This window comes from Dendropsophus ebraccatus, chromosome 1 (assembly GCF_027789765.1).
Source record: "Dendropsophus ebraccatus isolate aDenEbr1 chromosome 1, aDenEbr1.pat, whole genome shotgun sequence".
NCBI lineage: Eukaryota > Metazoa > Chordata > Amphibia > Anura > Hylidae > Dendropsophus > Dendropsophus ebraccatus.
Genome location: NC_091454.1, coordinates 148,001,127 through 148,237,977, shown reverse-complemented (window position 1 = coordinate 148,237,977; position 236,851 = coordinate 148,001,127). Strand labels below are relative to the sequence as shown.

The 236,851-nt window shown below is 43.1% G+C and overlaps 3 protein-coding genes across 7 annotated transcripts; 2 read left to right on the top strand and 1 right to left on the bottom strand.

The window, feature by feature from the left end:
* Positions 1-12,242: 12,242 nt before the first annotated feature.
* On the bottom strand, positions 12,243-141,791 carry LOC138799985 (long-chain fatty acid transport protein 2-like). 3 transcript variants are annotated; one of them, XM_069981807.1, is made up of 11 exons: positions 141,773-141,791; positions 28,985-29,454; positions 24,760-24,969; positions 21,989-22,147; positions 20,358-20,482; positions 19,997-20,191; positions 18,684-18,774; positions 17,957-18,155; positions 14,962-15,059; positions 14,384-14,514; positions 12,243-13,556 (listed from the first exon to the last, which is right to left on the bottom strand). In XM_069981807.1, the coding sequence occupies exons 2-11, from the start codon at positions 29,451-29,453 to the stop codon at positions 13,380-13,382; spliced, it is 1,854 nt and encodes a 617-aa protein (XP_069837908.1). In that variant the 5' UTR covers position 29,454; positions 141,773-141,791; the 3' UTR covers positions 12,243-13,379. The 3 variants fall into 3 exon arrangements, with proteins under 3 accessions (XP_069837908.1, XP_069837904.1, XP_069837896.1); XM_069981803.1 differs by lacking the exon at positions 141,773-141,791 and adding an exon at positions 140,258-140,394; XM_069981795.1 differs by lacking the exon at positions 141,773-141,791 and adding an exon at positions 124,454-124,472.
* HYKK (hydroxylysine kinase) lies at positions 38,292-58,618 on the top strand. Of its 3 annotated transcripts, none has more exons than XM_069981777.1 (5): positions 38,292-38,511; positions 41,597-41,939; positions 45,029-45,171; positions 47,456-47,639; positions 55,453-58,618. In XM_069981777.1, the coding sequence occupies exons 2-5, from the start codon at positions 41,597-41,599 to the stop codon at positions 55,926-55,928; spliced, it is 1,146 nt and encodes a 381-aa protein (XP_069837878.1). In that variant the 5' UTR covers positions 38,292-38,511; the 3' UTR covers positions 55,929-58,618. The 3 variants fall into 3 exon arrangements, with proteins under 3 accessions (XP_069837878.1, XP_069837871.1, XP_069837886.1); XM_069981770.1 differs by having other exon boundaries at positions 41,594-41,939; XM_069981785.1 differs by lacking the exon at positions 38,292-38,511 and adding an exon at positions 39,847-39,866 and having other exon boundaries at positions 41,594-41,939.
* LOC138783443 (uncharacterized) lies at positions 119,605-220,113 on the top strand. The gene is made up of 21 exons (XM_069958147.1): positions 119,605-119,843; positions 119,951-120,148; positions 151,598-151,674; positions 152,891-155,412; positions 162,582-162,643; positions 162,998-163,155; positions 163,533-163,642; positions 163,883-163,947; positions 165,080-165,225; positions 181,190-181,317; positions 183,239-183,291; positions 184,274-184,425; positions 187,573-187,676; positions 188,479-188,543; positions 188,971-189,113; positions 189,996-190,120; positions 190,514-190,575; positions 205,346-205,482; positions 215,919-216,037; positions 217,263-217,370; positions 218,960-220,113. Exons 1-21 carry the CDS (start codon positions 119,716-119,718, stop codon positions 218,984-218,986), a joined length of 4,689 nt encoding a protein of 1,562 aa, XP_069814248.1. The 5' UTR covers positions 119,605-119,715; the 3' UTR covers positions 218,987-220,113.
* The last annotated feature ends 16,738 nt before the right edge of the window (positions 220,114-236,851 follow it).

Here is a 236,851-nt window from a genome sequence, read left to right as displayed (position 1 = left end):
TTTAATTCCAAAATTTTTACAGTTTATTACTTTTGCATTCATATTTAATTGTATAATTGTTCTTTTATCTGTTCTTTAAATTTTATATGTTTATTGTTACTGTAAAGATGATTTACAGGCCTCAAACTGGTCCCCCAGCAGTTGCAAGACTACAATTCCCATTTTGCCTTGACAGCGTAATGGGAATAGTTTTGCAACAACTAGAGGGCCTGCAATTTGACACCTGTGATCTACAAACAGTTTTTGTATAAGACTTCAAGTATAACTAATGTAATAATAATAAAAAAAAAAACATTGGATGTCTGTGTAGTGCATGTATGTACACTTTGTATTATGGTAGTATGCTCTGTGCTTTGACTAATAGACAGGGTCCTGACCAGAAGACTGCTGAAATACTCTGAAATACTAAATATTGTTTAGCAGCACTATAGATAAACTTAACTCAAAGTGAGGTAGTCTAGTGATGCGTTTACACAGAGAGATTTATTTGACAGATTTTTTTAAGCCAAAGCCAGGAATAGATTTTAAGAGGAGAAATCTCAGTCTTTCCTTTATGTGTAAACACACCATAAGTGAAAAGTGGAAAGGGTTTGGCTAAAATTAATGAATTTATGGGGTAATTACTAAACAAAAGGAATATGAGTAAACACTTTACCTGTGTTTTGTTTTTTACCTAGGTCATTTTGTTTATTATGAATCATTAATGTCATCTTTATAAAGTACCAACATATAACAATTCAAAGTATAAATGTACAAACAAAATCATAAATTACATAGTAACAAAGTAATCAACAATTCAAACAGTAGGTGTGAGGGCCCTGCTCACAAAAGCTGAGAATATGGGTAACATAAAAGGTTAAATATGAAACAGCTTAGTATAACATATATCTATATTATATCTATATCATAAAAATGAAAGTCTGTCTGTCTGTCTGTCTGTCCTTCTGTCTGTCTGTCTGTCTGTCCCATATAGACTTCCAAACGCCTGAACCGTTTGACCCCAAATTTGGCACACAGATACATTGGGTGCTCGGGAAGGTTTTAGCGAAAGGTCCGGTCCCCGCCAGATGTACAGGAGGGGAGGGGGAGGGGGAAGAGCGGCGCCCCATAGAGATGAATTGGAAAATCTCCACACTGCACACACATAATTAGCTGCAGCTGCCCAGAGAAAACGGCAGTTGAGAGCCTTAGCAACCAATAGGATTACTGCTTTCATTTTCACAGGGAGTTGTGGTTGCTAGGGAAGCTGCCTCACAATAGATCCACAGAAATAAGTGGTAGACCCCCTACTCCATCTATACAGTACATGTATACAGGGCCCCCTACTCCAACTATACAGTACTAGTATACAGGACTCCCTACTCCATCTATACAGTAAATGTATACAGAACCCCCTACTCCATCTATACAGTACATGTATACAGAACCCCCTACTCCATCTATACAGTACATGTATACAGGACCTCCTACTCCATCTATACAGTACATGTATACAGGACCCCCTACTCCATCTATACAATACATGTATACAGGGCCCCCTACTCCATCTATACAGTACAAGTATACAGGACCCCCTACTCCATCTATACAGTACATGTATACTGGACCCCCTACTCCATCTATACAGTACATGTATATACAGGACCCCCTACTCCATCTATACAGTACATGTATACAGGACTCCCTACTCCATCTATACAGTACATGTTTACAGGACATTACAGGTATACAGGACCCCCTACTCCTACTATACAGTACATGTATACAGGGCAGTATTACCAGCTGCTGCTGCCCTAAGTGCTAAACCTGAGGACACCCCATCCTCACTCACCAATTAGCATCAGGATTGGTAGGTAATAGCTCCAGACATCACATTTAACACCGCCACACCAGACCTGACCAATACCGCCATAATGTGACTAAATAACACCGCCATAGCAGACCTGACCAGTACTGCCATACTGTGACTGGATAACACTGCCACACCAGACCTGACCAATACCGCCATACTGTGACTGGATAACACTGCCAGACCAGACCTAACCAATACCGCCATACTGTGACTGGATAACACTGCCACACCAGACCTGACCAATACCGCCTTACTGTGACTGGATAACACCGCCATACCAGACCTGACCAATACCACCATACTGTGACTGGATAACACTGCCATACCAGACCTGACCAATACCACCATACTGTGACTGGATAACACTGCCATACCAGACCTGACCAATACGGCCACACTGTGACTGGATAACACTGCTATACCAGACCTGACTGATACCGCCATGCTGTGACTGGATAACACTGCCATACCAGACCTGACCAATACCACCATACTGTGACTGGATAACAACGCCATACCAGACATGACCAATTCCACCATACTGTGACTGGGTAACACCTCTATAAAGACCTGACCAATACCGCCACACTGTGACTGGATAACACTGACACACCAGACCTGACCAATACCGGCACACTGTGACTGGATAACACTGCCATACCAGACCTGACCAATACTACCATACTGTGACTGGATAACACTGCCATACCAGACCTGACGAGTACCGCCATACTGTAACTGGATAACACTGCCACACCAGACCTGACCAATACCGCCATACTGTGACTGGATAACACTGCCAGACCTGACCAATACTGCCATACTGTGACTGGATAACACTGTCATTCCAGACCTGACCAATACCGCCATACTGTGACTGGGTAACACCTACATACCAGACCTGACCAATACCATCATACTGTGACAGGGTAACACCTCAATACCAGACCTGACCAATACCAGCACACTGTGACTGGATAACACTGCCATACCAGACCTGACCAATACCACCATACTGTGACTGGATAACAACGCCATACCAGACCTGACCAATTCCACCATACTGTGACTGGGTAACACCTCTATACCAGACCTGACCAATACCGCCACACTGTGACTGGATAACACTGACACACCAGACCTGACCAATACCGGCACACTGTGACTGGATAACACTGCCATACCAGACCTGACCAATACTACCATACGGTGACTGGATAACACTGCCATTCCCGACCTGACCAATACCACCATACTGTGACTGGATAACACTGCCATACCAGACCCGACCAATACCAGCATACTGTGACTGGATAACACCGTCATACCAGACCTGACCAATACCACCATACTGTGACTGGATAACACTGCCAGACCTGACCAATACTGCCATACTGTGACTGGATAACACTGTCATTCCATACCTGACCAATACCGCCATACTGTGACTGGGTAACACTTACATACCAGACCTGACCAATACCGCCATACTGTGACTGGGTAACACCTACATACCAGACCTGACCAATACCATCATACTGTGACAGGGTAATACCTCAATACCAGACCTGACCAATACCGGCACACAGTGACTGGATAACACTGCCATACCAGACCTGACCAATACCACCATACTGTGACTGGATAACAACGCCATACCAGACATGACCAATTCCACCATACTGTGACTGGGTAACACCTCTATACCAGACCTGACCAATACCGCCACACTGTGACTGGATAACACTGACACACCAGACCTGACCAATACCGGCACACTGTGACTGGATAACACTGCCATACCAGACCTGACCAATACTACCATACTGTGACTGGATAACACTGCCATTCCAGACCTGACCAATACCACCATACTGTGACTGGATAACACTGCCATACCAGACCTGACGAGTACCGCCATACTGTAACTGAATAACACTGCCACACCAGACCTGACCAATACCGCCATACTGTGACTGGATAACACTGCCAGACCTGACCAATACTGCCATACTGTGACTGGATAACACTGTCATTCCAGACCTGACCAATACGGCCATACTGTGACTGGGTAACACTTACATACCAGACCTGACCAATACCGCCATACTGTGACTGGGTAACACCTACATACCAGACCTGACCAATACCATCATACTGTGACAGGGTAACACCTCAATACCAGACCTGACCAATGCCAGCACACTGTGACAGGGTAACACCTCAATACCAGACCTGACCAATACCAGCACACTGTGACTGGATAACACTGCCATACCAGACCTGACCAATACCACCATACTGTGACTGGATAACAACGCCATACCAGACCTGACCAATTCCACCATACTGTGACTGGGTAACACCTCTATACCAGACCTGACCAATACCGCCACACTGTGACTGGATAACACTGACACACCAGACCTGACCAATACCGGCACACTGTGACTGGATAACACTGCCATACCAGACCTGACCAATACTACCATACTGTGACTGGATAACACTGCCATTCCAGACCTGACCAATACCACCATACTGTGACTGGATAACACTGCCATACCAGACCCGACCAATACCACCATACTGTGACTGGATAACACCGCCATACCAGACCTGACCAATACCGGCACACTGTGACTGGATGAATCTGCCATACCAGACCTGACCAATACTACCATACTGTGACTGGATAACACTGCCATACCAGACCTGACCAATACCGCCATACTGTGACTGGATAACACTGCCACACCAGACCTGACCAATACCGCCTTACTGTGACTGGATAACACCGCCATACCAGACCTGACCAATACCACCATACTGTGACTGGATAACACTGCCATACCAGACCTGACCAATACCACCATACTGTGACTGGATAACACTGCCATACCAGACCTGACCAATACGGCCACACTGTGACTGGATAACACTGCTATACCAGACCTTACTGATACCGCCATGCTGTGACTGGATAACACTGCCATACCAGACCTGACCAATACCGCCATACTGTGACTGGATAACACCGCTATACCAGACCTGACCAATACCGCTATACTGTGACTGGGTAACACCTCTATACCAGACCTGACCAATACCGCCACACTGTGACTGGATAACAGTGACACACCAGACCTGACCAATACCGGCACACTGTGACTGGATAACACTGCCATACCAGACCTGACCAATACTACCATACTGTGACTGGATAACACTGCCATTCCAGACCTGACCAATACCACCATACTGCGACTGAATAACACTGCCATACCAGACCTGACCAGTACCGCCATACTGTGACTAGATAACACTGCCACACCAGACCTGACCAATAGCGCCATACTGTGACTGGATAACACTGCCAGACCTGACCAATACTGCCATACTGTGACTGGATAACACTGTCATTCCAGACCTGACCAATACCGCCATACTGTGTCTGGGTAACACTTACATACCAGACCTGACCAATACCGCCATACTGTGACTGGGTAACACCTACATACCAGACCTGACCAATACCATCATACTGTGACAGGGTAACACCTCAATACCAGACCTGACCAATACCAGCACACTGTGACAGGGTAACACCTCAATACCAGACCTGACCAATACCAGCACACTGTGACTGGATAACACTGCCATACCAGACCTGACCAATACCACCATACTGTGACTGGATAACAACGCCATACCAGACCTGACCAATTCCACCATACTGTGACTGGGTAACACCTCTATACCAGACCTGACCAATACCGCCACACTGTGACTGGATAACACTGACACACCAGACCTGACCAATACCGGCACACTGTGACTGGATAACACTGCCATACCAGACCTGACCAATACTACCATACTGTGACTGGATAACACTGCCATTCCAGACCTGACCAATACCACCATACTGTGACTGGATAACACTGCCATACCAGACCCGACCAATACCACCATACTGTGACTGGATAACACCGCCATACCAGACCTGACCAATACCGGCACACTGTGACTGGATGAATCTGCCATACCAGACCTGACCAATACTACCATACTGTGACTGGATAACACTGCCATACCAGACCTGACCAATACCGCCATACTGTGACTGGATAACACTGCCACACCAGACCTGACCAATACCGCCTTACTGTGACTGGATAACACCGCCATACCAGACCTGACCAATACCACCATACTGTGACTGGATAACACTGCCATACCAGACCTGACCAATACCACCATACTGTGACTGGATAACACTGCCATACCAGACCTGACCAATACGGCCACACTGTGACTGGATAACACTGCTATACCAGACCTGACTGATACCGCCATGCTGTGACTGGATAACACTGCCATACCAGACCTGACCAATACCGCCATACTGTGACTGGATAACACCGCTATACCAGACCTGACCAATACCGCTATACTGTGACTGGGTAACACCTCTATACCAGACCTGACCAATACCGCCACACTGTGACTGGATAACAGTGACACACCAGACCTGACCAATACCGGCACACTGTGACTGGATAACACTGCCATACCAGACCTGACCAATACTACCATACTGTGACTGGATAACACTGCCATTCCAGACCTGACCAATACCACCATACTGCGACTGAATAACACTGCCATACCAGACCTGACCAGTACCGCCATACTGTGACTAGATAACACTGCCACACCAGACCTGACCAATAGCGCCATACTGTGACTGGATAACACTGCCAGACCTGACCAATACTGCCATACTGTGACTGGATAACACTGTCATTCCAGACCTGACCAATACCGCCATACTGTGACTGGGTAACACTTACATACCAGACCTGACCAATACCGCCATACTGTGACTGGGTAACACCTACATACCAGACCTGACCAATACCATCATACTGTGACAGGGTAATACCTCAATACCAGACCTGACCAATACCGGCACACTGTGACTGGATAACACTGCCATACCAGACCTGACCAATACCACCATACTGTGACTGGATAACAATGCCATACCAGACATGACCAATTCCACCATACTGTGACTGGGTAACACCTCTATACCAGACCTGACCAATACCGCCACACTGTGACTGGATAACACTGACACACCAGACCTGACCAATACCGGCACACTGTGACTGGATAACACTGCCATACCAGACCTGACTAATACTACCATACTGTGACTGGATAACACTGCCATTCCAGACCTGACCAATACCACCATACTGTGACTGGATAACACTGCCATACCAGACCCGACCAATACCAAAGTACTGTGACTGGATAACACTGCCATACCAGACCTGACCAATACCGGCACACTGTGACTGGATAACACTGCCATACCAGACCTGACTAATACTACCATACTGTGACTGGATAACACTGCCATACCAGACCTGACCAATACCGCCATACTGTGACTGGATAACACTGCCACACCAGACCTGACCAATACCGCCTTACTGTGACTGGATAACACCACCATACCAGACCTGACCAATACCACCATACTGTGACTGGATAACACTGCTATACCAGACCTGACCGATACCGCCATGTTGTGACTGGATAACACTGCCATACCAGACCTGACCAATACCGCCATACTGTGACTGGATAACACCGCTATACCATACCTTACCAATACCGCCATACTGTGACTGGATGAATCTGCCATACCAGACCTGACCAATACCACCATACTGTGACTGGATAACACTGCCATACCAGACCTGACCAATACCACCATACTGTGACTGGATAACACTGCCATACCAGACCTAATCAATACCACCATACTGTGACTGGATAACACTGCCATACCACACCTGACCAATACCGCCACACTGTGACTGGATAACACTGCCACAGCACCTCCACCAACTCTATACTACAGGTACACAGAACCCCAAACTATACACTACAGGTATTCAGGACCCCAAAACTATACACTACAGGTATACAGGAACTCCACCAACTATATACTACAGGTATACAGGACCCCCGAACTATATACTTCAGGTATACAAGACCTCCATCAACTCTATACTACATGTATACAGCACCTCCACCAACTCTATACTACAGGTATACAGGACCCCCTATACACACTGACACTTTATACCCGGGCAGCGCTTGGTACATTTTCTAGTCTATATCATAAAAATGAAAGTCTGTCTGTCTGTCTGTCCCAAATAGACTTCCAAATGGAGGAAAAAGGGGGGTAATAGGTCCTCTAGACAAGTCTGAGTGAGATAAATGATGAGATGTAATTATGAGATATATAATGAGATAAATGATGAGATGTAAAGATAGATTATGAGATATTTTTACTGATAGATAAGAAATGTAATATATGTTATGTAACCAAAAGCATAATAAAAACAAGTATTAGATCACAAATGACATGATATATCACGAATAAATAAAGATATGAACCAGAAAAACATGAAAGTAATGAAAAGTGAAAAATAAAAATAAAAATAAAAATGTAAAAAATGGAAAATAGAAAAATAGAAAAAAAAAAAAATAAAAATAAAAATAAAAAATAAAAATAAATAAAAATAAAGATAAAAATAAAAAATAAAAATATGAAATGAGAAAAAATGAAATAGATGAACAGATAAAAAAGTATGGGTAAAAAGTTAAAAAATTGTGCACATAATTGGTATACCAAATAAACTCAATTCATCAGTACTATAGGTTAAAATTCATAATTCATAATGATATATAGTAAATTAAAAGCTGAGTTCATAGTATGACGGCGCTTTTGTACCACTTGGTTGTGTCACACGTGTGTAGATGTGTGCTACTCCAAAACAGTTATAAAGTCTTGAGTGGTGGTACTCATATGGCGAACTGTTCTTATGGCAAATGTGCCTGATATACAGTCGGCTGGAGTAAGTTGGATGATGATTATTGCGTATATAAAGCGATGAGTATACAATTTGCTGATACTTGTATACTCATCGCTTTATATACGCAATAATCATCATCCAACTTACTCCAGCCGACTGTATATCAGGCACATTTGCCATAAGAACAGTTCGCCATATGAGTACCACCACTCAAGACTTTATAACTGTTTTGGAGTAGCACACATCTACACACGTGTGACACAACCAAGTGGTACAAAAGCGCCGTCATACTATGAACTCAGCTTTTAATTTACTATATATCATTATGAATTATGAATTTTAACCTATAGTACTGATGAATTGAGTTTATTTGGTATACCAATTATGTGCACAATTTTTTAACTTTTTACCCATACTTTTTTTATCTGTTCATCTATTTCATTTTTTCTCATTTCATATTTTTATTTTTTATTTTTATCTTTATTTTTATTTATTTTTATTTTTTTTTTTTTCTATTTTTCTATTTTCCATTTTTTACATTTTTATTTTTATTTTTATTTTTCACTTTTCATTACTTTCATGTTTTTCTGGTTCATATCTTTATTTATTCGTGATATATCATGTCATTTGTGATCTAATACTTGTTTTTATTATGCTTTTGGTTACATAACATATATTACATTTCTTATCTATCAGTAAAAATATCTCATAATCTATCTTTACATCTCATCATTTATCTCATTATATATCTCATAATTACATCTCATCATTTATCTCACTCAGACTTGTCTAGAGGACCTATTACCCCCCTTTTTCCTCCAGTATATCTCTATTGTCTTTTGGGTATAGACAACATATAGGTTAACCTCGCCAAGTCAATAGCAGTCGAACTCACACTTACCGCTACCTTTGTTGTAGACTTCCAAATGCCTGAACCGTTTGACCCCAAATTTGGCACATAGATACATTGGGTGCCCGGGAAGGTTATTGCGAAGGTCCCGTCCCCGCCAGATGTACAGGAGAGGAGAAGGAGGGGGAAGAGCGGCGCCCCATTGAAATGAATGGGAACATGTCCACACTGCACACAGGTGATATAATTAGCTGCAGCTGCCCAGCAGTTGGCAGTTGGGAGCCTTAGCAACCAATAGGATTACTGCTTCCACAGGGAGCTGGAATGTGAATAGTTGCTAGAGCCAGCTGCCTTACAACAGATCCACAGAAATAACTGGTAGACCCCCCTACTCCATCTATACAGTACATGTATATACAGGACCCCCTACTCCATCTATACAGTACATGTATACAGGGCCCCCTACTCCATCTATACAGTACATGTATATAGGACCTCCTACTCCATCTATACAGTACATTTATATACAGGACCCCCTACTCCATCTATACAGTACATGTATACAGGACCCCCTACTCCATCTATACAGTACATGTATATACCGGACCCCCTACTCCATCTATACAGTACATGTATATACAGGACCCCCTACTCTATCTATACAGTACATGTATACAGGACCCTCTACTCCATCTATACAGTACATGTATATACAGGACCCCCTACTCCATTTATACAGTACATGTATACAGGACTCCCTACTCCATCTATACAGTACATGTATACAGGACCTCCTACTCCATCTATACAGGTATACAGGGCCCCTACTCCATCTATACAGTACATGTATACAGGACCTCCTACTCCATCTATACAGTACATGTATACAGGACCCCCTACTCCATCTATACAGTACATGTATACAGGACCTCCTACTCCATCTATACATGTATACAGGGCCCCCTACTCCATCTATACAGTACATGTATATACAGGACCCCCTACTCCATCTATACATTACATGTATACAGGACTCTCTACTCCATCTATACAGTACATGTATACATGCCCTCTTACTCTATCTATACAGTACATGTATACAGGACCCCCTACTCCATCTATACAGTACATGTATACAGGACCCCCTACTCCATCTATACAGTACATGTATACAGGACCCCCTACTCCATCTATATAGTACATGTATATACAGGACCCCCTACTATATCTATACAGTACATGTATACAGGACTCCCTACTCCATCTATACAGTACCTGTATACAGGACCTCCTACTCCATCTATACAGGTATACAGGGCCCCCTACTCCATCTATACAGTACATGTATACAGGACCTCCTACTCCATCTATACAGTACATGTATACAGGACCCCCTACTCCATCTATACAGTACATGTATACAGGACCTCCTACTCCATCTATACATGTATACAGGGCCCCCTACTCCATCTATACAGTACATGTATACAGGGACTCCTACTCCATCTATACAGTACATGTATACAGGACCCCCTACTCAATCTATACAGTACATGTATATACAGGACCCCCTACTCCATCTATACAGTACATGTATACAGGACTCCCTACTCCATCTATACAGTACATGTATACAGGACCTCCTACTCCATCTATACAGGTATAAAGGGCCCCCTACTCCATGTATACAGTACATGTATACAGGACCTCCTACTCCATCTATACAGTACATGTATACAGGACCCCCTACTCCATCTATACAGGTATACGGGGCAGTCTTACCAGCTGCTGCTGCCCTACGCACTAAACCTGAAGACGCCCCATCCTCACTCACCAATTAGCATCAGGATAGGTAAGTAATAGCTCCAGACGTCCCATTTAACACCGCCACACCAGACCTGACCAATACCGTCACACTGTGACTGGATAACACTGCCATACCAGACCTGACCAATACCCCCTTACTGTAACTGGATAACACCACCTGACCAATACCGCCATACTGTGACTGGATAACACCGCTATACCAGACCTGACCAATACTGCCATACTGTGACTGGATAACACCGCTATACCAGACCTGACCAATACTGCCATACTCCCCCTCGAAAAGACACCAGATTTTCTGAACGAGAGGGTACTGCCCCTCTGCAAGGTGCTACCCTAGGCACCAGACCATGGGTGCCTAATGGTAAATCCGACCCTTCAGGTATACAGGACACTACAGGTATACAGGACCCCAAAACTATACACTACAGGTGCACGGGACCTCCACCAACTATATACTACAGGTATAAAGGACCCCAAACTTTACACTACAGGTATACAGGACCCCAAAACTATGCACTACAGGTATACAGGACCTCCACCAACTATATACTTCAGGTATACAGGACCTCCACCAACTATATTCTACAAGTATACAGGACCCCAAACTATACACTACAAGTATACAGGAACTCCACCAACTATATACTACAGGTATATAGGACCCCAAACTATACACTACAGGTATACAGGACCCCAAAACTATACACTACAGGTATACAGGACCTTCACCAACTCTATACTACAGGGTACATTTTCTAGTGTAATATAAAATTAAATAGAAATTGCAGAAAAATGATAAACAAATAGGAAGAGTGGGCATGTTTTTTTTTAATTAAAGGCAAAGTGAAAAGACAATGCTAGACATAAAAATAATTCAAGTCCAAAATTTCCAGTGCCCCAGATTTTTTAAGAGATTGGTGCCTTTTAATAGATATAGAGCACTTCCCACTACGTTTTCCATTGAAGCAAAAGACACAATAATTAATAAGGGACTCTAGGCAAAGGTAAAACTTCAGGAGGGGCAGGGAAGGGGGAGCTACGTGCTGAGCCAGTCCAGTCAATGATTACAGAGGTATCAGTAATTGGCTGAGCGGGGCCATGACATTACAATACCAGGAGACACAGCAGACTGGTGGGTGACAGCAGTGGTGCCCAGCTGGTGTGGGGCCAAAACAGGTAAGTGTGACTACATTATTGTGTTTCCATCACCCCCTCCCCCATAATTTTTACCTCTGGATTTGCATCTTAATGTCCCCCTATGTTTTTTGCCCTTTTATAGCAACTTTTTTGGCTGGTTTGTAGCCATTTTCTCACATGTAAACAGCCCAAAAAGGGGCATAACGGATAAAGCAATACAATTAATACATGTGCACAAACAGCAGTTTTACTATGGAGTTAAATAAAAGGTAATAGTAAAAAATACTATGGGGGTGTTGAGCCATAACATAGGGCACAGCACTATGTGCACGTAGCCTTGAACTCTAGACCAGGGATGGGGATGTTGCAAAATTACAATTCCTATCATGCCTGGACAGCCAAAGCTAAAGGTTTGACTCTCCAGGCATCATGGGAATTGAAGTTTTGCAACAGCTGGAGGGCTGAAGGTTCCCCATCCCTGGTCTAGACCTACAAATATACTTATATGAACAGGGAAGAATCTTTTATTTAACTCAGGATCAGTATAAGGCTATGTTCACACTTTGCAAAAACAACAGCTGTATTTCATATCTACAGCCGTTGTTGTGAAAATAATGGCCTTTGTTGTGAAATTTGGCTGCAGTTTTTACATAGTGTGAACATAGCCTAAAGTTTTTTTGCACAAAATATTTTTTGATGAATCTTGTGCACGGGGAGGAGTGGGTGCAAAAGGGTAAAAAGTAGCACAATTCATTTGCAAGCTGGGGCTTTTGGCGGTCTACAATTTTAATAAGCCTCTTTCATCACTCTAAAGTTTAAAATTTTTCCCCAAAATGTCTTTGTAAAGTTGATGATCCAATGGCCTGTAGGTTCTACAATTACCATCCAGAAAATATAGCGGATCTTTTATACAGAATGGATTGAAGCCATGCTTGACCAGGTCCATTTTATATTGTTTGTAAGTGCCATTTACTTGTATGGAGTCCTGTAGAAGTAAACAACAGATATGGAGTTATAGGAATATACCCAAACTCTGTATATTAGGTGAATGAATGTAACTACAATATTTAGCTTATTTTTCTAATACAATGCTTTTATGATTTTCACTTGAATACCACTGCTTATAAGACAGCAGTGCTTGAAAGTTTGTAAACCCCTAGATTTTTCTATATTGCTGCATAAATTTGACCATAAACCTAAATCAGATGTTTACACAAAACCTAAAAGTAAATAAAGTAGATTCGACTTGGTCACTTATTTATTGAGGAAAATGAATATCACATATCTGTGAGTGACAAAACATCTGGTAATGTTTAGGCTGAGTTTCCATATTCATGTTTAGAACACAATGGGGGAGATTTATCAAAGGGTGTAAAATTTAGACTGGTGCAAACTGCCCACAGCAACCAATCACAGCTCAGCTTTCCTTTCAGCACTGCCTAAAGCTGAGCTGTGATTGGTTGCTGTGGGCAGTTTGCACCAGTCTAAATTTTACACCCTTTGATAAATCTGCCCCAATGTGTCCATGCTATAATATAGTGTTTCTAGACATGGTCTTAATTGACAACTATGATTATCATTCTCATTGTCAATAGGGTGTGTCTTAAAATGTTACCAGTGATTGGACAGTGTCAGCCTCTGTATGGACTCGGCTCATTGACAGGGAGAGCAGTAACACCCAGTTGTCAATTTATTCAGAAGGGAAAACAGAGAAATGGCACAATGTACAATTTAAAGAAATATTTACTGAACTAGACCTGTCAGGAGAGTCATCTTTAAGGATCAGTTTGCTTATAAAATGGGCTGTATTACCTGTATTCTAACAAAGCGAGGTCTGGCATAATTGGGTAAGTGTTTAATGACTTGTGCAAACATTTTTTCTCCATCAAAGGATCTTCCTTCTTTAACCTTGATGGACACCATTCCAATTCTACCTTCATGACCTAGAACCAAAATGTTAACATTAATTTCCATGAAACATCTCTATGTCTTTTAGGAATATGAATAGGTAATTATTAATGCATAGTACTTAGTATATTAGTAGCCAGCTTTAAGCACTGCCATATGTAGACTGTAGCTATAAAATACTGTGCTCTGTGTAGTGCTGGTGCCAAACAGCTAAACGGTGGGTATGCCAGATCCCGCTGATTGACAATTGATGGCCTATCTTTTGGAAAACCCTTTTGAAATAAAATGTGTCGTGGTCTTCTCACATTACTTAGTGGTTTGTAAGGATAATTCATTTACACAAAGTTTTATAGGTATATATTATTACAGTATACTGTATTTGCAGTAAAATGCAACCTACTGCATACACACCCTAAGCATATTAGGTATTCATCTGGGCAATACAATGCTAAAGAATTAGAAAAATATATTTTTCTACTCACCAGGCACAGGAACACCAAAAGCATTGGCTTCCTCAATGAAATCCAACATTAACATTAGGTTTTCTACTTCTGTTGTTGCCACATTTTCACCTTTCCACCTGAAAAACAATGTTACACCAAATGAAACAAAGCTAAGAATTTAGTAACAGCATTTGATCAGCCTGCATTCAGAAAGTCTTATTTGATATTGAAGATTCCTTAGGGCAGTGATTTTCAACCAGTGTCAGTGGTCGGGTGTGCCGTGGGGAAAGTTCCCCAAACTATGGTGCCCCTGTGTTTTGTTCCCGGCAATGCACAGCGATCAGTGGCGGATTATAATGTGGGCGGTTGCGTGGTGCGCTGCGGCGGGCCGTGATGCACGCATCCAATCAACGTTTCCGCTGATTGGAGGAGCACGTCCGGGCCCTACAGGTGGCCAGTAGGTGAGGCGGACAGCAGCGGCGACCATCTCGGAGGAGGGAGAGAAACAGCGGAGAGAAGCAGGGGGAGGGAAGTTTGGTGGAGATAAGCATGGGGGAGAGAAGTGTGGTGGAGAGAAGCACAGGAGAGAAGCATGGGGGAGAAGTATGGTGGAGAGAAGCACAGGAGAGAAGCATGGAGGAGAGAAGCATGGGGGAGAGAAGCACAGGGGAGAAGCAGGGGGGAGAAGTATGGTGGAGAGAAGCACAGGAAAGAAGCAGGGGGGAGAGAAGCACAGGAGAGAAGGATGGGGAGAGAAGCACAGGAGAGAAGCAGGGGGGAGAAGTATGGTGGAGAGAAGCACAGGGGAGAAGTATGGTGGAGAGAAGCAGGGGGAGAGAAGTATGGTGGAGAGAAGCATGGGAGAGAGAAGCACAGGAGAGAAGCAGGGGGGAGAAGTATGGTGGAGAGAAGCACAGGAGAGAAGCAGGGGGGGGAGAAGTATGGTGGAGAGAAGCACAGGACAGAAGCATGGGGGAGAGAAGCACGGGAGAGAAGCACGTGAGAGAAGCAGGGGGGAGAAGTATGGTGGAGAGAGGCACAGGAGAGAAGCAAGGGGGAGAAGTATGGTGGGGAGAAGCACAGGAGAAAAGCAGGGGGGAGAAGCAGGGTGGAGAGAAGCACAGGAGAGAAGCATGGGGGAGAAAAGCACAGGAGAGAAGCATGGGGGAGAGAAGCGCAGGAGAGAAGCAGGGGGGAGAAGTATGGTGGAGAGAAGCACAGGAGAGAAGCAGGGGGGAGAAGTATGGTGGAGAGAAGCACAGGAGAGAAGCACAGGGGGGAAAAGAAAACAGGCCCAGGTTTCACACTGAGTGAGTATAAATACATTTAGAATCTATATTATTAACTATATGTATAATATGTACTGTTTTAGTGTCATTTTGTGCCATTTTTGTGGGTGGTGTGCCCCGGGATTTTTTAAGTATAAAAAGTGTGCCGCGGCTCAAAAAAGATTTAAAATCACTGCCTTAGGGTAATGGGAGAGACAGTTTTAGCACCTGAACCTTACATTTTGAAGATGGATGGAGCATAACAAAAGGAGGGGATTTGTCATATGTGATATATTTTTTACACCTTTATGTCACTTTCTATAGCACACACTTTATTGAATTGTCTTGTGATTAATTTGTTTTTGTCAGTGCACTTTTATGTTGTGTGGTTTGTGCGCCAACGATTGAGTAGAGTTTTGTGGTTTTTAAAAAGTTGTATATAATAAAGCTAAATTTGCTACACTTAAATCATGTCCCTTACATAGCAAATTCATGCCTTTTTTTATCAGAGGAGGCAAACAAGTGTCAAAACACAAGAGAAGTTGCTATTTTTTTTTTAAAGTAAAATAAGGCTTGTGAAAAAAATGTGTGATTGTAAGGACTGTACCTGTTTGGGATCTTGGCACGGTTCTCAGATTATAAAGCACGACCGAGACTGCACTTTTAGTAATCCTATCCCTGCTTTCTGCCTGCCCTGACCATTTGCTATGGGACCTGATTATCCGTTTGCCTCCGATTTTGTACCTTTCTGCCCTCTGGTTGTGACCCGGCTTCCTGACCCTGCACTAGTGTTGCTTGTCTTGTCTACATTCTGTGTGCCGCTGTACCTAAGTTATTGAAAATCTCCCAGTTGCCCGTAACAGCCTAGGACTAATTGCGTCAAGAAGGCAGGGACAGTGGGCGAGGACAGGTCCAGGGTCTATTGTTTGTGTGTCTTCTGAGTGTACCACCAGTCATAACAGTGACTTTTTCTTACTGCAGGACACTGGCCAGTATCATAGCAATACCCCGCCCACATTCTGAATCACAGACTTAAAGGGGTACTCCGGCGGGGGGGGCATTTTTTTCCTGACACCGGGGAGGAGGTGGCTGAGGGAAACAACGTAAACTCACCTCCCCAGTCCCAGCGGCGGGTCCCGCATCGCAGCGCTGCGGTCCCCGGTTCCCGTCCGCTTACTGGTGTCTGACGCGGGTCCGAGACGATACGTCTCAGGTCCGCTCAGCCTGTCAGTGACAGAGGCGGGATCTGAGCGGACTTGAAACGGATCCCGCCTCCATCACTGACTGGCTGAGTGGACCTGAGACGTATCGTCTTGGGCCCGCGTCAGACACCAGGAAGCGGCCGGGGGCCGTAGCGCCGCGATGCAGGACCCTCTGCTGAAACCGGGGAGGTGAGTGGATGTTGTTTCCCTCAGCCACCTCCTCCCCGGTGTCAGGAAAAAAAATGCCCCTCCGCTGGAGTACCCCTTTAATTTGGCATCCTTAGGATTATTAGTGGCATGGTGGCACAGCACATTAAGGGTAATGGCGGCACAGAACAAAAACAAACAAACAAAAAACACTTTTATGCATTTAAAATTGTAGAGGAACCTTAAATGTATAAACCAGTATTAATAGTATCATTTATTTTTAAAACGCCCTTTATTCCAGAGCGCTATACAAGTGATAAGGGATAACAAACAGGAACATTACAAGATCAGATCAGATTACAAGATTAATAAAAGCATTTTAATAAATCATTTAGTATCTTTTAATAAGGGATTTACCGAAATGTGTCTCCAACTCGATCATGAAAGAAAATAAAGCCTTCTTTGTCAACCACAACCAAATCTCCAGTGTTAAAATACATATCTCCTTTTTTAAGAACGTTGCGAAGCCTCTTCTTTTCTGTCTGGTTTTTATTTCCTACATAACCAACAAATGGATTGCTGGCAACATGTTTAGCAATCAGAAGCCCAGGCTGGCCTAAGATACATTGAAAATATCACCCATCAAATCATAACATATTAACTATGTTATATAATCCACAAAAAAAGAGTGTAGCTCACTAATACCTAACATTCTGTATACTGGTGTCGAGGTAACAAGGTAAAATGCACACCTTAAAAATGCATAAAGAGGAGAACTATAACAACTAGGAAAAAAACAGCCCTCAAGACACCATGATCAGGCTCCTATAGTTTAATCACACATGATAAAAACTTATATATAATAAAATAAAATAAATCTACAGGGCCCTTGTGGAAAAGGTAAATCATCAGTGGCTAAAATAAAAATACCATGCAGAGGTTTAAATGAAAATACAGCAACAGATGAAACGAGTGGATGAACACTGGTCCTAGAGGTTCCACTTCTACCAATATGGTGGCACCCCTGTCCGCCACTTGTCAACCTTATAAAGTGTGACCATCCAAATTAAGTATGAAAACATATATAGTACAGAAATGAAAGTTCTTATGAAGATATGGCATTGAGTAGTAGAAATGTCCATACCTCTTGCTACTCTGATACAGTGTCCTCTGTGATCTCGCACTGGTTCATCTTTTTCCACATTAAATTTAATAACTTCAAATGGCTGAACAAGCTAAAAGAATATAATGTTAGGCAAGATTCAGACTAATTCTCCTACTATCACTGTTATTAAGGGGGTTATCCAGCACCTCTCTTGTCCTCAGTTTGGGTGTGGTTTTGCAGGTCAGTTCCATTGAAGTGAATAGAGCTGAATTGTAATATCATACACAAGCTGGGGAAGGGTGCCATCTCTGCAAGTAAGTAATGGTGTGTCACTAATCCAGAATAACCCCTTATTTATTTTTTTTGTGGGATTTTATATTAATTAAAATCTTTTTTTTTACACTGTTTTACAATTTGGTCCCCCTTGGGGACTTCTATGTTAACTTTGCTGATCTCTCATACTGCATTGATCAAAGAGATCATTGCTCGATTAATATGGGCTGCTGGAACCCAGAGCAATGGAGTGCCGAGCTAAGCCTGTCTCAGCCAGAACCCTCAGTTTTGACAGCTGCATTTAAATGGATAATTAGCGATCAGTCCAGGCCCACTAAGAGCTGCTGATAGCAGCCAGGAACTGCGTGGTTCAGAGTGGGGTCATGGCGTGATCCCCCCTCAGAATGCCCCCTACCCGCCTCGGGAAGTAAACAAGCTGGATTTGACAGCTACCACACACTCTGCTGGCTGTATCTTGGTATTACCACAGACCTCAGCATTGAGACCCAGTGTTATCAGTAATTTGTGGCAGGTTTGAGGACATATCAAAAGTTACTGCAAATGGCAATAAGAGAATGGATGTCCACATCATCTAAGAAAAATACTTATATTGTTAGGGGCTTTAATATCCTGTCATATTTTGGTAACAGTAATTATTGTAATGTGTAAAACAGTTAACCAAATGCTATTATAATGTATATTTTCTGACCAGGGTCTGGCTGGAGGGTGCTGACAGCTACTCAATGTTAGGCTCTTGGGATAGAGACCATGGGGGAGATTTATCAAACTGGTATGAAGTAGAATTGTCTTAGTTGCCCCTAGCAACCAATCAGATTCCACCTTTTATTTCTCAAAGATGCTTTGAAAAAATGAAAGGTGGAATCTGATTGGTTGCTAGGGGCAACTAAGACAATTCTACTTTACACCAGTTTGATACATCTCCCCCCATGACTAATCTAAACTCATTCTAATTTCATCCTATGATAACTTATTGCATTATATGTATGGCATTTCATTTAACTATACTATACTATAATATATATATATATATATATATATACATTAAATTCAAGTCTTACCTTTATGAAATTGTTGTACCTGCCCATTGCACCTTCTTTCTGTGTGTAGTTTAAAAAGAATGCATTTCCTTCTGTTGCTCCATAGAATTCAAATAATTTGATTTTACCAAAACGGTCAATGAAGTCTTTCCAGACATCAGGTCTTACACCATTGCCTAAAGCAAACCTCACACAGTGGTCAGTGTCATTGTCTTTCTAGGAAAAGGAAAATAATATTGTCAACTCAAGGCTATATTACACGGCCCGATATTCCCTAAAATATGGGTGCATGTAAGGTAAGAAAGAAAAAAACATTTCAGTTATTGCTTTTAAAGCAATAAAGTATACACAAGCAAATTTATACCTACTGAGCTTTACCCACCTTACAAGTGTTACATAGGTAGCGAAGTATCTCCCCAATATACTGGAAGGCTGTTACATTGTATTTCCTGCAGTCATCCCAGAACTGTGTGGCTGAGAATTTTTTTCTTAAGACACATGTAGCTCCTAGGTAAAGCACAGGGTAAAGTACTCTATGTATATCAAAGACTATTGTTATCAACACATATACAGTATAAGTAAACTACAACTTGGCATACGATTGAATACATTGTCAGTGTATTTAAAGCAATATGTTTTATTGGATCAACAATCTGCCTGGTGGCTAGATAAGTATTCCTGGAGATTTGCTTCTGGATTTCTTACTGTTATTTAATACTGGAGTGGAAGTCATTTTATTGTGTAGGTTTTATTTAGGATAAACTTTTTTCTGCATTTTATTAGAATAGTTTGCTCAATGAATAATATTTACAACAAAAAATTAAAGGGGGTGTCTAGTATTTTTTTTTTTATAAGTATGCTCAGCATGGCAAAAGAAAAAGAGGGAGTACTTACCTCCCTTGAACCACTGCAACCTCCATTATCATGGTTATGAGTCTTCGCTGGGCTTAACTTCCTGATGCTGGTGGGCATGAAACACTGCCTCTCAGCTCGTGTCACAGTGATTGGCTGAGTGACAATGCCTCCAGTGTCCAGCACCAGGAAGCAGGACATAGCAAAGACCAGGCGCCAGGATTATAGAGGCTGCAGGGAAGTGAGAGAGGTAAGTACAGTCTTTTTTCTTCCTCAAGCATCCTCTTTAATTCTCCCGTGCAAAGTTATGTTAAATGTGTATACAATGTGTTCATACACATAGGATTTTGATTGGAAAGAAGAAGTGGTGCGAAATGGCGTTGGAGTGAGGTGGGAGGTCAGCGGACTGGGACCCAGTTACTCTTGGTAACATACTGTTTACATGTGCAAGATATCACTTTATTCCATTACTCTATACAGCGTACTGTAGCTTTGTGATATAGCACTTGCACTTTATTATATATATATGCATTTATGCTAAAGGAATTGTTTATGAGGTTTACTAATAGGCACATGCACTTTATATGATTATCATGTTACTTCAGTCCCAATAGTGGACTCACCTCCCAGGTCTTGATTTTATGTTTTTATTTTTGATGGATTTAATAAAGTTTTGTGATTAAATTGAAATTCTCAATGACTGCAATTATTATTGGGACACACAGTACTATATAGGTGTTGGTGAGTGAGAGAGGTAAGTACAGTCTCTTTTCTTTCTTAAGCATCCTCTTTCATCCTCCCGTGCAAAGTTATGTTTAATATGTATACAATGTTGTCATACACATAGGACTTTGATTGGACAGAATGTGTCCTATCAGTCATATGAATAATCTTACCAGTAATAACTAAATTAAACTGGCTGATCACTGACTTTTTCTTTTTTAATCACCGTGATTTTGCACAACGCAGCAAATGCTTGGCTGATCATTCCATGCCTGAAAAATATCCAACCTGGCTGATCACAATTTTAGAAGGCAATGTATGTCATTCAATAACAATGGTCATCCAATACATCCAGGAGCGCTCCATGCTACTATTTCATGTTTATTGTATAGTTTTACATTTATTATCAGAAAAAAAATGTTAATTCCATTTGTGTACCTGTCTGAATACATCCTCTGAGTCCAAGGAGCAGTCCAGCACTGTGGTAAAGAGGCAATGAAATATAAAAAACATCCTCACTTGTGAGTCCACACAGCAAGGCAATGGTGCTGCTTAAGAAAACACGCTTATGGGTTATTACAGCCGCCTTTGGAAGCCCTTGAAGAAACAAACAGATGCTTTGCTATAAAAATAATAATACTTTTTCATTTACTAAGAGACTGGAGATTAGAGTTAGTGGAGCATTATCTCTTCATAAATGGATGCCGAAGCTTTAGGACATGTCATCACTTTCTGATCAGAAGAAGTATGACTGCAAGCACCCCCACCTATCCTAAGTATAAAAGGGATATAAAGGTAATGTAGCACTGTGTCCCCTTCAAAGATTTTTGAAGGCATCAGAGTGGCACTCCAATTGTGACTAGCTCCGTGCTGCTCCTGATCATTGCGGACAACAAGAAACGCGTTGAGCTTGCCATAAAGAACACGTTTATCTGGTGACCTTCTGCATTGCTACTATGTGCTTCTGTATAAAATGGAATGATGCCTATAACAGAATACAATAGCAGAACATAGGCACCTAGGGGGAGATTTATCAAAGGGTTTAAAATTTAGACTGGTGCAAACTGGCCACAGCAATTAACGATTGGTTGCTGTGGGCAGTTTGCACCAGTCTAAATTTTACACCCTTTGATAAATCTCCCCCTAGTGTTTTAATGGACTTATGCACAGTTTACTCCACGTGTGGCTGGTACCTATCCTTGTTTGACAGCTTTTGGACATTAACCCCTAGGCGACCCTGGATGTACCCGTACGTCCAGGGCCACCTCCATGTGTTCAGTGCTCTGAACCGCCGCGGGCACGGTCCGATCGCCGTGCCTGCTAATAAAGTAATTGGATGCAGCTGTCAAAGTTGACAGCTGCATCCGATTACTTGATGCAGCCGTTCGCGGGTGTCTAGTGGGGTGGATCGCTCCTCCGGGACGTTGTCCCAGGGTAGAGCGATCCACACATCTTACCCCGTCCGGGGTCAGCGCCATAATGGCGCTGATCCCGGCTCGGCACTCGATTGCTTCCGGCTGCAGCAACCGGAAGCAATCAATGTGCCTATCTCATCGATCTATGCTGCATATCTACGCAGCATAGATCTATATGAGAGATCAGAGTACTTATACTAAAAGTCCCCCAGGGGGGCTTCTAGTATAAGTGTAAAAGTAAAAATAAAAGTGTTGTTATTAATAAAAAGCCCTCCCCTAATAAGTTTGAATCACCCCCCTTTTCCCATGTTATAAATAAAAATAAATAAATAAACATGTTTGGTATCGCCGCATGCGCAATCGCCCAAACTATTAATTAATCACATTCCTGATCTCGCATGGTAAATGGCGTAAGCGCCAAAAATCCCAAAGTGCAAAATTGTGCATTTTTGGTCGCATTAAATCCAGAAAAATTGTAATAAAAAGTGATCAAAAAGTCGCATATGCGCAATCAAGGTACCGATAGAAAGAACACATCATGGCGCAAAAAATTACACCTCATATAGCCCCATAGAGCAAAGGATAAAAGCGCTATAAGCCTGGGAATGGAGCGATTTTAAGGAACGTATATTTGTTTGAATTTTTTACAGGCCATGAGATACAATGAAAGTTATACATGTTACATATCGTTGTAATCGTAACAACTTGAGGAACAGATATAACAAGTCAGTTTTACCCCAGGGCGAACGGCGTAAAAACAAAACCCCCCCAAATAAAAGAAATGCGTTTTTGTTTTTTTTTCAATTTCACCACACTTTGAATTTTTTTTCTGCTTTCGCAGTGTACTTTATGAAAAAATTCAGCCTGTCATTGCAAAGTACAATTAGTGTCGCAAAAAATAAGGGCTCATGTGAGTTTCTAGGTGACAAAATGCAAGCGCTATGGCCTTTTAAGCACAAGGAGGAAAAAAGAAAACGCAAAAATTTAAATTGACCCGGTCCTCTAAGGGTTAATCTCTACACTGTAAATAAATTACACCTGTTGCATATGAGTTTTTGTATTTGTCACATTTGTCCTGTATTTAACGACAAAAAAGCTGTGACAATATATATCTGCATTCACTAACCCTAGCAGTTCCATTTCATGCTGGATCTTGGGAGTCCCCAGTGATCAGTAAGTGATAGCATATCCTAGCAGTAGGCCATTATTCATGGGAATTTCCCTTTCACTCATTATTTTAAGTCCTGTCGTAGATCACTACTTGTTCTGCTATAGCTGAAAATTTATACCTAAAAATATTTGCCATTAAAATACAGTTAGCTAAAAAGAGAAAAAAAAGCTATGTTCATTGCCATCACAAGGTGTGTCAAATATGAGGCATATTTAGGCATCTTCCACCTTGCAGTATTCAATGATTCCTGATTTTAGCTATCATAGATATAGGCTTATACTGTTGATTTATGTTCATGTAAATATTCATGAGGAAAAAAATGAAAAACACAGCAGGTGATAAAGCTGACCTGACCATTTAACCCCCTAGATGCCACAGTCTACAGTGAGTAGCAACAGCATCATGTAGGAGATTAGAAGCTAGTTGTGGAATGGCATTTGGTTGTGGCGGCAGCAATGGATGCACTCCTATTACACATAGCATAATAGGGGATCACTAAAATGACAATTACAACTTCACCTCATGAACTCACCTCACCTATTACAATTTCACCTCAGAAATATTTTTGTCTCACAATACCGTGCATGTTAAAATCAAGGGTCCCATTTAAAATGGTGATTTACCTGTGGTTCCAGATGTGTAAATATATAAAGCTGGAGATTTTGGTGTAATGCTTGATCTAAAGGATTCAGGAATGGGGTCTACAGAGGAAGCTTCCATTTTATCAAGTAAACTCTGTACACACTGTGTGGGTGAGTCTCTGCTTAGGTAAAAGACCTGCACACCTTCTGCGATCAGAGCAGGTAGTATTTCCTCCACCGCGTCCTTCAGTTCTTTAAGAGAAAATATAATACACATATTTCATGTAACTTACTAAGTTTTATTCATAGCCATTCTGGACCAAAATCAACTTTTACAATGATCTTTCATTGTAAATAAAAGCATATATACAAAAAAAACAAAACAAAAGCAAAGTTCAGTAGAGTCCAGAAGTTGCAGACTAGACAGCAGTAGCATGCAAATAAAACGTTTATGGGCTGTATAATGTAGATCTATGGATTTTGTACTATGAAGTACAAAATGTGAAATGTAAAAAAAGAAAAGAAAGTACTTTGTACACAGGGTCATCACAATAACCATATAAATTATCATTATGGTCTATATGACTAAACCAGGCATGTACAGCTGATACGGCTTGTAAATGACTGCATGAATACAGCACATATTCCTGCGGCCCAGCCATTTCTCTCAGCCACTGCCCCAAGCTATTCCCCCAAAGTGTTAAAAAGCCATTCTGTTTTTAGCAAAACCACAAAGACCTCTAGTAGGTTAAAAGAACACAAAACTGCAACGACTGGATATACCAGAAAAAAGGCCAAAAGATACATGTCAAGGCTCATGCAATGATTTGTTATGTTACGCTCAAATACAATGCATTCATTTCCAAAAAATATACATGAAAACCAGTTTGTAAGCTTTATTTTTTATACAAATTAGGGTCTTGATCATAAATAAAATAAGCAGTTAATATCAGTTTAAGGGTTACTCCAGAGGAAGAAAATGGTTTAAAATCAACCGACATGAGAATATAGTTATATAGATTTGTAAATTCTATTTAAAAGTCTCAAGGCTTCCAAAACTTATCGGCTGCTGTATGTCCTGCAGGATATGGTGTATTCTTTCCAGTCTGACAAAGTGCTGCCACCTCTGTCCATGTCAGGAACTGTTCAGAGCTGTAACAAATCCCTATAGAAAACCTCTACTGCTCCACTGTCAGACTGGAAAGAATACTTACAACAGCTGATGAGTACAGGAAAAATAGCTCATCCTTTTCTACACAGGAAACTCCCTTTTAACAGCACAACAATCCAGGCTGAATATTGAATACCATTGTATTTATCTGACAGTTTTTTTAAACCAAAGTCAGGAATGGATTTGAAAAGATCTGTCTTTCCTTTATGACCTGTTCCCTGTTTAAGGCTATGTTCACACTGCGTATATGTCCGGCCGCATATTTTCGCGGCCGGACATATACGCGTTAAACTCCGGCTGGGGATTTACGCTACTTGCGGCCGGCTACGTACGGAGCGCAAACTTACGCGAGGAGTCTACTTACGCTTCCCGAGCGCCCTACGTAGCGATCTGACAGCGGTCTTTTACTTGGAAAGCTTCGCCTAGCCCTGGACACCCCACAGAACCTTTTGGATCGGCACAGAAAGCTTCAAAAAAGAAGAAATCACCACTACGTACGGGACCGCATGTTACGCTACGGGCGTAAGTTACGGCATTTTCGTCCTCAAACAACGGTCTGGCTCATTTTTTACGGCGGCGCGTAGGATCCTGTCGTAAGTTCGTACGTAGTGTGAACTGTGCCGCCGTATATCGTATACTTTCCATTGTACGCAAACTACGTAAGTCTCCGGACGCTTATTCACGGAACGTGCTACGTCCGGAGACGTACATAGTGTGAACATAGCCCCCAGTCTATTTCTGGCTTTGGCTATCAAAATTTACCAAATAAATCTCTCTGTGTAAACGCACCCTAAACTAGAGTAATGTACCAACAGTTGTCACTGACGAGCGGCCAAACTGCAAAATAACGGACGTCATTTTAAAAATTAAAAATGTAAAGGAAAAAAACGATGTGGAAACATAGCCTGAACATGGCCGCCCAATGCACAAAGGGGGAGATTTATCAAACATGGTGTAAAGTGAAACTGGCTCAGTTGCCCCTAGCAACCAATCCGATTCCACCTTTCATTCCTCACAGACTCTTTGGAAAATGAAAGGTGGAATCTGATTGGTTGCTAGGGGCAACAGAGCCAGTTTCACTTTACACCATGTTTGATAAATCTCCCCCATAGTGTCTTAAATAACAAACATTGTTTGAGGTCAAATTAATGTTCATGACAACTATTTGCAGAAGCTTTTTGCTTACAACAAACATCATTTTTATTTGTTCACACACATTTTTTTCCACCATCTTTAAAAATAAAAAACAGAAAGAGAAAAGGCCATGTGAATATAGCCTTAGGGGGGAATGTATCATCTGCGCGCATTTTTGCACAGCTGTCACACATTACATATGTACTATTAGGTATACATGTGTGGTATCCCCCCATGGGTGTTCTTTGTCACTCCTTTGTACCCCTCAAAAAGCTTCTCACTCCAGGTTAAGTGGTGATGAAGGTGTCTCTAGAGTTTCACCACTAGATGTCAGTATTTTGTATTTTTATGTATTGCACAGCTAAGAGATGTAATAGGTTACTGTTTTATGTGTGCCATGTGCTTTTGCTGACCTATAGAAGGTGCTCTCTACTCTCAGCCTATATTCTTTCTTCTTTCTCTTGCATACACTCCTTTTCACCACTCACAAGGTATATTACTTAACCCCTGTAGGAAGTAGTGGCTTGGTGGGGGGAGGTGTAGCTTCAGTCTTATCCAGATTCTCAGAGAGGATGGATACAAACAAGACAGTCCCTACTGTTGCCAAGACCAAAGTCAGTTCAGTCTGGTCTGGTGTAGTCTAGTCTGAGACACGTGTGTAAAGATATGGTTGGAGACAACTAATTCTTCCAGTGCTTCTACTATGCAGTGCTAAACACTTAAAGGGAGAAGAGTCTAAGAACATCCTAGCCCACGCCGAGAACCAGTCTAAAAAGTGCAGGGCAGTATCCAGAGACACAAGAGGAACTAGCCAGTATAGGACAAAGCTACCAAGGAAGGTCTACGTCCTACTATCTACTATCTACTATCCTATTTCGCAGTGCAGTTAACTGGGACACGAATGGGGTTTTTATTACCCTAGTAGGACGGGACACTCAACACTGTAGGGCACAAGGTGGTCAGACTATAGTCTATAAACGGGTACGAGTAACTTCTCACTCTAAAGTATTCTCTACAAGTTCTGCCAGAGTACATTGCTACATTGGGTTATGAATCCCCCGACAAGCTCTTCTCCTCTACTCCACTTTCAACTACCTCTCTACTCTACTTCTTCAAGCACCTCCTCAGCACAACCAAGTGAAGCACTACAGTTTGTGTAAAGATCTATGTATTTTACCAAAGTATATTGTACTACTAAGAGACTGCACTGTAAAGCTGTTCTATTCTTATATCACTGGTTCTCTCTCATCTTTTCCTACGCACCAGCACCTATACACACTAACTGCACACCTTTAAGGGGTTATTTTTCCCCTTTCTGTGGGTGGTGGTACCGATAGTCCGGGTGGGTCAATTGCCACTCAGGACTACTGTGACAAGAGCCCAAGGGACCCATCACAACCTGGCAGGTCACCAACCATTTCTGGGGAGTACAGCCAGCCACCACACAAAGCAGGTACCAACATCACACCTGTGTGTTGGACTAGCACTGGTGTTACGACAATAGCATCTTAGCTGTACAACAACACCAACAATTCAACACTCATACTGAGCCACCACACATGCAGTGATAATTCTTGTGCAATGAAAACTAATTCTTGAGCCAAAAACAGTTTGGCTAAAGAGCTACGCTAGGCTAGCAGTGGCGTACTGCTGCATAATTTGTTGTGCAACACTTAAAACTTGCACATAATATGATTATAATCAGCTGAAAAAATAGCTAATCTGAGACCATGCCCCACTACTGGCACAAAAACTCAGAAATGGCAAAAGTGGCGTAAAGTAGAGAAATATAGCAAATTTGCCTTGATATTAGCCAAAAAAAGGGCACAAACACATTGTTAGTTACATATGTCCCTTATAATCCAACCGAACATCTTTTGTACAATATCTAACTGAAAAAAAATTACAATTAATGCTCATCCACATTAGTAAGTAGGAGTGTTAACAATGTATATTTCTTACCTGGGGCTGCAATCAGAACCTTAGCCCCGCTGCACTGAAAGCAATGAAGAAAGGATTTTGCACGTATGTTGTAGTTCAGACAGGCCATTGGACACCCTAGTTTGGCTAGTGCTATCCAAAGCCAGATAAACGCAGGTTCATTACCCACAAAGACAGCAACGCAATTGCCATTTTTTAGATTTGCATAGTGGCTTAAAGCCCATGCTGCTTGGTTGCTTATCAGATCTATGTTCTTGTAAGAATACTCCTGGTCCTGGTATAAAATAAACGTCTTGTGAGGTCTTGTGGATACGTGCTGTAAAAATACATCCAACATGCCAGGGGAGGAAGAACAGCGCTGAACTGATTTTTCAATCTTCTTGTAACAAAGGACCATTTTTATGAAAAATTTTAAGTCTGCCCACAGGTAAGGTGAAAATATCTTCTGAATTATCCATAGTATGATTAAAATCACTAGTGCAAAATACATCCTGAAAAATAAGAGAGCAAATGAATATTTTATAGCAAATCTGTCAATAAAATTAAAGGGGAATGTGTTTTCAGATCTTGCACACATTGTACTTTGAATCATAATAGGTCTTTGCCCTCTTGTTGATGCCAGATTACAAAATCATTCTAAGTCTATGTTCACACAAAATAAAATAAAAGCAAAATATAACAGTAAACTAGGTATGAAATGTGGCTGTATTTTTAATCTAATGATGTGTTATATTAAAATTTAGGGGAAAATGTCAGTTTGTAAACACATTGTAAAAAAAAATGTGTACGCAGACGGCTGTTTTTTTTTTTTTTTTGTAGTTGTTTACGCCAGTGTTTCCCAACCTTTTCCACCTCAAGCACCCCTCTGAAAACTTTTTTTTTCACCTTGGGGCACCCCTACTAAATAATGTTCTACAAAATACCAACAGCGTCATTCAGTGACTCACATTTCACAAGTTATTTGATCGACAGTGTTTACTTTCCTTTTTCTTCTCCATGTGGCCCAGACCACCATGATGATTTCTTCAAACTGCATATTTTTTCAGAACCTGCCAAAAAACTTTGCACTTTCCCAGCACTTTCCTTAAATTTTTCACACCTATATGTAGGATCCTCTGCTGAGCCCCTCTACATAGTAATAATGTCTCCTGCCATGCCCCACCATATAGTAATAATGCCTCTATTGTGACCTTCATTTAGTAATAATGCCATCTGCTGTGCCCCTTCATATAGTAATAATACCCCCTGCTGTGTACCCCCATATAGTGATATGCTCCCTGCTGGGCCCCTTCATATAGTAATAATGCCATCTGCTATGTTCCTTCATATAGTAATAATGCAATCTGCTGTGCCATTCTATATATTAAAATTCCCTCTGCTATGCACCCAGACACAGTAAATGCTGTGTACCCCAAATAGTAAAATGCCCCCAGTTGTGGCCCCCATAGTAATTATGCCCCCTGCTGTGCACCCCTAAATAAATGGGATTCTCATACAGGTTTGATGACATCATATCATTGCATTTGCTAGAGAGATCTTGTCACATCTGCTCATAGGCTGCTGATCTGAAGTGCCTGCAGCCTATGTAAATGAATAGAGTATCTGGATGCTAACAGCTTACCCTCCTCCTTTCTCTGCAGTTTAGCCTGCTCACACCTCACTGCATCAGCATTGTAGTGAGTGGGCAAAAGATTAAAGAGCAGCCTCCGTAGAAGCTGCACAGCCAGAATGCTGCAGAACCCCTTGGTGGGTTCTCACAGCACTCTGGTTGGAAATCACTGCTATAGACTTTAAAGGGAATCTGTCAGCACCCCACCAGGGCCCTACCTGAGGTGCTGACAGTGTGCTGTAGTTGCCCTAGTGAGTATGTTGCCTTTTGGTAATTTGTCCATGGATTGTATTATGCACAATCTGGCTTTTCCTACTGTAATAAAGAGTCAATGAGGCATTGTGGCTCAGTGTTTTTGCCACACTCTAGCACTCCTAACCACTGCTTCCTCCTCCCTCTTCTTCATGAATAATTAATGCTGCCTGGCCTCCTGCTCACTCAGCTGTCAGTCAGTATCTGCGAACAGAGGAGTTATCTGCAATCAGATATAATTGAACCTCTTAGCCTTTGTAGGAGCTGTGGTCTAGGGTTAAAGCACCTGTCTACAGACCAGAACCAGTTTGTTTTCTTTGGTTCGATTCCCCTGATGGAAATTAAATATAGTTTTTTTCTTCTTCGCATTATTGTGTCAATTTTTGAAAATGCAAAGAATTCCCAGTCAGGTCTATATTAGTTTAGATTTTTTAATACAATGATGAGAAAAATTAAGAAGTAAATTACCATATATTTATTTTTTCTCATCATTGTATCTATAAAAAAATAATAATTTGAAAACTAATTTGGACTAATCGGTAACTCTTTACACTGAATCAGGCTATGTTCACACTACGTATATGTCCGGCCGGGGATTTACGTAAGTTGCGGCCAGCTACGTACGGTCCGCGAACTTACGCCCATAGTCTACTTACGCTTCCCGAGCGACCTACATAGCGATCTGACAGCGGTCTTTTACTTGGATATCTTCGGCTAGCCCCGGACACCCCACAGAACCTTTTGGATCGCCAAAGAAAAGTGCAAAAAATGAAGAAATCACCACTACGTACGGAACCGCATGTTACGCTACAGGCGTCAGTTACGGCATTTTCGTCCTCAAACAATGGTCTGGTTCATTTATTACGGTGCCGCGTACGATCCTGGCGTAAGTTCTTACGTAGTGTGAACTGTGCAGCCGTAGATCGTATACTTTCCATTGTACGCAAACTACTTAAATCTCCGGCCGCTTATTCTCCTTTTGCTCTTTATATGTACAGTACTCAGATGTTTTTTGAGCGATATGGCCTGTATTTGATCCAAAAAAACTCAATAAAACTCTTGTTTAAAAAAAAAAAAAGAGAAATAAATAGATAAATAACTATATTTCATTTCTATCAGGGGAATTGAACCAAAGAAAACAAACTGGTGCTGGTCTCTAGAAAGGTGATTTACCCCTAGACCAATGCTCCTACACAGGCCTAGTTCAAGTAAATTTTAGTTAAAAACTTTAAAAGGGGTACTCCAACATCAGTGAAAAAATAAACATGCCTAAGAAGTATGTAGCATTGCTTACTTTTCTGCCCAGCTCTGAAACTACCTCTGAAAAATATATTTGTTTTGGGGGTTACTCATAACTATAATTCCCAGAATGCTTTGTTTTTCCTAAGCTTTTCTTGACAACCCTTTCACCCTGCATACTTCCCTCCCACAGCACTCCTGACGATTCCTTGCCAAAAGCTGTTGCAGAACATCTTTTTTCACAGGTGCTGCAACCTGTTGCATCATTCAATGCAGCATGCTGTAAACACACTACACTCTTCCTAGATGTCCCTATATATTTATATATATATATATATATATATATATATATATATATATATATATATATCTGTATCTGTATATGACATGGAGATAGTGATGTAGGTTGGAGGGGCTGGCCAGAGATGATTACCCCCTGGTGATCCAGCCAAACCTGCTGTGACATGACTGTGCTGTGACTCAGGAATAAAGCATACAAAACCATGCTAAAGCATCTCCAGCAGCCACAGCCCGCACAACTCTGGGAGTTGGGTCGTGACATCATAATTTTATCCAGGAAGTGAGGCCCTGATGCAGTAGTAAGTGCAGGAAAAAAAACACTTTATGTGCATTTCCCATAATAAGTGTGTATTGGTGATTTGTATAACTTTTGGGGGGCAATAAAATACTTTAATAAAAATTTTCGCCGGACTTCTCCTTTAACCTCTTAAGGACCCATGTCGTACTGGTACGTCATGGATCACTGTCACTTAAGGACCCATGACGTACCGGTACGCGGGTCCTTTAAGAGGGCGCCGCGGCCGGACGGGTCCCGATCGGGGGAGATAGCCTGCTATAATACATAGCAGGCCATCTCTCCCTGTCGGCATGGAGGGTTGTTAACCCCCCCATGCCGACGATCGCCGCTATTGGCTGATAAGCCCATAGCGGCGATCGGAACCTTTCCGGGCCATCGGTGGCCCGATGACCCGGAAAAAAATGGCGGTCGGTGCTGTCCGAGGACGGCAGCGACCGCCATTACTGTAAAAAGTAATGGTGGTCACGGTACCACCGTCCCGAACGCCGTGAGTGGCCGGCCGGCCGTTCACGGCGATCAAAGTCCCCACAAGTAATAAATACCTGATCCAGACCCCTCAGCTAGGCAGCTGAGGGGTCCAGAGCAGGTATTTGTACATTACTCACCTGTCCCGGGGTCCTGATCGGCGTCTTCTGGGTTCCCGGCGTCCTCTTCATCTTGTCGGGTCTTCGGCTTCTTCCGTGATGTCCCGATCGGCTTTTTTCGGCTCCAGCGTCGTCTTTTTTCGTATTTTTCCGGCTCCAGCGTCGTCTTTTTTCGGAACTTGCGCTCTGCTGCCCCCTAGCGGCTGATAAGTGTAATACACGTATCAGCCACTACAGGGATGTTCAGAATGTAGTAAAAACAAATTTTTTTTTCCCAATTTTTTTTCTATTTTCCGCACCCTATCGCCGCTGAGTGTTGATCAGCATCGCACGAAAGTGCGCTGCTAATCAGCAACTCCTCCTTTTTGGCGTAGGGTGGGTTTTTTTATATCCTACTGCCACGGTCTGCTGATAAGTGCCGAACATAAGTGCGGCATTTATCAGCAACACCATTTTTGGCATAGGTTTTTTTTTTATACTTACTGTAAAAAACACGTAAAAAAACACTACATTACACCACACTACACTACATTGAATAAAGTTTTACACTACACCACTACATACCCCATATACCAATCCCTATATAAAAGTGGCCCCCGGCGTGTTTTCGGTATCGGACGCATACGTTATTATTGCCTCCGACACTGAAACAGCCAGTGAGGATGAATGGGGGGTCCTTCTTTCCTCCATTCATCCTCATCCTCCTCATCATCCAGTGACGTGTCTGGGGGTAGCGTAGCGTACGCTGCCCCCCAGACACGTCTTTTCCGCCAGTACCGTCCCAATAAGAGATGACGGTATGGTGTGAAATTCTACAAACTCTGTGAGCGTACCTCAGGGTACACTTACAGATTTAGGGTACGTGCACACTGCGGAATGGCGAAGGATAACCCTTTGTGCATTCTGCAGCTGGCACCCGCCGGCGGACTGATGCGGGCGCGCATCTCCACCCGTGTCATAGACTCCATGTTATGCACGGGCGGATTCCATCATCCGTCATTCCATCAACACGTTGGACGGAGAGTGGAATCCGCCCGTGCATAGAATGGAGTCTATGACACGGGTGGAGACGCGCGCCTGCATCAGTCCGCCGGTGGGTGCCAGCTGCGGAATGCACAAAGTGTTATCCTTCGCGATTCTGCAGTGTGCACGTACCCTTAGAGTGTATGAAGGAAGGGACACCCGAATCCAGCCCCCAGATGCCCCCTCCCCCCCATCCTCGGAGTTAGTGGGAAGATCGTCCGGGAACTGATCTTCCCACTGCTGGATAAAGGTTACCACCTGTACGGGGATAACTTTTATACCAGCACCCCCTCTTCTGGTCCCTCGCTGCCCGAGCTACTGTAGCTTGCGGCACGATCCGTAAATATCAGAAGCAGTAATAGCGCCCTAATAATTAGCAGCCATGGAGCGGACCCAGCGCTTCTGGATATGTGGGACCCTGTATCGCACCAGGGCAACATTTTCCAGGTGACGTCCCCCACACTGGAGAAAGGGAGACCCCAGAAGAAGTGCAGAGTGTGGCGTAACAGGGGGATCAGGAAGGACACCATTTTCCAGTGTGACACCTGTCCTGATCCCCCCGGCCTCTGCATACTGGATCGCTCCAAGGCGCACCACACGTCACTGGGGTTCTACATTTTCTAAATTCTGTCCCTTATTCCTATTTCAGGGGTCACCCTGATCCAGGGTTATTCTGATTGCCATTATGGAGTCGGGAAGGAATTTTTCCCCTGTGATGAGGCTACTGTCGTCTGCCTCACGAGGGTTTTTTGCCTTCCTCTGGATCAACACAGGTTGAATTTGATGGACACGTATCATTTCCAACCTCATAAACCAATAATTGGCCTAATACCCCCAAATAAATTAAAATGGTCCCTTTTCCCCAACTAAGTAGGTATGGCTGCCATTCCCATTAGAAGATGCCATGATGCAATTACAAAGCCTCTGTGCGGCCAGGACAGTAGAAACCCCCCACAAGTGACCCCATTCTGGAAACTACACCCCATAAGGAATCTAACAAGTGGGGCAGCGGGTATATGGCCCCCAAGTGACGGCCACATTTGGGACGTGAAAATGAAAAAAATGGTATTTTTTATTTTCACGGCACATGTTCTACACATGTGCCCATCACTAGTGGGGTCCATATGCTCACTGCACCCCTTGTTAGATTCCTTATGGGGTGTAGTTTCTAGAATGGGGTCACTTGTGGGGGGTTTCTACTGTCCTGGCAGCACAGGAGCTTTGTAATTGCGACATGGCCTCCATCCTCCATTCCAGCCTCTAAATGGCGCTCTGTCCCTTTGGTGGCTTGCCCTGTGCCCATATGGCACATTATGTCCACATGTGGGGTATTTTCGTGTAGGGGTATTTACCCTACACGTTTTGCTTTTATTTTCTTTTTTAACCCCTTGTGGAAATGGAAAAAAATCAAGGCTAGACCAACATTTAGTGGAATTTTTTTTTAATTTTTACTCTAAATCGTTGATCTTGTCTTGATTTTTTCATTTTCACAAGGGGCTAAAAGATAAAAAAAAACACAATGTGTAGAGCAATTTCCCCTGAGTAAGGAAATACCCCACATGTGGACATAAAGTGCCATGCGGGTGCAGGGTAAGCCTCCAAAGGGAAGGAGCGCCATTTGGTTTTTGAATGCTGGATTTGGCTGGAATGGATTTCGAGGGGCCATGTTGCATTCAAAAGGCCCCTGTGTTGCCAAGACAGTTGAACCCCCCCACAATTGACCCCATTATGGAAACTACACCCCTCAAGGAATGTAACAAGGGGTGTAGTGAGCATATGGACCCCACTGGTGACGGGCACAAATGTAGAACAATGTGGCGTGAAAATGAAATATTACATTTTTTACACTATAATGTTGGTCTAGCCTTGAATTTATCATTTTCACAAGGGGTTAAAAGAGAAAAAAAAAAACACAAAATGTGTAGAGCAATTTCCCCCGAGTCCGTAAATACCCCACATGTGGACATAAAGCGCCATGTGGGCGCAGGGCAAGCCTCCGAAGGGAAGGAGCGCCATTTGGATTTTAGAGGTTGGATTTGGCTAGAATGGATGATGAACGCCATGTCGCATTTACAGAGCCCTTGTGCTGCCAAAACACTGTAAACCCCCCACAAGTGACCCCATTCTGTAAACTACACCCCTCAAGGAATCTAACAAGGGGTGCAATGAGGATATGGACCCCTGGATGACGGGCACATTTGTGCCATGAAAGTGAAAAAATGAAAATTTTCACTTTCACGTCACATTTTTCCACATTTGTGCCCGTCACCAGTGGGGTCCATATGCTCACTGCACCCCTTGTTAGATTCCTTGAGGGGTGTAGTTTCCAGAATGGGGTCACTTGTGGGGGGTTTTTAGTGTCTTGGCAGCACGAGGGCTCTGTAAATGCGAAATGGCCCTTGAAATCGATTCCATCCAAATCCAGCTTCCAAAAGCCAATTGGCGCTCCTTCCCTTTGGAGGCTCGTCCTGCGCCCGCTTGGCACTTTATGTCCACATGTGGGGTATTTCTGTACTCGGGAGAAACTGCGCTACATGTTTTGTGTTTTTTTTTTCTTTTATCCCTTTGTGTAAATGAAAAATTGAAGGCTAGAACAACATTTTAGTGTAAAAAATACTTTAGTCTTTTTTCAAGCCATATTGTTCTGAAAATCTGTGAAGCACCTGTGGGGTCCAGATGCTCACCGCACCCCTTGTTACATTCCTTGAGGGGTGTAGTTTTCTAAATGGTGTCCCTTTAGGGGTGTTTTTTAGGTTTTGGCACCCCAGAGCCTCTGCCAACCTGAAGTGGTACAGTCAGAAATGACCAAAAATAACGGAGCCATTGAAATTCACTAGGCGCTCCTTTATATCTGAGGCTTGTGGTTGCGTCAAATAGCGCAATAGGGCCACATATGGGGTATTTCTATAAACTGCAGAAACGGGGAAATCAATATTGGGGTGCATTTCTCTGGTAATAAGCTTATAATTATGAAAAATATTGGATTACAATAAAATCTCTGCACAGAAAATTAAAATTTTCAAATTTCTTACACACTTAGCTTTTATTTCTGTGACTCCCCTAAAGGGTTAAAAAAACTTTCTGGATGTGCTTTTGCAGAGTTTAGGGGGTGCAGTTTCTGAAATGGGGTGCTTCGTGGGGCTTTCTAACACACAGTCCCCTCAAATACACTTTAAACCTGAACAGTTCCCTAAAAATATCTGATTTTGAAATTTTACTGAAAATTTGGAAATTTGCTGCTAATGTTTTAAGCTTTCTATTGTCTATAAAAAATGAAATATAGTTTAATAAATGCTGCCAACATAAAGTAGACATGTTGCTAATGCTATTTAATATATAATTTATGTGGTATAACCATTTTCTGTATAAGCAGAAAAGTTTTAAAGTTGGAAAAATGCATTTTTTCACAATTTTTCACGCTATTTTGGGTTTTTTCATTAAGATTCGTTATAAGTATCGACTCCAATTTACAAGAAATGTGAAGTACAATATGTCACGAGAAAACAGTCTCAGAATCAGCCAGATAGGTAAAAGCATCCCGAAGTTATTAATGAATAAAGTGACACTGGTCAAATTCATAAAATTTGCTCCGGTCCTTAAGGCCATTTCAGGCCCGGTCCTTAAGGGGTTAATGGCCATCCATGTTTCAATACAATCTTCCCCGATGTTTTTCCGAAGCAGGAACATAGCTATATACGGACTTCTTCTTTTTTTTTTTTTTGTATAAATGTTCTAAGAGGGAGCTGATTATTCAACTGATGTAGATGACAAAATCACTGTTATAACAGAAGAAACTGGAGCAGCGCAGTTGATTTTGGAAATATACTGGACACCAGTTTATTTTCCTGTAGTACAGTATAGCTATAATCCACGGGCAGCACGCATGGCAGCTTAGTGTGTTTATGCACAGCAAAGGAATTTGCAGAATGGTTAAATATTTAACGGTCTCTTCCAGCAGGAAGACATAAGGTTAAAGTATAGTAGAAGTCCAGTGTTTATTCAGAATACAAAGTTCAACTCTTTCCCGTTGCTTGGAAGGAAATGTGCAGCTGCTCCAGTTAAAGCTTTTTTTTGGCTAAGAATACGGTTTTGTTATTGGATGCATGTAAGGCCTGGGCCTCCCACATCCAGACACAGACCCCTTCACTGCAGACACTCTCAGTGGTCTCTCTGCAAGCGCTGAGAAACTTTTTAAACAGAAGCTTGTCTACTTAGAGATTGATATAAAGCACTGGAATACAAGGTACTGTTTCTTATTAATATTCTAGGATTGTAAAGCAAGCCTTAAGGATTATCTGGTTAATCGTGCTGTAAATTGACTGTGCAGCACTGAGTGTTCTCGGACATTACACTGAATGCCTACTTTAACACATGTGGCTTGGCCCCTGGATTACTTATGGTTTTTAGATTGTAAGCAAATGCTTCTGCAAAATGAGACACGATGCTATGGCTAGCTGGATTGACTTTTAAGACACAAAGGGAGATGTTACATTTAATGCTGATATTATTTTCTTAATATGCATATAATGCTTTGTGCACAGCCACGTATTACTAAGTGTTGTTGCACTTTGATAAGTGAATACGGTCTATTTTAGGAACATAAGCATTGCAGATAGAAAGGCATAGCAGGGGCTCACCTAGCATGGGAACTAATTGACAACTAAGGAAGATTTGGTGGTTATAGGGAAGTGTATATTTAATCTTCTGTGTAGATTTGTAGAAATCTTTTTACAAATATGATTCAATAACTCAATAAGACTAGGGCTACAACCCACATCACACATGTGTCTTATGGTACTTTTACACAGAGCGATTATTGGCCTGATCGCACAATTAACGATTTTGAATGAACAATGTTTTTTTTATAACGATCAGTGTTTAGACGGAACTATACATCGTACGGAATAATCGTTTTGCGATCGTTTAAGCCTATCTCACACATAGGGGAAATTGTTGAAAGACTGTTTACACTGAACGATCTGCAAATTTTTTGCGAACGATCAACGATGATTTGAGAACATGTTGAAAGATCAAAATGAACCATTTCTTGCTCGTCGCTTGATCATTCACTGCGTTTACAAGGAACGATTATTGCTCAAATGCGATCGTTATCGTGCAAAAACGAACGATAATCGTTCCGTGTAAAAGGACCATTAGAGAGTCACACTGCCTGCATTACAGAGAGTGACTGTGCTTACGTTGTGACTAGTAAGCTGCAGTGACCAGAAATCTATCCTGGTTATGTTTCTAGTTATGGCTGCTGGGTGACAATACAAACACATTCTTTTTTATATGCTGTGATGTGATAATGTAATATCACAACATGTGTAATGGCCTAAGTTTTGTGTAGCCCAAGTCTTAAGGTAATAAAATGTGTTTGGAATTGGAATATTAATTTGAAATTGGATAGAGCATGTGAACCTTCTATCAGAGCTATAGACTTTTAATGTAGAGCTCCAATGGAAGGTTTAGATACATACATGAGTCTGTCATTCATAGGATCCCATTGGTAAAAAATGGATACTGACCAGTATACCTTATATGTGATTTCCCTTTATACAGAATACAAAAAGGATATGCTGATGAACCTAACCTAATGTAGGTGAATAAGTGCCTATAGCTACTTTTAAGATGTATGTCAGGAAATTTTCATTACATTAAAAGATTCCTGTAGTAAGAAAACCTGATGAGTAGGGGTCTGACCGCTAGGATTCCTATAGATTCAGGAATATGGACAACAATATCCCCAAAAGGAATTGTATGAGCCTTTTATGCACAGCCAAGTGCTCCATTTATTTTTGGGGGGCCTACAAAACATTTCCAAAGTGAGTGCTCAAAAATGTTAGACTGCACCATTCCCGTGATGAGTGAGGGTCCCAGTGGTTGGGCCCTCACCAGTCAGCCTTTTATCCACTGTCCTAAAGATAGTGGATAACCAATTGAGCAAGAAATACCCCTTTAAGGTGTGTTTAGATATCTCACAAATGTATGCAGATGCATATAATACATGGATCAAGCTTTGCAGTGTCCTAAAAGAGAGCTGTGCCATTGCATTCTGAGACTAGTAAAGAAGAATAGTCATAGTGTAATAACTGTAAACTATTTCCAGTGCTTAATGTCAATAACTAGTGCTAGGAAAGAAAGCTGGCTCTTAACTAATAACAATGTACCCAGTGTGAACAATTAACATTTTACCTATGCTGACACATTGTAGTGAGCTGTATTTACCTCACTGTGTCTTGTGGCCAGTCCTACTATAGTCGGCTTGTCCTTAGGTTACCTTTAAAAGCTTTAAAAGAAACACCTATATTACATATCGTTCAGGAGGCTCTTAACAAAAGCTGCTTAGTCCTATAATAAAGATTTCAAACAGCCCCTATCTCTTTATCACTAGTTATAGGGTACATTATTTGGAATATTATAATATCAGAACTTGAGAACAGTGAAACACATAGTTTAGCCAAGCAACCTAACAACTCATCTGATCTCTACAGGCCGATTCAGACATCATGCCCCTCATGCCCCTTTGTTATTGGTTATCAGAATTTCTGTCTGTAAATCTATATATATATATATATATATATATATATATATATATATAGAAAGTGATGGATGGACGGCACTGTGCTGGCTTGAAGTCAAAATAGCTTAAAGCTGGTGGGTGCACGTCCCATAAAAGTCGACCCCCGACTCCTCCGGATAGCAAAAATTGAACACGAGGACGGCACTCCAGTAGTGTATAGTGAAGATTTATTCACCCAATCACAAATAGCGACGTTTCGACTCTAACATGAGTCTTTCTCAGGCTTGAGAAAGACTCATGTTAGAGTCGAAACGTCGCTATTTGTGATTGGGTGAATAAATCTTCACTATACACTACTGGAGTGCCGTCCTCGTGTTCAATTTTTTTTATATATATATATATATATATATATATATATATACTGTCACTCTGAAAAACAGTCACATAGACATATCAAAATTTTTGAATGGTCAGGCTTTGAATCTTCAAATCCATACCGATCACTAGATGGAGCTAGGAGAAGCATGTTGGTGCAGGGAGTTGGATAGAGAGTCAGGTCTATCTAGCAATAGATGAAAATCTGGGTGTAAATCTTACTGTTCAAAACTTTTCACATGTTTGTGCAAAATCAAAAGTTTTTTAAAGTGACAGTAAAGTTTAACATAAAATCTTCAGTAGAATGTTGAGTGTGCCAAAAGTTATTCCTCTCTCCATTCTTAAGAAGTCAGAAGGTATGCATTCCCTTACCATGTAATATAGAATAGAATTTGCTGTAATAATAGTATGTATTTTATTTCTTTAGAAGATGACTTCTGAAAACAAGACTGGAAGTTCAGAAATCACCAGCAAACCAGCTGTCAATGAGGCACAGGCCATTAAGTTGGCCGAGAGACTTTTTGGCATTCAGGTGTCCAAAGTAAAGCCCTTACCAAGTTATGATGATCAGAATTTCTATATTCAAACCTGTGATACTGAGCATTCAACACACACAGAGTATATTCTGAAGATCACAAATGGGGAAAGCAGTAAGAACTCTGAGTTAATTGAAGTCCAAACAAGCGCAATGAAGTTCCTGTATGATGAAGGTCTTCCTACACCCAATCCTCTGCTCACAAAGACTGGTGCAATCATGTCATTAGAGCCCATTGGTAAGAAGGTATCAAAGCTGTGAGAACAAGGTTAAGATCATTTGTCACCAATGCAAAATTACATTATAATAGCCTTCAACAATAGTGCTGTAGTGATACCCATGTCCTGTAACCATACATCACATACCTTTTGGGAGCTTAATTACTCCTAATTAGGGATGGTCCGAACCTGAACCCTCGGAAATGATTCCCGCTGTCTGCCTGCTCCGTGCAGCGGGCGGATACAGCGGGAGGACTGCCTGGAAAACTGGGATACAGCCTATGGCTATGGCTGTATCCCAGTTTTCCAGGCGGTCCTCCCACTGGATCCGCCCGTTGCACGGAGCGGGCAGACAGCGGGAATCATTACCGAGGGTTCGGGTTCGTATCATCCCTACTCCTAATGCATTCCACCCCTATGACTATAAGACAACCTTAAAGTAATCCTGTAAGATGTCATTCTTATTGCATCTTAGGCCAATGAGGCACATGATAGTTTTTAGTATCTAGTGAAAAGTATCAAAGAGCCTTTCCCAAGCTTCTATTCTGCTGGAAGCTGGAATACCCCCTAACTACCTCTCCCAGACCCTGCTTGATTGACAGTCATCTGTAAGTTGAGCGCTAAGAAAGGTAAGGAATGAGAGGCAAGGAGATGTTACAGCCCTCAGTAGATCAGGCGCTTGGGAAAGCCTCTTTTTACTGGAGAATAAAAGCATTTTCTATGTTCTGGAGGCAGAGACAGATATATGAATGTACTATGTGTCTCCTAGCAGTATAGAAAGTGATCTGCAGCTGAGTCCCTTTAATGTCCATTAAGCCTCTCTCCTAGAAAAAAGTTTTTTCTTTATAGACCTTTATCCTTACACAGATAAATTGACTCTAGTATAAAAATGTGTAATAAAATACAGCCCTAAAACATAATAAATGTTATAAATACCCTTTTCGTTGTTTTTGGTTGACCATAATAACCAAAATTAACTCCAACATGAGGGCTAAATACTCCATGTGAACCAAGTCTTACACTTCCTCTTTCTGTGTCTCTAATACAATGGCACGATTATGCTCACTTATTTAAATAATATTATGTTAAAGGAGAAGTTGAAGCTTCTGGGCACCAATGCAAAAATTATCACAGTGCTCTGACAAGAGCTTAGAAAAATCAGCTGAAATGGTAAGAAATCATCCTTAAAACCTAAAAAAACAAACACTTTCTGAACCAATGTATACAATTATTATTATTATTATTTTTTAAATAAAAATAAAGATTCAGTTATGGCTAAGAAAAATGGTTAAGAAACAAAACAGTGTGACCAGGCTGCTTAATGATCCTCAGTAACAGTGATAGGAGTTTGTTGTCTACCTCTGTGGGGCTTGTGTGGAATATTTTATGCAGTTTCATCACACAGGAAGTTCTGCTGCCTGAGATGGTGACCCCATTGAGAGCACAGAAACACAATTATTTTAAATGAATATCACGTGGCAACTGAAGAAAAACATTCTAGGAATTTTCAGATATAAAGGAACAACTAAATAGGGAAATGCTAGAATATGAATATATATAAATGTTATATATATATGCTATATATATACTGACCAGCTGCATAACAGAATTTATATGTTTCGTATGACTTGAAAAATAAGATAACAGATTACTATAAAAAAACACAAAAATGCAACAGCTCAATGGCAGGATACAGACCCACTACTTTGAAAATAGTTAAAAGCAGACCCCCTCAACTGCTAAAAAAATTCCCACAAAAATAATGGGGCTCTTGGTTACCAATTGCAAACAGTGTAAACCACCCCACCACGATAAGGTGGCCTCATGCCAGGGTGGACCCTACACTGTACTATGGCCTCTCCATGGCATGTAATACGCCTATGCTCTGGGCATGCAAGATCCATCTTATACCGGCAAAAGTCATTACACACCTAGGTGGGATGGGTGGAGTGCACAGCCAAGCAGAGGCAGCTACTCCCCCCATCTGGAACACAGAAAAAAAGACAAATTTGGTCAGCTCTCCTAGAACACCATTCACACTAGGCAGGAGCATGTTGCTATGGCTGAAATAGCATGGGGCCACCTTATCTTTGGTGGGGTGGTTTACACTATTTGCAAATGGTAACCAAGAACCCCATTATTTTTGTGGGAATATTTTTTAGCATTTGGGGGGCTGCTCTTAACTATTTTCATGTCTGTAGTGGGTCTGTATCTTGCTGTTGCGGTGAGCTGTTGCATTTTTGTGTTTTTTGTGTGTTTGCAATTTCAGCAAAGGCAACGTGCTCCTGCCTAGTGTGAATGGTGTTCTAGGAGAGCTGACCAATATTGTCTTTTCTTCTGTGTAACAGATTACAGTGGTGCCTTGGATTACGAGCATAATTCGTTCTGAGACTGTGCTTGTAATCCAAATCCACTCTTAAACCAAAGCTAATTTTCCCATAAGAATTCATAGAAATGCAGACAATTGGTTCCACACCCCAAAAATAATGATTTATTATTTTGAATAACATGTAAAACAAATGAAACAAACATTCAGAAACAGCTGACTATGTCATATTATAAGTTACTGTACAGTAATGGAGAGGATGGGAAACACTAGGGCTGACAGAGACTGCAGGGAACATGAAGGAATGAGCAGTGAAGATGTGGGCACAGTATAGCAGCACTCTCTGTCCGGGAAGAGAGGGGTTACAGCTATGCAGAGATTACCTCCACAGTCCTGTCCCCTGATGCAAGCCCCAGCCTGAAGTGGATCTGCTATGATTTGGAAGGTGAGAGAGACTTCCTGGGTCAGAGTACAGTGCTGTAGACCACGCTATACAGACCATGCCCCTTTTCCACTCGCACTCCCACCCAGTACAGGGAGCTCTTAAACCAAAGCAATGCTCTTAAACCAAGTCACAATTTTGAAAAACTATGAGCTCTTAAACCAAAACACTCTTAAACCAAGTTACTCTTAAACCAAGGTACCACTGTACTATGTCTGACAGATCTGGTTAAGCCTTCAAGAGAATGGTAAAATTAGAAATTGTAACTCATGCTGCCTTCATTATTGTCTAGAAAGATTATAAATTGCACTCATAGTACATTATTTATACTCGATTTTTAGACTATGGTGGTGTCATACAAAAACACATGGTGAGACTTCTGACCTACCTGCCTGGAACGCCAGCAGCCGAAATTGCCACAACACCTGAAATCTTATTTGACATTGGAAAAATTGCAGCTATTATTGATGAAACTTTAACAAAGGTATTTTATGTATGAAATGTTGTTACATGAAAAATTTTGTAATGTTTTTTTTCCGCTGTATTTTATTACAGTGCCAGATGTGACCTTTTTCACTCATGATTTTTGTGGCCTTTTTTGATGATTTTGCTCCCCCCCCCCAAAAAAAAATGTTTGAATTTAGTTCCTGTGCTTGCAGCATTACAAAACATGTGATTCATAGATCATGTGATTCAATTATTTTTCTTGAAACTAGGGATCAGCGAACTGAACCGTAACGAACCAGATTCGTTATGAACTTTACAAAAAGTTCAGTTTGTCACCGAACCGAACTTTGAGAAAGTTCGTAACGAATCTAGTTAAAATAACAACAACAAATAAAATCACAGAATAGACCAGGATACGAGGGATTATTACTCCTATAATCCCTTGTATCCTGGTTTTCTGTGAATATCAAGAGCTGGCGTAGGTTTCAGTATCGTTTATTCACGAAAAAATTATAAATGCGGCGCATGCAGAGGCCGCTCCCCCTCTGCGTGCAGCCGCACCCTCCATAAAGCCCCCTCTCTGCCCCACTGGCGAAGGTGGCGCAGATGGGGCAGATGTGAAAAAAATATTCACAAAAATACTATTTGCAAATATTTTGACGCCGATTTGCCCCATCTGCTCCTAAAAAAGGCATTTACGCCTGAACATGGCCTTATAGTGTGTTTACACAGAGATTTTTATCTAACATTTGTGAAGCCAAAGCCAGAAATGGATCTTAGAAGAGGAGAAATCTCAGTCTTTCCTTTATGACCTGTTCTCTGCTTATAGTCTGTTCCTGACTTTGGCTATAAAAATATGTCAGAAAAATCTCTCTGTGTAATCACACGAAAACATAGTGATTTATTATTAATTGCCGGTCACCTGAAGTTGCCGTAATTTCAAGCTGAACTCACTTGTGTAAAATCTCTCTCTATAGACTTCAATGGTTCTTTTCCATTTATAAAATACACATTTATTTTTCTATTCCTATATGAATATCCCAATAGATAAACAATAGTACCATATTATTGTCTGCAAAAAACAGATGTAATACAGATGCCAAATTCTCTAGTGGTGAGGTGACCTTACACACTTGATTCACCACCAAAGATTTGCTGAATCCTAACATTAGCTAAACAGTCAAAAAGCCGCTGACTAAAAACATTGCTAGGTCAGTTTTCCTGACAGTAACTAATAAATGAGTTACATTTGGCCCAATCCAAATGATGAAGGCTCTTCCTAAATATAATGTTTAGTATGAATATATTATTCAGTGTATTTACACCAGAAACTGTCATAAATACATACAAAGGCTATGTACCCGCTACGGGTTCATAGAGGGAAAAAAAAACAGCCCTCTCTTATTATTTACGGCAGCAAATAATGATCATGATTATTTGAGCCTTTGTCCGATAAAAGCTGGTACGTTCCTGTAGTGGGAACATAGTCAAAGTGTGTCTCAGTATTTCCAGAGACCATTCTCTGGAGACTAGGGAAATTCAATAGCTATGGCTTTGCTCTTAGGGTTCTTTTACATGTAAAGATATTCGGCCAAGTACAGCTGCAAACAAGGACCGATCAGGCAGATTGCAATGAGCACCTATCACTTGCAGTAATTAATTGATCACTGTATTATTACTGCAGCCATTTAAATACATTGCTAGGGGACGCACATCTCCTGTTTACTAAGAGAGATATGCGGCCTATAGTGATAAGTTTTACTGCTGCAGGTTTGCTTGCTCATTGGCTGATATCCGGCGCTTTTATATGGGCTGATTAATGGGCGAATGAGTGTCCCCAGACACTAGTTAGTGATTGTATGTATTCCCACGAACACTTATTCACTAGCTGATCGGCCTGTGTAAGGCTGCATTCACGTTTCGTGTTCCGCACGGAAGACGGACGTGGAATACCTGTAACGGACTCTACCCTACCCGGGCAGCATCTGTAATTAGATGCTGGGAGTGGCGGAACTGTTACAGATATGCGCCGCGCTGTAATGACAGAGTTACGTGGCTGATTCATTACAGAGTGGCGCATATCTGTACAGTTCCCCCGCTCCCAGCATCTTATCACAGATGCTGCCCGGGCGAGGGAGAGTCCGTTACAGGCATTCCACGTCCGTGTTTCGTGTGGAACACGGAACTTGTAAATGCAGCCTAAAAGGGTCCTTAATGCTGGATCCACTTCTGTCTTAGGCTCAAAATATGCACTAAAACAGCAATTGCATTTTTTTCAGAAATCCCTGTATGTGACAACATCTCCTCTTTTAACGTTACAGAAATTCAAGCATTCATATAAGAAAAGTTTTGATCGTGGTGAGTTTATCTGGAACTTGTCAAACACCCCACTCCTGAAAAATTATACATACGCTGTTAAAGAAGAGAACTTACGTCAGAAAATAGAAGGAGTCATCACTGAATTTGAGAGTTCTGTGAAACAAAATCTCAACATTTTTCGACAATGTAAGTAGGATCCGACTCATATAAATTATACAACTTTTTATGTAGATTTAGGCCATGTTCAGACATGGAAAAACAGCGTCCGTTCTGTGACTGCAGTTTCGGCCGGGTGAACATCACTTTAACTTAATTGTAATGCGGGCACATTCGGGCACTCCAATTAGCCATAGCACACAATGTAAAGTTTGTCCGGGAGCCAAACTTTACATTGTGTTCATAGTCTATTTTGTGCGGCGCTGTTCACTGAATAGCGGCTGCACAAAATAGACATGGCAGTTTTTTGTGCGGTCACATGGAATCCCGTCCAAATTGTATACAGTTTGTATATGGTTTAATGTGATCAGCCGCTGTGATTAAAAAACGGACATTGTTGCAAACATGCTACAACAGCTGTTGTTTAATCAAAAAATACAGAGTGTCAACAAGGCCATATTCAATTTGCAAATAGTGATACATGGCAATCAAAAGATACCCCACCGAACCAACCTAAACAAGTTTAGTTATTATGTATGAGTGATATAAGGGCAATGCATCCAATTAGAGATAAGCAAATCTTCACAAGTTAGATTAGACTGGTTTGCCACATTTTGGGAAAAAAAAAATCCCCAAACTTAGTACATACAATATTTTGTGTGTGATATTACACCTGAAATCTGGTTTTCTTGGCACTGGGTCACATCAAATGATGATTCAGCTTTCCCCCTGTGAACTGTACGCACAAGAATATGGAGAAAAGTTTCCGTCTGTGCCAGAGGGTGGGGTTAGCTCCCAGCTAATGAATACAATATGCTGGATTCCAGGCTCACACACAGAAAAACTGAGCATGTTTAACTATTTGGGTATGTCCACATATAGTCTTTGAGGTATATTTTGAAGTGTAAATCTGTTGCATGAAATACACCAATTTTGTTGTAATGCTGCATACCTTACAGCAATTTTTTATGGAATAAATTAGTGACACAACATTTCATTCGCATTTCTGATGCATTTTTGGGTGTAAATGTAAAAATTGCAACTGGAGATCTTATTTGCATAAAACACACTAGAAAAACACAAAAACGCTTTTAGGTTACAAACCCACTTGGCGGGTCTGCAGCGAGTCTCCATGCTGCGTTTTTGCATCGAGACTCGCTGCAGATCCCGGCCCTATGCTTTTAATGGCAGACAAACACGCAGCAGGGATGTACATCCCTGCTGCGAGTTTGTCTGCAGCCCTCCCCATTAACCCCCCGGCCGCCGGAGCTGATACTTCACCTGATCCTGGCTCCGGCGGTTCCCGATGTCTTCAGCAAGCTGAAGCGGGGACCAGGTGAAGTATATGCTCCAGCCAGCCGCCCGCAGCCCCGGCCGCCCGATCGCCCCCCCCGCAGCCCCGGCCGCCCCCCCCCCGCAGCCCCGGCCGCCCAATCGCCCCCCCGCAGCACCGATCGCACGCCCCACCGCAGCAACGATCGCACGCCCCCCCGCAGCACCGATCGCTTACACGCCCCCCTGCAGCCCCGGCCGCTCGATCGGGGGGGCGTGCGATCGGTGCTGCGCGGGGGGGGGGGGGCGATCGGGCGGCCGGGGGGCGATCGGGCGACCGGGGCTGCGGGCGGCTGACTGGAGCATATACTTCACCTGGTCCCCGCTCTGGCTTGCTGAAGACATTGGGAACCGCCGGAGCCGGGATCAGGTGAAGTATCAGCTCCGGCGGCCGGGGGTTTAATGGGGGTTAATAGGGTGGGCTGCAGACAAACTCGCAGCAGGGATGTACATCCCTGCTGCGTGTTTGTCTGCCATTAAAAGTATAGGGCGGGGATCTGCAGCGAGTCTCGCTGCAAAAACGCAGCATGGAGACTCGCTGCAGACCCGCCAAGTGGGTTTGTAACCTAAAGGGGTTGTCCAGTGAAAATCTTTTTCTGTCAAATCAACGGAAATCATCAGAAAGTTATATAGATTACATAGATTTGTAATTTACTTCTATTAAAAAAATCTCAACTCTTCATGTACAGTATGTTCTGTGGGAAATGTTGTTTTATTTTCACTCTGACACAGTGCTCTCTGCTGACATCTCTGGCCGAGACAGGAACTCTGTCTCGGTTTTCTATGAATCCCCATAGAAAACCTCTCCTACTCTGGACAGTTCCTGTCTCGGCCAGAGATGTCAGCAGAGAGCACTGTGTAAGACTGAAAATAGAACAACATTTCCTGCAGGACATACAGCAACTAATAAGTATGGGAAGACTTGAGATTTTTTAATAGAGGTAAATTACAAATCTATCTAACTTTCTGACACCAGTTGATTTGAAAGAAAAAGAGTTTTTGCTGGACAACCCCTTTATGCATACCTGTTATTAAAAATCCCTTTGGAGATGTCACAGACAAAACTTGTTCTAGTGATTGATCAATTTTGCCCGTGTTCACTGTGTGAACGTAGTCTAACTCTGGTAGTAATTTGGTTAGTATTTTTAGCCAAAACCAGCAATGGAGCTGATGAGTGGAGCTAAAAAGAATTTTATTTGCATCTTTTTACAGTTTTGGCTTAATATACTGACAAATCACTATGAGTGACCCAGTACTTATAGCTAGAATTTCTTTCCCTTACATCCATTGTCAGTCACAGCTCATACTCCTGTCTGCAATGCCATAACATAGTGCTAAAGAAATGCACTTGACTGAGTAGGCTGTTATTGTGTTGGGGGGGGGGGGGGGGGGGGGGGGGGGGGGGGGGGGGTCTGCATGGGATAAGCAGCTCTGATCTAAGCAGTAAACTGCTTCTGATGATGACAAGCTAAAAGGGGAAGGGAAAGGGGATTACATCAATGAAGGGGTTACATCACATAATCAGCTTTGGTCTAAGTGAAAAACAACTGATGATGATGTTGACTGGGACAGTTACCCAGAACTTTATGTGAGGTCAAAGGGTAGCCTTGATTTACATTTAGGGCACAGCATGGACCATCTGGAGGAGGCAGACAGGCTCAGCTTGTATTCACGCAGTTCAAACTCTCCGCTGCAGCTAGAAGTAGCTAAGTCCTGCTACCACTTCCTGCGTTATATCTTTGTGTCTCTATTACTAGAGACAATCCAAAGTCAAAAGGGTTATCCAGTGTTAGGAAAACATGGCAGCTTTATTTCAGCACCTCTCTTGTCTCCAGTTCAGGTGTGATTCTGCAATTAAGCTCCATTCGGTTCAATGGAACTTAGTTGCAAAACCCCACCCAAACTGGAGACAAGAGTGTTGCTGTCTATGGAAGAAAGTGGCCATATTTTTCTAATGCTGGATAATCCCTTTAACTGGGCCCATAGAGGCTGAAACTACATTTTTAGTGGGTAAGAAACCAATAATTTTAATTTTTTTTGGAGGGTGTGCGTGTTAATACTTTAGATACAGCTTCTGCTGTGGCCTGAAGAAAAAGATAAAAAGAAAAATTTCCCCCTTTGGTTGAATCCACTTTATAAAGTGCAAATGCCTCCCTTCCCTATTGCATACAATAAAGTGCTAGTACCATAATAAGTTACATACATTTTCACACAAATTAAGCTCATCTGTAAGAGAAAATCTCTAAATTATTGTTGTTAAAATTATTGATTTTTTATCAGTTAAAACTGTAATGGAGATATGAAGACATAATGACCCAAGCACTTGCATAGATTGAAATGCCATATTATTATGCATACAGTCAGGGCCGGCGTCAGCACCCGGCTAAGTAGGGCAAATGCCGGGGCCCCCAGCTCCTCTAGGGGCCCACTCCCGTTTGTTACTACATTTTTTTTGTTAGTAAAAAAGAAAAAAAAGTGTAGTAACAAAGGGGACTGGGCCCCTAGAGGCCGCATGTGACAGTTAGGGGCCCGCCGATCCATACTGGGGCCCCCGAGCACCTGTCTTCCATCACAAATCTTCCCTACAGCCGAGTAGGAAAGAGGACCTTTGAGTCTGAAGGACCTTTGATGATGTCACGGGTCATGTGATCGGACACATGACCTGATAGAGGGCAGCAGGTAGGCTCTGCAAACTAAGTGTCCTGTATGTGCTGGTTCTTCTACTTGTTTTGTGTATAGAGGTCCTGCTGTAATATATATATATCCTGCAGTAATAGATATAGATATATTACAGCAGGACCTCTATACACAAAACAACTAGATATCTCTATCTATCTATCTATCTATCTATCTATCCATCTATCTATCTATTTCCCTATCTCCTATCTATCATATGAACATGGTGAGACCTCTAGTTCTCCTATATTCGGGCCCTGCAGTGATATACAGTGTGTGTGTGTGTGTGTGTATATATATATATATATATATATATATATATATATATATATATATATACACACACTGTATATCACTGCAGGGCCTGTATATAGGAGAACTAGAGGTCTCACCATGTTCATATTATAAATATATATATATATATATATATATATATATATATATATAATGCTGGTGCTGCTAGTTCTCTAGTATACAGCTCCTGCTCTGTGTGTGTGTATGTATATACACACACACACACACACACACACAGAAGGAGCTGTATACTAGAGAACTAGCAGCACCAGCATGATATATATATATAATCCTGTGACTGGGTCTGACTCCTCCAGAGTCCTGACTACTGCAGAGATCAGGAGATACAGGAGGAGAAAGATATGCAGCAGCCGCATGTTTCTTCTGCTGCAAATCTTTCCTCGCCTGTATCTCCATGATTTGCTCCTCAAAGGGGCCCGCCGAGGCTCTGTCGCCCAAGGGCCCACAAAAAGCTGGAGCCGGCCCTGCATACAGTACACAGGGAGAAAGCTGTCCATCAGCATCTGACAGGGAGCCCAGTGCTTAGAATACACCAGACATTGGGCTCTTATTGTGCACAGAAACACTGTACATGCTGAGACTAGATTACAGTACCTCGGCCCACCAGAGAAAATCTTTCCAATTTACAGTCATTATTTTTTTTTTAGTTATCGTGCTGTAACACAAAGCAATACTTACTTGTATCCAGGTCCAGTCTCCTGAAGGCAGCTTTTTAGTCTTGTGCTGGTTGAAAAAAGAGACTAAACACAGAAAGTACCAGTCATCTGTGCTCACAGAGAATGCAGTCATATGATTGGTGGACACACTGATCTGTGACACTCTGTGCTGGCCAGGACTTATGTGTTTAGTCTCTGTTTATCAACCAGCACAAGACTATAAAGCTGCCTTCAGGAGACTGGACCTGGATATAAGTATAGTTTTGTTTTACAGCAGGATAATTAAAAAAATGAATTGTAAATTTCAAACTTGCTTTATTTTAAATCCCTAATGATTTGGATTTTAAAAGTTATAACAACGGTGATACTTAAAATTGTAAACCACTAGGTGGCAGTATTATCATACTATGGCTCTTGAAACCATCATCTGGTAAAATTAAAAAGCATATTGGTTTCACATATAGTATTCTGGTCGGTATTTGGTCCTAATTTTAGAGCTCATTTTGGTCAGTATTTTTTTTTTTTATAGTAAAAAACAGGAATGGGTCCGAGCCACAGAAAAGGGGGAAAACTTTATAATATCCATTATAAAGCTATGTTCACAAAATCGGCAACATCGGCCGTGATTACTCCGGAACTTAGCAGCGCCGCATGTCAGTGCACACAATGAAGTGCTCAACTCTGGTGTCTCATGCTGTGGGAACATGGCCTAAAGATGTAGCCACCATCATATATTTAGTCGTGGATTACATGGCCACTTTCCCCCTACTGTTGTCTCCAGTTTGGGTGGGGTTTTGAAACTCAGTTCCATTGAACACCAAAAGAAAAAATCCAATGAAGGATCAGAAAAATGCAGGACAATCACAAGTAAATCATATCAAAAACTTTTATTTGAATAATTCATATTTAATAAAATTCATTAAAAAATGAAAAGAGTAAAGCAGAACCAGACAGATGGAAAAACAAACAAACAGTGAGGGGACATATAAATGTACTTTATAGGATCATATATTGCACATGCTAATAAAGGTATGTACAGTTATAGAAATACAGACAGCCTCCACTAAATGGCACACATAATGATGTAAACAACAATCAATGACAAGTATATATTCGGGCTAAGCCCTAAGGGATAAGAAAGATACTAAATAAGTATCTCATACATAGTGAAATCACCAAACAATGTTAAATACTTATGAGCACTGGAGGATGCCTGTATTACATGAAGTCCGGCTCACCTACTCACCCTACGCGCGTTTCGCGTGGCTTTATCAAGATCCCTTGTGGCTAGATGTTAGCTAAGAGTCAATAGAGAAATATGAAACAAGATAGCCACATGAAATATTTGCATATGGCTTTTTTTTCAGTGCATTTTGGCGTTTATCAGTCCATTTTCAATTTTGTGAAATCGCAGCAGGCCCTGCGTTCAACATTTTTCCACAGAAACTTTAGTAGACATCTATAGTGATAAAACACTAGTGATAAAAACATTTATATTCATTTACTCTAAAATAAAGCAACATAAAAAAACTATATACCAGCAAAACTGCCAAAAAGCAAGAAAAATTGCTGGCAGTTATTTTGGCCATTTTTGTAGCATTTTTTCAGCCCAAAAAAGTAATGCAAAATGTCTATCTGTGGGAAGCCTCAGGCAGTCTAGATCAGCAGAGACACATGTGGAGGCCTAGTAAAGGCCTGAGCAGCGATACTAACTAATCAGCACCCTATGATGGTGATGCGGAGGTGGCAATCGGACCAGAGGATGACAGGTCAGATAGGCATTTAAATGCAATCACCATTGATTATGGCATTTAAATGGTTAAATGACTGCCATTAGTGTGATTTCTGATGTCAGTCAATAGCGACAAGTGCTGGCTGCCTATAATAGTCGATACACACCAGGTATCAAGATCACTTTTTACAACCCCCCCCCCGTTCATTAATGTTCCCATGAGCATTCATGAGCAGAGAGATTAAAAAAATGGATCAAAGTTCACCCTTTTTTTAGCGTACACAAAAACTTGGCCACCATGGTCGATCAAAATGGGTGGACACAAATACATCAGTACATACATGAAACGGATAAAAAATGGACTGCAAAAGTGCAATGTGAACCCAGCCTTAGGAGGATAATTATAGATACACAGATAAAGTTATTATTGCATTAAGTGCTCCACTAACTGTGTAGTATTATGTGTTATACAATTTGGCCACTAGATGTCTTAAGTATCCATGCAGAGTGAGTTGTGATAGTACGATGGTAAAAAAAAATATCTGTACTTCCTATAAGACTTAGTTTTTGTGCATCCAGATTCTATTGCGATTGATCCTTATAAAGATGGTATTCCACAATGTACTGGGGATCTGTTAGGGGGAGCGTGCCCCGGCTGGTGGCACCACTTCTACCAGCACTCAATGTCTGCTGTGAACAGTTAGTGACGTCAATAAATTGGGCTACAGAGGTTTGTGTGAGAAAACTGATCCTACACGTTTCTGCAATCACTATTGCCTTCGTCAGGGAATTATAGATGCAAAAACTATATATAATCATTTAGATCAACAGACTTTGTAAAGTTTTAAAATGAAAAAAAATTATATTCTGCTAATATTAGAGCTGTCGATATTTATAAATGTCCAGTGTACCAGCTACTGAAAGGGCTGCTATTGAGTGGTTTGAAACATTTCTGAGGAAACAGGTTACATGCTTACTGCTGTATAATGGCTGTATCCATTCTGTTTACCTTCTGTTCTACTGTAAATGACTACATTGTACTAATATGGTTTGGAAAAATAAAAATAGAAGAACTTTGCAAATTAACAGTCAGTCATGCTGTTTCTACTCCCTCTTTTTTTATTTTTTTTAGGCATAAATCATGGAGACTTGAATGACCACAATTTGTTATTGGAAAAGATCAGCAAATCCAAAGGAAATAGCAGAAACCAGTACAGCATCTCAGGAATTCTGGATTTTGGGGACATGAGCCATGGGTATTATGTTTTTGAAGTTGCGATTACAATTATGTACATGATGATTGAAAGTACTGACCCTCTTCCTGTAGGTGGATATGTTCTAGCAGGATATGAGAGTGTGGTTCCCCTGACAAAAGAGGAAAAGGACGCCCTCTTCACTCTAGTGTGCTGTAGGTTTGCACAGTCTCTGGTAATGGCAAGATACAGTGTCTTACTTTGCCCACAAAATGAAGAATATCTCATGATAACAGCAAAAACTGGATGGAAGCATCTGATGACCCTGCTTGATATGGGAAAAGAGGCCGTTGAGAAGATTTGGGACGACACAGCGAGATCATATCATATAAAAGACAGCAGCAGTAAAGTGTAACTGCAGGGATTGCAGCGTGTGGAGGAAGCAACATGAGAATGATAAATAAGAGTGGCAGTGGATAAGGATATAAAGGAAGACCCACCATAACATTATGTTGCCCACCATTACATACAAGTGCTAATACAATGCACAGGAGACATTGGGGAAGCAGATCCTTCCTGAATAACTAGGCCTCTGCTATATTCTTGATTTGCTTCTATTAGCCATTTACTGTATGTGGCTATTAGCACAATGTATTTCAATTGCTGTTTGGACATAAAAGAGCAGACCTGTCCCAATGCTATGCTAGCCTTACCCGGGGCAGTATACTGGGTGACAGATCTGATTAAAAAAAACTAGTTTTTCTTCTTTGAAACTGTGAGTGGGTGAAGAAACTAGATTTCATGTTCTGTTGGGTAAAAGAAACAAAATGAATGCTTGGGCTATTCAGCAGTACTAATCATAACAACATTTAGGCTATGTTCACACTACATTTACAACCTCTATTTAATGTATATGCTGGGAAAAGTTCTGGACATACACAATAAATGGATGCTGGGATGGACGTCTAGCATCAGTGACATCAGTTACCCTTAGGCTATTATAAATAAAACCATCTAGACAGTTTCCGGCTATGTTCCCACTACGGCCCTCCGCTCCTCAATACACACAGGTTCTACAGGCGCAACAACTCCAAAGAATACGTAAGGTGATAATGAAGTTTATTAAAATAATAAAATATAGACTACAGCACTACACGTTGCCAGGGAAAGGCGGACACCTAGGAATATTGACGGGCGCAAATGGTGATCATGATCAATATTTGCAGCTGACAGTATTACAAGATGGCCACCTTTTCCTGCTATGTTCTAATAGTGAGAACATAGCCTAAGAATGCACCAGATTTATACAGTGGTTAAAACTGTTAAAATTTTAAGGCTGTTTGAATTTTTTGATTGAGTAAAGGCATCCACTTTTCTATTTAAAAAGATGTCTCTTATTGCCGCTATTTGATTGAGTTCAATGCAATGCACCAAAGTTATTGAAATGATGGACGACCAATGCACACAGTGTATAAAATAACGGACGTTATCTGCGCGAACGTCAAAATAATGATCATGTCAATTATTTTCGGACGTCTTTTGCAAATAGCGGATGTTAGATTTTTGTTGATCACACACAGTTTTTCTTTTTTCACAGTCCTTTCACTGTTTTTACTATTAAATTCAAGGGACTTTTTAATTGAACACACACCCAAAGGCCAATTGGTTCTTATCTGTTTGAGACAGATTGATACATTTGGGCCAATATAAGATATAAAACACTACAATGCAGAAATAGAAATTAAATGTTTCATAAATATTATTAGTATTTTATTAAAACTATTACTTTTATTCAAAATATTTGCAAAGATGACTACACTAGGTTTTAACAACGAAGACATATTGCAAACAAACGGAGAATTCTTCAGTGTCCCAGGAGATAAACCATTTCCCCCTGTTCTTCTCACTTTCATGTGTCTGGCAGTTATGGTGCGTTTACACAGAGAGATTTATCTGACATATTTTGGAAGCCAAAGCCAGGAATGGGTTTGGAAGGAGGAGAAATCTCAGTCTTTCCTTTATGACCTGGTTCTTGTTTATAGTCTGTTCCTGACTTTGGCTCTAAAAATCTGTCAGATCTCTTTGTGTAAATGTGTAAATGTGTGTGAAAGGTAACGGAGCTAACCATTGAGCCACCGTGTTGCTGTCATTTTAGCACCTACCATTTGGTGGTGTTAGTACAATATGTTTTTGTAGTCTGTACAAATAGCATTGTTCATCTATATATAATACAACACGCACAATCACAATTTGTCAACTTCACTATCTACAATTCTACAATTCAATAAGCTAAAAGGTGTTAATATATTACTATTATATATCCCTGGAATTCTACTTCTGTTATCTTTAGGCCATATTCCAATAATCTTAAAGGCATTGATTCTCATAAAGGCCCTAAGTGTGTATAAAGTATTGGTTTATTATTTCCGACCAGTGCAGGCACACTACACAAAAAACATAATCATAATTTTTTTGTTGTTGATTTTAATACTCATTTTTCCCTCCAGATCAACTGGTGCCAGAATGTTATATAGATTCATAATATACTTCTATTTAAAAATCTCAAGTCTCCCAGTACTTATCAGCTGCTGTTTGTCCTGCAGGAAGTGGTGTATAATTTCCAGTCTGACACAGTGCTCTCTGCTGCCCCCTCTGTCTCTGACAGGAACTGTCCAGAGCAGTAGCAAATCCCCATAGAAAACTTCTCCTGTATGGAATAATTCCTGTGACAGACAGAGGTGGCAGCAGAGAGCACTGTGTCAGACTGGAATCCGCCTGCATATAGAATGGAGTCTATGGGACGGTCCGCGAGTCAAGTGGGAGCGAGTGGCGGAATCCACAGGATGTTATCTACGAGACTTCCATAGTGTGCACATCCCCTCACTTAGAGGATGAGCCTGCAAGGCTGCAAGCAAATCACACAACCTTTCACACTAGAAATCCTTGTAACTTGGAAAGTAAAAACTTGTCCTATCTTTTTGATAGGATTGAAGATACTGCATTATCCAAATCATTGAATTTCTACGCAAGTAGAATAACAAAGCTGCATCTCTCAAAAATTACTAGTAACAACTAGTTTTCACTAAGCATGACTGAACAATGAATAAGGACAAAAAGAGAAAGGATTTGCTGCACCTCACACCTATGGCTGACACTAATGCCTCTCGGCTACATTTAAAAACCAACGCCAGGGTGTTGGTATATAACTTGATCAAACCATATTGCCTCATGTACCACGTGCAGGTCTCCTGGTTCACATGAGTCACCAGTGATGGCTAACTTTGACACTCCAGCTGTTGCAAAACTGCAAAACTACCCATCATACTTGGGTAGCCAAATCCATATCTTTGGTTGTTCAGGCATGATGGGAATTGTAGTTTTGCCACAGCTGGAATTTCAAGGTTATCCATCACTGCTGTACACCAACTCAACACTGTGTCGGTCAGTGACCGCCAACCTCGCAAGGCATACGCAAACAGGGAAGTGAGGCCATAGAATGGCCCTGCAACCCCAATTAGCATGTAACCCCTATAAGCACCTGTGTTGCTTGGTGGCCACTTTCCCCACTGGCGGCACCTGGTGCATTTGGGGGGGCCCTTGGGGTTTGGTCCTGTGACATTCGGGTTGCAGGGCCGTTCTATGGCCTCACTTCCCTGTTTGCGCTCGCTTTGCGGTAAGCGTTCGCTGACTGACACGGTGTTGAGTTAGTGTAGGGGCTCATGTGAATCGGGGGACCTGCATGTGGTGCATAAGGCAATATGGTTTGATCAAATTATATACCAAAATCCTGGCGTTGGTCTTTAAATGTAGCCGGAAGGCATTGGTGTCAGCCATAGGTGTGAGGTGCAGCAGCTTCTTTCTCTTTTTGTCCGTATTTGCACTCCTCCTTTGTAAGACTCATGTGTCCCCAATTAGCAGGAAGCACCTGTGCACATATGGCAAGTACCTCCTATTCTTCCCATTCTACCTGCAGGAGCAATGGTGAGTAGTAAGACCATGTTCACACTTGTGTTGCTAGTTGGCCACTTTCTCCGCCGGCGGTGCCTGCTGGGTTTGGGGGGCCCTTGTGGTTTGGTCCTGTGACATTGGGGTTGCAGGGCCATTCTATGGCCTCCCTTCTCTGTTTGCACTCACTAGGCGGGGATAGCGGTCGCTGACTGACACAGTGTTGAGGAAGGAACTCATGTGAACCAGGGGAACTGCACGTGGTACATGAGACAATATGGGTTTATCAAATTATATACCAACATCCTGGCGTTGGTTTTTAAATGTAGCCAAGAGGCATTGGTGTCAGCCATAGGTGTGAGGTGCAGCAGCTTCTTTCTATTTTTGTCTGTACTGAGCAATGAATGTTACACTGAACAAATTAACATTTTCAAGTACAACGATCAGACTCAAGCATGCTCCAGTTTCTCTTATCTCTACTGGTTACCTAAAACAGATACACTTTTGGGATATGTAGCAGCTAAGAGCATTGCCTGCACTATGATGAAGTTGCAGAGGGCCACAGGTGTGTAAATGCAGTGTTCTATGTGCTCTATGTACCTGCGGGATATGTATTGGCTTTTGGTTATGTATGTCATCCTGATGTGTATTGATGATGTTTCTTGTCACCACTCATAGGGCTATGAAGAAAACCTAGTAAAGAGTATACTCAACCTTTGATTTACTTGAGAAATCGATTCAGGGATCCCAGTTCTTCTCTCCAGATGGCGAAAGGTAGCTACAGGAAACAGAGACTGATCTGGATGCCTGCTCAGATCTTTCTGAACGAGAACCTGGAGGTGGAGGGGAGTGTTCCAAAACTCCCCTCCTCAGCATAAGTAACATCCGTGCTCCCTTCTTTAATGATACTTATCTATGATTTCATCTGATGTAAAGTTCGCTCTCCAATTTTTTCTATGGTATTTCGAAGACCGGGGAACTTAGAGTTCACACTGGAGGATCGCAGCGAGCCGTGAATAGTTATCTTTGGGTGTGTTGCATTTAGGAGTGGTGAAATCCTTACCATTCACCAAGTGTAAGTTTACCATTTTTAAGGACTAGTTGTTTTTTTGTTTTCTTTCTTTTTTCAATTTTTAGTATTAATTTCAATGCAACCTTTTTTATGACAAGAATGGCTGTCGGTTTAATCTGCAACAACGGCTGTTTTTGTCATAAAAAAAAAAAAATTGTGTGAACATAGCTTAACCCCTTAACGACCACGGGCGTATATTTACGCCCTGCGGTCGGTAAGGGAGTTCAGAGCAGGGCCGCGAAGGTGGCCGCGCTCTGAACTGCCGTGGTCCCTGGTGCCACATGAAGCCCGGGACCACGGCTATTACAGGGCATGGTCCGATCACTGTGCCCGCTAATCAAGTAATCAGATGCAGCTGACAAAGTTGACAGCTGCATCCGATTACTTGCTGCAGCCGATCCCTGGTGTCTAGTGGCGGAGATCGCCCCACCGAGACGTTGTCCCGGAGGAGCGATCTCCGTGTCTTTTACCTGCCAGGGTCTCAGCCAAAATGGCGCTGATCCCGGCTCGGCCCTCGGTTGTTTTCGGCTGCAGCAGCCGAAGGCAAACGAGTGCCAATCTCATTGATCTATGCTGTATAAGTATACAGCAAAGATCTCAATGAGAGATCAGTGTGCTTATACTAGAAGTCCCCCAGGGGGACTTCTAGTATAAGTGTAAAAAAAAAAAAAAAAAAGTGTCATTATTGATAAAAAGCCCCCTCCCCTAATAAAAGTCAGAATTACCCGCCTTTTCCCATGTTATAAATAAAAGTTAACAAATAAACATGTTTGCTATCGCTGTGTGTATAATCGCCCATACTATTAATTTATCATATTCCTGATCTCGCACGGCAAACGGCGTAAGCGCAAAAATTTTTTTGTCGCATCAAATCCTGAAAAGTTGTAATAAAAAGCGATCAAAAAGGCGCATATGCACAATCAAGGTACCGTTAGAATGTAAACATCATGGCGCAAAAAATTACACCTGACACAGCCCCATAGACCAAAGGATAAAAGCGCTATAAGCCTGGGAATAGAGTGATTTTAAGGAACATATATTTGTTAACAATGGTTTGAATTTTTTACAAGCCATCAGATACGATAAAAGTTATACATGTTATATATCGTTGTAATCATAACGACTTGAGGAACATATATAACAAGTCAGTTTTACCCCAGGGCGAATGGCATAAAAACAAATACCCCCCAAATAAACAAAATGCGTTTTTTTTTTCAATTTCACCATGCGTTTATTTTTTTTCTGATTTTCCAGTGTACTTTATAAAAAAATTCAGCCTGTAATCAATTAGTGGCGCAAAAAATAAGGACTCTCGTGGGTTCCTAGGTGGAAAAATGCAAGTGCTATGGCCTTTTAGGCACAAGGAGGAAAAAACGAAAAGCAAAAATCGAAATTGTCCTGGTCCTTAAGGGGTTAAAAGGCCATAGCTCTTGCATTTTTTCACCTACAGACCCACATGAGCTAATTTTTGCAACACCAATTGTAGTTTGCAATGACAGACTACATTTCTCCATAAACTGTGCTGCACAGCAAGAAAAAAATTATTTGCATGGTAAAATTGAAAAAAAGCAATGTTTTCATTTTGGGGGGCGGGGGCTGGGTTGTGTTAATGCTGTTTGCCCTATGGTAAAACTGTTATTTACGTTCCTCAAGTCAACACAATTGCAACTATAGGCAACTTATATAATGTTTATTTTATTTGAATGCTTGCAAAAAATTGAAACCTTTTTTTAAAATAAACTAAATGTGTTTAAAATTGCTCTATTACCATCCTTTTATTTTTTTTGGTCTATGGGGCTATTTGAGGTGTAATTTTTTTGTGCCATTATCTGGCAGGTGATTTAAACTTTTAATATGGGAAGGGATTTTTTTATTAATGATTTTTTTAAAAATGTATTTATTGATTTTTTTTATTTATTGTAACTTGTAGTTCCATTGGGGGACATCTATAATGATGGCACTGATCAATCATAGAGATTAGGGATGGTCTGAACCGAGTTCAGTTCGGGTTCGTACGAACCCGAACCCTTGGTAATGATTCCCGCTGTCTGCCCGCTCCGTGCAGCGGGCGGATCCAGCGGGAGGACCGCCTGGAAAAATGGGATACAGCCATAGCCATAGGCTGTATCCCATTTTTCCAGGCGGTCCTCCCACTGTATCTGCCCGCTGCACTGAGCGGGCAGACAGCGGGAATCTGATGCCGAGCGTTCGGGTTCATCCAAACCCGAACCTCCGCAGGTTCGGACCATCCCTAATAGAGATCAGTGTAATACATATGTCAGTTTTGATTGCGGTATTTATATTGTTAATTAGCAGGGCGCAGTTATTTGGCCCGGCACTGTTGAGAGCCGTGGTCCCTGGCTACTGATAGCAACTGGGAGCGGAGTGATTCAGAGCAGGGTCATGGTGTGACCACTCTCTGAAACCCCCTAGCGGCACCATGACGTAAGCAAGGGGTTAATTCTTGAGAATGCATTAGAGAATGCATGGGGGTGTTGTTTTGTCCACATACATTCACCATGTAGGATTGTAGGAATGTGGTTGCATATAGGAATGCAACCACATAGCAACCACCATCATCTACAAACAAGCTGTTCAACTTGTTGTAATAAAGAACTGTACCTGCATAAAAATGACAAGCTACAAGTGAATCTGTCAGCTGTAATTCATGTTCCAAACTGCTGACCGCTTTTAGATAGCTGTTAGGACAAGGAGATACAGTAGTTAGCACAACTGGATACCTTTTATATATCTAGTTGTGCTTCCAGGATGTTAAAAAAAAATCTTTTGGTACAGAGGCTTCTCCAAACTTCTGAATAGCTGCAATCTGTAATGGTGGGTTCACACTGAGGAATCTGCGCGGAGAAGTTTCTGCGGATTGCACCGCTCGCCCCCCGCACGCTCCCACTCGCATCTTCAACTCAGCTATACACTTCATTCTATGGCCAGGCAAATTCTTCCTGACTGATGTAAATTCTTTTGGCGGATGGTGGAATCCGCCTGACCATAGATTGGAGTCTATGGCGCGGGTAGAGATACGCATGGGCGCGAGCAGGGGTGAGCCACAGAATCCCTAATGCTGCCTCTCTTCCCTTTTTCCTGCTTATTTGACACCTGGAAGCTGAGTCCTAAGCAGGGTCAGGTATGGGAGGAGGGAGCTTGCTGCACTTCTGGAACTTGGGAAAGCCTATTTGACTCTTTGTATTAGGCCTTGTCCACATATCAGTTTTTTTCTGGGACCTCAAAAAGCTGGATCAGTTATGTCCAGTAAGAAACCATTAATTTTGCATTAGTGATATATCAGTTTTGCATCCTTTATTGCAAATCCACAAAAATGGATAGGAGGAGTCTGTCTAGGCAATGCATCAGTAAAAGTGAACGACACCCGGATGGTTCTTCCATATATAAATCAAAAAATTATCATATAAGTGCAGGTCCTACTTTTCTGTGGATCAGCAGTAGAGATGAGCGAAGCAGATTTGTTTTGCTTCATATGAGGCAAAACTGATCTGCGCTCGTATCCCTCGGGCTGCCAGCTCCGTACAGAGGGAGGATACCGCTCAAAGATCGCCTGGAAAATGCCTGGAAAACATGGATACAGCCATGGCTTCATTTGGCTCACCTCAAATAGCCCCATAGACCAAAAAAAAATAAATAAAAGGATGGTAATAGAGCACTTTTAAACACATTTAGTTTATTAAAAAAAAAAAAAAAAAGGTTTTAGCTTTTTACAAGCAGTCAAATAGGAATCAGCAGCTAAAACCCTATTCGTTTTTAAAAAGGGGTGTGTGGATGTGGTTGTGTGAAATCAATACGTCCTTTTTCTCTCTGTAAATCGAGATTCTGATTTACGGATAGAAAAAGACTGATGTGATGATAAGGCCTGGAATAAAACTTTTTCTATGTTAAGACACATATATGAAAGGTACCTAACAGCTGCCTAATAGTTTGGAATGTAGAAGAGTGGTGCTCACTCATTTTGCGTGCAGAAAATTCTTTATTAAAAAGTTCATTTAAATTAAAAGTTCATAGTGCAGCATAGTTTGAAATGTGAATTGGCAGATTTCCTTGTCCAACCTATTAAATTATTACCTCCCTGATCCTATACAGCCAGGGGCCATTCATTCACACGTCCACAATATATGGTCTGTGCACGGACTGTGTACTACGAACTGAACCCTGAGCTCTGAACCTGTTTACATTTTTGCACACCAATATTGTAGTAATTGTAATGGTACTGACACGAAGAATATAGATAACAAATCAGTTTTACCACATGGTGTTGCACTTTTTATTTTCAGTTTCACCTTAAAATATAATTTTTATTCCTAAGTACAATTGGTCCAGCAAAAAACGAGCTTTCATATGGGTCTATACATGGCTTTTAGAAGGCAATGAGGAGAAAACAAAAGCCCAAAAATTAAAAATAGCCTGGGCATAAAGGGGTTAAAATGATAATCTGTTGTCTCCACCCTTTATGTAATCATAGTCATTAAGAGTATGTGCACACTAGCTCGCCCCCACTTGTGCGCATCTGCGCCTATGCCATAGACTCCATTCTATGCACAGGCAGATTCTGCCGTCCGTCCAAAAAATAAACCTGTTCATTCTTTAGGCAGGTGGCGAAATCTGCCCGACCATAGAATGGAGTCTATGGCAGATATGTGTGCAGCTGCAAGTGGGGGCTAGCTGCAGAATCTGCGACTGGTGATCCGCCCCAGTTCCATAGCGTGCACATGCCCTAATGCTGCAGTCTGGTGACATTTTATGGGATACAAATGTGTTTAAATGGCTGCACAGAGGGCATTCTGACTGATTAATCATGTGGTGTAAGGTTTATCTTCCTTTCTCCACTTCTAATTATTTATCTGTGCAGATTCTGATGTCAGAGAGTTGTAAAGATAACACTATCTCATCCTACTTTGTTCATGTCAAACATGTAAAGATAGTATTATTTTTCTTGCAAAATGCTGACATATCGTACACCAAATATGCTTAAATGTTCCATTTGCCATCAGATATGCCACCTGCTATCGCAGCATTTCAAGGTTTAAAATAAGCTGATAACATTTCTTGAAAACACAACAGGAATTTTTTTTCTGGAAAATGGGGCTCAGAAGTCAATGCTACCCAGAGCCATTACATACATTGTGGTATCATTGGATGTTCCATAGGAAATCTACATGTATGGTGGCTGCCAGGAAAACTAGGAATACATTCAAACAGTTAATAAAAATTATGGGGGAGATTTATCAACAGGGGATTTTTCTAGATGTGGTCTATTTCTGCTTTGGCAAGAATAGACTGGTCTATTTAAAGTGCAATTTACTGTCAGGGATAAGCCTGGTCTATTTTCTGTGGTGCTGATTTGTTTGGCTCAGAATTGTCTCTGAATAGTCTCAGAATTGTCTCTAAATCGTCTCATTGGCCCTGGTTTGCCTCCTAGGTAATGAGCATTTTCTTCTCCCTTTCTTTTCCAGATAGCGGCATGCAGAGGATTACGGCGGATTCGTTTGGACTACGTTGATGACCGGCGGACTTTACTGTTCAATAAAATGGTCAATGAGGGGTGTGGGGGTGTTTTGATTTGAATAAAAACATTTTCTCAGTGTGTTGTGTTTTCTTTCATTTCTCTACAGACTTAGTAGTGGAAGCTGTCTGATAGACGTAATCCATTACTAAGTCGGGGCCTAGTGTTAGCCGGTATAAAATGGCTAACACTAACCCCTTATTATTACCCCAGTACCCAATGCCACCAGGGGTACTGGGAAGAGCCGGGTGCCAGTGGTCCCGGAGCGTCAAAATTGGCGCTCCTAGACTGGGGCGGCAGCAGGCTGGTAAGATTTAGGCTGGGGAGGGCCTAAACCAATGGCTCTTCCCACCCTGGTGTTACCAGGCTGCTGTTGCTTGGTTTTTATCCCGGCTGGTTATGAAAATAGGGGGAACCCTATGCGTTTTTTTTTTAATTATTTATTTATTTAAAAAAAAAAAAAAAACGCATAGGGTTCCCCCTATTTTCATAACCAGCCGGGATAAAAACCAAGCGACAGCAGCCTGGTAACACCAGGGTGGGAAGAGCCATTGGTTTAGGCCCTCCCCAGCCTAAATCTTACCAGCCTGCTGCCGCCCGGTCCCGGAGCGCCAATTTTGACGCTCCGGGACCACTGGCACTTGGCTCTTCCCAGTACCCCTGGTGGCATTGGGTACTGGGGTAATAATAGGGGGTTAGTGTTAGCCATTTTATACCGGCTAACACTAGGCCCTGACTTAGTAATGGATTACGTCTATCAGACAGCTTCCATAGAGAAATAAAAGAAAACACAACACACCGAGAAAAAGTTTTTATTCAAATAAAAACCCCCCCACACCCCTCGTTGACCATTTTAGTGAACAGAAAAGTCCGCCGGTCATCGACATAGTCCAAACGAATCTGACGTAATCCTCTGCATGCCGCTATCTGGAAAAGAAAAGACACAAGCAAAAAAAAATTGCAAGTAAGGGGTTAAGTCCCAGGGAGCCAGACTGTAACTCCCATGCCTATGCTGGAGGTCACCCAGCTTTCCCAGCATCCTGTAAGGTTAACCCTTACAGGATGCTGGGAAAGTTGGACGACCTTCAGCATGGGCATGGGAGTTACAGTCTGGCTCCCTGGGACTTAACCCCCTGGGGACCAGACAGTTCTGGCACTGTACCTGCACCAGCAAGGAAGGGGGTTAAGTGCCCCCTTCCTTGCTGGGGCAGATGCAGTGCGATCTCCATGGGGGAGGGGGGGTTGATGCTAGGGGCTGGGGTTTACATGCTGAGTCTTCTTCAGCAGTTGGCAGCAGTCCCCGAATGTCCTGGTAAGCTCCGCCCCCCGCGATGATAAGCTCCGCCCCCGAAATTGCGCCGCTATTTCGGGGGCGGGGCTTACCTTAGCGGGGGCGGAGCTTACCGGGACATTCGGGGACTTCTGCCAACTGCTGAAGAAGACTCAGCAGGTAACCCCCAGCCCCTAGCATCAACCCCCCCCCCCTCCCCCATGGAGATCGCACTGCATCTGCCCCAGCAAGGAAGGGGGCACTTTACCCCCTTCCTTGCTGGTGCAGGTGCAGTGCCAGAACAGTCTGACTCCCAGGGGGTTAAGTACCCTGGGAGCCAGACTGTAACTCCCATGCTGGAGGTCACCCAACTTTCCCAGCATCCTGTAAGGGTTAACCTTACAGGATGCTGGGAAAGCTGGGTGACCTCCAGCATGGGCATGGTGGTTACAGTCTGGCTTCCAAGGGCTCAAGCCCCTGGGAGCCAGACTGTAACTTCTGTGCCAGGATTTTAAATTTCCCGTCCAGAAGCAGACTGCTTTCTGCTTTTGGGTGGGAAACCCGGATTAATTAAGGGGATTCCCTGCTCCTGTACTGCAAGGAGGGGTGCGCTAAGCACCCCTCCTAACTGTACAGCTCCAGGGGGTTAGTAGTGATGCTGCTGCATCACTACTTAACCCTTTACACTCTGTGAACCGGGTGCACTGCACCCGACCCACAGAGCAAACTCACTCCACAGTATAGGTGGTGAAATAGACCACCTCTACTGTGGAGTAACTTTGCAAAACATGTGCGACTATTTTAGATAGTCGCACATGATAAATCATGCCTACTTTCAGCAGAAAGCTGAAGTAGGCATGATCAGTCTATGTTGGGGAAAAGTCGCAAAATTTTGCGCAGCTATGCGGTTGCTCAAAATTTTGCGACTTTTCCACTCCAAAAAAAAGGTGTAAATGTTTGATAAATCTCCCTATATGTGTATAATATTTAAGAGTGTTTTTTTTACAGGTGATGTTTTTGGATGCTTCTTTTTCCAGGAATATTTTTTAAAGCTCCTATTGATTTCAGCACGGGTTCACTTTAAAACAAACATGTCACTTATTCTGATCAGGGCTGTTTTTATACTGTTTTCAGCATTCCCCATAGAAGTCAATAGGTGCTGGAAACTATGATATTTTAACCCCTTAAGGACAGAGCCTGAAATGGCCTTAATGACAGAGACAAATTTTATGAATATGACCAGTGTCAATTTATTCATTAATAACTTCGGGATGCTTTTACCTATCCGGCTGATTCTGAGAATGTTTTCTCATGACATATTGTACTTTACATTTCTGGTAAATTGGAGTCGATACTCATAACGAATCTTTATGAAAAAACCCAAAATAATGTGAAAAAATGTGAAAGAAATGCATTTTTCCAACTTTGAAACTTTTTTGCTTATACAGAAAGTGGTTATACCACATAAATTATATATTAAATAGCATTAGCAACATGTCTTATTTATGTTGGCAGCATTTATTAAATGATCTTTCATTTTTTTAGACAATAGGAAGCTTAAAACATTAGCAGCAAATTTCCAAATTTTCAGTAAAATTTCAAAATCAGATATTTTTAGGGACCTGTTCAGGTTTAAAGTGTATTTGAGGGGCCTGTATGTTAGAAAGCCCCACAAAGCACCCCATTTCAGAAACTGCACCCCCAACACTCTGCAAAAGCACATCCAGAAAGTGTTTTAACCCTTTAGGGGAGTCACAGAAATAAAAGCCATGTGTGTAAGAAATTTGAAAATTTTAATTTTCTGTGCAGAGATTTTATTGTAATCCAATATTTTTCATAATTATAAACCTATTACCAGAGAAATGCACCCCAATAATTATCGCCCCATTTCTGCAGTTTATAGAAATACCCCATATGTGGCCCTATTGCGCTATTTGACGCAACCACAAGCCTCAGATATAAAGGAGCGCCTAGTGAATTTCAACGCCTCCGTTATTTTTGGTCATTTCTGACTGTACCACTTTAGGTTGGCAGAGGCTCTGGGGTGCCAAAACCTAAAAAACACCCCTAAAGGGACACCATTTAGAAAACTACACCCCTCAAGGAATGTAACAAGGGGTGCGGTGAGCATTTGGACCCCACAGGTGCTTCACAGATTTTCCAAACAATATGGTGTGAAAAAAGAAAAATTTATTTTTTACACTAAAACGTTGTTCTAGCCTTCAATTTTTCATTTTCTTAAAGGGATAAGAGGAAAAAAAAGACACAAAATGTGTAGCGCAGTTTCTCCCGAGTACGGAAATACCCCACATGTGGCGATAAAGTGCCAAGGGGGCGCAGGACGAGCCTCCAAAGGGAAGGAGCGCCAATTGGCTTTTGGAAGCTGAATTTCACTGGAAAGGATTTCAAGGGCCATGTCGCATTTACAGAGCCCTCGTGCTGCCAAGACACTGGAAACCCCCCACAAGTGACCCCATTCTGGAAACTACACCCCTCAAGGAATCTAACAAGGGGTGCAGTGAGCATATGGACCCCACTGGTGACGGGCACAAATGTGGAACAATGTGACGTAAAAGGGAAAATTTTCATTTTTTCACTTTCATGGCACAAATGTGCCCGTCATCAAGGCGCTTGGCGCTTTATGTCCACATGTGGGGTATTTCCTTACTCAGGAGAAATTGCGCTACACATTTAGTGTTTTATCCCCTTGTGAAAATGAAAAAATCATGACAAGATTAATGATTTTGAATAAAAATTTTACAAAAATTACACTAAATGTTGGTCTAGCCTTGATTTTTTTCCATTTCCACAAGGGGTTAAAAAAGAAAATGAACACAAAACGTGTAGGGTAGTTTCCCCTGAGTACGAAAATACCCCACATGTGGGCATAATGTGCCATATGGGCACAGGGCAAGCCACAAAAGGGACAGAGCGCCATTTAGAGGCTGGAATGGAGGATGGAGGCCATGTCGCATTTACAAAGCTCCTGTGCTGCCAGGACAGTAGAAACCCCCCACAAGTGCCCCCATTCTGGAAACTACACCCCATAAGGAATCTAACAAGGGGTACAGTGAGCATATGGACCCCACTGGTTACGGGCACTTACGTAGAACATGTGCAGAGAAAATAAAAAATACTATTTTTTTCATTTTCACGTCCCAAATGTGGCCGTCACCAGGGGGCCATATCCAGCTGCCCCCCTTGTTAGATTCCTTATCGGGTGTAGTTTCCAGAATGGGGTCACTTGTGGGGGGTTTCTACTGTCCTGGCCGCACAGAGGCTTTGTAATTGCATCATGGCATCCTCTAATAGGAATGGCGGCCATACCTACTTAGCTAAGGGAAAAGGGACAATTCTAATTTATTTGGGGGTATTAGGCCAATTATTAGTTTGAAGGTTGAAAATGACAGGTGTCCATCAAATTCAACCTGTGTTGACCCAGAGGAAGGCAAAAAACCCTCGTGAGGCAGACGACAGTAGCCTCATCACAGGGCTATCCTTCGCCATTCCGCAGTGTGCACGCACCCTAAATCTGTAAGTGTACCCTGAGGTACTCTCACAGAGTTTGTAGAATTTCACGCCATACCGTCATCTCTTATTGGGACGGTACTGGCAGAAAAGACGTGTCTGGGGGGCAGCGTACGCTACGCTACCCCCCAGACACGTCACTGGATGATGAGGAGGATGAGGATGAATGGAGAAAAGAAGGATCCCCCCCATTCATCCTTACTGGCTGTTTCGGTGTTGGAGGCAATAATAACGTATCCCTCTGACGCCGAAAACACCCTGGGGGTCATCTTTATACAGGGATTGGTATATGGGGTATGTAGTGGTGTAGTGTCAAACTTTATTCAATGTAGTGTGGTGTAATGTAGTGTTTTTTACGTGTTTTTTTTTTTTACAGTAAGTATAAAAAAAACCTACGCCAACAAAGGCGTTGCTGATAAATGCCGCACTTATCAGCAGACCGTGGCAGTAGGATATAGAAAAAAAACACCCTACACCAAAAAGGAGGAGTTGCTGATTAGCAGCGCACTTTCGTGCGATGCTGATCAACACTCAGCGGCGATAGGGTGCGGAAAATAGAAAAAAAAAATTGGGAAACAAAAACAAAACTTTTTTTCTACATTCTGAACATCCCTGTAGCTGCTGATAAGTGTATTACACATATCAGCCGCTAGAGGGCAGCAGAGCGCAAAATCCGGAAAAAGACGAGGCTGGAGCCGAAAATAGCCGAAAAAAGACGATGGGGACCGCCGGAAAGAGCCGAAGACCGAATGAGAAGACGGAGGACGCCGCAAACCCGGAAGACGCCGATCAGGACCCCTGAACAGGTGAGTAATGTACAAATACCTGCTCTGGACCCCTCAGCTACCTAGCTGAGGGGTCCAGAGCAGGTATTTACTATTTTGGGGGACTCTGATCGCCGTGCCACCGGCCCGGGCCGGTGGCACCGTGACCACCATTACTTTTTACAGTAATGGCGGTTGGTGCCGTCCTCGGACAGCACCGACCGCCATTTTTTTCCAGGTCATCGGGTCACCGATGACCCGGAAAGGTTCCGATCGCCGCTATTGGCTGATCTGAATTGATCAGCCAATAGCGGCGATCGTAAGCACGGGGGGTGTTAAGCTAAGATGGCCTGCTATGATTTATAGCAGGCCATCTTCCCCGATCACTGTGTGCGAACACGCAGTGATCGGGGAAACATCGGGCGTAAATTTACGCCCTGATGCGCTAAGTAACAGGGCGCGAAGGCGTAAATTTACGCCCGATGTCGTTAAGGGGTTAAAGAATTTTATTATTTATTTTGGGGGGTTTTGAGTTTTTTTTGCCCTGAGTACCTCTTTAGGTGAAATAAATGGCTCATGCTACATACCTTGAGGGTCTGTGGTCAGTTTGAAAAAAATTGCTGCCCTGATTACACTTTACTGCCAGGCCAGGGTTTCCTGCTCAGGAGCAGAAGACTGTGGCGCACAAGCCCTGTCCAAGAGGACAATGCACCAGATGCAAAACACCATGGAGGACATTTATGAAGACCAGCCGTTCTTAAATTAGGCCCCGACCCAATTACCCTTCTGGATTCACTAAGAGGTGCACACCTCTTAGTGAAACCATCCTGATCTGCACCTGCCATGCAGGGGGCACAGAAATCTACACCTGCTCCTGAGCAGGCCTAAATCAGAAGGGGGAGGAGGCCACACCTCCTCCCTGCCTTGCGTCTTCCCCTGCCCGCCCATCAGGCTAGTGGGGGATACTGCAGGTGTTTGCCAGGGGGAAGGGGCGAATCCTCAGTACCCCTGGGGTACATCCCATCCACAGCCAATGTATAAACCATCACTGGGTTACTTTTAAGTGCTGTCACAGATTTTAGTTGGGTGCAGAGGACTTGGGTCAAGGATTTTGGCTGCTCCACTTATGAAAATTATGATGTGCACTAGGCTGTTTACTGTTGTATAAGTGACCGGTGATCTGTACTGTATGCCTTGCCAGTGATATATACAACTCCACGCAAAGTGTGTAGAGCAGTGTGAATGCTGTAGCCCCAGAATGCTGCGCAGCATTGCTGCAGGCTATATTTGCATATACTGCTGTCAACAATAAAGGGAGACTGACAGCATTCATATGCAAATATCTGCCATTTTCCAGTTACCTACAAGGCTGGCATCCTGTAATTACCTTAACTTGTCTCTGTGATCCTGCATATCTAAAAAAAAAAACAATCTTTATTTCCTTGGTAGCTTTGTCCTATCCAGGCTAGTTCCTCTTGTGTCTCAGGATACTGCCCTGCACTTTTTAGACTAGTTCACGGTGTGGGTCAGGATGTTCCTAGACTCTTCTCCCTTTTTAGTATTTAGCACTGCATAGAAGATATAGTAGAAGTGGTAGGAGAAAGGTTTGTCTCTAGCTGCATCTGCATACACACGTGTCTTAGACAAGACTCCACTGAACTGCACTTTGGTCCCGGACAAGGGTCATACTTAGCATGGAAATTTAAATGTTAAGAATTCCAAAGTATTTCCGCATATGAAAATCTGTAGTGTGCTCTTGTTTACTAGAAGAATTTTTGCAAGGCCTGTGAATAATCTATTCTGGATATTAACCAATACACAAATCTTTCATTCAGTATCTTATCTTGAACCATTCTTATAGATTAGTGTACTTCAGACTTTGGTTTATAATCAGATTTTTCCAATATGCAGCTCTTTAGCCTACTGCCCTCCGATATGGGGTGGTATGATCTTTAATTCCTAAAAAACTCATGTCATCTTTGAAATGTATCTAGTATGCTCTACGACATTTTGTCCAAATACAAAATATAAAGCATGACAACAGTGGTTAAGTTCTTTGTAAACAATAATGGATAATATTGTGCTGATTTTTTATTTCCAAAATAAACAATCTCATAAACAAGATTTTACATTATAAGGCTATAGTCACACTTAGTATAAGACTGGCCAGGTCACAGAACAGCCGGTTTTAGAAAAGCTCATCCTGGCCTGTACTTCAGTACCGGCCAGATGATCTTTAGCGCTAAAGACTTCTGATGCGGACGTTTCCGTGGGCGCCCACATCAGAACTTCCCACTGCACACTATGGAGCTTGCGGCCGGAGCCTGCACTGACAGGGTTTTCTGCGGCCAGTATTCAATGAATAGCGGTCACGGAAAACTGACATGTCAGTTTTCGACAGCGCCACTAGAGATCCCGTCCGGAGCATATACTATGTATATACGCTCCAGCCGGAATTCCATAGACGGCAAGGTAACGTACAATATATTTTCATATTAATCACGGCGTTGTTTTAATCGGCAACAACGGACGTACTTTTACAAAAATATACGTTGTGTGAACATGGCCTAAGGGTGGGTTTATACTGAGGAATTCTCGCGGATAATATCCGCGGAATTACATCGGCTGTCCGCGCGCACGGCCGCGCGCCTTTCCGCCGGCTCCATAGACACCATTCTATGGGCCTGCGTATTCCGCTATCCGCCGAAAGAATTGACATGTCACTTCTTTCGGTGAGTTTATCTGCGAGAATTCTGTAGTGTGAACCCACCCTTAGACAATGTTCCTTAGGATTACACATTCTAGGTACTACAGAAGTTTTAAAGCCATAGAGAATGGCTAACAACATACTAAGGACTTTTATTTGGCATATACTTTTATTTGGCAAACTGTACCACTGCATGGGGCTTGTAAACCAGAGGGACCTCATAAAAACTACAGGACTTTCCAATGTATACTAGAATTCATGTAAGGAACTCCACTAAGTATTCAGTTAGCCTACCAATGGCTTGCATTCCACCAAAGAGAAAGGCACATACATTAGTAGAGTACATTATCCATGTCTCCAAAAGGGGATTCCAGAGAAATTGTGATTTTCAAATCAACCGGTACCAGAAAGTTGTACAGATTTGTACATTACTTCAATTTTAAAATCTCAAGCCTCTGTTTGTGACAGGACCTGTCCAGAGCTATTGCTACAGTTCCAGACAAAGAGAAAGGTGGCAGCAGAGAACACCATGTCAGAATAAAAAAAACACCACTTCCTTCAGAACATACAGAGACTAAAAGGTACTAAAGACTTGAGTTTTTTTAATAAAGAAGTCATTTACAAATCTGTATAACCTTCTGGTACCAGTTAATTTGAAATTTTTTTTTCTCTCTCTAGAGCATGGGTCTCAAACTCGCGGCCCTCCAGCTGTTGCAAAACTACCATTCCCATCATGCCTGGGACAGCCAAAACTTTAGCTCTTACACTCCAGGCATGATGGGAATTGTAGTTTTGCAACAGCTGGAGGGCCGCGAGTTTGAGACCCCTGCTCTAGAGTATCCCTTTAACACCATTCTATAAGCCAGGTACTACCAACTAGATAAGCTTATGCTGGAGACCTTGGAAACATCTACAGTGTTGGCAATTATATTAAGCTTTTTGTATTGCCAATATTTGTCTGGACCCACAGTTCTGATTGTGCTAATAGTCTACAGTGACACCAATGAGAGAACGGTGACAGAAAGCGTGTAGCATTCTTATAGTATCTGATTTTGTATTTGATTTTCTTTTGTGACCCATCTTTTTGATTATTGCTGAAGAGCAAGTTGTTTACTATGAACATGATCATTTTTGCGCTATAAAATATCAAGCCCTGTGCCCAATTTTGCTCTGCAATGAAGTTTACAATAAAAACATGTAATCTGATCAGTGAGGACTGCATAGTCTTTTTGTACAAATAAATGGCATGAAATATCTGTAAAGCAAGATGACATGCCCACTAGGCGAGTACAGTCAAGCTCGGGACAATGAGCTCTAAAACCGTATATAGTCTATTATTTGGAAAACATGCCCAAAACTTGGAAATATCATGAAGCAGTTGCCGTTTATCCCTCCAATTATATATATAAACTTGTGAAAGCTTTTAGACTGGTTTACATTAGCATATGAAATATGTTCCGTAATGCAGATTTATTTCACATGAAATACTATCAGTTTTAGTATTTGTACGTTATTTCAGTAACATTTCATGTCTATTTTATACAGGAAATTCTGATGGGCGTCTAACAGAAAGCAATTATCTTATGATAAAAAGGATGGTAAAATAAATGAAAATACTAATGAAATGCAGAGGCAATACAGAAGCATCCCTTTTTTAAGGCCTCTTTATAGACTTCAATGGGATTATTCAATCTGCAGAACAGATGAAAGTAGCCCATGCTGCGTATGCGGCCATGTGAACAGCCCTACAGATTAACATATTACAGTCTGCAAAAAAAAAACATGTGATACAGATGGCAAAAAAAGTTTGTGTAAAGAGACCTTGTACAACATGAAACTAAATGCCTCCTAATGTGCCCTCCTGTGTGGCCTAAACCTGGATGCTTTTTGTGGTGTCGTAGGGGTAAAGCCACATGTGGCATATTTGCTGCATACAATTTCTATGTGGAATGTTCAGTATTTACACTTGCTGCAAATTGGATAAAATTGAAGAAATTCTATCCATGATGTCATTCACCTGTGTGATGTCTGCAGCTCATTTTTTTAAATGTCAAATGACGCATTACATAAGTTTTGGTTATACAGCCATAGGCCATTCACCTTGTTTGACCGTTTATGTTGTACGTTTATGCCCCTTAAAAAAAAATACATGTCCAAAAAAATCTAAAGAATACTATGTATGAACCCTGTCTACATTTTTACCTGTCATTAGACCATCCACTGTCATCTCCATTGTTAAAACGACAGGAATTACAAGTTTTCTTGGTGATTGCTCTTGTATTTGAAGTCTGGTAACATTCTATGACGCATTTTATCTGTATGACTCATGTACTGATAAAACTATAAAGACAGATATTTACTATGAATGAGTCAACACTTTAACTATAGTTACTTACCTGCATATGTTATTTTATGACTAAGCATATTAATATGCATGATAGTGGAAGTTATAGGAATTTTTTTTATGACTAAAAGGGTTGAAGGGGTATTCCAACTTAAAGGGAACCTGCCAGGGTGAAGGCTGCTCGACCCCCAGCTAGAGCCCCGGGTAATAACCCCATCTCGCTAAGTCCCGCTCCTGGAGACGATCCCGGGACGGAGACATCCTTGTCGAAAGCCCGGCGCACGCGCTGCATAGATAAGTCCGATGGGATGCCCATAAAGAATGAATGGAGCCGTCATTCTCTATGAGCGTCAGACTCATCTCTGCAGCGCGCGCCGGGCTTCCGACAAGGATATCTCCGTCCCGGGACTGGCTCCAGGAGCGGGACTTGGCGAGATGGGGTAAGTATCCGGGACTCTAGTGGGTTGGGCTGCCTTTACCCCGGCACAGGGGGTGACAGGTTCCCTTTAAAACTTGTCCCCTATCCACAGAAAAGTCACTGAAGCAAGGACTATTGGTAATATCATTATATTAGAAAGTTATATATCTTGGAGTAATAATTTAAAGATTCTAATGGAGAGTCTAATTTAAATACAATTTTCTCATACTGGAGTACCCCTTAAGGCCAGGTTTACACTTAGTAAGACAGCGGCCGTTTTGTGAGCCGGTCGTGCCTGTGAAGTTCATCCTGGATGGCACTGCAGTACCGGCCAGATGAACTTCACTTCTTCACTTCGTCTTCTTCACCCGAATGTGCCTGCATTCCAAATCACCATAGCAGACAATATAAAGTGCGTCCAGAGCCAAACTTTACATTGTCTGTACTGTCAGTTTTGTGCGGCCGCTATTCAATGAATAGCAAGCGAACAAAACTGACATGTCTGTTTTCTATGCGGCCATATGGAATTCCGGACGAAGTGTATACAGAGTGTATACACTCCAGCCAGGATTCCATAGGAATTAATGCAAAATATTTTTTCTATTGATAACGACTAGTGTTGCAATCTGCAACAACGGCCATTAATAATTGAAACAAATACTTTGTGTGAACCTAGCCTTAAGATGTAAAGTAGCTCTCTCCCAGAAAGGAAAGAGTTGCTCTCTGGTGCCATCTGTTGAAGATGGCATCCTTTCAAGTCAATGCTTGACTCTTAGAACATGACTAAGTATAATGTTTCTTAAAATACCTTTCGGCACTCTACCTGAGGAGAATCCTTACCCCTTTTTGCTGTGGAAAATGCCACCAAGAACTACTTTTTTGTCCATCATGATGCAATTGTTATGAATCTTTCTTCAAAAGTCTATATTGCTACATGTGGGGTTTTTGTGCATTTTTTCAGTAGTGTTTTTCTTATCAGTGGCGTAGCTACAGTGGTCGCAAGGGTCGCAGTTGCGACCTGGCCTGCCAGTCAGAGTGGCCCGGCCGCCCCCCCTTGCCACTTCACTATCTTACCAACCATGTGCGGCTGCTTGCATCCCACAAACCCACAGATGCAGGCTGCTGCCACTACACGGGAAGCGCTGAAGCCGATTGGGGGCCTGGGATCCCTGCCCCCTGTATGTCTTACAGTCTGCCTGGACGCTCCAGCGGCAGGCTGCAGGTCTGAGGACCCTCACCAGGATGAGTCAGAGATCGCACATCCCCTTCCTCTCCTCCACTGAAGCAGGGGGCTGGTCATGTGCAGGACTCACCTCCTTATAAGCAGCTGTCAGGACTGGAGGGAGAAAGCATCATCAGAGTGAGTGGGTCGGGGGCTGGGGGGCTGTGTATCTGCTGTATCAGGCTGTCAGGTCTGTCTGGGCTCCTGCACACTGTCCTTATCAGGCTTCCTCCCCCTGACTGGAGCAGACACACACAGGCAGTAGTGGATTATAATAGGTCCTTTTCGGGCAGTAGACCGGGGCCCTGAGCTCCTGGGGGCCCATGGCCACCCAAAAAGACTTATACTTTTAGTGGTGTATTGTCTTCTGGCTACATTTCCGCCATGATTTGCAAAAAATCGCAGTTTTTTTTTACTGCAATTTTGCACAAATCAAGGCATCATGGTATTATTTATCCTGTGCTATGAACCCCAAACTAGTGCCGCCATTGTTACATTGGGGGGAGGGGGGGCCAGGCTTGGTGAACAGCCAGGGGCCTATGGTAAAGTTAATCCGCCCCTGCACACAGGGGCAGGAGGTCACAGCTCTGGAGCTCTTTAGGGGGATTTATCATGAGTTTCCTCAGTAGTAGCTACAAGTACTATACAGCTGCTACTGAGTTCACAGAATGAATCCACTTTTCCCTGTCCCCTCCAGTTCCCTCCCTGCTGCACAAAATCCCCATGTAGCCCTTACCTATGATATCTTAGGCTATGTTCACACTACGTATCTTTTCGGCCGTAGTGCGAACCGCGAATATACGCACATAGTTTTGAGGTTGATGCGTTCACTTGAAAGTATACGATATACGTCCACACAGTGCACACTATGTATGAACTTACGACCGGATCATATACGGCGCCGTGAAAAATGACCAAGACCATTGTTTGAGGACGGAAATGTTCCAACTCATATAATAGGTAAGGGCTACATGGTGGATATCCATGCGGTCCTGTACGGAGTACTTATTTCAGCCAAATTGAACTTGATTTTTCGATCCAAGAGGTTCTGTAAGTTTTATTGGGCTGGGTGAAGATTTCCAAGTAAATGACCTGCCTCAGATCGCTTCGAAACAAGCTAGGGAAGCATAACTGTACTACTGGCATATGTTTGCGGTTCGTCCGCATGCTTGCAATCCGACCGCATGTCTATTTTTCCCACGCCCGAAGTTTCAGCCGCACATGTATGGCGGCGTACGAAATGCGTCCGGAATCATACGCAGTGTGAACATAGCCTTAGGGTGTGTTTACAGAGAAAGATTTATCCAGGAATGGATTTAAAAAGAGGATAGATCCCAGTCTTTCCTTGATGACCTGATCCCTGTTTATAGTCTTCTCCTGGTTTTGGCTTCAAAGATCTGTCAGGTAAATCTGTCTGTGTAAACGCACCATTATTCTCTATAAACAGCTGCATCGGGGGTTTATTGATCACCACTTGTCCAGCACCAGAAAACTTGGAGTTTCCTCTGTTCAATATTTCACACCACCTATACACAGCCAGGCAGGTGGAAGTTAGCCTTTAAAAAGTGTTTTCCTATCATACAAAATATTGCTAGGAAAGCAATGACTTTCTGGTTACTGTGACTGGTTACTGGAGAGGACTTCTCAATCTGGCTCCTGAATATAAGGACAGGGCAGCAGTATACACTGACACTGCATAGTGTAGCTGCCATACACATTACAGTAACTGTTCCCATCATAGTAATTTGTGTCTTTCGTTACAATATTTTCTTCTATGAGGTCTCTTTATTGTGGGAGAAATTATACTTTTTGCCCCCCCGCCCTCTCAAAACTGCAGTGTGTGACAGAACAGTGTGTGGCAGCAGCCTAAAACAAAGACACAACCTTTTTTTTTTAAAGAAGAAATCACCTTGCATCCCAATTCTCTGAGCCCTATAAATGTTGAATTCTACTGTGGACTGAGCCATGTGAGGCTCATCTGTACTTATCTGTACTATTTTAGGGTAGAGGGGACTTTTTTTTAGGGGGGCCCCAAGTTGACCTCTTGCACCAGGGCCCATGAGACATTAGTTACGCCCCTGTTTCCTATTATACTTTATGTTTCAAGAATGGCTTTGTTTGATCAGCAAGCGGCTTATCAGCCTCCTTCCTTTCATCCAGGCTTGGGCTGGCCCACAGGGGAGCAGGGGAATCCCTTTATGGGCCCCTAGGCAGGCAGTGGGCCTCCCTGTTTAGCAGCTCCAGAATGGCATATAATCCCCCAGCACTGCTGCACAAGCCTGTTACCCTGTCACTCGCTACCTCTGGGGTTTTTCATCTTATTATATAGAGGCTCACTCTGAGGTCACAGGTTAGGACAGGTGGCCGCTGTTTCTTTTTCCAACAACTAGATGTCACACTCTCACTGCTTAGCTACACACACACACACACGCACACACACACACACACACACTTCCCTTTATAGTAACTACTTCCCTTTTCATAGTTAGTGCCTGGAGGCAGGACGTGTATATAGTTGTTCCTGCCACTAGTTACCCAACCACCATGGGTTAATAGACCAGACCCATAGGGAAACCGGAGACGAGGTAGGGTTCACCCTTGCCGTGGATTTACTTCTAGAACAGGACAGTCGACCACCTTAGGGAAAAGGGATGGATAACTCAGGACTGGACCTGCAGTAGAGCTCAGTGCCAGAAAGCCATTCTCTGCTGACAAGACACTCCGTTTTGTAGGATGGGTTCTACAAGCCAGCTTCACACAGAGCAGGGACCTGGTACTATGCCAGTAGGACGTAAACTGGACACTTTGGGGCAGAAGGCGGTTAGGTGAGATAACTGGGACTCATCTATACGTACAAGGATATTCTTCAACACTCTAGAGACACTTCACCACATCTCAGCAAAGTACATAGTACATTAGGCAAAGGGCCCTCCTATCTGGTCCCTGACACCTGTTACCTTACTGTTTCTTCTATCAATTCACCTATCTACCTGTATTTTTGATTTTTTTGCACTAAGTACCTGAGCACTGCTTGTCACTATTTATGACCTTTCCTAAGTAAAGTTTGAAAATTGCTTCAAGTGGGACTCATCTCTGCCACCGCACTTGCACCTATATCTCGCACCTCACCTTCGTTCTAACCAAGATCCTGTTGCCTTGTGTCTGGAGGTGGATGTTACCACTCCTGGCCACTGTGACAAGTAGCATCCAAAACCCATCCAGAACCCATCAGCAGGCCCAAGATCAGTTCTGGCAACCCGGGCCACTGCACTGTTGCTGGCAGTCGGACACAGGAGAAGGGGAGGGAGAGGGGCTGCAGCCTGCACAGTATGGCCTTTAAACAACTCCTGGAGCCAGTGGCGCCGCAACGATGAGGCAACCTGAGTCGTCTGCCTCAGGCGGCGCCACCAGCTGTCATCATGGGGGCGGCATATGGCGGATTATAATATGGATGGTTTGGGCGGCCGCCCGGGGCCCGAGGCTCCGGGGGGCCCATGCCCGGACGCCCACATTATAATCTGTCCCCCCGCGCCCAGACAGCATCTGTAATTAGATGCTAGGAGCGGGGGAGACTGTATTCATAAGCGCCGCGCTGTAGTAACAGCACCGCGCGGCTGATTCATTACAGCGCAGCGCTTATGAATACAGTCTCCCCCGCTCCCAGCATCTAATTACAGATGCTGTCCGGGCGCGGGGGTGTCCGATACATGCATTCCACGCAGCCTTAGTCCCCCGGGTGATGCACGGCTGCCGGAGGTGTCCCGTCCTGTCCCCGGCAGCGCGTGCATCAGAGAGCTCCCCGTGCGCCGTAAGTCACACCCACAGGCGCACGGGGAGCTCTCTGATGCGCGCACTGCCGGGGACAGGACGGGACACCCCCGGCAGCCGCGCAAAGAGGGGGACCATCTTTAAGGGGGGGGGGGGGGGAAGAGGGGGACCATCTATAAGGGGGGGGGGGGAAGAGGGGGACCATCTATAAGGGGGGAAGAGGGGGACCATCTATAAGGGGGGGAAAGAGGGGGACCATCTATAAGGGGGGAGAGGGGGACCATCTATAAGGGAGGGGAAAGAGGGGGACCATCTATAAGGGGGGAGAGGGAAGAGGGGGACCATCTATAAGGGGGGGGAAAGAGGGGGACCATCTATAAGGGAGAAGGGAAGAGGGGGACCATCTTTAAGGGGGGGAAAGAGGGGGGCCATCTATAAGGAGGGGGAGAGGGGGACCATCTATAAGGGGGGGAAGAGGGGGACCATCTATAAGGGGGGGGAAAGAGGGGGACCATCTATAAGGGGGGGGGGGAAGAGGGGGACCATCTATAAGGGGAGAAGAGGGGGACCATCTATAAGGGGGGGAGAGGGGGACCATCTATAAGGGGGGGAGAGGGGGACCATCTATAAGGGGGGGAAAGAGGGGGACCATCTATAAGGGGGGAGAGGGAAGAGGGGGACCATCTATAAGGGGGGGGGAGAGGGGGACCATCTATAAGGGAGAGGGGAAGAGGGGGACCATCTATAAGGGGGGGAAAGAGGGGGACCATCTATAAGGGGGGGAGAGAGGGGGGACCATCTGTAGGGGGGGAGAGGGGGACCATCTATAAGGGGGGGGGGAAGAGGGGGACCATCTATAAGGGGGGAAGAGGGGGACCATCTATAAGGGGGGGGAGAGGGGGACCATCTATAAGGGAGGGGGGAAGAGAGGGACCATCTTTAAATGAGTGGAAGAGGGGGACCATCTATAAGGGAGAGGGGGGCCATCTATAAGGGAGGGGGGAGAGGGGACCATCTATAAGGGAGGGGGGAGAGGGGGACCATCTATAAGGGGGGAGAGGGAAGAGGGGGACCATCTATAAGGGAGGGGGGAGAGGGGGACCATCTATAAGGGAGGGAGAAAAGGGGGACCATCTATAAGGGAGGGGGGCCATCTATAAGGGAGGGGGGAGAGGGGGACCATCTATAAGGGAGGGGGGAGAGGGGGACCATCTATAAGGGAGGGGGAGAGGGGGACCATCTATAAGGGAGAGGGGACCATCTATAAGGGGGGGAAGATCAGCACCCTCCTCTCCTGACATCCTCTGTGCTGCTGGGACTTCTCCTATAGGATTAGCACCCTCCTCTCCTGACATCCTCTGTGCTGCGGGGACCTCTCCTATAGGATTAGCACCCTCCTCTCCTGACCTCCTCTGTGCTGCTGTGACCTCCCCTATAAGATCAGCACCCTCCTCTCCTGACCTCCTCTGTGCCGCTGTGACCTCCCCTATAAGATCAGCCCCCTCCTCTCCTGACATCCTCTGTGCAGCAAGGGACCAAAAGTTATGTTTACTAGGGACAGCATTGGGGGGGCAGTATTGGATTATAATGTGGGCGGATTGACGGGGGGCGGGGGCTGTATTGGAATATAATGTGGGCGGATTGACGGGGGGGGGGGGGGCGTCATCCTATAGTTCGCCTCGGGCAGCAGAGAGGCTAGAATCACCCCTGCCTGGAGCTGCAGATCTGACAGCATGTGAGCTGTACCTGGTGCTTTCCTGTACTAGAGGTAAATCTGTGTGTACATGATGCATGTATGTGAGTATGTGTCTGTGTACTTTGTTTGCATATAGATAATGTGTATTTCTTTATATCTTTTTGCAATGTGTGTATGTATTGTGCATTTTTGTATTTATATGATATCATATATTATATTGTGCATATTTGTGTGTAATATGGGTTTACAAGTTATATGCACTAATTTGTATCTCCCCCTCCCATACTTAAAGCGTCACTGTCGTTTAAGTTTAAGTTAAATCAATAGTACAGGCATTTTAAGAAACTTTGTGATTGGGTTTATTAGCCGAAAAATGCATTTTTATCATGAAAAAGCAGTTTGAAGCTCTCCCCCCTGTCTTCATGGTTCTCTTATGGAGAGGGGAGGGGTTGAGGGAGATGAGGCACCAAAACAGGACAACAAAGAGTTAATTTACAGCTACATCAAAGGGCTACCTCCTCTGAAGTCAGCACTGACCTCTCTGAATTCTGAATACAGCTTTCACACAGCTCCCACTTTGTAATCCTTTGTCCTCTGCTCTCTGTTGGCCACTAATCTCCCTCCCTCCCCCTTCCCTTTCCACAGGGCTCGACTGATGTAAAAGAGTCTAGATTTCCTGTAAATGAGCAATGGATGAGAGAGAGGAGGGAGGGGGGGACCTGGAAAAATTCTTTTTGAATGCAGATAATGGCATATTTTTATTTCTCACAGTGGCAATTGAGACATTTCTACTTTACACCAGTTTGATAAATCTCCCCAAAGACTCCAAGGAATGGGTCTTTCTACTTACTTTGCAGCATAAATGTTTTATTTTAGTTATCATAAGGTATCATAAGATTGCTATTTTGTTAGGCTACGTTCACACAGAGCAAAAGGGGCGGATTACGTGAGGAAATATTTCCGCCTGAGATCAACTGACACTGAATTCCGAGCAGAATGTAAGCGGAATCCCTGCGTATTTCAGCGCGGAATACTCGAGGAATCCGCGCTGATTCCGCATGCATTCAGCGAGTATTCGGTGAGTAATAGAGGGAGGTGCCAACAACAATTTTGCAGACTTTGGAGACTAGACTATATGGTACCTGAATTTTCTAGATCAGATCACTTCAGAGCTGGCAGAGGAGAAGGAGCTGAGCTGCGCAGAGAGAAGCTGACCAGAAATGGCAAAACATCACCGCTTTGCAAATGATGGAGATGCACTAATTTCAGAGGTATGTATGTATGTATGTATGTTTTTTTTTGGGAAACTTTTGCTGTGGTCATATGCTGTGTGCATGCAGACATTGTCACTTCTTTCTTGTGGGCCCCTGGTATCACCTCCTTTGGGTTATCTGGGATTTCCCCATCCTTTTCCCCCCCATTTCTGCGTTAATTCAGCGTGTAATTTCCGCTTGTATTACGCTTGTATTATGCGCTTAATACACGCGTATTCCACGCTGAAACAGAAAATCAGAGCCCCATTTATTTGTATAGGCTTCCACTAGCGGAAGAATGAACATGTTCATTCTTCTGGCGGAGAGCGGATTAGCCGCGGAACGTTCAGCGAGGAAATTCCACTATGTGAACTGCAGAGCAGAATTTCCATTCAACACAATGGAAATTAGCTCTGCACCTATTTTAACAGCTGAAATTTCAGCGCTGATTCAGCGCAGAAATTCAGCTGCTTTTGCTCTGTGTGAACGAGCCCTTAATGTTATGGAGTTAAGCAGGAGTGAAGGGTGAGAAACTAATAGATTTTATTTAAATGTTATGGTATAGACAATACAGATAAGATAAGGAATGTTTAGCCAGAATAAAGTTTACAAATTGTACAATTGAACCCATTTGTAGAATTGAACAGGCCATCAGAAAAAAAAAAAGATCATTTTGCAATCAGTTTGCATTTATCAGCTCATTTAATATGGATGGAGCCATTCTAGCCATGGTGTTAAATTACAGAATAAGGCTATGTTCACACTACGTATATTTTTGTAAAACTACGGCCATTGTTGCCGAGTGCAACAACGGGCGTGGTTATTGCGAAAATACACGTAACATTGCCGTCGGCCGGCATTACACTCTGGCCGGGATCTGTTGCGGCTTTATAGAAACTGACATGTCAGTTTTCTGTGGCCGCTATTCAATGAATAGCGGCCGCAGCAAACCCTGTCAGTGCACACTATGGAGCGAGCGGCTCTGCCCGCTCGCTCTATAGTATGCAGTGGGAAGTTCTGATGCGGGTGCGGAGGGATGCGCCCGCATCAGAACTTTGGGGCTGCAAAGATCATCCGGCCGGTACTGCAAAAGTACTGCGGAGACACCATCACGTGTTTCACCATGTCAGTGAGCTAGCCAGACCTTCCTCTGGTAAGGAGCAACCAAGCAAAAGGTGTTCTCCAGTCAAGGAAACCACCTCAGCTAAGGTATCCATCCACAGACAGCTTTTTTGGGGTATTTGCCCCTCATCAGTGTGGAGTAGGAATCTGGCTAGTGGGAGCAAAGCCTAGTGAGTGCATTCAAGAGAATGATGGTTGACCTCAGGGAGATAAACCAAAACACAGCAGTACTGGCTGGGAAGATCTTTTCAGAGACCGGCCGTTCCGTTACCCGGCCGAGTCACGGAATGCCCGGTCTCATAGGAGGTCTGACCATGGCCTAAATATTATAACTCAAGTTGCTGTTAAGGATCTTGGGCTTTACCATGGCCTATTCACATGATATTAATTTTTTATATATATTATGTTCAGAAGAAATTTTTTTCCAGTTTCCTATTAAGGCATCTTCCAATTTTGGTTTATACAGGAGCAACATGGGTACATGTCTTTAAAATGATGTATGGTTAGCTTAGCAAGCTATACAATAAAAATATTGTGTACTAGAGACAAGTAAGGAGCACCCAATGGATAAATACAATAAGAAACTCGGTAGCATGATGAAGCAGCTGTGACCACAAAACAGCTGTTCTACTGTGGCTCCTTGGAGCTTTTGTTCTTCGGACCCGCTGAATTCTCTAACAGCGTGAGCCAGTGAGCCATATGCTTGCTGCTATTGCATCGTGACAACGTTTCCTTTGTGAAGAACACAGCAGAGACATTGAGTAATCAGCAATGTGTGTACAATAGAAAGTATGTGGCTGGAGTTTACAAAGATGTAGATAAATTTTATGATGCAGATGTCTTCAGGATCATCAAGATTAAGAGATACAGAGAGTTTGAGGCACTGACTGATAATATGTTACTAGTGGCATAGGTACACTATGATGTCTAATATGTAACTAGTGTTACAGTTGCCCACATAAAGTGTACCTGTCGTTATAACATTCAAAATCGAAATCATGATCTTTATGTCAGGCTGTTGTTTTACAACAACAGCCGGTTAATAAAGAACGACCTGTTGTTAGTACGTAGTGGGTTCCCACTAACCTAAATGTAAACCAGGGCAGCTATGGGGAATTTAAATGTCATGGGGTTGCCTTTAAAGCATGAATATAAGATATATAAGGTTTATTCTCTTCTTTTTTTTTTTCTTCTAAATATGTCACACATTTAAAGGGGTATTCCCATCCCCTAAACTGTGATGTTCCTGTCCTATACTGTTTAATGAAATAAAAGTGAAGATTTTAAGGTGAAGTGCTGTTCTCCGATCTTCTTTATACTATTTGCATGGACTACTTTCTAATGGTGAGAGTATCTAAGTACTGACCGAGTGGAAAAGCCTGAGACCTGTAGTGCCGGTGGGACTTCTAATGTGAACTGTCACTTTAGTGGCAGACAGTGGAGTTGCTGGAGTTAGGAGGATTTTGCCATGATGCTCACATGATGTAACCTTTTAACCTCTTTACGACCGCCCACAATATATATGTTGGCAGTCATGAGTGGATGTATAGAGCAGGCTAAGGAGCTAAGCCCACTGCCCATCTGCTGCTAATAACTGACATCAGTGATCCTGCTGATGTCAATAATTTAACCATTTAAATGCAGCAAATAGAGTTTGCAGCATTTGAATGTCCCAATGAGAGGGGCCCCTGACTGTGGCATGATGATCAGTTACTTCTGCAGCCAGAGACCTTCTAACTTATCTATGCAATGACATAGCATTGCAGGGGTCAGTGTTAGCAATCTAATGATAGCTTAAAAAGTCTAAAAGAAAGTATAAAAAAATATAAAAATGAAACACTTTTAAAAAATATATATATATGAATAGCCCAGATCACCCCCTTTTTCTAATAAAATAATGTAAATAATAAATATATATATATAAAATTATATATTAGTTAATAGATATATATATATATATATATATATATATATATATATATATATATATATATATATTTATAATTTATTTTTATTTTTTTAATTAAAGAGACATATATCCTTTATGTTGCTAGTAATTTACTCCAGCTTGTAGCTGGCATATACTTCAAATTCTGGCACATGGACAGAGAGGGAAAGATGTGTCAAATTTATTAAGAATCTGTATACATTTGTAAATTTATAATAACAATAATATATATTTATTTTTATTTATATCATTCTGTTGTTAACAACCTGTAACCTGACTCTTATGCATACTGAGTATTATTTTAATCTTTGTTTTTTTTATTACTATAAAAAGTCTAATAAAATTATTGGAAAAAAAATGTAATGCATATTGTTCCTTGTCCCAGGTAAATCCCCATAATATACATTTATACTACAGTACCTTGCACAGTGCATATACAGAACATTTGGATAACATACAAGTTTTATCTAATCCTACAGATCTATTTTCTTTAAAAAAAAAAAAAAAAGACAAAGCAGGAGCAGGTTTTCCGACTGCAAATATTTCCTTTGCTAAACAAATGTAACTTTAACATGTAATTGCATTGCAGTCATTTTCTTGCAATATTTCCTTTACAAAAGAACATTCCTTTTTGTAGTCAGGACGACAATAGGTGAACACATCACTAATTACTGAGGTGACTCAGATGACATGATAATGTCACTTGTGATTTATTATCAGGGTCCCCATCTTCAGAAACTTTTCCATTGTGCGGGTGCTGGAGCAGTGCGCCCTGTTATGGCCCTCACAGGCATCTGACCAGACATACCAGAGTTTGGTAGTTTAGTAGCAGTCCAGTGGGCTGGTTCTAGCATTGCTTTCACCCGCCTCATTAATTTATTATTATTATTTTTTTTACTAACTAGTACTAGAGATGAGCGAACTTCGAGCATGCTCGAGTCCATCCGAACCCGAACTTTCGGCATTTGATTAGCGGTGGCTGCTGAACTTGGATAAAGCCCTAAGGCTATGTGGAAATCATGGATATAGTCATTACCTGTATCCATGTTTTCCAGACAACCTTGGAGCTTTATCCAAGTTCAGCAGCCACTGCTAATCAAATACAGAACGTTCGGGTTCGGATGACTCGAACCCGAACCCGGTTCGCTCATCTCTAACTAGTACCTTTCCTGTCAACTAATAAACATATTTTTCCCCTACTCATTTCTGCTGAGCCACTACATCTGAACAGCATAATCAGAGGCTAAGTATAAACTACAATTGCAGGACTTTTCTATCAATATCTTCACCCCTTTGGGTTGTAATTCGATACCCTGGAAGTTAATTACATTGGAGTGCCCAAATGTGCCATGCCACTAATTTGTCCACTCTATGGGAGAGATTTATCAAACATGGTGTAAAGTGAAACTGGCTCAGTTACCCCTAGCAACCAATCAGATTCCACCTTTCATTTTCCAAAGAATTTGTTGGGAATGAAAAGTGGAATCTGATGGGTTGCTAGGGGCAACTGAGCCAGTTACACTTTACACCATGTTTGATAAATCTCCCCCTATGTCTCCAATATGCTCTCAATTGTGTCTCTAGAATTCACAAATGGTTTTCCCAACAGCTTAACAAAGAGGGGTGCAATCCCCTTCTCTCCCCCCCCCCTATCTATACTTATACAGTATTTTTGTATTTATATTACAGTCTGTTTGAAGTTGGTCTTGAATTCATGTGTGGCGGATTTGAAGTTGCCCTCTTGTTGTAATTCTGCTTTCCTGTTGTCAAGTGATGATATTCTCATCGGCATCTCATCATCTAGATATGCTCCCTTGGATCTATTTTCTTTGAAAAGCTTTTGTATTTCATGATTGCTATATTTTAAATTTTTATTTATTTAAGAAGTGGACCCCTACACCTCTACAGGTGGCCATGAAATGGCTTCCTTTTCATAGTTTAATTACATTTATGTACATTATTTTTTCACTTTTATATTTATTCTTACCTTTGCTCTTTTTGGGTTTGGAGTCTGCGAGCTGATGATGCCACGCGGCAGCTATTGTGTATATTTGCATGACATGACATACCCTTACTTACCCTGCCATACATTTTCTGATTGGTATTTTATGTTTGGGCCATTTTTTATATTGCGCATGCGCATATATTTGCTATACATCTCGTGCTTATACACTTGCATTTTATCTATCCATATATAAGATTTGTGTCTCCATTATTATTGCTATGCCCTGTTCACTGATTGGCACTTTTTGCTTCCGCTGTTTCTGTATTGCGCATGCGTATATATCCGTCACATTATTCATATTTTCTTTCATCCTATGTTGGTGTTGTGTGTTTCACTGCGCATGCGCACATATAAGCTATATCATCGTGGTTTTATGCACTAGCACCTATTTTTTTTATACATCTATCCTTATTGGGATTCATATCATTTTCCTTCATTCATCGGCACCTTGTACTTGTGCTGTTTCTATTTTTGTAACATCACCTTTATTCTTTTTTTTTCAACATGTACCTTAATTGCATACTTTTTATCAGTGCTTAATTAGGGACATGAATTTTTATGATTATTTATATATATTTTGTGATAAACTTGTTGCAATATTACATGTTGGTACCAAGTGATTACTCCTGGTCACATGACCGGTATATCCCTTGTGGACATGTCACTGGTAAAGTGCTCGAGGGGATGTACATCTCACCCAGGTTAATACGTAGCGTGAGATGGTGAGTCCAGGAGGCATCTGTGCTCAGCAGTGTTATGCTGCTGAGCTATTATTTATTATTGCCGGGCCTGGACTTACATGGAATGGCAGGTAGGTTTTTGGTAGTGGGACTTGCCATTCCCTTCCCCCCGATCCAGGTCAGGTTTTGGGGTCAGGTGTTTCTGACCCTAATCAGCCTGACAAGGTAAAAGCCCTGCAGAGGATCCAGTGTTGTCTCTCAGCCAGGGGTGAACAGCCTGCATGCTGATTCTCTTGAGAGCAAGGAATACAGACGCTGCTGGAGCATATATACACCCTGCGGTATCCAGGTGGAAGACGCACTGTTTGTCTAGTGTCAGATAGGTGAAGAAACCTGTTAGTAAGCGCCCAGACGGGCAAGACCTTTTTGTTTGTTTTATTCTTAAAGCACGGTGCTGCTGTGTTTTGTTTGATGGACTGTTTATGCTGCAAATAAACGCCAAGCTGTTATTTTACAAGTCCAAGTCTGCTGTGAACTGTGTCCAAACACACCATCCCCCGGGAAGATCCCTACAATTGGTGCTGCGGAGTGGGCAAAACGGTTGCTAGGGGCAACGGTGTGCATCAACTTGGCTACAGCTGCTTATGTCCTGGGTGAAGGCTGCTGCTTCACTCCAAAAACAAACAAGCAACATGGAGGAGATGATGAAGCAGTTAATGCAAGTGAATAGGCAACAACAGGCTCTGACAGAGGCTAACCTGCGCCATGAACAGGCATTGGCCGCACACCAGCAGGCTAATAGGCAACAACAGCAGGCTCAGGCAGATGCTAATCTGCGCCATGAACAAGCGATGGCTCAACAACAGAAACTCATTGAGCACCTGATAGCAAAGCAAGAGGCGTCTGCAGGTACTAATTCCCAGCCGGTGGCAGCGGCCGCTCCAGAGACTTTGTCTGTGAGAAGAGCTGTGCAGCGAGCGCTGCAAAAGATGACTGCTGATGACGATGTTGAGGCCTACTTAACTGTCTTTGAGCGTGTGGCTGAGCGGGAGAAGTTACCATCCACTGAGTGGGCAGAAGTGATTGCTCCCTATTTAACAGGCGAACCTCAAAAGGCCTATTATGATCTCAGTGAGCAAGAGGTCAAGGACTATCCTCGGCTAAGAGCAGAGATACTCGCCCGACTAGGAGTTACTGCTGCTGTCCGTGCCCGGAGGGTCCGCAACTGGAGCTACAGTCTGGACAAGTCAGCGAGGTCCCAGATGTACGACCTGATCCATTTGGCAAGAAAGTGGTTGGAGCCAGACACCTCTACTCCTGCACAGATCCTAGAGAGGGTCGTGATGGATCACTACCTACGAGCACTCCCTGCTGATCTGCAACGCTGGGTGGGACAAGGTGACCCTAGGAGTGCCGACGAACTTGTCAACCTTGTCGAGAGGTTCCAGGCGACCGAGGACTACCTCCGTGATGTTCCTGCAGCACCTTCACCTCCCCGGAGTGCCAGACCTGTGCCGTCAGCTGGTAAGAGACTTCCATCTATTGGGGGAGTGTGGAGGGGTGCTGATAGAGGGAAGAGCGCTCAGGGGCAAAAGACTGGTGAGGGTCCCCGGTGGCTAAGTGGCCCTAAAAAGGACTCCCTGCCAAGGAGACCAGGCCCTATCCAGTGCTGGAGATGCCATGAGACGGGACATGTGTCTGCCCATTGCCCTCTTACCACTGAGCCCATGGAGTGTGACGCTAGCCGGCATCAGTCGCTATTTGCGGAGCCGTCTTTTGTTGCAGTCACTGGACTAGAGACTGAACCGCAAGTCTGCCACATTACTGTCAATGAGTTCCCTGTTAAGGCGTTGCTGGACTCAGGAAGCCTTGTCACCTTGGTGCATGCCAGCCTGGTGACTGGGGACTTTGTGCCAAAAAGACATATGAGCGTGGTGTGCATACATGGTGATACAAAGGTTTACCCTATAGTACTGGCTAATGTCGGGACTGAACTAGGCACTGTACAATATGAAGTGGGTGTGGTTAAAAACCTTATGCATAATGTGATATTGGGGCGTGATTTTCCATTGTTCTGGGCTCTATGGGGAAAACAACAATCCCCTGAAAGAAGTGAGGAGACCCCTAAGTCTATTGCATTACCCATGGTAAATGATAAAAATGTATAGGATGAAAATGATGCTTTTCCTTTGCAGGTCCTGGCTGGTGAGGAAGAGGCTCCTCCCACTGAGCAGAATGTTCCAGACTTAGAGGTGTCTAGGGATAATTTTGGTACTGCACAATTACAGGACCCCACTCTCAAAAATGCGAGAGAGCAGGTCACTGTTATGAATGGGGTACCTCAGGAACCGGAAGCTGAGAAAAAGTTTCCACATTTTTCTATGACTAATGATCTCTTCTATAGAGTCACTAAGATTAATGATGAGGTTGTGGAACAGCTTCTGGTGCCTAAATCGTACCGGCGTCAGGTACTCGACATGGCCCATAATCATGTCCTTGGGGGCCACTTGGGGACAGATAAAACGCAGGAGACAGTCCTCCAGAGGTTTTATTGGCCTGCGATTTATGCTGACATAAAAAAATACTGTGAGTCGTGCCCCACATGTCAGCTTAGCGCCCCAGTGTCACATTTTCGCAGTCCTTTGGTCCCACTCCCCATCATAGAGGTACCTTTTGACCGGATCGCAATGGACTTGGTGGGTCCCATTTTAAAGTCAGCTAGGGGACACCAGTACATTCTAGTTGTGTTAGACTACGCGACCCGCTATCCTGAGGCTGTACCCCTAAGAAACACTGCCTCTAAAACAATTGCACGGGAATTGTTTTCTATGTTTCCCAGGGTGGGGATCCCCAAGGAAATCTTGACTGACCAAGGTACCCCATTTGTGTCAAAGGTGATGAAAGAGCTATGCAAACTGTTTAAAATCTCACACCTACGTACCTCTGTATATCATCCCCAGACAGACGGGTTAGTGGAGAGGTTTAATAAAACCCTGAAACATATGTTAAAAAAAGTGGTGGAAAAGGATGGTCGTGATTGGGATCACTTACTACCTTACCTGATGTTTTCTATTAGGGAAGTACCCCAAGCATCCACAGGGTTCTCTCCCTTCGAATTAGTCTATGGTCGTCACCCTAGGGGTTTGTTGGATATAGCGAAAGAGACATGGGAAAGTGAGTCCACCCCATACAAGAGTGTTATAGAGCATGTAGCACGAATGCAGGACCGTATAGCCACTGTAATGCCCCTAGTAAGGGAACACCTCCAGAGGGCGCAAGAGGGCCAAAGCAGAATTTACAATCGTTCTGCAAGAATCAGGACATTTAGCCCAGGTGACCGGGTACTCATACTTGTTCCCACGGTAGAAAGCAAATTCTTAGCAAAGTGGCAGGGTCCCTATGAAATTGTAGAGAAGATCAGTGAGGTCAACTACAAGGTGCACCAACCCGGTAGAAGGAAGCCTTTCCAAGTTTATCACATAAACTTGATCAAGCCCTGGAAAGACAGGGAATCCTTGGTGGCGACAAAGCCTGTTGGTCATCTGTCACCACCAATCCCTCCGGTCAGGATTGGTGACACCCTATCAGTGTCCCATAAGCAGGAAGCTAAGGAGTTCCTGCAGAAAAATAAAGACAAGTTTTCTGACCTACCAGGGCGTACGCATCTCATTAGTCATCATATTGAAACTGAGCCTAGAAGCAGAGTAAACCTTAAGCCCTATAGGATACCAGAAGCACGGAGGGAGGCGGTATCATCCAAGGTAAAACGTATGCTTGACCTAGGAGTCATTGAGGTGTCCCAGAGCGAGTGTTCCAGCCCGATTGTGCTAATCCCAAAGCCCAATGGAACTTGGAGGTTCTGTAATGATTTTAGAAAGTTAAATGAGATCTCCAAGTTCGATGCCTACCCCATGCCCAGGGTAGATGAGTTGATAGAAAGGATGGGTAATGCCAGGTACATAACTACCCTCGATCTCACTAAGGGCTACTGGCAGATCCCACTCACTCCTGAGGCTAGAGAGAAGACTGCATTCTCCACCCCTGATGGGCTCTTCCAATACGTAGTGATGCCATTCGGGTTACATGGAGCCCCTGCCACTTTTCAGAGGTTGATGGACTTGATTCTGCGACCACATCGTGATTACTCCGCTGCCTACCTCGATGATGTGGTCATTTTTAGCCCGGATTGGGAAAGTCACCTCTGTAAGGTCCAGGCGGTGTTAGATGCCATAAGTGATGCGGGGTTAACCATCAATGCAGAGAAGTGTGCACTAGCCTTAGAGGAGGCCAAATACTTGGGCTACATTATTGGAAGGGGGTTAGTGAAACCACAACTAAATAAAATTGAGGCAATACAGAATTGGCCTCAACCCCTCACAAAGAAACAGGTCAGAGCATTCCTGGGTATTACGGGCTATTACCGAAGGTTTGTACCGAATTTTGCCTCAATTGCAGCCCCGTTAACTGACCTAACAAAGGGTGCGAAGTCCGCAATGGTGACATGGACTCCAGAGGCCGAGAAGGCTTTTCAAAGCCTTAAGTCTGCCTTGTGCCAACAGCCTGTGCTAGCTACCCCTGACTTTCTGACTTTAGGCGAGAGTTTCTAGTACAGACAGACGCCTCTAACACAGGGTTAGGTGCCGTCCTCTCACAGGTCGTGAATGGCGAGGAGCACCCGGTGATGTACTTAAGTAGGAAGCTATCCCCGGCCGAGAAAAACTACGCCATTGTGGAGCGAGAGTGTCTGGCAGTGAAGTGGGCCCTAGAATCCCTGAGGTACTACTTACTAGGCAGGAGATTCAAGTTAATGACAGACCATGCCCCCCTAACATGGATGAAATTAAACAAGGAGAAAAATGCGAGGGTGACTAGATGGTTTCTGGCCCTCCAAAACTTTAATTTCATGGTGGAACACAGGCCAGGGAAATTACAGGCAAATGCTGACGCCCTATCAAGGGTACACTGCCTGTGGGGACAATACGCTCAGCCCTCCGGTCTGAAAAAGAGGGGGGGGATATGTGGACATGTCACTGGTAAAGTGCTCGAGGGGATGTACATCTCACCCAGGTTAATACGTAGCGTGAGATGGTGAGTCCAGGAGGCATCTGTGCTCAGCAGTGTTATGCTGCTGAGCTATTATTTATTATTGCCGGGCCTGGACTTACATGGAATGGCAGGTAGGTTTTTGGTAGTGGGACTTGCCATTCCCTTCCCCCCGATCCAGGTCAGGTTTTGGGGTCAGGTGTTTCTGACCCTAATCAGCCTGACAAGGTAAAGCCCTGCAGAGGATCCAGTGTTGTCTCTCAGCCAGGGGTGAACAGCCTGCATGCTGATTCTCCTGGGAGCAAGGAATACAGACGCTGCTGGAGCATATATATACCCTGCGGTATCCAGGTGAAAGACGCACTGTTTGTCTAGTGTCAGATAGGTGAAGAAACCTGTTAGTAAGCGCCCAGACGGGCAAGACCTTTTTGTTTGTTTTATTCTTAAAGCACGGTGCTGCTGTGTTTTGTTTGATGGACTGTTTATGCTGCAAATAAACGCCAAGCTGTTATTTTACAAGTCCAAGTCTGCTGTGAACTGTGTCCAAACACACCATCCCCCGGGAAGATCCCTACACCCTATGTCATCACGCAACCAAGTTAAGCACTAGCACTTTATCCTTCTATATTGGAATTTAGTTCATTTTAGGTATTAGTACTCTGTTGCACTAGCACTTTATTCTTTTATATTGGAATTCATTTAATCCCCCTTTAGGTATCGGTATCTCGTGTTTGTGCTGCTTTTGTATTGCGCGTGCGCATATATTTTTCTTATCTTGCACTTAATTTAGCATCAAGATCTAAATTAGGGACATGATTTTCATATACTTCATGATGAATTAGCTGTAATTTTATGCTTTGGTATCATGTGATCACTCCCGGTCACATGATCAGTTTTTTTTTATGTCATTACGCAACAACGTCACACGCTTGTATCCCCTGGTGCGTGGCATGCGCAGCCGCAGACTCCACTTCGTTCCGCCACTTGTCTTGGCACCATGCTAATCAAGGAGGGATTCATTTTCCTGCAGGTATATTGTATCCACATTGTATACTGCAGGCAGGGGCGTAGCTAGGATTTACGGGGCCCCATAGCAAAAATTTTTAAGGGGCCCCCCTTCCCTACGCACAACCCAAAGCACTGTGTGTATATATATATATATATATATATATATATATATATATATATATATATATATATACTTTACTGCTGGTGCACTGATAACCTCTGACCTCTGCACAATTTCCTTCCCTGCTTGATTGCAGCTGGAGGACAGAGACAGATCAGAGCAGTGAAGCAGAGATCTGTCTTCTGCTTGTTAACCCTTCCTTTGTGTCGCAGCATGTAAGTAAACATTGGGCCACTTACACACTGCAGTACATGAGCGGGTAAGCAGAAGGACATACTCTCTTACCTTCTCCCCCGGGCCCCCCTCCTGCACGGGCCCCATAGCAACGGCCTACCCTGCCTCTATGGTAGCTACGCCACTGACTGCAGGCTTGTATCCACACTGTACTAACTCCTGACAAAGCCGCAATGTAGCGGGAATACACGTGGGGTATTTCTTCTGCTACATGGGGACGTGACATTTGTTGTGGGTATGACTGACATTGCATCAAGTATCATTTTGTTTATTGTTACATTTTTTTTTCTTAGTCCCATGTCTATGGACCTATTTGGCCTGTCATCTTGTAGCAGTGCAGTTTAACCTACACCATAGGTTCTGCTGTTTTCCCGTTTTTTTGGGATTTTAGATGTTTTTAATTTTCTGTTTAGCCGGTATTTAATAAAGCTTATTTCTTCTGCATTACTTTACTGGTGTGCGCCTGACTTTTTACCCTATTTTTCCTCTGTGCCTCTTTTCTTATAACCCCCTTGAAACACGTCAAAGGTTTCAGATTCTTCCAGGTTTGACAAAGAAGGACGCAACCCCTCAAAATGTGTCAAGGGTTTCTTATTTTTCCAGGCCTCTGTAGCTTGTCTGACAACACAAAATTTCTCTATGCAAGTATGATACTGGCAAGAGAGTTAGTGCCAACGGCCGAGGCATACTCCTTGGGCATATGCACTAATACGGTGGAATACATCTCAGCAACAGCAAACTTGTATGGATACAAACACCTATTAGAACTATACTGCAATACGCATAAGTATTAAAGATCTGAACGGCGAATGGAAAGGCTGGTGAGTGCACAACATTCAGCTACATATTATGTACTCTTTATGCTTAGTGGACTGTTACTACATACTCAAATAGCATGTAGTGTGGATAATGTAGGAGTACGATCAGTTACATACTGACAATTACTTTCATACCTTAGTTGGTTTACAGGTAACCAACATAATCTGACACGCATCTGTGATCATTGTAGTATCTCCTGGGCAGCACTTATCTTTGTACATTCATTTGGTAAAATAGGTTTTCCCAACACATTGAGTTGCAGTTCAAAAATGATTGCAATTTGCATCTGATATGTGTGTTTAGTTTTATTGCTTTTCTAAGTCGAGAAGCAAGCCACATATGCTTCTCATTTGTTTGTTTCTGTTCCTCTTAATGGTAGGCTGGTCTACCTCTGGTGACAAGTGGTTGTATACCAGCCTGTTATGTTATGGACACCCCTGAATGTAACGTCTGAATTGTCAATCACAATGTTACCTATTTCCAGTTTAAAGTAGATGTACTATCCTGTGGCTCAGTATGATAACAGTGATAACCAGTTTATATGTAATTTTTTTGTAATGTTTTACATTAGTATTATTATTACTTGCAATGTTTTACAAATTTCCATATTCTGACCCCTGTACCTTTTTTTTTCCCCCCCTAGGAAGTTCTATAAGGGCTCATTATCTCTGTAAGGGTGGGTTCATACTGAGGAATTCCGCTGTCTGTCCCTGCGCACGGCCGTGTGCCTTTCCACCGGCTCCATAGACACCATTCTATGGGCCGGGGTATTCTGCTATCCGCCGAAAGAAGTGACATGTCAGAAGTGACAGACAGTAGGAACCCACCCTAATGATCCAATACAAGGCATTACATGACCAAAAATCAGCAGTTCTGGTGTTCACTGTTTTGTTTGTTTATATATTGTATATTTATGTTATTATATTTGTATATTTATGTTATTTATTTTTGCAGGCTTCCAAAGGCCTCCAATTGCCATATTTACTGATTAGCACCTATTTTGTTGATCTGTGAGTCCTGTCCCATCGATTTAAATAAAATAAATTTAAATAAATTAATTTAAATAAATGTCTTTATTAGTAGAATGTTAGGCTGTGTGCACACATGCATTCACATTACATTTTCATTGTGTTACTGCATCATTTAGTTGCAGTAATTAATCATTTCACTGCACTGCTGTATTATTTAATTGGGTAACTGCATCACTTCATTGGAATAATTAAAGGAGAAGTCTGAGGGGGGGGAGTAAAAAAATCATTAAGGGTAGGGGGTGGGAGAAATACAAAACAAGTTTTAGGCACCTGTCCTGATGCCCGCGCAGAACCGTGTCCCACTCCTGGACCCCGCCGACTGTCTTCTCAGCTCCCCGCTGGCTATGTCACGAACCGGCTGATGAATTCCCCGCTCAGCCAGTCACTGACTGCGGCTGGACACTGCTGCAGTCACTGACTAAATCTCAGCTGTCAGTGACATGAAACCCCGTGACGTACCCAGAACCAGGGAGAAAATGACAGCCGGTGCGGTCCAGGAGCTCCGTGATGCGGCGCAGCACAGGCTCAGGGACGTGTAAGCATATTTGTTTTTCAATTTCCCCACACCCCAGGCCTGAAGGGATTTTTTACTCCCCCCCCACCCCCACCCCGACTTCTCCTTTAATCATTTCATTGCCGTCCAGATGTCCTTCATTGTGTTAACGCAATGAAACTCCTACGTGTGCAAACTTACCCTCAGTAGAGATTCATATTGAACAAGTATGGTCTACATTGATCTCAGAGATTTCGCTGACATTTCCGCCCTTGCTGACAGCACTAGATCTGTGGTGAAAACAGGAAAATGTGTGGTGTGCAGCGTGGGTAAGATGAAGGTATGTAAGAGGGGCCATCCTCCCAATTTCAACAGCGTGTGAACATAGGGGGGCATTTATTAAGTCCGGCCTTTTTTTATACGCCGGACTTAAAAATGCCCCCACAGCTCCGGCGCTTCTGAGATTTATGTAGAGGCGGACTGCCTCTACATAAATCCCGTGCGTACCGCCGAAGACCTACGCCAGCTGAGGACTGGAGTAGGTTTTCGGCGTATATTTGGGCGGAACGGATGGTAAATTGCGCGGACTCTGAGTCCGCGCCCTCCGTTCCGCCCACTGCACACCCCCTTTCCGCCCCCCTGGCGTACTCGGCGGAAAGTGCCGATTTGCAAATATTTTATTCGCAAATCGGCCATTTGCGTATAAAATAATACGCAAATCGGCACTTTCCGCCGAAAATCATCCGTTCGCCGGATGATACATGTGGCCCATAGTCTTTCTATGTTTTCAATGCACTCCTGGTTTTCGTTGCAATACTGAGAAAAATACTGTGTGTGAGCATAGCCTATGCAAAAGACGTCCGAAAATAATGATCATGTTCATTATTATGACGTCCGCGGTAAAAACGTCTGTTATTCAATACATTGTGTGCATTGGACGTCCATCTTTCCATTGACTTCAATGCATTGCTACTGCAGTCAGTTAAATCGCAGCAATAATGGATGTTATTATAAAAATCAGCCGCCTTTCTCGATTTTTGACGTTGTTTGAACATAGCCTATAACTGCAACTCACCATTTTTGTAACCATAACTGTTATTTAAGTGTATTTTACTGAGTAAGACCGGCAAAGCATTAAAGCGACTCTGTACCGACAATCTGACCCCCCCAAACCACTTGTACCTTCGGATAGCTGCTTTTAATCCAAGATCTGTCCTGCGGTCTGTTCGGCAGGTGATGCAGTTATTGTCCAAAAAAAACACTTTTAAATTTGAAGCCTCGTGCCAAACGGGAGTATCTGTGCCCTAACTTTGCACAACCTCTCTGTCCCTCTGTCTTAACTCAGGGTAGTATAAACTAGTGACAGAGAAGATGAAAAGAATGATGTATCACTTATGTTCATCTGTGCAGCTGATCCAGAGATATCCTCTGGATTTGATCAAATCCAGAGCTATAGTCTGGATTTGATCAAATCCTCCCTGATGAAAGCCAGTGATTTGATCAAATCACTGACCCCTTTCAGGGAAATGATGGAATTGAATTCTATCATTTCCCCTGCAATGTACCTCCTGCTCCCCACTGTGCTCCCCTGTCAGCCTTGTCCCATGCGGTCCTGTGTGCTGTGTGATGCTGCCTCCTGCTCCCCGCTCTGTTCCCCTGTTCGCCTCATCAAAATATCATCATGAACATGATCATTATTTTCGGACGTTTTTTGCAAACACGTTTTATTAGTTGTTCACACACAGTTTTTCTTTTGTCACCATTCTTTTTCCATTTGTACTATCAAATTCAATGGACTTTTCAATTAAGCCACACTGAAAGTCCAATTAGTGACCCCAAACAAGAATAATGTACAAACACCAGGGGAGGCCAGGCTGCTTAAACACGTCTGTTATTTTAAGCTCAAAATAACGGATATAATTTTAAACGGAGCTGAAAAAAAACGTTGTGTGGACAAAGCCAAACAGTGAAAAAAAATGTGTGTGAACAACTAAAAGCAACATATGTCGTTTGCAAAACAACATCCACGATTAATTGTCATGAACATTAACTTGATGTCTGTGCAAAAAAAAACAACCGTAATTTAACCCCTTTAAGACCGAGCCCATTGATGCACGGATGTCCGGGTCAAATTAATGCAATGTTCCTCCCTGCCTTCTAAGAGCCATAGCGCTTTTATTTTTTCACCTACCGGGCCGGTTGGGGTGTCATATTTTTACTAATATCATATTGGTGTAAAAGAAAAATTTTGATCGTTTTTTTTTATATATATAATCTTTAAAAAACAGCAATCCTGGTGTTTTTTCCCCCCCATTTACGCCATTCACCATGCGGGAACAATATTTTTAATATTTTTATAATGGTCAAGGGGTATTTTAAACTTTTATTGAGGGTGGTTTATAAGGGTTTTTTAATACTTTTAAAAACTTTTTTATTGCACTTTTAAAAAAGAAACACTTTTAAACACTTTAAAGCATGCAATCAATAGATTGAATATACTGCACAGCATAGATCAGTGTTATCGGCGACCTATGCATAGAGCCTGCATGAAAGCAGACTCTATAGATAGATCGCCTATCCGACAGGACAGAGGTGAGTGGCTTACCCCTGCCGTCTGTACAAGTGATCTGTCAGTGACAGGAGCTTGTCCTGTCACTGAGCACCTGAAAAGCTGCGATCGCTATAGATAGTGGCATTTAAGGGGTTAATAATAAGCAGCTGTGGGATCACAACTGCCTGTCATTATCTTTGGCTTCCCGGACACTGATGTGTGCGGGACCGCTCTCACTGAAGCGGCCCTGCACACATAAAAAGCCCCTGAAGTCAGGAACATGCATATACGTTCCCGCTGTTCTTGGTACAGTATGTGCAGCAAGAATGTATATCTACATGAAGCAGTCACCATCAGACTTCTTGCAGCATTACCAGTAGCCAGTAGCCAAGTTCATCAATACTATTTTGGTATCAGAACATTGCATTTATATAAAACTATAACTCCAAGACATATAACGTACTAATATTGAGGTGTCTAGAACATCTGAGTGTCCTAGACTCTTTCAGGTTAACAAGTGAGAGAAGTTGTACTTTGTTTTCCTCACTGGGTGTCACCATTGCTGTTAGTGTCTCCTATGCACAGCTGAAGTTAAGGGTTAACTGTTGTGTACTATGCATTTGTGTGCTGACCAGTCACAGGTGCTCTTTCCTCTAAACCTATCCTATCTTTCCTCTCTATCACACACACTCAGCCCCAACACACACAGGAGGGTTTAGATTTGCCCCTGTAGACACCCCAAGGGCCCCGCCCAAACCTCGCAGGCGCCGCCGGCTGAGAAAGTGGCCACCAAGCAACACAAGTGTGAACAAGGTGTTACTACTCACCAAACCATCAGTAGATAAAGTGGGGGAAAGAGGAGGTACTTACCATATGTACACATGTGCTTCCTGCTAATTTGAATCACATAGGTCTTACAAGGGAGGAGTGCCAGCGAAAATGAAAAAAGGGACAGCATACATATAATATGCAAAAGTCTGGAAAACAGAAATGGCTGCACATTGCACCCATGGTTGATACGAAAGCCTATCAGCTACATTAAAAACCACGTGCAGGTCTCTGATACACATAGGTCCCTACGCTAAACGACACTGTGCCGATTAGCGACCAACAACCACGCAAAGCTCGTGCAAGCAGGGAAGGGAGGCCATAGAATGGCACTTTCACCCCACTGTCATAGGACCAATCCCCAAGGGCCCCCCCCCCCCCCAAACCCTGCAGGCGCCGCCTGCGGAGAAGGTGGCCACCAAGCAACACAAGTGTGAACAAGCAAAATTAGTTTAAAACGCAGACACATTTTGAATCAAATAACATACTCCATTAAAGTTTTTGGAAAAAACAGGTGTCTGTGTATACATTGTAGTTTTATTTCCGATGTGTGCACAAACTGACATTTTTCCATAGGTTTTAATGTAGCACAATTTTAGATTTAAAATAAAGCTGTGTTTTATACCCATTTTACTGTGTGAACATAGCCTGAAACTCAAAGCTAATTTAGATTTCCTCATGCAGACGTGCTATAATATCAATGTTAAGCACTCCTTTGCAAGTAGCACCAAGACTTCATCCACTTTTGACTGATGTCTATTTAAACTATGTGACTAAACCTGTTAGGAAACAGACCAACAACATAGTTGTAAATGATAAGCTGGTTTATAGTCTTTTCTGGTAAATCAAGAGCTTAAACAAGAGGACCCTGTTCTTTTGTGTAGATATCAACAGGATTACATGAAGGTTTGTGTGAATAGAAAATTATACATTGTGACAATAATATATCCGCATACCAGTGGACAGTCTGGATTTTTTTTTACTTTGCCGAGATATTCCCAAAGCCCATATTACATGGGGCGACTGGAGGAGCAAAGGAGCGCTAAAAGCTTGTTCCCTGCTCACTGCCCCTGCTATTAAACGCGGCAGCACTGAGCGGGTGAGTGCAGGGGAGGCCGCAGAGTCTGGGCAGCCCATAGAGGATAGCGGCGGTCTGCTGCCACCACTCCTGTTCCACAGAGTGACGACAGGAGATTATTGCTATCTAAGTCGTTGATCAGTCAACATGTTAAAAGACAAACGACTGCAACAATCAACCAACATTGTTCATGTCGGCTGATCATTGCTCTCTATTACACGGGACAATTATCGGCCATATTGGGCTAGGCCATACCTAGGGCTTAAATAGTAGAGCATCATACTGTATTTGCACCACCGTGTTTGATTCTCAATATGTTAACAGAACAGGTGCCTATAATTGCAAAATTTTGACCCCTAAAACTTTTTTATTTTTCAGTTTACGGGACTCTGTAATGGCTTATTTTTTGTACCCTGATCTGTACTCTTTATTGCTGCCATGCTTGCATATTTGTGACTTTTAAGTAATTTTGGACTATGGCATTGTGTTTTGCACTATTGAGGAAATAAATCAAGGGCTTTGCACCTATTTTTAGGTGAATAATTTGATTTATTTGTCCATTTCTGGTCTAAGTTCTATTCATGAATCAGTATTTGACAGGCGAATATTTTTAAGTATTGAGTTGAGTATTCACCCAACAAATGGAATTTGCACCCAACTTATCATTTGTGACTTTTTGAAAAGTTGCACAAACTAGTTCAGGCCTATGTCTGGTCAGTAGCAGGTAAATTTATTTGCGATTTTTTTTCTTTATCTCATAAATCTTTTAATATTTAGTTAAATTAGTCCTATTCAGCTGGGTAAAAAACAGACAAACACTATTGGGTAAAAACAGACAAAAAGTCGCACATTTTAGACCCAATAGAAAATGCCCCCTTTGTCTTTTACCATGAGATCAGGAATGTAATTTAACCCTTTACACATACTTACATACATGTATGTGATCATGCTGTTAAGGGGTAGGGTATGTGCAGACTTTGGAATCTCAACAGAAAACCCGTTGCGGATTCCGCAGCTTGCACCAGCTTGCGGACTCTAGCGGCCCATGTCATAGACAAAGTACAATTAGTGGCGCAAAAAATAAGGGCTCATCTGGGCTTCTAGGTGGAAAAATGCAAGTGTTATGGCCTTTTAAGCATGAGAAGGAAAAAATGAAAGTGCAAAAATAAAAAAATTGGCTTGGTCTTCAAAGGGTTAAGCAGAAGAGAAATAGAACAAATTTGGTCAGCCTGTGCTGTCAAAAATATGCCTTCTATGACTGTTATGTGACTTAATTGTGACTTGTCTCTTTATCACAAATCACATGGTTCTTGTTGAAAGAAAAGTCTCCTCCTTTGCCTCAGGTCAGTTTCAGTTTTCTAATCTGTCAAACTGTCTGGTCCATAAAGTGGAAACTATCAACACAAGAACTACCAGTTTGGTGGGACTGTTCTACATTATTTACTTCTACATGTACTAATAAGGGATTTCAACAAGTCTGCAAAATAGGACGTTAATTAATGTATATGATAAAGAATTGAATGGAAACTGATTTTATTGCATTGTTCTGGTCAGACTACTAGAATTACACTTATGTTGTGGTTCTAGAAATATTGTTTTATTTGAGTGAGAAGATTGTACCATTCCATTATCAACAAAGTTGTAGGAGAAAAACTATTTCTTAAAATTGTTAACCTTGCATAAAAACAAACATTTTGTTATTAATGTTGTGTTCCACTAAAGGTGTGCCACTATGTCTGTAATACCACTTGTTCAAAGGTAACTTTGTCAGGTGTCACAATTTGGGATGATAAGGTTTTTCCCTCTGCCTTGTTTGTATGCACAGCTGGAGGGTTAACAGAGGGTTAACTGCCACCCTTTGTCCCACTGAGGATCAATGGGTTCTGCAGATTGTCCTGACTTGTAAAGAAGGATGCCAGGCTTAGGCAAGGTTGACCCAGGGGACAGTTACCCCACCTTTGGGCTTAGCAGTAGTGATGAGCGAACAGTAAAATGTTAAAGTTTGAGTCAAACCTCGAACAATAGTGGTGTTCGGCTCGAGGTTCGACTGAAACTAGAACCCCATTAATGTCAATGGGAGATGTTCAGGTTAATTTTTCTACCTATACAGGTGATGAGAAGCTGGAATTACAATCCAGAAGAGTAAACTTAATACATGGAACAACTTAGTGAAGAAAATGTGGCTCTAAAAATTACAGAAAAAAAAGAGGTTAAAATACTTGAATTCCTTTCAATGTATAACTTAGGTAGCAGAGTTGAGGTAGTAAGGTAGTGATGTAGCAGAGATGAGGTAGTAAGGTAGTGACATAGCAGAGTTGAGGTACTAAGGTAGTGATGTAGCAGAGTTGATTCGGCAGTGATGTAGCAGAGTTGAGGCGGCAGTGACATAGGAGAGTTGAGGCAGTAGTGACGTAGCAGAGTTGAGGCAGCAGTGACGCAAGTTGTAGGTCACTCAGCTTTCCTAGCATGTTGTATAGTAGTCAGTATAATGGAGGTCTCTCAGCTTTCCTAGCATCTTGTATAATGGAGGTCACTCATCTTTCCCAGCATCTTGTATAGTAGGCAGTATATGGAGGTCACCCAGCTTTCCTAGCATCTTGTATAGTTGTCAGTATGTGAAGGTCACCCAGCTTTCCTAGCATCTTATATAGTAGTCAGTATAGTGGCGATCACCCAGCTTTCCTAGCATCTTGTATAATGGCGGTCACCCAGCTTTCCCAGCATCCTGTGTAATCGTCAGTATAATGGTGGTCACCCAGCTTTCCTAGCATCATGTATAGTAGTCAGTATATTGGTGTTTACCCAGCTTTCCCAGCAACCTGTATAGTAGTCAGTATAATGGAGGTCACCCAGCTTTGCTAGCATCTATATCATAATAAATGAAAGTCTTTCTGTCTGTCTGTCCATCTGTCCTCTATAGACTTCCAAACGCCTGAACCGTTTGACTCCAAATTTGGCACACAGATACATTGGGTGCCCGGGAAGGTTAGAGCGAAGGTCCTGTCCTTGCCAGATGTACAGGAGGGGGAGGGGGAAGAGCGCCCCATAGAAATTAATGGGAGAACCTCCCCACTGCACACACAGGCGCTGCAGCTCCCCAGCAGTAATGGCAGTTGGAATCCTTAGCAACTAATAGGATAACTACTTTCATTTTCAAAGGGAGCTGGAATCTGATTGGTTGCTAAAGCCAGCTGCTTGAGAACAGATCCACAGAAATATATGGTACTCTACTATACAGTACAGGTATACAGGACTCCAAAACTATACACTACGGGTACACAGGACCTCCACCAACTATATACTACAGGTATACAGGACCCCCTACTCCAACTATACACTACCAGTATACAGGACCCTCAAAACTATACACTACAGGTATACAGGACCCCCAAAACTATACAATACAGGTATACAGGACCCCCAAACTATATACTACAGGGATACAGGACCTCCACCAACTATATACTACAGGTATAAAGGACCCCCCCCAAACTATACAGTGCAGGTATACAGGACCCCAAAAACTAAACAAATCTGTATGACAATATTTCACCCCCAAAACTCAGGATAAATGTAACTAAGCAACTCCTATGTATGATTGATTGATGCGTATGACAGATGGGAAGACTTTTTATATACTATTATTCAGCAATAAAAACTGACAAAAAAAAGTGTGAATAAGAAAATAATGGAGTTCACCCCGCTTTACCAAACATCTTTTTTTCAGTTTCTCCCCCTATAAAACCTAGTTGTGTCTTATCATCAGGTGCATCTTATAAAACGAAAAATATGGTAATTTACGGGCCTCGCATAGCGACACCTGTTACTGATATTATCCAATGATCCCAAGTGCCTCTCCCATCTAGATTGGCTCCCATTGGATTCTCCATCTGTTTACCTTAAAATAATACATTTATAAATAAAGCATAAGTTCTTTTTTACAGAAAACATTTTAAATATAGATAAATCCACCCCATAATAAATGTTAAAACCAGATTTTACTATTTTTTTTAAGATAAAAGTCAGCAAAAAAAAAAATTGGTATTGGTATTGCAGTATTTTACATGTGTGGTGCTTTTCTGGATAAAAAATGCCCAGAGGACATGCAGCACCAGCCAGTTTTATTTTTCACAGTTGTTCTTTTTTATTCCCCCACCCTATTTAGTTTTTGTCCTAGCACTTACTACCATTAGTCTGTTTTCTAGGCATGCTGGTAGATAGTCTTGGTATAATCATGAACAGAAGTAAAGTTTAATAACAGCAAACTTAATTATTGATGACAAACAACAGTATAAATATATTTCCACGTGAGCTTTTCTTTTCCTTTCCCCGAATAACTTTTTCTGATGACATGTACAAATTGACTTGAATAGATAACGCTGAACATATCATCTGTGGCTCCAGTCTAACTGGAACTTTTGCCCAGGTTTTCCCATTACTTACACTCCACAGGAATATGTATTTCTGGATGTGTCCCAGGCTCTTAGTATACAGGGTACCAAATATCAGTAGCCTCACCTTGAGACTACAAAACTAAAAATGGCAGCTTCTATACCTCCTCCCAGCTGAACCCAGTTTACCAAGGCAGTGTCGGCTGAGAATGCTCTGCCCCACCTCATCTCTCCTGATTTGCCATGATCCCACCTCCTCTCTCCTGATTTGCCCTGATCCAACCTCCTCTCTCCTAATTTGCCCTGATCCCACCTCCTCTCTCCTGATTGGAGTATCATGTGGATAGCTCATCAATCTATTATGGCCAGCAAGCCCCTTTAATCACTCCCTGGTGTTCTCTCTAATCTGTGACCTTGCTGTTGCCATGCAACAGTGAACACACTTTCCCACAACCCCCTTTGTTTTCAAGCTAAGTGGAGACCAACTGCCAGCACTCCCTGGAGATTGCAGTTGGAGTGGAAACCTCAGTGGGTCGTAACCAAGGGCAACAAGTTATGAAACAAACGCAGGCATACGCGGAATTAGTCAGTCTATATCTCTTAAACACACACATATGCAAAGATATAGCAGATCTCCCCCTACACTCCAGTCTATGTGTATTGTAAAGCCTGAGAAGGGGATATAGTGTTAATGTAATAATACTGGGTTCTAGTTACGAACACAACACCTATATAGAAAAAAACTGAACCTCCATAATTTTGAATATATCAAAGAAATACTTTATTTAGATAAAAAGCACATACATTTAAAAATCGTACAACACAGTGAACTGCGACTGAGAAAATGCATTAAAACCAACGAGAAAAACATACAAATGAGGGGTGCTATTGTCAGGCAATGTTAAGAGGGTTGATCAGGGACTCAATACAATTCATTGGTATATTACCATAAACTCACCCTGAATCACAACAAACTATACAAAAAATTGTAGAACAATGATAAGTCTTACCCAAATGGATATGATGTACCAGCCGGACAATTTCCCCCACCCCAACGCACGTTTCGACCCCAACGACCCCTTGATAAAGGTTGTCCACCGAAACGTGCGTTGGGGTGGGGGAAATTGTCCGGCTGGTACATCATATCCATTTGGGTAAGACTTATCATTGTTCTACAATTTTTTGTATAGTTTGTTGTGATTCAGGGTGAGTTTATGGTAATATACCAATGAATTGTATTGAGTCCCTGATCAACCCTCTTAACATTGCCTGACAATAGCACCCCTCATTTGTATGTTTTTCTCGTTGGTTTTAATGCATTTTCTCAGTCGCAGTTCACTGTGTTGTACGATTTTTAAATGTATGTGCTTTTTATCTAAATAAAGTATTTCTTTGATATATTCAAAATTATGGAGGTTCAGTTTTTTTCTATATAGGTGTTATATCTCTTAAACAGTAGAGTTTCAGAAACGCTTGTACATCAGAATTATGTTTATTTTCACATTATGCATTAGTTTAGACCTAGTTTAGTGAGGCTTGAAATGTGTGCATCAACTATGTTTTTTAACATAAATATATATCTTGATAGCTTTGGCTTAACTGCATGTAGAAGATATAGGAGTCACTGACATTTTCATTCCTCAAGTGTATATAAAACTGAAATTTCCTGAACATGACAGCATACCGTTTATACAGGAAAAAAAGTAGAATACCTACAGTGCATGTGTCATTGTGTGTGTCCTAGGATTCCTATCCTTCATTAGGTTTCATTCTGTGTTGTAGTACAGAGCATTACTAGCATAGTAAATAGGAACCTGTAAGGAAGTTGCCATAGGACTGAGGATACATGAGGGGCAGGATATGGTCCTGGTCTGTTGGTGACTAGAAGACATGTATTAGACTCACCCATTCTAAACTTTTCTCTGTTATGCTTCACTGCAACATAGATTACTTAAAATAAAACAACATAAAAAACAGGAGGGGTACCATTCTGTTCCCTAACTTAAAAGAAAATAATAAATGATTACCAGATTAAGACTTAATAAGTGATGAACATTCACCACTCCCAACAGTTTCACGCTCAAAACAATCCAAGCCAGATTTGCATCTATGCTATCTGGCATCTCGAAATCTTCCACTGGTGACAATGGACAAAAAAACAAAAGAATAAAAGTGGAGATCGCTCTGAGTTTTTATTTTTGCACAAAACATTTAATCAGTAATTTTGGATTGCTTTTTTTTTTTTTTTTAGATATTTTACATCCCTCTAACAACTTCCAGCAGTCTGACAGACACACTGACAATAATCTCTTGCTGCTGTTGCTCCTCTTCACAGTCCCATCCCTGGTTGCCATAACCCTGCAGGATCCCTCCAGCCCCTGTCATCACATGCTTTGTCCTCTCCTCCTCACACAAGGTATGCCGGACACTGGAGTACAGGAGGGGGAGAGCCTGTCAGCAGCAGCATGCCGGAGGAAAGGAGGAGAGAGGAGAAGCAGCCCTAGCGGGGAACAGCATCCGGTGACTAAGTGGGCCCCCCAGGAGCAGGGGGCCCACACTTCCCGGGTGCTGATACCGCCTGGGGGGCCCACTACAGACATGTGCCATGCTGATCTCACACTTTAGAGTCTGAGCCTGGCGGGCCCCTCTTTTGGCCTTGGCCCCTGTGCAGCTGAACAGGCTGCACAAGTGTTATGTCCACCTCTGGAGCACACAACTAACTGCACTGTGACGGCACCGAGGATTAAGGTAAAAGACATACTTTCATCCTTCTTGTATCCTGTGCAGTAGGGACAAATCAGCAGGTTAGATTAGTCTAACCTGCTGATAGTTCCCCTTTAAATCAGAACAAGATGTTTATTATAAGGCCATGTTCACACACAGCAAAACAAAACCAAAACAGCAAAGTAGAAAACTCTAAGGCTATGTTCACACACCATAAAATGAAGGTGAAATAAGCTATAATTTTGAGGTACAAATATAGTCGTATTTTAATTGTAATAATGAAGACAAATGTCATAATTGTCAATGGGAAATTAGGCAGCAATGTACACACCGTATAAAATAATGTCCATAATTGATTACAACCATTTTCATAATTTGCAATCTGATTTTGCTAAATTCTGTATGCCTGTTTGTTTGGTTTTTTTTTTTTTTACATCTGTTCACACATTGTTTTTTTTTTACTACAAATAACGACCATATTTTGGGTAGCTTCACACGTACTGGATCCACAGCGGATTACATGCTGCTAGTTTGCAGCGAAATCTGCTGCAAATCCTGATAATGTGATCTTCATGGGGGTTACATACCCGCAGCGGAATTCTGGGCACTGGCTGCATCTGAGGCTCCCGGCCCCCGTAAGTCCCGCTCAGCCAATCAGTGACTGCGGCAGGGTTGTGAACTGATTGGCTGAGCGGGACCTACAGGAGTCGGGAACCTCAGATGCAGCCGGAGCCCAAACCGGGTACTGTATGCTGTGGGCGGTGGGGGGTAAAGGGGCCGGCATTACATACTCGCAGCGGAATGAAAATTTCGCTAAGGGTATGTAACCCCATCGAATTCGCAGCGGATTTCACACAATGACACATTGTTGGATTAAGGATGGGGAAAAGTTCTGTACCTAGTTTGCTGTCGTGTTTTGGTTTTGTTTTGCTCTGTGGACAAGGCCTTATAATAAACATCAAGTTCTGATTTAGGCTATGTTCACATGGTAAAATAAAGGTACAATATGGCTATAATTTTGAGGTAAAAATATGGCCATATTGTCAAAATAATAATGAGTTCAACTGAAGTCAATGGAAAATCGGACAGCAGGGCACACACCGTATAGAATCCAAACATGCTCATGATTTACAACCTGCTTTTGCAAAATATGTCCATTTTTTTAAAATTGTTCACACTGTTTTATTCTCAAAATTTGCAAAATTACAGTTCACTCATTAATACTTTTTTATTGTGTGTGAATATAGCCTTAAATAAGTAATTGTCAAGTCTATGCTATTAAGCATAGCACCTGAACTTATGGTACATGCATTTTTTCATTTACGATATTCACTAGCCTAGAGAATTTGTGTGTATATGAAAGCGTAAGTAGTGTAGGGAGCAATAAAATGCAGTGCTTCTTGCCCAGCAATTGTATGCAGAGGTTGCTTCGGGATAAATGGGGATGCTATATACATCTCTGATTACTGAGTACAATTGCTGGGATGGGCACTCTGCATTCACTCAGTAAAATATGTACAGAGCCCCAGGAGGTAGGTAGTGATGTCATGGGCTATATGCATCATCCCTGACACTTTCACTGGGTTGGGTGGATTGTATACCTCATCACTGTAGTATTTGCCTAATGTAAAAATAAATATAGTTATGTCTTCTTAAAAGTTCAATTTTGTTTATATTTATTATATTGTATGTATTACTATTTGCCTATGATTTATTACACCTTATCAAGGGTCTTTGTTGCAACTGTTGGGAATATATATATATTGTTTCATAGGAATATATATATTGTTTATAGGGTTTATTAATTCTTTTCAAATGTTTTAATGTCTTTTTTTGTTTTGTTTTTTGCTCAAGTATTGTCTTCTTGACATTGCAGCTGAACTCTGGCGTAGGTGTAATAATGGACAAAACACAGCCAAATGTTTGTTTTCTGTAATTCTGTACAGCGCTTCTCATATTTCTAATCCTGATTGTTGATTGTGTCTTTATATAGTACATTCTAATAAAATGTAATAGTTCATATAATATACATAAACAAGTTGCAGCCTGTATTATACTCCACAAAGCTGCACTGTTCATTCTGTTTGCCTTCCCTAGCTGACATTTCACATTGTTTTTTTCTGGCACATTTTCACAGTTTGTCAGACGATTTGCATGCTAGCAATGCCAGTCTTTATACCGGTACAGTAATCCGATGCAGATAACTGTCGCAGTGAATTGTTGGAGCTCAGTCAGGGAAGTGTATGATGACCAGCTTGTCAGCATCTACATTGTAGGCTATGTTGCAAATAAAACATCAGCCTTTCTTGTCTTAAAGTGTCATATCAATTTTTTTTTTTTTTTTTTAAGAAATCAATAGTCCAGGCGATTTTTAAGAAACTTTGTAATTGGGTTTATTAGGCAAATATGCCATTATCTGCATTCAAAAAGACTTCCCCCAGCCCCCCACCCCTCCTCTTTCTCATTCACTGCTCCTTATCAGGAAATCTCGACTCTTTTAGATCAGCCGAGCCCTGTCTGTTCTATGGAGAGGGGAGGAGGGAGATTAGTGGGACCTGTGTGAAAGCCGGAATTCAGAGGTCAGAGAGGTCAGTGCTGACTTCAGAGGAGATAGCCCGGTGATGTAGCTGTAAATAACTCTTTGTTGTCCTGTTTTGGTGCCTCATCTCTCTCCACCCTTTCCCTCTCCATAGAAAACCATGAAGACAGGGGGGAGAGAGCTTCATGCTTTTTCATGATAAAAATGCATTTTTTGGCTAAGAAACCCAATTACAACGTTTCTTAAAATCGCCTGTACTATTGATTTCTGCAAAGAAAAATTTAAACGACAGTGACACTTTAAAATAATGCACTGCATTGAAGTCTATGGTGTATTGAGCAGCTGTTGTTCAAATACGGTCATGGAAATAATTGACATGTCAATTATTTCCGGCTTCTAGAGTGTGAACAACATTTTTCACTCTCTGTTCACACAATGTATGGCCGTTCTGAACTCTATGGTTAATTGGATTGAAGGCACACCCAAATGTGCCCGCAATACAAATATGGCAGTATCTGTGGAAGGAACATGTCAAACAGCAGCCTTTTGTTTGATATGGCAAACAATGGCCGTTGTTAATACATAGCCTTTGGCTATGTTCACAGTGTATTAAAAATGGCTGTTATCTGGTGCTCGAAACAACGGCTGTTGTTTAAAATGCAAATTGCATTGAAGTTTATAGGCAATGACCGGAAATAAATTACATGATCATTGTTTCAACGGCTGTAGCAAACAACGGCCGTTGTTTGCATTCACTTTAATGCAAATCATTTAATTATGAAAACATAATATAAATTAAAAACAATTGCCATTCTTTTTTTTTTTTTTGTGCGAACATAACCTTAACGTGAATGTACCATCAGGCCTGGGCTGAAACACTGGAGGCAGACTGACCCACCCCCAGTGGGAGGAAACCTCCGCCCCTCTATGATATGGCTCTATTAGAATCAATGGAGCCATATCATAGAGGGACGGGGGTTTCCTCCCACTGGGGGTTGGTCAGCCTGCCTCCAGTGCTTTAGCCCAGGCCTGATGGTACATTCCCTTTAAAGAGGTTATGCTGCCTGAATTAATAGCTATTTTATGATCCACTAAAATGTGTCTTTTATATTTTAATTACCTTTTATTACACAGGATTTAATTGACATGTATACAGTCATGTTAAAGCTAAGCTACTCCAGGAAATATTTTGAAAAATCTAAGAAAATGATGGACCATCTAAAATATAAATAGTTTTTTCTACAATTCTGTTCAGTTTTTATGATAGTATTGCTTAACTCTGCAAAGTCATGGTAGTACTTACAGTGTTCTTTTGCCTTTGCCCCAATTTTCCCTGTATCACTTTCTTTTAATTGCATATTCTCATTTCTGTTTTCATCAGATATTTCTATTTTATGATGTTCCTACTCACTAGAGCAAGAATAACATTTTATGAATTTTCAACAGGGCGGAATGATTTGGCCCATGTTAAATATGCACTTCCTGGCTCTATTACTTGAGGACTGAGTGATGTCATTTACTGAGCTGATGTATAGAGAATACTTGTGCCTGCATCACTTCACATAAATACAGTGTTTAAACATTAACAATTTACTACTGCCAAATTTATCAATTAACGTACTCAGTGTATGGTAGGGACGTGAGCCCCACTCGCCTGATGAATGGAAGGAGGCCACCTCCTGTGCCTGTAATGTCATGATTTACACCTGCTGATTTACGTCTACATGAAACCAGTTGTGCAAGTTTCAAGGAGACCCTGTGACTTAGTAAACAAAAAAGTTCCAGAAAGACTTGAAAGAATTCTAAGAATGTACGCTAAGGCTATAGAAATGGCAGGATTTTCCCATTAAATTCCGGAGTAAAGGGAACCAATCTGTAAAAATATGCCTGGGACATATGCTGTTGCATCACCCGGCACACTTCCCACACGTTTTTATACCCTTCGTCCCTGCACTGTATAATCCGTAAACTTACTTTAGTAAAGCAATTTATGAAAATGAGTTCCAACTAGTCATCTGGGCGTTGTCAATTCTCAAGAAGACCCTTGGGCGTTACAGCACTGTAATCATGCCCCCTGGGCATGATTCTAAGCACTGTGTTGCCATGATGTCATTGAGAGGTGGTCCTTCCCTCACGTCAGCACGCCGTTTTCATTACGTCGCACATGCAATGCTAGGACCCCCAGTAGATGTTCAATGATATACAGAGCTGCCACACATATACAGGTCTCACTGAGGAAGAAAGGATACTTAGGCATGTGCGAGATTCTATCCATCCCCAGCTTACTCTACCTGTCAATCCTTATTTAATCTGGGGAGAAGTACAGCACAAGGAGCATTTCAGCGCTGTAATCACACTGCTCTGGACATGATTTAAAGACCTATGTTGCCATGACATTTTGGAGAGGTGGGCCTTTCCTCACGCTGGTGCTCTGACGTTTTCATTACGGCACACATGCACGGATAGGACCTGTTGTACTGCGCATCTGCGCTGTTATGAAAATGTTGGCACGCCAATGTGAAGTAAGGCCTGCCTCTCAATGATGTCAATAGCACCCCTGCCTCAGGAATCCAAACCATACCTTAGTCAGGTCCAACTTGTTGAATGGAGGCGCACACTGAAGGACTGCCCAGTTGACTGCACCACTACAGCAGGATACTCCCAACAGGGAATTGACATCATATGACAATAGAAAAAAAGGAAAAGAAAAAACAATCTATCTTAATAGATCAGGCAATATGGTATCAAATATGTTAATTTGATATGCCTCTGCCTGAGGTAGACAATATGAAAAAATCACTGATCGAACTGCACAGAGGTAAGTCACTATTGACTGTGGCATGTAAACAGGGCCGGCTTTAGGTTTTTGTGGGCCCTCAGCCGACAGAGCCTCAGCGGGCCGCTCATCCATCCACTATGAACCCATCATCCACATAGTATGCACAATCATTTGAGGCACCACTATCATACACAAACAAACACACAATATTGACACAGACACTGACTGAATGACTGACACTGACTGACTAACACAGACTGACTGACTGACACTGGCTGACTGACACTGACTTACTGACTAACACTGACACAGACACTGACTGACTGACGCTAACACACTTACACTCTGACACACCACACTTACAGCTCAGTCTTCTCCCTCTTCCTCTCTGTTGGGCTGCTCTCAACACGGTAAGGTTGAGGACCTGTGGGTCATGTGATCAGGTCCTTCACCATTTTCTCTCTCTGTGCAGGTCCTGCTCTTTCTTCTGATGTTCATCCCCTCAATACAGTGAGCAGGCTGAACATTAGAACACAGGGCCCCTCTCCCTCCCTGGGCCCCTAGAAGCGCTGCGGGCCCCGGCAATTGCCTAGGTAAGCCTTGTGCTGACGCTGATCCTGCATGTAAAGGATTAAACTTCCAGAGATTGACTCACTGTTATTTTACCAGTAGCAGGAGATTCTTGGCTGTGTATTACAGCTACCTCCCTCACTCATTTCCATTCACATGTCTTTATTGACCGTGGCAAGTAAAGGCATAAACAATCAGGAATGGACTTGTCAATCTCTTCAGGGGGACACCTGGACAGTGCCTCCACAATCAACCCTGAGCTCTGCTCGGGCAAAACTCTTGGCTGTTGTTGTTGTTTTTTTTTTTTTAATGAAAATGTTACAGAGAGTTTGGAGTCCAGCCCCACCCAGTATTGTCTACACTTTGGTCATTACTGATGCTTCACAGTTGAAATTTAGGGTTGACTAGAAAATGTACCCGGCGCTGCCCGGGTATAAAGTTAATTAGATTTGTTCTAAGGTGCCCAGGAGGCAAAGCTAAAGGTATTGTTTCATCTGAGTTAATCAGTGGAATTAGTGTATACCTGTAGTGCATAGTTGGAGGGGTTCTGTATACCCACAATGTATAGTTTTTAGGGGTCTCGCATATCTGTAGTGCATAGTTGGGGGGGGCTGTATACCTATAGTCTATAGTTGGGGGGTCCTGTATACCTGTAGTGTGTAGTTGGGGGGGCTGTATACCTGTAGTGTATAGTTGAGGGAGGTCCTGTATACCTGCAGTTTACAGTTGGTGAAGGTCCTGTATACCTGTACTGTATAGTTCGGGGGTCCTGTATACCTGTAGTATATAGTTGGTGCTGTATACCTGTAATGTATAGTTGGTGGAGGTCTTGTATACCTATAGTTTATAGTTTGAGGGTCCTGGATACTTGTAGTGTATAATTGGTGGAGGTCTTGTATACCTGTAGTATATAGTTCGGGGGTCCTGTATACCTGCAGTGAATAGTTTGAGGGTCCTGTATAACTATAGTATAGAGTTGGTGGAGGTCCTGTATACCTGTAGTGTATAGTTTGGGGTCCTATATACCTGTAGTATATAGCTGGTGGAGTTCCTGTATACCTGTAGTATATAGCTTTGGGATCCTGTATACTTGTAGTATAGAGTTGGTGAAGGTGCTGTTTACCTGTATTATAGAGTTGGTGTAGGTCCTGTATACCTGTAGTGTATAGTTTTGAGGTCCTGTATACCTGTAGTGTATAGTTTGGGGTCCTATATACCTGTAGTATATAGTTGGTGGAGTTCCTGTATACCTGTAGTGTATAGTTTTGGGGTCCTGTATACCTGTAGTGTATAGTTTGGGGTCCTGTATACCTGTAGTATATAGTTGGTGGAGGTCCTGTATACCTGAAGTATATAGTTGGTGGAGGTCCTGTATACCTGTAGTGTATAGTTTTGGGGTCCTTTATACCTGTAGTGTAAAGTTTGAGGTCCTGTATACCTGTAGTATATAGTTTTGTGGAGGTCCCGTGCACCTGTAGTGTATAGTTTTGGGGTTCTGTATACCTGTAGTGTCCTGTATACCTGCAGGGTTGTATTTACACGTATGGCAGTGTTATTCAGTCACAGTGTGTCGGTATTGGTCATGTCTGGTATGGCGGTGTTATCCAGTCACAGTATGGCGGTATTGGTCAGGTCTGGTGTGGCAGTGTTATCCAGTCACAGTATGGCGGTATTGGTCAGGTCTGGTGTGGCGGTGTTATCCAGTCATGGTATGGTGGTATTGGTCAGGTCTGGTATAGCGGTGTTATCCAGTCACAGTATGGCAGTATTGGCCAGGTCTGATATGATGGTGTTATCCAGTCACAGTATGGCGGTATTGGTCAGGTCTGGTGTGGCGGTGTTACACAGTCACAGTTTGCCGGTATTGGTCAGGTCTGGTATGGCAGTGTTTTCCAGTCACAGTATGGCGGTATTGGTCAGGTCTGGTATGACAGTGTTATCCAGCACAGTATGGCAATATTGGTCAGGTCTGGTATAGCAGTGTTATCCAGTCACAGTATGGCGGTATTGGTCAGGTCTGATATGACAGTGTTATCCAGCACAGTATAGCGGTATTGGTCAGGTCTGGCGTGGTGGTGTTATCCAGTCACAGTATGGCGATATTGGTCAGGTCTGGTATGACAGTGTTATCCAGTCACAGTATGGCGGTATTGGTCAGGTCTGGTGTGGCAGTGTTACCCAGTCACAGTTTGGTATACCTGTAGTGCCCTGTATATACATGTACTGTATAGTTGGAGTAGGGGGTCCTGTATATACATGTAATGTATAGTTGGAGTAGGGGGCCCTGTATATACATGTACTGTATAGTTGGAGTAGGGGGCCCTGTATATACATGTACTGTATAGATGGAGTAGGGGGTCCTGTATATACATGTACTGTATAGTTGGAGTAGGGGGTCCTGTATATACATGTACTGTATAGATGGAGTAGGGGGTCCTGTATATACATGTACTGTATAGATGGAGTAGGGAGTCTACCAGTTATTACTGTGGATGTTGTGAGGCAGCTTCCCTAGCAACCATTGCTCCCTGTGAAAATGAAAGCAGTAATCCTATTGGTTGCTAAGGCTCCCAACTGCCGTGTCTGCTGCAGCTAATTATATCACCTGTGTTTGCAGTGAGATTTTCCCATTCATCTCTATGGGGCGCTCTTTCCCCTCCCCCTCCCCTCCTGTACATCTGGCGGGGACGGGACCTTCGCAATAACCTTCCCGGGCACCCAATGTATCTGTGTGCCAAATTTGGGGTCAAACGGTTCAGGCATTTGGAAGTCTATAGAGGACAGACAGACAGACAGACAGAAGGACAGACAGATAGACAGACAGACTTTCATTTTTATGATGTTGCCAGGTCTTTCATTTACAACATTACTTAAGATTTATTTAGGCATGATTTGTACAATAAACAGTTATCATAAACAGTTTTAGACACAGGGATTTTCTTTCCACTAAATACAGTTACGCACATGTTGGAGGTGGAAACAGTTGTCTAAGAGCCACACCTGCTTTTAAACATCTCAGACACCTGGTAAACCTGTATAGCATACATTTGGAAACCTGCGGACTGACAATACTAGTACCTTGTATAAACAAGAACAAGGAGTGGAATACAGAGAAGGACATGTTAGAGAGAGAGGTCATTGGCCATACACAAAGGTAAGACATTACTTATAGGTATGCTATTGTATGCAATTGATATATATATATATATATATATATATATATATATATATATATATATATATATATGAAATGTTAGGGCTGAAATTCATTTTGTTTTCTATTCTACATAATCGATAATATTGTAATGTTAGAACAAAAAACTAACTTTATTCAAAGAAAATGATAATATATATACATTTTACATTCTTTTATGTTATACTTGTTTTTCATTGTTATACAGATAGATAGATAGTCCTGATGGGACCCTACTATGGATTATAATTGATTTTCACTTATTTTTAACTGCTTTTTTCACTAATTGATGATTTATTGGATTGTAACTCACGTGTGTATAAAATGGATGTGATACTCACTGAGACTATGCTTGAGAAAGATCTCGTGATGAGATTGAAACGTTGCATTTGAATTCTCCACTGAATATGGAATAAAAACACTTTTGATTTTTTTCACTATACTTGGTCGTGCTGCGGAATTCTTGGGATAGATAGATGGATAGATAGATAGATAGATAGATAGATAGAACTACAATCAATACATAGACAGGTAGATAGATACCCACACATACATACATACATACATACATACACACACTTATTAGGCATAATAGTAATACCTCCTGCCTTATATTGTGCAGGTCCTTCTTGTGCTGTCAAAACAGCTCTGTTTTATCAAAGTGTGGACTCCACTAGACCCCTAAACGTTTCCTTTGTTATCTGGCAACAAGATGTTAGCAACAAAGTCCTGTTTCAAGTCCTACAGTGAAACATTTAGAAAAAAACAACAGGAAAAATGCCATAAATTTAGCATGCAACTTTTAGAAGAAAAAAACCCCTTGTGAACCTATAAAACATAGCAAAATACCACAAAGAAAAGCTTATTATTTATAATTTGTTTAATACTTCTCTATACACTATCATGTAACACCTAACCACAAAAAAATGAAAATGAAATCACCCTAAATGCAACCTATATTTTAATGCTCAAAAGAGTCATTATATATATGCTACTCACTCTATTTTAGCATCGTCATCTATTATATATACTACTCACTATCCATGAAGGAGAAACACAAAGAATGTCATATAAAATATCTGGCACACCAACCAATAAGAATAAAGAAATGCTTTATTAGTAAATCATGATACAAAATACAGAACACAACCCTTAAAAACAATGAAAACACATGTATCACATGTATCATCTAAACCAGGGCCGATTCTGGGGTTTCTGCCGCCTGAGGCAAACCTCAGGCGGCCGCCCGAGTGATGGCCGGCATCCCCCCCGCAACCCCCCCCCGCAGCCAGCCGCTCACCTGTCCCACGCCGCAGCCGGCCCACGCTCTCCGCTGACTCCACATCCCGTCAGGTACCGCGATGTCACCCTGCAGCTGTCACGGACCTCCAGGCTGTGGTGAGTGAGTGGGGTGATCAGGTCGCGCAGGGCGGCCCCGTGCGACCCGATCACCCCAGCACGTCCCCCACCGACCCCGGGCACTCACCACAGCCTGGAGGTCCGTGACAGCTGCAGGGTGACATCGCGGGACCTGACGGGATGTGGAGAGCGCAGGCGACGGGACAGGTGAGCGGCCGCTGTCATTTTTGTTAAGTGATACTTAACAAAAATGACAGCAGGGGGAACATAATGCCGCCCCCTGCCGGACCGCAAAATCTGCCGCCTGAGGCGGAAGGCTCATTCCGCCTCATGGCAGAAGCGGGCCTGATCTAAACCAATAGACTGGTCCCAGGATCCTGACACATAAGTAAAGCTGGCTGCTGCCTGTGTAAGCATGAGAGAGTGGTACGTGTATATGCAATATTCCCTGAAAACAAAAAACTGTAGTCTGAACATAAACCTATAAAGTGCTAGTGCTAGTGCTAGTGCTAGTGCTAAATGTGTGCATCTTCAGGGTACAGCGTAAACAAATCACCTAAGTAGTATGTGCAAAACAAGCAAGTAAAAAGGCAAAATTAAAGGATATCACCTAGCAAATAGAGATGGTTGTGGGCAGAGTCTGGGTCCCCCAAATCCCCAAAACTTAGGATTAGACTGCAGCACAGGAGGAACATCACCTTATATTTCCTTAGTGAACACTTACTCATCTTCTTTTTTTTGTTGTAAGTTTTATGATTAAGTTCTTTAAACTAAAATAAGCAGGAAGATCTTTTTGATAAAATATTGATGGAAATTCCATGACCCTGACGGAATTTTTTCTGCATTCTGCTATAGATTCTGTAGATTGTCACCATTATCTGCTTACAAGCCTTTAAAAAATGTCAGTTCCTGATAGTATAAAGCAGCGCTTCTCAAACTTTTTCTACTGGAACCTCACCCAACAGACTAAAGCAATGCCGGGGTCTCACCTGACAAACCAAAGGGAAGCCTGGGCTACCTTTCACCTGTCTCCTAAAATCTAGATACCAATAAAGTACAAAAAAACTTAATGTTTCTACAATGTAGATTGTTTTAAGCAGTGAAAGAATTGTGCAGATCATAGCTACTTTTGTGAAAACCACCTTCCCAGCTGTGCCTTACAAACAACTAGGGGGCGCCTCACTGGTAAGGCCCTCCTCACAGTCTGAGATGCACTGATATAAAGGGACTGGTATGTGTGTTATGGTGCTTAAAAACACATACCTTTTAATACAGATCTCAATAATTGCGTTTACATGCAGTAAGTACTTTGTCTCAGAAATTGAACAACGCTGCAGAATCTGTTGGCCCCATACAAATAAATATTATTATTAGAAATTGTCTTGTAAGTGGTGTATGAAAGTGGGTAACCTTTAAACAAAGACAAAAACAGCATTGTGCTCTGTCATGAAACACAAAGCTTCTGCTATTGTGAACCTTTTTTATTTTTTTTTTCAAATAAGCTACTATCCAAAGAACATCCTTAAAGGGGTTATCCAGGGCTACAAAAATATGGCCACTTTTCCCCCTACTGTTGTCTCCAGTTCAGGTGTGGTTTGCAATTAAGCCCCATTTACTTCAATGGAACTGAGTTTCAAAACCCCACCCAAACTGGAGACAAGAGAGGGGAAAAAGTGGCCATGTTTTTGTAGCGCTGGATAACCCCTTTAAGGGGTAATAGTTTTGTTCTGTGTGTACTATAAGACAGATTATATTGTTTTACGTATAACAAAATATCCACAAAGCATACATACCTAGCGCAAAACAATAATGCAAAAACATATTCCTCCGGTACATACATAACAGGATTGTTACAAAGCGTGCTTGTTGTTGTTGTATATGTAACAAACATATAATACTCAGTATAGAGAATATCCCTATGGGGTGGTGTAATTAGATGTAAATATATAAGACTGAGTGGATCTGGGTGGATACACTGTGGTATTCACACTTATTACGGAAAATGTTTATAAAGTGCTTTTTTCCCTGCACTTACTACTGCATCAAAGCTTCACTTCCTGGATAAAATGGTGATGTCACGACCCGACTCCCAGAGCTGTGCGTGCTGTGGCTGCTGGACAGGATGATGGCAGGGAGACACTGAGGGACACAGGGCGCTGGAGAGACACTGAGCATCCCTCTGCCATCATCCTCTCCAGCAGCCACAGCCCGCACAGCTCTGGGAGTTGGGTCGTGACATCACCATTTTATCCAGGAAGTGAAGCCTTGATGCAGTAGTAAGTGCAGGGAAAAAAGCACTTTGTGTGCTTTTCCCGTAATAAGTGTATAATGGTAATTATAACTTTTGTGGGGAGAATTACAATACTTTAATAAAAATTTTCACCGGACTTCTCTTTTAAGACAATTCTAGATCCTGACACAATACTGGAAATTGGCATATTTATGATCCCTACTGCCCTTCTTGTCTTCTTACATACTGATCACCAGGTAGATGGCTTGATCTAAATGACTGTTAATCAGTTGTTTACATATAAGTTCCTGTTACGGTGGTGCTAAACTATGCAGGTCAATGGTGAATACGTATGTTTTGTATTATTGGGGCACTGTAGCTGTCACACAGTATGTCCATTGTTCTGGCTGTAAGTGGACAAGGAAATAGATGAGTGGTGCCTTCAGGAGCAGTTACCAGGCATAACAACTGTCAAACATTTCTGAACAGTTCATAAAAATGGAGCATTTGTTTGAATTTGGAGATGCCTATGCAGGTTACTGTGATTAATTTATATGACTATGCAGTTCACCTTAAAGGGTATATAAGGGTATATAAGTTACACTTATAACCTGTGGTTCTAAGTTTGGAAATCTAAATCAACAGGGGATGTGAAATAAAGTGTTATTTTCACTTACTGTAAATTCTCTTTCCTGTAGTCCGAAGGAGCAGCACGAATGGGGTTGTTAGTCTGTGCGTCTGCTTGGGACATAAGGGAAAGTGTAATTTTTAATTACTGTAAATTTTCTTTCCTGTAGTCCGAAGCAGAAACACGGACTAACATTCCCCTTAGTGCTGTTGCTTATGACCTAAGGGAAAGCATGTTTGCAATTTACATTATTAGTATTTTTTGTTATCATTAGCGATTAGTGATGAGCGAGCATGCTCGTCCGAGCTTGGTACTCGTTTGAGTATTAGGGTACTCGATGGTACTCGTTACTCGGACGAGCATCTCGCGATACTCGAAGAAAACTCATCATCTGTTTCCTGTAAGTCTGGGCGCTGTTTCTCAGCCAATAAACATGCAGGAGACTCTTTGGTACATCCTGCGATCACGTGGGACCCATACATGTCGATAGCAGCGATTGGTTGGCCAAATCAGATGACCCTGCCATATAAAAATCTCGTCCGCCAGTGCTCGGCTCACATGTATGCTGGACGAGATTAGGGACAGAGCTACTGCTGGTCAGGGAGAGCGTTAGGGAGGGAATTAACGTTCCAGTAGGCAGGAAATACTAGCGAAACAACCAAACAGCCCTTGTAAGGGCTTCAAATCATTTTTAAATTGTATTACTACAGACTGCTGGCTGGGATTTGCAGTGCAGCTAGCACGATTTTAAGCAGCACACTGTGGTGATTGGCTGCTGGCAGAAAGGGGACATTAGGTGTGGCATACAGACCCCTAGAAGTACTTAGTACTATTTTATTGGGACCTCTTGTCAGGACCAGTCACACCAAACACACAGAGACAGTGAGCCCTGAGCTCAGCCCCTCCCACTGTCCCTACCCAATTGCCGCAATCTGCCCTAAAATGGCAGCGGACAACTTGGCGGCGATCCCTGGCCTGGATACGTGAAACAGTAGACAAGACAAAACGAACAAACACAATAAGAATGGTCAGCAATCCGGGTCACAACAGTCTGGCAGCAAAGGTACAAAATCAGGATCCAAAAGCGTAGTCAGAAAACAGGCAATATGATCAGGGGCAGGCAGCAAGCAAGGGAGGTCAGAGATACAAAGCAGGAATCAGGAGAAACCAGAAAACAGAACACACAAGCAGGCAGAGACTAAGTCGATAACCGGCAAGGCACAGGCAGAAACAGAAATCTTAAATAGGAGACCAGGAACCATGTCCAGAAAGTGATAGGAGGGACCAGCTGTCAATCACTGAGGCAAAGGCAGGTTAACTGTTACAAGACCAGAAGAAACTTAGCAGAACAGACACGGGTGGGGTAGGGAAAACAATTAGCATACCAGAAGAAATAAGACACAGTTCAGACAGGGCACAAACAAAGGCAAACAAAACACAGAATAAATGAAAGATTATGGCCAAAATCGCAGTCTCGGTCGTACCTTACGCACCGAGGACTGCGCCAAAGTTGCATTCATGACACCTCTACTATATTTTCTGATTTCTGTATTTCTTACACAAGGCATATCTAAGTTCACTACTGCTTGCTCAGTGTAAAGGGAGTGTCACAGAGTGTGTATAGGTGCAGCCACCGACAGATTGTATCTCACAGGTTTTGCCCAGAATTTGGCATAATGGTGCGATTAGGCAGCCTCAGAGGCATGCATACATGCTGCCCCTGCTGGTTCCTGTCTATTTCCGTGGTGTTTCCATCATTTTCTGAGGTTGACAGGTTTTCACACGACCTTCCCTCTACCGAACTTGGGTCCCCTGCAAAAATGCTCGAGTTTCCGATTGACTATAATGGGGTTCGTTACTCGAAACAAGCACTCGAGTATCGGGAGATATTCGTCTCGAGTAACGAGCACTCGAGCATTTTAGTACTCGCTCATCACTATTAGCGATGAGTGAGCTGAACTTCTTGAACTGAAATTTGTTCTGAACTTCTGAAATTTGGCTTGCTACTGAACCAAACTTTTTGCAATATTCAGAACAAGTTTGGGAAGATAGTGGCCGCACATCTAAAAAACGGTAAAAAAGTTTTTCTCATCTGTCTACTCTCCCCCAGTGTCCTCCTCCGGGTCTTCTGAGTCTTTAGCTGTCTCCAGCCCATTCGGTCAATCACTGACTGAGACTGGACAACACAGCGGCCAGTTATTGGCTGAGCAAGCTGTTACTCTTGTCTCTAGAGTGACAGGCCTCTCAGCCATTTACTGGCTCCGACACTGTCCCATCACTGGCTTATTAATATGGGACAGAGTTGAGGCCAATGATTGGCTGAGCAGGCTATCACTCTCGAGACAAGAGTGACAGTACACTCAGCCAATCACTAGCCATGATGCTGTAAGTGATTGTAAGCAGGATTCTGGTGGCTATGGGGGGCACTGGACACCGAAGATGAAGGACACCAAGGGATTGCGGACAGGTAAGTATAGATCAGGGAATTTTTTGAGCCACAATAAAACAGATAAATACCTACAGTCGTTTAGTTGGTTTAGTGCAGTTCGTTTAACGTAAAGTTGGAATCGTCCAAACCGAACCTTAAAGTTTGGCATGCATGCTGAACCGAAATTTAAAAAAGTTTGCTCATCTCTAGTTATCAAGCTTTAGAACAAAGCTATACTCACTGGAAATGCAGGTCCAGTGTCCTGAAGACAGCTGTTTAATCTTGTGCTGTTTGAAAAGAAGAGACCAAACACAGAAAGTTTTGGTCATCAGCGCGTTCACAGAGAGAAGGCAGTCATTTAATGAATGGATTCATTGAACTTTGACGCTCTGTACTGGCTTGGACTTCCTGTGTTTAGTCAGGAAACTGGACCTGAATTTTAAGTAAGTATAATAGCAGAGTCCATTTACCGTAAATGCTGCTGTGTTCCCTGTTAAGGCTGTGTTCACATGTACTACATTCACAGTGGATATGTGGCACAGTTATGCCGTATGGCTCTGCATTCTCGCAGCAGATTTACAATCTGCTGTAAGAATATAGCCACATCCTGCCTAATCATCTGCCGGGCCGTTAAACAACATAATACATTACCTGTCCATGCTCCCCTCTGCTTCCCCAGCTCCCGGGTCACTGAGGTCCCGCTCAGCCGCTCAGCTCTGTCCCACCGCAACGCACTGATTAGCTGAGCAGGACGTCAAGAACCCGGGAGCCGTGAAATCCGGTGCGATCGCGAGCGGGTTTAGGCCTTGAGGACAGAACCCATTTTCATTTTTATGTTTTTTTTTCATGACCTTCTAAGGACCATCATGCCTTTATTTGTCCATTTTTAAGCAACTGACTTTACCGTAAAACTTGCATGTTATTTTTATTCTGTAGGTTAGTCGAAATACAATACCCATGTTTACATAGCTTTTGTAATTTCAATATTTTTAAAACAGTAAAACTTTTTTTTTTACTCATACAAATATGATTAAAATTGCCCTAATTTGACCCCTATACAGGGCTGTTTTGGGGCTCACTTTTTGCAGTATGATCTATAGTTTTGCTGTAGATTTTGGCGTTGAAGGGGTTAATGGTGAAGAACAGCATGACCGCTTCTGCCCATCACTGATTGTGACTCTTAGAGGATGATAGCAACAGGCACTCAGTCAATGAAGCAAGCTTAAACCATGTGTACTTGTATTGCATGGAATGTTAAAGGACAAGTGCCATGAAAAACTTTTTCCCAGTAATTGAAGCACATGACAAAGTTATATAACTCTGTAATATGCTTCAATCACCTATCTGCCTCCCTTCCCTGTCTTTTCCCCCCTCCCCCACCCCCCACCAGGAAGTGTCCTGACTCACACAGACCTGATTACTGTCGTCACCGTCACCAGGCAGCTCCTTCTTGTGAGGATGAGTCATCAGCAGGAGGGCTGCTCTAGGTCCTGTTACACCAGCCTCCCCCTCCCCTCCTTGTCAGGTGACTCTGCTTCCTCAGCTTATCTTCTCTAGTGACATGACTCCTTCACTGAGTCCACGGCAGCAGGAGAGAGGGTATGAGGGGAGGGGGGAGCTGCCTATGTGCTGGAGTCAGTCTGAGGGAAGATAAGCAAGTGAGATGTGACAAGTGATGGCTTGCAGTTGTTCAGCCAATGGGAGCTAAGCAAGCCTGTCACCTGACAAGGCAGGGGAGGGGGGAGGCTGGTGTAACAGGAGAAGGAGCTGAGAGAAGAGCTTGGTGACGGTGACGACAGTAATTAGGTCTGTGTGAGTCAGGACACTTCCTGGTGGGGGGTGGAGGGGGGAAAAGACAGGGAAGGAAGGCAGATAGGTGATTAAAGCATATTACAGAGTTATATAACTTTGTAATGTGCTTCAATTACTGGGAAAAAGTTTTTCATGGCACTTGTCCTTTAAAGGGAATGTGTCATCTGTAATTCAGGATCAATACTGCTGATACCTGCTAGGTCAAGAAGACACATGCTACTTCTCATATATGCTTCTGTGCTTCCAGGATGTAGAAAAAAACTTTATTCTATACTACATAGAGTCAAAGTTGCTTTCCCTTAAAGTGCTGAAGTGCAGTAAGCTGTAACACCTCCTCCCTTTAATACTAGAACCTACTTGAGACTGAGCTTCCAGGTGCCAATCAAGCAGGGAGGGGGAGAGAGGAGACATTCCAGCTTGTAGCTGTTTATCTATCTGTTAACGGTCAATGCCCATTTTCATTTTTGCACTTTTGCTTTTTCCTCCTTATAAGGCCATGGCGCTTGCATTTTTTTGACCTGCAGACCCACATGAGCCCTTAGTTTTTGCAACACAAATTGTACTTTGCAATGGCAGGCTTGATTTTCCCATAAAATATGCTGAAAAACGGGGAAAAAATCATTTGTGCTGTCAAATTAGAAAAAAAGCGATTTGTGTTCATTTTAGGGAGTTTCTTGTTTACGCCGCTTACCCTATGGTAAGACTGACATGTTATCTATGTTCCTCAAGTTGGTATGATTACAATATTATAAAAATTGTAACTTCTCCAAGGCAAAAAACGTGGCACTCACCATGTAGCAAATAATTCATAAACTTTATTCCATCACCGGCACAGGTAACATAGTGTGGACAAACACAAATGAGCGACAGCTGTTTCGCACGTCACGTGCTTTCTCGTAGCTCTGACCTCATCACGTACTCATATCCTTATATACTGAACACAGCGTCACCAAAATTTACATATAAATACAAAAAATACAAAAAATATATACCCCGTGAACGTTAAAAAGATAATCATACAAACGATACTATTTACACAATGCAATATTAACTAGTAATAATTAAACCATATATTATCATCATTACCAGCAAGTTCCGTGTATACCCGATCTATCATTTAGACCTAGTGGACCTAGAGCATCTGACTTCAATATTAGTTCAGTCTCTTTTTGTAAAAGTTTCAGGCCACGGTCTCCTCCTTTTGGTGAATGCTTAATCTGTATTAGGCCCATAAAGCATAAATGTGAGATATCGCCATTGTGTGTATTCAAAACATGGGAAATTAGGCGGGGACAACCTTTTCCAGTCCTTAGCGAGCGGATATGTTCCGCAAACCGTACTTGCATAGGGCGGATGGTTTTGCCTAAATAATAAAAACCGCATGTACAAATAATGGCATAAACCACATATTGCGTTTTGCATGTGATGAAATCTCTCACTTCCCATCTTAGGCTACCTAGTTGTACATATTTCACATCATTTAAATACTCACAAAATTTGCATCTACGACACTTAAAGTTACCTACTTCATTACTAAGTCTGCCTAACCATACATTACGGTCTCTATCGGCTTCAGAGAATCTTCCCCTAACAAGCTCGTCGCGTAGATTTCTACAGCGGCGAAAGGAGACTAGAGGGCGTTGTTCAGTTAACCCTCGCAGGTCAGTGTCACTCTCAAGTAATCGCCAGTGTTTCATTACCGCTGTTCTAATCACGGCATCCATGGGGCTATGTCTAAAAGTTAGTGCAAACCTAGAGGTGTTTTTATTTCTCTTCCTTTCACCTAGTAGATTTTTACGAGGGATTTTTCGAGCTTTGTCTCTAGCTTTACTGATAATAGAAGCTGGGTAGCCGCGTTCTAACAAGCGTTTTTCCAATGCCACTGATTGGCTCTCAAATAGGGAATCGCTATTGTTAATGCGGCGTAGCCTAATAAACTGTCCATAAGGGACCGATTTCTTTATATGTACAGGATGATAGCTATCATATTTCAACAATAAATTTGTGGCCGTCGGTTTACGATAGCCACTAGTCTGTAACTCACCATCTATGACTTCCAAATGTACATCCAAAAAGTTAAGTTGTTTGCCACCAAAGTCTGATGTAAAGGTCATATTATATGTGTTCGTGTTCATATAGCATATAAACTCCTGAAATTCATTTTCTGTCCCTGTCCACACTATTAGCACGTCATCTATATATCTCAGATATAATGCAATTTTTACTATATATTTATTGCAAACATTAAAAATAATTTCGTCCTCCAACTCTGCCAAATACAAATTTGCAAAAGTTGGGGCGACCGGCGTCCCCATCGCTGTACCAGTTCGCTGCCGGTACCACCGATCAGCGAACTGGAAAGCGTTATGTTGCAGGACAAACGCAAGCATCTCACAGATATATAGTACGTGCATATTCTCCATAGTACCCGTCCCCAGCAATCGACGCCGCATTGCCTGCACACCCGCATCCTGCGGGATGCGGGTGTATAGGCTTTCGACGTCGATGCTGGCGAGACTAAAATCATCTCTCCATTCAAAATCCCTTAGAATACTTAGTAGCTGTTTAGTATCCCGCAAATAGGAAGTCACATTGGTTAGTAACGGTCTCAAAACCCAATCTAGGTATTTGGACAGAGGCTCTGTAACAGATCCCCTACCCGCAACGATCGGGCGGCCTGGAGGTCTTTCCTTATTTTTGTGTAATTTGGGTATCCAGTACCAATAGGGTTTAGATGCATTTTCTAACAATAATTTCTCAGCAAAGTTGCGTGACATAATACCTAGTTCCACCCCCTTCCGTAATAGAGATCTAACTTTAGTTGTATATTCAAACGTAGGATCTTTACTTAATAATTCATAGGTAGTGCCATCTCCCAATTGCCTTTGGGCTTCCTCTTTATAATAGTCTCTGGACAAGAGGACTATGTTGCCTCCCTTGTCCGCTGGTTTCACTATTACTTCCTTCTGAGATTTTAACCATTTGAGGGCTTCTATTTCTCCTTTGGTGAGATTACTAATAGCCTGAGGATAAATCAAAGACTTCACCTCGGCAACTATAGATTGTTCAAATAAATCCAAACTAGAACCAGCGGGCAAGGGAGGGTTAAATGTAGATGGCACACCACCTGTAAAAAAATCATCAGATTGTGTATCACATACATCGGGGCTAGCACCTTGTAATTCCAATAAAGTGGTCACTATCTCTCTGTCTATAGTGTCAAAATGCGAACTCATACTGAAACCCAACGTACTGACATTACATGGCTTCTCTCCCATAAATACCTCTTTATCCCGATTACCTTCATGTTTGGCAAAATATTTACGGATATTTAACTTACGGATACTTTTATGTAGATCTAGGACAAATTCAGTATAATCAAAGCTAGAACTGACACAATAATTTAAACCTTTTTGGAGTAATGATAAACAATCATCTGACAATGTTAGATTACTGAGATTAACAATAGCTAGCTTACTCTCCTCCACATCTACCTCTGTGGTGTTATTGGGTGCACAATCTCCTACCTCCTCCAGGAGACCTGCTTCCGCTTTACACCTCCTTTGATACCTTTTCTGTCTGCCTCGCCCCCTCCTTGTTGACTTCCTAAAGGGACCGTGCCCTCGGCAGTCACACCACTACCGGAGCCGGTACCTTCTCCTTGGATATTTTGAAAGTCTGTACTGGAATCAGACCCTGAGTCTGTGGTCCAATACTCCTGCGGCTTGTTAGGTTTTCGAAATCTCCTGTTCCGTCTTCCAGTTTTCAAATTCCAGGTAAAAATTTTTCCAGTATCGTAATCATGTTTATCACGTAAAAACTTATTTTTCTTTCTTTCTTTAATCTCTGTTTGTGCAGGAACAGTCTTTTTTTCTATACGTTTGATGACATTGTTATATTGTTGCTCAGTTAATCGTGTTTTTAGTTCCACTTGTAATTTAGAGATGTCTTCCGTAACAGAGATATATTCACGCTCAGTCCTTTGAAAAATAAGTTTAGTAAGATTACTAAACTTATTTTTCAAAGGACTGAGCGTGAATATATCTCTGTTACGGAAGACATCTCTAAATTACAAGTGGAACTAAAAACACGATTAACTGAGCAACAATATAACAATGTCATCAAACGTATAGAAAAAAAGACTGTTCCTGCACAAACAGAGATTAAAGAAAGAAAGAAAAATAAGTTTTTACGTGATAAACATGATTACGATACTGGAAAAATTTTTACCTGGAATTTGAAAACTGGAAGACGGAACAGGAGATTTCGAAAACCTAACAAGCCGCAGGAGTATTGGACCACAGACTCAGGGTCTGATTCCAGTACAGACTTTCAAAATATCCAAGGAGAAGGTACCGGCTCCGGTAGTGGTGTGACTGCCGAGGGCACGGTCCCTTTAGGAAGTCAACAAGGAGGGGGCGAGGCAGACAGAAAAGGTATCAAAGGAGGTGTAAAGCGGAAGCAGGTCTCCTGGAGGAGGTAGGAGATTGTGCACCCAATAACACCACAGAGGTAGATGTGGAGGAGAGTAAGCTAGCTATTGTTAATCTCAGTAATCTAACATTGTCAGATGATTGTTTATCATTACTCCAAAAAGGTTTAAATTATTGTGTCAGTTCTAGCTTTGATTATACTGAATTTGTCCTAGATCTACATAAAAGTATCCGTAAGTTAAATATCCGTAAATATTTTGCCAAACATGAAGGTAATCGGGATAAAGAGGTATTTATGGGAGAGAAGCCATGTAATGTCAGTACGTTGGGTTTCAGTATGAGTTCGCATTTTGACACTATAGACAGAGAGATAGTGACCACTTTATTGGAATTACAAGGTGCTAGCCCCGATGTATGTGATACACAATCTGATGATTTTTTTACAGGTGGTGTGCCATCTACATTTAACCCTCCCTTGCCCGCTGGTTCTAGTTTGGATTTATTTGAACAATCTATAGTTGCCGAGGTGAAGTCTTTGATTTATCCTCAGGCTATTAGTAATCTCACCAAAGGAGAAATAGAAGCCCTCAAATGGTTAAAATCTCAGAAGGAAGTAATAGTGAAACCAGCGGACAAGGGAGGCAACATAGTCCTCTTGTCCAGAGACTATTATAAAGAGGAAGCCCAAAGGCAATTGGGAGATGGCACTACCTATGAATTATTAAGTAAAGATCCTACGTTTGAATATACAACTAAAGTTAGATCTCTATTACGGAAGGGGGTGGAACTAGGTATTATGTCACGCAACTTTGCTGAGAAATTATTGTTAGAAAATGCATCTAAACCCTATTGGTACTGGATACCCAAATTACACAAAAATAAGGAAAGACCTCCAGGCCGCCCGATCGTTGCGGGTAGGGGATCTGTTACAGAGCCTCTGTCCAAATACCTAGATTGGGTTTTGAGACCGTTACTAACCAATGTGACTTCCTATTTGCGGGATACTAAACAGCTACTAAGTATTCTAAGGGATTTTGAATGGAGAGATGATTTTAGTCTCGCCAGCATCGACGTCGAAAGCCTATACACCCGCATCCCGCAGGATGCGGGTGTGCAGGCAATGCGGCGTCGATTGCTGGGGACGGGTACTATGGAGAATATGCACGTACTATATATCTGTGAGATGCTTGCGTTTGTCCTGCAACATAACGCTTTCCAGTTCGCTGATCGGTGGTACCGGCAGCGAACTGGTACAGCGATGGGGACGCCGGTCGCCCCAACTTTTGCAAATTTGTATTTGGCAGAGTTGGAGGACGAAATTATTTTTAATGTTTGCAATAAATATATAGTAAAAATTGCATTATATCTGAGATATATAGATGACGTGCTAATAGTGTGGACAGGGACAGAAAATGAATTTCAGGAGTTTATATGCTATATGAACACGAACACATATAATATGACCTTTACATCAGACTTTGGTGGCAAACAACTTAACTTTTTGGATGTACATTTGGAAGTCATAGATGGTGAGTTACAGACTAGTGGCTATCGTAAACCGACGGCCACAAATTTATTGTTGAAATATGATAGCTATCATCCTGTACATATAAAGAAATCGGTCCCTTATGGACAGTTTATTAGGCTACGCCGCATTAACAATAGCGATTCCCTATTTGAGAGCCAATCAGTGGCATTGGAAAAACGCTTGTTAGAACGCGGCTACCCAGCTTCTATTATCAGTAAAGCTAGAGACAAAGCTCGAAAAATCCCTCGTAAAAATCTACTAGGTGAAAGGAAGAGAAATAAAAACACCTCTAGGTTTGCACTAACTTTTAGACATAGCCCCATGGATGCCGTGATTAGAACAGCGGTAATGAAACACTGGCGATTACTTGAGAGTGACACTGACCTGCGAGGGTTAACTGAACAACGCCCTCTAGTCTCCTTTCGCCGCTGTAGAAATCTACGCGACGAGCTTGTTAGGGGAAGATTCTCTGAAGCCGATAGAGACCGTAATGTATGGTTAGGCAGACTTAGTAATGAAGTAGGTAACTTTAAGTGTCGTAGATGCAAATTTTGTGAGTATTTAAATGATGTGAAATATGTACAACTAGGTAGCCTAAGATGGGAAGTGAGAGATTTCATCACATGCAAAACGCAATATGTGGTTTATGCCATTATTTGTACATGCGGTTTTTATTATTTAGGCAAAACCATCCGCCCTATGCAAGTACGGTTTGCGGAACATATCCGCTCGCTAAGGACTGGAAAAGGTTGTCCCCGCCTAATTTCCCATGTTTTGAATACACACAATGGCGATATCTCACATTTATGCTTTATGGGCCTAATACAGATTAAGCATTCACCAAAAGGAGGAGACCGTGGCCTGAAACTTTTACAAAAAGAGACTGAACTAATATTGAAGTCAGATGCTCTAGGTCCACTAGGTCTAAATGATAGATCGGGTATACACGGAACTTGCTGGTAATGATGATAATATATGGTTTAATTATTACTAGTTAATATTGCATTGTGTAAATAGTATCGTTTGTATGATTATCTTTTTAACGTTCACGGGGTATATATTTTTTGTATTTTTTGTATTTATATGTAAATTTTGGTGACGCTGTGTTCAGTATATAAGGATATGAGTACGTGATGAGGTCAGAGCTACGAGAAAGCACGTGACGTGCGAAACAGCTGTCGCTCATTTGTGTTTGTCCACACTATGTTACCTGTGCCGGTGATGGAATAAAGTTTATGAATTATTTGCTACATGGTGAGTGCCACGTTTTTTGCCTTGGAGAAGTTATGATCTATTGGGACTTTGCAAGTTGAGCACCACCAGTTGCACGAGTCCGGGATCAGTAAGTGTTCACATACCTAAAAAGTGCCTAGATGCGATAGTGGGGTTAAGTGCCGAATTGTTTCTTCTGTGGAATTATTATAAAAATTGTATAAGTTTTGTTTTATTTGATGGCTTTAAAAAAAAAAACCTTAATTTAACCTTAAAATTGCTCTCTTACAATTCTTATAATGTTTTAAATTTTTGGTCTATGGGGCTCTGTGAGGTGTCTATGTTTTTTGCGCCATGATCTAGTCTTTCTATCGATACCTTGTTTTCATATATGCAACTTTTTGATCACTTTTTATTACATTTTTTCTGGATTTGATATGACCAAAAATGAGCAACTTTTTTGTGCTTACGCCATTTACCGTGCGAGATCAGGAATGTGAAAATTTAATAGATTGAGCGATTGCGCATGCTAGATACCAAACATGTTTATTTATTTGTTTATTTACATATATATATATATATATATTTACAAAATGGGAAAAGGGGGGTTATTTGGACTTTTATTAGGGGAGGGAATTTTTTATTAATAAAAACACATTTTTATTATTTTTTTATATTAACTAGCATTACACAGCATCGGTCTTAGAGATCAATGCTGTGTATATACACAGCAATGATACATTAGATGTGTGATACATTTCTCTGGTCTTCTGCAGCCCAGAGCAATGTATTGCAGAGCCGGGATCAGCGTCAGTGCAACGGCCCGGCCCGATTGCGTCGCATTGTGGGGGGCGGGGATCCGTCCCACTAGACACCACGGACATGCGGGGGAGACCATTTAAATGCAGCTGTCAGGTTTGACAGCTGCATTTAAATGCTTAATTGCTTAAATGCTTAACATGACCATATTGTTACCATATACAATGGTACCTTGGTTTAAGAGTAACTTGGTTTGAGAGCGTTTTGAGCTCATTGTCTGCATAGTGGGGTCCACAGCACTGTATTAAGACCCAGGAAGTCTCCCTCACCTTCCAAATCATGGCAGATCCACTTCAGGCTGGGGCTTACATCAGGGGACAGAACTGAGGAGGTAATCTCTTCATACAGTAGCTGTAACCCCTCTCCCCAGGCAGAGAGTGCTGCATGTATGTGTCCACATCTGCCCTGCTCCTTACTTTATGCTCCATGCAGTCTGTCAGCCCTTGTGTTTCCCACACTCTCCATTCCTGCTATAATGTGGCTGTACTTACACTCAGCCATACACACAGCTGCTATAATCTGCCTGCACTTACCCTCAGCTGTACACACTGCTGCTATAATGTGCCTGCACTCACACTCAGCTATACACACTGCTGCTGTGTCTTTAGGTTAATGCAGTTACCATACATTATACACCACATGCTGATTGCTATACTGTACAGTACCTTATAATATGACACATTCAGCTGTTTCATTTGTTCATTTGTTTTACATGTTATTCAGAATTTTAAAAAAATCATTATTTTTGGTGTGTGGAACCAATTGTCTGCATCTCAGTGATTTCTTCTGGGAAAATTTGCTTTGCTTTAAGAGTGGATTTGGATTACAAGCAGGGTCTTAAAATCGATTATGCTCGTAATCCAAAGCACCACTGTATTAGCATTTTTGGCCTCACTATTATTTTTGCCCTGAGTTCTAGTTTCTTTGGAATTGTCCCTGAGAACCAGATACAGCCCAAGGACAAGAGCAGCTTTACTCATGAACTCATCATCGAATGGTTATCCTTTTGTTTCATAGTCAGATAGACTTTCATATGCAATGCCTTATCCCGGACTGGAATTGTATTGACTAGTGGTAACTGGCAAGTAGATTACATCCTTACACAATATACATTTTTGCTCTTGTACAGTAACTGTATACTTATATTAGCAGCTTAATACTGTTGTCATTTTTATCCTATACCACATAGATTTAAAGCATATCTGTTGTTTCAGGTGGCTTTTTATCAGCTGCCATTTGTGTGTACACGAGGAGCAGCACTAAATCTGGCCATTATATATCTAAGGCCATATGCAGACGCTGTAAGAGACCGGCCGTTCCGTGACTGCAGTACCAGCCAGATAATCTTTCGGGCCGCAGAGTTCTGATGTGGGCGCAAACGTGAGTGCCCGCATCAGAACTCCCCACAGCACACTATCGAGGGAGCGGTGTATAGGCTCCGGCCGGGATCCCCTAAACAACAATGCAAAATATATACCCCTAATATATTCCCGTAATAATGATCACGGCCGTTGTAAAATGGCCACGATTTTCCGAAAATATAGTTTGTGTGAACATAGCCTAAGGGTGTATGTACACACAGAGATTTGACAGATTTTTGAAACCAAAGCCAGAAACAGACTATAAACAGGGAACAGATCATAAAGGAAAGACTGAGATTTCGCCTCTTCTCAAATCCATTCCAGGCTTTGGCTTTAAAAATCTGTCAGATAACTTTCTCTGCGTAAACACACTAATATATATGGCATTTTCTGCAGATTTATGCTCTGCACCTAAGTGTGTACTTGTTAGTTCAGCTGCTGGGTGGAGACTAATGTTTATGGTGCCTGCACATACAGAGAAGGGTTTTCTTTGTGTATAGCCTACAAAGCAGTAGCAGCAAAGAAGCCATTATAAAGTTGTAGCGAACAACCAAAGCCAGGAATGGATTTGAAAAGAGGAGAAATCTCAGTCTTTCCTTTATTACCTGTTTATAGTCTGTTCCTGGCTTTGGCTCAAAAAAATCTGTCAGGTAATCTGTTGGTGTAATAGGGCCCTTACAGAGCTGTTTCTTAGCTGTCTCTCTCTCTGCCTGTGTACTAATGGAACCCCCTCTGTGCTTATAACTCCATCCCTAAGCTAGCTACGAGATCAGACTGAGCTGATTCAGGAACGGACTAAGCGGCATCATCAGTGTGGAAACCAATGGGGAAGGAAGCATTTTGGTGTGATAACATACATTACAACGTTTTTTATATTGGCTTTTGCTATGGATCTATTGAAACAACACTGCCTATTTAAAGCATACCTGCCATCAAGTGTTGTGATGTAGACTTCCTTGGGTAGCGTGCCAAGCCAGCCTGCCAAGTAAGGGCAGTAGAGGAGGGCAGTAAGGAAACTCAGAGTAAGCCAGAAAGTGCTTACTTGTCTCTTTCCGGCAGCTCTATTCATTCCTATGGAGCCACTGGAAAGACCCAAGTTAGCCAGTTACTCAGCTCTTTCTGGCAGCTCCATAGGCGTGTTGTACCCATGGCTGTATTAATAACAAAGAAGTCAGGGGCCCAATACAGAGATCAGCAGGGGATGCGGAAGTCGGACCCCTCATGATCTCTTACTTGTCCCCAATCCTGTGGATAGGGGACAAGTTAATTTTCACTAGACAACCTCTTTAAGGTTGATTTAAACATAGAAAACAAAAAAAGAAAAGAAAGGAACAAAAGCTACTTGCACAGACCCTAATGATTTATTAAAAAAAAAATGTGACAGTGCCTCTTTAAGTTAAGCTCATCCACACATTAATTTTTTCTATCTGTAATTCAGGATCTTGATTTACAGGCAGAAAAAAGACCAATTGATTTCAATATAGTCATCATCACATCTGTTTTAAAAACGGACCAGTTTTTTTTTTCTTTTCTTTTTTTTTTTTTTTTTTTATCACTGATCAATTGCACTAAAAGTTCAGTTTTTTGTGTGGACAGATGTTCCAATAGAAGTCAATGGGTCTTTTTGAAATGGAGGACACACATATTCACCATTGCCTAGCAAGGTATGGCAGGCTTCACCCTGCGGCCTTTTATTACCCTCCCATCCATTTTTATGGATCTGATGCATCACAGATGGTTTCTCCAGGACATCACTTTCTGATTTCTGAGGTCTAAAAAGAAAAACTGATGTGTGGATGAGGCCTAGGTTTGACAGAATTAGTGGTACATGCAGATTTTTCCTGAAATGTCATGTAATAATTATCTCTGCGAAATGTGATAAGGAATAGAAATAGCAATAACCTGTGCTCTGCATTCAGCTTATTATACTTTATTATCAGTCTCCTTCATCACTATCTGTCTCTTCTCACCATGTCTTTTACTCTATAGCCTGTATCATATAGTAAACTATATCCACACTGCCAACCTGACCTGACCTTAGTGCTCCTGTGCACAGCAAACCCATCTACACAGAGTCCAAACTACAATGCACAATGCATACAGGCTGAGCAGCTCCTGAGCATGGAGACTTAAAGTGTCAATGTTTTTAGACCTTTCAAAATCTAAATCAGCAGTAGATGTGATATAAAGCAAGTTTGCAATTTACATTCATTATTATTTTTTTTTTTGTTATCATGCTTTAAAACAAAGCTGAACTTACCAGAAATCCAGGTCCAGTCTCCTGAAGGCAGATTTTTTGACTTGTGCTGGATGAAAAATACCAGACTAAACACAGGAATTCCAGGCAGTACACGAGAGACACAACTCAATGTGTCCATCAATCTTATGACTGCCTTCTCTGTGAGTGCTGGGATACACAGGGCTTCCTGTTTTCTGACTCTTTCCTGTTTTTTGAGAAAAAAAAAGTCAGAAAACAGGAGGTGCCGTGTTTTCCACCATAACAAAAAAAAAAAAAAAAAGAAGATAATGTAAATTGCAAACTTGTTTCATATCATCTACATCTAGTGTAGATTTAGATTTTTAAAGTCATAACGACATTGACACTTTAAAGCCCATGCGTGCTGCAAAACAAAATCCATCTTATTATGTACATGAAGCTATTCTCTATTACAAGTAATACATATGTGGCTGAAAACAGATGCAATACATGTGAAATCAGATGGGGCATGTCACAATTTTTTTTTGTACAAAAATAAGAGTGATATGTGAAATGAGAGTCATACATAGGTTCAGTAAAGAGCTCTTGCACCACAATGGGGGCCCAATAACAGCACTGTACAAATCAGTCATATGAATGAAGTCCTTAGAATGATTCACATGTTAAAGGGGTATTCCGGGAAAAACTTTACTTTTCCCCTATACACATGATAGGAGAAACGTAGGAGATTGCGGGGGTCTGACCCCTGAATCCACCGGTGATCTCCGTATTGGACCCTGCCAGCTCTGTTATGAATAGAGCCCCGGGAAAAAGGAAAAAGGAAAATTTTCCCAGAATACCCCTTTAAGCCTATGTTGACTCACCGTAAAATAAAAGCACATTTTGACAGTAACATAGGTATAAAAAGTGACCACATTTGGAATCTAACAATGTGCTACATTAAAGTCTATAGATATATGTCAGTCTGTGCACAAGGTATAAAAAAACATTGTTTTACCATGTAAGCACAGACAGCAGTTTTTCAAAGACTTTGAGGGTACAAACCCACTTGACGTATTTACTGCGTGAATCAGTCTTAAAAATAAGCAGGCAAAACGCAGGTTGGCTTTATACGATTGTTCTGCATTAAAATACGCAATTGCGTATTTTTGAAGCGTGAAGCTACATGCGTTTTTCACACAGGTTGTTAACAACTGATGCTTTGCAAACAACAAGCTTCACGCTTCAAAAATACGTCAAGTGGGTTTGTACCCTAATGTAGCATTATTAGATTCAAAATTCGGTCACATTTTATACATCTTTTACTGTTTTGCTTTTATTTTACTGAGTGTAAAAATAGCCATAAACTGCTTTTGAAACAATAAATTACATTTCCTTTGGGGTTAGGATTCACTTCTAGTTTAGGCTAAAAATAAATTAATAAATTAATCAATTAATCAATTTAAAAAGAATAAATTTGCACCAAACCGCTCTGTCTAAACAAAGCCTTATGTATACATTACTAGGTCTGTAGTGTGGGGGGAAAAGTAAGCATTTTTTATTAGAACATCTACTCACCTGCTTAGTGACTGTCACAGGGGATATTTTACATCACCAGGCAAAAAATTGAGTATTGCTGCTCTTATATACAGGCAAGATATTCTCCAATCATACTAGTCTTGTCCTTGAGGTTCTAAGGTCAGGTAAGTTATCAGTGCAGAATAAATAAGATTATTCTCAGTGTACTAACCAGCACTCACTAGTGGTCAAAGCCTATATTACAAGTAACTAGTTCTATTTACATGGAAACATAGAAGATTGTAGGCAGAAAATACCCCTGATCCATCAAGTCTGCCCTTTTAATATTTCCCTTATTATTATCTTAACATAGATATATGTTTATCCCAGGCATGTTTACATTCAGTTATTGCAGATTTACCTACCACATCTGCTTAAAGTTTGTTCCAAGCATCTACTACTCTTTCAGTAAAGTAACATTTTCTCAAATTGCTTCTGATCTTTCCCCAACTAACATCTCACTGTTTCTTCTAGTTCTTGAGTTCAGTTTTTTTTCTTCCTAACACTTCCCTCTTGAACCTTATTTAGTCCTTTAACATACTTAAAGGTTTCGATCATGTCCCCCCTTTCCCTTCTTTCCTCCAGACTATTCAAGCCCTTAAGTCTTTCCTGATATGTTTTATGCCTGACACCCTCCACCATTTTTGTAGCCCGTCTTTGGACCCATTCTATCTTATGAATATCCTTTTTGTAGGTGAGGTCTCCAGAACTGGACACAGTATTCCAGATGTGGTCTCACTAGAACTCTATACAGCGGGATCACAATCTCTCTCTTCCTACTGGTTATACCTCCAGTTATACAGCCCAGCAGCATACGATTTGCTTTCCCTACCGCCTGGTTGCACTGGTCCTGTACTGTGCAACCATACCCTCTAATGTGATATACCATTGCCCTCTCTTATGTGCTATTCTACTATACCCTATAATGTGTTGGGCCACTGCCTCTTATATTGTGCTGTGCCACAGTCCCCTTCAGTGTTGGGCCACTGCCTCTTATATTGTGCTGTGCCACAGTCCCGCGTCATCAGCTGCTCAGCCGCGATTGGCTGAGCACAGTTATGCTCAGCCAATCGCGGCTGAGCATTGCGGCATTCGGGAGAGTCGGAGCTGTTCGCCGGCCGCCTGAAGAAGACGTCACTGACTGAAGATCGGAGACGAGTCGGCACGTGACAGGTATGTATAGCGCACCACACTTCCGGGTACACGGGTGGGGGTGGTGGGACACGGGGAAGGGGGCCATTCACAGACACGACATACATTACAAAGTTGTATAACTTTGTAATGTGTGTTATTCTGTGAATAATTCTTTACCGCCGCACTACCCCTTTAAGGTCTTTTTATGCTCAAAGATAAAATTCATAGAAGTATCATAGATACTTCATACTATCATCAAATTACATACACGGATCATAAAATGATATAATATCATGTAAAGCATACAAAGACCATAAAATCCTCCTGACAGTCAGTTATCAACAAGGGAGTATAACCCCCAACGTTCACCTACTGCCTCAACAAAAGGAATCAAGTAGAGTAGCAGAGAGCAGAAGGGATGAAGCACAAGCCACAGCTCATCGCCGCACAGATACAGTGTGTTCACACTACGTATATTTCAGTCAGTATTGTGGTCCTCATATTGCAACCAAAACCAGGAGTGGATTAAAAACACAAAGGATCTGTTCACAGAATGTTGAAATTGAGTGGATGGCCGCCATTTAATGGCAAATATTTGCTGTTATTTTAAAACAACGGCTGTTGTATTGAAATAATGGCAGTTATTTACTGTTATATGGCGGCCATCCACTCAATTTCACCATTGTGTGAACAGATCCTTTCTGTGTTTTTATTCCATTCCTGGTTTTGGTTGCAATATGAGGACCACAATACTGACTGAAATATACGTAGTGTGAACCCAGCTATAGGACGTCTGGAAGAGGAGCCCTGGCAATTGTTGTCATCTGACTAGGTTAGTGGCCCAGTCAGATGATAGCATGTAGCCTCTGTCAGTATGCATGCGAGGTGTTGAGCTTGGGGCCCACTGGAGGATCCTCCGGTCCTCCGGTGGCCCAGTCCGACACTGTATGGGGGCCGTCCAGAACAACCACTGACAGATTATATCAGTGATCATAGGGGTTGGCTGTGATGGAAAATCACGGCTGACCCCTTTGTTAAGATAGAGAGATAAGCCACAGTGAGAGCTCTCTGGCTGCAGCTTACCTCTTCCTTCCCCATGGAGAACACAGAAATGCTCGGCCATGCCGAATGTTCCTGTGTGTGTGTGTGTGTGGGGGGGGGGGACAGTGGGCAGGAGACATAACTGACAACTGTACTGAAGACAAAGGCACTGCACTTCCAAGTCTATGATGCTTATGAAAGAATTTTATTTACACAAGAATGATTTGTCACAATCCAACCAGATCAGGAATCAGGATACAAAAATAATGAATGCAGGTAAGTAGTGCTACTGGCAACGTTTCGGTCGTGCTTCCGACCTTCCTCAGGCCAATGTAGCCAAACTATAAAGAAAGAGCACAATAAGTGGATCAACAACAGAGTGTGAGCAAGACTATGCAAAAAGGACTAGTGAGAAGATATCCAGAATTATTCTATGCATATGTTCTATAACATCAGCCCTCTAATAGGTATGGGTTGTGATATAACCATAAATATGGATAAGTGTTGGAAATCATACATAAATGAGAAAACCAAAATTGATATGCTAAATGATGGAGAAACTAAAACTAAAACTAAACAACTCTGAAGCATGTCTTCAGACTCTAGCAGTAAAAACGGTGTGCACTTATATACATCATAGTACAATTATAAGTGGGATGATGGAGAGTAAGATCATGCACAAGACATGCAAATTTACACATGAATATACACAAAGAACATAAGGCAACTCGGTCCGGAGCGATAAGAGGTAGAGTTAAGATAAATGCTGTGAATAAGATGTAGTATACTACCTGTACGCAAGGAGAGACGAGAATAGATCTGGTGGTGTGGCATACCAGCGTCTGCCCTGTTTAAATAGGTCCCGTGTGCGTCTTGTATCCTGATTCCTGATCTGGTTGGATTGTGACAAATCATTCTTGTGTAAATAAAATTCTTTCATAAGCATCATAGACTTGGAAGTGCAGTGCCTTTGTCTTCAGATATATATTGGGATTGAGGAATCCCTTTGCACTAGCACCCAACATCTCTGCGGGAGTGCGGTCTTGTTGCTGTCATTGGATTGACAACTGTACTGTCAGTTATTGAAAGTATATGGCCACCTTTCTGTACTATACCACTGCCCCCTTTAATGTGCTGTGTCACTGCCTTTGCCCACTCTTATCATTGTTTCCTGTCTGGCTCTCCAGCTGTTGCAAAAATACACTCCCACCATATGAACTGTCAGCAGGACAGCAGGACATGATGGAGGTTGTAGTTCTGCAGCTTGAAGAGCCACGGCTTGGGAAACGCGGCCCATAATTAAAGCTAAGGCCTCAAGGTTCCCAGAGTAGGTTGAGCAGGTTTCAATCGAGTTCATTAGCTTAGGCATTTTGCTCCACTGCAGACTAATCCCTGTCCTGGAGTGTGCTGACTAAGGACCGTATTACACAGGACAATTATTGTTTGAAAAATCGTTAGATTGTTCGAATTTAAACGATAATCGTTATGTGTTATAGCAGGCAACAATTAAAAAACCAACTAGAAATCGTTGATTGTTTGATAGAATCTGGACCTATTTTCATTGTTGATTGTTCACAAATCGCTCAAACATCATTCAGTGTAATAACTCGTATCTGGTCTATCAGCCAGGAAAGGATGAGCGCAAGAATGACTGTAAATAACGATCATCGTCCAGCGTAATAGGGTGAACGATTTAAGAATGTTTGTCATAGTGGTCGTTTGAGATCGTTAATTGCCGGAAAATCATCCCATGTAATACCACCCTAACTGTAGAATAGGTTATTCCAGGCGTAAGCAAGGATTTCCCCAGGTGACAGTTTAGCACTACATACTGGTTACTAGAAAGTGTCTCATAAGAATCTATATTCTGAAGTTCCTGACAGGGCCCTAGCTCTCAGGCCAGGCCTGGTTATAAGTTTCAGCAAGAACCCTTGCTTTGGCTGTGTCTCTCTCTCCACCATCCAATAAAGAAGACCCTCCCACCAGGAACTAACTATCCTATATTGGGGTAACTGGGACTAACCTCCTATCGGTGGGGAATATGCTAGAAAGAAAGAGGTGTAAGTATTTGATAGGTAGAGAAGTGTGAGGCACCCAAGCCAGTGATTGGATAACATAAACTAAGACAGGCTCGAAAGTGTTAATCTCCCCAGTGATGTGACCTGAGAGAAGCAATCATCAATCAGTCTCTACAATACAGGTCTGTCAAATCCACTTCAGTTATCATCTGGTCCCTTAAAAAGTTTGTTTTTGGAAATTATTGTGAAAACTTGAAAATTTGCTGATAAATGTGTGGGCCTTCTAACGTTCTAAAAAGGAAAAGGGCCTTTACCAAATTATTCCAAAGTAGACTTATTGTAATATACAGTAGGTGGCATGGCTATTCTTATTACAAGCAGACATTTTCAAATTAAAAGAAATGCTAATCTTTACAAATTTTCACACTTTCTTAATCTTTCACAAATAATCGGTAAGCGTATTGACTAAAATTTACCTCAAACATAAAGTACAAGAGATGTCTAAAGAAACTATTTCAGAATCACATAGATAAGTTAAAGCATCACAAGTGCATTGCTACATAAAGTGAGACCAGAGTAAGGTCTGATTTTGAAACTCTGATGATGTATTAAAATAAATTCTCTAACAGGGCATTAATAATCTCATGATATGTGGGGTAGTGCAGTGAGAACACAACATCATGGGCTCAATAGAAAAAATGAACACGGAACAAAGGTGCATGTAACATTCAGGGTAAGTCAAAAGTTGCCATCTGGTGGGTATTCAGCTGAATTACACGTGAATACAGTCATCCACCAGGTTGTACAGGAAAAACTGTGTGTGTGTGGGGGGGGGGGGGGGGGAGCAGAAGACAAGGGCATAAATCTATCTGCCTTTACCAGGGACTGGTTGGCGATATGTAATTTGCAAAGCACTCACCTTCTTTTGTTATGCTGTGTGCACAACATCTTAGGCAAATCATTGAACATGATGATCAGCTTCTAGCTCCTGTTGGTCCTGATATCCTGGCATTGGTTCAGTGAGAATATAGGTCTGCCAAAGGGGGAAGTCATTCTCCTGAAATGTTTTGTATGGATATTACATTAAAAGTAGTTTTTTTTTTTTCTTATTCTCATCGGTGGATCCTCTTACTTTTATAAAGGTCCGATAGATTTATTAATTTGGCAATTCCTACATGTTCCTTTTTTATTCACCATTAAGAAACAGAATAAAATTTGGTTAGGTCCATTATCATTGACAAAACCTACCTATATTTACACAGGAGATGTGCTGCAGATAAAGATTTTCAGGATTGCAACATCTCAGCAATTAGCCGATAAAGGAACATTGATTAGGTCATCAACTGATTGTTGAGCCTTTTAAGCCTCTAATACAAGGGGCAATTTAGAGGAGTAAACGAGTGTCGACCTGTCAGGTCAGCGCTCGCTTGCTACTCGTCCCCCAGGCAGGTAAGAGCTGGGAAGGGGGGTGGGGGGACTGGGGAGCTAAGGGGGGGCTGCCTGGGTGATGTCGGCTGATTGCTGTCTTCTATTACACTAAGCGATTATCAGCTGTAACAGGCGATAATCGCTTAGTGTAATAGGACCTTTACATGAAATGATGATTGGCAGATAATTCCTTGTAGATCTTTCGGTCTAGTAAACTACATTACCCAAAAGCTGAGCGCCAACTGACTAGGTTCAGTGTGTGATTTACACAAGGTGGAAGAAACAGGTATCACTGCATAGAGAGAGAGAGGGAACTACTATAGAAGCAGAAGCAGCTCTATAGAAGCAGAACAGCTCTTAGTGAGCATGCCTGACCAACACGGAAAGAAATACTGGTGGACATTATCAGTAGTAACTGGGTACAATCAGAAACACTGACACTAGGTTCTTTAGGGGGTGAGTTTTCCATATCTATCTATCTATTTTAGTTCATTAAATGTATTTGTACATATTAATAATTTTACTAATACTAAACAATACTTTTGATTGTGAGAATAGCATTTTAAGGGGTCTGCCCACCATTAAGACTCTAGAATCCGGGATAAATCTTTGATCACGGGAAGGGGGGATGCCTAGTAGTAATATGGATTATAGGGCCCTTCTGTTGGAAAGTATTTTGGAGCTCCTATAGATACTGAATAATGCAGCTGTCATACATCACAACAACATACAGCATTGGCCAACACAAACAGTGGCAGCAGAGCAGCCCATGTCGCCCTATCCCACTGCTGCCACTCAACGGAAGTGGTATTTGAACAAAAATTTACCTGGAAATAACATTCAGAATTCAAACTTTGCTCGGTATCCGAAGGTTTTTTCAAGCGTGGATGGTTGGTTGTACCTGGTGAGTTTAGCACTGGTGAAGCTTTACATACAGTACAGCACTGTATAAGCCTGTTGGAGTGTATATACAGTACAGTAGTAGTACAGACAAAGCACCACCATCTCCCATCTGTTATAGTGCTGGGGTGGTGGACTCTATACAGTAAAGGATGATTGAGGAGTTAGTGACTGCTGTACTATAATTGCTGGTTTTGTTGAATATTACTTATGTACAATGTACTGTACAGTGTATTGCTATACTGTACAGTGTAGTGTATAATGTACAGTACAGTATAGTGCTGTTCTGTTCTATTCTGTAGTGATTATAATGGGCACTATACAATGTAATATATGGGTACTGTAGGTAATTATTGGTTGATGCTGGAACCAATAAAACACATTTACATTATTTCCTATGGGAAGATGCTGCTCGGCTCTCACACTGCTCGGTTCTCAAACTGCCTTCCGGAACCAATTAAGTTCGAGAACCGAGGTACCAGTGTAATATTACAATGTAATATAGGCTTATATATAACTTTATTAAATCAGTGTAAAATAGCACCATTTTTGCCCTGATGCTGATTAAGGCTAGGTTCACACTACTTATATGTCCGGCCGCATATTTTTCGCGGCCGGACATATACGTATGAAACTCCGGCCGGGACTTTACGCAAGTTGCGGCCGGATACGTACGGACCGCGAACTTACGCCCGTAGCGTACTTACGCTTCCCGAGCGCTCTTCGTAGCGATCTAACAGCGGTCTTTTACTTGGAAATCTTCGCCTAGCCCCGGACACCCCACAGAACCTTTTGGATCGGAACAAAAAGCTGGCAAAATGAAGAAATCACCACTACGTACGGGACCGCATGTTACGCTACGGGCGTAAGTTACGGCATTTCCGTCCTGAAACAATGGTCTGGTTCATTTTTTACGGCGCCGCATACGATCCGGGCGTAAGTTCGTACGTAGTGTGAACTGTGCGCCCGTAGATCGTATACTTTCCATTGTACGCAAACTACGTAAGTTTCCGGCCGCTTATTCACGGAACGCGCTACGGCCGGAAACTTACATAGTGTGAATGTAGCCTAATAGTGGAGTCCTAATAGTGGAGTCCTAATAGTAACACCCTTTCAAGCTAAATTTTATCCTACATCACATGCATAAATAAGAGTGGAAACCACAGTATTTTACCACTGAAAGCTGTGGTTATGTCATTGCGTACAACATAGTTTTTTTCAATAATTTTTATATGGCTATGTTCACACTAAGTAAAAAAAAAGGCATCTGCTTTTTCTTAAAATAACACAGTGTATTAAATTACAGACGTTGTTTGTGCGGACGACAAAATAATGATCATGACAATTATTTGCAGACGTTGGCCATGTTCACACAACATATGTTTTGTATAAATCACGAGCGTTGCAACAACTTCTGTGATTTATACAAAACACACATTCTATTGTAATGAATGGAATCCCAGCTGGAGCGTATAAACATAACACAAGAAAAACTGACATGTCAGTTTTCTGCGGCCGCTATTCATTGAAGGATTTACCGTGCGAGATCAGTAATGTGATAATTTATTAGTTCGAGTGATTATGCACGCGGCAATACCAAATATGTTTGTTTATTCATTTATTTATTTATATTTATAAAATGGGAAAAGGGGGATGATTCGGACTTTTATTATAGGAGGGGATTCTTTATTAATAAAAAAACATTTTTACTTTATCTTTTACTTTAACTAGAAGTCCCCCTGGGGAACTTCTATATAAACAGGATTGATCTCTCATAGAGATCAATGCTGTGTATACACACAGCAATGATCAGTCAGATAGGTGATACCTTGCTCTGGCCTGCTGAAGATCAGAGCAATGTATTGCCGAGCTGGGATCACTATTGCGGCACAGAGGCCGACCTGGCCAGAAGAACGAATCTTCCCCCTGTGATCGCATTGCATTGCATCGCATCGCATCGCACACCAGGGACGTGCGGGAGCAGAGCATTTAAATGCAGCTGTCAGGTTTGACAGCTGCGATTTAGATGCTTAATTAGCCGGAACGGCAAGGGGACCCCAATCTGCTAATAGAGGCGCTCCCCAGCTATAGATAGCAATCGAGAGCGGCACCGTTCAGAGCGGGGTCCCGGTGGGACCCCTCTCTGAACTTCCCTCGTGCTGCCATGATGTACCAGGTACACCATGGAAGGCTAAGGGGTTAAATCAGGTTGCCTATGACAACCACAGATGGCATAAGCAAGGGTGAAATCAAACAGCACCCACTGCTAACTGTCATTGAGGGTGTGTTTGTGTGATGTGGTCAGACACATCCTACATATAAAGGAGTGTGGGTCTCATGGAAACGATGTAAAAATTTAATTTGAGGCCCTTGAGGCGAGGCCTTTCAAAAATTGTGTTTTACATATGGTGGCAGGCGATACGTAACAGATATATTCTTATCTTTATACCTTGCACAGAGTGCAATAAACTGACCTGTGACAATTTGTATGCAACAAGAACTCAACTAAGCCAACACTGGCGTATATAGTATAGTATGCTTGTCAAGTTTTACGTATGGCTGCAGGCAATATGTAACATTTTTTTTTAAAACAAAGTGCAGAGCTCAATAAGGTGTCCTGTGAAATTTTGAATTTAACACGAAACAGGCCAACGCAGGTGTATACAACAGAATTATAAACTGCCTGCCTGTCTGTCTAAGTAAGTGATGTTCTGGTAGTCTATGCACTGTATGGACAGAGCTATATGCTGCGCTGTGTAGTAGCCCTAAGAAGGGCTTTTGGGGTCTTGACACACACACAATGACAATTAGCAGTGGGTGCTGTTTGATTTCACCCTTGCCTATGCCATCAATGGTTGTCATAGGCAAGGTGATTTAAAGGGGTGCAGGAATATTTCTTTTGATTACAATTTGGCTTTCATGCTAATGTAGAGGAAAGAAGGTTTTTCCACTTTAAAGAGTGGTTATGTTGTGTTTGGAGTGTATTGTAGACAGGCTGTGAAAGTGGCATAATACTGGGACTTGGGCATGTTAGATGCAGCCAGGCATGCTTCCTCTGCTGTCCCAGTTGCATTCCAGAGGTGTTTGCATCAATGTCTGAGGTGTTATTGTGGACTTGGTGACCTCTAAGTGGTCGAATTTAGGTTTCCAAGAAACAAGCATTTATCTTCCATTGACAATATTCAATATTCAATTGAATTTTCGAGCATCATGGTCTATTCGAATGGAATTTCAAGCTTTTGAACATTTTACTACTCGCTCATCTCTAGTTATTATATCATACATGTTCAATCTGTATTCTTAGGCTCTGCAAATGTAACATCATATCTTCAGCAATGAATTTGTGGAGGCCACCTTTACTATTGCTGCTGCTACTAGTTGGTAAGTTAAATATATATTTTTAAAACCTTTTAAAATAAACGTATATAAAAATGCTATTTGCATATGTAGGGATAGTGAAAAGTACCAAGTTGTCACATCTGTAGGGAACTTGTGAGCCTTACCTGAAACAAGCCCACTTAAAACTGCCAACTTAGATGTGATGGCCTAGGTGGCAGACTTCAGCTTTGGCCCTATGCTTCTATTTGCAGGGTCAGTCAATGCAAAATAGTCTGAGTCAGCAGCATTCGGCAATTTATTGGCCATGAGAACCAGAAGCAAAGTCAAATAACAATCCAGGGTCAAACTATGAGAGCACATTTAGGACCAAATCACAACCAAAGACAGAACCATAAAACTAGCTGAAGTCAGAAACATAGAAGCATGGTACAAAATCACATTACAAGCTGAGGTCAGCACTAGCAAAGGTCAGGAACACAGGGAAACAAATAACAGGGAAATCTGTTGAAGTACAGGTAAGCGAAGAACGGACAGCTATGGGAGGTAGGTGCCCATTTGAATGTCTCTTGTGACGTCACTCCAGAGCACTGGGCAGCCTGTGATTCAACCAATGCTCTGGAGTTCGTAATAGACTTCCAGCCAGTGTAGCATGCCTCTGAACTCTGATTGGATGACAGACATCATTTGTGATAGCTAGACATCCCAGATAGTACGATCCCACCCCCTGTTCATGTGGTTGTGCTGGTGAATGGGGGGGGGGGGGGTAAAGAGAACAGCACAGTTATGTGGTCAGGTAAGTCCATAACACAAGTACAAGTTTGATGTACAAGTATGATGTGTTTGTGAACACATCTATTAAGTTCTCTTAAACTCAAAACCAATGCCAATTGAAGTGACAATTGCAGAACCTCAGCTTCTTTTATTTTCTGTTTTGGGGTATTTAATTTAGTTTAGTGATGAACATTTCTTTTGTAATACTACTAAAAGAAGTTCTGTAAATATCTATCTTCCAATTCATTTAAAAGTTTGAAGACCAAGATTATAATATCTCCAATTTTGCTTTGATTCATACAGCTTGTTCATCCATAGCTGAGAATTTTCCACCCATAGCTATGTTGGAATAAACATTTTCCACCTGCCATATGAATATGAAACGACTTTCAAAAATTGTTTAGTTAACTGTCATTCATGCTTAGTAGATTACAACAAAGTTTATTCAAATGCATTATTTTGATTGTGATATTCATTCTACTTACAGTGTCCAGAGCAAATAGCATCATAGCAGCCACAACTGATGAGACTCCAACAAGCTCTACTTTCATAAATAGTTCAATTGCAGCCACAACAATCTATAACTCTTCCACTTCTGCCATAGTTATCAATACTACAAATGTATTGACTACAACAGCTTTGGATGCCAAAACGACATCAACCACATCCAACATTACAACATCTCTGCCAACTTCGTCACCGTCAGACACTTTAGTCTTATCAACGGGTTCTACTGTATCAACATCACAAGCAATCCAAACATCCAACACATCAACACCATCCCAAACTACATCAACCCCATCCAACACTACATCTTTGCCCACCTCATCAACGCCAATTACTTCAGTTTTATCCACATCTTCAACTGAATTAACATCACAAACAATGCAAACTTCTAACATGTCAACATCACCCCAAGCAACGACAACATCATCAATTATAACAACATCACTGCCAACGTCATCAACCTTAAACACTCCAGTCTTATCAACAAGTTCGACTGTATCAACATCACAAGCATTGCAAACATCAAGCACATCAACACCATCCCAAACTACATCATCTGCATCAAACATTACAACATCTCTGCCAACTTCATCACCCTTGAGCACTTCAGCCTTATCAGTAAGTTCAACTGTATCAACATCACAAGCATTACAAACATCCAACACATCAACACCATTCCAAACTACATCATCTGCATCCATTACAACATCTATGCCAACTTCGTCACCGTCAACCACTTCAGTTTTATCAACAAGTTCAAGTGTATCAACAGCACAAGCATTGCAAACTTTAAGCACATCAACACCATCAACACCATTCCAAACTATATCATCTACATCCAACATTACAACATCTCTGCCAACTTCATCACCCTCAAACACTTTAGTCTTATCAACAAGTTCAACTGTGGCAACATCACAAGCATTACAAACATCCAACACATCAACAGCATCCCAAACTCCATTAACTTCACCTAACATTACAACATCTCTGCCAACTTCATTACCCTTAAACACTTCAAACACTTCCGTCTTATCAACAAGTTCATCTGTATCAACATCACAAGCATTGCAAACATCCAACACATCACCATCCCTAACTCCATTATCTGCATCCAACACTACTACATCTCTGCCCCCATCCCAAACGCCATTAACTACATCCAACATTACAACATCTCTACCAACTTCGTCAAACACTTTAGTCTTATCAAGTACAAGTGTATCAACAACACAAGCATTGCAAACATCAAACACAACAACACCATTCCAAACTACATCATCTGCACCCAACACTACAACATCTCTGCCCCCATCCCAAACTCCATTAACTACATCCAACATTACAACATCTCTGCCAACTTCGTCACCCTCAAACACTTTAGTCTTATCAAGTACAAGTGTATCAACAACACAAGCATTGCAAACATCAAACACATCAACACCATTCCAAACTACATCATCTGCACCCAACACTACAACATCTCTGCCCCCATCCCAAACTCCATTAACTACATCCAACATTACAACATCTCTGCCAACTTCGTCACCCTCAAACACTTTAGTCTTATCAAGTACAAGTGTATCAACAACACAAGCATTGCAAACATCAAACACATCAACACCATTCCAAACTACATCATCTGCACCCAACACTACAACATCTCTGCCACCATCCCAAACTCCATTAACTACATCCAACATTACAACATCTCTGCCAACTTCGTCATCCTCGAACACTTCTGTCTTATCAACAACTTCAAGTGTATCAACAGCACAAGCATTGCAAACATCAAACACATCAACAGCATCCCAAACTCCATTAACTTCACCCAACATTACAACATCTCTGCCAACTTCCTCACCCTCAAGCACTTCAGTCTTATCAACAACTTCAAGTGTATCAACAGCACAAGCATTGCAAACATCAAACACATCAACACCATCAACACCATTCCAAACTACATCATCTGCATCCAACACTACAACATCTCTGTCAACTTCATTACCCTTAAACACTTCAGTCTTATCAACAAGTTCAACTGTATCAACAACACAAGCATTGCAAACATCCAACACATCAACACCATTCCAAACTACATCAACCACATCTAACATTACAATATCTCTGCCAACTTCATCACCCTCAAACAATTCAACTGTGTCAACAACTATTATAACTTCTAATAGCACAGTCTCATCATTAGCCACACTTTCATCTAACATCTCAACTTCATTTCAAACTTCACCTTCCTTAAATACAACTTTATCTTTGACTACATTATCATCCAGCAGCACAACCTCATTGGTTACAAATAACTCAAATTCATTACAAAGTACACCAACAACTAGCATTAGCACAACAACTTTACAACCAACCACCGTCCTATCTATTGTGGCTGTCCCTTTGGAGTTTAAGATTGTTAATCAAATCTTCACTGATGATTTAAAGAACACATCTGCTCCAGGATTCCTTAATCTTAAAGCTAATGTGGAGACTGAGGTAAGAAAGATTGTGGTGACTATACAAATACCATCAATTTCTACAGTTTCTTACTCTATTATCCAAAAGATATTGTATAGTATAGTAAGTCAAGTGCGGTTATTTGCCTGTTTCTATATCTCTGTTCATTAAAATTGAGGTGATTCATTAATACCTATCTAAAAGGATTTGCCACACCTTTTCTGGAAGTTGATAAAAGTTCCAATGTTAGACACCTTTAACCCTTTGCCGCAAAATGACGTTCCTGGAACGTCATGTAAAACAGGTAGTTCCCGCAACATGACGTTCCAGGAACTTCATGGCTCCCCTGCCTCCCCCCGCTGTCCCTATAGAAGATCGGGCAGCAGGAGGAGGCTATGTCACACAGCATCCTCCTGCTGCCTCTGCCCGGAGGGGAGCCGCGCTCCCCCCGGGCAGTTAACCCCATAAACGCCGCGGTCAATGCGACCGCAGCGTCTATGGGGAGATCGGGCGATCGGGTGGCGGGGGGAGGCTGCAGCACGTTGCCTCCCCCCACCGCCACAACAAGTGTGTCCCTCGGCCCCCTCCCCTTGTCCCCCGATACCGGAGATCACCGCTATTACCGTTTTAGCGGTGATCTCCGGTACCGGGAATTACCAGCGCCGCCGATAGCTTTCATCTCCCCCCACCGTGAATCCACGGTGGGGGGGAGATGAAAAATGTCCCCTCAGACCCCAGATCAGCCCCCCTAGTAGGGCGATAACTAACCCGCTCCCTCCCCGGGCGGCCATCAGATCCAAGATGGCCGCCCCCATCCCTGCGAACAAACGATGTTTGTTCGCAGGGATGGAAATGAATAAATGATCAAAGCCCCATGCTCTCCATCACCGGAGGTAGCGGAGAGCATGGGGCAGTGATCGGGGACACCCCCCCCCCCCCCCGTGTGGTCCCGGAGCAAGCGATCGGCGGTATATACTATATACCGCTGATCGCCTGTTCCCAGTGCAAAGAAGCACTTTTTATCCCCTGTCACCATAAATCATTGGTGACAGGGGATAAAAAGTGTCAGTAAGTCGCCCCCCAAGTCGCCCCCCACCCCCCCCCTGTAACCCCCGTCCCCCAGTCACCCCCCCTTCCCCATATACTCACCTGATCCTGGAGCTCCTTCCTCCTCGACGTCCTGGCTGGTTATGAAGTGCGCATGCGCTCCACAACCAGCCAACTCTGAAAATTTAAAGTGACAGAGACCAATGTGGTCTCTGTCACTGAACTATGATTACTGTGATAGAAAATATCACAGTTATCATAGTAATACAGTGAAAATGAATGTAAAAGTACAAAAAGGGACAAACATACAAAAAAATAAAACACACACTTTTTATTATAGTAATAATTGCAGTTTACTCCCAGATTACCCCTAACCCCCCCAGATTGCCCGTAACCACCGCACGTTGCCCGTAACCACCGCACGTTGCCGGTAACCACCCCCGGTTTCCCTTAATCACGCCAGATTGCACGTAACCACCGCACGTTGCCCGTATCCACCGCACATTGACCGTAACCACCCCCGGTTTCCCGTAATCGCGCCAGATTACACGTAACCACCGCACATTGCCACTGACCACCGCACGCTGCCACTGACCACCGCATGTTGCCACTGACCACCACATGTTACCTCTGACATTGCACACTGCCTCTAACCACCCCACACTGCCTCTAACCACCCCACACTGCCTCTTACCACCGCACGTCGCCTCTAACCACCGCACGTTGCCTCTAACCACCGCACGCTGCCTCTAACCACCGCACACTGCCTCTAACCACCGCACGTTGCCTCTAACCACCGCACGTTGCCTCTAACCACCGCACGCTGCCTCTAACCACCGCACGCTGCCTCTAACCACCACACACTGCCTCTAACCACCGCACGTTGCCTTTAACCACCGCACGTTGCCTCTAACCACCGCACGCTGCCTCTAACCACCGCACACTGCCTCTAACCACCGCACACTGCCTCTAACCACCGCACGTTGCCTTTAATCACCGCACGTTGCCTCTAACCACCGCACGTTGCCTCTAACCACCGCACGTTGCCTCTAACCACCGCACGCTGCCTCTAACCACCGCACGCTGCCTCTAACCACCGCACGTTGCCTCTAACCACCGCACGTTGCCTCTAACCACCGCACGTTGCCTCTAACCACCGCACGTTGCCTCTAACCAACCCAAATTGCCAATGAGCCCCTCCAGATTGCCCGTAACCACGCCAGATTGCCGTAACCAACCCAAATTACATATAAGCACTTTAGTTTATCCGTAACAAACCCAGATTGTTCGTAACCCCCTCACGTTGGCCGTAACCACAGCAGGTTGCCTGTAACCACTGCAGGTTGCCCGTAACCACCTCCAGATTACCCGTAACCACAGCAAGTTGCCCATAACCACCCCAGGTTGCCCATAACCACCCCAGGTTGCCCGTAACCACAGCAGGTTGCCCATAACCACCCCAGACTGTCCGTAACCACTTCCAGATTACCCGTAACCACAGCAGGTTGCCCATAACCACCCCAGGTTTCCCGTAACCACAGCAGGTTGCCCATAACCACCCCAGACTGTCCGTAACCCCCCGCATTACCTGTAATCTCATTTTTTTTAATTGTATTTTAGTAACTGCGCTGTTCTAATAACCATTACTAGCTGCGGATTTGCTCCAGCAAATTGGCGCTCCCTTCCTTCTGAGCCCTGCTGTGTGCCCATACAGTGGTTTATGCCCACATATGGGGTACCGTTCTACTCAGGAGAACCTGCGTTACAGATTTTTGGGTACTTTTTTTCTACTGTTCCTCGTGAAATTGAGAAATTTCAAACTAAACAAACATATTATTGGAAAAATTCAGGTTTTTCATTTTAACTGTCTAATTTTGAATACTTTCCTCTAATACCTGTGGGGTCAAAATGCTCACCACACCCCAAAATGAATTCTTTGAGGGGTGCACTTTCCAAAATGGGGTGACTTATGGCGGTTTTTCTCTCTGCTGGCACTACAGGGGCACTGCAAACGCACCTAGCGCTCAGAAACTTCTTCAGCAAAATCTGCATTAAAAAAGCTAATTGGCGCTCCCTTCCTTCTGAGCCCCGCTGTGTGCCCATACAGTGGTTTACCCCCACATATGGGGTACTGTTGTACTCAGGAGAACCTGCGTTACAAATTTTGGCATGCTTTTTTTCTCATGTTCCTTTTGAAAATGAGAAACTTTAATCTAAACGTATATATTATTGAAAAATTTAAATTTTCCATTTTTTTACGGCCTAATGGTGAACACTTTCCTCCAGCCCCTGTAGGGTTAAAATGCTCATTATACCCCTAGATTAATTCTTTAAGGTGTCTAGTTTCCAAAATGGGGTCACTTATGGGGGTTTCCAGTATACAAGCCTCCTAAATCCATTTAAAAAAAGAACTGGTCCCTAAAAAAAATCCATTTTGGAAATTTCATGAAAATTTGATAATTTGCTGATACATTTCTAAGCCCTGTAACACCCTAAAAAAGTAAAATATGTTTACCAAATTATGCCAGAATAAAGAAGACATATTGATAATGTGATTTAGTAACTAATTTATGTGCTATGACTTCCTTTTTTAAGAAGCAGAGAATTTCAAAGTTCATAAAATGCAAATTTTTCAAATTTTTCCTGATATTTTGATGTTTTTCACAAAAAAAAAACAAAGTAGTGACCAAATTTTGCCACTAACATAAAGTGCCATATGTGATGAAAAAACAATCTCAGAATCACTAGCATACGTTAAAGCATCACTGAGCTATAAGCGCATAAAGTGAGACAGGTCAGATTTTAAAAAATTAGCCTGGTCATTAAGGCCAAAACAGGCTTTAGAGGCAAGGGGTTAAAGGGGTTATCCAGCACTACAAAAACATGGCCAATTTTCCCCCTACTGTTGTCTCCAGTTCAGGTGCAGTTTGCATTTAAGCTCCATTTACTTCAATGGAACTGAGTTTCAAAACCCCACCCAAACTGGAGACAACAGTAGGGGGAAAGTGGCCATGTTTTTGTAGTGCTGGATAACCCCTTTAACTTCCTCTTAAGTATAAAGTAGCATGACTGAGAAAGATGGGCTTACTAGCAACACGTACCATGTACATACCAGTCCATTTTTTGCCCTGGTACTTCATATTCAAATTTCCAAGGTACTTTATACTCCTTTATACTACACTGCTTTCTTTACCACATGAAATAACAAAATGGCTGCATGTTATGGGCTGTACTGAGGAGGTTGCCAGAATAGGATGCCGGGAGAAATAATCACAGTGCGTTCATCAGCAAATTTGATAAATTTGATATATACACTGGTTTAAACTGCCCATAGCAACCAATCACAGCTCAGCTTTCAGTTCTGGTCAAATGAAGGAGGAGCTGTGATTGGTTGCTGAGGGCAGTGTACACCAGTGTATAATCTACACCCTTTGATATCTCTGGGCCTTAAGTACACATATGACTCCCATACTTTCTGTCTCGTCTTCCACACATACCACAGATAGGGCCCCGATAGCAAAAGAAATATTATACATTAACCAGGTATACTTGCCCTGGTGCGCCAACATTGTATAGAGCGGGCTCAGAGCTCTCAACATGGCGCCACTAGACTGCTATCAGAAGCTAGGGACTGCCACTAATAGCCGACAAAGAGTGATTCTCCACGCCAGCTATTTAGATGCCACAGTCAAAATTGACTTGTAAAATGTAGAATAGAATGAATTACTGTAATACTTAAGGGACAGAAATGCAGTGTGTAAAACTCCCTAAACAGTCTTGAACCAAAATTTAACAATATATCTTTTCTCTTAAAGGGGTTATCCCACAAAAAAATAATTGGGCAGATTTATCACTCTGAGAAAAAAAAATTAGAGCTTAGATTTTATTTTACCACAGCATACAGAGAAATGTAGGTTGAGCTAGGATTTGCTGCTATGGGCAAAGTAGACAGTTTAATAAATGTTATTACCTCAACCCACAGGCACATGGGCGGGGTACAAAAACCCCTTTATATCAGAACCCACCTAAAACAAACTTTTATTGTGAAAAAACTAAAATAAAATAAAATAAATGAAAAACATATCACGTCCAGTGCTGAGTAGACAAAAATAATTATTACTTGCCTAAATAACTCTTAGTATACTGACTAACTCAGACTGCAGACCTGTGCTAGCTCTGAAAGCACTGGACGTGTGCTATTAAAAATGAAAATTAAGCCTCATCTACATGTTTCATTGCCGAAGCAACATCATCAGGAAAACAGGCATCACCGGTCTGCTCCACTAGCTGCCCTATATATGTGTGTACTATCAAGATAGCAATCATAGTGCCTGCCCCAAACACAGCATTCCCTGTAACCAATCCCAATGCATTATAATGCCATATTCTAACAATGAGTTAATTGATAGGATAATTGTGCTAAGCGGTGGGCTGTAACTTAACCATTCTGCTATCTCACGCTGTGCCGTGAAAACATGTCACTAGTATGCACCTCCTATCTGTGATCATGTGTTAGGGTCCTATTCCACGGGACGATTATCGTTCAGATTATCATTAAGTCGTCTGAATCTAAGCGATAATCATTCGACTGAATAGCAGTTAACGACTCACAACCGAACGAGAAATCGTTGATCGTTTAATAAGACCTGGACCTTTTTTTATCGTTGTTCGTTCGCAAATCATTCACAATGAATAAGACGTTGTTCGGTCATTTGCAGTAGTGACGAACGCGATAGCGACAACAAGACCGCAAAAATGATCATAAGTAACGATTATCTTTCCATGTAAATGGGTGAACGATTTCAGGTCTTTCGCAATAGCGGTCGTTTGAGATCATTTATCACTAAAGATTATGCGTTTATGATCATCCAGTGGAATAGGGCACTTACTTCATTGTCAACACAGAGTCACGTGATGGGAGGTCATGTTGTAAACAATTCACATGATCGGAGAGCCAATCAGCGGCTACTGCGGCAGGCAAGCACATGCGTATTTGTGTGAACTATGATACTGTCTCCTTAACGTTCTGTGTGGACGCCATGTGTTTTTAGACCACACTATTTTTTTTACAATAAAAGTTATGTTTTAGGGGGGTTCTATTATAAAGGGTTTCTTGAACCCTGAACGTGTACCTGTGGGTTGAGTTCCTACCCGTGACAGGGGTGTGCGTCAGTCAGTTTAATAAATGTGCCCAAAATATTATGTATATTTAAAAGGAGTATACATTGAAAAAAATTTAAAGGGCCCTAAACAAATAAAAATAGCACATCATCAGTAACCCCTCCCATCCCACAGTGATCCTCCATGCAGGTTCTGGTCAGCACTCCGGTCTTGACCTCCACAGCCAATCATAAGAGGTCCTAGATTGTACTCATGAGCACTGAGCGGTGATGTTAGTATTATAAGCGTGACCTCGGACACCACTGATTTCTACAGTGAACACATGACAGCCACTCCAGCAAGACCACGGTATAGACTTGAACCTTAATGGTGTGTTCACACCTACAGGATCTGCAGCTGATTTTCTGCAGCAGGTTTCATTTAAATAACTGAACACAGCATCAAATCTGCTGCAGATCTGCTGCAGATCCTGTAGGTGTGAACGCACCCTAACAGAGAATCACCACAGTATGGGAGAGTTTTTTTTACTAAGAAGCATAATCTCATGGGACGAAGTGTGCAACTATTAAAAAAATGGGGGGTTGTCCGGGATTAGAAAAAAATGGCCACTTTTTTTCAGAAACAGCACCTTCCCTGTCCTCAGTTTGGGTGTGTTTTTTTCAGCTCAGCTCCTTTGAAGCTGAGTGCATGGTGAGAATATCACACACAACCTGAGGACAGGAGTGGAACTGTTTTGCAAGAAAGTAGCTGTTCCTTTTTTCTGATCCTGAAAACAGACTTTTTTTTTAAATTATCAAAATCAGCCGCTTCTTCTCTATTTTTGATGTTGTGTGAACATAGCCTAATGCTGTACAGATCAAATTAGTATTAATATTAGTGGAAAAAAAATATCACCAAAAATAGATGATGAGACATTTCCTTTAGCGAGCTAAGTACTGACTGGATGCACATGCTCAGATACATACCCTGAAAATAATTAGCCTTTCTTTTGTCTGCAATAGATAACTGTAACTTTAACATCATTTTTTGCCTCTTTTCAGCTGACAAATATTTACAACAAAAAATTTCCTAATTTTAAGAATGTTACTGTCACAGGATTCAGGTAAGGAAACAAGTTTAAAATGTTTAATTTTGCAAAACATTTTACAGATCACTTTCTTAATTTTACATTGTAATACAATAAAGTGCAGTTCTTATACACAATAGCCCATAAAGTGTGTTATGCTAGTTTAATTTAAACAATGCCAAAAAAGTTGCAACTGATGATATGATAAGTTTACACCCAGAAGTTGGACTCACTGCTTGCAAATTTAAAAAGTGGCCAAATGAAAAGTAGACAAGAAGGGTTTTCAAAAAGTAAATTTTTAGTGTCCTAACCATAGCTTTACCGGGGATATTTGTATAAGTAAATGCAATTACCTAGTAGCCATAGTTTAGAGTTGTCTTGTTTTTACAGGCAAGGATCTGTGGTTGCTGTAACTCAGCTTCAATTTGAAAATTCAACAACTCCTGCTCCGAGTTATGACAATACTGTACGAGCCCTGGTCAGCAGCCTCCAGAGCAATAGTAGTATTGGGACCCTACAACTCTCAGCTGACAGCATCAACTCAAATGGTGAGTAAGGCAAAAAGGCAGAATGAATACATCCCATTCCAAGGCTTCTTCAGAACTGTAATTACATTCCATTGAAAACATTCAGAGTTACAGAAACGTATGCAAGTTGTCAACACCTTCCAGTTTAATTTCAGTATAGGGTGAATAAACTTAGTGGATGCTGTATATAGTTGTTACTTTAATGTTGTAGCATATTAAGTAGTGGATGGGTAGTGACCATTCTATACAATTTTGTCAATTCTTTTTAATCTGACCAATATTTTCTAACCTGGTAAATCTAGAAAGATGAAAGCTAAAACAATATTGTGGTGTGCTCTCATGAAACCTAATTGAATAGCTATCTATTTTTATAATTTTATAAAATTTCTATTTTATAGGTGCTACACTGGCTAACCTTGGACCACTCAATGTCTCTGTGAACTTCCTCATTAAGAAACCATATAATGAATCAACCCAACAAGTTCTTATAAATCAAGCAAACAGCTGGGTATGTTCAGTTTCTTGGGGATAAAAATTAATTTATAAAGTAATGTGATTATTACCACAGATGACCAAAAATCATGATTAGTAATGGTACATATTCGCGCTCTCTTTAATTAAAAAAAAAATCTTTTTTAATCTTTTTGAGGTTAAAAGCGCCATAATCTTTGTGTCTAGTAAAGTATTCAGTGAATACTAATAGAAACCGATTTACCTTTTTATATTGTATTTCTATTTTACTCTTCAGGTGAATAGTACATTATTAATGCTTCCAAACATTACAACAGCAGCAAATCCAACTACCACCTTCACGTAAGTAGGAAAATGTCAGGCAATCATGCTTCAAGGACTGGGCGTCATATCACACACTACTTGATATAGTATATCTCCATTGACAAATTAAGTCATAAAAACAGTAATTAGTCAATATAACCAAGATGAGTTATTCATTATAGAGATAAAGATTTCTATTGTTATTTCTATAATGGATGTGTCATTAGGTGCTCTTCTAATTTGGATAATGTTGTTGATGGAAAGTGCGATCCTTAAATGACATTACACACGGATAACGCCAAGTTGGCAGGAAGATGTGAACTGTTTAAATCATACATAATGTTCACACTTGAGTAACATTCAAAAAAATAAACTATAGATGTAGCCAAGGTTAACATGATCCCTGATTCAACAATTGTGTCAGGGACAGGGCCGTATTTACCACTAGGCACCTGTGGTCTGGTCCCTAGGGCAGCACCTTGCAGGGAGGCAACAACAGGGAACAGGGGGGAGGAAATAACTTAAAAAAAAAATTAAGTCACCCACCTCCCGTTCAGACTTGCCAGTAAATCTGGTGTCTGGTGTCACAGTATGGAGGTAGTGGTAAGGTCTTCAGTTAAAAACTATGAAAAATGTGATTCAGACAATGTTTCTACATGTAGAGAAATGCATGTGGCCGAAACCAGGCTCCCATTTCTTCCCCAGTAGTCATGTGCTGTTACCAGGATTATTGGCCATATGCTTATTGGTTACCGCATGAAGGTCTGGTTTTGGCTGCATGTGGTGACGTACAGTAAATGTGGGAACGCGGCCTAAGACTGATCAGATATCAATATGATGTTCAGGGACTAGAAAATCATGATGCTAATTGGTGAGTGAAGATGGGGCGTCTTCAGGTGTAGTGTCTAGGGCAGCAGCAGCTGGTAATGGTCAGGAAGTTATGGTAAGCCAATTAGAAAGTTAAATGCGTCATTGTGATTATGTTAACACTGGCTACATCTATATTGCAGGAATTGTGCATTTTGTCAGAAATTACCTTGTAGGGTTTACATAAACAATATTTGTATATTGGTCTTTTTACTGTAGAGAATCACAATTGTAAGATATAAAATATATGGAAAAATATGTGTTTCAAGTTATTTTGACACCTCTTTATTATATCTATGTGTAGGACTGTCATGGGTTGGACTTATGCCAGTATAGTCTTTCCCGTTACCACTGTTCTTTGGTTTGATGCAGATACAACTCTCAGTAACTTTATAAAATCCAGACAGAATGTCCAATTCACCATAGTGCCGAGCACACTTAGAGTTCAAGGTAAGTGGGAAAAAAAAATAATTTTAACCAACTCTATAGAGCCCCTGACACCTTTTATACATATTATATACACTCACCGGCCACTTTATTAGGTACACTATGCTAGTAACGGGTTGGACCCCCTTTTGCCTTCAGAACTGCCTCAATTCTTCGTGGCATAGATTCAACAAGGTGCTGGAAGCATTCCTCAGAGATTTTGGTCCATATTGACATGATGGCATCACACAGTTGCCGCAGATTTGTCGGCAGCACATCCATGATGCAAATCTCCCATTCCACCACATCCCAAAGATGCTCTATTGGATTGAGATCTGGTGACTGTGGAGGCCATTTGAGTACAGTGAACTCATTGTCATGTTCAAGAAACCAGTCTGAGATGATTCTTTATGACATGGCGCATTATCCTGCTGAAAGTAGCCATCAGATGTTTGGTACATTGTGGTCATAAAGGGATGGACATGGTCAGCAACAATACTCAGGTAGGCTGTGGCGTTGCAACGATGCTCAATTGGTACCCAGGGGCCCAAAGAGTGCCAAGAAAATATTCCCCACACCATGACACCACCACCACCAGCCTGAACTGTTGATACAAGGCAGGATGGATCCATGCTTTCATGTTGTTGACGCCAAATTCTGACCCTACCATCCGAATGTCACAGCAGAAATCGAGACTCATCAGACCAGGCAACGTTTTTTCCAATCTTCTACTGTCCAATTTCGATGAGCTTGTGCAAATTGTAGCCTCAGTTTCCTGTTCTTAGCTGAAAGGAGTGGCACCCGGTGTGGTCTTCTGCTGCTGTAGCCCATCTGCCTCAAAGTTGGAGGTACTGTGCGTTCAGAGATGCTCTTCTGCCTACCTTGGTTGTAACGGTTGGCTATTTGAGTCACTGTTGCCTTTCTATCAGCTCGAACCAGTCTGCCCATTCTCCTCTGACCTCTGGCATCAACAAGGCATTTCCGCCCACAGAACGTTTTTTCTTTTTCGGACCATTCTCTGTAAACCCTAGAGATGGTTGTGCGTGAAAATCCCAGTAGATCAGCAGTTTCTGAAATACTCAGACCAGCCCTTCTGGCACCAACAACCATGCCACGTTCAAAGGCCCTCACATCACCTTTCTTCCCCATACTGATGCTCGGTTTGAACTGCAGGAGATTGTCTTGACCATGTCTACATGCCTAAATGCACTGAGTTGCCGCCATGTGATTGGCTGATTAGAAATTAAGGGGTAACGTGCAGTTGGACAGGTGTACCTAATAAAGTGGCCGGTGAGTGTAGTAACAAATTATGGTTTATTGTGTTACAAGCAAAAATGTATGTTATGGTAAATACTTTTGTATGAAAAAGGACCAAAGTATTTTAGAAGCCGGGGCACGTGGCTGGCCTGTGAGACACGCCAACGGCGTCCCTGGTGACCGGCCCAGCGGTTGCTAGGGAGGCTCCGATGGTGTCCTTAGCTGCCAGCTGGGTTACTAGGGGCACGGCAGTGCTTTCTTGTTACTTAGTAGCGGCCAGGGCTTCACTGCCCCCGGCAATCGACATAAGGTGTGGAGTGTTTAATTATTCGACTGGCAGCTGGCACTGCCAGTCAGAAGTCAGTATGTGCTCTGGGGCTGGAGTCTCAGCTCCAATCGCAACTGGGGCTGGGACTCCAGGCCTCATAAGTATCCTCCCCATACCCATGTTCCCTGCCTGCCACTGGCACTCTTACAGCAAGGGTCATAGGTACCCTTACAGCATAGGTCGTCTAGGGGTTACAGGTTTTCTGTGTGTTTTTTTCACATATTCAGTTTTACTGTGAAAGAAATCTATGTACTCCAACATATATTTTTTTTTGTTGGCCAATAATATACTTTGTAAAATAAAATACTTTTGTCCTTTTTGACACAAAAATATTTACCATAACATTAATAGATTTTATTACTTTCACTTCAATGGAGGAACAGTAAGCCCTAACTGGAACCTAGCCTACTGTCCCTACCTTGATATGCTGTCCTTAGTGGAAGACCCCAACTGAGTGGCGGTCCCTACACTGCTAAGGTGCAAGGGCCATCAGCGGAAGAGAATAGTCAAACAGTTCTGGTGAATACAGAATGTTAATGTAAGGCCACAAATCAGAGTTCAGGAGAATAACCAGTAAATCAGAGTTCAGGAGAATAACCAGTAAACAAAACAAAAAAGTATAACAAAAGCGGAACTAGAGGGATAAGGATAGGATAGGAGTTCCATGCATGAGCCCTTTTCTAATTAATGGGGTTTGTGAACAGAACTCTACCAGTGGGGGACATATCCAGGGGGATGCAATCTCCCTGTACCAGCTGCGGCTGCATGCCAATCTGCATAGGGATTTCTTCATGACAGATACATTTTCAAAACTGCAGTAAAACTGTCAGGACAGGCTAGAACAGACAGGACAGAGACAGTGGGCCCTGATGCTGAACCCACCACTGGCCCTGCCTAATTGCCTCGGCCGACCCTAAACGGTCGCGGACAACCACGAAGGCGTTCCCTACACTGCGTAAGTGAAACACAGAACAGCACAGACAGACAAACACAATAAAGAATAGTCGAACAAGCCGGGTCAAACCACACAGGCAACGCAGTACAAAATCGAAACACAAGGGATAGTCGGAGGTCAGGCAGAGGTCAGAACACGAGCAGTCAGGCAGAAGGGATTAGGACGGGATACGCAGGAGAAGGACAAGGGGAGCTGGGATCAGAACAACTAATAGCCAGCAAATACCAGCTGGCTTTCACTTTACTTTATACTGGACCAGGAGCCCGGACCAGACACTGATTGGTCCGGTCTCCTGATCCAGCAATCACTGCAGCTGTGGTGCTGCAGACCAAGTGGCAGAGCGATCTGCCACTCAGCCCGCACGAGCCGCATCAGCTGCGCTGACCGGTCAGCTGACTGACTGTCACATGAGACCGCGGCGCCCCCGGTTACTAGGGACGCCGTCGGGTCTCCGTGACGTCACTCTGCTCCGGCGGGCGGAGCTCCGGCGCGTTCTCGAGCCGGCCGCCGGAGCAGAGGCCGGGGAAGACGCCGCAGGAGCCAGGTCAGGTGAGTTCCTGACATTACCCCCCCTCTTATGACGGGCCTCAGGACCCTTATCCATTGGACTGGGTTTAGACGGATTCTGGGTATGAAATCGTCGGATTAACTGAGGAGCGTGTATATCTCTAACTGCCACCCATGTACGCTCCTCTGGTCCAAAACCCTTCCAGTGGACTAGGTATTGTAATGAACCCTGCACCTACCGAGAGTTTAGAATTCTCTCTACCTCATACTCCAGTTCACCCTGGACGACTAGCGGAGCAGGAGGAGGTGACGGAAACACTGGTGGCACATATTTTTTCAGCAAGGCTTTATGAAAAACCGAATGAATCTTTAGGGACGATGGTAGTTTAAGCCTGAAAGTTACTGGGTTAATAACCTCTACGATCATGTATGGCCCAATGTATTTGGGTGCCAGTTTTCCTGATTGGACTCTCAGTTTCAGGTTTTTTGTTGAGAGCCAGACTTTTTCACCTACAACATATTGATGGCCAGATATGCGTCTTCTGTTGGCATACTTTTGATAGGTTTCTTGGGCTTTCACCAAGCTCTGATGAGCTTGGGCCCAAACTGTGCACAGTTTCGAGAATATATCTTCAGCTGAAGGGTTTACAGATTCGGCAGAGTGGACGGACGAGTATCTGGGATTAAACCCATAATTACAAAAAAACGGCGACATACTAGTAGAGCGCTGCTCATGGTTGTTTAAGGCAAACTCAGCGAGTGAAATGAAGTCACGCCATTTGTCCTGGGTATTAGACACAAAACATCTTAGAAACTGCTCCAACGACTGATTGACCCTCTCGGTTTGTCCGTTCGTTTGAGGGTGGAACGCAGAAGAGAAAGACAATGAGACCCCCAGTTTACTACAAAACTCTCTCCAAAATTTAGCAACAAATTGAACACCCCTGTCAGAAACAATGTTCTCCGGGATCCCATGCAAGCGTAACACATGATTGACAAACAGCGTGGCTAATAAGCGAGCACTGGGTAGTTTACGTAGTGGAATAAGATGACACATCTTAGAAAAACGATCCACCACCACCCAAATGACCGTCTTACCCCTAGATAGTGGTAGGTCTGTGATAAAATCCATGGATAAGTGCGTCCAAGGTCTCGTAGGGACCGGCAGAGGGTGTAACAACCCCTCCGGTAGGCTACGGGGAACCTTGGATCGAGCACAGACCTCACAGGCTTCCACAAACGATTTAACATCTCGGCTCCATGTTGGCCACCAGAAATGACGTGACAGCAGATATTTAGTTCCAGCAATACCAGGATGCCCTGCCAACACAGAACCATGAATCTCTTCCAATACTCGGAGCCGGAGATTCGGCGGTACAAACAAGAGAGACTCAGGAGTGTTATGGGGGGCCATACTCTGAGACTGCGTGACGAGAGTCACTAAGTCTGGTTGCAAAACCGATATTACAACACCAGGTTTTAGTATCGTATCGACATAGTTTTCGGGTATAACTTCAAAATCAAAGCTGCGGGAGAGGGCGTCAGCTCTGATATTACGAGAACCGGGTCGATAGGTGATTTCAAAGTCGAACCTAGAAAAGAACAGTGCCCACCGGGCCTGCCTGGGAGAAAGACGTTTAGCAGTATCGAGGTAAACTAAATTTTTGTGGTCAGTGAGTACAGTGGCCTTATGTTTGGCCCCTTCCAAGAAGTGCCTCCATTCATCAAAGGCCATCTTAATGGCCAACAGTTCTCTATTGTCAATATCATAATTGCGTTCTGCTTGTGAAAATTTTTTAGAAAAGAATGCGACCGGCCGTAGGTGAGTAAGGGTGTCTGACCCTTGGGACAAGACCGCCCCTACCCCCACCTCGGACGCGTCTACTTCAACAACAAACGGGCGTTCGAAATCTGGCTGAGTCAGTACTGGAGCTTCTGAGAAGCAATGCCGAAGTGTGTCAAACGCCTCAAGAGCCTCTTTGGACCAGTGTACAAGGTCTGCCCCCTTCTTGGTTAGATCGGTAAGGGGCCTAGCTATGATAGAAAAGCCCTTAATAAATTTCCGGTAATAATTGGCAAAGCCCAAAAACCTTTGTAAGGCCTTCAGGTTGTTAGGTCTTTCCCAATTTTTTATGGCCGCCACCTTGACCGGGTCCATACTTAACGAATGGGGAGTAATATTATAACCCAAGAACGAGACCTCCTGGAGACCAAACTGACATTTTGACAACTTGGCATACAGATTATTTTGTCTGAGAAGCTCCATTACCGTACGGACGTGCAACACATGGGAAGACCAATCTGGGGAGAAGATTAAAATATCATCGAGGTACACCACAACAAACCGTCCCAGATACTCACGAAAAACATCATTGACAAAATGCTGGAAGACAGCCGGAGCATTGCACAACCCAAAGGGCATGACGAGATACTCGAAATGGCCCTCTGGGGTATTGAATGCGGTCTTCCACTCATCACCTTCCCTGATGTGGATTAAATTGTATGCTCCCCTCAGGTCTACCTTGGAAAACCAATTAGCTCCTATGATTTGGTTAAACAGATCAGGAATTAATGGCAAGGGGTGCTGATTCTTAACCGTAATCTTATTCAACTCCCGGTAATCAATACAGGGACGGAGACCCCCGTCCTTCTTCCCAAAGAAAAAGAACCCCGCCCCCATGGGAGAAGAAGATGGGCGTATATGACCTTTACGCAGGCTATCTTTTACATATTCCCTCATAGCTTCCCTCTCAGGACAGGACAGATTGAAAATCCGACCTCGAGGGTATTTGACCCCAGGAAGTAGCTCAATAGCACAATCATATGGTCTGTGTGGTGGTAATTCTTCTACTGCTTTTTGTTCGAACACATCAACATAGTCTGATAAAAATTCCGGAACCTCCCCCTCTCCGGAGGAGCATTCCGCAAGAGACACAGCATTACAGTGGGAGGCACATCCAGGCCCCCATCGTACCAGCTCCCTGTTGGGCCAATCAAAGACAGGGTTGTGAGTCTCCAACCAGGGCAACCCCAGAATCACGTCAGATGACAAGTTATGCATGAGTAAGAAGTCGAGTCTCTCCACATGGACAGACCCCACCTTGACCTCAAGACACGGTGTCACATAACGTACACTTCCCTGGGCAAAAGGGGCAGAATCTGCTCCAGTGACATTAACCCTTTAAGGACATGGCCCATTTTCGTTTTTTACGTTTTCGGTTTTTCCTCCTTGTGTTTAAAAGGTCATAGCACTTGCATTTTTCCACCTAGAAACCCCCATGACCCCTTATTTTTTGCGTCACTAATTGTACTTTGCAATTACAGGCTGAATTTTTGCATAAAGTACACTGCGAAACCAGAAAAAAATTCGAAGTGTGGTGAAATTGAAAAAAAAAACGCATTTCTTTTATTTGGGGGAAATGTGTTTTTACGCCATTCACCCTGGGGTAAAACTGACTTGTTATGCATGTTCCTCAAGTCGTTACGATTAAAACGATATATAACATGTATAACTTATATTGTATCTGATGGCCTGTAAAAAATTCAAACCGTTGTTAACCAATATACGTTCCTTAAAATCGCTCCATTCCCAGGCTTATAGCGCTTTTATCCTTTGGTCTATGGGGCTGTGCGAGGTGTCATTTTTTGCGCCATGATGTGATCTTTCTATCGGTACCTTGATTGCCCATATACGTCTTTTTGATCGCTTTTTATTACATTTTTTCTGGATTTGATGCGACCAAAAATGCGCAATTTTGCACTTTGGGATTTTTTTTGCGCTGACGCCGTTTACCGTACGAGATCAGGAATGTGATTAATTAATAGTTCGGGCGATTACGCACGCGGCGATAGCAAACATGTTTATTTATTTATTTATTTGTTTACTTTTATTTAAAACCTGGGAAAAGGGGGGTGATTCAGACTTTTATTAGGGGAGGGGGCTTTTTACTATTAACAACACTTTTTTTTTTTTTTTTACACATATACTAGAAGCCCCCATGGGGGACTTCTAGTATATACACTGTGATCTCTCATTGAGATCTCTGCAGCATAGATATGCTGCAGAGATCCATGAGATCGGCACTCGTTTGCTTTCGGCTGCTGCAGCCGGAAGTAAACGAGTGCCGAGCCGAGGACGGCGCCATCTTGGACGCGTCCCCGGCCGGCATCAGTAACGGAGATCGCTCCTCCGGGACAAGGTCCCGGAGGAGCGATCTCCCCCACTAGACACCAGGGAAACGTTGCCTCCGGTAATCGGAGGCAGCTGTCAACTTTGACAGCTGCCTCCGATTAGCTAATTAGCGGGCACGGCGATCCGACCGTGCCCGCTAATAGCGGCGGTCCCGGGCTACACGCGGCACCCGGGATCGCGGCACTTCAAAGCGGGGCCGCCGCGCGGCCCCGCTTTGAAGTGCAAGTGAGGACATAGGACGTACCGGTACGTCCTATGTCCTTAAGAGGTTAATAGGACGCTGGAGCAACAGGGGACATACCTCCAAACCAGAAAAAAACATAGGATTCACAAAGTTGGTTGAGGATCCAGAATCAACTTGGGCGTACCCATTAATACATTTATTCCCCACAGACAAAGAAATTGGTAACAACAACTTATTTTTGAAGGTTACCTGTGCGCCTGAGAGACCCCTTCGACAATCTCTCAGGCGTTGAAGTTTTCCGGCGGTGGCCCTGGCCTGGAAGGGCATTGCCGAACTTGGTGTCCTGCTTTACCGCAATAAAGGCACAAATTATTCTGCAGGCGATGGGCGCGTCGGGCTTTAGCATCGGTGGCATCCACCTGCATCGGCTCTTCGGGTGGTGGTAAGACTGGGAGAGAGGATTTGGGGTGTGAGAGCAGTGATACAGGGGCTCTAGGGTGGTCAGGGGTACCCTTCTCTCTCTGTCGGTCCCTGAGTCGTCGGTCAACCCTGATGGCTAGTGTCATGCTGTCCTCAAGCGAGTCAGGAGTAGGATATGCCACCAACATATCCTTCAGTCTGTCACAGAGACCCACTCGAAACTGATATCTGAGGGCCGAATCGTTCCACGTGGAGAGACCGCTCCACTGCCGGAATTCTGAGCAGTACTCCTCCACTGGATGTCGGCCCTGTCTCAACCCAGTCAGCTGTCGTTCAGCGTTAGCTGCACAGTCAGGGTCATCATACAATAGACCTAGGGCGGAAAAGAACTGGTCGGGGCTCTTTAGGTGAGGGGAGTAAGATGGTAGGGAAAATGCCCACTCCTGTGGTGGTCCTTGGAGGAGGGACATGATGATGCCCACCCTCTGAACCTCATCCCCAGACGAAGTAGGGCGCAGTGTCGGACTGGAGTGCCTTGGCCCACCAGGGGAAATCATTCTTGGGGCCCACCCTTCTGCCACCGCACTTATCTATGGTAACATTAATAAAGGTACATTAACACGGCGTGATATGGGGCAGTGTAGGGCTGCAAATGATTGCTAATCAGCAGGGCAGGAATATATAGAGATGTGCAGCCGACAGCAATGATCTTAGCCGCACAAAAGATCAAATCAGCGACTATGGGGCATTTGCTTGCATGTCAGCCAATCTCTGGCACTTTTACATGGGCCGATCATCGGCTGAATAGACTTCCTAGGAGCACTTGTTACCGATTATTGGCCGGTGTAATCGCGCTATAAGACAATTTTCTTTGCATGATAACACTGTATGCTACCAATAACACCAGTATATAAAGAGCAAATATCCCCACACATATTACCGCTATACAGTAACTGACCAAATCCTGTATATCAAGACCGATATTACCAATAAACCAGTATACAGGAGGGAAATAGTATCACCATACATATTACCGCTATACTGTTACTGACCAAATCCTGTATACTGAGACCAAAATTACCAGTACACAAGGGGGAAATATTACCGCCACACCACAACCATCACCACCATATTGTTACTGACCAAATCTGGTATACTAAGACCAATGAACACCGCACCAGATTACAAGTAACAAATAATACCCCCACATACTGACTAACACCGCCATTTACTGACTAACACCCCAGCTGCTACTGAATAAAATCCTCTGAACAAAGATCAATATCCCCTCATACAGTCATACAGAGGTAGCCCCAGCTCTACACTATATACGTTACAGTGCACATAGATTTAGTGACTCACAGGGGACGTCTTCTCTGATCGGAGTTCTTCCCTTTTCATCTACTTCTCCATCTGCCCTGGGCCGTTATGAGAACTTCTCCGAGCCACGAATCCACAGAATCTGCCAGAGAAATATATTAGGCTCCTTACTCTGTCACCATCCTCATCTCTCTACAAACTGCACATCTGTATTGGCCTCTTTACACCTTCTCTCAGTGGTTAGCCCTGACTATTGTGTGTGTGTGTTCATATATATATATATATATACATATATATATATTGTGCACACACCTTGTAGATGGCCCCTTGTTCAGTCCTCCATATAGATGGCCCTGTGTCCCTGTGTGCCTCTACTATAGTAGAGATCCCCCTCTGTGTAATCCCTTTATAGTAGATGACAACCTCTGTGCATTCCCTATTATCAGGGGTAGGGAACCTTGGCTCTCCAGCTGTTGCAAAACTACAACTCCCTTCATGCCTGCAACAACTGCAACAGCTGGAGATCCAAGGTTCCCTATTCCTGCCCTATAGTATATGGCCCCCTCTGTGTAGTCCCCTTATAGATGACCCCTCTGTGTAGTCCACTAAAGTAGATGCCCCCTATAGCCTATTGTATACACACCGCACCCAGTATAGTTAACCTTATAGATGCCCCCCATTGTTGTCCCCCTCTGTGTAGTGCCCTTTATAGATGCCTCCTCAGTGTTGTCCTCCTTATAAATTGCCCCCATCCAGTGTCCCTTATAGATGTCTCCCTGTGTTATCCCCCTTATAACTGGCCCGCTTGTGTTATCCATCCCCCCATATAGATAGCCCCCTTATGTTGGCCATCCCTACCCCCCATATAGCCCCTTATGTTGTCTATTCCCCCGTATAGCCCCCTTATGTTGTCCTTGCCCCATATAGCCCCCTTAAGTTTTCCTTCCCCTGTATACAGCCCCTTATGTTGTCCTCCCCTGTATACAGCCCCTTATGTTGTCCTCCCCCTGTATACAGCCCCTTATGTTGTCCTCCCCCTGTTTATAGCCCCTTATGTTGTCCTCCCCCTGTATACAGCCCCTTATGTTGTCCTTCCCTGTATATAACCCCCTTATGTTGTCCTTCCCTGTATACAGCCCCCCTTGTGTTGTCCTCCCCCTGTATACAGCCCCCCTTATGTTGTCCTTCCCTGTATACAGCCCCCCTTATGTTGTCCTGCCCCTGTATATACCCCCTTATGTTGTCCTCCCCCTGTATACATACCCCCTTATGTTGTCCTCCCCTGTATACAGCCCCCTTATGTTGTTCTCCCCCTGTATACAGCCCCCCTTATGTTGTCCTGCCCCTGTATATAGCTCCTTATGTTGTCCTTCTCCTGTATATAGCCCCCTTATGTTGTCCTCCCCCTGTATATAGCCCCCCTTATGTTGTCCTTCCCTGTATACAGCCCCCCTTATGTTGTTCTCCCCCTGTATACAGCCCCTTATGTTGTCCTCCCCTGTATATACCACCCTTATGTTGTCCTGCCCCTGTATATAACCCCTTATGTTGTCCCCCCCCTGTATACAGACCCCTTTATGTTGTCCTCCCCCTGTATACAGCCCCTTATGTTGTCCTCCCCCTGTATACAGCCCCTTATGTTGTCCTCCCCCTGTATACAGCCCCTTATGTTGTCCTTCCCTGTATACAGCCCCCCTTATGTTGTCCTTCCCTGTATACAGCCCCCCTTATGTTGTCCTTCCCTGTATACAGCCCCCCTTATGTTGTCCTCCCCCTGTATATAGCCCCCCTCATGTTGTCCTCCCCCTGTATACATACCCCCTTATGTTGTCCTCCCCCTGTATACATACCCCCTTATGTTGTCCTGCCCCTGTATATACCCCCTTATGTTGTCCTCCCCCTGTATATAGCCCCCTTTATGTTGTCCTCCCCCTGTATATAGCCCCCCTTATGTTGTCCTCCCCCTGTATATAGCCCCCCTTATGTTGTCCTCCCCCTGTATACAGCCCCCTTATGTTGTCCTCCCCCTGTATACAGCCCCCCTTATGTTGTCCTCCCCCTGTATATAGCCCCCCTTATGTTGTCCTCCCCCTGCATACATACCCCCTTATGTTGTCCTGCCCCTGTTTATAGCCCCTTATGTTGTCCTTACCTGTATACAGCCCCCCTTATGTTGTCCTGCCCCTGTTTATAGCCCCTTATGTTGTCCTTACCTGTATACAGCCCCCCTTATGTTGTCCTCCCCTGTATATAGCCCCCCCTTAAGTTGTCCTCCCCCTGTATACAGCCCCCCTTATGTTGTCCTCCCCCTGTATATAGCCCCCCTTATGTTGTCCTCCCCCTGTATATAGCCCCCCTCATGTTGTCCTCCCCCTGTATACAGACCCCCTTCTTGTCCTCCCCTGTATACAGACCCCTTATGTTGTCCCCCCCCTGTATACAGCCCCCCTTCTGTTGCCCTCCCCCTGTATACAGCCCCTTATGTTGTCCTCCCCTGTATACAGCCCCCTTATGTTGTCCTCCCCCTGTATACAGCCCCCCTTATGTTGTCCTCCCCCTGTATATAGCCCCCCTTATGTTGTCCTCCCCCTGTATATAGCCCCCCTTATGTTGTCCTCCCCCTGTATACAGCCCCCTTATGTTGTCCTCCCCCTGTATACAGCCCCCCTTATGTTGTTCTCCCCCTGTATACAGCCCCCCTTATGTTGTCCTCCCCCTGTATACAGCCCCCCTTATGTTGTTCTCCCCTGTATACAGCCCCCCTATGTTGTCCTCCCCTGTATACAGCCCCCCTTATGTTGTTCTCCCCCTGTATATAGCCCCCCTTATGTTGTTCTCCCCCTGTATACAGCCCCCCTATGTTGTCCTCCCCTGTATACAGCCCCCCTTATGTTGTTCTTCCCCTGTATATAGCCCCCCTTATGTTGTTCTCCCCCTGTATACAGCCCCCCTATGTTGTCCTCCCCTGTATACAGCTCCCCTATGTTGTCCTCCCCCTGTATACAGCCCCCCTATGTTGTCCTCCCCTGTATACAGCCCCCCTTCTGTTGTCCTCCCCCTGTATACAGCCCCCCTTCTGTTGTCCTCCCCCTGTATACAGCCCCCCTTATGTTGTTCTCCCCCTGTATACAGCCCCCCTATGTTGTCCTCCCCTGTATACAGCCCCCCTATGTTGTCCTCCCCTGTATACAGCCCCCCTATGTTGTCCTCCCCTGTATACAGCCCCCCTATGTTGTCCTCCCCCTGTATACAGCCCCCCTATGTTGTTCTCCCCCTGTATACAGCCCCCCTTCTGTTGTCCTCCCCCCTGTATACAGCCCCCCTATGTTGTCCTCCCCTGTATACAGCCCCCCTTCTGTTGTCCTCCCCTGTATACAGCCCCCCTATGTTGTCCTCCCCCTGTATACAGCCCCCCTATGTTGTTCTCCCCCTGTATACAGCCCCCCTTCTGTTGTCCTCCCCCCTGTATACAGCCCCCCTATGTTGTCCTCCCCTGTATACAGCCCCCCTATGTTGTCCTCCCCCTGTATACAGCCCCCCTTCTGTTGTCCTCCCCCCTGTATACAGCCCCCCTATGTTGTTCTCCCCCTGTATACAGCCCCCCTATGTTGTCCTCCCCCCTGTATACAGCCCCCCTATGTTGTCCTCCCCTGTATACAGCCCCCCTATGTTGTCCTCCCCTGTATACAGCCCCCCCCCCCCTTATCTTACCCCCTCTGATAAAAAATAAAAAAAAACCACAAGACAACTCACCTAACCACACGCTCCCCCGTCGGTCGCCGGTGTCCTCTTCTCTGACAGCAGCTCCGATGTGAAGTCCCGCCGGCGCCATCACTGACCTCAGTGTGCGCCGCGGTGGCTGGGACTTCCGGTATGCGCTGCATGAACCGGAAGTCCTAGCCGCCGCGGCGCACACTGAGGTCAGTGATGGCGCCGCCGGGACTTCGCAACGGAGCTTGCGTAACTCTTGTGATCGCAAGCAAATCTCTGCTTGCGGTCACAAGAGTGATTGACAGGGCGGGAAACCGTAGGCTTCCCGCCCTGTCAATCACAACACTGCTTACATTTAACTGGAAGCGATTGTTGCGATCGCTTCCAGTTAAAAAGAGGGGTGCGGCCCCCCTAGGAGCAGGGGGCCCACTCCAGCTCGGGGCCCACCGGGGGTTTCCCCGGCCCCCCGGTGGCCCAGTCCGAGCCTGGTAGGGCGTAACCTAAAATACAGCTTACACCCCTCTCTGAAGGCACGGAATTTCCTCCTGTCCCCCGAGAACTTATCAGGAAGTTGAACAGGTGGTTCAGGAGGTGTGGAGGAGGTCACCGTGAGTTGTCGGGGTGCCGTCTCCTGTTCTTGGACCCTTACAGCGAGCTCCTGAACCATCGTGTTGAGTCGCTGCATTTGGTCCACAATGTTAGTCAGGGCTGTTCGGTTGTCCATGAGGCAATTGGCGGTAATGGCTGGCTATTCTGTCAGGACAGGCTAGAACAGACAGGACAGAGACAGTGGGCCCTGATGCTGAACCCACCACTGGCCCTGCCTAATTGCCTCGGCCGACCCTAAACGGTCGCGGACAACCACGAAGGCGTTCCCTACACTGCGTAAGTGAAACACAGAACAGCACGGACAGACAAACACAATAAAGAATAGTCGAACAAGCCGGGTCAAACCACACAGGCAACGCAGTACAAAATCGAAACACAAGGGATAGTCGGAGGTCAGGCAGAGGTCAGAACACGAGCAGTCAGGCAGAAGGGATTAGGACGGGATACGCAGGAGAAGGACAAGGGGAGCTGGGATCAGAACAACTAATAGCCAGCAAATACCAGCTGGCTTTCACTTTACTTTATACTGGACCAGGAGCCCGGACCAGACACTGATTGGTCCGGTCTCCTGATCCAGCAATCACTGCAGCTGTGGTGCTGCAGACCAAGTGGCAGAGCGATCTGCCACTCAGCCCACACGAGCCGCATCAGCTGCGCTGACCGGTCAGCTGACTGACTGTCACGTGAGACCGCGGCGCCCCCGGTTACTAGGGACGCGTCGGGTCTCCGTGACGTCACTCTGCTCCGGCGGGCGGAGCTCCGGCGCGTTCTCGAGCCGGCCGCCGGAGCAGAGGCCGGGGAAGACGCCGCAGGAGCCAGGTCAGGTGAGTTCCTGACAAAAACTTTGTCAAGCCCCACAACTTTGGTTATATATGTGTAATAGCTTCCATTTGTAATGCAAATAATAATAATAATAATAATATTATTAATAATAATAATAATAATAATAATAATATAGAGGCTTCAAACTGAGCCTTTAGCACAAAACATGAGTATAGCCTTACACAATAAACCAGTGACATTCATTGTAATGTAAATTATACTGTGAATGTAGCTTTAGAGCATCAGCTTCCATATTAACCCTTTGAGGACCAAGCCCAAAATGACCCAGTGAACTGCGCAAATTTTCATTTTTGTGTTTTCATTTTTTCCTCCTCCCCTTCTAAGAGCTCTAGGACTTTAATTTTTCTATCAACAGGGCCATGTGAGGACTTAATATTTACAGGAGTAGATGTACTTAGTAATGGCATCTTTAATTCTACCATAACATATATGACGTTTCCCAAAATATTATTTATAAAGTTATAAATTGGTGAAATCGTAAAAAAGAATGCAATATGGTAACTTTTGGGGGGTTCCTGTGTCTACGTAATGCACTGTATGGTAAAAGTGACATGATACCATTATTTTATACGTCAGCCCGAACACAGCCATATGCACGTTTACACAGATTTTCTAATGTTATATATTTTTATTTATGAAATCCTTTTTTTACCAATTAATTATAAATTAAATGGGCCTATTGTGATGCTTATAACTTATTTAGTTTTTCACCTACAGGGCTGTATGGGGTGTAATTTTTTGCACCATGATCTCTAGTTTTTATTCATACTATATATGCATAGCTCAGATTTTTTAACACTTTTTAATACATTTTTTTCTATATATAATGTAACAAAAAAACAATAATCCTTGCGCTTTTTTCCCTCTTTTCATTTACGCCATTCCCCACTTGCCTTAACGATCATTATATTTTAATAGATTGGTCAATTACGCACGCTATGGTATATAATATGTTTATATTTTTATTTTTATGTTTTATTTATATAATGTGAAATGTTTTATAAAAACATTTTTACTTTTTTTTTTTTTTTAAACATTTTAAGTTCCCCTGGGGGACTTTTACCTACAATACTTAGATTACAGATACTGTACAATGCTATGCCATAGGTATAGCATTGATCAGTGTTATAGGCATTCTGCTCATTGAGCCTGCCTGTGGCAGACTCAGTGAGCAGAAAGCTGATTGGACCACATGGAGGAAGGTAAGAGACCTCAGGGGGTTCGATACAGCGATTGGGACCCCCGCAGTCACACTGCTGGGGTCCCGACTGGTAAGTGACAGGGGCTGCCCCTGTCACTTACACCTAAACACTGTGGTCGTGCCGCAATTGTGGCATTTAAAGGGTTAATGACATGCTGCAGCGCGATTGCTGCAGCCTGTCATTAACGGTGAGGGCCCAGCTGCTCACTGCAGCCGGCTGCCACCTGCTATGAAGTGTGCTCCTCTTCGGAGCGCGCTTCATAGCTCAGGACATACCGGTACACCCAGGATCGTCTGGGGACAGTCACCAATGGCGTACCGGTGCGTCAAAGGTTGCCTAGGGGTTAAAGAGTTAACCATATGCTTCTTATACTCTTTACTCTTATATGACTTGTTCGGTAAAATCTTCTGTGTGAGTTTGCATGAAATATATATAGCTTGATTTTATGCAATTTTTGTAGGAAAGTCACTAACATTTAACACCATCAGCCCCCCTCTTGGAATCCTAAACAACATATCTCCATCACAAGATCTATCAACAAAATCCAGCGCTGTCTTTCAAGACTACAGCCAAAGAGTAGAGAATTCTGTAAGTGTTTCTTGCAAGAAAAATGTTTAATGGTGTGAATTCTAGAACAATTCTAGAAGTAAGTAAACTGAAGAATAATTAACATTTGCATAAATTTGGGGGCAACTTGACTATTTAGTTATTAATGTTTAAAGGCTTGCAAAAAAAAAGTTCCAGTAGAAAGTGAGATTGATCTTTGCAGCTTCCTATTGAAAGTAGAGTCGGGGTTAGTTCAGATCAGTACTAGCTTTTCTATTACAGAAATAGGATTTATAGTATTACTTACAGTACATAAGAATGCAAAATGAGTATCCAGTCATCTCTGTTTTGTCATCTACATTGCTAAAGCATAAATATGTTTAAGGGTTCATTGACTAGTACAGGATATGTAGCAGGTTTCAGAAACTTAAAGTGTCACTGTTGTTTAATTTTATTTTTTGCAGAAATCAATAATCCAGGCGATTTTAAGAAATTTGTAAGTGGGTTTATTAGCCGAAAAATGCATTTTTATCATGAAAAAGCTGTTTGAAGCTCTCCCCCCTGTCTTCATGGTTCTCTTATGGAGAGGGGAGGGGTTGAGGCACCAAAACAGGACAACAAAGAGTTAATTTACAGCTACATCACTGGGTTATCTCCTCTGAAGATAGCACTGACCTCTCTGACCTCTGAATACGGGCTTTAACACAGGTACCGCTGTGTAATCCTTTCTTCTCTGCTTTCTGCTCTGTGTCAGGAGTGTGCAGTAGCCTGGTGTGAACTGAGCCTGTTTTTCTGCTTTTGTGTGACACACCTGATTGCTTTTCAACTTCCGGCAATGCAAGAGTTACACTGAACTCTGCTAGCCCTGATTGTCGCACCTGAGCAAGTCTATTTGATTGACGTGTTTCTCTGCCTGTTTGCAACCTGGAGGATCAGAGCGCCGGTCCAATGGGGATCCGGACCGGGCTCTTGATCCTCATAAAAGAAAGCTGAGACAGTCTGACAGTGCTGGCTGTTAAAGTTCATACCCTGATCCCAGCTCCGCCTGTCTACTCCTGCGTACCCCGTATCCCTCTGCTCGTTTGACCTGTTATCTGACCTTCCACCTGACCTCTGACTATCCGATGGTTCCCTGACTTTCTACCGCGTTGCCCATTTGGTTTGGACTTTGGCTTGTCGACTTTCCCTTTGTGTTTTTTCATCTGTCTTGTTTTGTGTAACACCTATACTAGTGCAGGGACCGCCTTTGTGGTTGTCCGCGGCTACCTAGGGCTGTTTGAGGCAAGTAGGTAGGGACAGTGGGTGGGCTCAGCATCAGGGCTCACTGTCATGTCTTATCCCTACCTCCCCTGTCCTGACACTCTGCTGGCAACTAATCTTCCTCCTCCCGCCTCCCCCCTCCCCTCTGCATAGGTTACACAGGGCACGTCTGATGTAAAAGAGTCGTGATTTCCTGATAATGAGCAGTGAATGAGAGAGAGGAGGGAGGGAGGGGGGACCAGGGAAAAGTCTTTTTGAATGCAGATAATGCATTTTTGCCTAATAAACGCAATTACAAAGTTTCTTAAAATCGCCAGTACTATTGATTTCAACAAAAAAACAAAACAAAACGACAGTGACACTTTAAACCCATCAAATCTGCTGCAGATCCTTTAGGTATGAATGAACATAATGATCCATTCCAATCCCGTGACACTGCCATCTGAATGCACCCAATCCCAGCAGCTCATCAATTCTTTGGATGTGTCAACACTCCAAGAAGTGTCTGCTATAGCCAGTTACTGGCTCAGTGGACATTTCCAGCATTGTCAAAACATCAAAGGAAGCAGCGAGTGATGGGGACTGGGTGCCGTCAAATGGCAGTCCTGGGGGATCAGGGTAGGTGAGAATGCTGTAAATAGCTTGTCCCAAATTTGACATATATGAAAGCCTAAATTGTTTAATCTTGTTTTTTTCCCCTTAGTTTAAAGATATATTTGGTCAGCAGCTGGTAGAACCAGTAGTAACAAGTTTCTCGTAAGTAGCTGTTTTTAGAATATTTGTGATTATTTATTTACTCTATGTTCTGTAAGGCTATGTTCACACAGAGCAAAACTGGCGGAATTCCATGGCAGAATCCAGCCAGAGCAGGCTGGAAGCCGGGGGGCGGGGGTTGTGGCAAGGTAGGGAGGAGGCCTGGTCTTCTTCTGCCCTGTAGCAGGTGCATGTCCCGCTGGGTCTCCCTAATGGTGCGTTTACACACAGAGATTTATCTGACAGATTTTTGAAGCCAAAGCCAGGAACAGATTATAAACAGGGAACAGGTCATAAGACTGAGATTTCTTCTCTTTTGAAATCTACTCCTGGCTTCCAAAATCTGTTAGATAAATCTGTCTGTGTAAACGCACCCTAATGGTCCAAGTAGACAAAGAGATTTTTAACGATTAACGACTAACGATAAACAATCGCAAACAAGATTCTTTATCGTTAACCTGAAATTGTTAACTATATTACACAGAACAATAGTCATTTGTTACAATCATAGCTACGATTGTTTACTCCATCTCATCCCAGCAAAAGAATGAACGATGTGCAACTACACTGAACAATTAGTAAACAAATGTGGAACTACAGCGAACAAATGTGGAATTACATCGAACAGTTAGCGACTGCAATTACACAGGACGATTATCTTTTAAATTTGAATGATGTAACGATTTTCGGCACAATAATTGTCCCATGTAATAGGGTGCTAAGAGGCGTGTACCTCTTAGTAAATCTGGTGGGTGAATAGGGAAAGAGCCTATTTTAAGACTGGCATATGAGAATGCTGGACTTCTCATATGCTGGACATCTTAAATGCCCCCCAGAATGCTCTGAAGGCATTCTGCACAGAAACAGTACATGTGGCAGAAGTTTATACCATTTGTATGCTCATGTGGTTTCTATGCTTGCTATTACAATTGTCTTATTATTGAGATAATCACTTATACCTTCATTTCATTTGTTTAATCCACAGTTTTGCTTCCCTGACTGTCATCGTCTCAATTGACCTTTATTTTCAAACTAATTCAACAAACCAGTCAGCTGTAATTCAGCAGATGATAACTAATGAAGGGACATTCAGAAACAGGAGCCTCATTCTAGATCTCTTAGTACTGGATCCTAAAGGTAATACAAGGAAAAATACCAACAATCATCAAGCAGAAAAATATCTCTTACTGTATATGTTATAGACAATATGAAGGTTTAAAATTATTATTACAGTTGTAATAATAATCCCTATTTCCAAAAATATCATTTTAGAGTATAACCTGTTAATTAAGTTTAAAGTGTCACTAAATCAACTAGGGATGTGATATAAAGCATGTTTGGAATTAACATTAATGATTATTTTTTTTATTTAACATGCTGTAACAAAGCTGTACTTACTTGTATCCAGGTCCAATCTCCTGAAGGTAGCATTTTAGTCTTGTGCTGGTTCAAAAAGACTAAACACAGGAAGTCTGGCCTCTAAAGAGAGTCACGGCTCCATGACTGGGACTTCCTGTGTTTAGGTTTTTTGTTTTGTTTTTTTGAAGCAGCACAAGACTAAAAAGCTGCCTTCATGAGACTGGACCTGGATAGAAGTAAGTATAGCTTTGTTTTAAGGTGGATTCACACATAATGTGTCGCAACGGCTTTTACGCTGATTTCAACAAAATTCTGTGGCATTTTTTTCCCACTGCTGATTTAAATGAGAATGTGAGAATATTGATATTAACTACTTAGCTCACGACACCATGCTTACCTGTCCGCATTTTAACGGCATACTCCCCCATGCTTCTCTGGGTCCCCACACTGACAGCCTGCTCAGCTAATGACTGTCCTATTCCGCCACACCAAATATAGCACTCAGCTCTTTCTGTTGGCTCCATAGAGAATGAGAGCCACAGGTCACATGACGTGCCTCCAGCTGTATTAAAAACAAAGAAGCTGGGGGCCAATCAGTAGATTGTTGCGGGGTAAGGAGGTAAGGACCCCCTGCAATCTCTAACTTGTCCCCTATTCTGTAACAAGTTAGTTTTATATTGGAAAACCCCTTTACAGTCTATGTAAAAATGTCTGTCTGTGTACACATTATAAAAACAAAACAAGACTTTTTTTTTTTACAATTTGTGCACAGATGGATATTAGTGATGAGTGAACCGGTGCAAATTAAGGTTTGACCAAGCTTGAAAAAAAAAGTTCTATGAAATGGACCCAAATCCTATTTAAATCAAAGGAAACCCAAATTTTGGAGCACAAAATGGCCGTAAAATGGCTGGAGGAAGGTATAAAGGGAAGCAAAATGTGGGCTAACAACAGGGAAATTGCCCTGCAAAAATAGGGTATGAAAAATACTGTGCACTGGAATAGACAAATCCTGGGGACTGAAGAAGTTCACTAACTGCCATTTTCATGGCATTAGCCGCATTGAGTGCTGGGGCTAATAATCCAAATTTTTAAGGAGTTAGGTAGTGTGTGTTTTGCCCATTAAATCCCTGACTCACTGACTGTTGAGATACAGTAGCTAAGTGAGTGCTGGGGCTAATAATCCCAGTATTCCTTTCCTATGGATGTTATGCTTTATTGTGTGATCCAATGACATTGAACACCATTCATGGAGGAAACATTTTCTCAACTTTTATTTTACCACAGCAAATATTGGTAAATATTGTGTTTGCTTTATGATTATTTTCTTTAGAACTAATACAATATTTGGTTTAGTTCATTAATTAAAATGCTGAACAAATTTAACAAAGCATAATTACATAATATTAAAGTATAGACACACATAACATAGTAATCAATTTACATTGACAAATCATGTAAATCAAATGGATTCCAATGTGTCTTAAAGTGACTGTACCACTAGGCCCAGGCTGAAGCACTGGAGGTGGGCCGATCCACCCTTAGTGGTAGGAAACCCTAGCCCCTCTATGATAGGGTTCCATTGATTCTAATGGAGTCATGTCATGGAGGGGCTGGGGTTTCTTCCCACTGGGGGTGGGTCGGCCCACCTCCAGTGCTTCAGTCTGGGCCTGGTGGTACAGTCACTTTAAGGGCCCCTACACTTTATACTAAAGTTTGGCTAAACCCACCAGTATAAGGTGTATTGAAGCCTTTAAGTCTTCACTAACAAATGATGTTGGTGGAGATAGAGGTTAAGCATGATGGGTTTTCACTGCCTAAACACTTAGTTTTCTGAGAAATAAGCCACCACCAGAGGTGCTTGACGGTGGCTTAACTCTCCCCACGGGCGACACAGGAGCATTTGGCTATGGCAAATGTTCATGTATATGGAGGACTAACTGTCAGACAAATGATCAACAGCCAACAGTTATTGAAGGTGTAAAGGCGCCATAAGGCAGAGACATAAGGCCCTTATACACCGGCCGATTATCGCTGATGACCATTCTGCTACTTAGGTTTTTTGTGCGGCCATGAAATTTATTGTTATGAGCCTCACATCCCTCTGTGTATTCCAGAGATGCTCGTCCAATAACAATGAATGTTAAAGGGGTTATCTAGCACTACAAAAACATGGCCACTTTATTCCAGAAACAGCCCCACTCTTGTCTCCAAATTGGGCAGGGTTTTGCTGCTCAGTTCCATTGAAGTGAATGGAGCTTAATTGCAAACTGCACCTGAACTGGAGACAAGAGTCGTGTTGTCTCTGAAAGAAAGTGGCCATGTTTTTGTAGCACTGGATAACCCATTTAATGGTCACACAAACGATACAACAGTGTTGTGTAAAGGCATGCAAAGGAATGTTGATTTTGCTGATTGGTACTCATTTGTGGCCTAAAATGGCTGTGCATCAGGCCCTCCAAAAATGGCTGTGCATCAGGACAATAGGGAATCAACCACAGACAATAACCAAAATGGTTGGGGAGCAGGGCATAAGGGAAGAAAGTGCTGGAGCAATAGAGATTATGAAACAAAAAAAAATGTCAGGTGTGCCAATAGAAACCAATCACAGCCCAGCTTAGCTATATTAAGGGGGGTTAAGGGTAGATCTAACCCTAAGTAGCAGTTTCTAAATATGTTGGAATATGTGGTTAAGCTCAGTTAGCCCCTTTTTGGAGTCCACAAATTTGGTTTCCTGTAACCTGAGAAAATAACTGGTTAAGAGCATGCCAAAAGGGGGGCATTAGGGGATACATCTATATAACATTGCTAGTGTCCCGGAGAACATTGTTTTGTTTTTTGGGTGTCCTATTAATTAAAAGTGAATGTCTTCTACTGTCAAGAATTCTATAATGTCGCTGAGCTTTGTGTGTGCTAATTTTGCAGTGGGTGTTCAAGTGACATTCACACTCATACAGGACTACAATTCAAATCTATCCGATGCTTCCTCACCTGATTTCATTGCACTGCAAAGTAAAGTCTTGAGCTTGGTATGTACAAAATGCTTAAAGAGAACCCACCACCATGAGTTCATGCTATAGAGCAGAAGGAGATGAGCAGATTGGTACATAGCTTGGGAAAAGATTCAGTATATCTTGTAATTTACTGATTAAAACCTTAGGCCATGTTCCCACGTAGTAAGACACCGGCTGTTCTGTGACCCGGCCGGATGATCTTTACTGCTGCTGAATTTGGATGCGGGCGCACCGTGGGGCTGGAGCCGCACGCACCATTGTGTGCACTGACATGGTTTCCTACGGCCGCTATTCAATGAATATCAGCCACAGAAAACTGACATGTCAGGTTTTTGTGGCGCTGCTAGGGATCCTGGCCGGAGTGTATACACTCTGGCAGGGATTCCATAGAGGGCCGCACTAAGTAAGTTAAGTAGTAATCACAGCCGCTGTTGCAAATCAGCAACAACAGCCATGATTAATATGTAACTTACGTAGTGTGAACATAGCCTTATACTGAATCTTTCCCCACAAAGATGTCCCTGCAGTTGCTATAAATGTTGTTTTTTTTCATTAGTTTTGTACATGAATGATCAGCTTTATGTAGTTTATAGATTTCCTTACTACTAATATTCAACATAACTCACCTGTATTCTTAAAGCAACATACTGAAAATGTATTTTTCTTCCTTTAGATAAAAAACACACTGCATTCTGTATGCACAAGTAAATGCACATTCACAAAAAATATCCATTGGCATTAAACAGTATAAAGACTAATGCGTTAATAACATCTGCTTATACTGTACATCATCTCCACTGTTGTTTTTTTCTTTCAGCTAACACCAGCACTAAAGGATTACTACAGCAATGGTTTACAAGATCCACCAGCACTGTCCTTCAAGTATGACCTTCTGGCATTAAAGATAGCCGTACAGAATATTAATGATCAGACTCAAAATTGTATTTCATATTGTAATTGTATTTGGAGGGAAATGAAGAACTTAATATCAACATTGCTAGTGCTTCTGCCACTTGTCTCCCCTGTGAAATTCCTCCAAACATTGTGTTTCTTGTAATACTCAAACATAGATGTGAATGTTAGTAGATCTACAATGGTGTGTGTTAGAAAACATTATAGAAAGTCTTCCTCTACTTAGTAGGTTCTTAGTTTTACGTGTGCTATTTTAGATGGGGGGGGGGGGGTTACCGTACGGTCTGTCAAATCTGCAGGATTTTTTCAGCCTGCTCTGCGTGGTCCTGAAGGTATAGGTACCCTTTAAGTATGAATGTGTTGTACTTACATTCTTTGTTATTTCTCCCTCTTTTAGGAATGTTGATGGATCAGCAGCTATGGTTATTCAGTATAAGCTGAATTATACAATGAATGTGGACAGTTCTTCAGTGCTGAATTCTCTTCTGAAAAATACTGGTCTGACCAACATCACGCGCATAGCAAGTTGGTCAGTTAATGGTAAGTCAGTTAATAGTAAATGATCAAATGAGTTGCATGCAGTGACCAGCATGTCGACAAAATCATCACACATGCAGTGACCTCTGGCTTCACAATTATACTACACGTTCATTATGGTCTCACTGTGTGTTGGTATCCAAAGAAACCTGAAATTTTGGATTAACAGAGGAATCCGCCCGTGATCCGGCAGTGGGCGTCATGACAGGTACACTGACAGGCTGCATAAAAAAATCAAGACGCTCCACTCTAAAGCATCTGACCAGTCTACATAACATGCGTTAGAGGCCTCACTGTAGCTGCAACCCTTGTTCAAATTCCAGGCCATTCATACTAACTCACTTCAATGAGAAAGTGACTAAAAATAATATAAAGAGTAAGGGTATTTTTGAGTAAAGAACGGGCGCTGATTGTAATGTACTGTACTGTACTGGCGGGATTGCACTGAAGTTAATGCAATGCTGTCCGTTGTATGCACACATGCACACCCATTTTTTAACAGTCATTAAAATAATGTTCATGCCTATATTATGTTTGGTGGACAGCGTCTGGAAATTACAGCTGCTCACACACTTTAAAGTCATCTAGCTGACGCACTTTACATTAAAAAGAATAGCTAATTGATTTGCAGGCACACCCGATGGTGTCGTAAGTCAATTGTAAAAAAAAAGAATGTTCCTGTGGCCGATACAGAGGTATTGGCTGCAAGACGATGCTGAATGCAGCCCGGTGGCCGGCAGTTTAACATAGTGTGAACATAGCCAAACAAAATATAAGTTACCACAATTCCTTAACCTAAAAACACCTCAAAAACTGTGAAGGCCTATGTAACATAGTCTTTTAGTATATTGGGCAATTTACTAACTTTTTTTGTTGTTTTTCTAGGCATTAAACCATTTGTTGATGTATTTATAATAAAGCCAAGATTTACCAATCAAGTTTACACTTCAGACTTAAAGGACAGAAACAGTAAAACGTTCAGGGATTTGGAGAGCAATATTACACAAGGGGTAAGATAACAGATTGTTTATTAGGTGTTATATATTTAGGCCCCATGCACAGGACAACATACACTCAGTATATGTATACTATGGACATTGCTGTATTTTCTGTATGCTATAGACTTTGCTGCAGTTTTAGACATGGAATTAAGGTTAATCTATGTTCTGGCCATCCACTGCAGATTATTAGAACAGCTGAGTCAAACTGGTCAGAGGTTTTAAACGGTTTTCCAGGCTTAAAGTATTTAATCACGAATCGGGATTACACCATAAGCATAATAAATTAGAAATTCAAGTACTATAGTGGAGTTTATTACATTGTTTCATATGGGAAATTAATAACACATATGATAATAATATATTTCTACTATTTTTTAATCCTAATATTCTTATTTTTTTCAGTTTACTAGTATTTTACAGAATGCCGGAATACAGAATTACAGAATAGTTGTGCTATCATTTCAGTAAGTACCTGCAAGTATGATCTATCGATACTTTGGTTTAAAAACATATTGGCTTGGTTTGCTGTCATATATTGCTACCGTGCCATGTTGTTCCTACCTATGGAGCAGCCAATCACCAGTAGGGCACATTCATACAAGCAAGTTGTTGATTTTTTTTTTCCAGATTTGGTTATTGGGGCCCTTAATGTTTTTGATATCTTATTAAAAAGTTTTATGCACCAGTAGAAAAATGTTATTCCATTGCCAATGGAGGTCTAGCCTCTACCACATTGTACATATTGAAACACTATGATGGACTTTAGATTATCCTCATATGTCTAACCCAGTGCTGAAATAGAACTACTACTTAAAAAACTATTGGGGATGCTATGGTTTTAATCCCTAATAGCGCAATCCCAATCACTGTGTGCAGTGCAGAGTGTAACAGAAAAATGAAACCATTGTTAATTGTAGATATTTTATTTTATGCAGTAGTTACTAAATCTTGCATTTTACATACAGTACCTTCAGTTTTCATGCTTTTTGAATACATCAAACAATGCCTTTCCACAGTAGATGGTAGGAACCAGCAGTTATCCAGTAGTACAATTATTACCATATTTTTCGATTTATAGGACGCGCCTTTTGATAAGACGCACCCCTGGTTTTAGGGGAGAAAAATAGAAAAAAAAATATTTTGCTCATTGTCGCAGTTTGGAGATAGCAGCAGTGTGATTGGTGCCAATCCCCCCATATAGTGCCCCACATAGTAGCCAATCCCCCATATAGGGCCCAACATAATAGCCAATCCCCCCTTATAGTGCCCACATAGTAGCCAATGCCCCCATATAGTGCCCCACATAGTAGCCAATCCCCCATATAGCGCCCCACATAGTAGTCAATGCCCCATATAGTGCCCCCCATAGTATCCAATGCCCCCATATAGTAGCCAATGCCCCCATACAGTGCCCCCATATAGTAGCCAATGCCCCCATATAGTAGCCAATGCCCCCATACAGTGCCCCCCATAGTAGCCAGTGGCCCCATATAGTAGCCAATGCCCCTATATAGCAGCCAATGCCCCCATACATTGCCCCCCATAGTAGCCAATCATCCCTGTGACCAGAAAAACAACAAACAGGCTACTTACCTGTCCGCCGGGCCCAGCAGTGGCCCCAGCAGCCGCTGCAGAACACTTCTGGGACACAGGCAGCGTCTCTGTACCCCGCTGCCTGTGCCGGAGTATGACGGGAGACCGGAGTGTCGGGAGAGGAGATTCTGGGGCCGGCGGACAGGTGAGTAGGACAACCCGCCCCCTTCATTGCCGCTTAGCCGATCAGGAGCCCAGGAAAGTGCTGCTCATTGCGATAGAAGGGGCGGGTTGGGCAGGCGGAGGGGGTCGCACAGGGAGTGAGCGGCAATACAGGGGGCGGGCGGGGCGGCTTCCATGCGGTGCTCGGCACTGCTTGGGAGCCGTCTTCGCTTTATAGGACGCATTTGGTTTTTCCTCCCACTTTGGGAGGAAAAAAAGTGTGTCTTATAAAGCGAAAAATACGGTATTTATTCCTTCAAATCCACATATTTTTGTTTTTAAACTCTTTATTTTTGTCACTTGTTTATTTAAAAAAAAACCATACAAATGCAGAGACCTCGCAACATACAAGGGCAACTGCATAATAAATACACATAATATTACATAGATTTGTAATGTTACAACACCATATGGCACTTAAACAATAAATAAAATGCCACATTATTTTAACCTTGTACAAAGTGCCAAACCACTATACAATACATTCCAAAATCCCACCCTCTCCTACCCATCCCTTTACCTACATTTACCAAACCCATCCCCTACCCACCCTTACCTACCCATCCCCTACCCACCCTTACCTATCCATCCCCTACCCACCCTTACCTATCCATCCCCTACCCACCCTACCCTCCCCCCCCCCCCCCCCCCCGAGCGACAGATGTGGGAGGAGGAAAAAAAAAAAAAAAAAGGGAGGAGAAGGAAGGGAGAGGGGGTAAACTAACCCCACTCTTTCCAGATGTTTACGCAACCCATTTTTACAACCTTTAAATCTCATATATTCATATTGTTTAATTTGCAATACTAAATTCTTCCAGGCTTCCCATGAGGGTGTTTAAACTGACATCCAACCCCTTAAAATAATTAACCTTGCACAAAATAGACCTTTAGTTATCAATGCTTTACTTTTTGTAATATCCCAAGAGCCCCCCAGTACCCCTACAACTGCAGTCATCGGCACAACTTGTTTAGTTTTACTATTAAGGGTTTCAAACACCTTCCTCTAGAATCCTTGAACTTTGCTACAAGCCCAAAGGATGTGGAAAAAGTCAGCGTCCGTCATGTTACATCTTGGACAGTCTGTTGCTTCTCTTAACCCCATCTTAAATAAAACAAGAGGTGAATAATAATTCCGATGAAGTATTCTGAATTGAGCTAATTTATGGGCTTCATGCAAAGAAACTTTATTTATATTTGAACAAATACTTTGCCAAGCCTCCTCCCCAATAGGTCCCACTTCCTGTTCCCACATTACTTTCTTTCTAGCTGTAACTCCTTTTTTGACTTCACTACCCAGCAATTTATATATCAAAGAGAGACCTTTTTTTGCCCTGTCCATACCCTGTATAATGTGAAAAATTATGTGATCCCCCACCTAAAAAAAAACTTGTGTCCAGTGAAGCCTTGAAGGCGTGCAATAATTGAAAATAAAAAAACGTATCTTTATCTTCCAAGCCAAAGCTGTCCTTGGCTTCTTGGAAACTGATCAAACTACCGTTCTGAAATAGATGGGGCACATACTTAGCCCCTCTTCCGTGCCAAAATTTCCAATTGTGAACCTTCGTGAATTCCAACAAATGGAAATTGTTCCATATTGGTGCCCATCTTAAACTTCCCATTATTTCACATCTACGTTTAGTGAAAACCCAAATTTTATCATATAGGTGACATAATAAATTATTAGTGACTGTAGAGCTCCAGTAACCTGCTTCCAGCAGCTCAAACATATCCCCATAGTTACTAGAGAAAACACTATAATAAAAAAAGGTATGTGTTTCCATGCAGCCAACTTAGTTAAATGTGCAGAAATAAAATATAACCTGAGATCGGGCATAGAAAAGCCTCCCACATTCCTGGGTCCACAGAAAGTACTATATTTCAATCTCACACGCTTCCTCCCCCCATATCAAATTACCCAACAGGATCTCTATCCTTCTGATCCAACAGTCACTTACCCATACCGGGGAGGCCCTAAACAAAAAAAGCACCTGGGGAAGGACTACCATCTTATTTATAGAGAGTCTATCTGCCATTGAGACTGGCAGCTTTTTCCACACATTAATTCTTTTACTTAGGTTTTTAATATAAGGTTTCAAATTTAACTCACAAAAATCTCTAACATTAGATCCTACCTTTATGCCTAAATATTCTAATGGTTCTGAGGGCCCCAGCAGCTTCAAACAATCTACCGGAATGGAGGGAGAGGACCCCAAACAGAGCAGCGAGGACTTATCCCAGTTAATAGCCAAACCCGAAGGGGCAATATAAGCACTCAACTTCGCCACTATTTCTGATAACTTACATTCTGGATTTTTAACTAAGAGTAGGATGTCGTCAGCATACAACAGGATCTTATTTATGTGACCTGTTGTGCCAAACCCTTCATAGTCCAACCGCGTTCTGACCCACTCCACCAAAGGTTCTATATATAATGAGAATAATAGTGGGGAGAGTGGGCAACCCTGCCAGGTCCCACGACTCAGGGCAAAAGCTTTGTATGGGTTACCATTAATTAGGAGTCGGGCTTCGGAGTCATCATACAATGTTTTTATTTTTCCTAGTAGTCCCGGACCAAAACCAAACTTTCCCAAGACCGCCCAGAGGTACCCCCACTCCACCCTGTCGAAGGCCTTAGCAGCGTCCAACGACAGGATGGAGTGGGCCCCCTCCCCACGATCCACGACAGCAGAATAAAGCTTAATGATGTCATGAACTATCCTGTTGGGCATAAACCCTCCTTGTGCATCCCCTATCAGCTGGGGAATAACCCTACGAACGGTTTAACGTCCGTATTTAGAAGTGAAATAGGGCGATAGGATTCAACCAACTTTAGATTGTTCCCTTTCTTCCCCAGCAGAATAATATTTGCCTCTCTCATAGTCTGCGGTAACATCCCCCCTTTGCAGGATTCATTGAGAACCTCGACGAGAGTGGGTAGTACTACGGCGGAGTATTTTCTGTAGATCTAAAAGGGAAGTCCATCTGGGCCCGGCGATGTATTTCCTAATGTCGCCGCTAGCCAGTGGCGGATTAAATGTACCCTGGGCCCTGGGCTGTCCACCCAACCAGGGCCCCCCCCAGTCAATCTGCCCACATTACGATCCGCTACTGCCCCCCCCACGCTGTCCCCAAAAAACACTGCCTGCCTCCCCTCCCTGCTGAACCCAATAAGCATAATGTTTGGTCCCTTGCTGCTACCCCCAGTAAGCATTGCCCACCCCACTTCCGCTGCGACCAATAAACATATTGCCAACTCACCCTGATGTTGCGCCCCCCCCCCCCCCCCCCCCCCCCCCCCCCCCCAAGGTCACAGCAGCACAGAGGATGTCAGGAGAGGAGGGGGCTAATCATATAGGAGAGCTCACAGCAGCACAGAGGATGTCAGGAGAGGAGGGTGCTAATCCTATAGGAGAAGTCCCAGCAGCACAGAGGATGTCAGGAGAGGAGGGGGCTGATCTTATAGGAGAGGATACAGCAGCACAGAGGATGTCAGAAGAGGAGGGTGCTAATCCTATAGGAGATGGTCCCCCTTTCCCCCCCTTATAGATGATCCCCCTCTTTTCCCCTTTATAGATGGTCCCCCTCTTTCCCCCCTTTATAGATGGTCCCCTCTTTCCCCCCTTTATAGATGGTCCCCCTCTTTCCCCCCTTTATAGATGGTCCCCCTCTTTCCCTCTCTATAGATGGTCCCCTCTTTCCCTCTCTATAGATGGTCCCCCTCTTTTCCCCTTTATAGATGGTCCCCCTCTTTCCCTCTCTATAGATGGTCCCCCTCTTTCCCCCTTTATAGATGGTCCCCCTCTTTTTCCCTTTATATATGGTCCCCCTCTTTTTCCCTTTATAGATGGTCCCCCTCTTTATAGATGGTCCCCCTCTTTTTTCCCCTTTATAGATGGTCCCCCTCTTTTTCCCTTTATAGATGGTCCCCCTCTTTTTCCCTTTATAGATGGTCCCCCTCTTTATAGATGGTCCCCCTCTTTTTTCCCCTTTATAGATGGTCCCCCTCTTTTTTCCCCTTTATAGATGGTCCCCTCTGCTCCCCCCCTTATAGATGGTTCCCCTCTTCTCCCCCCCTTATAGATGGTCCCCCTCTGCTCCCCCCCCCCCTTATAGATGGTCCCCCTCTGCTCCCCCCCTTATAGATGGTCCCCCTCTGCTCCCCCCCCCCCTTATAGATGGTCCCCCCTCTGCTCCCCCCCCTTATAGATGGTCCCCCTCTGCTTCCCCCCCCCTTATAGATGGTCCCCCTCTGCTTCCCCCCCCCTTATAGATGGCCCCCCTCTGCTTCCCTTCCCTTATAGATGATCCCCCTCTGCTCCCCCCCCCCTTATAGATGGCCCCCCTCTGCTTCCCTTCCCTTATAGATGGTCCCCCTCTGCTCCCCCCCCCCTTATAGATGGTCCCCCTCTGCTTCCCCCCCTTATAGATGGCCCCCCTCTGCTTCCCTTCCCTTATAGATGGTCCCCCTCTGCTCCCCCCCCTTATAGATGGTCCCCCTCTGCTCCCCCCCTTATAGATGGTCCCCCTCTGCTCCCCCCCCTTATAGATGGTCCCCCTCTTCCCCCCCCTTATAGATGGTCCCCCTCTTCCCCCCCCCCTTATAGATGGTCCCCCTCTGCTCCCCCCCTTATAGATGGTTCCCCTCTGCTCCCCCCCTTATAGATGGTTCCCCTCTGCTCCCCCCCTTATAGATGGTCCCCCTATGCTTCCCCCCCTTATAGATGGTCCCCCTCTGCTCCCCCCTTATAGATGGTCCCCCTCTGCTCCCCCCCTTATAGATGGTCCCCCTCTGCTCCCCCCCCCTTATAGATGGTCCCCCTCTGCTTCCCCCCCCCTTATAGGTGGTCCCCCTCTGCTCCCCCCCTTATAGATGGTCCCCCTCTGCTCCCCCCCCTTATAGATGGTCCCCCTCTGCTCCCCCTTATAGATGGTCCCCCTCTGCTCCCCCCCTTATAGATGGTCCCCCTCTGCTCCCCCCCTTATAGATGGTCCCCCTCTGCTTTCCCCCCCTTATAGATGGTCCCCCTCTGCTCCCCCCCCTTATAGATGGTCCCCCTCTGCTCCCCCCCTTATAGATGGTCCCCCTCTGCTCCCCCCCTTATAGATGGTCCCCCTCTGCTCCCCCCCCTTATAGATAGTCCCCCTCTGCTCCCCCCCCCTTATAGATGGTCCCCCTCTGCTCCCCCCCTTATAGATGGTCCCCCTCTGCTCCCCCCCTTATAGATGGTCCCCCTCTGCTCCCCCCTTTATAGATGGTCCCCCTCTGCTCCCCCCTTATAGATGGTCCCCCTCTGCTCCCCCCCCTTATAGATGGTCCCCCTCTGCTCCCCCCTTATAGATGGTCCCCCTCTGCTCCCCCCCCCTTATAGATGGTCCCCCTCTGCTCCCCCCCTTATAGATGGTCCCCCTCTGCTCCCCCCCTTATAGATGGTCCCCCTCTGCTCCCCCCCTTATAGATGGTCCCCCTCTGCTCCCCCCTTATAGATGGTCCCCCTCTGCTCCCCCCCCCCCGATAGATGGTCCCCCTCTGCTCCCCCCCTTATAGATGGTCCCCCTCTGCTCCCCCACCCTGATAGATGGTCCCCCTCTGCTCCCCCCCCCCCTTATAGATGGTCCCCCTCTGCTTCCCCCCCCCCTTCCACAGCAGTCAGTAAATAAAAATAAAAAACACAACTCACCTGCCATCTGTTCCCCCGTCGATCCTCTCGGCTCCTGGTCTGTCCCCGGCTGATGTGCGGCCGCCGGGGGTGTTTTGTCCTCTCCCCGGCAGCGCGCGCATCACACAGCTCACTGTGCCGCCTGGGCCCTGACTTCCGGTACAGAGCGTCTCTAACGTGCGCTCTTAATACCGGAAGTCAGGGCTTAGGTGGCACAGTGAGCTGTGTGATGCGCGCGCTGCCGGGGAGAGGACGAGACACCCCCGGCAGCCACACATCAGCCGGAAGCAGCCGGGGACTCCTGTGACCGCAAGCGAAATAATGCTTGCGGTCACAAGAGTGCAGTGGCGGGCCGGGCCGCAGCGGCGTGGGCGGATTATAATGTGGGCGGCACGGCATGGGCCCCCCCGGAGCCTCGGGCCCCGGGCGGCCGCCCAAACCGCCCACATTATAATCCGCCACTGCCGCTAGCGCCTCCTCAAGCTCTGCCAGAGTTATATCCTCATCCATCCATTCCATGTCCTCCTTCACCAATACAGGCAGATCCACCTCCGCTAACCTGCTGTTAATTTATACCCCCTTGATCTTCCGAACTATATAATTTCTGGAAAAATGTTCTGAACTTCTCTGCTATATGTAATTCATCTGTCAGCAAACGTCCATCCCTCCCAACAATTGAGGCAATTTCCTGATTATCCGCCTTGTTTTTTAACCCTTTCAGGACCAAGGCAAATTTTATGAATATGACCTGTGTCACTTTATTCATCAATAACTTGGGAATGTTTTTACCAATCCTTCTGATTCCAAGATTGTTTTTTTGTTACATATTCTACTTTAGGTTAGTGGTAAATTTGAGTTGATAGCTTTAGAATTTTTTTGTAAATAACTCCAAAATGTTGTTAAAAATGCAAAAACAGCGCATTTCTTTACATTTGAAAGTCTCTGCCAATAAGGAAAATAGTAATACTACATTCATTATTTATTAATTCACATCTATAACATGTCTACTTTATTTTAAAAGCATTTGGTGAACATGCTTTTACTTATTTGGGATGTTAGAGGCCGTAAATGTTTAGTAGCAATTTTCAAAATGTTCGTGAAAATTTCAAACTCAGAAATTCTTTAGGCACCAGTTCAGTTTTGGAGTATATTTTAGAGGCCGGTATACTAAAAACCCCCACAATTCAACCCATTTTGAAATCTTCACTCTTTCAAGTATTTAAATTTATATTCATTCAGTTATTTAACCCTTTGGGCATTTCAAAGGAATAACTGCAAAGAAAGAGTGAAAAGTTAAAATTTGCATTTTCTTTCCAGAGATTCCAATGTAATCCTATGTGTTTTTTACAACACCAATTACCGTTACTGATCCACCAATGCCGGCAATTGCCGATTCTGGACCCCCTTAGGGGGTCCAGTGGCAGTTACACAAAACTGTCAGCTATCAGCTGAAAGTTTAGTTGCAGCTCCCGGTCACTGTTTGTGTAAACAGTGAGCATCTGAAGCAGGTCAGTACATTTACTGACTTTTGCTTAAAGGGGTTAAAATCCTAGCCAAGACATTGTTGGGTTTACCCCCAAAATTAAACTTTTCGTGCCCCCCAAAAAAACAACTTATGCTGTGCTTTTTCCCTTATAAATTTCCCGAATTCATCCTGTGCCTCTTTCAACCGTGTCCACCCATCAGTTGTACTCGTAGCTGCATACTCAGTGGTTCTCTGGTGCACTAACTGCTGGAGCTCCACCTCCCTGGCTGCAAACCCTTTCTTACATCTCTTGATATTTTGCATAAGAATACCCCGAAGGAAAGCCTTGAATGTATCCCACACAACTAATAGTGAAGCAGACCCCTTGTTGATCACCCAGAATTCTTTTATTTCTCTAACTATTTTTTTCTTCCTGATCTATTATTGATAACCAATAAGGGTTAATCTTAACCCCACCGTGCGCTTCCTGTCTATCAGCTCCCTTAAGCTCTACAACAAGGGGAGTATGGTCTGATATAGATCTAGGGGCATACACGATTTTTTCCACCAACCTCAACGCCGGCAAGTTACACAGCAATAGGTCAATACGGGAGGCAGCCTCGTAAGAACTACTAAAACATGAGAATTCACGCTTTCCGGGGTTAAAAGTACGCCATGTATCCCACCAACCCATCTCATCGCAAAAATCACATAGGGGCAAACGTCCCAGGGCCCGAGATTTGCCTGAGCTATTCCTGTCCAGCAAAGGGTCCATTATACAATTAAAATCACTGCCTACAAATATGTGCTCAAAGTTCTTATCTTTAGTAAATTCAATAATTGCATACAATACTTCTAGCCGAAAGAGAGAAGCAATGTACACAAAAGCTAACCTCAGTGCTCACCCCTTCCAGAGAACCATGGAGCAAGACAAACCCCCCCCCCCCCCCTATCATCAATTTTTACACACCAAGGCACAAAATTAATTTTCTTGTGAAAATAAACGGAAACACCCGAGGAATATGAAGACAAGGCCGAGTGATATTCAAATTTCGCCCATCTTCTTTTCATACTACAAATATTATCAGGAGGTACATGAGTTTCTATAAGAACAATAATAGCCGGTAAGTATGTACTAATCCTGTCTGTTACGGCGCATTTCTTGGCTCTGTCAGCCATTCCTCCGATGTTCCAAATCATAATCCTAGTGTGCATAATTTAGAAAAAAGAAAAGAAAAAAAAAAAAAAACCCACATCTGTCGCTCCCCAGATCCCTGCAAACAACCCACCCCACCTGTCCTGCATGTGAACACACACAAGACTCTTCCAAGGACTACCCGACTCCCCCCCAGGAGACCCCCCGCTAAATTGTTACAAACAGTATCACCAAACCCTGTGCCCCGACCAGCCACTAGACGAGGGACGCAATATCATTTAGGGTCGAGACAGCTCATATACCTATGCCCTCAAGCCAGCATGCTGCCTCTTGGGTGCTAGAAAAGAAAAAAAACTCGATTCTTATATACAATACGCAGTTTAGATGGAAACAGTAATGAGAAAGGCACACCAGCTTGTGACAAATGACGCTTCACATCTCTGAAAGATCCCCTCTTAATTTGAGTATCCCTGGAATAGTCTAGATAGAGAAAGAGTGCTGCATCCCTATCATTTGAGCATAAAACCTTGATTATCATAGTTCTAGGAGGGGCCCCTGCTGGTGGCCTCTTATAGGGGATGCGGTGTGCCCTCTCCAGACCAAAGAGATTTGAGAATGTGGCCGCCCCCAACATCTCCAACAGCCAGGATTGACAGAAGGACACAGCATTATCTCCTTCCGCTTCCTCAGGAAACCCAATTATGCGGATATTGCAGCATCTAGCACGGTCCTCAAAATCAACCATTTTAGTTCTAAAGGAGTCATTTTCCTTCTTGATGGCAGCTAACTCTTTATCTAATGTGACCCTCTCTTCCAATTTCGGGACCTGCTGTTCAATTGTCGCCAACCTGTCCCTCATGTTTTGTGCATCCTGCCTGATAAACATGATCTCGGAGGAGACCGTCCCCACCTGTGTAGACAAATTCTTAATAGAGTCATTGCATTTCAAGATTTCTGCCAAGATTTCATCCAGGCCAGTCTCCTGCCCCTGAGCCTCCACCCCACCCTCCAGCGCGTATGAGCCTTCCTCCTCGCTCAATATAGAGTGTCGAGATCCCAGTGACACCGCCTTACCCCCATGTGATCCTGCTGTAGCTAGAGACTTTAAAATTTTGTCTATTTTTAGAGGGGGTCCCCCTGAAGCCCCTTCTCGTGTCTTACGGTTTTTGACCGACATGATAGTTAATAGTCTAATACACGTAATATGAACAAATGGCATGTACAGATTACGTATCTATGGATTGACAAAACATCCACATAAATATATATACATCGAACCAATATGGTAGTTAATAGTCTGATACACGTGATATGAACAAATGGCGAGGACAAGCTAAGTTTCTATGAACTGACAAAACATCCACATAAATATGAATACATCAAACTAATATAAGGGATTAAAACACTCTATGCGCCCAAAGTGTCCATGAATTAAAAAAAAAAAAACAAGCAAAAAAGAAAACAGGAAACAAAAACAGCCTGCCAAAAATTGCCAGTCAATCCCATGAGTGGGAAAATCCAGTCCTACTGTTTCACAGGCTGTCCAAACTGATCCATCCGAAAGAGTTTCCAAGGGGGGCTTTGTATGCCCCCTTTTTTTTCTTTTTTTTTTATCTTTCCTTTTTCTTCTTCCCCTCCTCCTTGCCCCTCCCTTTCCCCAGGGAAAGGGGGTGCCAGTCCAATCTATGTGAGATAATCGCACCGGAGCTGCATATAAAACACAACACATAAAAGAATTTTCCATAGTCACTGAGAAGGCATGTATCGTAAAAAGGCAGGCAAAGTCTATGCAGTCTATGGGCCCTGGTGCAAGAGGTCAACTTGGGCCCCCCCCTTTACCACATACTGACTAACACAACCGCTGCTATTGAATAAAATCCTCTGTACATAGACCAATATCACCTCATCCAGTCATATAGAGGTGGCCCCAGCTCTACACAGGCTCTATACACCATATACATTACAGTGCAAATATATCAGGTGACTCACAGGGGACGTCTTCTCTGATCGGAGTTCTTCCCTTTTCATCTTCTCCATCTGCCCAGGGCCATTATGAGAACTTTTTGGAGCCACGAATCCACAGAATCTGCCAGACAAACATATTAGGCTCCTCACACTGACACCATCCTCATCTCTCTACAAACTGCACATCTGTATTGGCCCCTTTACACCCTCATTTAGTGGGTAGCCTGACTCTATGTGACTCCCTTATAGTACATATCCCCCTATTGTATACACCCCCTGTGTAGTCCACCTTATAGATGGCCCCCCAATGTTTCCCCCTTATAGATGGCCCGCTGTGTTGTCCCTATTATAGATGCCCCCCATGTTATCCCCCATATAGATTGCCCCCATGTTATCAACCATATAGATGCCCCCCATTTTATCCCCCTTACAGATGCCCCCCGTGTTGTCCCCTCCTCCTGCCCCTCCATCATCATACTACTACCCCTTTCATCCTCCTGCCCCTCCATCATCATACTACAACCACCTCCACCATAATACTACTACCCCTTCATCCTCCTGCCCTTTCATCATCATACCACTTCACCCCTCATCATCCTCTTGTTCCATCATCATCATACCACTACATCCTCATCATCCTCTTGTTCCATCATCATCATACCACTACATCCTCATCATCCTCTTGTTCCATCATCATCATACCACTACATCCTCATCATCCTCTTGTTCCTTCATTATCATACCACTACACCCCTCATCATCCTCTTGTTTCATCATCATACCACTACACCCCCCATCATCCTCTTGTTCCATCATCATCATCATCATACCACTACATCCTCATCATCTTCTTGTTCCATCATCATACCACTACACCCCTCATCATCCTCTTGTTCCTTCATAATCCTCTTGTTCCTTCATCATCATACCACTACACCCCTCATCATCCTCTTGTTCCATCATCATGCCACTACACCCCCCATCATCCTCTTGTTCCATCATCATCATCATACCACTACATCCTCATCATCTTCTTGTTCCATCATCATCATACCACTACACCCCTCATCATCCTCTTGTTCCATCATCATCATCATACCACTACACCCCTCATCATCCTCTTGTTCCATCATCATCATACCACTACACCCCCCATCATCCTCTTGTTCCTTCATCATACCACTACACCCCCATCATCCTCTTGTTCCTTCATCATACCACTACACCCCCATCATCCTCTTGTTCCTTCATCATACCACTACACCCCCATCATCCCCTTAAAAACAAAAAAATCTATACTCACCTGCATGATTTCTGTAGCCCCCAGGTCACACGTGCTGGCGGGCTTCCCCCGGCGGGAGGCGGGGCTTAGCGCGGAGGGGGCGGAGCTTCGCGGGACCTGTTTTTTTTCTTAACGCGATGCTCCCTGCGCTGGAAGTACTTCCCCCCCCCCCCCCGCCCCACACAGAGCTTCCTGGGGGCCGCAAAACATTGCGGCCACAAGAGGGAGTGGGAGGCGGGCAGTGCAGTGGTAAGGGGGGGCCTCGCGGGCCCCCCCTTGGTAGCGGCCCGGACGCGGCGGCGACCCCTGCGACCGCGGTCGCTACGCCACTGTATGCAGATGTTACATTTCAGCACCAGTACCTTTAAGCTTCCTTTAGGCTAACACGCCTTCACCATTAAAAACAGACTGAATTATTATGGCCGGCGGAGAGGCTCAGTGCAGGACACACTAAAAAGTAAATGCAGAGTATAAGCCTTCTCTCCCATACTACTGGGAGCACCAAGCAGACTGTAGGGCATAGATCTTACCCAAACCGCACAGGCAAGGGGAATTCCCCCGTGACCAGGAGCAGACAGAGCACAGACGATGGTAAACAACTACTGGCGTCCACCATGTGCACCAAGTCCGCCTCATAGCCGACTCTTTATATGCCGCACCCCAGGGATGCCGCCATGTGCTCCACAGGCGACCAATCCGGCGAAGAGGCCAGTTCCTGGGATCCTCCTCCAGCCGCGTCAACTCCCCGCGTCTGCTGCTGACATCCTCAGCCCACTCGGGACACGTGCACCGACGTCATCACTCTGCTGCCTCTGCTTCTACCTCGTGCTCTGCTTCACTCACTCCTTCCCCACTGCTGCCGGGACCTCTCCTCGCATCCTCCTCCTCCCAGACCCGATAGACTTTCTCCCTACACCGCGGCCCGGGCGGCACTGCAGCTCCATCCTCCCGAATGCGGCAACCAGGGCATCGGGTCAGATTCCCCTCACCAGCGAGGAGCCTCCCCCCCAAAAATCCACATATTAAAAATATGAAAACGACATGCCAAGGAATAACATTTATGTGGTATAAATCAGCTGAATTTTTGTCATAGTCAGTGTTTTCCATTATCTGCGTTATTGTTCTTGATGTCCTACATCTATACACTCAAATTTATCAATCAAAAATGTGTCTGACACATAGCCAATCCCAGCCCATTTGAGAAATTAAAGTTGAGATGTGATTGGCTGCTATTAGCAATATGTGAATTTACAGTAGGAATGAAGTAATTTGTAAGGATCGGCCGGCTGGCTTTGAAGTCCGTGCCGCTTCGGGTGCCGGGAAAAGCTGGATCCAGTCCTGAGAAACTGGGAGAAGCTGCTGGGTAATCCTAATGAAGTGCTTCGCTTCTTTCCTGCATTTGCTCATCCCTAGTTCCTATTTGTCTGAGACAAAAATCAGATACATCGGACATATACATTATACCAGAATAGCTATGTTTTGGACCTTACCCTTCCCTCTGGGGTAGATTTTGGTTATGTCTATATTCAGGGGCGGATTAACTTTACCATAGGCCCCGAACTGTTCACCAAGCCTGGGCCCCCCACCCCACTGTAACTATGGTAGCACTAGCCTGGCGTTCATAGTACAGTATAGATAATGTCATGATGTCCTGATTTGTGCAAAATTGCCATAAAAAAACTGTGATTTTTTGCAAATCATGGCGGAAGTGTAGCCAGGAGACAGTACACCACTGAAAGTATAAGTCTTTTTGGGTGGTCATGGGCCCCCCAGGAGCTCAGGGCCCCAGGCTGCCGCCCGGAACACCCCTATTATGATCCACTACTGTCTATATTATATGCCTTCAACTTGTCGTATGCCAGAACTTGTCATATGTAAGAACTATTGTAACTTGTAAGAGAACATCTTGTTAAAATTTGCATTTTGCTTTATTTTACATCTCTATCTTTTACAGAGAAGGATCAGTAATCAGCACAGTAGAAACATCTTTTACTCCTGGAACTACATCATATCCTCAACTCTCTCAAATGATAACAAACAGCAGGAATCTTCTTGCAAATAAAAATCTCGATTTAGATCCTCAGTCTCTGTGTGAGTAAAGATACAGTATATTCTAGACTTCTTAAGGGTTTTGTATTAGAGTTTGACTTCTAATAATAGATCTGCATACAGTATGTGGTAGACATGTATACACTCAGCTGCAACTTTGTTAGATAGACATTTCACAGATTAGGTTGGCCTCTTGCCCTCTTTCATGGATTTAATGAAATGTTTCTTGTGTTGCTCAAAATTATTCTGTTTATTTATATATATATATATATATATATATATATATATATATATATATATGTATATATATATATATATATATATATATATATACTTACATTTAGTAGAGTTTTTGTTGTTTTTTGAGGGGAATAACTCCCAGTGTATTATTATTATTTATTTATAAAGCGCCCTTAATTCCAGAGCGCTATACAATAGATAGGGGTAAGGCTACGTTCACACAGAGCAAAAGGAGCGGATTACGCGAGGAAATATTTCGCCTGAAATCAACTGACGCTGAATTCCGAGCAGAATATAAGAAGAATGTAAGCAGAATCCCTGCGTATTCCGCTAGGAAAGTGTTCAGCTCGTAATCAGCTCTTGACAAATTCAGCGCGGAATACTCGAGGAATCCGCGCTGAATCCGCATGCATTCAGCGCTGAAATTCAGCGAGTATTTGGCGAGTAAACCAGAATATATACTAGAATCCTCCTCCCCCCTTTTTTCCCCATTTCTGCGCTGATTCAGCGAGTAATTTCCGCTTGTATTACGCTTGTATTCCGCGCTGAATACGTGCGCATTCCGCGCTGAAACAGAAAATCAGAGCCCCATTGATTTGTATAGGCTTCCGCTAGCGGAAGAATGAACATGTTCATTCTTCTGGCGGAAAGCGGATTAGTTCAGTGCGGAAATTCCACCGTGTGAACTGCAGAGCAGAATTTCCATTCAACACAATGGAAATTAGCTCTGCACCTATTTTAACGGTTGAAATTTCAGCGCTGATTCAGCGCAGAAATTCGGCTGCTTTTGCTCTGTGTGAACGAGCCCTAACAAGCAGAACAATACAAGATCAAAACACATTACATGAAGGCATGGGGGAAGAGGACCCTGCCCGCGAGGGCTTACAATCTATAAGGTACTGGGAGAGAAACAGGAGGTAAAGTGCAGCCAGTCAAGTGTGATGCAGAATTATTATAGGTTGTAGCCTTGTTTGAAGAGATGGGTTTTCAGGTTACTTTTGAAGGACTTGATGGTGAATGAGAGCCAGATGTGTCAGGGTAGTGAGTTCCAGAGTATGGGGGAGGCTCGGGCAAAGTCTTGGAGGCGGTTGTGCGAGGTACAAACAAGGGGGGAGTGCAGACGGGAGGTCACTGGAGGATCGAAGGTTGCGTGAGGGACGGTAGCAGGATATCAGGTCAGAGATGTACGGAGGGGACAGATTGTGGATGGCCTTGTACGTCATGGTCAACAGTTTAAAGTGAATACGTTGGGCAATGGGGAGCCAGTGAAGGGATTGGCAGAGGGGAGAGGCAGAGGCAAAGCGAGGGGAAAAGTTGGTTAATTGGGCAGCAGAGTTTAGGATGGACTGGAGGGGACAAAGGGAGTTAGATGGAAGGCCAGAGAGGAGGATATTACAGTAGTCCAAGTGGGAAATAATGAAAGCATGCACCAGCAGTTTTGTGGAGTCAGGGGTGAGAAAAGATCGGATTCTGGAAATGTTTTTGAGGTGAAGGCGGCAGGAGGTGGTCAGGGCTTAAATTTGGGGTTTAAAGGACTCGGCAGAGTCAAAGGTGACCCCGAGGCAGCGGACTTGGGGGACAGGGGACAGAGTGCAGCCATTGATTGTGATTGACAGATTAAATGTATACTTTTAATTGAGGTTATGATGGATGCCCAACAGTGGCAGCCATTACCCAGAGACTGATCTGTTTAATGGCCACATGATGAGCTTTTTTATGGTGTGTCAGTTGAACAGATTCTATTTTATTATATTGCTGATCAATGCTGCTCTTACGTATTTATTTATCTGTTTAACCCCTTAAGGACAGAGCCTAAAATTACCTTAACCCGTTCAGGACCGTGGGCGTAAATGTACATCCTTTTTTGCAACGCATTGCCGCTCAAGGACGTAGAGTTACGTCCTGAGATGAAACAGGCGATGGAGGTGCGCCCATGTCATTCTGCAGCGGATCCCGGCTGTCAGTGATAGGTCGATCGCAGTGATCAGGCTGATTGCAGCACCTATAGTGTTAAATAGAGGGCCCCGATGGTTGCTATGACACCAGGAGGCTTGGGCACTTGGGTGCCGCCCTCTCTTCTCATCAAACAGGCGTGATGGAGGTAGGAAGGAGGCTGGAGATGTCTTAGTTCGGGACCACTTCTGTCCAGTGTCGGACTGGGGTACCTGGGGCCCACCAGAGGAAATGATCCTTGGGGCCCACCAACATAGAACCAGTGAGACACGACATGCTGACCCGCTCCTCTCCTGGATTCATCTGTATCTGTGACAAATACCTTGGGAATAACATTTTCAGTCGAACTAAAACTCTCAGGACCCCCTCCATTTATTCAGGGTATGCTGGGAGTTGTAGTCTCTATGTGGACACTGTAAATCACTGTGTGCAGAGGCTCCTGGTGGCTGCAATCTGTGGGTGACAACCATCAGCCCTGAAGGTCCAGCAATATATCTGTCTACAGCGGCAGTTATCAGAGGATTCTACTATTGTACTGCAACTCCCAGCATATCCTGAGGGCTGCAGACTGTCAGTACATGCTTGGAGTTGTAGTGCCTGCAGCTGTTGTAGTTGGGTCCTAGGTGCATTATAGACTGGATGCGTTGTGGCATATAAGAATACATAGATCTGTGGAGGCTCAGTGTAGGTAAGTGACCCCAGAACAGCACTAATAAGATATAGGGGGAGATGTTTTTGTTCTGTCCCCTATTAGTGATCTGGGGTCACTTCCCTGCACTGAGCCCTCCCCCCCCCCCCCAGATCTATGTACTCTGATCTCCCACAAATCATCCAGTGTCCAGTGTATAGGACCCAACTACAACTCCCAGCATGTACTGACAGTCTGCAGCCCTCAGGATATGCTGGAATTTGTAGTGCCTGCAGCTGTTGTAGTTGGGTTCCAGTTTAAAAGTTTGCACTAGTGTACTGTAGTGTCCGCGGGGCTGTGTCAGTACACTACAGCAAACAATGCACTGACCCATTTAGACCCCAACGGTACACAGGCTCTGCACACCTGCGGACCCCGGACCTGCATTGAGAGGGGGAAGCTCACCCCGGGCCCCGGCAATCAATACCCCCCCTGCGTGGGCCGGTGCCTATGGCGGCGGAGGGGGTTAAAAAAATTAAATAAAATGTGTTCCCTGCGGGTGCCACCCCCGCAGGGCCCCGCCCTAGGCACCGAACCAAGGGTGCCTAGTGGCAAATACGGCCCTGGCCCCCAACGCAATAATAAATGTTAAAAAAAAACAGTATTGCCGTGTGCCAGGGGCGTAGCTAGGGGTTCAGTCTAGGGGAACCTCAGCAGAAGACACTGCTTTCCAAATAATAAAGGAAATATTCTGCTACATTACTCATAGAGAACAGGGATTGAGAGCAGTGTAAGAGGCTTTCTACTTTTCACATATATGGCCATGTAAAATTTAAAGGGGTTATGCAAGATAAGAGAACCATAGCTGCTTTGTTGGGTGACCTCCATCATACTAAGTATTAGAAGCTGGGAAAGCTGGTTGACCTCCATTATACTGAGTATTAGATGCTGGGAAAGCAGGGTGACCTTCATCATACTGAGTATTAGATGCTGGGAAAGCTGGGTGACCCTATTATACTGAGTACAAGATGCTGGAAATTACCAACATCATAAGGGGTGTAGTAGTGGAGGTATAGTGGATAAGGGGTGTAGTAGGGAGGTATAGTGGATAAGGGGTGTAGTAGTAGAGGTATAGTGGATGAGGGGTGTAGTAGTGGAGGTATAGTGGATAAGGGGTATAGTAGTGAGGTATAGTGGATGAGGGGTGTAGTAGTGGAGGTATAGGGGATAAGGGGTGTAGTAGTGGAGGTATAGGGGATAAGGGGTCTAGTAGTGGAGGTATAGTGGATAAGGGGTGTAGTAGTGGAGGTATAGTGGATAAGGGGTGTAGTAGTGGAGGTATAGTGGATATGGGGTGTAATAGTGGAAGTATACTGGATGAGGGGTGTAGTAGTGGAGGTATAGTGGATGATGGGTGTAGTAGTGGAGGTATAGTGGATGAGGGGTGTAGTAGTGGAGGTATAGTGGATAAGGGGTGTAGTAGTGGAGGTATAGTGGATATGGGGTGTAATAGTGGAAGTATAGTGGATGAGGGGTGTAGTAGTGGAGGTATAGTGGATGAGGGGTGTAGTAGTGGAGGTATAGTGGATGAGGGGTGTAGTAGTAGTACAGGTAGATATGAGCAGGGGCGGTCTTGGCATTTCTGGGGCCCCAAGCGAAGTTATGTCTGGGCCCCCCCCCCTCGACACACGTTCCAAAACAATAGACCGCTGTGTGTTGCCCCCAGTAGTATATACCCCCTGTGTGCTACCGCCAGTAATATATACCCCTTGTGTCCTGCCCCCAGTAGTATATACCCTTTGTTTGCTTCCCCCAGTAGTATATAGACCCCTGTGTGTTCCCCCAGAAGTATATAGACCTCCTGTGTGCTGCCCCAGTTGTATATAGACCCCCTGTGTGCTGCCCCCAGTTGTATATACCCCCTGTGTGCTCCCCCACTAGAATATAGGCCCCCTGTCTGCTCCCTCGGGTATTTAGCCCCCCTGTGTGCTCCCCCACTTAGATATAGACCCCTGTGTGCTGCCCCAGTAGTATACAGACCCCTGTGTGCTCCCCCTAGTTATATATAGACCACCTGTGTGCCTCACAAGTAGTATATAGACCCCCTGTATGTTCCCCCAGTAGTATATAGACCCCCTGTGTGCCCCACCAGTAGTATATAGACCCCTATGTGCTCCCCCAGTAGTATATAGCCCCCCTGTGTGCTCCCCCACTTGGATATAGACCTCCTGTGTGCTCTCCAAGTTGTATATAGACCCCATTCTGCTGCCCCAAGTAGTATATAGACCCCCTGTGTGCTGCCCCCAGCAGTATATAGACCCCTCTGTGAATCCCCAGTAGTCTATAGCCCCCCTGTGTGCCGGTACCACAAGGACAAAGCTGCCACTTGTGACCGCAGGGAAAACACTTCCTGCGGCCACAAGAGTGACTGACAGGAAGGGGGCCAATGTCTCCCGCCCTGTCAGTGCTGCTGCATGTAACTATGAGCTCTCATTACGAGTGCTCATAGTTACAGTTCAGATGGCAGCAGCGAGCGGGGCAGCGGCCCTGTCCAGCAGTCTTGAGCACAAGAGCGGGGCATGGGGGCCCCCCTGGATGTTGGGGGCCCCAAGCGATCGCTTGGGGTGCTTGGTGCCAAAGACCGCCACTGGATATGAGGGGTTTAGTAGTGAAGGTATAGTGGATGAGGGGTGTAGTAGTGGAGGTATAGTGGATGAGGGGTGTAGTAGTGAAGGTATAGTGGATGAGGGGTGTAATAGTGGAAGTATAGTGGATGAGGGGTGTAGTAGTGGAGGTATAGTGGATGAGGGGTGTAGTAGTGGAGGTATAGTGGATGAGGGGTGTAGTAGTGGAGGTATAGTGGATAAGGGGTGTAGTAGTGGAGGTATAGTGGATATGGGGTGTAATAGTGGAAGTATAGTGGATGAGGGGTGTAGTAGTGGAGGTATAGTGGATGAGGGGTGTAGTAGTGGAGGTATAGTGGATGAGGGGTGTAGTAGTAGTACAGGTAGATATGAGGGGTTTAGTAGTGAAGGTATAGTGGATGAGGGGTGTAGTAGTGGAGGTATAGTGGATGAGGGGTGTAGTAGTGAAGGTATAGTGGATGAGGGGTGTAATAGTGGAGGTATAGTGGATAAGGAGTGTAGTAGTAGTAGTAGTAGTAGTAGTAGTAGTAGTTGTAGTAGTAGTACAGGTAGATATGAGGGGTTTAGTAGTGAAGGTATAGTGGATGAGGGGTGTAGTAGTGGAGGTATAGTGGATGAGGGGTGTAGTAGTGAAGGTATAGTGGATGAGGGGTGTAATAGTGGAAGTATAGTGGATGAGGGGTGTAGTAGTGGAGGTATAGTGGATGAGGGGTGTAGTAGTGGAGGTATAGTGGATGAGGGGTGTAGAAGTGGAGGTATAGTGGATAAGGGGTGTAGTAGTGGAGGTATAGTGGATATGGGGTGTAATAGTGGAAGTATAGTGGATGAGGGGTGTAGTAGTGGAGGTATAGTGGATGAGGGGTGTAGTAGTGGAGGTATAGTGGATAAGGGGTGTAGTAGTGGAGGTATAGTGGATGAGGGGTGTAGTAGTGAAGGTATAGTGGATGAGGGGTGTAGTAGTGGAGGTATAGTGGATGAGGGGTGTAGTAGTGGAGGTATAGTGGATGAGGGGTGTAGTAGTGGAGGTATAGTGGATAAGGGGTGTAGTTGTAGTAGTACAGGTAGATATGAGGGGTGTAGTAGTGAAGGTATAGTGAATTGAGGTGTAGTAGTGGAGGTATAGTGGATAAGGGGTGTAGTAGTGGAGGTATAGTGGATAAGGGGTGTAGTTGTGGAGGTATAGTGGATGAGGGGTGTAGTAGTGGAGGTATAGTGGATGAGGGGTGTAGCAGTGGAGGTATAGTGGATGAGGGGTGTAGTAGTGGAGGTATAGTGGATAAGGGGTGTAGTAGTGAGGTATAGTGGATAAGGGGTGTAGTAGTGGAGGTATAGTGGATGAGGGGTGTAGTAGTGGAGGTATAGTGGATAAGGGGTGTAGTAGTGGAGGTATAGTGGATAAGGGGTGTAGTAATAGTATAGGTAGATATGAGGGGTTTAGTAGTGGAGGGGACAGGGCACACACCTTCCAGTCAGCTTTACTGTGTGTTGGCTCTGCTGTGATGCTTGGCTTCCCCCCCCCCCCTTCATAAGTGAAAGTGAAAGTAAGGTATACAGCAGGTATACACACCCCAAGCTGCATCCCCCCAGTAGCCTGTAACTCTAAATTAGGTCCCCGTCATTTGGCCAGACCAGCACATCACACCCCACACCTCCTCTCCCCCCAGAAAAAGAAAGGACGCCATAATTACCTGCAACGCAGTACTGTCACAGTCAGCCTCAGGAGTCAGCTCACTCCCTGAGTCCCCGCTCTGTGTGTGTGTGACATCAAGCGCAGGGGGAAGGGAGCGGCCTCTTGTGGATAGAGGTGGAATTGTTCTGCCTTCGGCCACAGGAGTGATTACATGGCCAGGCTCAGCATCCAGCAGCTCAGTGCCGCCCCAACAGCACTTGCCGGATGCCGGGGGACCAAATTCAGCGAAAAATCTTTGGAGATCACAGTGGGCCCCTGCCAGAGTGGGCCTTGGGGCGGCCGCCCCCCCTGCCCCCATCAAATTTCACTACTGCCGTGTGCTTAATGACGCTGGCAATAAAACTATCACATAACTAAACTCACACGGTGACCGTAGAAAAAAAAAATCAGATAATAACAAATTTTGTAATTTTTTCATAAAAAGTGGGTATTTTTCACACAAAAATTGTACAAGTTAGCGGCCCAATTTTACCACTAATCTAAGCTACAATATGTCACGAGAAAACAATCTCAGAATTGCTGGGATAAGTTATAATATCACAGAGGTATAACCACATAAAGTAAGACTGGTTTGATTTTAAAAATGGCTCTGGTCCTCAAGGCGCTATCTGAAGCAGTCCTGAAGAGGTTAATGAACGCAAAAATATTCCATTTTGAGTTTTTTTTTCTTCCCCGCCTTCTTAGAGCTATAACTTTTTTAATGTTTTTATCTACGTGGCCATGTAAGGGCTTGTTTTTTCAGGAATAGGTGTACTTTATAACGGCACCATTTAATCTACCATAAAATTAATGACAAAATCTTCAAAATATTATTTATGGTATGAAATTGGGGGGAAAAATACAATTCTGCTAATTTCGGGAGGTTTCCGTTTTTACGTAATGCACTTTATGGTAAAACTGACATGATATCTTTATTCTATAGGTCAGTCTGAATACAGCAATATCCATGTTTATATAGCTTTTCTAATGTTTTACTATTTTTTATTTATGTTTGGCAAATAGGAATGATTAGAAAGACCCTTTTGTGACTCTTATAACGCTTATATTTTTTCACCTACCGGACTGTAGAAGGCATCTTTTTTGCGTCATGATCTCTAGTAGATTTTACTAGTATCAGATTTGTGTAGATGGGAAGCATTGAGCACTTTTTATAATTTTTTTTTTTTTTAATATAAATTGTAAAAAAAAAAAAAACTATCGTTTTTTACTGCTTTTTGTTTACACCTTTCATTGTGTGGGAACAATATTGTTTTATTTTGATAGATCAGGCTGCAACAGATCCACAGCAGATTTGACTAAATGAATGAACGCAGCATCAAATCCGCACAGTCAAATCTGCTGCGGATCTCCAGCAGATTTGATGGTGGAGATTTGATGCTGTGTTCATGTATTTAGTCGAATCTGCTGCGGATCTGCTGCGATACGGTACCTGTGAAGCTACCCTTAGGGTACAAACCCACTTGACGTATTTGCTGCGTGAATCAGTCTTAAAAATAGGCAGGCAAAACGCAGGTTGGCTTTATACAATTGTTTTGCGTTAAAATACGCAATTGCGTATTTTTTAAGCATGAAGCTACATGCGTTTTTCGCACAGGTTGTTAACAACAAGCTTCACGCTTCAAAAATACGCAATTGTGTATTTTAACGCAGAACAATTGTATAAAGCCAACCTGCGTTTTGCCTGCTTATTTTTAAGACTGATTCACGCAGCAAATACGTCAAGTGGGTTTGTACCCTTAGGGCCACATGTATCATCCTGCGAACGGATGATTTTCGGCGGAAAGTGCCAATTTGCGTATTTTTTTATACGCAAATGCCCGATTTGCGAATAAAATATTGGCAAATCGGCACTTTCCGCCGAGTACGCCAGGGGGGGGGGGGCGGAAAGGTGGCGTGTAGTGGGCGGAATTTACCATCCATTCCGCCCAAATATACGCCGAAAACCTACTCCAGTCCTCAGCTGGCGTAGGTTTTCGGCGGTGCGCACCGGCGCGCACAGGATTTATGTAGAGGCAGTCCGCCTCTACATAAATCTCCGTAGTGACGGAGCTGCGAGGGCATTTTTAGGTCCGGCGTAAAAAACGCCGGACTTAATAAATGCCCCCCTTAGGGGTCTTGGCGGGTCTGCAGCGAGTCTCCTTGCTGCGTTTTTGCAGCGAGACTCGCTGCAGATCCCAGCCCTATACTTTAATTAGCAGAGAAACTCTGTACATCCCTGCTGCGATTTTGTCTGCAGCCCTCCCCATTAACCCCCTAGCCGCCGGACATTATACATTACCGGGTCCCCGTTCCTGCTTGCTTCGGGGCTCCCGGTGTCTTCACGGCCCGCCCGGCCAATCAGTGCGCTGCGGCAGGGCAGCGCACTGATTGGCCGAGCAGAACGTGCCGGGAGCCGCCGAAGCAAGCAGGAGCGGGGACCTGGTAATGTATATCCTGCCCGCCCCCCCTGCAGCCCCGATCGCCCCCGGCCGCATGATCGCCCCCCGCACCCCCCGGCCACATGATCGCCCCCCGCACCCCCCCCGGCCGTACGATCGCCCCCCTGCAGCCCCGATCGCCCCCGGACGCATGATCTCCCCCGCACCCCCCGGCCGCATGACCGCACCCCCCGGCCGTACAATCGCCCCCCGCAGCCCCCTGCAGCCCCGATCGCCCCCGCAGCCCCCGGCCGCACGATCGCCCCCCGGAGACCCCTGCAGCCCCGATCGCCCCCCGCCGCACGATCGCCCCCCGCACCCCCCGGCCGGACAGGCTGCGGGGGGCGATCGTGCAGCCGGGGGCTGCGGGGGGGCGATCGTACGGCCGGGGGGTGTGGGGGCGATCGGGGCTGCAGGGGGGGCGGGCAGGATATACATTACCAGGTCCCCACTCCTGCTTGCTTCGGCGGCTCCCGGCACGTTCCGCCCAGCCAATCAGTGCGCTGCCCTGCCGCAGCGCACTGATTGCCCGGGCGGGCCGTGAAGACACCGGGAGCCCCGAAGCAAGCAGGAACGGCGACCCGGTAATGTATAATGTCTGGCGGCTAGGGGGTTAATGGGGCGGGCTGCAGACAAAATCGCAGCAGGGATGTACATCCCTGCTGCGAGTTTCTCTGCTAATGAAAGTATAGGGCTGGGATCTGCAGCGAGTCCGGCAAGTGGGTTTGTAGCCTAAAACTAACAGGAGGGTAATCGCAGCGGATTTCACTATGAACTTGGGGAGTGAAATCTTCTACGATTCTGTTACATGTGAAACTACCCTGTTTTTCTACTGACCACAGCTTTTATTTTTAACATACATAGCTGAGCACACATTTACTGATACTTTTCAATTATTATTTCAGATACAAATCCTCAAATACCAGTCTCTTCACCGTCTGAAAGTTCCTTCCCAGGCTATGCAGTAGCAATTATTGTCATGTGTATCTTGCTCATATTGGCTATTCCCCTGGTCATAATCCTGGTGAGTTTCAATATGTACTGTGTTGGTAGAATTGGCGTATCTGTCTGACAAGTAGTTTATGCATAGTGACCTGAACATTGAACTGTATTCATCCCACATTTTGTTTAGGAAAAAGAATCAGTGTTTTACTAGAGGTGATTATATCAATAATTCCGACTACAATTCTAAAGAAAGTCTTTGCCTTTTTGTTAAAGAAAACTACACTTGGGTTGTCCTGATGGGGTGGGCCCTTTAATTGCTAACAAGACTGCATGTATATAGATTAAACAAGACAGCAACTAAGAACCACCTGCTTTTCTCTACAATAATAATCTGATTCTTCACATGCTATATTACACCAGACATGGAAATTTCATTTTGAGTAAGCAGAAACCGGAATCCAGGCTAATCCTAGAGACACACACTAAAACGTAACCTAGATACTTCTGTTGATAAGACTTTCTCTAGAACAGAACCCAATATATATCAAAGTCTTAAAGGGGTCATTCAGTGTTAGAAAAACATGGCCACTGAACCAAATGGAAGACAAGAGTCAAGCTCTGGAAGAAAGTGGCCATGTTTTTCTAATACTGGATGCTAAAGGTAGCTTTGAAGAAATTGTGTCATGAAGCAAAGCTGGTAAATTCAGATGTGTACCACATACAGATGTGTACCACATGTTGGCCATCCTAGTAATGAATAGAGATAAGCAAATTCATAGTAATAACAAAGTAATACACTTTATTATCTCTGTTATCAATCTGCTCTTCAGCTGGCTGTCATTTAACTCACTGCCGCTCCGTGCTGCTATTCCCTGGTGCTGGGAAAAGCTGGATCCAGTCCTGGGAAACTTCTCCCAGCAGCCAGAGGAGAGCAGAGTTTAAAAGCATCCGGCTGATGAGCAGATTTCTGAGATATCAAAGCGATTCACTTCGTTATTACTGTAAATTTGCTCATCTTTAGTCATGACCATGGATACCGTAAGGACTTCATACAGTCCATGATAATCTTGACAGGTAAGTATGGTGCTGTCTAGCTGCATTTTATATCCAAAATCATCAGCAATGTTTACAAAGCCTTTATGAATGTGGATTGGTTTTGCTTTCTTTTAACATATATTTCTTTCTCTTTTACAAAAAAAAATAATAATAATAATTAGATTGTTTTTGAATGGCAACATGTATAAATGCTTTCACACAGCAGTTTCAAATGAAGGATAACCAAATCTCTTCTTTCTCTTTGTAAGGCTTTAAGAACAGATTTGTTCAAGAAACTTTCCAATGCTTGCTCTCTTAAAACCCCGTATGAACGTTATCATGGAGTTAATTTAGGGTCTGCCTTAACTAATTACAAGGTAAGAACACATTTACCTCTAGTTCTAGGTCTTTATCCAGGGTCTAGATTATAGCGCAAAACATTTTGTGTTTTTGTTTGGGCACTTTTACGTAGCTTATAGCCACATGGTTTTTGGCATGTACAGTAAGCTGTGCCAATATCTGTTTTAAAACCTAATTGCTGTGTCACCTTTGAAAACCCCACTCCCATTGACTTCAATGGGAGAAATGGAGCGACACAGAAATGTAGTGACATGTCCCTTTTTTCTTTAAAGTTATTCTCTGAAGTTCTGAAATCAGTGGAAGCTTCAGTGCTGGCCCTTCACAATGCCTACAACTTTGAGAGTGCTATGGCACAGCTCTGCTCATAGGCGTGAATATTGCCCATGTGCACATGACCTTAGAATTCCATTTTCCCCAAAAGTGATTAGGATACAGAAGGTTCACAGTTCTCTTATACTAAAACTTGGAAAGAATACTCTTTTGAGAAACACAATAAAGACAAAGCCCAAATTTTTTGTGATCACAGAAAGATGGGTTTGAATAGAGTGGCAGATACATTACTCAACTATAGTCCCACAGAGTTTAATTAAAGTGTTAGTATGCATGCTAAACCACTGCTTCGATAAAAGGGGGGGGGGCACAGACACCCATCCTTATGACTGTTGTGGGTACAGGGGTTGTTAAATGAGAAGTCTAGCGATTTATAAAATCCTGCCCCAGCAGGGCCAGGGGGGAAATTGATTACAAGTACTAACTCACCTCTCCATGCCCGTGGTGAGCGGCTAGCCCCCACTGGAAGGCATTTTTTACCTAAGTTGTGATAATGTCACGACTTGGAGGGAAAAGTCCTGTCCCGGCTAATGGACTGGCCACTCAGCCAATCAGTGACTAGAGCACCAGTCCATCAGCCGGGTCGTGACACGTCAGCGCCGGAAATCCCAGAGCCCGGTGCTCACCATGGGCAGGGGGAGAGGTAAGTTGGCATATCCTCAATAAATGGCTTATAAGGGGTCATTCACTTCATCCGTACCGCGAACCGGATGAAAATAGCGGCACGGATCCCCTACTCAGGGCCCCTATCACCGCCCGGATCCCCCAGCAAACACACACAACCACCCCCCACACACACACCCGGCTGCAGAGATAACAGGAGAGCATGATGTGCTCTCCTGTCATCTCATCTACTACTTACCTATTCCCCCGTGCTGATCGGCTACACATACTCACCGGAAGTGACCTGGACTATGATGACAGGAGAAGGTAGCATAGTCCAGACCACTTCTGGTGAACATGTACGCCGGTCAGCACGGGGGAGCAGGTGAGTAGTAGATGAGATAACAGGAGAGCACATCATGCTCTCCTGTCATCTCTGCAGCCGGGGAGGGGGGGGGGGGTGTTTACTGGGGGTCCCAGGCGGCGGTGGAGGCTCAGCTAGGGGATCCATGCGGATCCGCGACCACGGACAATTTTTACGGGACACGTGAATAAGGACTAAGTCTCATGCAACTTTATACAGGATGAAAGAAAGAAAACTTGTCAGGTCACATGTCTGTGAAAGTCTAATTATTTTTTTCCATTTTTTTTTCAAATTCTTTCCATTTTTTAGACTCACTCGTATGATTTAAACCGTTAACCTTGTTGAAGATAAACCATAGAAGACACAATCATCTCTTGGATAAGATATTCTGCACAACACCCACCAGCTTCAACTAAGTTGTTCAAGGACACAAGAATCATTGCTTTCTACAAGAGGGTTCATGGAAGAATTTATCTGATGACTCTTTTGGGACATTTTCCTCTTTTACAGAATGTGTGTAAATTTGATAAATGAATGATAAGATGTATCTTCTGGCATTTCCCCTTACAAACATTGCCAAATCCAGGAAAACCTCATTATAGATTATATTTTTTTTTTGGGGGGGGGGGGGAGGAGGCTTGGAGCCGGCTTGGATTTGCAATACATACAAGTCCTTCTGTATTCTCCTTAACCTTGAGAACTCTTGGACTTTGCTTCCCATACATTGTGAGATATCTTACGAAGATCTGTGATGATCAGGACATTTGTTATTCCCCTCCCCCAGTAAACAATAGAAAAATCTCTATTTCTGTTTCAAACACTAGAAGCTGTTTATTTTCACAATTATCTCATCCAGAAAAAAAATAGCAATTTGAATGGCCAACTTTAAGGGAGCCTTTGCACAGAGAGATTTATCTGACAGATTTTTGAAGCCAAAGCCAGAAATTGATTTGAGACAAGGAAAAATCTCAGTCTTTCCTTTATGACCTGTTCCCTAGTTATAGTCTATTCCTGGCTTTGACTTAAAATCTGTCAGATAAATCTCTCTGTGTAAAGGCACCTTAAACCATACAAGTGCACCACTATGATTTCTTGCCCTATATGATGACTGGATGCAAGGTCAGATGGGTAAAAGATTACATCATGTGAAGCTCATATGAAAGGTTTTAAAACAAGCAGATTATTTATTATATATTTTCTTATTTTTTTTTATATATATTTAAGCAATAAATTACTGACTGAGGCAATAAAGATGAAGGGAAGAAAAATGAACAAACAAAAAAAATGGTATTAAATATTTATGTACCCATTTGGTGAACTTCTTAGCCATGTAAAAGCAGAGACAGGCCAGTTTTGCACTGATTGCGGACCTGATCTTATCAGAAAACAGACTCGGGGTCAGCCCTGGACTTGTGTCTGTAAGAAGCCAGTGAGGAACCAGCCAAAGGCTATGTTTACACAACGTCCAAAAAAGGAAAAAAGCATCCGCTTTTTGTGGTTAAAAAGACGTCCGTTATTGCATCAGTTTAATTGGCTTGACTAAAACGCATTGAAGTCTATGGAATAATGGACGTCCTTTTCACACATTGTATTGAATTTGTCCGTCTCAAAAGACGCCAGTCATTCATTACATTATGTGGAAAAGACGTCCATTATTCCATAGACTTCAATGCATTTTAGTCAAGTATATTAAAATGGATCAATAACAGACGTCTTTTTAAACACAAAAAAGCGGATGCCTTTTTCCATTTTAGGATGTTGTGTGAACATAGCCTAAGTGTTTATTCACATGGCCTTAATACAGTGCCATAAAACTTGAGTGTATGGGCCCCACTGTACCTCTTTGCCTCACGTTATATACAGCAAATTCTTCCATCAGATTCCATTTTAATCAGACAGTAAAAAATTGAATTATGTTCCATAAGATGCAGTATTACAGACATACCCTACCCTAAAGTCAAAATCTCACCAGGACATGGCATCCCTGTAAACGCTATTGTATGGAGCTATAGGTATGCCACACTGCCATACAGCAAATGGTCTGTTTAGTACCAGATTTTAACTTTTGCAACTCTGGAGAAAATTGTGTGTTTGAATTGCAGTTTGAATTGCATAGTGCACCCACACCCTGCCAGTGAAGTCGGTCACATGATATCCTATCCAAGCATATAGAGAAGGCTCTCCTGCTTGAGGACGCTGCTGTTAACCAGAGGGCTTAATACAGCCATGTATAATTTTTGTATAATATCTGTTTGTTTGCTGCTGAAGAAATAAATACCTCAGCTGCCAGTTTTTGTCTTTTTTTTGGTATAATAAAAACTAAATTTATCCCTTAGTGGACCGGACCAAAAAAAATTTTAGCCTTTTGCGTTTTTTCCTGCTTGTGCTTAAAGGGCCATAGCACTTGCATTTTTTCACCTAGAAACCCAAATTAGCCCACTAATTGTACTTTGCAATGACGGGCTAAATTTTTTCATAAAGTACACTGCAAAAGCAGAAAAAAATTCAATGTGTGGGGAAATTGAAAAAAATCCACAGTTTTTTTATTTGGAGGGTGTTTTTTTTACGTTGTTCGCCCTGAGGTAAAACTGACTTGTTATATATGTTCCTCAAGTTGTTACAATTACAACAATATGTAACATGTATAACTTTTATTTTATCTAATGGCTTTTAACCCTTTAAGGACATGGCCCATTTTCGTTTTAACGTTTTCGGTTTTTCCTCCTTGTGCATAAAAGGTCATAGCACTTGCATTTTTCCACCTAGAAACCCACATGAGCCCTTATTTTTTGCGTCACTAATTGTACTTTGCAATTACAGGCTGAATTTTTGCATAAAGTACACTGCGAAACCAGAAAAAAATTCAAAGTGTGGTGAAATGTGTTTTTACGCCATTCGCCCTGGGGTAAAACTGACTTGTTATGCATGTTCCTCAAGTTGTTACGATTAAAACGATATATAACATGTATAACTTATATTGTATCTGATGGCCTGTAAAAAATTCAAACCGTTGTTAACCAATATACGCTCCATTCCCAGGCTTATAGCGCTTTTATCCTTTGGTCTATGGGGCTGTGCGAGGTGTCATTTTTTGCGCCATGATGTGATCTTTCTATCGGTACCTTGATTGCCCATATACGTCTTTTTGATCGCTTTTTATTACATTTTTTCTGGTTTTGATGCGACCAAAAATGCGCAATTTTGCACTTTGGGATTTTTTTGCGCTGACGCAGTTTACCGTGCGATATCAGGAATGTGATTAATTAATAGTTCGGGCGATTACGCACGCGGCGATAGCAAATATGTTTATTTATTTATTTATTTGTTTACTTTTATTTAAAACCTGGGAAAAGGGGGGTGATTCAGACTTTTATTAGGGGAGGGGGCTTTTTACTATAAACAACACTTTATTTTTTTTTTTTACACATATACTAGAAGCCCCCCTAGGGGACTTCTAGTATATACACTGTGATCTCTCATTGAGATCTCTGCAGCATAGATATGCTGCAGAGATCCATGAGATCGGCACTCGTTTGCTTTCGGCTGCTGCAGCCGAAAACGAACGAGTGCCGAGCCGAGGACGGCGCCATCTTGGACGCGTCCCCGGCCGGCATCAGTAACGGAGATCGCTCCTCCGGGACAAGGTCCCGGAGAAGCGATCTCCCCCACTAGACACCAGGGAAACGTTGCCTCCGGTAATCGGAGGCAGCTGTCAACTTTGACAGCTGCCTCCGATTAGCTAATTAGCGGGCACGGCGATCCGACCGTGCCCGCTAATAGCAGCGGTCCTGGGCTACTCGCGGCACCCGGGATCGCGGCACTTCAAAGCGGGGCCGCCGCGCGGCCCCGCTTTGAAGTGCAAGTGAGGACATATGACGTACCGGTACGTCATATGTCCTTAAGAGGTTAAAAAATTCAAACCATTGTTAACAAATATATGTTCTTTAAAATCGCTCTATTACCCTGCTTATAGCTCTTTTATCCTTTGGTCTATGGGGCTGTGTGAGGTGTCACTTTTTTGTGCCATGATGTGTACTTTCTATAGGTATCTTGATTGCACATAGAGTAAGCGACTTTTTGATCGCTTTTTATTACAATTTTTCTGGATTTGATGTGACCAAAAATGCACAATTTTGCACTTTGGGATATTTTTGCGCTTACCGCGCGAGATCAGGAATGTGATAAATTTAGATTTTGGGTGATTACGCACGCGGCCCCGCTCTGAACTCCGCTAGGCAGCCCAGGACGTACAGGTACGCCCAGGGTCGTCTAGGGGTTAAAAATCCTGCGTACATCGATCACATTAACCCCTTCACGTCAGCAATCTGTATATATACGTTCCTATTGCACATACCCCATGCAGTAGGAATGTATATATACGTTACTGACTGACAGGGTTTTCCTGATGAGAACGGGATCGCTGCATAGATAGCGATCCCGCTCTCATCTGTGTCCAGCACCGGAGGTAATGAGAGTCAGCTGCGATCCCGCAGCCGACCCTCATTAACCCCTTAGTGACCACGGATACGGCAGTGACTAATGGACCGGTGCCGCCGCTGCATTTCATCTCCCCCCACCGTGAATCCACGGTGGGGGGAGATGAAATAAGTAAAATCAGACCCCAGATCAGACCCCCTAGTGCCCGGTAACTAACCCCCCTCCCCCGCCGCCGCCATTAATGTGAACAGACTAAGTCTGTTCACAGTGATCTCAAAGTAAAAATGAATGAAAGCCCTATGCTCTCTGCCACCGGAGGTAGTGGAGATCATGGGGCAGTGATTGGGGACCCCCCTGTGGGGTCCCGGTACAAGCGATCAGCCGTATATACTATATACCGCTGATCGCTTGTGCCATGTGCCGCCGGCACTTTTTATCCCCTGTCACCATAAATGATTGGTGACAGGGGATAAAAAGTGAAGTGTCAATCCACCCCCAAGTCGCCCCCCACCCCCCCAGTCATCATTCGTCCCCCAGTCACCCTCCCTTCCCCATATACTCACCTGATCCTGGGAGGTCCTTCCTCCTTGGCATCCTGGCTGGTTCTGAAGTGCGCATGCGCTCCAGAACCAGCCAACTCTGAAAATTTAAAGTGACAGAGACCAATTTGGTCTCTGTCACTGAACTATGATTACTGAGATAGAAAATATCACAGTAATCATAGTAATACAGTGAAAATGAATGTATAAAGTACAAAAAGTGACAAACATACAAAAAAATAAAACACACACTTTTTATTATAGCAATAATTGCAGTTTACTCCCAAATTACCCCTAACCCCCCCAGATTACCCGTAACCACCGCAGGTTGCCCGTAACCACCCTAGGTTGTCCGTAATCACGACAGATTGCCAGTGACCCCCTCCAGATTTCCTGTAACCACCCCAAATTACCTATAAGCACTTCAGTTTATCCGTAACAATCCTAGATTGTCTGTACCCCCCCCAGGTTGCCCATAACCACCGCAGGTTGCGCATAACCACCCCAGGTTGCCCGTAATCATGCCAGATTACATGTAACCCCCCAGATTGCACGCAACCACCGCAGGTTGCCTCTGACCACCGCACGTCGCCTCTGACCACCGCACCTTGCCTCTGACCACCGCACCTTGCCTCTGACCACCGCATCTTGCCTCTGACCACCGCATCTTGCCTCTGACCACCGCACCTTGCCACTGACAACCGCACCTTGCCTCTAACCACCACAAATTGCCAATGACCCCCTCCAGATTGCCCTTAACCACGCCAGATTACAGGTACCCACCTCAGATTATCCGTAACCACCCCAGATTTTCCGTAACCACCCCACGTTGCCTGTAACCACCCCATTTTTACCGTAACCACAGCAGATTGCCTGTAACCACCCTAGATTGTCTGTAACCACAGCAGGTTGTCCGTATCCACCCCACGTTGCCCGTAACCACCCCTGGTTGCCTCTAACCACCCCAGGTTGCCTGTAACTATCCCAAGTTTCTTGTAACCACCCCAGGTTGCCTCTAACCAGATTACCCGGAACCACCCCAGACTGTCCGTAACCACCCCACATTACCTGTAATCTTATTTTTTTTAATTTTATTTTAGTAACTGTACTATTCTAATAACTATTACTAGCTGCGGTTTTGCTCCAGCAAATTGGCGCTCCTTCCCTTCTGAGCCCCGCTGTGTGCCCATACAGTGGTTTATACCCACATATGGGGTACCGTTGTACTCAGGAGAACCTTTGTTACAGATTTCGGGGTACACTTTTTCTCCTGTTCCTTGTGAAATTTTGAAATTTCAAACTAAACCAACATATTATTGGAAAAAAATTGAGTTTTTCATTATTACTGGCCAATTTTGAATACTTTCCTCTAATACCTGTGGGGTCAAAATGCTCATCCTACCCCAAGATGAATTATTTGAGGGGTGTACTTTCCAAAATGGGGTGACTTTTGGGGGTGGGGGTTCTATTCTGTAGACATTACAGGGGCACTGCAAACGCACCCGGCGCTCAGAAACTTCTTCAGAAAAATCATCACGGAAAATGCTAATTGGCGCTCCTTCCCTTCTGAGCCCGGCTGTGTGCCCATACAGTGGTTTATGCCCACATATGGGGTACCGTTCTACTCAGGAAAACCTGCGTTACATATATTGTGGTGAATTTTCTCCTTTTTTTCCTCGTGAAATTGAGAAATTTCAAACAAAAGGAACATATTATTGGAAAAATGTGAGTTTTTCATTTTTATTGTCTACTTTTGAATACTTTCCTCTAATACCTGTGTTGTCAAAATGCTCATCACACCACAAAATGAATTCTTTGAGGGGTGCACTTTCCAAAATGGGATGACTTATGGTGAGATTTTACTCCGCTGGCTCTACAGGGACCCTGCAAACGCACCTGGCGCTCAGAAACTTCTTCAGCAAAATCTGCATTGAAAAAGCTAATTGGCGCTCCCTTCCTTCTGAGCCCGCTGTGTGCCCATGCAGTGGTTTATGCCCACATATGAGGTACCTTTTTACTCAGGAGAACCTGCGTTACAAATTTTGGGGTACTTTTTTTCTCTTGTTCCTTGTGAAATTGAGAAATTTCAAACAAAACGAACATATTATTGGAAAAATTTGAGTTTTTAATTTTTACTGTCTAATTTTGAATACTATCCTCTAACACCTGTGGGGTCAAAGTGCTCATCCTACCCCAAGATAAATTCTTTGAGGGGTGTACTTTCCAAAATGGGGTGACTTATGTTTTTTTTTCTCTCTGCTGACACTACAGAGGCTCTGCAAACGCACCTGGCGCTCGGAAACTTCTTCAGCAAAATCTGCAGAGGAAAAGCTAATTGGCGCTCCTTCCCTTCTGAGCCCTGCTGTGTGCCCATACAGTGGTTTACGCCCACATATGGGGTACCGTAGTACTCAAGAGAACCTGCATTACAAATTTTGCAGCGCTTTTTCTCTCATGTTCCTTTTGAAAATGAGAAACTTTAATCTAAACGTATATATTATTAGAAAATTTTAATTTTTCATTTTTTTACGGCCTAATGGTAAATACTTTCCTCCAGCCCCTATAGGGTTAAAATGCTCATTATACCCCTAGATTAATTCTTTAAGGTGTCTAGTTTCCAAAATGGGGTCACTTATGGGGGTTTCCAGTATACAACCCTCCTAAATCAACTTAAAAAAAGAACTGGTCCCTAAAAAAATTAGTTTTGGAAACTTTCACGAAAATGGGGTAATTTGCTGATAAATTTCTAAGTCCTGTAACACCCTAAAAAAGTAAAATATGTTTATGAAATGAAGCCAGAATAAAGAGGACATATTGGTAATGTGACTTAGTAACTAATCTATGTGATACGACTTTCTTTTTTTAGAAGCAGAGAATTTCAAAGTTCATAAAATGCTATTTTTTTAATTTTTCATGATATTTTTATGTTTTTCACAAAAAACACACAAATTAGTGACCAAATTTTTCCACTAATATAAAGTACCATATGTGATGAAAAAACAATCTCAGAATCGCTAGCATACGTTAAAACATCACTGAGCTATAAGCGCATAAAGTGAGACAGCTCAGATTTTGAAAAATGAGCCTGGTCATTAAGGCCCAAATAGGCTTGGTCTTGAAGGGGTTAAACATAAACACTGGGGGTGCTGTCAGACTAGGCACTTTAAAAAGAAAAGTCAATAAAAAACATCCAAACTGGTATTTGGCTTTTTTGGCTCAAAAAAGTGTCAAGGGCATGCCCAAACCAGAAAATAAGATTGGGTGCTGAACAACCGGCATATAAATAATTGTACAAAAACCAAACACCAAAAATGCCATAAGGTAAATTAGCGTACCAGAGAAGTATTCTATATGTTAAATATAAAAGTACTTTATTCCCACAGGTACAAAAAAATCGAAACAGTTGCAAAATTAAAAACACTTAAACTGACTAACTATGGAGACATAAGGTCTAGTGTCATCCATAATGGCACCCCTATGCAGATAGAGCATACACCCTGTTCCAATATAATACTTATCTAGGTCCTTACCCAAACAATAAATGACAATAGTGTATCAAGAGTATATCCTGTAAATATTAAGTCAAATAAATAATACAAAAGAATAATGGTGCATATAAAGTGAAACCAAAGTAATATATAAGGCTATCACCAAAGTAACCCAGGAACAGGGAGAAGATGGGGTGCCACCAAGGAACTCCTGAGGAAGTCCATTTGGGCAGACGAAATGCGTGGGGATTTTGTTGGTGGCACCCCATCTTCTCTCTGTTCCTGGTTCACTTTGAACCAGGAACGTGTGGGGATTATATAAGATGTGACAAAGCAAGTCACAGAGAGTTAGAAACCAGCCTAAGGCCTTATTCACACGTTCAGTAATTTACGGATCCGTATTTCTGTATCCGAGTTAGTGCACATTGATGTCTATTGGGCTATTCACACATCAGTAGATTACAAGGATGCAAACCAATGCTGAAAAAAAGGACATGCCCTAGTGCAGACCCAGATTTTTTTTTACGGATGCTCTCATAGAAATCAATGGGATCCACTATTTTTTACGGATTGTGACCTGTTTGGCATCCGTATTTTCGTAAAAAAATCCGGATGACTCATAGGTTATAATGTTGTGTTACTAAGCAACCACAACCAGGAAGAAGGAGCTGCAGAAGCACAGGTGCCTGCAAATAGAAAGAGAATTAACTAATAACAGAACTGTCTCACAGTAAAGCAAACCAGAAATGGCAAAGTAAAATGGCTGACATGCGATTTTGTGACTTTTATAAGGGGTTGGGCATACTGGTGCTAGTTATTTTTTTTAACCTACTCAACTTTATTAACTAGTATTGTTCAGTCGGTAAAAAAAAACAAAAAAAAAAACGGATTTACGGAAATACGGATGCAATACGGATGTCCAATATGTAATTTCTAGCGGATTGTACGGGTCGTATTTAGGGACCAGAAAAAATTACTGAACTTGTGAATAAAGCCTAAGTGTTTATTCACATGGCCTTAATACAGCGCCATACAACTTGGGTGTATGGGCCCCGCTGTGCCTCTTTGCCTCACGTTATATAAAGCCAGTTCTTTCATCATATTCCATTTTATACAGACAGTAACAAATTGTAGCATGTTCTATAGAGCAAGTCACTATGTAATCAGTTTTGATGTGTTTTGAGTATCTCTAAAACGTGTGACCCTGTTCACCACAGGTAAAAGAACGATAAGCAACGGTAGGAAGATCCTAAAGGAGAGAGTATACTATATCAAATATAGATTAAATAGTAGTGACAATTGGCTATGCAATGTAATAAGGATGATGATAATAGAAATAATAAAAATAATAATAAAAAATCTCCAATATAATACAAAAAATGGACAACACTAGTTATCAGTCAGGATCAGCGAAATATAATAGTTAGTATAGTCCAAAATAGTCCATAACAACTCTACAATGTAACGTGTCCATAAATAACTAAGGGTCTATTCACACGTCAGTATATTTTCCAATCCGCAATTTTGAATCCGTAAGCAATTCGCAAATTTTCATCCGTATTGCATCAATATTGCATCCGTAAATACGGACCCTATAGAGTTGTATTGGGTGTGTCAGTTACTGTCCGTACTAGGGCCTGTCCTTTTTTTTTTGCGGAACGGATTGCAGCCCAGTACACAACACGGATGTCTGTATGGGTCCATTGAAATACATTGGTCCTATTTTTCTGCGGATCCGCAACTGCGGACAGAAACGGGATGTGTGAATAGGGCCTAAAAGTTCCATCACACTACTGGGGCGTGCTGGTGGCTTACCGCTCAGATGAATGTTGTCTCTGGGAAGGGATCGCAGGAGTCTTGTGGTGGAAGAGTAATTGACTGCAGTCAGAAAGTAAATTGCCAGCACTCCGGAGCCTGTCTCCTAGGTAAAAAGATACACTATACCAATGACTTAACTGATAAATCTTTGTGTAACTAAAGTGTTGCTGAAAGTAGAACTGTGAATCTTTGAGTAACAAGTTTGCTCACATACTAGTGTGGCGTGGCCACAGATAGGTGGACAGATAGGAAGAGCCGAAAGCTAAACAGACTGCATGAGGAGATGATGGGCTGATGAGAAGATTGCTTGATGTGTTTTCATACAGTGAACATATGTCATGTGAGTTTATACTGTAAAGAAACATTATAAAGCTACTGCACCTAGGCAAGGAACACACAATACATTTCAATTTTTAATTTCAATTTGATCAGGATTAGACATGACAAAGTTGTACAAACATTCAACATGAATCCTAGCTACGCCCCTGGGTTCAACGCCTGTCACTTCTGGCCTGTCGGCATAAAGAAAAACAGAGATATAGAGTGTACGCCTAGTATACAGCCTTATACCTGTATACTAGCTGTATACCGTATTTAGCCATGTAGCCTTCAACTGTGGCCTGGCGGCAGAAAGAAGACTTGAGGTGTAGTGTATATAGCTGTATATAGAGTATATATAGAAAAATTTAATTATAGTGCACTCCACTCCACAGTCATAAGGGAACACTCTTAAAGGTTTGGGACATTTTCATGGCATCCCTTTAGCAAAATTCGACCACTGTGGGGCCCATTGGGAGCAGGAGGGAGAACAGACAAGTGTTGTGTGAGTACCTGGCCAACCATAACCCTGTCCTCCCCGATTCCTCTTCTCCCTACAATGAAAGGGTGTCCAAGCTTAACACGTGGCTGGAACTGTACCTCTATTCCTAGGAGGTGCTGGCCTGCCCTGCCACCAGTGTTCTCTCTGAGACAGTATTCAATGCAGCCCGGGGCATTATAAGCTCAGTTGCCTGTCAACTGACAGTTCTGACAGGCTGACGTTTATCAAAATGAACAGCCACTGGATTAACCCAGATTTTGTATCTGTAAGGGTGGAAAGCAGCAAAAAAGTGCCATGTGTGTTCTCAAGCTCTGATACATTTCCAATACGAAGTGTATGAAGTGCATGGTTCAGGTCATTTCCTCCTTGTCAACCACTGGCTTAATGGGCCATTAATAAAAACATTTTTTAGGGAAAACACAAGACTCAACCCAGGGGTGTCCATTTCAATGTTTCGAGAGTTGACCTAAAGGGACTCAAATTCAATTTTTCCCAGGCCTCAACCCAGTGCAGTCAATTCAAATTTTTGGAGAGTTGACCTAAAGGGACTCAAATTCAATTTATGGAAGGCTCAACCAAGGGTACTAAATAAAAAATAAATAAATAAACTATGCGGAAACACCATTTACAGGTCAGAGAAGATGGAGCAGAAGTCAGCGACTGCATCCTGTCAGCCACAAATAACTCAATAACTTGCGTCTTTTTAAGTTATTAGACTGAACAGGGCCAGGACATGACATCCCCCTCACTACTTTTTGAAGTTAAGGTAACATTCCGGCATCAACTGACTCACCGCTTCTCTGCGAACTTGGATACAGTACCCACAGTAAAAAAAAATTACCTTCCCTGGAAATTTCTGCATTTAATTTTTTTTTTACCACAGATTTTATTGAAGTTTTGTCAATTGCACTTTGCGTGTTTGGAAGTGTACACTGTGTAACAATGTTAAGCGCAGTTTTGGTCGCTGTTAAAAGCTTTCTATTTTGCCCACTTTGTTAAAGATGTTTTATAATTTATGAGAAGTGATTTCAGAAGACCACACCACCACAAGGAGGAGGAGGGGTTCTTTGAGCTGTCTGTAAAGGTTGCGGAAACCCTGACAGAACCAGGGCTCGAAATCTTGGGTGGGGGAAGCAGGTTGCCCGTCCCTAGGTGACACCCGCTCCTGCCTCCACAACATTGACCCAGTGTGCCGTCAGGGTGATGTAGCTCATCTCTATTAATTTCATGTGTATTTTCTTCTGGACATTGCAGCTGAACTCTGGCGTAGGTGTAATAATGGAAACACAGCCAAATGTTTTCTTTTTCTGTAATTCTGTTCAGCACTTCTCAAATTTCTAATCCTGATTGTTGATTGTGTCTTTATATGGTACATACTAATAAAATGTGATAGTTCATATAATATACATAAAAAAGTGCTGTCACTTAGTGCAGCCTGTATTATACTCCACAAAGCTGCACTGTTCATTCTGTTTGCCTTCCCTAGCTGACATTTCCCATTGTGTTTTTTCTGGAACATTGTCACAGTTTGTCAGATGATTTGCATGCTAGTAGTCTTTATATCAGTACAGTAATCTAATGCAGATAACTGTCCCAGTGAATTGTTGGAGCTCAATTAGGGAAGCGTATAATGATCAGCTTGTCAGCATCTGCATTGTAAGGCTATGTTCACACAGTGTACTTTTTAAGCGCATGACGTACTGGTAGAGGTGTTCAGAGTGGGGCCGCGCGGCGTCCCCGCTCTGAACTGCCGTGGCCCCGGGTGATGCGTGTAGCCCGGGGCCACGACTATTAGCAGGCATGGTCCGATTGCCGTGCCCGCTAATTCAGTAATCAGATGCAGCTGTCAAAGTTGACAGCTGCATCCGATCACTGTGTGCAGCACTTCCCTGGTGTCTAGTGGGGTGGATCGCTCCTCCGGGACAACGAGCGATCCACACATGTTTACTGGCCGGGTGTCTTCGCCAAAATGGCGCTGATTCCCACTCGGCACTCGGATGCTTTCGGCTGCAGCAGCCGAAAGCATCCGGGTGCCAATCTCATTGATCTTTGCTGTATAAGTATACAGCAAAGATCTCAATGAGAGATCAGTATACTTATACTAAAAGTCCCCCAGGGGGGCTTCTAGTATATGTGTAAAAAAGCCCCCTCCCTAATAAAAGTCAGAATCACCCCCCTTTCCCCGTGTTATAAATAAAAGTAAATAAATAAATAAATAAACATGTTTGCTATCACTGCGTGCGTAATCGCCCGAACTATTAATTAATCACATTCCTGATTTCACACGGTAAATGGCGTAAACGCAAAAAAATCTCAAAGTGCAAAATTGCGCATTTTTGGTTGCACCAAATCCAGAAAAAATGTAATAAAAAGCGATCAAAAAGTCGTATTTGCGCAATCAAGGTACCGATAGAAAGAAAAGATCATGACTCAAAAAATGACACCTGAAACAGCCCCATAGGCCAAAGGATAAAAGCGCTATAAGCCTGGGAATAGTGCGATTTTAAGGAACATATATTTGTTAACAATGGTTTGATTTTTTTACAGGCCATCAGATACAATGAAAGTTATACATGTTATATATCGTTGTGTAACGACTTGAGGAACATGCATAACAAGTCAGTTTTACCCCAGGGCGAATGGCGTAAAAACAAAAAACCCCTAAATAAAAAAAATGTGTTTTTTTGTTCAATTTCACCACACATTGAATTTTTTGCTGGTTTCGCAGTGTACTTTATGCAAAAATCCAGCCTGTCATTGCAAAGTACAATTAGTGACGCAAAAAATAAGGGCTCATGTGGGTTTCTAGGTGGAAAAATGCAAGTGCTATGGCCTTTTAAGCACAAGGAGGAAAAAACGAAAAAGCAAAAACGAAAATTGGCTCCGTCCTTAAGAGGTTAAGACAAGAAAGGTCGTTGTTTGCGATTAAAACAATAGCAGTTCTTGTCTTACAATAATGCACTGCATTGAAGTCTATGGTGGACAAAGGCCGCTGTTAGCACTGCATTATTATTATTATTATTATAAAGCGCACTTAATTCCAGAGCACTATACAGGCGACCGGGGTAACAAACAAGAACATTACAAGATTAAAACACATTACATGAAGGCAGATGGCAGACTGATACTGCATTGAACAACGGCCATTGTTTAATTCTAAAAACAACGTCTATTTAAAATGCAAATTGCATTGAAGTCTACGGACAATGGGCAGAAATAATTGACATGATCAGTTTCGACGGCCATAACAAACAATGACTGTTGTTCAATACATTGTGTGAAATGCAGTGTGTGAAATACAGTTTTTAAACATTAAAAATTTACTACTGCCGAAAAGGAATATAGGGAAAAACGGGGGGGGCAGGAATTTATCATTTACGCACTCAGTGTATGGTAGAGAAGAAAGCCCCACTCACCTGATGGGCAGAAGGAGGCCACTTCCTGTGTCTGTTATGTCATGATTTACACCGAAACCAGTTTTGCAAGTTTCAAAGAGACCCTGTGACTCAGTAGACAAAAAAGTTCCAGAAAGACACAAAAGAATTCTTAGAATGTATGCTAAGGCTAAAGAAATAACGGCCATTATTTTGCATTAAATTCCAAGTTAAAAGGAATCAGTAAAAAAAATGTGTGAACATAAACATGCAATGTATAATCTGTAAACTTACTTTTGTAAAGCGATTTAAGTACATAAGTCCCAACGAGTGATCTGGGCATTGTCCCACCCTTAAAGGACAACTCCCGCGGGACCCCAAAAAAAAACAAAACACAGACACACACAGACACCATACTCACCATCTCTCCGGTGACGATCGCCACTCGATTCGCCCGCCGTCCGCCTCTCCGTCGCCGCCGTCCGCCATCCAGCGATGTCTCCGACTTCCGGGTCCAGGGGATGGAAAAGGCTGCCAGTGCGCTTGCGCACCGGCAGCCTTTTCATTGGCTGGAGCGCATCACATGGCTTCCAGCAAGCTCAGCCAATCAGGGCTGAGCAAGCTGGAAGCCATGTGATGCGCTCCAGCCAATGAAAAGGCTGCTGGTGCGCATGTGCACCAGCAGCCTTTTCATCCCCATTCACTTTGCATGAAGACGCCGAGGAGGAAGAAGACCCGGACCGCCCCTCGGCTCTGACGTCGTCGTCACCAGATGCCGCCCCGGAGAAGAGGACCGTGACGATCGTAATAGGTAATGTATACATTCTTTAACTTCCGGGGTGGGGGGTCGGGGGTCCGAAAGTGGGGGAAGGGGGCCAGACCGGGTATTTAACCACATTACAAAGTTATATAACTTTGTAATGTGTGTTAAATGAGCAAAAAAAAATTTTTGTGGGAGTTGTCCTTTAAATAGTCCCTTGGGCGTTTCAGCGCTGTAATCATACCCCTCTGGGCATGATTGAAAGCACTGTGTTGCCATGATGTCATTGAGAGGCAGGATCACGTATAAAATCTAACTTTTATTAGATATGCATTAAAAGTAAAAAAATGTATTAAAACAAGTGTTCTACACATATGAAATAGGCACTTCACAACAGATCTAGGGTGTTGACCCTCTGATAGACTGGTATACTTAGGGATAGATTAGCCCAAATGTATAGATGAAACCAGACTTCAGAAAAAATTGCGATAAACAAGTATCTCTGTCTCAACCCAAGTCTCTACGCGTTTCACCCAGATATGTCCCTGGGATCATCAGGAGACCTTCACAAAACACAATGGTTACTGTTTAGAGATTATATAGAATTGTTGTGTTTAAATAAATAGAAAAATCAGATGAATATAGAGTAGGGTAGGAGACAAGTGGGGATATATATAGTGTGTATACTCTGTGTGTGCGTCGGGTGTTCACCTGGTGGCAACCTGGTGATTCTAGATCACCAGAAATATAGGATAATGTGTTATTCCATGCTCAATAACAGGGACTGTTACACGGTTTTGTTTAGGGACCCGACTGATACTTTCATGAGGAAACTTAAAACGTTACTAGAAGGGGCTCTTAAGGACAACTTGATTGACAAAAACGAATTTCTTTTTCTCCTGCCCAGACGTTCTATGCCTTGCCAAAGGTACACAAGGGTCTGCATCCATTACAGGGGAGACCAATCGTCTCAGGCATCGACAAAACTTGGGGTTATCCTGACCTGTCGCTCCAAGTGCTTGTCAGAGGCCGGGCCAGGGTGAACACCCAACGCACACACAAAGTATACACACTACATATCCCCACTTGTCTCCTACCCTACTCTATATTCATCTGATTTTTCTATTTATTTAAACACAACAATTCTATATAATCTCTAAAAAGTAACCACTGTGTTTTGTGAAGGTCTCCTGATGATCCCAGGGACATATCTGGGTGAAACGCGTAGAGACTTGGATTGAGACAGAGATACTTGTTTATCGCAATTTTTTCTGAAGTCTGATTTCATCTTTATACATTTGGGCTAATCTATCCCTAAGTATACCAGTCTATCAGAGGGTCAACACCCTAGATCTGTTGTGAAGTGCCTATTTCATATGTGTAGAACACTTGTTTTAATACATTTTTTACTTTTAATGCATATCTAATAAAAGTTAGATTTTATACTTGATTCTGGGAAATTAAATATAATTAACACGTATTTGGACCGTGGTTATTGCACACCCATACGAGGTGTTGCATCTGTGATTTCCATTGAGAGGCAGGCCTTTCCTCCATCGCTACGCCAACATTTTCATAACAGCGTACATGCACGGATAGGACCCGCAGTAGATGTTTAATGATATACAGAGCCGACACAGGTCTTACTAAGGACCACAGGATATTTTGACATGTGTAAGATTCTATAGGGAACCTCGGTCCATGCACAGTTTCAGGAATGGAGACTACAGTCGATCTTTAGCTTCCTCTACCTGTCCATCCTTGTTAACTCACCGCCAAAATCACACTCCTCTGGGTGTAGTTCAAAGAGCTGTGTTGCCATGACATCATTAAGAGGTGGGCCTTCCCTCACGCCGATGCGCTGATGTTTTTATTACAGCACACATGCACGCATGTGGACGCGTCATAGGAGACCAACTAATTAATTTAAAACTTAGCTTTTAATTAATTAAATTAAAAGAGCAAGTGAATTGGGAAAAAAACTGTGGATTTTAAAATTAAAAGGAAAGTCTGGGCAAAATAATTTTGAGATATGTTATTGCCCAACAAAAGTTATGAAAATTACTAATGGACACTTATTATGGGAAACATAATTTTCAACTGCAATCTTAAAATTATTTTGCCCGAATTTCCCCTTTAATGACTCAATACCCTTGAATTTGTATTATATACTCTTCACCTTGGTATTTATAACCGTCTAGGAGTGCAGCTGCACCTTGCAATGTTCAACCATGACCTAAATACCAAATTAGAATTAAAACAGAAGCACAAATACAGTCAATTTAAATGCTTGACAGTGTGTGTGTGTGTGTGAGACCTATACACCTCTGTCTGCCGAGCATGCTGTGAAACAGTACACTGCAGTATTCAAGTCCTAGAGTTGTTGATACAATTAGCTATATTGTGGCAGAATACTTAGTTTCAAAATGAACTCTTAATTCACTGTGTTTATACAAAGAATAAATAAATATACAGTATTGTTAAAGCTGGCCTACGGTCGACCTCAGGTTGTGATCATCAGCTGTATGCTGCTAGCTATTGCTTCTAACTTATATACTTTGTTCACGAATAGAGATGAGCGAGTAGTGAAATATTCAAAAGCTCAAAATTCAATTCGGACAGACCGCAATGTTCAGCTATTCGAATGAATATCTAACCCCATTAAAGTCTATAGGAGAAAATGCTTGTTTCTTTGTGACCTCTAAGTGGTAAAATTTAGGTTTCCAAGTCCAGAATGAGGCCTCAGAAATTGATGCACACACCTCTTGAATGCAACTGGGACAGCAGGGGAAGCATGTCTGTGTGCATCTAACATGCCCAAGTCCCAGTATTACGCCACTACCACAGTCTCTAAACAATACACTCCAAACACAATCTAACCTCTATGTAAAGTTTAAAAAACACCAGGAAACCTTCTTTCCTTTACATTAGCATGGACAGAGAGACAAATTTTAAGTCAAAGAAA

Excerpts from the sequence above, each read along its gene's own strand:
- LOC138799985 (XM_069981807.1), bottom strand. The coding sequence starts at position 29,453 with ATGTATTTTGCACTAGTGATTTTAATCATACTATGGATAATTCAGAAG. Across the intron at positions 14,515-14,961 it reads TTTTGGTGTTCCTGTGCCTG|GTCATGAAGGTAGAATTGGA; the intron begins GTGAGTAGAAAA and ends TTTTGGTTCTAG. Across the intron at positions 13,557-14,383 it reads CTCGCTTTGTTAGAATACAG|GACTCCATACAAGTAAATGG; the intron begins GTAATACAGCCC and ends TTACTTCTACAG.
- HYKK (XM_069981777.1), top strand. The coding sequence starts at position 41,597 with ATGACTTCTGAAAACAAGACTGGAAGTTCAGAAATCACCAGCAAACCA. Across the intron at positions 45,172-47,455 it reads TTGATGAAACTTTAACAAAG|AAATTCAAGCATTCATATAA; the intron begins GTATTTTATGTA and ends TTAACGTTACAG. Across the intron at positions 47,640-55,452 it reads TCTCAACATTTTTCGACAAT|GCATAAATCATGGAGACTTG; the intron begins GTAAGTAGGATC and ends TATTTTTTTTAG.
- LOC138783443 (XM_069958147.1), top strand. The coding sequence starts at position 119,716 with ATGTATCTGTGTGCCAAATTTGGGGTCAAACGGTTCAGGCATTTGGAA. Across the intron at positions 120,149-151,597 it reads GTCATTGGCCATACACAAAG|GCTCTGCAAATGTAACATCA; the intron begins GTAAGACATTAC and ends CTGTATTCTTAG. Across the intron at positions 190,121-190,513 it reads AGAGCAATATTACACAAGGG|TTTACTAGTATTTTACAGAA; the intron begins GTAAGATAACAG and ends TATTTTTTTCAG.